The sequence below is a fragment of the Coregonus clupeaformis genome, chromosome 34 (assembly GCF_020615455.1).
Source record: "Coregonus clupeaformis isolate EN_2021a chromosome 34, ASM2061545v1, whole genome shotgun sequence".
In the NCBI taxonomy this organism is placed as follows: Eukaryota; Metazoa; Chordata; class Actinopteri; order Salmoniformes; family Salmonidae; genus Coregonus; species Coregonus clupeaformis.
Window position 1 is genome coordinate 34451422 of NC_059225.1, and position 248696 is coordinate 34700117.

The window sequence follows — 248696 nt, forward strand, 5'->3', positions numbered from 1 at the left end:
GTCTTTTATACAGGTAACGAGCTGAGATTAGGAGCACACTCTTAAAGAGAGTGCTCCTAATCTCAGTTTGTTACCTGTATAAAAGACACCTGTCCACAGAAGCATTCAATCAATCAGATTCCAAACTCTCCACCATGGCCAAGACCAAAGAGCTCTCCAAGGATGTCAGGGACAAGATTGTAGACCTACACAAGGCTGGAATGGGCTACAAGACCATCGCCAAGCAGCTTGGTGAGAAGGTGACAACAGTTGGTGTGATTATTCGCAAATGGAAGAAACACAAAAGAACTGTCAATCTCCCTCGGCCTGGGGCTCCATGCAAGATCTCACCTTGTGGAGTTGCAATGATCATGAGAACGGTGAGGAATCAGCCCAGAACTACACGGGAGGATCTTGTCAATGATCTCAAGGCAGCTGGGACCATAGTCACCAAGAAAACAATTGGTAACACACTACTCCGTGAAGTACTGAAATCCTGCAGCGCCCGCAAGGTCCCCCTGCTCAAAAAAGCACATATACAGGCCCGTCTGAAATATGCCAATGAACATCTGAATGATTCAGAGGAGAACTGGGTGAAAGTGTTGTGGTCAGATGAGACCAAAATCGAGCTCTTTGGCATCAACTCAACTCGCCGTGTTTGGAGGAGGAGGAATGCTGCCTATGACCCCAAGAACACCATCCCCACCGTCAAACATGGAGGTGGAAACATTATGCTTTGGGGGTGTTTTTCTGCTAAGGGGACAGGACAACTTCACCGCATCAAAGGGACGATGGACGGGGCCATGTACCGTCAGCCAGGGTATTGAAAATGGGTCGTGGATGGGTATTCCAGCATGACAATGACCCAAAACACACGGCCAAGGCAACAAAGGAGTGGCTCAAGAAGAAGCACATTAAGGTCCTGCAGTGGCCTAGCCAGTCTCCAGACCTTAATCCCATAGAAAATCTGTGGAGGGAGCTGAAGGTTCGAGTTGCCAAACGTCAGCCTTGAAATCTTAATGACTTGGAGAAGATCTGCAAAGAGGAGTGGGACAAAATCCCTCCTGAGATGTGTGCAAACCTGGTGGCCAACTACAAGAAACGTCTGACCTCTGTGATTACCAACAAGGGTTTTGCCACCAAGTACTAAGTCATGTTTTGCAGAGGGGTCAAATACTTATTTCCCTCATTAAAATGCAAATCAATTTATAACATTTTTGACATGCGTTTTTCTGGATTTTTTTGTTGTTATTCTGTCTCTCACTGCTCAAATAAACCTACCATTAAAATTATAGACTGATCATGTCTTTGTCAGTGGGCAAACATACAAAATCAGCAGGGGATCAAATACTTTTTTCCCTCACTGTACTGAACAAAAATATAAACCAACATGCAACAATTTCAAAGATTCTACTGATGTCACGCCCTGGCTCTGGGGACTCTTAAATGTTGAGCCAGGGTGTGTAGTTTCTATGTTATGTTTTCTATGTTTAGTTTCTAGATCGTTTAGATCTATGTTGGCCAGGGTGGTTCCCAATCAGAGGCAGCTGTAGCTCGTTGTCTCTGATTGGGGACCATACTTAGGTAGCCTGTTGGCACTAGTGGGTTGTGGGATCTTGTTCCGTATAGGTTTGTTGTTTGTACCTTAAGACTTCACATATCATTTGGTTGTTGTTTTGTCGTGTTTGCACAGTTGTAATAAACATGTACGCTTATCACGCTGCGCCTTGGCTCGACCAATCTTTAAACGATCGTGACAGAAGATCCCACCAACTAAGAACCAAGCAGCGTGTCCAGGAGCAGACAGCCTGGACCTGGGAGGAGATCCTGGACGTGAAGGGATCCTGGACTTGGGAGGAGATTCAGGCCAAAATGGATCGCCGTCCTTGGGAGGAGACAGTGGAGGCGCGCTATAGAGAGGCTCAGCGGCAACGCAGAAGGTGCCGGCCGAGGAGGAAGCCCGAGAGACAGCCCCAATAATTTTTTTGGGGGGGGCTAAAAGGGTGGTTGGCGGAGCCTAGTGTTAGAGCAGAGCCAACTCCCCGTACTCATGCAAGGAAGCGTGTGACTGGGCAGGCTCCGTGTTATGCGGAGCTACGTACTGTGCCGCGAGTGTTCCGGCACAGTCCTGTACGTCCTGTGCTAGCACCACGCACGTGTCGTGCGAAGATGGGCATTCAGCCAGGACGGGGTGTGCCGGCTCAACGCTCGTGGTCTCCAGTACGCCTCCTCGGTCCCGTATATCCTGCGCCGGTGCTACGTACTGTATCGCCAGTACGCGTGCACAGCCCCGTACGGCCTGTGCTAATGCCTCTCACACATATTGTGTGGAAGTAGGCATCCAGCCAGGACGGGTTGTGTCAGCTCTCCGCTCCAGACCTCCAGTCCGCCTCTACAGTCCGGTACGGCCCGTTCCTGCTCCCCGCACCAAGCCAGTGGTGCGTGTTCCCAGTCCGGCCCGGCCCGTTCCTGCTCCCCGCACCAAGCCAGTGGTGCATGTTCCCAGTCCGTCCCGGCCCGTTCCTGCTCCCCGCACCAAGCCAGTGGTGTGTGTTCCCAGTCCGGCCCGTTCCTGCTCCCCGCACCAAGCCAGTGGTGCGTGTTCCCAGTCCGGCCCGGTCCGTTCATGCTCCTCGCACCAAGCCAGTGGTGTGCGTCTCCAGCCCGGTCCGGCCTGTTCCTGTCTCTCGCACCAAGCCAGTGGTGCGTGTTGCCAGCCCGGTCCGGCCTGTTCCTGTCCCTCGCACCAAGCCAGTGGTGCGCGTCGCCAGCCCGGTCCGGCCTGTTCCTGTCCCTCGCACCAAGCCAGTGGTGCGCGTCGCCAGCCCGGTCCGGCCTGTTCCTGTCCCTCGCACCAAGCTAGTGGTGCGCGTCGCCAGCCTGGTCCGGCCTGTTCCTGCTCCTCGCATCAAGCCAGTGGTGCGTGTGCCCAGTCCGGCACGGCCCGTGCCTGTTCCACCGGTGCCTGGTCCGGCATCGGTCAGCTGCTCCACTCCGGAGCTAGAGCAGTCCGCTCCACCGGTGCCTGATCCAGCTCCGGTCAGCGGCTCCACGCCGGAGTCAGAGCAGTTCGCTCCACCGTCGTCGGGTCCAGCTCCAGTCCTCTGAGGCGGAATGCCCACCCGGCCCCTACCCTGTTATGTTTAGGTTGCGCGGTCGGAATCCGCACCTTTGGGGGGGGGTACTGTCACGCCCTGGCTCTGGGGACTCTTAAATGTTGAGCCAGGGTGTGTAGTTTCTATGTTATGTTTTCTATGTTTAGTTTCTAGATCGTTTAGATCTATGTTGGCCAGGGTGGTTCCCAATCAGAGGCAGCTGTAGCTCGTTGTCTCTGATTGGGGACCATACTTAGGTAGCATGTTGGCACTAGTGGGTTGTGGGATCTTGTTCCGTATAGGTTTGTTGTGTGTACCTTAAGACTTCACGTATCGTTTGTTTGTTGTTTTGTCGTGTTTGCACAGTTGTAATAAACATGTACGCTTATCACGCTGCGCCTTGGTTCGACCAATTTTTAAACGATCGTGACAACTGAGTTACAGGTCATATGAGGAATTCAGTAAATTGAAATACATTCATTAGGCCCTAATCTATGGATTTCACATGACTGGGAATCCAGATATGCATCTGTTGGTCACAGATACCTTTAAAAAAAATGGGCCTCACAATGGGCCTCAGGATCTCCTCACTGTATTTTTGTGCATTCAAATTGCTATCGATAAAATGCAATTGTGTTCGTTTTGCGTAGCTGATGCCTGCCCATACGTACCATAACCCCAATGCCACCATGGGGCACTCTTTTCACAATGTTGACATCAGCAAACCGCTAACCCACACGACGCCATACACATGGTCTGCGGTTGTGAGGCCGTTTGGATGTACTTCCAAATTCTCAAAAATTATGTTGGAGGCGGCTTATGGTAGAGAAATGAACATTCAATTATCTGGCAACATCCCTGCAGTCAGCATGCCAATTGCATGCTCCCTCAAAACTTGAGACATCTGTGGCAAAGTGTTGTGTGATAAAGCTGCACATTTTCAATCGAACGCTGCTGGCACCCGCCCACCCGACTAGAATCACCACTCTCGACGGGTCTGACCTAGAGTATGTGGACAACTACAAATACCTAGGTGTCTGGTTAGACTGTAAACTCAACTTCCAGACTCACATAAAGAATCTCCAATCCAAAGTTAAATCTAGAATCGGCTTCCTATTTCGCAACAAAGCCTCCTTCACTCATGCTGCCAAACATGCCCTCGTAAAACTGACTATCCTACCGATCCTTGACTTCGGCGATGTCATTTACAAAATAGCCTCCAACACTCTACTCAGCAAATTGGATGTAGTCTATCACAGTGCCATCCGTTTTGTCTCCAAAGCCCCATACACTACCCACCACTGTGACCTGTACGCTCTTGTTGGCTGGTCCTCACTACATGTTCGTCGTCAAACCCACTGGCTCCAGGCCATCTATAAATCACTGCTAGGCAAATCCCCGCCTTATCTTAGCTCATTGGTCACCATAGCAGCACCCACCCGTAGTCTGCGCTCCAGCAGGTATATCTCACTGGTCATTCCCAAAGCCAACACCTCCTTTGGCCGCCATTCCTTCCAGTTCTCTGCTGCCAATGACTGGAACAAATTGCAAAAATCTCTGAAGCTAGAGACTCTTATCTCCCTCAATAACTTTAAGCATCAGTTGTCAGAGCACCTTACCGATCACTGCACCTGTACACAGCCCATCTGAAATTAGCCTACCCAACTACCTCATCCCTATATTGTTATTTATTTTGCTCTTTTGCACTCCAGTATCTCTATTTGCACATAATCTCTTGCACATCTAGCATTCCAGTGTTAATACTATTGTAATTATTCTGCACTATAGCCTATTTATTGCCTTACCTCCATAACTTGCTACATTTGCACACACTGTATATATATTTTCTGTTGTATTTTTGACTTTATGTTTTTTACCCCATATGTAACTCTGTGTTGTTTTTATTGCACTGCTTTGCTTTATCTTGGCCAGGTCGCAGTTGTAAATGAGAACCTGTTCTCAACTGGCTTACCTGGTTAAATAAAGGTTAAATAAAAAAAATAAAAAATAAAAAATAAAAAAAAGAGTGGCCTTTTATTGTCCCCAGCACAAGGTGCACCTGTGTAATGATCATGCTGTTTAATCAGCTTCTTGATATGCCACACCTGTCAGGTGGATGGATTATCTTGGCAAAAGAGAAATGCTCACTAACAGAGATGTAAACAAATTTGTGCACAACATTTTGTGCATATGGAACATTTCTAGGATCTTTTATTTCAGCTCATGAAACATGGGACCAACACTTTACATGTTGCATTTATATTTTTGTTCAGTGTATAACTGACCTTAAATCTGCAAATAAACAGTGAACCCAAAGAAATAGCAGAGGAATGTAAAAGGGGTTAAGAAAGATGCCTTCCAAATTGAAAAGGTGCATCACTTTTCCTCTCTACCAGACCACCAGAGAATGTTATCTACAAATTCATTTTAATTAAATAATTTTAAACATACTGTACATTTTTGTACATCCACTGTCATGGTTTTCTCACAATTTCTGAGAATCAGTATAGTAATCACATTCAGACAGTGGTTTCATCTGTTATTTCTAAAGGGGAATAAAACACAGAATAGGCAAATACATGAAAAGAGACAGAATGGGACTGTATACTTTAATGCAAACAAAGTCAGCTTCATAATTGTTTTGTTTTTGTTGTTGCCCTCTGAAAAAAAAATCTGCAAACTTTGAACTGGTGCAAAATGAATGAAGTCTTGCCCACTACTGTTTACATTCCTGAAAGGGTAAAATGCCTTTAATCAAGAGTGTTGTAGTGCCCTCTATAGACAGCAACCTGACCCTTCCACACAAAGTGGTAACGGCAGGATCCACTCTATGTTGTCACAGGTTAAGGTCTAACACACATACAGGCTAGGATTGATGGTGTCTATTTACAAATTAGTGGGCTATTTAAGATGCAACTGTATTTACTACCTGAAAATGTAATATAGATATTAAATAAAGTAGTTGAACCCTTCATCACCTCCCTATTCTAATACAGTACTATTACAGTACACTCTGGTAGAGACCTCATTTGACTTACATATGGCGCAACAAATCTGGAATGCTTTATTGCTCTGGCTATGTCTAGATCACAAGAACATCCTTCACAAATGTGCACTCCCCGAGCTCCCCAGAGTATAAAGATGACAAAAAATAGCTAAGTAGCATGAAACAATAAAATTACATTGGTCTAGTTTTGACCTCAGCTTGTCAAACCAAATAGCTAGAGATAGCAAACCAACAAAGTTTCTAGAATTGTGTCATGTGACTCAGACTCAGTGCAGTCAATCAAAGTACAGTTGATCTGCAGTTCTCCAAATGTACTTCTCTAAACAATACAACACAATTCAGCAGGGACCTGTCAGCCAGCTCCTCAAACCGAGACTATTGATTGTTGTGGCACCTGGGTCCCATACCATAAAGTGTGATAACTCACCGCGCTTGAATGTAGATGGGAAACATCTTGGCCTCTGTGACTGAGTGGCAGAGTGATGTTGAGAGTGGGACAGGGACACTGAGTGGTCACCTTATGAAGCATCTGATTCAGGGGCCTACCAGTAACCATGCGCTGCCCATTAGGTACATTGAATTATAGATAGACACAAGAGGAAAAGGGAGCATTTGGCTTCTATAGGATCCTGCGGAAACAAAACATACATTGATATCTTCAGGCATCAGAGGAAAGAGGCAAGGAGGGAGGCCAAACTTTTTATTTGGTTCACATGGAGTCAAATGGGAATGAAAGAGCACATATGTTGTCCTATTTATATATCATATTAATTTTTTCATCAGATATTGTCAAACAACAGATACAGATTTTCCAATCTGCAACAAAAAGTTAACAATGTCAGGGGCCTGTAAAAGGGTTACAGATCACAGAATTAGCTGTGGTTGTTAAAATACCTTCAATGTGCTTCTCTGAGCCATTTAGAGAAATAGGGCAGCGCAATATGTGTCCCACACATCAAGAGGTTAACATGTCAAGTAATAGGTCTAATGTACACTATCTTTATGTACGCTACTGTATTGTCATGAACATGTCATCCTTGAACAATTAATTACAAATTCCATGACAAAGTTTTATAAAGACCCTCAATGAAGAAAAAGGAGCCCCTTAAGGTCATGTTTTTTTAATCTTTTGTTTTAAGTTAATGTTTTTTTTTTGTTTTGTTTTTGGTAATGAAAATATATCATATAAAGCAGTAAATATTACTGGCAAATAATAACATCTGTTAAATATGTGTATGTGACCAATAAAATTTGATTTGATTTTGATCTCCCCCTCATCTTCCCACCTCCTCCTCCTGAGTGCGCATCCTATGGTACAGCTGCAGTTCCCCCTCCTGGTCAGCGGGGGGTAGCAATGAGCTGGTAGCGGCGCGGCACATTAGCGAAGCTGCTGAACTCTGGGCTGAGGTCAATGCTGTCAGGTCCTCCAGGGCAGGAGAAGGAGAAACGCTGCAGCAGAGACACCAGGAACAGAAAGATCTCCATACGAGCCAGAGACTCCCCCACACAGGCACGTTTACCTGCAGAGAAGGCCATGAAGGCGGGGTTCTTCTGGAAGTTTCCGTTCTGATCCAGGAAGTGATCAGGGTTGAAGGTTGTGGGCGTGGCCCAGTGGTCCTGGTCTCTTAGAACAGAGTGAATCATGGGAATTATCACAGTGCCCTGAGGGATATTGTACCCTCTGAATGAGATATTCTTGGTGGCGTAGTGCGGGATGTTGAACGGGACGATGTCCAGGAACCGCTGCACCTCGTGGATGACAGCGTCTGTGAAGGGGAGGGACTTCCTGTCCTCCATCTGAGGGACGCGCTGTCGTCCAATGACTGTGTCGATCTCCTGCTGCATGTGCTCCTGAATGTTGGGGTATTTGATGAGCACTATGAGGGCGTATCTGAGAGTGGTGCTGGTGGTCTCTGTTCCTGCCAGGAAGAGGTTCAACACTGTGGACACCAGGTTCTCATAATGGAACTCAGAGGAGGACACATCCTTCTCCTGGTTGAGTTTGGTAAGGAAGCAGTCTATGAAGTCTCTAGGGTTGCCTGGGTCCATGGTTTCCTGGTGCTCATGGATATTTTTCATCACAAAGCCTCTCAGCTCGTCCACCTGGCTGAACACGACTTGCTGCCGACCAGGCAGGCGTTCCATCAGCCAGGGGAAGATGTTGTAGAGCTGTCCCCAGGGGGTGCTTCCAAAGCGCAGTATGGCTGAGAGGATGTTGAGCAAGTGCAGGAAGTTGTCATCCTCGTAGCCGAAGCGCTGGCCGAACACCAGAGAGCAGATGACATTGGACACGGTGCGACTCAGGAAGGGCTGGGGGTCAAAGGGCACAGCTTTAGTGCCATCCAGACTGTCTATGAGATGTTGGCTCTCCTCCTGTATCCACTCCTCCATCCTCTTACGGCCCATCCCAAAGTCTCTCAGTGTGGTCAGGGTGAAACGACGCAGCTGGCGCCAACGCTCCCCGTTACTGATGGCCAGGCCGTATCCCCTGGTAGCTCGGACCATGAAGGGGACAGGAGCTCGTCCTATGAAGTCCTCAGCCTGGTCCACCAGAGCCTCCTTGACCGCTTCGTACCCCACCAGCACCACGGCCCGCTGGCGCCCCAAATACACTGTCATCACTGGCCCATACACACCACTCCACTTGGTGAGGGTCTTGAAGGGGGCCTGTTTGTCCATCTGAGGCAGGTTGCCTAGCAGCGGCAGGGCGCGGGGTCCGGGGGGTAGACGGACATGTCTCTGTCTCCTCAACAACCACAGTAGAACCAACACCAGGCCTCCCAACACCACGCTACTACACACCTCCATTACTCCGGCCGGCAAAACAAACAACAATGTCTCTTGTTCTTGTTCTTCTTTATTCTTTTTTAACCCACCTCTCTTTAGCTACACCTCTCTTTAGTGTTTTCCTTCTCTCAGTGCAGCAGTGGCTGCCTGTGAGTGTGAGTGCCTGTGTGTGTGTTGCAGATGTTTGCAGAGATAAGGGGGTGTGTTGAAACTTGTCTGGGACAGAGCTAAACAACATCACGTGATTGGCTGCTGACACAATCACGTGACTGTACCTTGACCCCCATCCAATTTCAACTTCTCAGGGCAATGTAAACAAGGCAGATGACAGTGCAGATATCCCAAGGAGTGGAAATGACTGATATCTAATACTGTGCTGTGTTTTCTGTTTTTAAAACATGTTTTTTTAAGACAATGTTTTTTTAAGACAATAAGGATAATGACTAGACAACCATAAAAAACTGAGGACGATGTAAAAAAAAAACACATAGACGATACAACACATTTGGAGTCAATGGGGTCAATCAATTATAAGAAAAGCAGACTAGGCATTTGGAACTTTTTGTGTATTAATTTTATTTCATATTATTCAACAACAATTTAGTGGACTCAGACTTTCTTTAATGCTGTTTTCTGTTTTATAGTGGCAATTGTACAGTCGTGGTCAAAAGTTTTGAGAATGACACAAATATTAATTTTCAACAAAGTCTGCTGCCTCAGTTTTTATGATGGCAATTTGCATATACTCCAGAATGTCATGAAGAGTGATCAGATGAATTGCAATTAATTGCAAAGTCCCTCTTTGCCATGAAAATGAACTTAATCCCAAAAAAACATTTGCACTGCATTTCAGCCCTGCCACAAAAGGACCAGCTGCCATCATGTCAGTGATTCTCTCGTTAACACAGGTGAGAGTGTTGACGAGGACAAGGCTGGAGATCCCTCTGTTATGCTGATTGAGTTAGAATAACAGACTGGAAGCTTTAAAAGGAGGGTGGTGCTTGAAATCATTGTTCTTCCTCTGTCAACCATGGTTACCTGCAAGGAAACATGTGCCGTCATCATTGCTTTGCACAAAAAGGGCTTCACAGGCAAGGCTATTGCTGCTAGTGTAACCGGTGTGAAATGGCTAGCTAGTTAGCGGTGCGCACTAGTAGCGTTTTAATCGGTGACGTCACTCGCTCTGAGACCTTGAAGTAGTTGTTTCCCTTGCTCTGCAAGGGTCGCGGCTTTTGTGGAGCGACGGGTAACAGTGCTTCGAGGGTGACTGTTGTCGATGTGTGCAGAGGGTCCCTGGTTCAAGCCCAGGTAGGGGCGAGGAGAGGGACGGAAGCAACACTGTTACACTACTAAGATTGCACCTAAATCAAAGGTGTGAGTGCATCTGCACGCACAGTGAGGCGAAGACTTTTGGAGGATGGCCTGGTGTTAAGAAGGGCAGCGAGGAAGCCACTTCTCTCCAGGAAAAACATCAGGGACAGACTGATATTCTGCAAAAGGTACAGGGATTGGACTGCTGAGGACTGGGGTGAAGTCATTTTCTTTGATGAATCCCCTTTCCAATTGTTTGGGGCATCCGGAAAAAAGCTTGTCCGGAGAAGACAAGGTGAGCGCTACCATCAGTCCTGTGTCATGCCAACAGTAAAGCATCCTGAGACCATTCATGTGTGTGGTTGCTTCTCAGCCAAGGGAGTGGGCTCACTCACAATTTTGCCTAAGAACACAGCCATGAATAAAGAATGGTACCAACACATCCTCCGAGAGCAACTTCTCCCAACCATCCAAGAACAGTTTGGTGACGACCAATGCCTTTTCCAGCATGATGGAGCACCTTGCCATAAGGCAAAAGTGATAACTAAGTGGCTCGGGGAACAAAACATCGACATTTTGGGTCCATGGCCAGGAAACTCCCCAGACCTTAATCCCATTGAGAACTTGTGGTCAATCCTCAAGAGGCGGGTGGACAAACAAAAACCCACAAATTCTGACAAACTCCAAGCATTGATTATGCAATAATGGGCTGCCATCAGTCAGGATGTGGCCCAGATGTTAATTGACAGCATGCCAGGGCGGATTGCAGAGGTCTTGAAAAAGAAGGGTCAACACTGCAAATATTGACTCTTTGAATAAACTTAATGTAATTGTCAACAAAAGCCTTTGACACTTATGGAATGCTTGTAATTATACTTCAGTATACCATAGTAACATCTGACAAAAATATCTAAAAACACTGAGGCAGCAAACTTTGTGAAGACCAATACTTGTGTCATTCTCAAAACTTTTGACCACGACTGTACTTTCTAAGATTAATTTGGTGCCTAACAAATTGTATAAACAGGTTCGGTGTTAGAGATAAAGAACTTTGTTTTTTTTATATGAATATTTTACTGAGCAGCAGTATTGTTTTGTTAATTGAGGGAATATGGACATTGAGGTCGCCCAATATGATAATTTGGGGGATCCACAGATGACGCAATCTCTTTTGTACTCCATACTGCCCTTTCCCACCTGGACAAAATGAACACCTATGAGAGAATGCTGTTCATAGACTACAGTTCAGCATATAACACAATAGTGCCCTCAAAGCTCATCACTAAGCTAAGGTCCAAGGGACTGAACCCCTCCCTCTGCAACTGGATCCTGGACTTCCTGACGGGCCGCCCCCTAGGTGGTGAGGGTAGGCAACATCACATCCGCCACGTTGATCCTCAACACGGAGGCCCCTCAGGGGTGCATAGTTAGTTCCTTCCTGTACTCCCTGTTCACCCACGACTTCAACACCATCATCAAGTTTGCAGATGACGTAACGGTGGTGGGCCTGATCACCAATGACAATGAGACAGCCTATAGGGAGGAGGTCAGACACCTGGCAGTGTGGTGCAAGGACAACAACCTCTCCCTCAATGTGGACAAGACAAAGGAGCTTATCTTGGACAACAGGAAACGGAAGGCCGAACACACCCCCATTCACATCAAGAGCTTCAAGTTCCTAGGTGTCGACATCGCTAAGGACCTATCATGGCCCAAACACACCAACACAGTCGTGAAGAGTGCACGACAACATCTCTCCACCCTCAGGAAGCTGAAAAGATTTGGCATGGGTGCTCAGATCCTCAAAAGGTTATACAGCTGCACCATTGAGAGCATCTTGACTGGCTGCAACACCGCTTCGTATGGCAACTGCTAGGTATCCGACCGCAAGGCGCTGCAGAGAGTACTGCATACGGTCCAGTACATCACTAGGGCCGAACTCCCTGCCATCCAGGACCTCTACACCAGGCGGTGTCAGAGGAAAGTCCTGCAAATATTCTACGACTCCAGCGACCTAAGTCATAGACTGTTCTCTCTACTACTGCACGGCAAATGGTACCGGAGCACTAAGTCTGGGACCAAAAGGCTCCTGAACACATTTACATTTTACATTTACGTCATTTAGCAGACGCTCTTATCCAGAGCGACTTACAAATTGGTGCATTCACCTTATAGCCAGTGGGGGGGTAAGGCGGGGGGGGGGGGGTAGAAGGATTACTTTAACCTATCCCAGGTATTCCTTAAAGAGGTGGGGTTTCAAATGTCTCCGGAAGGTGGTGAGTGACTCCGCTGTCCTGGCGTCGTGAGGGAACTTGTTCCACCATTGGGGTGCAAGAGCAGTGAACAGTTTTGACTGGGCTGAGCGGGAACTGTGCTTCCGCAGAGGTAGGGGAGCCAGCAGGCCAGAGGTGGATGAACGCAATGCCCTCGTTTGGGTGTAGGGACTGATCAGAGCCTGAAGGTACGGAGGTGCCGTTCCCCTCACAGCTCCGTAGGCAAGCACCATGGTCTTGTAGCAGATGCGAGCTTCAACTGGAAGCCAGTGGAGTGTGCGGAGGAGCAGGGTGACATGAGAGAACTTGGGAAGTTTGAACACCAGACGGGCTGCGGCATTCTGGATGAGTTGTAGGGGTTTAATGGCACAGGCAGGGAGCCCAACCAACAGCGAGTTGCAGTAATCCAGACGGGAGATGACAAGTGCCTGGATTAGGACCTCTGCCGCTTCCTGTGTAAGGCAGGGTCGTACTCTCCGAATGTTGTAGAGCATGAACCTACAGGATCGGGTCACCGCCTTGATGTTAGCGGAGAACGACAGGGTGTTGTCCAGGTTCACGCCAAGGCTCTTCGCACTCTGGGAGGAGGACACAACGGAGTTGTCAACCGTGATGGCGAGATCATGGAACGGGCAGTCCTTCCCCGGGAGGAAGAGCAGCTCCGTCTTGCCAAGGTTCAGCTTGAGGTGGTGATCCGTCATCCATACTGATATGTCTGCCAGACATGCAGAGATGCGATTCGCCACCTGGTTATCAGAAGGGGGAAAGGAGAAGATTAGTTGTGAACACCTTCTACTACCAACCATTCGACTGCTAAATAGTTAATACCTTTTTGACTCTATGCACACACACACTGGACTCTACCCACACATAGGGTGCATTCGTAAATTCACTCTGGCTATCTACTCTGATTTCAGAGCACTCTCGTCTGAGTGTGTCAGAGCGCATAATAACTGAAGGATTTATGAACAGGCAACACCCGTTAAAAACACCCAAAAAAACATTATTAAATTGTTGCCAGCAGGACAGTTACAGTCACCAACACTCTAGATAACATGAAAACAGCCTAATCAGCTCTGCTAGGGCGAGTAGAATGGTCAGAGTGAGGTGTTCTTGTGTCTGGAAGTAACTAGCAAGCTAGCCATCTTTAGCCAGTTAGCTTGGGTGCTTGACAGCCGTTATGAGGTCAGAATGCTCGGATCAGTGTGCGCTCCGACAACGAAATGCTCTGAATTTACTAATGGACAATCTGATAATGCTCTGAATTTACGAACGCCCAGAGCGCACTCTGAATGTACTCTGGCACTCCAGTGAATTTACAAATGCACCCATAGTTACACTGACACACCAACACATACATACACACACACACACACACACACACTCACACCTAACACATACACACAGGCACACATTCGCCACACACACTTCCATAGTCATCACATACATTGCTGCTGCTGTCTATTATCTATCCTGTTGCCTAGTCACTTTACCCCTACCTATATATCTCAATTTCCTCATACCCCTGCACATTGACTCGGTACTGGTACCTCATGTACAGTGCATTCGGAAAGTATTCAGACCACTTGACTTTTTCCACATTTTGTTACGTTACAGCCTTATTCTAAAATTGATTAAATTGTTTTTTCCCCTCATCAATCTACACACAATACCCCATAAAGACTACGCAAAAACAGGTTTTTAGAAAATAAAATGAAATATCACATTTACATAAGTATTCAGACCCTTTTCTCAGCACTTTGTTGAAGCACCTTTGGCAGTGACTACAGCCTTGAGTCTTCTTGGGTATGACGCTAGAAGCTTGGCTCAACTGTATTTGGAAAATGTCTCCCATTCTTCTCTGCAGATCCTCTCAAGCTCTGTCAGGTTGGATGGGGAGCGTCTCTGCACAGCTATTTTCAGCTATGATCGGGTTCAAGTCCGGGCTCTGGCTGGGCCACTCAAGGACATTCAAAGACTTAATAATAATAATAACATGCCATTTAGCAGACGCTTTTATCCAAAGCAACTTACAGTTATGCGTGCATACATTTTTGTGTATGGGTGGTCCCGGGGATCGAACCCACTACCTTGGCGTTACAAGCGCCGTGCTCTACCAGCGGAGCTACAGAGGACCACTTGTCCCGAAGCCACTCCTGTGTTGTCTTGGCTGTGTTCTTAGGGTTGTTGTTGTCACGCCCTGGCTCTGGGGACTCTAGTATGTTGAGCCAGGGTGTGAGTTGTCATGTGTGTTGGTTCTAGTTGTTGTATATCTATGTTGGCCAGGGTGGCTCCCAATCAGAGACGGCTGTAGCTCGTTGTCTCTGATTGGGAGTCATACTTAGGTAGCCGTTAGGCATTCATTCATTGTGGTTTCTTGTTCCGTGTTGGTTCGTGTATGTAACCAGGGACGTCACGTTTTCGTTTTGTTCGTGTGTTCATTCAAATTAATAAAATGTTCGCATTCCACGCTGCGCCTTGGTCCTCCTCTGTTCCCGACGAGCGTGACAGAAGAAACCACCAAGACTGGACCAAGCAGTGTGTCCAGGAGCCATCGCCAGGGAGATCTCTAGCAGATCTCCTTCGCCTCCTCGACTGGATCAAGCCGGGTGAGGAAGAGAAGGGCTTGACATGGAAGCAGAAGGGCGAAAGGCTGGCGAGGGACATGGAGACCTGGTCCACGGGTAGGAGAGACGCCCAGAAAATTTTTAGGGGGGGGCTAACGCCGTGGACGACGGGCCAGCAGGAGACCGCGGCAGAGCGGCCCAGCGGGTTGGCAATGGAGGCCGCCAGGTTACGGGGGCCACTGGTCGAAGAGGGGATGGAAGGTGTAGAGGCACGGCGAGAGGTACTGGGGTGTGTTACCAGTCCGGTCCGGCCCATTCCAGATCCCTGCGTAGGACCAGTGGTGTGTGTCCCCAGTACGGTCCGGCCTGTTCCTGTTCCCCGCACCCGGCCAATGGTGCGCGTCGTCAGCCCGGCTCGGCCCGTTCCTGCTCCCCGCACCAAGTCAGTGGTGCGCCCGTCAGCCCGGCTCGGCCCGTTCCTGCTCCCCGCACCAAGTCAGTGGTGCGCCGTCAGCCCGGCTCGGCCCGTTCCTGCTCCCCGCACCAAGTCAGTGGTGCGCTCGTCAGCCCGGCTCGGCCCGTTCCTGCTCCCCGCACCAAGTCAGTGGTGCGCTCGTCAGCCCGGCTCGGCCCGTTCCTGCTCCCCGCCCCAAGTCAGTGGTGCGTTTGCGTCAGCCCGGTTCGGCCCGGCTCCTGGTCCCCGCACCAGGTCAGGGGTGCGTTTGCGTCAGCCCGGCTCGGGCCGTTCCTGCTCCCCACACCAAGCCAGTGGTGTGCGTCGTCAGTCCGGCACAGCCCGTGCCTGTTCCACTGGTGCCTGGTTCAGCACGGGTCAGCTGCTTCACGCCGGAGCTAGAGCAATCCGCTCCACCAGTGTGCAGTCCAGCTCCGGTCAGCAGGGCCAGACCGGACCAGGGGTACTTTGGGGGTTAGAGAGCGAGTGGGGATCATGCCCGAGCCGGATCCGCCGCCAAGGCGGAGTGCCCACCCGGTCCCTCCCCTGTGGTATTTGGTTGGCGCGGTCGGAGTCCGCGCCTTTAGGGGGGGGTACTGTCACGCCCTGGCTCTGGGGACTCTAGTATGTTGAGCCAGGGTGTGAGTTGTCATGTGTGTTGGTTCTAGTTGTTGTATATCTATGTTGGCCAGGGTGGCTCCCAATCAGAGACGGCTGTAGCTCGTTGTCTCTGATTGGGAGTCATACTTAGGTAGCCGTTAGGCATTCATTCATTGTGGTTTCTTGTTCCGTGTTGGTTCGTGTATGTAACCAGGGACGTCACGTTTTCGTTTTGTTGTTTTGTTCGTGTGTTCATTCAAATTAATAAAATGTTCGCATTCCACGCTGCGCCTTGGTCCTCCTCTGTTCCCGACGAGCGTGACAGTTGTCCTGTTGGAAGGTGAACCTTCGCCCCAGTCTGAGGTCCTGAGCGCTCTGGAGCAGGTTTTCATCAAGGATCTCTCTGTACTTTGCTCCGTTCATCTTTCCCTCGACCCTGACTAGTCTCACAGTCCCTGCCGCTGAAAAACATCCCCACAGCATGATGTTGCCACCACCATGCTTCACCGTAGGGATGGTATTGGCCAGGTGATGAGCGGTGCCTGGTTTACTCCAGACGTGACGCTTGGCATTCAGGCCATAGAGTTCAATCTTGGTTTCGTCAGACCAGAGAATCTTTTCTCATGATCTGAGAGTCCTTTAGGTGCCTTTTGTAAAACTCCAAGTGGGCTGTCGTGTGTCTTTTACTGAGGAGTGGCTTCCGTCTGGCCACTCTACCATAAAGGCCTAACTGGTGGAGTGCTGCAGAGATGGTCGTCCTTCTGGAAGGTTCTCCCATCTCCACAGAGGAACTCTGGAGCTCTGTCAGAGTGACCATCGGGTTCTTGGTCACCTCCCTGACCAAGGCCCTTCTCCCCTGATTGCACAGTTTGGCCGGACGGACAGTCTTGGTGGTTCCAAACTTCTTCCATTTAAGAATGATGGAGGCCACTGTGTTCTTGCAGAAATGTTTTGGTACCCTTCCCCAGATCTGTGCCTCGATACAATCCTCTCTCGGAGCTCTACGGACAATTCTTTCGACCTCATGGCTTGGTTTTTGCTCTGACATGCACTGTCAACTGTGGGACCTTATATAGACAGGTGTGTGCCTTTCCAAATCCTGTCCAATCATTTGAATTTACAACAGGTGGACTCCAATGAAGTTGTAGAAACATCTCAAGGATGATCAATGGAAACAGGATGCACCTGAGCTCAATTTCGAGCCTCATAGCAAAGGGTCTGAATACTTATTTAAATAAGGTATTTCTGTTTTTATAAAGACCTGTTTTCGCTTTTTCATTATGGGTATTGTGTGTAGATTGATGAGGAAAACAATTAATTAATCCATTTTAGAATAAGGCTGTAACGTAACAAAATGTAGAAAAAGTGAAAGGGTCTGAATACTTTTCCAAATGTGCTGTATAGTACCTCAAGTATACAGCACCTCAAGTATACAGTATGACAAATGTATGCACTCACTAACTGTAAGTCGCTCTGGATAAGAGCGTCTGCTAAATGACTAAAATGTAAATGTAAAAAGTAATTTCATAGGATCTCTATTGAATGTATAGAAATAGAAATTCCAACCGAACAAGGAACGTTGACTTGAATGGGGATTTCCATTCTAGTTATTATATTTCTATGGTTGAACGTGCTCCATGGTTACCAACGCAATGACGCTTTTCCGTATCCAAGACATCTCCAGCGTTGAAGAGGCGAACTAGCTGATTTAATCTTTTCATATATCACCATAAATAAATATAGCTAGTTAAAAGCGTAGTGTAACTATTAGTTTGTGCATTGTGGTCTAGCTAGTTAACATAACATTTAGCAGTAAAAGAGTCGGGTGTTTGGGGTCAACAATGGTGAGTAACATTAGCAGACTAGCTAGCTACGTTAGCAAGCTAAGCTAATTTATCCCAGCTAACGTTAACTAGCTAACTTATGTAGCTAGCAACATGATATGGCCAGCTTGCTGGTGTGGATTTAGCAAGGGATCAAATTGTATTTGTCACATGCGCCGCATACAACGCGCATGTTAGACTTAACCGTGAAATGATTGCTTACGAGCCCTTCCCAACGATGCAGAGTAAAAAAAAAAAAATATGTGCAGGGGTATGAGGTATTTGAGGTAGATATGTGACGTTACATGAGTCATGTCATGAAGGCAGGGTAAAGTGACTAACTCGTAAACGAGGCATCAGGATACTGTTGATATGTTCGAACAATCACTCTATCGATGCGGTCGACTGCACGGATAGTTAGTTAGCTAACGTTAGTTTAGTCAGTTAGTAGCGAAATGCAACATGAGCTAGCTAGCCAAGTGACTGCTACTAGGCTAGCTACCTAATATAATGTACAATGACGTTTCCATGACAACGCAGTGCTCGACGCTGATTAGCAAGGGTTTCCACGAATTACCACAGCCACAGAAAATTGGCTATATCGTAAAAATGCATGAAAACTAAAATGAGCTATTTGTTCTTAATTTAAGGTTAGGGTTAGGGTTATGTATAAGGTTAACAGTGTGGTTAGGGTTAGGTTTAAAATCACATTTGAATAAGATAAATTGTAGAAATAGTCGGGTTTTTTGACTCTGTGGCTGTGGTAACTAGTGTCGACTGTTAGGTAACCATCCATAGCCTAGCTAGTGATTGCAGCTACAGAACCTTGCAGTACCCCCCCCACCTCCACACACACTGCCTTGTTCAATATTGTGCTTGAAACAGTAACTTAACCTGCTAGCTAAATAACTAACTATAATTAATCAAGAGGGCCACAACCACAGGTCCGTCTTCTAGTTTGCGTTACTTAGCTGGAGATTGACATCCATCCCTGTTCCTCTTTCTCCTTGAAGGCTGAGTTTGGTTTCAATGAACACCATCAGAATGAGGCCATCAACTACATGCGCTTTGCACGCTCCAAGAGGGTCATCAGACTCAAGACCATTGACTCCTGCTTCGAGGACCTTAAAGACAGCAGGTGGTGTATCACACCATTTTCATGTTTATCACAGCAAGCCAACAATGTTTGTCGGAGGAATGCAAGTCAATTTTTTTAGGACAGCTTTTAAGGGTATTTGTGTGTATCTCCAAAGAAGAAGTTCCCCCACAGGGAGAAGGTTATTCTATTTCTATTCTATTCTAGGCTAGTGGAGGAGACATTCACAGTGGACGAGGTGCGGGACATGCTGGACGGGCTGCAGCTGGTGGTGCGAGGGGAGGTGGAGACGGAGCTCATCAACACAGCCCACACCAACGTGCTGCTGCTCCGGCAGCTCTTCTCCCAGGCTGAGAAGTTCTACCTCCGTCTGCAGACTGACATCTCGGAGCTGGAGAACAGGTGGGCTGTGGGGACGAGTAGCTAGGAGGTGGGCTGTGGGGATGGGTGGGATGGCTTGGAGGTGCACTGTGGGGATGGGTGGGATGGCTTGGAGGTGGACTGTGGGGATGGGTGGGATGGCTTGGAGGTGGACTGTGGGGATGGGTGGGATGGCTTGGAGGTGGACTGTGGGGATGGGTGGGATGGCTTGGAGGTGGACTGTGGAGATGGGTGGGATGGCTTGGAGGTGGACTGTGGGATGGCTTGGAGGTGGACTGTGGGGATGGGTGGGATGGCTTAGAGGTGGACTGTGGGGATGGGGGGGGGCTGCAAGGGCAGGCTGAATCCCGTTTTGCGGCTCAGTTGGTAGAGCATGGCTCTTGCAAAGCCAGGGTTGTGGGTTCGATTCCCACGGGGGAGCAGTACGAAAATGTATGCACTCCTTACTGTAAGTTACTCTGGATAAGAGCGTCTGCTTAATGACTAAAATGTAAAGTAGTAGATAGTACTGAGAATTAGGGAGTGTGTGTGAAGGTATATTTCAGTTTAAGGGTCAACGAGAGGGTGACACTCAGGTGGGAAGCAACATTTTAACCTCAACATGCCTCTGTGTGTAGCCTGTCAGCAGAGCCTCTCATATGTACACTGAGAGTGTGAGCAGTAAATGTCCCTCCCATTCAAAGCAGAAGCCACTTCCTTCAGTGTAGCAGAAGCCACTTCCTAGGCTATGTAAATCACTGAGGTTATTGCCAAGCCACACATTCTCATGAGAATGGTACCCTGCTTTTCAATTTCTGTGGTTTCCTACTCTCACTGAAATGCTGGCAGATGCGACCATAGCTTCTGATACATGTGTGGGTGGAGTAGTTGACATGATATGATACCTAAGGAATGTTTGTTTTGGTTGATGCCTGCCTTTCCTGCCATATATTGACAGGACGTTTGCTATTCACCACATGCAGTGGTGAAAGTTCTAAAAACATGTTTGTACAATTTACACTGTAAATGGGAAGAAAATATAAATGGTCTAGGCTAAGTGGAGACGAAACAAAACGTGTAGAAAACTGCCAATGAAAGGTCCCTGTTGCATCCAGGGTTATTAAGCATGGCTGCCAAGAATGTCTTACAGCAGTGCTTAATAACATGCCTGGACAAAGAGGGATGTGGGAATGTTCAGTACCAGTAAAAACAGCTTTATCTCATGGAGAGGGGTTGTCCCATTTTTACTTTGCCCTTAGCGGACATACTTACACTGTGCCAAAAAATTTATTAGCGCATCTTTCCCTTTTACCATGCTGAATTTACCACAGGATCATTCATCATGGTGCCTCAGATCAGAGGTGCTAAATACATAGCAGGAAACAATGCAGCGTGGCCATAGTCAAGTCTGGCCAGCAATGAAACATGGGCAACTAGCTGGTGGCTCAATTAATCTCAATAGCACACTTCCTAAATCTAAACTCGGACTTTGGGCTATTGAAGCAATTACGTAAAGGGTTATTAGCAGGTAACGGTTTCTCCCACTTCACTACCCTTTTCCCCCAACAATACAATGAAATGGGAGGGTGAGGCCAAGGACCGTTCCCTCACACTCACTCCCCCACTCTGTGGATGGATCTGAACTTGTTACTTGGGCACAGGAACATGCCACATTGAAATGTATAGCATGGCTCTGTGATGTGGAGTACATTTCCAGGCCCAGGGACTGTGTTAATGGGTATTTTAGAGAGGGACGGGAAAGCCATTCCTTTTACAGTCCCAACCTTTTTATGTTGAAAAGCTGGCAGTCCATCAGCAAGGTAGAATGGAGACAGTGGTTACATGGCAAATGGACTCAGAGACAATTTTTGTACTTTACCAAAAATACTTTGATTTACCACTACTATGGATATTGTGAGGTTGTTGTGAGATTGGTGCATGAGTGTGTGGGGATGAGACATATACAGTGGGGGGGAAAAGTATTTAGTCAGCCACCAATTGTGCAAGTTCTCCCACTTAAAAAGATGAGAGAGGCCTGTAATTTTCATCATAGGTACACGTCAACTATGACAGACAAATTGAGAGAGAAAAAATCCAGAAAATCACATTGTAGGATTTTTAATGAATTTATTTGCAAATTATGGTGGAAAATAAGTATTTGGTCACCTACAAACAAGCAAGATTTCTGGCTCTCACAGACCTGTAACTTCTTCTTTAAGAGGCTCCTCTGTCCTCCACTTGTTACCTGTATTAATGGCACCTGTTTGAACTTGTTATCAGTATAAAAAGACACCTGTCCACAACCTCAAACAGTCACACTCCAAACTCCACTATGGCCAAGACCAAAGAGCTGTCAAAGGACACCAGAAACAAAATTGTAGACCTGCACCAGGCTGGGAAGACTGAATCTGCAATAGGTAAGCAGCTTGGTTTGAAGAAATCAACTGTGGGAGCAATTATTAGGGAAATGGAAGACATACAAGACCACTGATAATCTCCCTCGATCTGGGGCTCCACGCAAGATCTCACCCGTGGGGTCAAAATGATCACAAGAACGGTGAGCAAAAATCCCAGAACCACACGGGGGGACCTAGTGAATGACCTGCAGAGAGCTGGGACCAAAGTAACAAAGCCTACCATCAGTAACACACTACGCCGCCAGGGACTCAAATCCTGCAGTGCCAGACGTGTCCCCCTGCTTAAGCCAGTACATGTCCAGGCCCGTCTGAAGTTTGCTAGAGTGCATTTGGATGATCCAGAAGAGGATTGGGAGAATGTCATATGGTCAGATGAAACCAAAATATAACTTTTTGGTAAAAACTCAACTCGTCGTGTTTGGAGGACAAAGAATGCTGAGTTGCATCCAAAGAACATCCAAAGAACACCATACCTACTGTGAAGCATGGGGGTGGAAACATCATGCTTTGGGGCTGTTTTTCTGCAAAGGGACCAGGACGACTGATCCGTGTAAAGGAAAGAATGAATGGGGCCATGTATCGTGAGATTTTGAGTGAAAACCTCCTTCCATCAGCAAGGGCATTGAAGATGAAACGTGGCTGGGTCTTTCAGCATGACAATGATCCCAAACACACCGCCCGGGCAACGAAGGAGTGGCTTCGTAAGAAGCATTTCAAGGTCCTGGAGTGGCCTAGCCAGTCTCCAGATCTCAACCCCATAGAAAATATTTGGAGGGAGTTGAAAGTCCGTGTTGCCCAGCGACAGCCCCAAAACATTACTGCTCTAGAGGAGATCTGCATGGAGGAATGGGCCAAAATACCAGCAACAGTGTGTGAAAACCTTGTGAAGACTTACAAAAAACGTTTGACCTGTGTCATTGCCAACAAAGGGTATATAACAAAGTATTGAGAAACTTTTGTTATTGACCAAATACTTATTTTCCACCATAATTTGCAAATAAATTCATTAAAAATCCTACAATGTGATTTTTTTGATTTTTTTTTCTCATTTTGTCTGTCATAGTTGACGTGTACCTATGATGAAAATTACAGGCCTCTCTCATCTTTTTAAGTGGGAGAACTTGCACAATTGGTGCACAATTGCACAATTATTATTATTACTGACTAAATACTTTTTTCCCCCACTGTAGGTTTGATCCAATGTCACACAATTTATTCCAAGGGACTATAATGAATACTGTGTTCCAAATCCATGAGCCCGTATGGATTCTATTTGAGTTATGGCACTGTTAGCTTGCAATTCGTTGTTTTTTTGTAGCAATTTGGGTCTTTGTTTGTATTTGACATCTAACATCTGCTGAGTTGAGAATATTAACCAGCTGTGTTTTAAACTACATTTGACCTTTATTACACTGACACCAGTCATAGAACAAAAACAAAACATAAAAAACCAAGCCCTGTGCTTTTGTAGATGATGTTTTTGTGTTTCTATTACGCCTACAGTCACTCAATAAGATAACCTACCAAGCCCCTGAAGGTGTCCCGAAAAAATGGGGAATACGCCCCTAGTAGCCACAGATCTACGTGCGTTCTGCAGCTTCTTCAAACCACATAGAAGCGTGTAGAGAGGTGCTTTGTTTACCACAAACATTTAGTTCAACTATCTTAAGGAGGACAACAAGTGTGTTTTATTTTTCTTCTTAAAGATACATACAGTAACTGCCAGGTGGCTGCTCCCCTGTACTCCACCTCAAATGTTTTGCACAATGTTATTCTGTAGGTCTCTTTCATAAAGGAACATGCTAAGCTGTTATAGGCCACATTTCTCCTACTTTCAGACGACCAATGAGTCAGTACACTCACTGAAACTCACTGTATGGTATCAAACATTCTGTCATTACTCTGGTTCGTTTATAAGCTATAAATGTGCCTAAAAGTCAAACTTTTTTCGAATGAACCATGTTCTAATTTTTTGTCCATCTCTCTTTTTCTCGTCCCCTTTGCTCTTTTTCATTCTCTACAGAGAGTTGTTAGAGCAAGTGGCTGAGTTTGAGAAGACTGAGTTTAAAATCCCAAATAAGGTGAGTGCCCAACCACTTTTAACCATTTCCCTTTTATAAAAAATAAGCGTGCATCTATTACATGTTTAGGGTTAGGGCTGAAATGTTGAAAATCATGCATTGACGCTATTTATTGATGGGAGAGTATGTGCTCACTTACATGCCTTGCTTCCTTACCCAGACTAACCAGGAAATTAGCAAGCCCAAGTTAGCGCCGCTGAATGAAGGTGGGGTATCTGAACTTCTCAACAAGGTAAGGTACTCAAACCTCATCTGGTAGTACAGATTTATTTTGTAATATAGGAGTAATAACACCAGCATCAGCAGCTATTTCACCAACCATTTCATCAACTGTTACTTCACGTTGGTTTTTCATCAGGAGATATCAAGGCTACAAGAGGAAAATTATAAGCTGAAAGGCAGGCTCCGGACTTTGGAAACCCAGGTACTTCACACAAAAACACATCTGAATCCATAAGGTGTGTTTCTGATTGACATATTCTTACTTAGTTATGACGTTGCTTATCAATGGTGTGGTACTGTAAATTTGGACATAATTTTGTCAAGTTCTGTACCTGATCACATCCATTATCATGATTAGTTTATAATGGCACGACAATATTCACCTGAATGACTCCTGATTTCCTAGTAACCACAGAACAATCATGAGCTGCTTGTCTGCTAGAATGGATGGCCAACCGACTGCCTTGTTTGTTATTTGGGTAGCTATTTCCTCGCAAAGTGCATTTTGAAGTCATCAATGTATATAAGTACAATTCTTTCAGCATAGTCTGGAAACCGTGTGTATGTAAGCTGCGGATTGGCTGTTAACATATTCAGGATTTCCATGTCAATGTTGGCAGTGTCATACTCCTAAAAGAAACAAATGAAAGACATTGTACTGTAGCAAGCTAGCTATCTGGCTAGAATAGCCTGCTATGTTACTAGCTATCTGGCTAGAATAGCCTGCTATGTTACTAGCTAAGTAAGTTATGTTATACTACTCTAGCTATTGCCATTCCAGCTGACAATCAGCTGATTGCACTTGCCAACGTTAGCTAACTAGCTAGCTTGATGTTACTGTAGCTAAAAGCAAGGTTAGTGACACGCTGACACGCCAAATGCATGTTGCAAGGGCAATATGTTAATCTTACATTGTCCTCAACACTGTCGCTGTCAACCAGTCTCAAAAATAGATGAAACAACATTGTTAACTACCCAAAAGAGAGCAGTCACGCCTTCTCTGTTTTCATTTTCATTTGTGAACCGTTTTATCGTGCGTGAATTCGTCATTATCAAGCGTTCTAGGACGCTCGAACCAGAGCACTCGCTTTTCAGAGCAGAGCGTCCAGAGTGAATTTACGAACACACCCTTAAATGCACTCAACTTATTGTAACTTTTGACATCATTGTATTTTGTGCTCATGTTTCCACCTGACCTACACCTGACCTTGCTAATTGAATGATCGATGTTGGTATCACTTAAATGCAGTATCATGCAGTACACTGATTGTGTTTCAGGCCATGGGTGCGTTGGATGAGAAGACCAGGGCGGAGAGGGCTCTCAAAGACCTGCAGAAGGTCCAGGGGGAACAGCAGGTACTGTAGCAACATAAGGGCCATGGGTTCAAGGTCATAGGTTAACAATATAACAGACAAACATGGGTCAAATGACCATAGAATGACAGCTGCACTTGACTTTTCAGTAGTATTCCCTGTTTACTTCCTGGTTTTTGTGCATTGTAGTATTTCTTTCCTTTTAGTGAAGCTGTCCACATGCAGGCCTTGTGTTTTATGATGTGTTGAAGCTTTTGTCCTCTTTTTCTGAACGATTACTATTATTTAATTTGCTTTCATGGAAATCAACTGGTATGTATCAATCCAACACTATACATTGTGTGTTGAATATATGTAAATCTAAGAGTGCATCCCAAATGGCACCCTATTCCCATAGGGCTCTGGTCAAAAGTACTGCACTGTATAGGGAAAAGGGGGCCATTTTGTCCGCACATAAAAGTTCACCCACTGACGTGCTGTCTCTCTTTCCCCAAGACGGCCGCCCGTTCTCAGGATATCACTAGTCTGGAGGACACGGTGGCAGCACTGCAGGAAGACTACCAGAAGTCCCTGAGTGTCAACGCTGCCTCCCAAAGAGACCTGCAGGAGAACCTGATGTCTGCCAAACATGACCTGCTTAGGGTACAGGAACAACTGGCCCTGGCAGAGAAGGTACGTGCCTGGCCTGTATCCTATACTGGTACCTACCTGATGCCTTTCACATAAATCATGCATTCATTTCAACCAATGGACAATTGTGTGAACTTCAATCTCAAAATATCTGAAGTTAGCATTTGAATTGTATATCTGCCATTTCGAGGTTATCATGCAATCCTGTTGTGTGTGTAGGAGCTGGACAAGAAGTTCCAGCAGACTTCTGCCTACCGCAACATGAAGGAGATCCTCACCAAGAAAAATGAGCAGATCAAGGACATCAGGAAACGGCTTTCAAAGTGAGTCGGTTAATTATTATACAAATGATTATGTATGATATATAGACAGATTGATTGATTGAGATTCTTCTCCTGAAAGATGATTGTGTTTGCAGGTCCTGTCTAACAACCTTCTCCGCTAACAGTTCTAATGTATCATTTCTAGATACGAGTCCGATGAATGAACCCTTTGCATCACACAGCAAGACACAAAATGGAGGTTAAAGAGGGTAGAAATGGCCCAAAACCTGGGACTGTCACCCTGGTGAAGGTTTTGGCCCATTTACCATGTATTTCTTCCCCACTGCAGGAGCAGGTGCTTTGAACAAAAAATTGAATTGAGAATATCACCTGTAGTTCAGAACCTTTCAGAAGAATCGTATCATCTCGCTGATCCAGCAGCTTTTGTAGTCATTGGCTTTAGGATATGATTGTGGGGTATTAAGGGTTGGGGGCTAATCGACAGAGCCTCCTATGGTCAGTCTCACTGGGAGAAGAACCTTGAATGTCTCTGTCCCTCTGCTATACCGTTCTGTCCCATATCTAGGAGCTGGAGCTTTGTGTGTTTAGTACTAGGTTTTCCTCATTGCACTATGCAAGTACTTTCACGTCCTTGACTTGCTGTCTAAAAAGGAGGCCTTCTGAATAGGAGAGATATGCCTGAAGCTTTGCAGCTGTCTATATCTGATGGTGATGGGTAAATTTTTCCATGACACCAACTCATAGATTATTTTCTCTTCTCAAGACGGTATATTCTTTTTCACCTATTTCTATGTAGCTAGGGCATCATGCAACATCTTTTTATATGTATTCAGCTGGCGGAATTCAGAGCTCAATGATAGTGAATAGTCATGGCTAATGGTACATATTATGAATCGCAGCATAGCATAACTTTCCAAATATATCTTGAGGAGAAGGTTTTGGAGGGAAACGTTTACATAGTATGATTTGACATGTTTTCTTATTTTTCGTACAATTTTTATCCTGTTTTAGCATATAAAAAATGCTTGGAAAGATCAGAGGTTGGACCTAAGCGAATGTACAAATACTTCCCTACACATATAGAATATTTTTATGGGAACATTGAACTCTTTTGTCCTTAATCCTGATAATAGCCTGGTATCAAGGCATATATTGTATTGTGTCTGGCATGTGTGTAATATGACAAAAGTTCAATGATACAGTCTTTGACGTAATGCTCTTGTAGAGTATGATACACGACCACCTATGTCATATTAGACGTGTATGTGTGATATGTTTGAATTGTTGTGAGGTAATAAAAGCTGTTACCAAAATGGCAGCTTCTTTCACATTTGTTCAATGTGCACCCTGGGACAGAATATAAAGATGTGGGCCTGCAAGCAGCTATCTAAAGCTAATCCTCACACTAAAATGAATGGGCCAGGATATGGGTCGTGGCAGTGCTTCTCTATGGGCCGCACCATGGCAGCAGGGGGCTGGGAGCGTGTGCAGCTCTGGCTGCAGCAGTAGCATCTGCTTCTGCGGGGCCTATGCTGGCCAACGAGCCCAACGGAGCCACCACCACCACGGCTGAGTACGAGACCCAGCTGATGGAGTACCGCGGTGAACAGGAGCGCCTCACCCTGGACACGGTTAAACTGGAGATCGAGCTGGACGGCATCCGGTGAACCACCCATGAGATGAAGGCCAAGTAAGAGTCTCACTGTATGTCATTTCTCTGAGAAAAGTGCATGTTTGCTTCCCAAATGGCACCCTATTCCCTATATAGTACACTACTTTCAATCAGGGCCCATAGGAAAATTGCAATTGGCTCAGAACAGGGCAGCACAGCTGGTCCTTGGATGTACACAGAGAGCTAACATTAATAATATGCATGCCAATCTCTCCTGGCTCAAAGTGGAGGAGAGATTGACTTCATCACTACTTGTATCTGTGAGAGGTATTGACATGTTGAGACCACCGAGCTGTCTGTTTGAACTACGGACACCCATGCATACCCCACAAGACATGCCACCAGAGGTCTCTTCACAGTCCAGAACGGACTATGGGAGGCGCACAGTACTACATAGAGCAATGACTACATGGAACTCTATTCCACATCAAGTAACTCATGCCAGCAGTAAAATTAGATTTAAAAAACAGATACAAATTATGGAAAAGCTGAGACTGAAGCAACACAAACATAGACACATGCATACAAACACACGATAACATACGCACTACACACACATGTACACATGGATTTTGTGTTATAGATATGTGGTAGTAGAGTAGAGACTTTAGGGGACACACTTAATATGTTGTGAAATCTGTTATGAGTGTATTATAATGTTTTTTAAATGTATAACTGCCTTGATTTTGCTGGACCCCAGGAAGAGTAGCTGCTGCCATAATAAATACAAATAGGGGCCTGGTCGAAAGTAGTGAACTATAAAGGGAAAAGGGTGTCATTTGGGATGCATGTGTTTTTTAAAACATGCTAGCTATGCATTGTCTGCTAAACCAATTTTGAAAATATGTTTATGATTACCTGTCATACCTGTCACCTTTTGGTCATGCAGGTATGATTTTGAACAAGGCTGGAAGCATGAAGAGGGTACTGCAGAATCTATGCTTATAAATATCAGATTCAGGGACGGCTTGTCCAATAGGGCGATATGGGCGACGCACTGCCAAACGGGAAAAGGAAGGGATTTTTTTTCTAATCAATTATATCACGGCAACAGCAGTTATCAGTGTTCACGTCTGATCTGCCAGCCACTAAATGTCAAATCAGGCTAAAGTCGTGCTTCAAATGGCCCCGCCCGTTTTTTGGGCGATTTCAGTCAGGTTGAAAATCGCCCAGAAGTCTCTCATAGCCTGTCATGTAAAATCTATTTTTTTCACATTTCAAAGCTTTCAATACATTCTCTATGGGTGTCTGTGTGCATGCACTTACGCGCTTTCGTCATACGTGACGTAACGTTGAACGTAACTAAGACAATGGCAGCTAGCAGCGTCTATGTTGCGACCTGCAGTGTGGCGTTATTTTATGTTTTTAATTTGTAGACTTAGTTTACAAACATTCTGCAAACATTCTGCTTTGGACTGATCTTCGGTTTTGGACTGATCTTGTTGATCGTGTACATACCCGCTACGAACGGACTAAATAATGAAAACGCTGCTGGCAGCGGAATCCCAATACAGCTGGGAGACTTGGCTGGATGACAGAGTCCCGGACAGAGAGGTGGAGCCGGCCACCTTCACCCTGGTCAGAGCGGACCGCGATCCTGGTAAGAGAGCGACTCTGTACCCCGACATTGAACTGCTTTCTGTGTCATTGAACCTTACTATTGTTGATAAAACAAGTTTACTGGAGAACGGAGAAAAAGTAGAGACTTTTGGACAAGGTGGATAATTGTATAATATAAGGCAGTTTATTCAGAGGTAAAGATATCTGGAATCGCGTGCACGGACCCGTTCGTCAAACTCGTAGGGAGTTTATCAGAAGAGCCCCTAAACATTGTGTGCTGACATTTTATACAATAAAATGAAGTAGGTTGAATCTAGTAGTTCTGATCTTCTGATTGGTCCTGATGAGTTGGGCGATGTCACCTCCAGGCTAGTGTCACTGTTGCATTGGCTCTGAGTCGGGTTCTCTGTCTTCAGATGTTCAGCCTAAGAGAAGAGGATTTGTGTGTGTGTGTGTGTGTGTTTGTTATCAGTGTGTGTGTGTGTGTGTGTGTGTGTTTGTTATCAGTGATGATGTGTGTGTGTGTGTGTGTGTGTTTATCAGTGATGATGTGTGTGTGTGTGTGTGTGTGTGTGTGTGGGTGTGTGTGTGTGTGTCCTCAGGGCAAGAACTCGTGAGTTGGAAGAACTGAGAGACCTATGGCGTGGGTGTTATCCTTAGCCACCTGCTGACAAGGCTGACAAGATAGGACTCTTGTTCATTGTATTGAATACAAAGGCCCAACACAAAATGGGTCATGCACAAGATTTTAGTCAGACCAAGCTATAACATTATATATTTACTACGACAGTACATTCAACCAAAAGCTAATATAACAAAGGCATCAGAGATTATTTATAATCTGTCACAGAAACTGGAATCCATCTCCCCAGATCAGTCAATAAATGCTTCTGGTATTGACTTATATGCTGCCCCTGTCTTCATGTTGTTGCTGGACATATCTTTTTTAAAATGTGTGTAGGTCACCTAAATCATCAGAAAAATTGCCCCTCCTGAGAATTTTTTCAGGAGCCGCCACTGATCAGATTTCATTAAAGGCCCAATGCAGCCGTTTTTATCTCGATATCAAATAATTTCTTGGTACCTTCACTATGTTATTTTTCAATTAAAATGGTCAAAAATAAACAAAATTAACTTCTTAGCAAAGAGCAATTTCTCAAGCAAGAATTTTGCTAGGACTGTCTGGGAGTGGTCTGAGTGGGGAGGGGAAAACTGAAAACTTTCTGTTATTGGCAGAGAGGTTTGGAACTCTCTTTCTTATTGGTCTATTAACTAATTTACCTCATGGTGATGTCACCAGGCAGGTCAAAACTCCACCCACCAAAACAGGCTGAAATTTCAGGCGGTCTTTTCAAACAGCTCTTACACTAAAAGGGCAATAAAGTTCATGTTCAATTGGACAACAATACCCAATACAATACACTAACTATCCATCCTGTAGGGTATTGACATGGCCCACGAGATGCCAAACACTCAAGCGTTAAAGGGCGACTGCACTTCCTGATTTGGCCATGTTTTAGATGTGGTACATTAAGAAATGCTAGCGGCCATGATTGAATTCAAATGTGAGTTGGTTTCGGGTGTGGTTTGATGTGGGTGTCTCGTCTCTGTGTTGGCAGGTGGGATGAGTAAGCCAAATTATTTAGCCAATTAGCTTCACGCCTCATGTCCACCAGATGCATCAAACTCTTTGCGTTCCGGCGGAAGTAATTTATTGTCAATGGAGCAACGCTATGTTGGGGATGCCACACTAGGCAGCGATGCGTTCTGTGTACCGCATGCGTTCAATATTTTCAACTCGTTCGTTGCTTTACCTTGCAGTGGTACAAACGGAAGTACCCACACAGACTCCAACTAGCTAGCTTTTAGCTAGTTGAAAAGTAAGTAGGGAAAAGCACATGTAAGTAGGGAAAAGACATCCAGCAAAACACATATGCATCAGGCGTCAGCTGGCTGGTGTGCAACCCTGGCAAAAATGATTTGACTTTGGATAGCTTATCTCGGGGCTAGTTAGGGAACGTCAATAAATTACACTATGTAAACGAGACAATATTTTCATGTTACACACCTTTGTTTTCTCATTAAACGCTTTCAATATACTGTATGTACTGTATATGAATTCCTACAATTTATACAGTAGTTGGTTTGAGGTTTTTAAGTCATTGAAATTTGGAGCTATTGGAACTTTAACATATTGTCCCATGTAGGCCTACATTGTGTAATTTATAAATGGTCCCTAACTAGCCCCATAGGGTTATCCGAAGTCAACCCAAATTTACCACATGCATTAAGATCGGGTCACGTGCAGCTGCACTCCGAATTAATGATTACTTGTGTGCTGTGGGCATCTGGGCAGGGTTGAAACAAACCCAACGTTAATTTACGTTGTGATGCAGTCACGACCACAAGTCTCACAAAACTCAGTTTTGGATGAGACTAACTTTATGATCAAAATTATCCTATTTACACTTTGTAGTCAATTTTGAAAGTAGAATAAATGTTTCGGACTCATATCAATGCCACATAGGGTGTATTCTAAATGAGAAGTTGTTTTTTTAGTGGCAGTTGCTCTTTAAAAATGAGCTCGACTGTCACCAAGACTCAGGAAGAGGTAAAAGCCTACAATACATCAGCGAGCACAGCACTAGTTAGTACATTTTATATACATTCATTGTGAGATGGTGAGCAAGTCAACACTGAAGTTCCCTCTGGGAAAATTAAAGTTATTATATTCTATACTATTCAACTACATACAACAGTATGAGACTTGTACTGTGAACTGTTGTAATGTGAACTGTAATGAGTGGTATTAACTGACTGAGGGGCAGTGGCGTGTATTCATGGATGCCAAGGGAAGCCAGGCTTCCCCAAAAAATGGACCAATAATTTTTGTATCTTTCGTCTCTCTGTGTTTCATAATTTTCCTTCAATTCGCAAGAGGCTGCTGAATGTATCTCACCGGAGAAAGCATCCGAGCGAGCAAAACAGCGCCCCTCTGTCTCTGTATGTGTAGCCCATCTATCTGATGCTGTCTGGTCAAAAAGAGTATGACATTGTTGCCGCACGTAGCATTGAATGCAAGGGAAGCCAGCGAGCATTTGGCCTCCCTTGATAAAAAATTATAGCCAATCAGCATTGAGCTTAACTGAGTGAGCTGTGAATGGTCCTGGTGCACCAAAAAAAAGTGTCAAGGGAAGCCAGTTTGGATTTGGCTTCACACCAATCACATCAAAAGCAAAATGTAATTGAATTGTCGAATTGTTGCATCTCGTTGTGTCATCCTCCGGTGACTAGCTAGCTAGCTAAAATGGCTCCTTTCCTAAATCAGCCATGGATGGAGATAGGGATTTGGACTTGTGGTTTTACTTAATTCTACATACTGGCCAATGTTTATAACGGCGATTCTGATCCAACCATAAATTCATACATTGTGCCCCTGGCCTGAGAGGATGGAAGTTCAGTATGTAGCTAGAAGCGTGTCCTGTTCTGTATGACAGTCGTAGACCGTTTCGTCAACATGAAAGAGATGAGGATGCCATTGGCATTTCTCTACAAGTAGGGCGAGTCAACATGTTTTTTCTACTTGTGCACACACACACACACACACACACACACAGACACACACACACAGAAACCAGAACCATGGACAGCCTCATCATATTTAGCTTACGTTTATTGGACTAAATTGTTTTTGGTATCTTTTAGTTGTCACTGTATTAGACTAAGCATAGGTGATTTGATGATGTTGAAGTTGAAGTGGTGCTGGAAAATGTGGAGGCAGCTCCTGTTTTCTTTGCAACTTGTGGTAACTCTCCATGGTTCTAAATCAATAGTTGTTTAGTAGTCGGAAAATGCCGGAAACATTAACTTGCTTGACCATGCTGTAGGTCATGTAACTGTTTGTTACATGCAGTATGCTTAATGGACTTCACCGGACAGAGGTTGCTCTCTGGTTTTGTGATGAAACAAAGTTGTGGTTTAATTGATTCTGCCACTGTGTCTTCTTATTGTCTCGGCCTTAGGCCTATATATCACGGTGGCAAGGCATATGAACTAACAGGTTATAGGGCAAACTGGGATATTGTCACAACACATAGGTTATAATATGGCTTTTTGTTTCTGGCTTGGCTTCCCCAGTGATTTTACCCATATACTACTACTGCTGGGGGATGGTTTTACAGGAGCTGTTCAGTCAAACTCGGGACCTCGTCCACTGACACGTACATCACTTCTGCCCTCAACGGGATATCCTACTACAAAATCAAGGCAGAGCTCACTCAAACTCGAAATTACATACAATAATACAACAATTATTATATTCATGTTATTATTGTAATACCATTTAGATTTCTAAACAATATGAATTATATTTGGTACTATATAGCGACTTTCAAAGCCACTGGAATTGTTGCTGTGAAAGTGAAATACACGCTCTGTCCACTGGGGGTCAGTAGATATGGCTACACCATATAGTTCTGGGCCAGTAGCCACAAAGTATCTCAGAGTAGGAGTGCTGATATAGGATCTGTCCATATAATCTTATTCATTCTGATCTAAATGCTAAAACTGATCCTAGCTCAGTACTCCTACTCTGAGATGCTTTGTGGACACGGGTGCTGGTCTCTGGGCTACACGTTTAGCACCTTGTGTGGATGAGATAGTTTGACTTGAAAATATCTTCACATGAGGGTGAGACATTTTTGGGGAGCAAAGCATTATTCAGCCTTTGAATGGTTACCAAAGTTTGAAAAGCAGGCCAGGATGAGTAGTTACTGAATGAGGTCGTAAGTGCACTTTATTTCTTATAGAAAATAAATATAAATCAGGGATTCTTGGAAGACGGGACAATATCTCCTTATTTTTCTTAATATTAAGTATACAAAACATTAAGAACACCTGCTCTCTCCATGACATAGACTGATCAGGTGAATACAGATGAAAGCTATGATCCCTTATTGATGTCACTTGTTAAATCCACTTTAATCAGTGTAGATGAAGGGGAGGAGGCAGGTTAAAGAAGGATTTTTAAACCTTGAGACAATTGAGACATGGATTGTGTATGTGTGCCATTCAGATGGTGAATGGGCAAGACAAAAGATTGAAGTGCCTTTGAACAGGGTATGGTAGTAGGTGCCAGGTGCACTGGTTTGTGTCAAAAACAGCAATGCTGCTGGGTTTTTCATGCTCAAAACAGTTTCCCATGTGTATCAGGAATGGTCCACCACCAAAAGGACATCAACACAACTGTGGGAAGCATTGGAGTCGACATAGGCCAGCATCCCTGTGGAACGCTTTCGACACCTTGTAGAGTTTGTTTCAATTTGGCATGTTTTTCTAGATTCAGAACATAAAACAACATTTAGAAAGCAAACATTATCCCTTGGATCTAGCACAGCAAATATGTCAATATGTTGCAGAACAGTGATTCAAATATATTTTCAGAATATGGACAAAAAGATTGCTCTTAAGGAGGTTAGCCATCAGGGACGGAGTTGACAAGCCACTGAAGGAGTTAACAGCAAATACTAAAAACATACTTTTTGCCTCTAAATATATAAGTTCAAAACAAACATTTGTAAAATATAGAAAATGATTCATTTGAAAACCCCAAATAAAAATACAGTGGTCCATGAGTGGTCTTGTTGCACTACATGTAATGAGGACATGAAGAAAGAGTCCTTATGGTATAATCAAACCATGTACGTACACTACCAATCAAAAGTTTGGACACACCTACTCATTCAAGGGTTTTTCCTTATTTGTACTATGTTTTACATTGTAGAATAATAGTGAAGACATCAAAACTATGAAATAACACATATGGAATCATATAGGAACCAAAAAAGTGTTAAACAAATCAAAATATATTGTATATTTGAGATTCTTCAAATAGCCACCCTTTTCTTTGCCTTGATATATTTTGATTACTACATGATTCCATGTGTGTTATTTCATAGTTTTGATGACTTCACTATTATTCTACAATGTAGAAAATAGTAAAAATAAAGAAAAACCCTTGAATGAGTAGGTGTGTCCAAACCTTTGACTGGTACTGTAAGTCAGACAGTGATTCTTTGACCGTTCCGGGATGAAGCTGGCAAGCTGATGAGTATCAAAGTGTGAAATAAATCAGTGCTAACAGTCACACAGGAAGTGGTTGCTATGCTGTCTTGCCGTGCCACACTCCCCTGCTGCTGAGGGCACAAACAGCAACTTTCCAGAAAATACCTGAGCAACTGTCTGCTTATACACATCATCACAATGGTGTACCGATTCACAGACCGGGGACTAAGGGGGTTTGCCAAGGCACCAAGGGACTTTTCTCAATTCTAACAAGTGTTTTTCTTCAGAAATGTGAAGTGAGTTCCTGTTTATGGCGAATGGGGTGCATTGACTGGCACTTTGATTTTGAAAGATACACTTTTGATAACATGGTGATGGTGATTATGTTGTGTTTCCCAGTTAAATATACTGTATGTTTTAACATGAGCTAGTGAGTTAGTTAACAGAATTATGGTTCTGACCCTCCCTATACTGGACTCATGCCAAAACCACAACTTCCTCTCCCTCCTCCCTCCTCTGTGGTCCTCTGTAGCTCAGCTGGTAGAGCACGGCGCTTGTAACGCCAAGGTAGTGGGTTCGATCCCCGGGACCACCCATACACAAAAATGTATGCACGCACGACTGTAAGTCGCTTTGGATAAAAGCGTCTGCTAAATGGCATATTATTATTATATTATATAGAACATGTCCCTGGACAACCTGGTCTCAGAGCATTTCGTATTATTCTGTACGTAGACAATTCATTTAGTATGATATGTTAAGTTTCTTATGGTACAGTATGTATTAATTTGTGGATGTCCATCACCCATTTCGTATGATATGTTACGAATTACAATTTGTATTATATGTTAAAAGTTTTGCAAACGTACAATATGTTACACATTTTCAAAATTTACAATATTTTACTAATTTTCTAACATGATATTTTACGAATTCTAGTTAGGCGCTAACGTTATTTTATTGGCCAAATAATGATAATTGCGCAAAACAAAAACAAACAAACAAATGTAGACAGGGCTACTGGGCTAAAGATGGTCCAGCCCATCTGGCATTTTCCCAAACTGTCCTATGGCCAGTCTGAGGATATGGGTATTTGAATTACTAGGTAAATCACAGACGTCACATAGTCACACCAGCAAAACCACACAACAACGTTTTTTCTCAATATGCATAACTGTGCCGTGTCATTCTTCTTAGGAAGAGTACCTCTCAATTTGCCAATTCAATCTTAGATTAAGAGCTAACGTCATTGATGACTGATAACACTGACACATAATCTTTTATTCTCTGTGCAGTGACAGAGGAGGTGCCGAAAGTGAGACCAAAGAGGAAGTCATCACGGGTGAGTCCCTGTAACCCATATCATTTGAACAGACGGAGCCAATGGGTTGGTAGACCAATGATACAGTGCCATGTGGCTTAGGGTTATACCAAGTCCATTGTCATGAATCACTGTCAAGGTGAATCAGTCTCAAGCACTCCGATTGTCTGTCAGGGTTTACCCTATCAGCAGGGGATTTCACAGAACTCTCTTTCGCTCAGTATCACCATCAACCAAATATTGTTATGTACGTAGGCCTATTACTAATCAGCAATTCTAATGAATAAGGTTTGATGTCATCTCATAAGGGATTGCTGGGACAATGCTTTCTCTCTACAGAGGCCCACTCTGAGACCACTACTAACACGTCTGATGCAAAGTCTGAGTCCTGGAGGTCAGACGTCAGACTTCCGACCTCAGCAGCACAGCATGGTGACCCTATCTAACTTTCAACCAATAAACTCTGCTTCATCGTATAGGATTTAATTGTGGTTATTATTGTGTTGTGGTGAATAGCAATACGTCTGGTAGAATGTCCATAGTGCACACACAATGTAGATATGGTGTTTCCTTCTGTGTGATTTTAATAATTTATGCAAGAACCCGAAGATCGTTTGGAGACTGGCTTTGTAGTGTGTGTGTGTGTGTGTGTGTTTGGATGGGTGCATGTGTGTTTTCAAGCATTACTCGTGTTTAACAGAGAAGTCTGTCCTGTGGCTGCACAGGTGTTACTGTATATAGCACCTACCACGCAGATTAGAGCTACAGTAACACTGCTTTGGCATGTGTCATTTGGAACTGATGTAATCACCAACACCTCTGTCTGTCACTTTATTCAAGAGTTTGTTTTCATAGGCACCCTGAAGCACCCTTAGCCTAGCTTACGGGCCATGGCTGTTTCACTTTGCCTTTTTGTGGTCCAAACTGAGAAACGCAACCTGAAAGAGGAGACTGGTAGCTACTCTCAACCTCCGGCATCTCACCCCTAAGTCCTATGAGAAACTGAGACAGAAACTGCTAAATCAAGTTGGGTAGTGAAACCTTTATGAGGATTCCACACTGGTCTGCACTGTGCTCTGCTCTCAGTTGTACTCAGTGCCTAAAGATGGGTTGAAACAAAGGAGGTTAGAAAGTACTCTTCCTTACACCTACTCACAGGAAACAAACAGCCATGAATGGACTTCCCTCTGTCACACCCTGGTTCGGGGACTCATTATGTTGAACCAGGGTGTGTTCATTCTATGTTTTCGGTTTCTCTGGTGGGTGTTCTAGGTGGTTTATTTTCTATGTTTGCCGGTGTGACTCCCAATCAGAGGCAAACGAGTGTCAGCTGTCGGCTGTTTGTCTCTGATTGGGAGCCATATTTATCTATCTGTTTTCCTTTCGGGTTGTGGGATTTTGTTCGTGTGTGTGCGTGTTGTACACTAGACGTCACGCTTTCGTTGTTTATTGTTTTTGTTGTTGTGAGCATTTAATTAAAATCATCATGTTCACTCCCAACGCTGCGCTTTGGTCCTATTTCATAGACGGACGTGACACCCTCTCCCTTTATGTTTCTATCATAACAGTCTCTTCGGCTTTGGAAACTCAAAACATGCTAACATTTATTTGTTTGTATTATTTATTTATTTGCACCAAAGAAAACAAATGATAGACAACAATACAATAAAAACGGTGTGCAGGTGTGGTTGGAAGCCCAAGGGCATGGTAAACACACATGGTATCAACAATATCAAGTTGCTGCAACCTGGAACTCAGCCCGATAAAAACATAACATCTTTAAATGAATTCAATCAAAACTATCATTACTGCCTCTTCATTTTGATTTATCCATGTTGTGAACAAGTCCAAGAATGCCAGGGACTTTTGATGCAGTCTTTTTTGCGGTGTACTGTACATGTGGTTAACTGTGCCCACATTGCAAAGCAGCATTTTGTCCTTTTGTTTAATTTCCCCTTGCCTTTTACGTCTGCTCATAGTAGCTGCACTTCCTTTTCTATGGTGTCTGCTTCTTTGTCGCAATTGTAAACAAGGGTGGATATGCTCAGATATAGTTAAATCGAGGACAGACTAACTGAATGAGGATCAGAGACACAGCGTAATATGAACATTTATTAAAATCGTTTTGAGAATAGCCTCGTAGCCAGAGGATATGATGGCAGGTAGCCAGCCCTATGGGTGGCAACTGGCATCGTGAGGAATGTGCATTATTGTGCCATGCTCATAGGCTATAAGGTAAATAGGTGAATGCTGGGCAGTCCATTATTTTGGCTACCATGGCTATGCCCCCATAGGATGACAATACCCCCATCCACAGGGCACGAGTGGTCACTGGTTTGATGATCATGAAAACGATATATACCATATGCCATGGCTGTCTCAGTCACCAGATCTCAACCTAATTGAACACTTATGGGAGACTTTGGAGCAGGGCCTGAGACAGCGTTTTTCACCACCATCAACACAACATCATGACAGAATGGTGTCGCATCCCTCCGATAGAGTTAGAGACACTCGTAGAATCTATACCAAGTTGCATTGAAGCTGTTCTGGCTCGTGGTGGCCGAATGCCCTATTAAGACACTATGTTTCCTTAATTTTGGCAGTTATCTGTACATTCCCACTACGACCATAGAAGAGGAAGCAATGTGAATACACACTGAGTGTACAAAACATTAAGAACACCTTCCTAATATTGAGTTGCACCCCCCCCCCCCAACTGCATTGTTGGTTAAGGGCTTGTAAGTAAGCATTTCACTGTAAGGTCTACACCTGTTGTATTCGGCGCATGTGACAAATAAAACTTGATTTGATTAAATTTAAGTGGATTTAACAAGTGACATCAATAAGGGATCATAGGTTTCACCTGGATTCACCTGGCCAGTCTGTCATTGAAAGAGCAGGTGTTCTTAATGTTTTGTACACTCAGTGTATTATACTTACTGGATGAAGTTAAAGAAGCAAGCCATTCAGTCCGCTTTACTGATTAAACTTACGTTATCAACTACATTACTTTCATTTAGGCAACATCCGGGGATTTTACATATTCCAGTACATTGATTGTCTTGTCTTAGAAACCCCTTTTGTCACAATGTATAGATGCATTCACTGAGACAGGGCACTCCAACCCTGTTCCTGGAGAGCTACCGTCCTGTAGGTTTTCGCTCCAACCCTAATGTAGAGCACCTGATTCTAGAAATTAGCTGGTTGATAACCTGAATCAGGTCAGTTATAACTGTGGTTGGAAAGAAAACCTACAGGAGGGTAGCTCTCTAGGAACAGGGTTCAACAGCCCTGTTGTGACAGATAACTCTGTTTGGGCTTAGTGGTCCTAAAGATAACTCTGTCACTACAGCCCACAATGAACTTCCCCTCACCATCTCACAACACTGGTGTTGTCTTACTACCAAGCGTATCCATTTCACACATCACTTCTCATGGGCACTAAGTGCTTCACTTGAGCATACAGTCTTGTGAAAAATGGACCGTGACATGAAAAGTGTTTTTAGAGGGATGAGGGAGAATTGTTCCAGCTGCATAAGACAGGTGGTGTGAGATCCAAGGAAGAGCAGAGATGCCTAATAAAGCCTGCATTCACTGCTATGAGGAAGTTCATATAAGGTGTCTCTTAGAACAAATGCAAGTCATACCTAGCATGCTGACATACAGTACCAGTCAAAGGTTTGGACACACCCACTCATTCAAGGTTAATTTTTTATTTTTACTATTTTCTACATTGTAGAATAATAGTGAAGACATCAAAACTATGAAATAACACATATGGAATCATGTAGTAACCAAAAAAGTGTTAAACAAATCAAACTATATTTTATATTTGAGATTCTTCAAATAGCCACCCTTTGCCTTGATGACAGCTTTGCACACTCTTGGCATTCTCTCAACCAGCTTCACCTGGAATGCTTTTCCAACAGTCTTGAAGGAGTTCCCACATATTCTGAGCACTTGTTTGGCTGCTTTTCCTTCACTCTGCGGTCCAACTCATCCCAAACCATCTCAATTGGGTTGAGGTCGGGGGATTGTGGAGGTCAGATCATCTGATGCAGCACTCCATCACTCTCCTTCTTGGTAAAATAGCCCTTACACAGCCTGGAGGTGTGTTGGGTCATTGTCCTGTTGAAAAACAAATGATAGTCCCACTAAGCCCAAACCAGATGGGATGGCGTATCGCTGCAAAATGCTGTGGTAGCCATGCTGGTTAAGTGTGCCTTGAATTCTAAATAAATCACAGACAGTGTCACCAGCAAAGCACCCCCACACCATAACACCTCCTCCTCCATGCTTTACGGTGGGAAATACACATGCGTAGATCATCCGTTCACCTACACCGCGTCTCACAAAGACGGTTGGAACCAAACATTTCCAATTTGGACTCCAGACCAAAGGACACATTTCCACCGGTCTAATGTCCATTGCTCGTGTTTCTTTGCCCAAGCAGGTCTCTTTTTCTTGATTCACACAGTCCCCTCTGAACAGTTGATGTTGATGTGTCTGTTACTTGAACTTGAAGCAATTTCTGAGGCTGGTAACTTTAACGAACTTATCCTCTGCAGCAGAGGTAACTCTGGGCCTTCCTTTCCTGTGGCGGTCCTCATGAGAGCCAGTTTCATCATATCGCTTGATGGTTTTTGCGACTGCACTTGAAGAAACTTTCAAAGTTCTTGACATTTTCCGTATTGACTGACCTTCATGTCTTAAAGTAATGATGGACTGTCGTTTCTCTTTGATTATTTGAGCTGTTCTTGCCATAATATGGACTTGGTCTTTTACCAAATAAGGCTATCTTCTGTATACCTCCCTACCTTGTCACAACACAACCGATTGGCTCAAATGCATTAAGAAGGAAAGAAATTCCACAAATTTCCACAAAACTTTTAAGAAGGCACACCTGTTAATTGAGATGCATTCCAGGTGACTACCTCATGAAGCTGGTTGAGAGAATGCCAAGATTGTGCAAAGCTGTCATCAAGGCAAAGGGTGGCTATTTGAAGAATCTCAAATATAAAATATATTTCGATTTGTTTAACACTTTTTTGGTTACTACATGATTCCATATGTGTCATTTCATAGTTTTGATGTCTTCACTTCACAATGTAAAAATAAAGAAAAACCCTTGAATGAGTAGGTTTGTCCAACCTTTTGACTGGTAGTGTTTGTTTTTATAGAGTATACCACAGGTTCCCTAAAAAGAGAAACAGTTTCTAAATGTAATGCATACAAAGTTGATTAGGATGTTTACACTGGTATACTGTATGTTAGAAAAAACAGGAACTAATGACATAGGCAAAGCGGTCTATCGATGTGACGTTGTGGTTAAGACGAAGAACCATAAAAGCTGTTGACGGTGAGACAGGTAGCTAGAAGCGTCTACTCTGAGAAAGAGACACAGCATTGAAGTGTCATCACTGAGTGGGTTGGAACACTGTCTTTGTTATCCTCTTGCTAGTGAGTTTTGTTTCAAATGTAGAGATGTTCTTTCATAATACTGGATAGTATTCTTTTGTTAACGCTTTCGTTTGGTTGAAATTGTTTTCAGTGTGGGTCAAAGGTGATACATTATTAAGTGTATATGTAGTAATAACTTTTTTTCACATAATCTATTAGGTTATTTGTGGATTAAAGAACACATTATTTACATTTTACTTCTTCTGACAGGTTAAATGGAGTGGCCATTATTCACTGCACTCCCAACTGATGAAACTGTAAGTATTATTTCAACCTAAATGCTTGTATTTACAATTGTAAAGCCATGCTATAAAATGAATTAGAGATCAACATCAAACATCAGAGAATGAATTCAATCCAAACATGTTGATTGTTGCCTAGAGTATCTACTGTTTGTCTTTTGAACTCCCATACATAGAAAAACTCATGTTTGTATTTTAAACTCATCACTTTTAGTACCCAAGATTCAGATCAGCAAGTGGGAGAACTTTTGTCCCCACTGTATGTGATCTGTCTGTGTGTGTATGTTATTACAGTACACACATACTGTATGTAGATGGTTTTAGTTATTATTTTTCATGATACCATTTTTTTTTTCTCCATGTTCAGTTGATCAGATTTAGTGATAATCTTAAAGAAAAATGTACAGTGGGGGAAAAAAGTATTTAGTCAGCCACCAATTGTGCAAGTTCTCCCACTTAAAAAGATGAGAGGCCTGTAATTTTCATCATAGGTACACGTCAACTATGACAGACAAAATTAGCATTTTTTTTCCAGAAAATCACATTGTAGGATTTTTTATGAATTTATTTGCAAATTATGGTGGAAAATAAGTATTTGGTCACCTACAAACAAGCAAGATTTCTGGCTCTCACAGACCTATAACTTCTTCTTTAAGAGGCTCCTCTGTCCTCCACTCGTTACCTGTATTAGTGGCACCTGTTTGAACTTGTTATCAGTATAAAAGACACCTGTCCACAACCTCAAACAGTCACACTCCAAACTCCACTATGGCCAAGACCAAAGAGCTGTCAAAGGATACCAGAAACAAAATTGTAGACCTGCACCAGGCTGGGAAGACTGAATCTGCAATAGGTAAGCAGCTTGGTTTGAAGAAATCAACTGTGGGAGCAATTATTAGGAAATGGAAGACATACAAGACCACTGATAATCTCCCTCGATCTGGGGCTCCACGCAAGATCTCACCCCGTGGGGTCAAAATGATCACAAGAACGGTGAGCAAAAATCCCAGAACCACACGGGGGGACCTAGTGAATGACCTGCAGAGAGCTGGGACCAAAGTAACAAAGCCTACCATCAGTAACACACTACGCCGCCAGGGACTCAAATCCTGCAGTGCCAGACATGTCCCCCTGCTTAAGCCAGTACATGTCCAGGCCCGTCTGAAGTTTGCTAGAGTGCATTTGGATGATCCAGAAGAGGATTGGGAGAATGTCATATGGTCAGATGAAACCAAAATAGAACTTTTTGGTAAAAACTCAACTCATCGTGTTTGGAGGACAAATAATGCTGAGTTGCATCCAAAGAACACCATACCTACTGTGAAGCATGGGGGTGGAAACATCATGCTATGGGGCTGTTTTTCTGCAAAGGGACCAGGACGACTGATCCGTGTAAAGGAAAGAATGAATGGGGCCATGTATCGTGAGATTTTGAGTGAAAACGTCCTTCCATCAGCAAGGGCATTGAAGATGAAACGTGGCTGGGTGTTTCAGCATGACAATGATCCCAAACACACCGCCCGGGCAACGAAGGAGTGGCTTCGTAAGAAGCATTTCAAGGTCCTGGAGTGGCCTAGCCAGTCTCCAGATCTCAACCCCATAGAAAATCTTTGGAGGGAGTTGAAAGTCCGTGTTGCCCAGCGACAGCCCCAAAACATCACTGCTCTAGAGGAGATCTGCATGGAGGAATGGGCCAAAATACCAGCAACAGTGTGTGAAAACCTTGTGAAGACTTACAGAAAACGTTTGACCTGTGTCATTGCCAACAAAGGGTATATAACAAAGTATTGAGAAACTGTTGTTATTGACCAAATACTTATTTTCCACCATAATTTGCAAATAAAATCATAAAAAATCCTACAATGTGATTTTCTGGAATATTTTTCCTCAATTTGTCTGTCATAGTTGACGTGTACCTATGATGAAAATTACAGGCCTCTCTCATCTTTTTAAGTGGGAGAACTTGCACAATTGGTGGCTGACTAAATAATTTTTTCCCCCACTGTATATATAGCATGGAGTTTGTGAATTTAATGCTTGCTTTCCTTTAAGCTAGGCAAATGTTTCCAATAGACACACACACAAACTTTGCCTCAGTAAAGGCTAAAACATCAGTCTAAAAATGTCCATGGTGTGCATGCTGTCACCTCTTCCCCCCAGTTTAATCGCTGTCCTACATCTGTGTGTGTCGGTGTCGACAATGAGCACTGTGCCGTTGACGTGCATCGTGAACCTGAGCTGTAGCCCCTCTGAAACGTTATCCTGCCATCTCATACAGGAAGTGGTGTAGTGGTGTGGTTTCTCCTGTAGAGACAGTGAGACACAACACCTGCATCTGAGAGCAGCCAGAGTAGCGTCTGGTTTAGATAGATCGTCACTACCACCAGATCCTGGTGTCACACTGCTCCACTGAATCCACTGTGCTATGAAACCCTGTAGTGTATGCAGATAGTTTGGGGGAACAGACAGACAGTCAACCACTGTAGACAGTAATTAAAATAATTGTTAAATTAAAAGTAGGCTAAATTGAAATCTGTTTAAACTGTTATCAAAGACACTTATCAAAGACCCGGTGACAAAATAAATGATTAGGGACACCTGTTACACAAATCCAGAGTAAAGGTCTCCCATTAAAGAATGCTTGTTTGTATTACAGCTTTCTGGCGATTACACAGAGGAATATGAGACCTTCACTGAGACCTCAGGGGGGGTGTGTGACAAGAGCTGGGTGAGGGACTTCCGGGGTCTCTACGAACCCCCGCTGTTCTGGCTCATCTTCGTCCTAGGCGCTGTGGGCAACCTGATGGTGGTCTTCATCTATACCACTGTGCGCCACCGCCTCAAGACCATGACTGACGTCTACCTACTCAACCTGGCCGTGGCTGACCTTTTCTTCCTGGGCACGCTGCCTTTCTGGGCCGCCGACGCCACCAAGGGCTGGATGTTCGGCCTGGGCCTCTGTAAGCTCCTCTCGGCCGTCTACAAGATCAACTTCTTCAGCAGCATGCTGCTGCTCACATGTATCAGCGTGGACCGCTATGTGGCTATCGTCCAGGTTACCAAGGCCCACAACCTGAAGAACAAGAGGCTGTTTGTCAGCAAGCTGGCCTGCCTAGCTGTCTGGATCATCTCAGTCTCCCTGGCCCTACCCGAGTTCATCTTTGCCCAGGTCAAGCCTGACCTTAGGGGGAATTCCTTCTGTGTCCTGGTCTACCCCAACAACCTCTTCAATCGCACCAAGATCCTGGTGCTGGCTCTGCAGATATGTGTGGGTTTTTGCCTGCCGCTGCTGGTCATGGTGCTGTGCTACTCTGTCATCATCCGCACCCTGCTGCATGCCAAGAGCTTTGAGAAGCACAAGGCACTCAGGGTTATCTTCGCCGTGGTGGCTGTGTTTGTCCTCTCCCAGCTGCCGTACAATGGGCTACTGGTGGTCGCCGCCACGCAGGCCGCCAACACCACCATCACGGACTGTGTCGTATCGGGGCATTTCGATGTCGCTGGTCAGATTGCAAAGAGCCTGGCGTACACCCACGCCTGCATTAACCCCTTCCTGTACGTGTTCATTGGCGTTCGCTTCCAGAAGGATCTGCTGAGGCTGCTGAAGCTGTGCACCTGCGGCCTGAGTAATCTGCAGGCCATCCCCAAACGCCCTTCTGTCATGTTTGACACTGAGACCACCCCAGCCCTCGCCTTGTAATCGTGCCCACTGAAACCACACACACATTCAATGTCACCTCAGATCACATAATTCCAATGGTAAACACCTCATCATTCTACACCTTTCTTCCTCCATGATATCATATGCTGCTAGGGGACACTCCCACCTGTTGCATCCTGAGTACATTGATATTTTGCCAGTATAGAAATTCATTGTTGTTTACAATTACCCCATGCTGACAATCAAGAAACATGCAGTACATGCATACCATTCTCTAAGACATTGTATTAAAGTGTAAATTATTGTATATATACTGAACAATAAATATAAACGCAACATTCAACCATATCAACGATTTTACTGAGTTACAGTCAGGAAATCAGTCAACTGAAATAAATTAATTGGGCCCTAATCTATGGATTTCACATGACTGGGAGGGGTGCAGCCATTGGTGGGCCTGGCATAGGCCCACCCACGTGGGAGACAGTGAGGGATCTATTAGCGGAACAATTATTTTATTAACAACAGCTAAACAAATATGTTTGTTTTACAGATTTGTTTTGTTTTTGCAGTTTTACAGCTAATTTCCAGCGATTCTACAAAATGTGTAAAGTGGTGCCGTGACTTATGCCATGTGAATATGATTTCTGAGTGAGACTGACTAACAAAATCAATGGGGGCCCCCTGGAGGTCAGGGCCCCTGGGCACGTGCACTGCGTGCCTGGTCGGTAATTCAGCCATGATTACTACAAGTTTAGATATCTGGCTAGACTAACTAGACTCATTTACCAATTTAAATTGTTTTTATTGACATGGACTAATTGAGTGACTGTCACTAAGTGACATATAACAAAAGGCAAACTGCTGATGCACAACCAAGTTTCGAAATTGCACCTTGTGTATTCTACTATTCTAACTTTTAACAGTAAGTTGAGACCCAGGCTGAGTTCCTACCAAAAAATATATGTTATTATTTATTTATTTTATTTGAAAAAATCGGTGTCCTCCCATGTAGCTGCAGCCCTGATCTTACCATTACTGGTTCAATATGTTCTCTATTTGCAGAGTTAGTGCTGGTCTAGAGTCTAAAATCCTCATTTTTGTGTGTATTTTTATAATTGTTTAACAAATTTGAATAACATTTACAAAACCCAATTACTCTCAGAACAGAATGCCTCATCACAATCTTTCTGAGCACAATGAGGTTAATTGAGTAAGTGTGAGGCACTCTCAATCTAACCTTTATAAGGTAGCAAGATTAGAATAAGCAACAAGAACAAAGTCTTAATGAAGGAATGCAATGCTTTGAGCCACAAGAGCAGCATTCACTTATTGTCATCTACTTTGTGTGAGAAAGTATCATGCTGTGGCATTCACAATACTTTCACGATGACTGCAGCCTAAGACTATTCTTAGTTGGCTGTTCAAACATCATTGACTGTCTGCTGGTCTGGGTATGACTTTGTGAAAGTTGCCCATTCAGACTGGTATGAGGATAGTTTGCACTCAATGCACTCATTCACCTCTGAAAACCGTTGACTCGGCACCATAGGTTCAGACAGGGTGAAAGTAGCATGCCGTCAAATTTGACGATTGAGAAATTGATTGTGATCCCACTGAAAAAAAAAAAAGAAGCCTTGTCTGCTGTTTTGTTGAGTTGCAGTCTGATGACCTAAATTCCGGTTGTAAGCAAGTGAAGCGTAGTATGAAATCTAATTGCAATTTAAGTATCATTTACACAATCCACTAGCTTTGGTTTTAATCACCATTGGTAGCATCAAAACACTTGTCTTTGAAGATGTCACCAGCCTACATTACGTCAATACATACATGTGGTGTGCCTTAATAATTTAAATTCACAAGTAGTCTGCTTCACTAATGTTGTACTACTTTTATTTATCTAACCTTTATTTAACTAGGCAAGTCAGTTAAGAACAAATTCTTATTTACAATGATGGCCTACCAAAAGGCAAAAGGCCTCCTGCGGGGACGGGGGCTGGGATACATTTTTTAAATCTAGGGCAAAACACACATCACAACAAGAGAGACACCACAACACTACATAAAGAGAGACGCCACAACACTACATAAAGAGAGACACCACAACACTACATAAAGAGAGACGCCACAACACTACATAAAGAGAGACACCACAACACTACATAAAGAGAGACGCCACAACACTACATAAAGAGAGACACCACAACACTACATAAAGAGAGACACCACAACACTACATAAAGAGACACCACAACACTACATAAAGAGAGACGCCACAACACTACATAAAGAGAGACGCCACAACACTACATAAAGAGAGACGCCCACAACACTACATAAAGAGAGACACCACAACACTACATAAAGAGAGACACCACAACACTACATAAAGAGAGACGCCACAACACTACATAAAGAGAGACACCACAACACTACATAAAGAGAGACACCACAACACTACATAAAGAGAGACACCACAACACTACATAAAGAGAGACACCACAACACTACATAAAGAGAGACACCACAACACTACATAAAGAGAGACACCACAACATTACATAAAGAGACACCACAACACTACATAAAGAGAGACACCACAACACTACATAAAGAGAGACACCACAACACTACATAAAGAGAGACACCACAACACTACATAAAGAGAGACACCACAACACTACATAAAGAGAGACACCACAACATTACATAAAGAGACACCACAACACTACATAAAGAGACACCACAACACTACATAAAGAGAGACACCACAACACTACATAAAGAGAGACACCACAACACTACATAAAGAGAGACACCACAACACTACATAAAGAGAGACACCACAACACTACATAAAGAGAGACACCACAACACTACATAAAGAGAGACACCACAACACTACATAAAGAGAGACACCACAACACTACATAAAGAGACACACCACAACACTACATAAAGAGACACACCACAACACTACATAAAGAGAGACACCACAACACTACATAAAGAGAGACACCACAACACTACATAAAGAGAGACACCACAACACTACATAAAGAGAGACACCACAACACTACATAAAGAGAGACACCACAACACTACATAAAGAGACACACCACAACACTACATAAAGAGACACACCACAACACTACATAAAGAGACACACCACAACACTACATAAAGAGAGACACCACAACACTACATAAAGAGAGACACCACAACACTACATAAAGAGAGACACCACAACACTACATAAAGAGAGACACCACAACACTACATAGAGACACCACAACACTACATAAAGAGAGACACCACAACACTACATAAAGAGAGACACCACAACACTACATAAAGAGAGACACCACAACACTACATAAAGAGAGACACCACAACACTACATAAAGAGAGACACCACAACACTACATAAAGAGAGACACCACAACACTACATAAAGAGAGACACCACAACACTACATAAAGAGAGACAACACAACACTACATAAAGAGAGACACCACAACACTACATAAAGCGAGACACCACAACACTACATAAAGAGAGACAACACAACACTACATAAAGAGAGACACCACAACACTACATAAAGAGAGACACCACAACACTACATAAAGAGACACACCACAACACTACATAAAGAGACACACCACAACACTACATAAAGAGAGACACCACAACACTACTTAAAGAGAGACACCACAACACTACATAAAGAGAGACACCACAACACTACATAAAGAGAGACACCACAACACTACATAAAGAGAGACACCACAACACTACATAAAGAGAGACACCACAACACTACATAAAAAGAGACACCACAACACTACATAAAGAGAGACACCACAACACTACATAAAGAGAGACACCACAACACTACATAAAGAGAGACACCACAACACTACATAAAGAGAGACACCACAACACTACATAAAGAGAGACACCACAACACTACATAAAGAGAGACACCACAACACTACATAAAGAGAGACACCACAACACTACATAAAGCGAGACACCACAACACTACATAAAGAGAGACAACACAACACTACATAAAGAGAGACACCACAACACTACATAAAGAGAGACACCACAACACTACATAAAGAGAGACACCACAACACTACATAAAGAGAGACACCACAACATTACATAAAGAGACACCACAACACTACATAAAGAGAGACACCACAACACTACATAAAGAGAGACACCACAACACTACATAAAGAGAGACACCACAACACTACATAAAGAGAGACACCACAACACTACATAAAGAGAGACACCACAACATTACATAAAGAGACACCACAACACTACATAAAGAGACACCACAACACTACATAAAGAGAGACACCACAACACTACATAAAGAGAGACACCACAACACTACATAAAGAGAGACACCACAACACTACATAAAGAGAGACACCACAACACTACATAAAGAGAGACACCACAACACTACATAAAGAGACACCACAACACTACATAAAGAGAGACGCCACAACACTACATAAAGAGAGACGCCACAACACTACATAAAGAGAGACGCCACAACACTACATAAAGAGAGACACCACAACACTACATAAAGAGAGACACCACAACACTACATAAAGAGAGAAGCCACAACACTACATAAAGAGAGACACCACAACACTACATAAAGAGAGACACCACAACACTACATAAAGAGAGACACCACAACACTACATAAAGAGAGACACCACAACACTACATAAAGAGAGACACCACAACACTACATAAAGAGAGACACCACAACATTACATAAAGAGACACCACAACACTACATAAAGAGAGACACCACAACACTACATAAAGAGAGACACCACAACACTACATAAAGAGAGACACCACAACACTACATAAAGAGAGACACCACAACACTACATAAAGAGAGACACCACAACATTACATAAAGAGACACCACAACACTACATAAAGAGACACCACAACACTACATAAAGAGAGACACCACAACACTACATAAAGAGAGACACCACAACACTACATAAAGAGAGACACCACAACACTACATAAAGAGAGACACCACAACACTACATAAAGAGAGACACCACAACACTACATAAAGAGAGACACCACAACACTACATAAAGAGAGACACCACAACACTACATAAAGAGACACACCACAACACTACATAAAGAGACACACCACAACACTACATAAAGAGAGACACCACAACACTACATAAAGAGAGACACCACAACACTACATAAAGAGAGACACCACAACACTACATAAAGAGAGACACCACAACACTACATAAAGAGAGACACCACAACACTACATAAAGAGACACACCACAACACTACATAAAGAGACACACCACAACACTACATAAAGAGACACACCACAACACTACATAAAGAGAGACACCACAACACTACATAAAGAGAGACACCACAACACTACATAAAGAGAGACACCACAACACTACATAAAGAGAGACACCACAACACTACATAGAGACACCACAACACTACATAAAGAGAGACACCACAACACTACATAAAGAGAGACACCACAACACTACATAAAGAGAGACACCACAACACTACATAAAGAGAGACACCACAACACTACATAAAGAGAGACACCACAACACTACATAAAGAGAGACACCACAACACTACATAAAGAGAGACACCACAACACTACATAAAGAGAGACAACACAACACTACATAAAGAGAGACACCACAACACTACATAAAGCGAGACACCACAACACTACATAAAGAGAGACAACACAACACTACATAAAGAGAGACACCACAACACTACATAAAGAGAGACACCACAACACTACATAAAGAGACACACCACAACACTACATAAAGAGACACACCACAACACTACATAAAGAGAGACACCACAACACTACTTAAAGAGAGACACCACAACACTACATAAAGAGAGACACCACAACACTACATAAAGAGAGACACCACAACACTACATAAAGAGAGACACCACAACACTACATAAAGAGAGACACCACAACACTACATAAAAAGAGACACCACAACACTACATAAAGAGAGACACCACAACACTACATAAAGAGAGACACCACAACACTACATAAAGAGAGACACCACAACACTACATAAAGAGAGACACCACAACACTACATAAAGAGAGACACCACAACACTACATAAAGAGAGACACCACAACACTACATAAAGAGAGACACCACAACACTACATAAAGCGAGACACCACAACACTACATAAAGAGAGACAACACAACACTACATAAAGAGAGACACCACAACACTACATAAAGAGAGACACCACAACACTACATAAAGAGAGACACCACAACACTACATAAAGAGAGACACCACAACATTACATAAAGAGACACCACAACACTACATAAAGAGAGACACCACAACACTACATAAAGAGAGACACCACAACACTACATAAAGAGAGACACCACAACACTACATAAAGAGAGACACCACAACACTACATAAAGAGAGACACCACAACATTACATAAAGAGACACCACAACACTACATAAAGAGACACCACAACACTACATAAAGAGAGACACCACAACACTACATAAAGAGAGACACCACAACACTACATAAAGAGAGACACCACAACACTACATAAAGAGAGACACCACAACACTACATAAAGAGAGACACCACAACACTACATAAAGAGACACCACAACACTACATAAAGAGAGACACCACAACACTACATAAAGAGAGACACCACAACACTACATAAAGAGAGACACCACAACACTACATAAAGAGAGACACCACAACACTACATAAAGAGACACACCACAACACTACATAAAGAGACACACCACAACACTACATAAAGAGAGACACCACAACACTACATAAAGAGAGACACCACCACAACACTACATAAAGAGAGACACCACAACACTACATAAAGAGAGACACCACAACACTACATAAAGAGAGACACCACAACACTACATAAAGAGACACACCACAACACTACATAAAGAGACACACCACAACACTACATAAAGAGACACACCACAACACTACATAAAGAGAGACACCACAACACTACATAAAGAGAGACACCACAACACTACATAAAGAGAGACACCACAACACTACATAAAGAGAGACACCACAACACTACATAAAGAGAGACACCACAACACTACATAAAGAGAGACACCACAACACTACATAAAGAGAGACACCACAACACTACATGAAGCGAGACACCACAACACTACATAAAGAGAGACAACACAACACTACATAAAGAGAGACACCACAACACTACATAAAGAGAGACACCACAACACTACATAAAGAGAGACACCACAACACTACATAAAGAGACACACCACAACACTACATAAAGAGAGACACCACAACACTACTTAAAGAGAGACACCACAACACTACATAAAGAGAGACACCACAACACTACATAAAGAGAGACACCACAACACTACATAAAGAGAGACACCACAACACTACATAAAGAGAGACACCACAACACTACATAAAGAGAGACACCACAACACTACATAAAAAGAGACACCACAACACTACATAAAGAGAGACACCACAACACTACATAAAGAGAGACACCACAACACTACATAAAGAGAGACACCACAACACTACATAAAGAGAGACACCACAACACTACATAAAGAGAGACACCACAACACTACATAAAGAGAGACACCACAACACTACATAAAGAGAGACACCACAACACTACATAAAGAGAGACACCACAACACTACATAAAGAGAGACAACACAACACTACATAAAGAGAGACACCACAACACTACATAAAGAGACACCACAACACTACATAAAGAGACACACCACAACACTACATAAAGAGACACACCACAACACTACATAAAGAGAGACACCACAACACTACTTAAAGAAGAGACACCACAACACTACATAAAGAGAGACACCACAACACTACATAAAGAGAGACACCACAACACTACATAAAGAGAGACACCACAACACTACATAAAGAGAGACACCACAACACTACATAAAGAGAGACCGAAGACAACAACACATGATGGCAGCAACACATGACAACACAGCATGGTAGCAACACATGACAACAACACAGTAGAAACACAACGTGGCAGCAGCACAACATGGTAGCAGCACAAAACATGGTACAAACATTATTGGGCACAGGGCAAGAAGGTAGAGACAACAATACATCACGCGAAGCAGCCACAAGTGTCAGTAAGAGTGTCCATGATTGAGTCTTTGCATGAAGACTGTCCAGTTTGAGTGTTCTTTGCAGCTCGTTCCAGTCGCTAGCTGCAGCGAACTGAAAAGAGGAGCAACCATGGGATGTGTGTGCTTTGGGGACCTTTAACAGAATGTGACTGGCAGAATGGGTGTTGTATGTGGAGGAGGAGGGCTGCAGTAGGTATCTCAGATAGGGGGGAGTGAGGCCTAAGAGGGTTTTATAAATAAGCATCAACCAGTGGGTCTTGCGACGGGTATACAGAGATGACCAATAGTATAGAGTGCAGTGATGTGTCCTATAAGGAGCATTGGTGGCAAATCTGATGGCCGAATGGTAAAGAACATCTAGCCGCTCGAGAGCACCCTTACCTGCCGATCTATAAATTACGTCTCCGTAATCTAGCATGGGTAGGATGGTCATCTGAATTAGGGCTCTAAACCCTCAGAGGTAGTAATCACACCGTTGGGGAGAAGGGCCTTCTTCTTACCGAACCACATTACCTTTGTTTTGGAGGTGTTCAGAACAAGGTTAAGGGCAAAGAAAGCTTGTTGGACACTAAGAAAGCTTTGTTGTAGAGCGCTTAACACAAAATCTGGGGAGGGGCCAGCTGAGTATAACACTATCATCTGCATATAAATGGATGTGAGAGCTTCCTACTGCCTGAGCTATGTTGTTGATGTAAATTGAGAAGAGCGTGGGGCCTAGGATCGAGCCTTGGGGTACTCCCTTGGTGACAAAAGGCTGTGTTAGCATGGGCAGCACCATTGAGGGCTGGACTTTCAACTTCATTGGCTGATCCCTCCTGGTGACCCTGTTGGAGTCATGTCCAACCGGGTCATCAGGAGGGATCAGCCAATGGTGAAGAAGAAAATGGACTACTTCAAAATGGCACTGTCCATGCTGTCACAGACGCTATATTAGCACAGAAGGATGAGTCCTCTATCTATCTCTATGGTCTGCCACAAGATGGAATAACTAGCGTTAAGTCTGTGGTATGAATATTATTGGTGAATTAGCACCATTTAACGGCAATGAAGAGAACTGCCTGAGACCCCTTTGGTCTCGCTGTCTTGAGAAATGCTTATCGTACATTCAGTGCAAGAAGACAGTCAGCGACTAACAAACTTTGCCAAAAGATAGGTTGATTGATCTAACATGATATTCAGCTCTCCTTACTCTGTCTAATGTTATGGTAATTAACACAGGGGAGAAGAAGAGTGTTTAAAACGGAGCTAGAAGGAATGTGTGGGAGAACACACAACTGGAACAGCACCTGTGTCCCAAGACATCCCATCCATCTTTCCTTTCCCAGGGATTTAAGTGTGTGTGTTGGTGTGTGTGTGTGTCATAGATTGTATAAGAACAACAGTGGGTGTGTGAATGTGTGCACAAGCATGTGTGTGTAGGTGCCTGTGTGTACATGTGCAAATGTTTACGAGAGCGAGAGAGAAAGGCCTCTCTGAGTTATGGGTCTAGTTGAATGGGAGAGTCCAGGTTGGGATGGGGTTGACCCATTGACCTGGCTGCATTCGGGCACCAGAGAGGATTTTGTACTGTGAGACTGAGGGACCATGGATAGCTTATGTATCAACATTGACACAATGGCATGCGACACACTTTACTATTATAAGATCTCAAAATACATTATGACAAATGCACTGTGTTGCAAAAGTTTGGTATTATCTTAAAGGTTCATTTGAAAAAAGTTTCAGTGAGTTCAAGCTATCTATAATGTAATATAACTATTTTATTAAAGGCAAATAAAAGCTCAAAGGATCTCCATAACACTCTCTTTTTTTAGAAAACGTAATAGCACGTGGACCTCCTCTGCAATCGCACCCCAAACAGTGACCCTGTTATCCTACTCCATCTCTCCCTCAGTTAATACTTCACTTCAGACTCCCAGGCCCACAGAATGAGAGATGTTTCCATTTCATGTCTGTCATTTTCAGGCCTGTGTGTTACCTGTATGGTGATAAGCGTGTGACTGACTGGGCATGTCATTTGTCACTGTCCACCTCTGAGGGACAGCCATAGATTGACGACGGTGATGATGGGAGGAGCCCTCTGTGTTCAGGCACAGGCGCCACCACACTCCAAACACCTAACCACAACGCACAGCTGTAGGGCTATGGGGAAAATACACGCACACAAACACACACACTCAGAGCGTGTCATTTTATGGAAATGTGTTTAGTGTACAAATCCGGCGACAATGAGGCAAAGTGCACATAGGCAACACCTCAGCGATGCTAAAGTGATCATTCCTTTTGATTTTGTTCAAAAGTAGTTTTGTGTTAAAATGTTAGTGCTTTTCCATTTGTAACACTGGGCATTCCATTTTTTGCTTAGGGTCCCTTACATCATTCTCGTGTTAGGAAAATATAACAACTCAAAACACAAAATCATCTTTGAAAAGGAACAAAATTCCTTCAACCGCAACAATAGATCAAAGTATCCCCCGACAACCAATTATCAATGCTCCTCCTCCTCCCCCAGCTAGCGAGCTCTTCAGGGAGTTTTACGTGCCCCCGGCAGGTTTGGCATGTCAGAAGGTTCCTCTTTATGGCCTGTCTGTCCCCCCTGCTGCTCTGAGTCTTCTGACCACATGTTGATGGCCTCCAGGGACACTGAAGACTTTATGAGAAAGTGTAGTTGAGTAAAAGAGAAGAAACACCTTCTTTTACTTTACTTAAATTGGACAATCATTTCCCCTGCATTTGTGATTCCACCATTCCCTGGACATCCTCAGAGTAAGTATGTCTTCTCTTTTCTAATCACAGCCCTCCCCTTTGCACCTCATCTTCCAAACCGTGAGACAGTTAACCACGAGACAGACGAACACTGTAACCGAGAGGTTTTCTAAAGGAGAGCGGGGGAATGGCTGTAGTCTCTACAGGCATACCAGAGGAGGAAAAACAAAAGAGCTGTACCTGTAGGATTTCAATGGGAGCTACTAGCTTTGATGTGGGACAGAAAGAGAGAGTAGTTTGATGAAATATTGATGTTTCTCTTTTTTAACTGTGTCCTGTGGGATCTCTGTTTGCTTTCAGGATGTGTGAAGTGTGTGCAGTGGTCTGGGCCACATTTCTGCTACTGTTACTGGAGGAGAATGGACTGGGCTATCAGTTGAAGGAGTCTTATTGGTCCTAACGGTCCTTAATGTGGATGGAAGGCCCCCTTGACGAGGTGGAAAGGTTGGTCGGGATCAAAAGGAGAAAGGTCTTTTCGCTGTTCTTCTCCAATTAATCTTAGCCAGTAGATTTACAGTTTGTGGATCTGACAACAAAATACTTCAAATGCCTGGGATAAATGCTGTATTGTCAATTTCCTGTCAACATTCAGCCAGAAGGGTGTGTATCCTTATATAGTGTGTATGAATACTCAATAGGAAGTGTGTAGAGTAGAGGAAGAATGTTCACTTGAACTTTGATCTTGACAACTTTGTCATCATGTCAGAGTTGAAGTAACTATGCGCTCTCCTCAGCAAAGCAAAATAATAATTGTCTGACCCAATATTCAAATCCTTACTTACTTAACCTAATATCAGGGAGCGTGTAACACGATTTCCAATGGTGGCTCCAAAAGTTTGATTTGAGTTTGTAAGAATGTGACCCACATTCTTCCAGCAACAAAGGGGATGTCCATTCATGGAGAAAAATTCTGAATATCGATAACCGCCTTGAGAGCTTTTGTCTGAAAGCTAAGAGAGAGCAACACACGCTCCAACAGGCCCAAAGAAAGAAGAGATGGTAAAAAAACTAGTGCGATTAAACGCTGGCTCTCACACGTTCACGTTCATACACATACAGAGATACCCAGCACACATAATGACTTCTGCTGAGGAGAGTTGCGATTATTTAAACTTAAAGGAGAGGAGAGAGGGAAGGAGGAAGAGAAAGGGGGAGAAAGGAAGACTTCAGAGGAGCAAGGGGCAGGAGATAGGGCTGGGAAAGGTCTCGCCTTTAAGTGGAATTAACATGCTTTTCCATTGGAGTCCATTAGATAATCATATTCATGCCACACAAGGCTCCAAACCCCCTCACTTTCATTATTCCCTTTTAATCCGCCCTGATAAGGGGGTGCAGGCGTCGTCGTTTCATTATGTCGTCATTTGGAAGCTGCATGAGAACCCTCGGGACGTTATCACAGGGAAATTGCTTAAATAGCCGAAGTGGATATAGTTTTGCGTTTATTATTTCTGACAGATTCAAAATAACCCCACAAATATCCCTCTCTGTGATTATAAAGGGGGGGGGGGGGGCACTGAGCGCCTGTTATCAGTCATGCACGCTAATGGGCCACTCATAGACACCCGATATACCTCCAGCATGCACAGAGAGACAGGAGAGAGAGCAGAGTAAGGGAGCGAGAGAGAGAGAGAGGCTTTATCTCAGTCGTGTCTTCACTGTTTGCTCTTTGATTTGGCAGATGGCTGCGAGGCCTCAGTGTGTGTGTGTGTGTGTGTGGGGGGGGGTCTGTGTGTGAAGGAGCACTTGAACCCTGTGTACACAGCTCTAGGATGGATGGGGCCTAATGCTCTCTTCAGGAGTAGATTAGTGGTCAGTCTAGCAGTCCTTGTGGTGTGTTCATTTGGCCCCAGTAACTCTGGCCCCTCTTTCCCCTGACACATTGGGAAGCAGGGACCACTGGTAGCCCTAGTCTGTTTGCTGCCTTGTCTTGGAGAATAATGGAGTAGCAAACAAGTGGGGAACAAGTAAACAGTGAAGGGTGCTCTATCAATTGAAAGCAGTGAAAAAATAAGGCCAAACGAGTCACAGCATAGGATGTCAGTGGGACTTTTTAGTCAAATCCTGAGTTAATAAAGTTGTAATTAAGAAAGTATTACAATCTGGGAATGTATTGTCTTATTCATGAAATGAAAGCTTTAAAATATACTATATTGGTCCAGAAGGAGTGGAAAACTGTTCCTTGAATTGGGACCCTTGGTGTTAACTTGAGAGGAGACTGCATGCGGTTCTCAACTGCACAACTCACTGAACAAGCCTGCCATTCTCTTGGTCTGCACCCCAAATGAAGCCCTATTCCCTATGTAATCCACTACTTTTGACTAGGGCCCATGGGTCTCTGGTCAAAAGTAGTGCGCTATGTAGGGAATAGGGTGCTATTTGGGATTCAACATTGGTATGTCCAATGCAATGCTAGAGGTCAAATCTGGATGGATATCATATGCTTTTCTGATGACATATCCCTTTCACTGTGACATCTGTCCAATTGGAGAGAAATGGAGAGAAAAATTAAACACTGTATTGCCAAGTAGTCATTTTATGTTACTTGTGTAACTTATTTCAATGAGATCATGAAATTACTTTTGGGAAAAAGACTGATGCAGTGTTAAATGCATATTTGTTGTAATGTATCAATCAGTGTGTAGATGAAGACAAACAAATGAATGTGTCTTTTACAGTTTATAACCGTTCTGTTTTATTCGAACACAATTCGAAAAAAGCCTCAGAAATGAATCACAATATGTGTAATGAGAATATACTGTTTGTTTGTCTGTATGTCGTGTGAAACCATGTAATATTAGTGTGTGTGCCACTCTCTCTCTTTCTCTCTCTTGCTATGTGTGTGTGTGTGCCTGCCTTGGTGTGCACATCTCTGACTGCAGTAGATCTCAGGTCTGGAACAAACAGTAGTTCCTCCTTTATTGGGGTGATATCTGGGGCTTAGACGGGGTCAAGAAGGGAACCCGTACCCCTTTCTTTCTCCTCCAGAATCGCTTTGGCTCCAGAGGTGCTTTTGATGTGTGTTTTGGCTCTCTGAGTTCTACTTTGGAATAGGTTCTTGGGAGACCATTGGTTACTTGCCTCCAGGCAGAATCTCAATCCCTAGGATCCTAGCCCTCTTTGATGAAATACTTTCTGGAGCTGCTAACCCCACTGATGCCCATGTGCACCCCCACCTCCCTCTCTCCATCCCTCCTTCCCTACACCCCACACCCTTCCTACTGCCTCCCCTGCCCTTCCCTGCTCCTCAGATCATTCTCTTTGAGAGACTCATACAACAAGGACTTTATCTTGGTGTAGTCCAGTCCAGCTGAGCACAAGCCTTCACAAACAGACAGGAGGATTACCCGTGTCTTACAGGGGACCTTTGACTAGGCACTCTCTGTTGCTTGGTTTGCTGTTGTCACTGTCACTGATTGGCCACTTCATGCTTCCTGCTTATAATTCTGTAGAATAGAATAAGGGATATTCTATCTGTAAAGATGAAGCGTTACAGAATCCACAATAGAAATGTAAAGGTCATTTGATGGAGCCGACATAAGCAGCGTTTACCATGAATACAGTCTCCGCTAAAGCGGGAACATTGTCTTTAAATTCCAATCATGCTGTAAAGCTGAATTTCCGTGATGCAGATTGAATAGAGATCTAACTTCATTTTCCCCAGAGGAAAGTTTAGTCTGTACAATCTATGTTTACATAGATATACATGTGTACCTCCCTCCATCAAGCTTTCATTAAACTGAATATCTATGCCAAATGTTGATGAAGACAGAATTAATTGTCCATTATTGCTCTATTTGATTCCAAGGAAAATGTTGTGGAGGCACAGGCTATCCATGACAGCATACATACAGTAGAGATCAGAACATATGACACACTGATTGTTGATCAAGAAAGTAATTTATCAATATTACCTAGTCATAATGATCTATGTAGGTAAAGACAGAGGTGTCACTCTCTCTATGCGATACAGTGGATACCAATGCTTCAAAAATCACAACAATGGGAAAAAAATTATTACAGGGCACATTGATTTGACCATGATCCTGCTTGACGCAACTGCATTTAATTTGTATTTGTTCCCTTTCTTCTTAGTGGAGACCACGACGCAGTTCCCCACTACCACAACTTATGGAGTCAAGATTCCCACATTTGGGGAATTCTTCCTTTTCCTATTCCTTTTATAGGGCACTACCTTTGACCAGGACCCATAGGGAATAGGGTGCTATTTCGGACAACGTGACCTCTTGACCACACACACACTGTCAAATCCTGCTTAAATGATTAACTGGGGATTTTGCACATCTTCATTGATTGATACAGACCCCTGTAGACCTCTCATACTACATAATTTCCCTGTATATTGATTGTATATTGATCCTACCTAACCCTACAGGAAAGCTTTCCCCTCCTTAACGTACCATTTGGTCTCATTCAGAAGGCTGGCCCAGGGGACCATGACTTTCCTCCTCATAAATCGTCAGTTTCCCTATCAAAAGAAGCTAGACACGTCACGTAATTCCCCTTCATACGTGAATGGGAGTTTATATGGGGAAAACCCAGAGCAAGTGACCTATGTCAATTGGCTGTTTTTCAGGTTGAATGTGTAATTGCAGACTGGTAAAACTGTTGTATGTAGGCCGCTACGTAACCATGTCAAGAGGTCCCGTTGTCCCAAATAGCACCCTATTCCCTATGGGTCCTGGTCAAAAGTAGTGCCCTATAAAAGAAATAGGGTGCCATTTGGGACGCATCCGTAGACCACTGGACAACTTGACCTAGACCTAGACCTACAGTAGATCATTCTATTTAGGTATCACAACAACAGAGCATGTCACTGTCATTGCTATATGTTGCAGAGACACCACAGAAATGCAGTTGCTATATTTACCTGGCAGGGGAGACATCTTGGTCACGAAAGAGGTTCACCCAGGACGAAGCTCGGCCATTGCACTCCGGCCGTGCTGACCCCATGCGAATTCCCCAAATGTGGGAATCTTGACTCCATAAGTTGTGGTAGTGGGGAACTGTGTCGTGGTCTCCACCTTTGCAATTACACTCTACTTACCTAATGTAAAGAGGGACCCAGTTAAACATAGGCCTACTTTAGGCTTATCTGAATGTCATGCTAAACAAACATAGATTTAAATTAGTTTGAAACATGGGAATGGAATATTAAATAACAATTTCACTTGAGCTGAATAAATGAAATGTAGATCACACCTGAACATAGGCTGAGACACAGTGACCCCCCCACACTCCAGGGTTAGACAGAAAGAAGAAGAAAGGACACTTATTGAAATAACATTCAACCCACAAGTCAATGCAAACAGAAAATGTATGTTTAAATAACATTCATTATTCATAACAGATACTTTATGATTGAATGATATTCATATTCATTGGATTTTTGTATGATTAATGAAATAACTCATACTAAATTAAACCATGCTCACCTTATCCTGCTTATTTATAATGCAGTATAATTTTTTAAATGAAGAATAAATAGGCCTAAACGCAATTGAATAGTTTTGTTATAGCCACTGGATTCTGGGCCACTGGTGTTGAAACTATTATGAATAACAAGACAATACTGGCACTAAAAATCACAAACTTCATCCTAAGGAGTAGAGGCAGCTAAGTGAACTATGTGAGTATTTGCCAATCCTTTGCAATTTTGTGCGACTGGTAATGTACAACAGTTCATTCGTTCCAACGGTGTCTGCACCTTCTCAGTAAATTGCGGCCCGGAGCAGAGAGGCGAAAGGGAGGGAGGGGGTACGGGGGGAGAATAGAAAGGGAGGGAGGTAGAGTGCGAGGGAGCCCGATCCGAAGGGAGAATACGAGGGAGGAGTCAGGCGAGGGAAAGAGCAGCTGGATTTCCACACTTCGCCCTCTTCTCTTCGAAAAGCATACTTAATGTAATAACTACAGTCCACGAGTTTTTGAAAACACATGTTTTCTTATTCATACAGGTTTGCTATATGCTATCGGCAGGTATGTAGGGCGGTTCACGGTTTTAGTTCAGTTTTCGCTCTGTTCAGCAAACTGTGAAAAGGAGAAAGACGCGGAGAAGAAGGAAAGTCTGGCAGAGCGGAGTTTGGAGTTGCAGCGTAAAGTCACATAGGCAACCCAAGAGCGCGAGAAGCACATCTGCAACAAGCGAAAAAAGACTTCACTTACAAGAAGACAAAAAAGTTCAATAACACGTAAGTGCAAAAAAACACGACGAGTCATGATTAACTGTTTCCTTTGAACATTTTGCTATGTACTGGCTTTGAAAGGGTGGAAGAGAAAACACATTTATTTCAAAAAGTGTCAGAGGTATCATGTTTAAAATAAACTGGAATTTCATAGAAGTGCATAAATCGGAGGGGGGTGATATATAAGCAGAAAATAGTATGAAAACCCAACCTATTCACTAATATTATTACTTGCTCAACATAAATGACTTTAGACACAGCATAACATATTTACTAACACTACGTCTTTTGCTGGATGTTTTCTACTTTCTTTAAAGTTACAAGTTTACCCATTGCATAGTTTCCAAACTTTGCTGATGCAGTTTCTTAGAAGGTGATAGAAACACACTCTCACTCTGTTCATTCAACACAATGGTTCTTATTCCCCTAAATCTGATTTAAAGGTGTGTTTAAAGTTATTTAATGGAAGGTTTATACATTTTAAGTTTGTGCATTGGATACACTTGAATGCAAAAGTAATTGCATTGTTGAGAATTGTGATATGGGCTGAAACTTCTTTGGGAACTTCCACTACTAAAACAAAAAACTTCCACTATTGGACTTTTGCCCAAAGACACGCATAAGACATGCATATTGACATGTGATCATATTTCAGCAGGATTTTACCATGTTATCGATTCGGTCTCTTATCCATTAGGCCTAATATGAGTTATGACTGGATTTATATACTATAATTTATGGACTATTGTTCAGAATTCCATGTAGCCTATTCACATAAAAATATAATGCAACCACTGAAGTCCCTATTTCTACAATCAAAATATGAATGTAGCCCCACATTTATTATGCAATGCCATAGGCACAACTTAACGATTATACAGGCCTGCAGACCTATATAATGAGTATTGTAGGCCCGTCGAGTTTGACAAAAGAAAAGCAACTAGGTTTAATCAAATTAAATAGAAAAGTTCTAAATAGAAAATGTAATTTCTGAGTTTAAATAGACTACACTATAGGCTACTTTTGGATAGGCCTTATATTCGCACTGGCACATTTGGATACTTTCCCTTAATATTGTATTGCCCTGATTTTATAATTAGATCTAATTATTAGGCCTATAATTTTTTTGTCTTTAATCCATTTCGTTTTTTTGCGTCTGTATCATGGCAGCACGCCTCCACATGTGGAGATATTTGTTTTACACTTTTCCTTCTGCTACCAACCAGCTGTTCCAGATTTTATCTGCTTGTCAGATTCTGTGTGAGTGACTGTTGGACCGTTTGTGTCTCGGGTTTCACGCCGCCATACAAACAACAAGGGTTCGAGGCGTTCAGCGGTGCGGTGACGGCTCAGACAAACCTTCTTTGACACTTGGCAAATGATTAACGGAGATCTACAGTAACTGCCTTGTGATCTAGCATTAACAGTTTAAGAGTTTGTGCAGATGAAAGTTTTTTTACCTCGTGTTAAGAACATGGTCATCTGGACTGGCCAGTTTTAGGCCCATATGAGATCTCTCTTGTGCTGCCTTAAGAAGGAAAGAAAAATAACAAGAACATAGGCCTATAACCCACTAAATTTAGTGATCTTTTTGACGCATAATTTTGGTTTTTACGCATCATTTTGTTTGCGTGAGCCCAAACCTTTATGCACTTATTTTTTGAAATCATATGCTCAGTATTTAATCATTTAATTGATCTAGGGAACCCCCCAACTATGTTTTATGAAATAATATTTGGTTTGAGTATGAACATCAAGGAAGCCATAAACCTCTGTTTTAGCCTAATTCTCAATATCTCAATAGATTATTGTTCCTAATCAAAACTAGTGTTTGGTACAGTAATATGGTGTATTGTTATCCTTATCTAGCCATGAAACGAAATGTCATTTTTTATTAATGCATTTTTGCCTTTCAGATATGTATTTTAATCAAGAGAAACAAAGTTTTTGGCTCGCAAAAATCCAAGCGTTATACCTCAATTATATAAAGCCTACCTGCATTCTAAAACTATCATCTGTTATTTTATTTAGAGAGGATGCAATGGACTTAAAAAACAAACTAGAATTTATATATTTCTGGTATTTTGTGATTAAGTTTTATTTATCAAAATTGTAGTGATTGATGGTCGACAGAAAGCTCTATGACAGAGTGCATTTTTCATGAAGAATGTGTGATTGCTTACCCCCAGATTTAATGATCACCAAAGCAACATTAAACTTAATTATATTAATTTGAGCTCTATTTAGCCTTAATGAATGGCTGATATTTTCCACGAGAAAACAATGCTCTGAAATAATCACAGATTGGCTCTGAGTACCTGCCTATATGTGTATGGAGCTGGAGATATTTTATGATTTAATCATATTAAATATGAATGATATCTGATGAACACACTCAGTAATATAAATATGTATGGCCTTACTGTTTTACATCTCCAGAACAGAACGGAGCTCAGCTAGGGGCTGCAGCTTCGCTTGAACAGGTGCAATTTTACAAAACAACGACTGCATGTCATAAATGATTCAGTAACAGTGATAAATACACATAATGTTTAAAAAAGGCACAATGAAGAAGCTTTTTTTTTTTTTTTTCCACCGGCTGAGATGAATCAATGCCCGTCTGGTGAAGGGAACAATCTGTAACGCACAGTCCCACGGATAGGGAAGGAAAGTCACGGATAACCCCTATCCTTCCCTCCTTATTCCTCCTCAGCCCGTCTGATAGCAGAGCAGCCCTTTATCTCCATATTAGCAAACCTTTACATTCAATTATGCATAGCTGCGAAACACCAGGCAGTGCACTCCTGACCTTTCCAACCTGCCCAAAATAAGGCCTGTCACACAAGGAGATGTTAATGCATAAAGATGAAATATTATTACCCTTAAGTCAAGGGCCTCTCAAATCCACTATTCTAGTCAGGCACTTAAAGGAGGCCTCTGTCCTTAGGCCTTTTTACATCCTAGAGGAAGAATACCTGTTATCAGGTGTGTATGCATGAGGCCCTAATGACGTCTGTTGTTGTGGTAATGGAACTCAATAAAGGCACACTCAGAGGTACCAAGTGTATTGTTCTATGAGGTTAATGTAGGGGAAGTTGATTTTAATTAAGGTAACATGTACCAAGGCTTTTGGCAGAAATAAATAAACACACTATCACAATGGCTACCCAATCAAAGTTTGGAATCTTTCCCCTAAGTGATTTGTTTCGCCATCGCTGCCCTGTGAATATATCCGCTACATGAATAGATTGCCCCCAATAGGAATCCCTCACTTTGATGATTCTGAACTTTGATATATTGACATCAAATGGAAAAGTTACAGTGGGGAAAAGAAAGAGAAAGAGAGAGAGAGAAAGAGAGAGAAAGAGAGAGAAGAGAGAGAGAAGGCAGCAAGACAAGAGACGGAGGTGTGTATGTGACATGTGAGTGGCTCCTTCACCTCCTTGTAAAAAGTTGGGGCCGGGGCAGTGTGCCGCAGAGTGTAGCCTACATCAAAGTGTCTGGATGCATTTGCGTGTGAGCGGCGAGAAGAAGGGGGCAGGCGGGAGGGCGCAGCATGAGGGGCTTCTCCTTGGCCCTCCTAATCCCCAGGCCCAGCCATCCCTTCAGGGCATGCCTCAGATCTGGCTCTCCTAGCTCTCTGCATGGACGTACCCGTCCTCTGCCGGCCGATTTAATATGCTATGTGTTCCTGCACCCCTCCACCTCCACCAGCAGCGTCGTAGAGCAGGACCCCATTCACCCCCACTCCCTGCTTCAAGGAGCCCCACTTAAGGCACCTTTCACTGGGCACGTCTTTCCACAGTGAGGGGGTGGGTGATCTGATAATAATAATTTGGTGGGTGCTTATATTTGACCTAATTCACACATGTACAAGTGTGTATTAACACGCATCTGTGAATTGGAAATGTGTATTTTGCATATCCCATCTCTCCCTGAGACACCCTCGGAGAGTGGGGTCACGGCCAGTGTCTGACATGATCAATGGGGACCCTGGAGCAATTAGGGTTAAGTGCCTTGCTCAAGGGCACATTTTCATCTTGTTGGCTCGGGGATTCCAACTTGCGGCCTTTCGGGTACTGGCCCAGCGCTCTAACCACTAGGCTACCTGCCGCTCACAGCGGGGTGCGAGAGAGATGCATAGTGTAGTGACATGCATATACACACACATCCATTTAGATATATCCACACCATACGCAGAGCCTCTGCATAAAATATCCCCATCATAGACATATTTTAAACACAGACACACAAACACACACACAGACACACACACAGACACACACACACACACAGACACACACACAGGAGCGTGCAAGCAGAGTAGCCAGTATTTATTCTTCAGCAAATAAGAAATGGGAAAAGAAGCCAGAGGCTGAGAGTCAGAGTGATGCTTTGTTTCCCAGGGCTTTGGCCTCACTCAGACTGGACCTACCAATTAGCCTGGTCAACCACCCAGAGAGAGAGAATTTAGTCTGAAAAAAAAATGAAGATGAATACAGGAGTGAATGCGAGCTAGTAGTCCTGGATGAAAGGACTGTGAACCACAGAGCGTGTCAGTGAGCGCCTGCGTTTTCTTTTCTCACACACTCGAGTACAAACAGAAGCAGGTCGCGCCTGGGTGACGACGTCACTTGATGGCGTTCGTCTCCTCCTCTGTTTCCCATGAGCCGCCGTAAAAGCGTCTTTGCGGCTGTGGTGTGAGTATGGCAGCAAGAGGTGAAGTGAGCTGCAGGCCCATTTGCTTGTGGTGTGGCGGGGCTGTGTAAAGTTGAGATTCTGAGAGCTCGGACAGTGGGGATGCAGTTCCCGAATTCCCGGGGTCGGGTCTGTTATTGTTATGTGGCATTGTGTCATGGGCTTGATGGGAGCTAGTTGTGGCATCTCTAAGGGGGCCTGCTCTCCCTCCTCGTCCAGGGAGCCAGTGGCCAGTGGACAGATGATGGCTCACTGTGAACAATGATCTGTCACCTCCTCCTCCTCCTCTTCCTGGTCTCTTTGTGTATGTGTGCCTCTAATCCCCCTTTTCATTCTCCTTCACTTCCATCCTATGTTGCAGGGATTGCGATCCCCATTCCCCCTCTTCTCAAAAGGGGGACACTACTATCGGAGGCAAATTTCTTGCCTGACCTGAAAGAAGGCCTCTTTTGTCAGGACGTCATTTGAAGACTAATCAGAGAGAGAGATAGAGAGAAGGAGAGAGAGGGGCTGTGTTTTAACAATACTCCGCAGGTAGTGAGAAGGAACAGGGGTTGGAAGGGCGGAGTGGGTTGACGGAAGGTATTCCTCTCCTTTGCTTATTTTTTAGACAAAGCCCAGTTCCTTGCAGGGTGGAAGGGGGCGGGGAGGAGGAGGGAGTGGGAGGTGGAGGTGGGGGGGATCCAGGAGTTTTTAGTTCCTTGAAAAGAGAGGGGGGGTCATTTGTAATGATGGTCTGTCATCGGGACTCCCCTACCTGCCAGAGGAAACCTCAGGGCGGGCCCCTACCCTGCACCGTAGAGACTGTTGCCCTATGTACATAGTCATTGAACACCGGTCACTTTAATAATGTTTACATACTGTTTTACCGACTTTATATGTATATAATGTATTCTAGTCAAGGCTCATCCTATATAACTACAGCTGTACACACCTTTCTATTCATATACTGTCCATACTGTTTATACACACCATCTTATACATTTATATTCCAGACTCTTACATTGCTCGTTCGGATATTTATTGATTTCTTTCTTACATTTTTGTGGGATTTGTGCGACAGGCTTGGCCTGAGGAATAAAAGTGGGCCTCAAAAATGTATAGAGCAACAAAAATATAAACGTGTATATGAGCCCCTAAACCGTCTTTGGCTATTCCAGGCCTGACTGGTGTTTTTATTAAGAGAGGTCGACATGCTTTGGAAATATATCTTATTCATGAAGAAAAAAAAGCCAGGGCTGGACTTCCCAAAGAATGAATTATGTTCCCCTTTCCCATAAACCTTGCTGCTCCTCAGGTCCCAGCCGGGCCTCAGAGGACGTTGAGAGTGTCACGCGACATTGTAAAGCCTCCCTTAGTGAGCAGGGAAGTGCGACGGGTTCCATTTGTCAAAGGTGCACGGCTGTTTTTTTTCCCTCCCCAACACTTTCCCGGCTCCGTCCCAAACTCATTGTCTGAGCTAAGGCAGGACATTAGTCACTGCGGTGCTAGTGGAGCCTGCGGGGTTGTGGGACCAACCAACGCTTGAGTGAGGGAGAGTGTGTGAAAAAGAGAGAAAGCAAAGGGAGAAAAGAAAAGTGTGGGTCTATGTGTTTGAGAAAGAGAGAGTGTGGAAGAAGGAGAGAGAGAGAGTGTGGAGTCTACAGCTCTACCTCTAGGCTCAGTATGTAAGCCCCTGTCTACCCCCCAAAGCTGCTTTCACAAAGAGATTTACAAGACAGGTCTCCGGTGTGCTGCTTTGCCGCCCTGCATCATGAGGGTTTGTGTTTGTGTGTGTGTGTGTGAGAGAGAGCGAGAGAGTGTGTATTTCTCCAAAACTGGGTTAAAAATTCAACGCTAGAATAAGTTTTTTCCTGTCTTTTTATATTATCTTAGGTTTTCTAAAATGAGTGGTTCCTAACTGGTCAGTCCTAACCAGAACCAAGGGATGGCATGATATTACTTATTCTACCTGATGAAGGAGGCATGCGAGGTGGTAGGCGGTATCTTTGGTGTGTGTGTGTGTGTGTGTGTGTGTCTCGAGGGGAGTCAGCAGTCACACCACACATACAAGGGATCCTGTTAGCTTTTGGAATTATTTATAAAGCTTGGCTGTTGTGTGGCTCTGTAGTTCCCTGTCTCATTCCATTACTGCCTATGACTCTACCTGTGCAACCTTCAACCCCAAACAGTCCCTCTGCTACTGTACTGAGTCTCAGAGTAGGAATGCTGACCTAGGATCAGTTTAGCCATTTAGATCATAATGAATAAGATCAGGGGTAACTGATCCTAGATCAACACTCTTTCTACTCTTACACACTTTATATGGGCTTGTGTTTTTCATATTCAGATTTTTTTTAATGGGCTCACAAGTAGGAGAACAAACAACTGTTGGTCCAATAGTTCCTCTATGGGTTTTATTATTTAGTGGAATTCTAGTTGTAGTGACAAGCACAATTTCGAAACTTCAGAGAAATTCACAAAGTTATACTGACCATCACATTACACTGTAATCCAGTAGAGGTTAGTGTGTATTTATACTGAGTCCGGGTGGAAGGTTTAGTGCGTTTGAGATGGTATATGTTAATGTTGCCTTTATTGAAACAAGCTGGGATGTGAATATGGTTCAGCTCAGTAGATATGAGCAGAGCACTGATCTAGTTTCCCATTTCTCCCTCTAACACAGCCTAATAAGCCATTTACACATACATTGTGGAAAACATTTACATACATCGAAAATGTAACTGATAGAGTTGGTTCATGTCCTAGAGGTAAGAGTTATTGTGCTTGTGAGTGATTAGCTTGAGTGTGTATGTGAACGCGGGAGAGCCCTCTCCCGTGACTGCCAACCAGTCCTGTGTGATAGGTGCCAGATTGTATAGCTGCGAGCCAGAACGTCTCTTCCTGTCAGAAAAGAGAGAGAACGAGAGAAAAACGAGAGAAAAAGAGAGGGGGATGATTACAGAATACCGTTCCTCTGATCTGATTCATCACTGACTGTCTCTCCTGCAAAGGGTGAACTTATTATCCCTGTCTCAACCTCCAGCACGGTGCCAGCTGCTCACCATGTTTCCCAATTAACCCCAGGCACCCATCTAACTCGCCAATTAAGGCCTCCTCCTCAGCGCTTTTATTTGTGTGTTAGCATGTTAACTGGAGCCCTGGGTCGTGTTCATTGTGCACCAAATAGAATAAAACAGGGAGGGACTACCTGTACCTGTCCAATAGGCAGACAAGAAACGCACGTTTTTGTATCCTGTTAAGTGAGCGTTAAGCAAGTAGTAAGTAAGCATGGAGAGTGTTTGTTTAAGAGGCGTCCTAAGCGATGGCTTTATGGACCCCAGAATTTATTTGAGGCGGCGACACAAACAACTGAAAGGCGTAAACACAGCCAGATGTTGGTTAGCTTCCTGACTGACGACTGCTCCAGGGCCCGAGGGGGCTGCCATTGTAATAACAAGGCTTCTTCCCCATGTTTATTTGTGGCCTTTTCTTTTGGGAGCCATTTTGGAGCAGTCTGTATGTCCCCTTTGAGTTTTGGGGGAAGTTTTTGTTACACACTTGGAAATGCTGTGAGTTTTATGATAAGTAATGTGGATGTTATTGCATATCTCATAGGAGTACGGGTTTGAAGAGGATGCATATTTTTTTCACCGGACTTGCAGTAAAAGACTGTGGCATTTCAACTTCAAAGTCACTCTTCACTCCAAAGATATTCACTTGTGTGGGTTTTAAAACATAAAGTACAACCTCAGTAGACCTATATGCCGAGCTCTGGGACATGTGACTGTGTGTGTGTGTGAGTATAGGTGCACCTTACTGACGCCGTGGGAGGGATGCGGGCACGTTGGGGTGTGCCAATCCCTATGTGTGTGTGTGTGTGTGTATGTACAGTATGAGCTAGCAGGCCCTGATGGGGGGGCTTTAATGAAAGTGAGAGTGAAGTGTTGTCTCCCTACCAACCTAGCTGTGCTGTTGGGAGACATGTCAGCCATGGGGGAGCTGGCTGAGCGGAGCTGCTTGGGAGTCTGACTGGGACTCCCTCTGTCTCTCTACTTTCTTTGATCTAACACTTCCTCAACCCTACTCCTTATACAGTACAGTACAGTAGAGTCTTCATTGAAGTGTCTTCACCTCTAGCTGAAGTCAGTGGTCGATGGCGCCGATGGTCTTGGCTGTGTATCTACAGTATCTACTGAATGGAACTTGGTCGAGCGCAAACAGAAACATTAAAATGACAGAATAAAGAAACCGTTCGCTTTTAACTTGCTCAGCATTGTGGGTAATAGGAACAAGCGATTCGGAACAAGCAAACAAGGGCGAGTAATTACGAATTAAATGTCATGTGGTAATGGCGTTTGTTTTATACGTGTGATTCATAGCGTTGCATGGTTTAAGAGCAGTTACTTAGCTGCCTCATTAAGTGAACTCTTTCAGTTCCGTCCGCACCAAATGAACTAGGCCCACTTTCCCAACATCCCTCCCCCTATCAGTAGCGGTGCTTGGGTAAAATCACCGGGGAAGCCAATCCAGAAAAAAATTATCCATATTACAACCCATGTATTGTGATAATTGCATTGTTTGCTCTATAACCTGCTAGTTCATATGTCTTGCCACCGTGATATATAGGCCTAAGGCCGAGACAGTAAGAAGAAATTCAACCACACCTTTGTTTCATCACAAAACCAGAGAGCAACCTCTGTCCTGTGAAGTCCATAAAGCATACTGCATGTAACAAACAGTTACATGACCTACAGCATGGTCAAGCAAGGTAATGTTTCCAACAGTTTTGGACTAAGCAACTATTGATTTAGAACCACGGAGAGTTACCGCAAGTCGCAAAAAATATTTAGTCTAGTCAACGTAAGCTAAATATGATGTGCCTGTCCATGGTACTGATTTCTGTGTGTGTGTGCGTGCAAGTAGAAAAACATGTTGGCTCGCCCTACTTGTAGAGAAACGCAAATGTCATCCTCCTCTTTCATGTTGCCTAAACGGTCTATGACTCTGTCATACACGCTTTTAGTTTTTGTTGTGCTAGGCTATCTGGCTAAAATACTTGCTCACTAGCCTAACTTCCTTTCATGGGCAACGATACCCCAGGCCCGATAGTTAATATTAGCATACCACATCTAGCTACATATTGAACTTCCATCCTCTCAGGCCAGGGGCACAACGTATTAATTTATGGTTGGATCAGAATCACCGTTATAATCATTGGCCAGTACGGAGAATTAAGTAAAACCACAAGTCCAAATCCCTATCTCCATCCATGGCTAATTTAGGAAAGGGGTGATTTTAAGCTGATTGGCTATTATTAGATTTTTTATCAAGGGAGGCCAAATGCTCGCTGGCTTCCCTTGCATTCAATGCTACGTGCTGCAACAATGTCATACTCTTTTTGACCAGACAGCATCAGATAGATGGGCTACACATACAGAGACAGAGGGGCGCTGTTTTGCTCGCTCGGATGCTTTCTCCGGTGAGATACATTCAGCAGCCTCTTGCGAATTTAAGGAAATGTATGACAATTTTTTTTGGGGAAGCCTGGCTTCCCTTGGCATCCATGAATACACACCACTGCCCCCTATATTTCCCCTGTCAATCACTGCCATGTTAAATTACTATGATAGTTCTGATAACATGCTGATAGCATGAGCAATCACCAGGCATTCTTGGCTGAGGCTGTTTGAAGGTATTTCTTAGGAATATGGGCCCTGGTCAAAAGTAGTTGTGATGCGTGATTTGAAGGAGTCAGGCGCAGGAGGGTAAATCACAGAATACAGAGTTTATTCCGGGATACAGCGTTACGAAGAATAGCGTCAACCAGTCCAGTGCGCAAAACAGGCGCACTGGAACAAAACAGGCACACGGGGAAAATATACCCCGGCAATAGAAAATACTCTGAGCTCAACCGAGCTACTTCTCCTCACAATAAACAATCACCCACAAGGACAAGGGGGGCAGAGGGAACACTTATACACATACTAATGAGGGGATATGAACCAGGTGTGTGTAATAAACAAGACTAAACAAATGGAATGATGAGATGAGGAGCGGCAGTGGCTAGAAGGCCGGTGACGACGAACGCCGAAGCGAGCCCGAACCAGGAGAGGAGGCAGCTTCGGAGGAAGTCGTGACAGTAGTGCACTAAAAAGGGAATAGAGTGCCATTTGGGACCCAGCCCCAGTCTCAGTGGGTCCAACTGATAAAAGGAGAACAGATGATAAAACATCATCATCAGAATTGGGTGTTGTCTGTAGTGTGGAATGTATGACTCAGTAACCCTTTGGATGTGAGCCCACCTCTCAGACAGGAAATGAGGTATTAAAGTCATGTCTTTCCTCCTTTTTCTCTTCCTCCATCTGTTCATCCTCTCCATCTTCCTCTATCCCTCCCTCACATTCCATTGTGCAAGGTTCTTATTCCAGGACAACTGCATTTTGCAATGTGATGGCATTCCTTTATTTTAGCCCTCCCTACCTCCCTCCCCCCTCCCTTTCATCCTCTCTTTATCGCCAGAGAGCCAAACACCAGTGTGACTTCATCTCGCTCAATCATCCTCCCTCTAATACGCTTTAAATGGCGAGGCCGTGAGGGCCCGGACGGAGAATTAATAAGAGCCAATAAAGTGCGCTGCCGGGGCATGGCGGCGAGTCTTTAAGTAAACATTATGACTTCTTGAGGGGGGCATCGGGGGTTAGCGACTTGATGAATCGTTGCGGAGCTCAGCGAGGGCTAATTTCTCACTTAGCCGTCCTGATGGGGCCTACCTAATAGGGCCCTTTACTGCCTGCTTTGGCTTGCGGATTGTCTGCTTCATGGGTTGATTATTGTGCTGTATTATTATCACGCTGCCCCCTGGATGTTGTTCCACCACGGGCCCTGCAGAGGCCCTGCTTTGTCATTAATCACATAATTCACTACCCTCCTCTCCTCCACTCACTCTGGTCTGTTGTACCGTTTATACTACTGACACAGAGGAAGGAAAGAGCGGAGTCAGCGAGAGAGATGGGTGAGAGCAAGAGAGAGGGAAACGAGAGAAAGAAAGGTAGAAAGGACAGAGAGAGAGGGAGGGAGGGAGGGAGGGAAAGGAAAATTCAAGCGATAGAGAAAAGAGAAAGAGAGCGATGGACAGATGGAGGGAAAATAGACTGAGACAGAGGGAGAGTAGGAGAGCCCAGAGGGAACATGGGGATTAGAGTGTAGAAATTAGAGAGGGGCCACAGTAACTTGCGGCTCAGCCTCGTAACAACAGACAGACACTGTCTGGGGGACATTGGACCAACACCTCCATCACTCCACTTGAACTGACTCAGGCTGCGTCCCAAATGGCACCCTATTCCATTTGTAGTGCACTACATTTGACCAGGACCCATGGCACCATATTCCCTTTGTAGTGCACTACTACTTTTGACCAGAGCCCTATTGGCCCTGGTCAAAAGTAGTAGTGCACTACAAATGGAATAGGGTGCCATTTGGGATGTACCCAGTGTGTCCAGCTGTATGATTTGACCATACAGTATGTCCACTATGTAAGTAAAGTACATTATCTTGGGAAGGATGCCATTGCCTGCTCAATGCAAGTCTACAAGTCTAATGATATGATAGGAGGTTGTATGGAGACGTTGCATTAGAGAATAATACAGTATAAAGATATGAATGGGAGTTGTACTGTATGTGGACATACTTTATTAGACATCTCAAGATCTTTATGAATGTGAGTAGTTGTATGTGGAGACATGGAGAAAAGGCCTCCTGTAAAGGGGGAGGGAATTATCTGGTCCCCAGGGACATGCAAGGAGACCCTCTCTCAAAGCCTTACCTGGTCCCTCTACAGCCCCCCTACCATCCCTCTGCTTGATCCTACTCACTACGGAGTGTGTGTGTGTGTGTATGTATTAGTGTTTGTGAGTTTTTCATCAGCAAAGGAATTCCTCTGCTTCCCCTCATGCAATCCCTGGGGTCCCCTCTCCTCTTGATGCTGAGCACACACACTTGTAGATGGAAAGGCACACATTCCATGTGGTGTATATACACTCGCGCACGGAAAGGCTCACACTCTCAAATACAGTACAGAGCATCTCTCAATCTCTCTTTGACACAGGATGAAAAACCTATAGTGAAAAACACACTCATACATATATACAAAGCAAAGCACAGGAGGGATGTGTGCAGTAGGTACTGTGGTTTTAGTTTTTGTGGTGTCTTCCAAAGCGTTGTGTGAATTGTGACTTTATAGGCTGGGGCTGCCTTTGCTAAAGATGAGAGGCCCATTGACAATACGACCCTCACTCTTTCCTCCGCTTTGAGTTCCATGCGGTCACTTAACCTAATTTTACAGAGACTCAAAGAAAGAGAGACAGAGATTTATAATAATTGTATAATAAGCATTATTGTGGCATTCAAATCAAGATGGACAAACATTTCAAGGGCCCACATACTTGTTGAGGAATTAGGGACAAATGATGGCTCAAGTTTTGGAAAATGTTAATGTATTGTATTTTTTTTGGCTGCTGTAGTGTTTATCTGGAGATCAGTTTGCAATTGTTGGGTTCTGCTTGGAACGAAATAGCTGAACGAGCATCTTTTCAAGGAGTGCAGAAAGTGTATAGAACAAACAAAGACTCTGTGGCATCGTGGGGGGAGATGAATCGAGTCAAGAGTAAAAGCGAGAGCGAGAGCAACCAAGTACCATGTAACATAACCACTCCACCATGGGAAAAGGACTGACTTGGGGACTTTTGGGTCGCTCTTAGCTCTAGCGTGGTACACAAGTTCTACTAAAACCAATACAGAGCAAAATAAATAAATAAATAAGCAGAGGGCTGGGGGAGTGGGGAACGCTGGAGGAATGCCGGAGGTTTCCATTGTGGCCCGCCGCTTTATTTGCCCCTTATCTACTGGGTAGCAAGCGCAAAAGAGGCGTTGTGTAAGCATTAAGATTACATTGTGTGGTTTTGTTACCCAGGAATGTAAGATGTACTCTACTCGTTGCTGTGTGAAACGACACACGGTCCCTCGCCAGTCCTCCAAAGCATCTTAAGTGGAGAGGTCTGGGAGACGGAGGCGCGCGACGAGGATAATCGCATTAGCTCCGCCAAAAGCCACCAATGGGCCGTGTTGTTGCACTGTTTGTCCTTGAAAACAAAATGTAAACCAACCCTCTCACTCGTTCGCTTTGCAGTCGCACCTCCCCACTCCCAAATAACTGCACAATGTTGATACTTAGGACAAAAAGCCCCAGTTTTGTTTAAATGATTCCTCTTGAGTGTATCTGTGCGAGATAGGTAGATGTTGACATACTTCTTTGAAGGTTAACAGACATAAAACGTAGCTATTTCTCTACACTGAAGGCCTTTTTCATTAGACACTTATCATCTAGAACTCATTGCCCCAAAAACAGTTCAGATGTACAGTTGTGGTGTCGCCCACTCTGGTAGAACAATATCTAAACATGTAAACAACATAAAGTTTGAATAGCCCGACCATGTCACTGAACACAAAAGGGTGAGAAAGGCCATTGAGCTTGTGATTGTGAACGTCTCTCTAGTCTCTTCAATAAAGGGATTGAACCAGGGACCAACCTCCGACCATTTGGTCACACTTGAGGTTCGCATACCGCTCCATCTTGCAGCAGATTCTCTTGGTCTGCATCCCAAATGGCACCATATGGATCCTCATCAAAAGTAGTGTACTAAATATGGAATAGGGTGCCATTTGGGATGCATGTTTGGTTTACGTGTGCTCCTTTTATAGGGCCCTTTCCTTTAACCACCAACCTCCGTCTCAAAAGCAAACAACACAAATCAAATCAAGTTGTATTTGTCACATGCTTTGTAAACAACAGGTGTAGACTAACAATGAAATGCTTACTTACGGGCCCTTCCCAACTATGCAAAGAGAAACATTTCAAAATAATATAAAAATAATAACACAAGGAATAAATACGCAATGAGTAATGATAACTTGCCTTCATAAAGTATTCATACCCTTTGACTTATTTCACATTTTGTTGTGTTACAGCCTGAATTCCAAATGGAGTAAATCGATTTTTCTTCTCACCCATCTACACACAATACCCCATAATGACAAAGTGAAAATATGTTTGTAGAAATTTTTGCAAATGTATTGAAAAGGAAATACAGAAATATCTAATTTACATAATTATTCACACGTCTGAGTCAATACATGTTAGAACCACCGTTGGCAGCAATTACAGCTGTGAGTCTTTCTGGGTAAGTCTCTAAGAGCTTTGCACACCTGGATTGTACAATATTTGCACATTATTCTTAAAATAACAATTCAAGCTCTGTCAAGTTGTTTGTTGATCATTGCTAGACAGCCATTTTTAAGTCTTGACATAGATTTTCAAGCCGATTTAAGTCAAAACCTTAACTAGGCCACTCAGCAACATTCACTGTCTAGATCCTGGTTCGAATCCAGGCTCTGTCGCAGCCGGCCGCGATTGGGAGACTCATGGGCGGCGCACAATTGGCCCAGCGTCGTCCAGGGTAGGGGAGGGAATGGCCGGCAGGGATGTAGCTCAGTTGATAGAGCATGGCGTTTGCAACGCCAGGGTTGTGGGTTCGATTCCCACGGGGGGCCAGTATAATTTTTTTTTTTTATTCACTAACTGTAAGTCGCTCTGGATAAGAGCGTCTGCTAAAAAAAAAAAAAAAACTGTCGTCTTGGTAAGCAACTCCAGTGTATATTTTGCCTTGTGTTTTAGGTTATTGTCCTACTGAAAGGTGAATTTGTCTCCCAGTGTCTGTTGGAAAGCAGACTGAACCAGGTTTTCCTTTAGGATTTTGCCTGTGCTTAGCTCTATTCCGTTTATTTTTTATCCTTGGCGATGACAAGTGTAACCGGTGTGAAAATGCTAGCTAGCTAGCTTTGCGTGCTAGTGGCATTTCAATCGGTGACTTCACTCGCTCTGAATCCTGAAGTAGATGTTTCCTTGCTCTGCAAGGCTTTTGTGGAGCGATAGGTAACGATGCTTCGAGGGTGACTGTTGTCGATGTGTGCAGAGGGTCCCTGGTTCAAGCCCAGGTTGAGGTGACGAGAGGGTTGGGTTGGAAGCAATACTGTTACACAAGCATACCCATAACATGATGCAGCCCCCACCATGCTTTAAAATGTGAAGAGTGATACTCAGTGTTGTGTTGGAGTTGCCCCAAACGTAACACTTTGTATTCAGGACATAAAGTTCATTTCTTTACCACATTTTGTGCAGTTTAACACTATTATTGCTCACAGATGGAGTCCATGCAAGTTATTAAGTGACCTGTTAAGCAACTTTTTACTCCTGAACTTATTTAAGCTTGCCATAACAAAGGGCTTGAATACTTTTAGACTTTAGACATTCAGCTTTTCAATTTTAATGAATTTGTAAAAATGTCTAAAAACATAATTCACTTTGACATTATGGGGTATTGTGTGTAGGCCAGTGACACAAAATCTAAATGTAATCAATTTTAAATTCAGGCTGTAACACAACAAAATGTGGAACACGTCAAGGGGTGTGAATACTTTCTGAAGGTTCTGTACACAGGGTACCAGTACCGAATCGATGTGCAGGGGTATGAGGTAATTGAGGTAGTATGTACATGTAGGTAGGGGTAAAAGTGACTAGGCAATCAGGATAGATAATAAACAGAGTAGCAGCAGCATATGTGATGAGTCAAAAAAAGTTAGTGGAAGAAGGGTCAATGCAGATAGTCCGAGTAGCTATTTGGTTAACTGTTTAGCAGTCTTATGGCTAAGGGTAGAAGCTGTTCAGGGTCCTGTTGGTTCTAGACTTGGTGCATCGGTACCGCTTGCCGTGCGGTAGCAGAGAGAACAGTCTATGACAGGGGTGGGAAAACCTTTTGGCTCAAGGGCCAAGCAAAACATGTGAAGCATTTATTCATTTTCACATTGACAAGCAACTACTAGTGTACTGTAGGTGTACATATGCTTGCAGAACAATTCTATCCTTGTTTTTTGTGAACACATTTTTCAAAGTGTTCACAAAGTTGATATAATTTATAACATCACAGACACAGTCAAACACACAGACACAGATCCTGCATCTCTACCCTTGTTAAGTACAATCAAACTTATGCAAACTTAAAAAAATATATAAATTATATGACTGGAGACATGGAAAATGTAACAGCAGATGTGTAAAAAAAACGATTAAAAAATTTGAGTGAAACATATGTAAAGAGCATCAGTTTCATTTGGAATGGTCTGATTCTGAAAGCATATTAAGGAACAATTCTCATCTCCATTGTGAGCCATATTTACAGTTATCCAATCACCTCAGCCCAAATCTGACTAATTAGCAATTACCTGTATCCAAGTGCATTGCTGGATAATTCTCACTGCATAACCATCACCATGAAAAAGCATAATCCTTGCCTACCCCAGTCACGGTTATTTGAGTATTAATGTGAACAATGGGTCTGGTCACCTCTCTTGGCAAGGGCATCAAAGTCTGGTGTCATCTTTGATATAGAGATTCTCAGAACAGCTGACAAGTGGTAATTTGTTAAATTTGACCTGTGACGGGATTTGTTGTAATTCATGACTGAGAATGTTTGTTCACACACATACAGTTGAAGTCGGAAGTTTATATACACTTAGGTTGGAGTCATTAAAACTCGTTTTTCAACCACTCCACAAATTTCTTGTTAACAAACTATAGTTTTGCCAAGTCAGTTAGGACATCTACTTTGTGCATGACACAAGTCATTTTTCCAACAATTGTTTACAGACAGATGATTTCACTTATAATTCACTGTATCACAATTCCAGTGGGTCAGAAGTTTACATACGCTAAGTTGACTGTGCCTTTAAACAGCTTGAAAAATTCCAGAAAATGATGTCATGGCTTTAGAAGCTTCTGATAGGCTAATTGACATCATTTGAGTCAATTGGAGGTGTACCTGTGGATGTATTTCAAGGCCTACCTTCAAACTCAATGCCTCTTTGCCTGACATCATGTGAAAATCAAAGTAACTCAATCCCAGAACAACAGCAAAGGACCTCGTGAAGATGCTGGTGGGAACAGGTACAAAAGTGTCTATATCCACAGTAAAATTAGTCCTATATCGACACAACCTGAAAGGCTGCTCAGCAAGGAAGAAGCCACTGCTCCAAAACCACCATAAAAAAGCCAGACTACGGTTTGCAACTGCACATGGGGACAAAGATCGTACTTTTTGGAGAAATGTCCTCTGGTCTGATGAAACAAAAATAGAACTGTTTGGCCATAATGACCATTGTTATGTTTGGAGGAAAAGGGGGGTGGCTTGCAAGCCGAAGAACACCATCCCAACCGTGAAGCACAGGGGTGGCAGCATCATGCTGTGGGGGTGCTTTGCTGCAGGAGGGACTGGTGCACTTCACAAAATAGATGGCATCATGAGGAAGGACAATTATGTGGATATATTGAAGCAACATCTCAAGACATCCGTCAGGAAGTTAAAGCTTGGTTGCAAATGGGTCTTCCAAATGGACAATGACCCCAAGCATACTTCCAAAGTTGTGACAAAATGGCTTAAGGACAACAAAGTCAAGGTATTGGAGTGGCCATCATAAAGCCCTAACCTCAATCCTATAGAAAATGTGTGGGCAGAACCGAAAAAGCGTGTGCGAGCAAGGAGGCCTACAAGCCTGACTCAGTTACACCAGCTCTGTCAGGAGGAATGGGCCAAAATTCACCCAACTTATTGTGGGAAGCTTGTGGAAGGCTACCCAAAATGTTTGACCCAAGTTACCAAATACTAATTGAGTGTATGTTAACTTCTGACCCACTGGGAATGTGATGAAATAAATAAAAGCTGAAATAAATAATTCTCTCTACCATTATTCTGACATTTCACATTCTTAAAATAAAGTGGTGATCCTAACTGACCTAAGACAGGGAAGTTTTACTAGGATTAAATGTCAGGAATTGTGAAAAACTGAGTTTAAATGTATTTGGCTAAGGTGTATGTAAACTTCCGACTTCAACTGTATGTGGACCCGAATAAAACAAGCATCCTTTGGGCGTGCTTTTTAATGTTTGGAAACTTTGTTTCATTCAGTGAGCCATAGAACTGGTCTATTGTTGCTGTTTTGTACTTCTCCTTCAAAGCATTGTCACATTGTATGTCGATGAGCTCCAATTGTGTGTCTGGTGGTGCTTTCTCACTGTCGAAAGACAGGGGGCATGATACAAGCTCCAGCTCAGTCTCAATCTTGGTGAAGCCTGAGAAGCGGTGGGAAAACTCAGCATGCAGGTCGATCAAAGTGCTACTGTATGTCTCAGTGTGGCACTGTGATGTGGGCTCGTTCAGTGCGGCCAGTGTCGGAAAATGAGCGAGAGATGGGCTGCTCATTTGTCTGGAGAACAACATAAGTTTGGCCTTGAATGCTTTCACGTTGGAATACAGTTCATGCACAAAAACACAATTTCCCTGCAGTTTCACATTTAGATCGTTCAGATGCCCCAATATGTCCACACCAAAAGCAAAGTCGCCCAGCCAGTCTGTGTCTTTCAACTCGGAGAAGTCGTCAGCTTTACCAACCATATCAAGGAACATACCTATCTCCCCTTTTAGTTCCCACACACGGCAAAATACTTTTCCCAGGCTTAGCTAGCGCACATTTGAATGGTACAACAAGTCCTGGTGCTCTGCTTCTGTGTCATTGAGCAGCTGAATGAACTGACGATGGTTAAGCCCCCTTGCCCGTATAAAGTTGACAAGTTTTGCTCATTTTTCACGTCAAAAGTTGTCAAGCAATGAAGTGGCTATATGACAGCGCATTCTGAATCTGACTGTAGGCCCAAATACAGAGCGTGCTGCCAAGTTACACCGCCATCTATTGGAGGTTGTTTGTATATCATGGAATTAGTAATTTTAGGCCCAAAATCGTAAGTCAAATATAATAGTATTTAATACATTTAAAAAAATGTCTCGCGGGCCGGATTGAAGTGCCCGGTGTGCCGGATACGGCCCATGGGCCCTACTCAACCCCCCCCCCGGTCTATGACTTGGGTGGCTGGAGTCTTTAACAATTTTTAGGGCCTTCCTCTGACAACGCCTGGTATAGAGGTTCTGGATGGCAGGGAGCTCAGCCCCAGTGATGTACTGGGCCGTACGCACTACCCTCTGTAGCGCCTTCCAGTCGGATGCCAAGCAGTTGCCATACCAAGCGGTGATGCAGCCAGTCAAGATGCTCTCAATGGTGCAGCTGTAGAACTTTTTGAGGATCTGAGGGCCCATGCCAAATCTTTTCAGCCTCCTGAGGAGGAAGAGACGTTGTCGTGCCTACTTCACAACTGTGTTGGTTTATGTGGACCATGGGGGCCAATGCAGAGCATTCTGTTTTATTGCTAGATTCAGCTAAACTTGCAGAAAGGTTATGTTGTACTCCTCCTCCTCCTCCTCCTCCTCCTCCTCCTCCTCCTCCTCCTCCTCCTTCCCCCTCGGCAAACCTTCTCACCCTGCAGTATTTTAGTTATTCCAGCTGTGCTTGAGCTCTTAATGTTGTTGGCATAAAAAGGTGCAAGCACACATATGCGTGCAAGCACACACACATGCACAGGCGTGCACACACACACAGGTAAAAACACACACACACACACACACACACATGCACACATGCACACATCTCCTCACTCTTTCCAGATCAAACCTTTTCCTCCATTGATGGAATGATATGGCGCGCTACCTTTTCTCCTCTCTCATATACCTTTTCTCCTTTCTCATATTCCTTTTCTCCTTTCTCATATTCCTTTTCTCCTCTCTCATATTCCTTTTCTCCTCTCTCATATTCCTTTTCTCCTCTCTCATATTCCTTTTCTCCTCTCTCATATTCCTTTTCTCCTCTCTCATATTCCTTTTCTCCTCTCTCATATTCCTTTTCTCCTCTCTCATATTCCTTTTCTCCTCTCTCATATTCCTTTTCTCCTCTCTCATATTCCTTTTCTCCTCTCTCATATTCCTTTTATCCTCTCTGGCCACCTCTCTTTTCTAATTATTTCTCATTTTTTCCACCTTATCTTTCCCCGTCCTCTCTCCATTCATCCCTCCTACCCTCTCTCTATTCATCCCACTTTTCCTCGCAACCTCTCTCATTCCTCAATCTCCTCTCCCCCTCTATCTCTCCCTCCCCCCTCGTGCTGTAGTGTGTTTCTGCACTGTTGATAAGCGTCAGATAAAGGTTCTCGGTGGTCGCTAATGTAATGATGATGAATGCTACAGCGCTGCCAGTACTCCCCTCCCCCCCCACCCCCTAATGAAATGAACACAAATACAGTATCCCTTCAGCAAGGAGGGGGGTCACCAAATCTAAGAAGACACTTAGAGTTTATAGATAAATCTCCCCAGTGTGTGTGTGTTTGTTCGTGCGTGCGTGCGTGCGTTCTAGATTAAATGGTGCAATTGGAAGTACACCTTCAGTATTTGTATCCGTAATATTATTTTTGTTTATATAAGTTTCCATATTGTGTTACTGTGTCACGACAACAATAGATTGACTATTTCGATACCTTCAATAATTATTTGTCAAAGGCAATGTTTTTTAGCTTGTTGTTTAACACGGTGTAAAAAAAAAACACTGCTTTAAAAAAATATATATATAATTTGAGTCAATTGGAGGTGTACCTGTGGATGTATTTCAAGGCCTACCTTCAAACTCAGTGCCTCTTTGCTTGACATCATGGGAAAATCAAAAGAAATCAGCCAAGACCTCAGAAAAAAAATGGTAGACCTCCACAAGTCTGGTTCATCCTTGGGAGCAATTTCCAAACGCCTGAAGGTACCATGTTCATCTGTACAAACAATAGTACGCAAGTATAAACACCATGGGACCATGCAGCCGTCATACCGCTCAGGAAGGAGACGCATTCGGTCTCCTAAAGATAAATGTACTTTGGTACGAAAAATGCAAATCAATCCCAGAACAACAGCAAAGGACCTTGTGAAGATGCTGGAGGAAACAGGTACAAAAGTATCTATATCCACAGTAAAACGAGTCCTATATCGACATAACCTGAAAGGCCGCTAAGCAAGGAAGAAGCCACTGCTCCAAAACTGCCATAAAAAAGCTAGACTACGGTTTGCAACTGCACATGGGGACAAAGATCGTACTTTTTGGAGAAATGTCCTCTGGTCTGATTAAACAAAAATAGAACTGTTTGGCCATAATGACCATCATTATGTTTAGAGGAAAAATGGTGTAGCTTGCAAGTCGAAGAACACCATCCCAACTGTGAAGCACGGGGGTGGCAGCATCATGCTGTGGGGGTGCTTTGCTGCAGGAGGGACTGGTGCACTTCACAAAATAGATGGCATCATGAGGAAGGACAATTATGTGGATATATTGAAGCAACATCTCAAGACATCAGTCAGGAAGTTAAAGCTTGGTCGCAAATGGGTCTTCCAAATGGACAATGACCCCAAGCATACTTCCAAAGTTGTGGCAAAATGGCTTAAGGACAACAAAGTCAAGGTATTGGAGTGGCCATCACAAAGCCAAACCTCAAACCTGTAGAAAATTTGTGGGCAGAACTGAAAAAGCGTGTGCGAGCAAGGAGGCCTACAAACCTGACTCAATTACACCAGCTCTGTCAGGAAGAATGGGCCAAAATTTACCCAACATATTGTGGGAAGCTTGTGGAAGTTAAACAATTTAAAGGCAATGCTACCAAATACTAATTGAGTGTATGTAAACTTCTGACCCACTGGGAATGTGATGAAATAAATAAAACCTGAAATAAATTATTCTCTCTACTATTATTCTGATATTTCACATTCTTAAAATAAAGAGGTGATCCTAACTGACCTAAGACAGGGAATTCATACTAGGATTAAATGTCAGGAATTGTGAAAAACTGAGTTTAAATGTATTTGGCTAAGGTGTATGTAAACTTGCGACTTCAACTGTATAATTGGTAGCTATATTTCAAAGACTAGCTAGTTACTATTTGAACAGTTTTTGTCAAACTACTTTGTTTTTATTGATGCTTTTATGACTGAAAGTTGGCAAGAAAAATGCCCCTCCTAATTTTACTGCGAAATGTTGTTTTCATATAATTTGGCTGATTAGGGGGCTTGTGCACATTTACATTAGTGTTTCATTAGCTAGTTAGCTAAGTTACCGACTGACTAAGCTAATTTGTATTCATGTTTTTGTTGTTATTGCGTTTCAGGGGGAGTGGCATTGCTGACAGGCCAGCATGCTGACAGGGCAGGGCACATATTGGGCACATATAGCCTCCTGTAGCTCAGTTGGTAGAGAATGGCGCTTGCAACGGCAGGGTTGTGGGTTCGATTCCCACGGGGGGCCAGTATGAAAAATGTATGCACTCACTAACTGTAAGTCGCTCTGGATAAGAGCGTCTGCTAAATGACTAAAATGTAAATGTAATATTCACAAAGAATCTCGGAGTAGTACTGATTTTAGGATACAATTTGCCTTCACACTGAGTACAATTACATTGACAAGGGGGAGGTTATCCTAGATTACTATCCCTACTCTGAGATTCTTTGTGAATATGGGACCTGGAAGAAAGCTGTTGGCCAATACCTTGCACAGCAGTCGTTTCATCACAGGACCCTAGGCAACCCTGTTCCTGGAGTGCCGCAGGTACTGCAGGATTTTGTTTCAACTAGGCACCACACCAGGGGTGCGTTCAGTTCTCTTGAAAGTTTGCTACGTTGCAGAACGGTTTGTACTGAACACCACGTTTTCCCAAAACATTGTTGTACGTTGTTGAACTGACTTTGAGATACGTTTGCTCCGTTCGGTGGGTGTGCCAGGTTGTGGCTTGAAGCAATGAGTAAAGTATTTAAAGAGCAGCGGTGCATTTTGAACCCACAACCCAACACTTCCCTGTTTTTCAACTAGTCTTTCAGTACAGCACCGTTTCCATTCCATTGACCGTACTATTACGTTTTTATGAACTAAACGCAACCCTGACCAACTGAGCTAATTGATCAGTTCAGTGATTGCCTAAATTCAACACACCTGGTCTTAAATCAAAAACATGAAGTGCCTGCACCACTCCAGGACCAGGGTTGCCTACCCCTGCCCTATAGGTATTAGTCAATGGTTATGAACTGAATATTGTATGTGAATTTCCGAATATCAATGACACTAACAAAAGGGTTGAATTGTTCAGCAGCATGTGCAGTAAATGCTAACATGGCTTTGGTGATGAAAGGTACATAATGCATATTTTATGGCATCACGTCTCATCTCACTAACAATTGCTAAGGCGAACAGCAAATTCCACGATTGTGGCTAATCCGTATTGTGGCTGGCTTCACATAGGTGACTTATTCTATCTAGCTCCTCCTTATTTGACTGTAGTTAGCTAGCTGCTAGCTTATTAATTAAGTGTTCACTCTTTTGCTTAATACGTGATCTAGTTAGCGTGAGATAGGCAACATGCGTTGCTTCTGACATGCCCCGATCCTGCTTGCTTTATATCTGACAGATATTTGGCTACCGTAGCTAGATGATAATGGTTTATGATAATTGCAGTTTAGTTAATTATCTAGGTAGCTAGCTAAGTGTAAAACTGAGAGTCTGGCTGTAAAACGCAGCTAGCTAGCCAACTCGACTTTATCAGTTGTAGCCAAGCTAGCTATCTTGATACTCAGTAACATTAGCTTACCATGCATTTCTGGACAACTGGACATTCCTCTCGCCCATCCCGGTCGACGACTCCTTGCCTACTCCCGTCTCTTGGTCTTCTTCTAGGTTCAAAACTATATGGCTGTAGTCCGGTGCCTTAGTGTCAAAGGCAACCCACTAGTAACACAGCCACCTGGTGCAGTCAATGGCTCAGTGTTCCAAAACTGTTCACCAGTTTCTACGTCAAGCAATGATAATGTTTAATTTGTTATTTTTATGTTTTTATGGTGCACAGCAGCATATAATAGATTTTATTGTCAATTTCCCCCCAAAAAGTGACATATTAATACATACAGTAGCTATATTTTTTCATTTAACTAGGCAAGTCAGTTAAGAACAAATTCTTATTTACAATGATGGCCTACACCGGCCAAACCCGGACGACGCTAGGCCAATTGTGCGCTGCCCTATGAGACTCCCAATCACTGCCGGTTGTGATACAGCCTGGAATCGAACCAGGGGGTCTGTAGTGACGCCTCAAGCATTGAGATGCAGTGCCTTAGACCGCTGCGCCACTCGGGAGCCCATATGTGCTACACATTATTGTTTGGGTGGTGCTAATGTGAAACATGGCCTTTAAACTTTGAACACGTACTGTCATACTGAACGCAGCCCAGGCAAATGCAATCGATCAATGCACCGTGGCATTAATCAACCAATGGTGTATAAGATACCACACACATACGTTTGCTTGACACCCCCTCATTATCATATTGGAGGAAGAAATACAGAAATAAATAAATAAATAATATAAATTAATAACATGAAAGAAAGTGGGATGAATTATTTAAATAATTATTTATCTATTTATGTGTGCATGTATTTATTCATTTAATTCTAATTATGGCAGCTTTGGTCCTCCATACAGTGCAGGCAAGCAAAAAAATACACTGTTGAGATTTAAAGCTATGGCGACCATTTCAGAATGTAACAGACTGTTACTACAATTTCAGGTAAAAACTCAATAAAACATGTCTAAAACTAAGGAAAATGTCTGTACATTTCAGCTGTTTCAAAAACATTGCTATGCTATTTTTTTTTTAAATACTGTAAGAGTGTTGGCTCAATGGAACAATTGTGTTTACACTGCCCTGCTTAGAGGGGGGCAACTGTCGGGCGAGTGTCGTGCGTTACCTCTGGAGGTAGTGGTCCAAAGGTGATAAGTTCCCAAGTTTACATTCCAGTACATGTGTAGCCGAGGGTATTTTTTGCAAAAAGTTTAGTAAGTGTGAAGACCCTCAAAGGCAAAAGTTTATTTTGGTGTTTGACTTTGATGTGCACCATTTGCAAATTACTTTAGTCTCAGAGCCTTTGTCATCAAAGCATATAATTTATGTTAAATTGATTTGCTTAATGTGCTTATAAAATAAGAATGTTTATTTTTCTTACCAACAGTCTGAATAGTGGTATTTTAAACCGGTTTAATCGCCTCCCTTTCTGTGGGAAAGGATTATGGTGACACACAAATAAAGATTCACCCTTTCATTCTCCCTACACTAATTGAGTATGGGACAGTCATTTTAAGGAATAAACATTAATATGAAATTTAGATTTATTTTGGGTAATGACTGCAACCGATGCGTGGTTCATAATGCCTTCTTTTGTAAGGTGCTTACTGAGCATGCAAAGACCAACTCTTCTGTTATACAGCGAAAATGAACATTATACAGCCTCCGTAAAATGTTGGTTATTTTTGTGGTATCTCATGCAAACGTGGCGGAATATTTGATTTTCTAATGACATGTAAGTAGATTAGTGTGTATTCTCTAACAGCTAAGGTTTAGGGTAGATGCCCTACAGTACATGACAACATACAGGATCATGACTTTCAAAAGTACTGTATAATATTTACACTGAGTACACAACACATTAAGGACACCTGCTCTTTCCATGACATAGACTGACTAGGTGAAACCAGGTGAAAGCTATGATCCCTTATTGATGTCACTTGTTAAATCCACTTCAATCAGTGTAGATGAAGGGGCGGAGACAGGTTCAAGAAGGATTTTTAAGCTTTGAGACAATTGAGACATGGATTGTGTATGTGAGCCATTCAGAGGGTGAATGGGCAAGACAAAATATTTAAGTGCCTTTGAACGGGGTATGGTAGTAGGTGCCAGGCGCACCGGTTTGTGTCAAGAACTGCAACGCTTAAGAAGGTGTTCTTAAAGTTTTGTACACTCAGTGTACGTGCCTGAGAGAAATCTTCGGATAGAAAAATTGCATTAGCATTTCCTGGCCTAGATTGGAATCTCCAGAAATGGCACGTCCTGTACGTACTTACAATATGACATACTTATGACTTACTATATAATGATAATGGTTATAACTAGGGCCCAGAGTTTATCCTGGTCAGGTGGGACACATAGTCAGGAAAAACTCTGGGCCCTACTGATAATCCATGTACTGTAAGTGTCCAGAAAACTCAGGAGTTCAGAATCAGATATCAGTTGCATTGCTTGAGTGTGAAGACACTGATAAAAGGAACCAAGAAGTGGAAAGAGAGAGGTTAAAAGATAAACAGAATGAGAGAAAGAGACAGAGAGACAGACAGAGAGGAACACTTGCAGGATTGGGTGTAGCGGTGGCATCCAGATCAGCGGGATTATGAGGGAAAAAGTCATGCTTTTAATTGCTGGTCTCAAACCATGGACCGCTCCGAATGCTTCGTAACACAAAGGGGTGTGAATATTTGCTCTAGCAATGGAATGTGTATGCCCCTGCTATATATTTCCCTTCTGAATCTGAATATCCCTCCTTCCTTCCAACCTTAACTTTCTATATTTTTCTGAGAGACTGACTCACCTGGGGGGAGGTAGAGAGGTTTAGAGGCTCAAACAAGGAAGTTAGCCCACCCACGCACGCATGCTTACGCACGCACACACACACCGGCAAAAGCATTGGCAGGTCGAGGGGTGTAGGTTTGTCCCTTTTCGTTTATTCTCTTTTCCCTTCGTCTTTTGCAAGAAGTTCAATCGTCAGAACGGTGCAATTTAAAAGAGGGCAGAAAAAACCTGACTCTTTTGTCTGATCTCCTCTATGCCAGAGACAGAATGTCAGTCGAGGAGTGCCTCACGTTTGAGTTTCTATGGTTGCAGGCCATTGAAAGTGGGTGAGTGGCTTGCTGTCTCTCTCACGCTCACGCACACACGCACGCACACACACACACACACACACACACACACACTCACTCTTGTTGTTCTCCAAAAAATGGAAAAAAGCCCTGAAACGAACCCCAAAACTAAAACACTCATCTTATCAAACGCATACCAGTGATTTGAGATGAGATCTGTTGTAGAAAGATAGAAATGAGGTCTGGAGTGACATGGGACACATGTATTCATGTGGGAGTGATTAGAGGAAGAGCTCTTGTTTAATTCTGTTTTGATTGGTCAGGGAGTAATTGTGCTGTGTTTTTTTTTGGGGGGGGGGGCAATCCACGATTGTTTACAGATGTTGTTGTCGGCTTAGAATGGAGGGTTGGAAAAAACAAAACAAAGCGCACCTTGTTTGTCTGAAGTTGCCTCCCCTCCCTCTACACCACCCATCCCCTTCTCCTGTACATTCAACATCAGTCCTGTGTATTTCAGCCCTATTCACCAACCCCCCTCTTTCTAACCTGCTAGTGTTTATGGGATGGAAGACAACTAAACAGAATCGTTAGGCAATTAGGACTCTTTATTTGAATGAAAAATGTTGTACAGACTAAATATTTCCAGCAATTATCCTTGAATTATGGCGTGTCTCGGGGTCTAAGTGAAGGGCTTGCAGTGGATTTAAATGATCCCATGTTTTATATTGTGGTTTAGCATGTTTGGTTGCTGTCTCCATGGCTAGGGTTCAGGGATGACATGACCCAAATAGAGGTTCTGAACTGAGCTGAGACGGTTTGCTACTATAGACTGTTGGCTGAACCTCTTAAAGGGGCAATCTGAGATTCTAGTCCCAAAATCGATGTACCAAACCCAGATTTGCCCTTTAAAATGGAGAGACCGCATTAACCGAAACAATGTTTGTTCTTTGAGAGAAGGAAAAATCGCCCGGCACCATGATATTCCCAAAAGCACCCCAGACAAGCCTTAATTTTGGGGGTTGTGAATGTTTCTCTCTCTGTAGAATCCCCTGAATGTTTCTTCTTTCTCTCTGGAAGAGGAGGAATTATCCGTACGTACCTATCCACAACCTTCACTTCTGTGTACTCTAAGATATAACCTGAACTTATTGAACAGCAACTTCTTTAACTAATATACTTTTAAATAAAATGTATAGAACTTAATTCCCCCACATTACTGGAAGTTTACTATGTCATAGTTCAAAATTGGGTGAGATGAGAAGTTAGCTAACTGTCCCATTTGTAAGATTGCAAAATTATCAAGATTCCCAGGTTTTTACAGAAATCCCGGTTGGAAGATTCATGCTATAAGGCCCGTTGGGTGCATTGAGAGGGCAGTGGTAAGATCAAACATAACAATTATGAGTGAAAATAAACAGAGTGGAGCTGGTGGATTGACCCATGGCCCTCTTTGTGGCCAGGGATAAAAGGGGATTGGCTGGGAGGACTTCCTTAAGGTATAGAGGTCAGAGGTCAGCAAACATGAAGCGCCAGTTCCATGGGATTGTTTTCTTGAAGGCTTTTAGATTTCATGCTTTTAATTTAATACAGTTAGTTTCTCAAGAGGTGAAGACATCCCACTGGGCACAGATGTCAGTTCAACGTCTAGTTTTTATTGACATTTGGTTGTGTCACCATGTTATTGGATTTTGGTTAAAAGTTGGGTGAGAAAAATACTGAATAATAATATTGAATGCCTTTAAGTTGTTGACTTTTTGCAAATCCAGTTAGTTTTCCACATTGATTCAATGTCATCACATTGATTTTTTGTGTTGCGATGACATGGAAACAACGTTGATTCAACCGGTTTTTGCCCAGTGGGATACTGTTGCATCTCTATTGTTGAGAGAGTGTGACATCAACTTTTGGAGCAATTCAACAACGATGTCTTTACACTTAATTACGCTTTGTCTTGTTAAAGAATTGGTCAGTTTAACAATTGCTTGAAGCTTTAAACAAAACAAAAGTGTTCGAGTTTTACTATGATAGACACTCCATGGACCATCATCACTGGGAGACCAATGTATCTGGAGAGATTGTTAGGAAAGTCTGTAGCATGACAGTTTGCTCTAATAAAGCTCTGCAATGGGACATTCTACTATAGGTCTGCTCTTGTTGACATTTTCTTGTACACCTTTCCTCTACCCCCCCAGGTGTCCTGTCTCCATGAGGTGCTGAGGAATGAGCAGTCGCCATGGAAACCCAGTCCCAGGCCGGTTCTGCAGCTGAGAAGAAGAAGAGGGTGGAGACCATCGTGGCGACCAAGGGCTCGTCCACGCGTGCAGACATCAGCGAGAAGGCTGTGGCCTCCAGCACTACGTCCAATGGTAAGGATCGTTTCCACCTTTTACCTGCTCCTCCTGTCTCTTTCTTGTCTTTTCTCACCCCGAACAGGGAGTTACAATGAGTTGAATGGTTTGGTCATAATGTTGAGATATTGGTGTTTCTTCATTTAGGATGCTGTTTGTAGTGGAATGCAAGATGTGAATGGATCATATACTTACAAATGATTTCTGAATGTGCATACCAATCAAACTCAATCATGTGTAATGTCGAAAACAAGGGCAGGCCCTTTTGGAGAAGGTTGAGTTCATATACAGCAATCTTATATGCAACATCTTGAATACATGACAAAAGATTTTCATCGTTCAGTCTTTTGGCCCTCACAACACAGCTGCAGAATGAAGAATATTAGATAACAAAATAACTTTTTCTCCAGGAGTGACTAGGACTGCCAGATAAAAGTCATAACAAACCTAGAGGACAAATGACCATGACTTAAGTTGCAGCTGTGGTCATTAGCTGGAGCTGTAAGAGTTATGGATTGAGGTGGATAGAGGGGTGTGGGGGGGGGGTGAGGGTGTAGTAGACTTAGGGGTGTCAGCGGAGAGAGAGAGAGAGAGGGAAGCACTCTGTGGCCCTGGGTTTCCATCTTATTTGTAGGATGTCAAATGTTATCGTTCCAGGTCCGCGGCAGGAGACTCTCTCCAGGAGAGGGTTAATGACTGAGAGGGTCTCTCTCTGTCTCTCACACTCACTGTCTCACTCTCTCATTCGCTCTCTCACTCTCTCACTTTTAATCTTTCTCTTTCTCTCTCCTCTCTTTCTCTCTCTCGCTCTCTCTCTCCATATGGGAGTTATAGCAGGAAGTTGAGTGGGGTGGGGGTGGGGGTGGTGTGTAGGGGGGAATGCATCCCGATGCATCTTGGGAACACTCTCCCTCTCTTACTCATTCCCAGATGGCTGACACTATTTTATTAATTTAAGGGGGAAGAGAAAAATACGTTTTACGGTGTGGAAAAAGCATGGATGTAATTTGGCTCTGGTGATTGTGGATTTTTCTTTGTAATGCTCCGGTAATTACTCCTACTTGTCTTGGAAACTTACTCCCGCAATGATCTGAACCTACACAAGGGGCCATACCTGGGGTTAAAGAGTAGGTAAACAAGGCAAAAAATACTATTCTTATCCAAGATCACAGGAGAGCGAGAGAGAGAGAGAGAGGGAGAGATAGGAAGAATGAGGGATGATACTTATCCACAGAGAAAGAGATAGCTTACACATGTTTTGGTGCAGGTTCTAATGACAGCACATTCCCCATGTGGCCCCAGAACTCATAACATCTTATCAGGTGTAACCTTACCTCCCTGTCAACTTTAACGCCTGTAGCCCCCCCTGTCCCCGCTCCTTCCCATACAAACAAAAGGTAATTGTGAGCAGCTGTGGAACCCCAGTGGCTGGCTCTTCTCAGGAAGGCCCAGGCGAATATTTCCCCTGTCATGCGGCAGAGTAGTGGCCCCTGAACCCACACAGGGGAAACCCTGTAGGACACCCCTCCACCACAGCATGCTACGATTAGAACTGAAAAAGTAAAAGCTAGCGAAAAGTGAAAAATAAGTAGGAGGGGCAGTTATTGGTAGACTTATGGACTGTTTTAGCTTTAGTCTCTCTGAAGTGTTTTCTGTTGCAATACAATTACAACACGATTGAGTGTTTTGGTTTTGTTTGTGATTAAAGCATGTGGAAATAATTTTTGGGAAAACCACGTTTTTTTGGGACTTAATTGATTCAAATGTTGGCAAGTCCTGGAGGTTATAATTTGATTAGATGACTCCAATTTTCATTTGAAATGGAGGCAATGTTTTTTGTGACGAAATTGACTTCATGACATTACTAACCACTCTCCCAAATCTAATTCCAGAACACAAAGAACAAAGAGGAAAAATATAACTTTTTTATTTCTAAAGATTAGAATGTTTTGGTTCTTTATATTATGTATAGATAACACAAGTAAATTAGTTGTGGTTTGTAATCATGGTTAAAAATACAGTACTTATATTCAGTAAAAACCCTAGGGCTTGGTCTAGTTTACACATGCAGTATGTAACAGTGTGTGTACATACAGCTCTGGAAAAAATGAAGAAACTACTGCAAATGTTTCTTAAATCAGCATCTCTACATGTATGACAGCCATTCAATTCCAGTGTCTGTTGAATTCCAACACAGGCACACCTCATTCTACTGAATTAGGTACTGATTAGGTGATCACATGAACCAAATCTTATTTAACGAGGAAAAGTATAAAAACCACTGCTGTGGTCATCACTATCCTCTTGCAATAGGACCAGCTGGATGGCAAAAACAGTGCTAATAGTACCTCAAATGTAATATTAATCAAAAAATAACTATTGACCATGCCAAAAGAGTTGAAAAGGAAAGTTTTGAGTGAGGAAAAGAAGGGTTCAATTCTGGCTTTACTGGCAGAGGGATACAGTGAGCGTCAGGTTACTTCCATCCTTCAAATTTCAATGACGGCGGTTCATAAGAACTAGTTCAAGCAGCAGACATTGGGAACAACAAAGCTACAGACTGGCAGAGGGCGAAAACGACTCTCTACTGACCGGGATGACCGCCAACTCATTCGAATGTCACTCAACAACCGTAGGATGACATCAAGTGACCTACAAAAAGAATGGCAAACGGCAGCTGGGGTGAAGTGCACGGCGAGGACGGTTCGAAGCAGGCTTCTAGGGGCAGGGCTGAAGTCGTGCAAAGCTAGAAAAAAGCCCTTCATCAATGAGAAGCAAAGAAGAGCCAGGCTGAGGTTTGCAAAATACCATAAGGATTGGACCGTAGAGGACTGGAGTAAGGTCATCTTCTCTGATGAGTCCAATTTTCAGCTTTGCCCAACACCTGGTCGTCTAATGGTTAGACGGAGACCTGGAGAGGCCTACAAGCCACAGTGTCTCGCACCCACTGTGAAATTTGGTGGAGGATCGGTGATGATCTGGGGGTGCTTCAGCAAGGCTGGAATCGGGCAGATTTGTCTTTGTGAAGGACGCATGAATCAAGCCACGTACAAGGTTGGCCTGGAAGAAAACTTGCTTCCTTTTGCTCTGACATTGTTCCCCAACTTTGAGGATTGGTTTTTCCAGCAGGACAATGCGCCATGCCACACAGCCATGTCGATCAAGGTGTGGATGGAGGACCACCAGATCAAGACCCTGTCATGGCCAGCCCAGAACCCCATTGAAAACTTCTGGAATGTGATCAAGAGGAAGATGGATGGTCACAAGCCATCAAACAAAGCCGAGCTGCTTGAATTTTTGCGCCAGGAGTGGCATAAAGTCACCCAACATCAATGTGAAAGACTGGTGGAGAGCATGCCAAGACGCATGAAAGCTGTGATTGAAAATCAGGGTTATTCCACCAAATATTGATTTCTGAACTCTTCCTAAGTTAAAACATTAGTATTGTGTTGTTTTAAAATGAACATGAACTTATTTTCTTTGCATTATTCGAGGTCTAACAACACTGCATCTTTTTTTGTTATTTTGACCAGTTTTCATTTTCTGCAAACAAATGCTCTAAATGACAATATTTTTATTTGGAATTTGGGAGAAATGTTGTCAGTAGTTTATAGAATAAAACAAAAATGTTATTTTTACCCAAACACATACCTATAAATAGTAAAACCAGAGAAACTGATCATTTTGCAGTGGTCTCTTAATTTTTTCCAGAGCTGTATGTCCTGAGGAGTTCCCTAACTCAATACAAATCAGAACAGTGGACAACTTTTGTTTCTTCCTTTCTGTCCTTTATCTGGTTTCTTTTGTTTCTTCCTTTCTGTCCTTTATCTGGTTTCTTTGTTTCTTTGCTCCTTTGTTATTATCTCTCTCTATTTTCTCTCACTTTTTTATATCCTACTACCCTCTCTTTTCTGCCGACATGCACTCCTCTCTTCCACTCTCTCTTCCTCTCTTCTTCTTCTATGTAAGTTTTGTCAGAGTTGAGAGAGCTTGCTTGGCTTTGTAATGTGGAGTCTTGGAGGGGGAGCTTGCTAGCTAGCATTCCCACATGGTTGGCTAAATGGTGGCTTCATCCTGTGCGCCATTCATCTCCTCGCCAGCTCCCCTGGCCTGAAAGCTCAAAAGGGCCGACTGAGCCACAAGAATGCTGTGATTGGTGTTCTTTAGGAGGGGCAGGGGGAGGCAGGGGGGAGGCAAGGGAGAGACCTCCCCCCACCCTCATCATTCTCCAGGCAGGTGGACCACAAAGTCTCCTGATTCTTTTGTTGCTTCCCTGCTCTTTGGCTGAATAAATCCTGTCGTCATGGGATAATTTGCTAATAAAAAAAATAAAAAAAATAAGGGAGGGAGGGAAGAAGGGAGGGAAAGGCCCCGGCTTATTGGTTGAGGAGAGAGAGGGTGAAAAAAAAAGGAGAGGAAAGAGAGGGACAAGGGGAGTGAGAGAGAGGGAGGGCTAGAAGAGAGGGAAAGAGTGAGTGAGGGAGAGGGAAGTGAGAGATGTGAGATACATTTTTTGATTATTTCTTTTGCGAGATGGGAGGGTTTGAGTTAGCGAGCTAGTTTAGGAAATTGTAGTGGAATGCATGCCCTAAAGTAGCAGGGTGTCTGTAGACCAGAGGAGGCTGGTGGGAGGAGCTATAGGAGTATGGGATCATTGTAAAGGCTGGAATGTAAATCAATGGCATGGTACCAAACACATCAAACACATTAAAACAACGTGTTTGACTCTGTTCTATTTGATTCCATTCCTGCCATTACAATGAGCCCGTCCTCCTATAGCTCCTCCCACCAGCCTCCTCTGCTGTGAACCTAATAGTTTATGAAGGAAGGACTTGAGACCTTTTAAAGGGATACTTCAGGATTTTGGCAATGAAGCCCTTTATCTACTTCCCCAGAGTCAGAGGAACTCATGGATACCATTTTTATGTCTCTGCATCCAGTATGAAGGAAGTTAGATGTAATTTCGTGAGCCATCGCTAACTAGTGTTAGCGCAATGACTGGAAGTCTATAATATCTACTAGCATGCTAGCAGTTACCATAGACTTCCAGTCATTGCGCTAACGCTAGTTAGCAATTGGGTTAACACTATTTAGCAACTTCCTTCAAACTGCACACAGAGACATAAATATAGTATCCATCAGTTTATCTGACTCTGGGGAAGTAGATAAAGGGCTTCATTGCCAAAATCCTGAAGTATCCCTTTAACGGTCACGCTTGGAAGGGCAGGAGCTGGAGTCTCAGAGGCCCAAAAGTTAAGCCTTGAAGAGCAAGGAATTTTCTGCTTATGTGTAGTAGGTTACCAGCGAAATCCCTAACCCAAACGGAGAGCCTGGCAAAAGTGTTTAGGAGAGAAAAGGAGCTGTTGACTGCTTTGAAAACATAAAAAACCTCAGAGAGAGAGGAGAAGGAGAGATACATAGAGAGAAGGGGAAAGATAGAGGAGAAAAAGTGAGGGGCCACCTTCTTTTTAGGCAGCCATTTAAATGATCAATTGTAAATAGAAGGGGGATGTCATCTAACAGAAATAAAGTTCCCGCTTAACAGCGGGGATGGAAAGTAATTTACAGATACGCTGTCCCCGGCCATTTTTGTGCCGCCTAGATAAGGTTTCATTTCAGAAACGGATAGGAGACATTTTCACTTACGGGGCCCCCATTCTGCGACACCTGTGATAACAGCTTGTGGACCCTAATTGAAAATGGGTTTCAAAATGGATTTTCACATTTCTTCCCCTCCCTCCCTCACCCCGTTCCTTACTCATTGCCCCCCTCTCCCCCTACCTCCTCACCCCCATCATCACAAACCCCCCACCTCTGCTCCCATCCCTTTTCCGTGGCGTTCCATGTGTCTGGAAATATTGGAGGAATGGAGGGCCAGGGAAGAGGGGAGAAGGAGGGAGAGGAGGGGGGACGGTTTTCCAGGCGTTGGGGAAAATGGAGCGAGGGGAGCGGATTATCCCTCAGCACCCTGTCAGCGGTATGACAGCCTTGCGATTGGTCTTATTAATGAAATCATTGATCACTTGATGGGACTCATAATCAATTTTCTCCACTGTGTCCTCCTGCCCCCTCTTCACACACGCACACACACGTTTGTTTTACTATCCTTGTGGGGACCAAATAATTGATTCCCTAACCCCAACCGTTACCCTAAGTGCCACCATCAATGGAAACAGGATGCACTTTAGCTCAATTTTGAGGCTCACAGCAGTTATTAAGTTATTTATGTTTTAAATGTTTTCTAAATTTGCAAAAATTTCTAAAAACCTGTTTTCACTTTGTCTTTATGGGGTATGTGTAGATTGATGATACTTTTTTAAATATTTTTTTAAATAATTTTTAGAATAAGGCTGTAACGTAACAAAATGTGGAAAAAGGGAAGGTGTCTGAATACTTACCGAATTCACTGTATAGCCTTGTTATTGTTATTTTATTGTGTTACTTTTTTTAAAATGTTAGTTTATTTAGTAAATATTTTCTCAACTCTTATTCTTCTTAAAACTGCATTGTTGGTTAAGGGCTTGTAAGTAAGCATTTCACGGTAAGGTCTACACCTGTTGTATTCGGCACATGTGACAAATACAATTTGATTTGATTTGAAAGGACAAGACTGCTGAGGGATGGAGCTCTGGATGGCATCAGAGAGAGAAGGGAGGAGATCTGTTGGTGATATGAAATATATTCCTGTGTAATCATAATTTATTTCATAATTTTGTGCCTGCTTGTACATATCTTTCTGGCTGGTAGCTCTAGTATGGTCTTGTGAGAAGTTTATAGATCTGCTAGATATTGTTGATTGATGTCTATGGTTGGGGCTATGATTGAATATGCTTGTAGACTTGCACAATGTTTGTAGACTTGTAGTCTGCTTGTGGTAATAGTAGTTTTGACTGTGACTGTACTAGTGTGGGCTGTATAGGTGTAGTGTGGTTCCTGTGGTAGAAAGCAGGAAGGTGGGTTCTCTCTCTCTCTCTCTCTCTCTCTCTCTCTCTCTCTCTCTCTCTCTCTCTCTCTCTCTCCCCTCTCTCTCTCTCTCTCTCTCTCTCTCTCTCTCTCTCTCTCTCTCTCTCTCTCTCTCTCTCTCTCTCTCTCTCTCTCTCTCTCTCTCTCTCTCTCTCTCAAATTTCAATTCAATTTTTATTGGCATGGGAAACGTATGTTAACATTGCCAAAGCAAGTGAAGTAGATAGTAAACAAAAGTGAAATAAACAATAAATATTAACAGTAAATATTACACTCAGAATTTCCAAAATAATAAAGACATTTCAAATGTCATGTTATGTATATATACAGTGTTGTAACGATGTGCAAATAGTACAAATGGGAAAATAAATAAACATAATAATGGGTTGTATTTACAATGGTGTTTGTTCTTCACTGGTTGCCCTTTTCTTGTGGCAACAGGTCACAAATCTTGGTGCTGTGATGGCACACTGTGGTTTTTCACCCAGTAGATAAGGGAGTTTATCAAAATTGGGTTCTCTCTCTCTCTCTCTCTCTCTCTCTCTCTCTCTCTCTCTCTCTCTCTCTCTCTCTCGGACAGCCGGGGTTAATGAGAGAGGGGTCTGATGGGGGGATAAGGGACCTCAGGGGGAGCGCTGGCTGAAAGGAACACACAAAAGGAGTGACCACCTTCAATTAGATACAGAGATATGAACAGAAAATCAATGTGGCCCTGTACACATGCACACACACACACACAATCATGCAGTAAGCTGCGGCCTCCACCAGTGAGCCAGCCGTCTCATGGTCCTCTGCACTGAAGGCAATTTCCTGCAGCAGTGGGGCGACAGGCTTTGGCAGGGACTCCTCACAGCGGCCTGAGGCACAGGATTAGGGTGGCCCGCTGACTACTCAGGGCGGAGGCTCCCTCAGCTAGCCCAACCCAACAACCTCAAACCAGCCTGGCCTCCTTCTGGCTGCCTGGAGGAACCACACTGATCCATCCAGCATCCATCCACCTCTGGACTGGAAATAAAACTCCAGTGCTTTCACCTACTGGGCTGTAGGGGCCTCCAGCAGTACTCAACTGTAGCATGCAGAAACTCTCTCTCTCTGGCCCTTAAGGGGTATTAAAACCTACCCTAACCAGAAACCGTGGATAGATGACAGCATTTGCGAAAAACTGAAAGCACGAACCACCACATTTAACCATGGCAAGGTGATGGGGAATATGGCAGAATACAAACAGAGTGGTCGTTCCCTCCGCAAGGCAATCAAACAGGCAAAACGTCAATATCGAGACAAAGTGGAGTCGCAATTCAACGGCTCAGACACGAGACGTATGTGGCAGGGTTTACAGACAATCACGGACTACAATAGGAAAACCAGCCATGTCAAGGACACCGACGTCTTGCTGCCAGACAAGCTAAACAAGTTCTTTGCCCACTTTGAGGATAACACAGTGGCACCGACGCGGCCAGCTATCAAGGACTGTGGGCTCTCCTTCTTCGTGGCCGACGTGAGTAAGACATTTAAACGTGTTAACCCTCGCAAGGCTGCCGGCCCAGACGGCATTCCTAGCCGCGTCCTCAGAGCATGCGCAGACCAGCTGGCTGGTGTGTTTACGAACATATTCAATCTCTCCCTATCCCAGTCTGCTGTCCCCACATGCTTCAAGACGGCCACCATTGTTCCTGTACCCAAGAATGCAAAGGTAACTGATCTAAATGACTACCGCCCCGTAGCACTCACTTCTGTCATCATGAAGTGCTTTGAGAGACTAGTCAAGGATCATATCACCTCCAACTTACCCGTCACCCTAGACCCACTGCAATTTGCTTACCGCCCCAATAGGTCCACAGATGATGCAATCGCCATCACACTGCACACTGCCTTATCCCATCTGGACAAGAGGAATACCTATGTAAGAATGCTGTTCATTGACTATAGCACAGCATTCAACACCATAGTACCCTCCAAGCTCATCATCAAGCTTGAGGCCCTGGGTCTCAGCCCCGCCCTGTGCAATTGGGTCCTGGACTTTCTAACGGGCCGCCCCCAGGTGGTGAAGGTAGGAAACAACATCTCCACTTCGCTGATCCTCAACACTGGGGCCCCACAAGGGTGTGTGCTCAGCCCCCTCCTGTACTCCCTGTTCACTCATGACTGCATAGCCATGCACGCCTCCAACTCAATCATCAAGTTTGCAGACGACACAACAGTAGTAGGCTTGATTACCAACAACGATGAGACAGCCTACAGGGAGGAAGTGAGGGCTCTCGGAGTGTGGTGCCAGGAATATAACCTCTCACTCAACGTAAAAAAAACAAAGGAGATGATCGTGGACTTCAGGAAACAGAAGAGGGAGTACCCCCCTATCCACATCGATGGGACAGCAGTGGAGAAGGTGGAAAGTTTGAAGTTCCTCTGCGTACATATCACTGACAAACTGAAATGGTCCACCCACACAGACAGTGTGGAGAAGAAGGCGCAACAGCGTCTCTTCAACCTTAGGAGGCTGAAGAAATTTGGCCTGTCACCTAAAACCCTCACAAACTTTTACAGATGCACAATTGAGAGCATCCTGTCGGGCTGTATCACCGCCTGGTACGGCAACTGCACCGCCCACAACCGCAGGGCTCTCCAGATGGTGTTGCGATCTGCACAATGCATCACCGGGGGCAAACTACCTGCCCTCCAGGACACCTACAGCACCTGATGTCACAGGAAGGCCAAAAAGATAATCAAGGACAACTACCACCCAAGCCACTGCATGTTCACCCCGCTATCATCCAGAAGGCGAGGTCAGTACAGTTGCATCAAAGCTGGGACCGGGAGACTGAAAAACAGCTTCTATCTCAAGGCCATCAGACTGTTAAACAGCCATCACTAGCACAGAGGCGCTGCTGCCTACATACAGACTTGAAAATCACTGTCCACTTTAATAAATGGAACACTAGTCACTTTAATAATGCCACTTGAATAATGTTCACATGTCTTGCATTACCCATCTCATATGTATATACTGTATACTATACTATCTATTGCATCTTAGCCTATGTCACTCTGATAATGACATTGCTCATCCATATATTTATATGTTCTTATTCCATTCCTTTACTTAGATTTGTGTGTATTAGGTATTTGTTGTGGAACTGTTAGATATTACTTGCTAGATATTGCTGCACTGTCGGAACTAGAAGCAAAATAATTTCGCTACACTCGCAATAACATCTGCTAACCATGTGTATGTGACCAATACATTTGATTTGATTTGATTTGAAGGCATATTAAAGTGCCATGCTTATTCAACGTTAATGAGGTAAATATGCTGTAATGGGAGCAAGCATGCACACATGAATGCACACGCAGGAATGCATGCACACATGCACATCAGTGACGGTCAGCGACGTTTAAGATGAGGAAGGACGATTATTTTTTATGAGCATTGCTTTATTTCTATTACAGCATATTGGATGAGTGTTATTCATATTCCATTCACCCAGCTCAATGTAACATTGATAGGTTTAGGCTACAACATACTCAAATTTTCCCTATACAGAGGCTTACGAAAGTATTCACCCCCCCTTGGCATTTTTCCTATTTTGTTGCCTTACAACCTGGAATTAAAATTGATTTTTTTGGGGTTTGTATAATTTGATTTACACAACATGCCTCCCACTTTGAAGATGCAAAATATGTTTTATTGGTTTCCCTCAAGAATTTCCCTGTATTTAGCGCCATCCATAATTCCTTCAATTCTGGCCAGTTTCCCAGTCCCTGCCGATGAAAAACATCCCCACAGCATGATGCTGCCACCACCATGCTTCACTGTGGGGATGGTGTTCTCGGGGGGATGAGAGGTGTTGGGTTTGCGCCAGACATAGCGTTTTCCTTGATGGCCAAAAAACTCAATTTTAGTCTCAACTGACCAGAGTACCTTCTTCCATATGTTTGGGGAGTCTCCCACATGCCTTTTGGCGAACACCAAATGTGTTTGCTTATTGTTTTCTTTAAGCAATGGCTTTTTTCTGGCCACTCTTCCGTAAAGCCCAGCTCTGTGGAGTGTATGGCTTAAAATGGTCCTATGGACAGATACTCCAATCTCCGCTGTGGAGCTTTTCAGCTCCTTCAGGGTTATCTTTGGTCTCTTAGTTGCCTCTCTGATTAATGCCCTCCTTGCCTGGTTCGTGAGTTTTGGTGGGCGGCCCGCTCTTGGCAGGTTTGTTGTGGTGCCATATTCTTTCAATTTTTTAATAATGGTGCTCCGTGGGATGTTCAAAATTTCGGATATTTTTTTATAACCCAACCTTGATCTGTACTTTCAGAACAGTGGCACTTAGATTGCACACAGGTGGACTTTATTTAACTAATTATGTGACTTCTGAAGGTAATTGGTTGCACCAGATATTATTTAGGGGCTTCATAGCAAAGGGGGTGAATACATATGCACGCACAACTTTTCCGTTATTTCTTTTTTAGAATTTTTTTAAACAAGTTATTTTTTTATTTCACTTCACCAATTTGGACTATTTTGTGTATGTCCAATACATGAGATCCAATTAAAAATCAATTTAAATTACAGGTTGTAATGCAACAAAATAGGAAAAACGGCAAGGGGGATGAATACTTTTACAAGGCACTGTACCCATCATGAGGTTGCTACAACCTAGCCTATGAATGAAAGTTTACAATGTAGGTGCACAGACCAAGAGAAATTTGAGTAATCAAGGTGACAGATATTGACACATTCAATACCGGCTTGCACAATCTTGCCTGCATCTAGCTGATATAGGGTCTAGTCATTAGTTCAACAGTTGCAAACGAGAGTTTCTATTGGACAAATTCAGGTTTGTTTATCCGCGTTTCGTTCCGTTTGCTTCCATTTAAGAAAAGTTTAACTAGCTAGCTGCATTTGCTTGCTAAGTAAGTGAAAGTGAAAAAAATACTAAATATAGTATTGTCGCTCTTGCTTCTTCTTCATTTTTGAAGAAATTAATTTAATCTTTCTCTCTCTTTGAGTCAACTACCCACCACATTTAATGCACAGCAGTGCTAGATAGCTGTTGCTTATGCTATCAGTAATGGATTCATTCTCTGATCCTTTGATTGGGTGGACAACATGTCAGTTCCTGCTGCAAGAGCTCTGATAGGTTGGAGGACGTCCTCCGGAAGTTGTCATAATTACTGTCATAATTACTGTGTAAGTCTATGGAAGGGGGTGAGAACCACAAGCCTCCTAGGTTGTCAATTGTCGTCAATGTACCCAGAGGAGGACGGAAACTAGCTGTCCTCCAGCTACACCATGGTGCTACCCTACAGAGTGCTGTTGAGGCTACTGTAGACCTTCATTGCAAAACAGTGTGTTTTAATCAATTATTTGGTGACGTGAGTGCATTCGGAAAGTATTCAGACCCCTTGAATTTTTCCACATTTTGTTAAGTTACAGCCTTATTCTAAAATTGATTAAATAAAAACATTTCCTCATCAATCTACACACAATACCCCATAATGACAAAGCGAAAACAGGTTTTAGAAATTCTTGCAAATCTATTAAAAATAAGAAACAGAAATACCTTATTTGCATAAGTATTCAGACCCTTTGCTATGAGACTCGAAATTGAGCTCAGGTGCATCCTGTTTCCATTGATCATCCTTGAGATGTTTCTACAACTTGATTGGAGTCCATCTGTGGTAAATTCATTTGATTGAACATGATTTGGAAAGACACACACAGCGGTCTATTTAAGGTCCCACAGTTGACAGTGCTTACTCAATGTGCTCCCGAGTGGCGCAGCGGTCTAAGGCACTGCATCTCAGTGCTTGAGGCGTCACTACAGACCCCCTGGTTCGATTCCAGGCTGTATCACAACCGGACGTGATTGGGAGTCCCATAGGGCGGCGCACAATTGGCCCAGCGTCGTCCGGGTTTGGCTGGTGTAGGGCCGTCATTGTAAATAAGAACTTGTTCTTAACTGACTTGCCTAGTTAAATAAAGGTAAAATACAAATACAAATAAAATTGAAGGTCCCCTAGAACACAGGGGCCTTCATCATTCTTAAATGGAAGAAGTTTGGAACCACCAAGAATCTTCCTAGTGCTGAGCAATCGGGGGAGAAGGGCCTTGGTCAGGGAGGTGACCAAGAACCCGATGGTCACTCTGACAGAGCTCTAGAGCTCCTATGTGATGATGGGAGAACCTTCCAGAAGTACCACCATCTCTGCAGCACTCCACCAATAAGGCCTTTATGGTAGAGCGGCCAGACGGAAGCCACTCCTCAGTGAAAGGCACATGACAGCCCGTTTGGAGTTTGCCAAAAGGCACCTAAAGGACTCAGACCATGAGAAACAAGATTGTCTGGTCTGATGAAACCAAGATTGAACTCTTTGGCCTGAATGCAAAGCGTCACATCTGGAGAAAATCTGGCACCATCCCTACGGTGAAGCATGGTGGTGGCAGCATCATGCTGTGGGGATGTTTTTCAGCGGCAGGGACTGGGAGTCTGAATACTTATGTAAATGTGATATTTCATATTAGCAAACATTATTTAAAAACCTGTTTTTGCTTTGTCATCCATTTTGGAATAAGGCTCTAAAGTAATAAAATGTGGAAAGAGTCAAGGGGTCTGAATACTTTCCGAATGCACTGTATTCACTGAGGAGGATGGCCCTCCCCTTCCTCTTCTGAGGAGCCTCCACTGATGTACATGCACACACTCACACACACACACACACACACACACACACACACACACACACACACACACAGCCCCACAGCCCCACAGCCCCACAGCATCTCTCTCTCGCGCGCGCTTTGTCTCTTTCTATGGGTCTCACCTGAAGCTGTGAGCCTAATGATGTTGAGAGTTTGGGCCTCGCAGCGACAGCTCCAATCCAGGGGAGACGTGTCTCGTATCAGACTGTGTGCCAGACAGACTCCGATAGAGAGACAGAGACAGAGGGAGAAAGGGGGGCGTACTTCCCTATCACTGGACCCAAGCAGAAAACTACTGCAGCAACTCTCACGAGATCGTATTGTTTTTTTTATCAATGACCTTTACAGATAATTACACATGCAAGTAATTACACACACACACACTCCCCCCCCTACAAAATCTCCTCTCTACACACACACTCCCTGGGAGCTGAAGGATGATGGGCCTCCTCTGCTTATTAACTGTTTGGCGACCTCATAACTTCATCTGTGGTGCTTTCAGAACGGAGGAGAGGATAGGCGGACCACATCACGTTTCCCCAGCCCCGGCAGCACCGCTTACTCAATAGGTTCTTTGTTCTGGTCTGGCATGGGGCTACAGCATAGGGCTGTCTCAACCATACCGTCCCAGGGAGAGAGGGAGGGAGGGAGGACAGGGAGGGAGGGGAAGGAAGGAGGGGAAGAGGTAGAGATGGGGGTGAAAGAGGGGTGAGATAATATCTATGGGTTTATAGTACAGTACGTATAGTACAGTATGTTTAGTTAGCTAAAGTTTCATAACCATTTGTGACCGACCGCCTCGATTCAGTCTTATGTAGCAACATTTTTAATTGTGTTTTTTACATTGGATAAAAGTACAGAGTCAGAGCTAGAACACTGCAGTTGAGGAACAATGGGAAAGTAATTCTGCTTTGAAAGTTGATAAACTTGTAACCCCACTTTTGAGAAAATGGCCCTTGAATGTTTTGGTACACCTACTGGAGAGCTCTTCTTTGTCTACACCCATTCAGCATCGTTCACTCCCTCTTCCACCCATCGCTTTAAGGATTCACATGTGAGGCCATGTGGTAAACACACACTATATCGAATAAAATCTAAGTTTATTTGTCACATGCACAGGATACATAAGGTGTAAACGGTACAGTGAAATGGTTACTTGCATAGTAGCAATATCAAAAACAAAGTGTCCAGATACAAATATTGTATAAATAGTTTATAATTGTTAGATGACGGAGTGAAGGAAATGCTATAACCACCCCCCAACCACATCTAGCTAAGTGGATGGTTCACTATTGTCTAGAAATGTACACATGTTCATGAAATACAATAGATGGCCGTAATCACCCCCAGACACACCTGGCTAACTTGATGGGTCATGTAATAATCCAGCCAAAGTGGAGTCTTTTGTTTAGACATGCTAGCTAGCTAAACAATGTACCGACATAATCCCAACTCATACCAGCTACTACCAATACAAACATTGTCATAGCTGTAGTATGAATCTGCAGGTAACTAAAGCTAACAATCTAGGTTCAATGTTAGCTAGCTAAAATTAGGCTATAACTAGCAATGCAAATTATTTTCTGATTAGAACAATATTACTACACAGATCATACACGTAACGTTAGCTAGCGAGCCAGCAAGCTAACGTTCGCTAGCTAACTAACAGTACGCTTTAACTTGCAATGAAAACAACTTTCTGACTAAATTAGAAACTTATATGTGAAAATGTAGCTAGACTCTTACCCGTATACATGGATTAACCAGTTCACACTGACCGTGGTGTGTGCAGAAAGTAGCCCATCACTTTTTCCAACTGATCTGTTGATAGCGCCTACTAAATTCAGGGCATCAATGTTGTTGAGAAAAGTAGAACAACTTTTGTAGTTCTCGATGGCTAACGTTATATCTTTCAAAAGTGGCGCGGTAGAAAGGACTATCAACACATACTGATCAGCTCATGTTATAGACAGAAGCATGCTACATGGCAAACCAATCCAAACTCATCTCCCGGCATGTCCAGCCCATCCATTATCTCAGCTAATCATGGCTAGTGGGAAGGTTCCTGTCTTTTTCCGGATGGAATACAAGTTTGTTATTAAGGCACATGAAAGTTCACATGTTCCAGAAGGTATTCGTGCCAACAAAACGCAATTTTAAGAAATTATGTTTACGTTCAAATGTCTCTTCTGTGAAGTATTGACGTGTGACATACGCCTAGTTTCCTGAAACGAGTCACATTTAGCCTTTAGATTAACTCCTATCATGATTGTGTTGGTACATGATGTTCAGTACAGTCCACATGTCAAAATAGTCCTTATCCACCATTTTCAAGTCATGATCATGTAAACCATAACAGAGCTGTAAGACAAAGCTGTTGTCCTTAGGGAAACAATCTGAGAAGTGCAATGTGTCGGTCAGTCATCCCATCTGTCTGTGTGTGTGTGGAATGTTGGGATTAATGGGAATTTAATGGGCTGATTAAAGGGTAGGGGAGTTTGGCGGCAGAAACATCTCTAGAGCGACGGAGAGGACGAGGAGGAGAGGAGGATTCACAGGCCGGGGTGACAGGATAGGTCACAGAGGAGTAAATCTCATTACTGAGAGGGGACAGCAACAGGAGGCAATACTCCCAAAGAGAGAGGGAGAGAGGGAGAGAGAAAAAGGGCAGAGGGACAGGGCCCCGTGTAGCTCAGTTGGAAGAGCATGGCGCTTGCAACGCCAGGGTTGTGGGTTTGATTCCCACGGGGGGCCAGTATAAAAAATTAAATAAAAATATAAAAAAATGTATGCACTCACTAACTGTAAGTCACTCTGGATAAGAGTGTCTGCTAAATGACTAAAATGTAAATGTAAAATGGACAGGGTTGAGAATGATTATGACAGAGAGAGATAGAGAGAGAGAGAGAGAGCCCTTAAATTGAAATTGAAATTGAATTGAGAGAGAGAGAGAGAGAGAGAGAAAGGAAGGAGTATTAGGGAGAAGGGGGAGAGAGTGATAGAAAATGAAATGTTATGAAAGCGACAGAGAAGTAGAATACCAGTGTGAGAAAGGAGGGATAGTCATTGAGGTTGATGTAGGAGAGGAATAAGGATGGAGTGAGAGCACATCTAGTTTCCACATAGAAATATTCCCTGGAAGTAAACAATATGAGCGCTTCCTTTCCCACAATGCACCATTGTGGTCCCTGCTCAGCTCCGACTTGAACTTAACCTCCTATCTTCTCACTGCACTCCTCCAACTCTTTCCCTCCACTTTTTAAATCTCTCCCTTTATTTTCTGTCCCTAGCATGGTGACCTGGCTTTGGCTAAGTTGGCTATCTAATCATAGGGAGCCTTGTTCTCTACCCACCTCCCACCTCTCCTCAGACCCAGACTGTGGTTAAGTCTGTATGGCCAACAGATCCTTTAATCTCTAATGCTTTCTCTGTCTGCCTGAGACAGTGTAATGACGGGGTCTGCACCTCACATAGGTGTTTTAGGGGACTGAATTACACTCTGTTTACAGTGGTCATTCCCCCCCAGATCACAGGAGGGGAAAATGAACTGGGGTTTGTGGTTGAAGTTATCCAAATATCTGCTGAGTGTACAAACCATTAGAAACAACCTTCCTAATATTGAGTTGCTCCCCCTTTTGCCCTCAGAACAGCCTCAGTTCGTCAGGGCATGGACTCTACAAGGTGTCGAAAGCATTCCACAGTGATGCTGGCCCATGTTGACTCCAATGCTTCCCAGTTGTATCAAGTTGGCTGGATGTCCTTTGGCCGGTGGACCATTCTTTATTTATTTTTGCTTTGGATTTTTATAGATTTTTCCACTAATGTACAGAAATTCACCATAGAAAAATAAATACAAAAGGCCTGGGGTTCAGGGATACATTACGTACAATACTCACATCACAACGTACATGCAATTATGTCATAAGCACATTTAGTAGTTAATGTCCCATTACTGAGCCTCAAACCGTATCCATTTCTCCCATCTGTCCTCCAACTCGTTTTTCCTCATACTTAACAAATAAGTAATCTTTTCCATATTATAGATTTCTTGTATAATGTCTAACCAATCATCTAGTTTCAGAGGATCTACAGTGCCTTGCAAAAGTATTCATCCCCTTTCGCATTTTTCCTATTTTGTTGCATTACAACCTGTAATTTAAATGGATTTTTATTTGGATTTCTTGTAATGGACATACACAAAATAGTCAAAATTGGTGAAGTGAAATGAAAAAAATTACTTATTTCAAAAACTTCTAAAAAATAAATAACGGAAAAGTGGTGTGTGTATATCTATTCACCCCCTTTGCTATGAAGCCCCTAAATAAGATCTGGTGCAACCAATTACCTTCAGAAGTCACATAATTAGTTAAATAAAGTCCACCTGTGTGCAATCTAAATGCTACATGATCTCAGTATATATACACCTGATCTGAAAGGCCCCAGAGTCTGCAACACCACTAAGCAAGGGGCACCACCAAGCAAGCGGCACCATGAAGACCAGAGTACAGATCAGGGTTGGGTTATAAAAAATATCAGAAACTTTGAACATCCCACGGAGCACCATTAAATCCATTATTAAAAAATTGAAAGAAAATGGCACCACAACAAACCTGCCAAGAGAGGGCCGCCCACCAAAACTTACGGACCAGGCAAGGAGGGCATTAATCAGAGAGGCAACAAAGAGACCAAAGATAACCCTTAAGGAGCTGCAAAGCTCCACAGCGGAGATTGGAGTATCTGTCCAATAGACCACTTTAAGCCGTACACTCCACAGATCTGGGCTTTACGGAAGAATGGCCAGAAAAAAGCCATTGCTTAAAGAAAACAATAAGCAAACACGTTTGGTGTTCGCCAAAAGGCATGTGGGAGACTCCCCAAACATATGGAAGAAGGTACTCTGGTCAGATGAGACTAAAATTGAGCTTTTTGGCCATCAAGGAAAACGCTATGTCTGGCGCAAACCCAACACCTCTCATCACCCCGAGAACACCACCAGCATCATGCTGTGGGGATGTTTTTCATCGGCAGGGACTGGGAAACTGGTCAGAATTGAAGGAATGATGGATGGTGCTAAATACAGGGAAATTCTTGAGGGAAACCTGTTTCAGTCTTCCAGAGATTTGAGACTGGCACGGAGGTTCACCTTCCAGCAGGACAATGATCCTAAGCATACTGCTAAAGCAACACTTGAGTGGTTTAAGGGGAAACATTTAAATGTCTTTGAATGGCCTAGTCAAAGCCCAGACCTCAATCCAATTGATAATCTGTGGTATGACTTAAAGATTGCTATACACCAGTGGAATCCATCCAACTTGAAGGAGCTGGAGCAGTTTTGCCTTGAAGAATGGGGGAAAAAACCCAGTGGCTAGATGTGCCAAGCTTATAGAGACATACCCCAAGAGACTTGCAGCTGTAATTGCTGCAAAAGGTGGGTCTACAAAGTATTGACTTTGGGGGGGTCTTATTTCTTGTTTGTTTCACAATAAAACATATTTTGCATCTTCAAAGTGGTAGGCATGTTGTGTAAATCAAATGATACAAACCCCCAAAAAATCCATTTTAATTCCAGGTTGTAAGGCAATAAAAAAAATAGGAAAAATGCCAAGGGGTGTGAATACTTTCGCAAGCCACTGTAATGTATACCATTTCCTTGTTATAGCGTTCTTACAAGATGCAAGAAGGATCCTAATCATATACCAATCACATGCCCTTATTTCATCCTGTAGATTTCCTAGGTAGACAACAGAGAAAGGGACACCATAGCCCAGGATGGCTTTAATAGTAGAACACACGTTATCCCAACACACATTCCCAGAAGATATGATAGTGGTTAGCTTCCATGTGTCCACACATTCTCCAACACATTTGTTGCGTACAAAGTTGTTTACTCATAATTGTAGGTGTAATAAAGAATCGAGTCAGGTTCTTCCAACAGAATTCTTTCCATATTCTTGAATTAGTGGTGGCCTGTTGTGTTTTACACATGTTCTTTCACTCTTCTTCAGAGATTACAGTTTGTATTTCCTTTTCCCAAGGTTGAGTTTTCTTTACTTTCCATCAAGCTGTGGTACAATACTGAGATTACCCTAAATGTACTTCCCTTATATATATGCTTTACTAATAGCTCTCTAAACTCCCATTTGAGTCCATGGGGTAGTTTCGATGCTTTACCTCCTTAATATAGTAATCCTGGTTTTCCAAATTGTATGTTGCCTTTAGATCCTGAAAACTCATAATTTCCCCATTCGCAACGATAGTACACAATGCCGTTATACCCTGATTAACCTACTATTTAAACCTTTGATCATATGTGCTAGGTTTAAATTTGACATCATATGCACAACATCTCATCACCCTACTCCCTCTCTCCAATTTGTGTTTCCGGACCATATCAAACCAAATATCTAACATGAATGTTGTTATTGGGTCCAATATGTCCTCCATGGTCTGAAATAGTTCCCTATCTCCCGTTATGCTCCTCTCTATATCCAGTAACTTTTATCACCAGTAAACTATGGAACTGAGTTGTGCTGCATAGAAATATTCTCTCAGGTTGGGTAATACCCTCCCTCCTTTATCCTTGGGAAGTTTCAATGTGCGATATCTAATCCTAGGTTTCTTACCATCCCAAATAAATCTCAATATCAGTTTGTCCCATACTCTAAATTGACTTGGTATTATAATTGGAAGAGACTTGTCCCAAACAACAGTCTGGATACAATATTCATCTTCACTATTTCTATTCTGGAGATGAAATCCATTTGGGGTATGGACCATCTCTCAACATCTCTCTTGATATCTAAATGTACAGTGCCTTCGGGAAGTAATGATAATAATAATAATATGCCATTTAGCAGACACTTTTATGCAAAGCGACTTACGTATGGGTGGTCCCGGGGATCGAACCCACTACCCTGGCGTTACAAGCGCCATGCTCTACCAATTGAGCTACAGAGGATCACAGTATTCAAACCCCTAGACCTTTTACACATTTTGTTACGTTACAGCCTTATTCTAAAATGGATTAAAAAAAAAATATATACTCTGCAATCTACACACAATACCCCATAATGACAATGCCAAAAGAGGTTTTTAGAAATTTTTGCAAATGTATAAACAAAAAAAACAAAAAATGATACCTTATTTACGTAAGTATTCAGACCCTTTGCTATGAGACTCGAAATTGAGCTCAACTGCATCCTGTTTCCATTGATCATCCTTGAGATGTTTCTACAACTTGATTGGAGTCCACCTGTGGTAAATTCAATTGATTGGACATGATTTGGAAAGGTACACACGTGTCTATATAAGGTCACACATTTGACAGTGCATGTCAGAGCAAAAACCAATCCATGAGGTCAAAGGAATTGTCCGTAGAGCTCCGAGACAGGATTGTGTCGAGGCACAGATCTGGGGAAGGCTACCAAAAAATGTCTGCAGCATTGAAGGTCCCCAAGAACACAGGGGCCTCCATCATACTTAAATGGAAGATGTTTGGAACTACCAAGACTCTTTCTAGAGCTGGCCGCCCGGCCAAACTGAGCATTCGGGGGAGAAGGGCCTTGGTCAGGGAGGTGACCAAGAACCCGATGGTCACTCTGACAGAGCTCTAGAGTTCCTCTGTGGAGATGGGAGAGCCTTCCAGAAGGACAACCATCTCTGCAGCACTCCACCAATCAGGCCTTTATGGTAGAGTGGCCAGACAGAACCCACTCCTCAGTAAAAGGCACATGACAGCCTGCTTGGAGTTTGCCAAAAGACACCTAAAGACTCTCAGACCATGAGAAACAAGATTCTCTGGTCTGATGAAACTGAACTCTTTGGCCTGAATGCCAAGCGTCATGTCTGGAGGAAACCTGGCACCATCCCTACGGTGAAGCATGGTGGTGGCAGCATCATGCTGTGGGGATGTTTTTCAGTGGCAGGGACTGGGAGACTAGTGAGGATTGATGCAAAGATGAACGGAGCAAAGTACAGAGAGATCCTTGATGAAAACCTTCTCCAGAGCGCTCAGGACCTCAGACTGGGTCGAATGTTCACTTTCCAACAGGACAACGACCCTAAGCACACAGCCAAGACAACGCAGGAGTGGCTTTGGGACAAGTCTCTGAATGTCCTTGAGTGGCCCAGCCAGAGCCCGGACTTGAACCCAATCGAACATCTCTGGAGAGACCTGAAAATAGCTGTGCAGCAACGCTCCCCATCCAACCTGACAGAGCTTGAGAGGATCTGCAGAGAAGAATGGGAGAAACTCTGCAAATAAAGCTGTGCCAAGCTCGTAGGGTAATACCCAAGAAGACTCGAGGCTGTAATCACTGCCAAAGGTGCTAATCAAATCAAATAAACTTGTATTTGTCACATGTGCCGAATACAACAGGTGTAGACCTTGCAGTGAAATGCTTACTTACAAGCCCTTAACCAACAGTTTTAAGAAAGAATACCAAAACAATGCACAAAAAAATACAATATAATATAATATGAAATAAAAGTAACAAATAGCAAAGTATAACAAATTACTGAGTAAAGGGTCTGAATACTTAAGTAAATGTGATATTTCTTCTTTTTTTATTATTATAAATTAGCACACACAAAAAAAACTGTTTTTGCTTTGTCATTATGGGGTATTGTGTGTCGATTGATGAGAAAAAAAAAATACATTTTAGAATAAGGCTGTAACCTAACAAAGTGGAAAAAGTCAAGCGGTCTGAATACTTTCCGAAGGGTGGGCAACAAGCAACAACCCTGTCGTGTGCCCCTTTTGAGGTTAATCTTGTTTGTCAAATTCCCATTCACCTTTATTCTAGCTGTCGGATTCTGATAAATGGCTCTCATACATTTGATTGACTCCTTAAATGTAAACCTTTCCAGAACTTGATATAGAAATGTCAAATTCACACAATCAAATACCTTCTCTGCATCTAAGCTAACCAAAGCTGCACTTGTCCCCCCTTTTTGAATAGCATTGATAATATGTAAAGTTCTTCTGATATTGTCTTGTGTTTGACGACCCTTAATGAATCCGGTTTGGTCTTCATCAATCAAATCTGGCATGAACTTCTCAAATCTCTTAGATATAATTGAGGTATACACTTTATAATCTACATTTAAAATTGGCACAGGGCGGTAGCGATTACATAATTATTTATCTTTGCCTTCTTTGGGTATTATTGAAATAATAGCTTCCTTCCACAATGGGGGAGTAAGGCCCTCCTTCAAGGTCCAATTGAAAGATGATATACAGTACCTGTCAAAAGTTTGGACACATTTGTACTATTTTCTACATTGTAGAATAATAGTGAAGACATCAAAACTATGAAATAACACATATGGAATCATGTAGTAACCAAAAAAGTGGTTTTATATTTGAGATTCTTCAAAGTAGCCACCCTTTGCCTTGATGACAGCTTTCCAAATTCTTGGCATTCTCTCAACCAGCTTCATGAGGTAGTCACCTGAAATGTATTTCAATTAACAGGTGATGAGTCCAAATTTGAGATTTTTGGTTCCAACCGCCACGTCTTTGTGAGACGCAGAGTAGGTGAATGGATGATCTCCGCATGTGTGGTTCCCACCGTGAAGCATGGAGGAGGAGGTGTGATCGTGTGGGGATGCTTTACTGATGACACTGTTGGTGATTTATATAGAATTCAAGGCACACTTAACCAGCATGGCTACCACAGCATACTTCAGTGATACGCCATCCCATCTGGTTTGCGCTTAGTGGGACTATCATTTGTTTTTCAACAGGACAATGACCCATCACACCTCCAGGCTGTGTAAGGGCTATTTGTCTAAGAAGGAGAGTGATGGAGTGCTGCATCAGATGACCTGGCCTCCACAATCACCCGACCTCACCCCAAATGAGATGGTTTGTGATGAGTTGGACCACAGAGTGAAGGAAAAGCAGCCAACAAGTGCTCAGCATATGTGGGAACTCCTTCAAGACAGTTGGAAAAGCATTCCAGGTGAAGCTGGTTGAGAGAATGCCAAGAGTGTGCAAAGCTGTCATCAAGGCAAAGGGTGGCTATTTGAAGAATCTCAAATATAAAATATAAAACACTTTTTTGGTTACTACATGATTCCATGTGTGTCATTTCATAGTTTTGATATCTTCACTATTATTCTACAATGTAGAAAATAGTAAAAATAAAGGAAGACCCTTGAATGAGTAGGTGTGTCCAAACTTTTGACTGGTACTGTAAGCAAAGGGGTCAATTCCTCTTTAAAGGTTTTGTACCACTCTGATGGGAAGCCGTTGCTCCCTGGAGAAGTCTAGTAACTGCACTCACTACCTCTTCCTCTGTAATGGGTGCTGTGAGGGCATAATTCTGTGTTTTCCTAATAGATCGCAAATCCAGAGAATTGAGAAACTCCTTCATTATATCCTCATATGGTGTGGGTGGTGAGTATACAGGTTTTTGTAATAGTCCTCAAATATCTTCTCTATGTCTATGGGTCCATGTTTAATTTGTCTAGTTTGTGGATCTCTTATCTTATATATTGTATTTGCTATCTGTTGTTTGCGTATGCGTCTAGCTAGCAGTCTAGTGGCTGTAGGGCCCGCCTCAAAAATCATAATTATTTCTCTGTCTCGTTAGAATATCATCAATTTGTCTCCTTGTTTCTTTAATTTGTTGTATTATTAATGGATCAAGTGATCTTCTATTTTTTTTTTCATATCTTTCAACTTCTTAATCTAGCTTTCTTCTTGAATATTATAAGTGCGATTAGTTTCCAACGAATGACCACCTTCACTGCATCCCATAGAATATTAGCATTCACCTCACCATTGTCATTTTCCTCTATACATCTCCTTATTTCCATTTTTATTTGATCTACCATTTTCTTGTTGTTCAAAATGCCCACACTCAATCTACACACAGTATTTATTTTCCTACAGTTGGTCTGATACATCAGATACCCCAATCCCACATTCCTTCATTCTATACCTATCTCCTCTGTTTATAAGAAAATAATCTATCCTAGAATAGATTGAGTGAGGGACAGAGTAATGGGTGTAATCTCTTTCCAATGGGTGGAGGTCCCTCCAGATATCAATCAGTCATAGTACTGAACAGCGCCGGAGAAGATGGCTGCCGTTTTACAGCCCTCTAACCAATTGTACTATTATGTGTGTTTTTCCGCGTTATTTGTAATTTATTTTGTACATAATGTTTCTGCCATCGTCTCTTATAACCAAAAAGAGCTTCTGGATATCAGGACAGCGATTACTCACCTCGTATTGGACGAAGATTTTTTCTTCAACGAGGCGGCCGCGAAGGATATCCTACAGACACCCGACAAGGCCCAAATCCCTGTCATTCGCATGAGGAAGAGACGGAGATATCGTGGACGTAGGTCGGGGTGCCTTGTAAGGATCCGACGGCGAGTGAGTAAACTGCCGCTCCCATCAAACCTATTAGCCAATCTTCAATCATTGGAGAACAAATTGGATGACCTAAGATTACGGTTATCCTACCAACGGGACATTAAAAACTGTAATATATTATGTTTCACCGAGTCGTGGCTGAACGACGACATGGATAACATACAGCTAGCGGGCTATATGCTACATCGGCAGGATAGAACGGCTGACTCCGGTAAGACAAGGGGTGGCGGTCTGTGTATATTTGTAAACAACAGCTGGTGCACAAAATCAAATACTAAGGAAGTCTCAAGGTTTTGCTCGTCTGAGGTAGAGTATCTTATGATAAGCTGTAGACCACACTATTTACCAAGAGAGTTTTCATTTATATTTTTCATAGCTGTCTATTTACCACCACAAACCAATGCTGGCATTAAGATTGCACTGAATGAGCTGTGTAAGGCCATAAATCAACAGGAAAACGCTCATCCAGATGCAGCGCTCCTAGTGGCCGGGGACTTTAATGCAGGGAAACTTAAATCCGTTCTACCTAATTTCTACCAGCATGTTAAATGTGCAACCAGAGGAAAAAAAACTCTAGACCACCTTTACTCCACACACAGAGACGCATACAAAGCTCTCCCTCGCCCTCCACTTGGCAAATCTGACCATAACTCTATCCTCCTGATTCCTGCTTATAAGCAAAAACTAAAGCAGGAAGCACCAGTGACTCGGTTAATAAAAAAGTGGTCAGATGACACAGATGCTAAGCTACAGGACTGTTTTGCTAGCACAGACTGGAACATGTTCCGGGATTCTTCAGATAGCATTGAGGAGTACACCACATCAGTCACTGGCTTCATCAATAAGTGCATCGATGATGTCGTCCCCACAGTGACCGTACGTACATACCCCAACCAGAAGCCATGGATTACAGGAAACATCTGCACTGAGCTAAAGGGTAGAGCTGCCGCTTTCAAGGAGCGGGACTCTAACCCGGACGCTTATAAGAAATCCCGCTATGCCCTCCGACGAACCATCAAACAGGCAAAGAGTCAATACAGGACTAAGATTGAATCGTACTACACTGGCTCTGACGCTCGTCGGATGTGGCAGGGCTTGAAAACTATTACAGACTACAAAGGGAAGCACAGCCGCGAGCTGCCCAGTGACACAAGACTTCCAGACAGGCTAAACCACTTCTATGCTCGCTTCGAGGCAAGCAACACTGAAGCATGCATGAGAGCACCAGCTGTTCCGGATGACTATGTGATCACGCTCTCCGTAGCCGATGTGAGTAAGACTTTTAAGCAGGTCAACATTCACAAGGCCGCAGGGCCAGACGGATTACCAGGACGTGTACTCCGAGCATGTGCTGACCAGCTGGCAAGTGTCTTCACTGACATTTTCAACATGTCCCTGACTGAGTCTGTAATACCAACATGTTTCAAGCAGACCACCATAGTCCCCGTGCCCAAGGACTCTAAGATAACCTGCCTAAATGACTACCGACCCGTAGCACTGACGTCTGTAGCCATGAAGTGCTTTGAAAGGCTGGTCATGGCTCACATCAACAGCATTATCCCAGAAACCCTAGACCCACTCCAATTTGCATACCGCCCCAACAGATCCACAGATGATGCAATCTCTATTGCACTCCACACTGCCCTTTCCCACCTGGACAAGAGGAACACCTACGTGAGAATGCTATTCATTGACTACAGCTCAGCATTCAACACCATAGTGCCCTCAAAGCTCATCACTAAGCTAAGGATCCTCGGACTAAACACCTCCCTCTGCAACTGGATCCTGGACTTCCTGACAGGCCGCCCCCACACTGATCCTCAACACGGGGGCCCCTCAGGGGTGCGTGCTCAGTCCCCTCCTGTACTCCCTGTTCACCCATGACTGCATGGCCAGGCACGACTCCAACACCATCATTAAGTTTGCCGACGACACAACAGTGGTAGGCCTGATCACCGACAACGATGAGACAGCCTATAGGGAGGAGGTCAGAGACCTGGCCGTGTGGTGCCAGGACAACAACCTCTCCCTCAACGTGACCAAGACAAAGGAGATGATTGTGGACTACAGGAAAAAAAAGAGGACTGAGCACGCCCCCATTCTCATCGATGGGGCTGTAGTGGAACAGGTTGAGAGCTTCAAGTTCCTTGGTGTCCACGAACTATCATCGTCCAAACACACCAAGACAGTCGTGAAGAGGGCACGACAAAGCCTATTCCCCCTCAGGAGACTGAAAAGATTTGGCATGGGTCCTCAGATCCTCCAAAAATTATACAGCTGCACCATCGAGAGCATCCTGACTGGTTGCATCACCGCCTGGTATGGCAACTGCTTGGCCTCTGACCGCAAGGCACTACAGAGGGTAGTGCGTACGGCCCAGTACATCACTGGGGCCAAGCTTCCTGCCATCCAGGACCTCTATACCAGGCGGTGTCAGAGGAAAGCCCTCAAAATTGTCAAAGACTCCAGCCACCCTAGTCATAGACTGTTCTCTCTGCTACCGCACGGCAAGCGGTACCGGAGTGCCAAGTCTAGGTCCAAAAGACTTCTCAACAGCTTCTACCCCCAAGCCATAAGACTCCTGAACAGCTAATCATGGCTACCCAGACTATTTGCACTGCCCCCCCACCCCATCCATTTACGCTGCTGCTACTCTGTTAATTATTTATGCATAGTCACTTTAACTCTGCCCACATGTACATATTACTTCAACTACCTCAACTAGCCGGTGCCCCCGCACATTGACTCTGCACCGGTACCCCCCTGTATATATAGCCTCCCTACTGTTATTTTATTTTACTTCTGCTCTTTTTTTCTCAACACTTTTTTTGTTGTTGTTTTATTTTTACTTTTTTGTTAAAAATAAATGCACTGTTGGTTAAGGGCTGTAAGTAAGCATTTCACTGTAATGTCTGCACCTGTTGTATTCGGCGCATGTGGCCAATAACATTTGATTTGATTTGATTTGATCAATGAGGTGTTAATCAACTTTGTAAGGTGCATTTTATTTCTCTTAGTACTGGTCATGTCCAGATTATGATTTAACTCCACGTTCAAATTGCCCACACAAATTAAAATCCCCTGTGATTCTGATGCAATGGTTTCAAATAAATGTGTAAAAAATAACTTGTCACTCTCTGGACAACATTAACGAACGTTACCGTTTTATTTTACCCTTTACCACCGTAAATCATTAATTTCCTTAATACTTTCAAAATGAACTGAGTTTTGAATAAGGATCGCCACCCTCTTCTTGTGTTTCTGTTTAAAAGAGCTGTAGAATGTGTTTTTAAAACCAACTTTTCAGGTTTTAATGTTCCAATTGTGATAAATGTTTCTTGGAGGAATATGGCCTGTGCTTTCTCCTTTTTATTTTTGCAAGAACCTTACTTCTCTTAATAGGATTGTTCAAACCATTCACATTTAGGGACACCAACTTAATATCATTAGTCATATGTTGCATTATTTTTGTACATCAAGATGGGATTGGAACCCAGGTAATAAAAAGCATTTAAACCCTGAACATCCGGATACAAAATCTCAATAAAATAACAAAAAGTAGACCTCCAAAAAATGGGTTGCCCAATGCAGCCCTCCCCAAACACCCCCTGTATTGTTCTAGGAGAAAAATCCACGCAATCTGGAGGCCCCTCTCTAGCAGTGTGGAGATAGTCGAAAATTCTCCCTCTACACTCTCTAACTATGACCAGTTTCCGACTCACACCGCCGGTTACTATTCAAAAGAGTCAGTGTTTCATTTGAAAGATTCACTTCGCTTGTGAGTTTCCAAATAAAACGTTGTTGCAGTTAAAGTAAACAGTCGGCCTTACAGTCAGCCATTTGAGCATTCAGTTTCTGGAAATAATGTTATGTCAGTATGTTAACCGATTGGCCTTAATCCTCGAGTGATCCTATCCAAGGCTGGGTTATAGCCAATAAACAATTACAGTTTTAGCCCCAAAACTAATTTGCCGGGCTGAGGTTACAGGCTGTTTGGCTAGCTATAAATTGCTTGGTCAACCCGGCCCAGCAATATGCTAGCCAACCAGCCAGTCATAGTTGCTATTCATCTACCCTATCTAGCTAAACTGCCATCTATAGATGTTATCCACCTACCTCATATTTCAGCCCTAGGAAATTCCCCATACCCTTTATTACAAATCACCTATGTATTGTGATGTCACGAGAGGCTGTGTCCTGGAGGGACGTTACATCCCCCTGAGGTGGCTGCAAACCCAGACAGCTATGGCTCCATCTGCTGGTATGGTCGGGAACTCCAACCCTCTGTGGCCAATCTTCCCACGCAGCTGAAACCAATCAGGGGCTGATGGGCTGGAGTTGTTTTTGAAGGGAAGAGACACGGTCTGGAGTGTGGGCTCTGGGAAGAAGAGAATTGTGTTATAATTTCGTTAGTTGCCGAAGACCTTTAATAAAATCCTTGTTTTGGTTGAACCTGGACTCCTTGCACTACTTGGGCAATCCCGCTGGAAGCGGTAGCCTCTCGTGGCATCACAGATGGTGGAGAATACGGGCACGCTCAAGCGTTAATAGTGCATGTCAGAGGAGGATACCGAAGGTTTGATCACCCAGTTTTCCAAGTTGGCCGTAGGCTCCCCGCCGACTGATATGGAGGACATATTGAAAGCCCTTGTTGCTGGCCAGCAAGCCCAGATGCAAGCAAACGTGGCTCTCTTGGAGGAGCAAAGAAAGCCAACCTTCTGAAGGCAGAGGAATTGCAGTTGCAGAGACAGAGGGTGGTCCAAAATACCCGCCCAATAAAGGCAAGTGACTTTATATCTAAGATGGGAGCTACCGATGACATTGAGGCATACCTGCATGCATTTGAGGCCACGGCCACTAGGGAAGCCTGGCCCAAGCAACAGTGGGTTGGTCTGTTAGCCCCCTTTCTAACCGGGGAAGCGCTGAATGCTGTCCGGGACCTGGGCCCTGACCAGGTTACTGACTATGATGCCCTGAAGTCTGAGATCCTCAGCAGATATGGACTCACAAAATTTGGTATGGCCCAGCGCTTTCACAGTTGGACCTTCCAACCAGACCAACCTCCTCGGGCGCAGATGCATGAACTTGTCCGAATCGCAAGGAAATGGCTGGATCCGCAGAGGAATACAGCAGCGGCGGTGGTGGAGGCCGTTGTGGTGGATCGTTACCTACGCGCCCTGCCTTATGAGGCAAAACGGTTCATCAGTCAACAGGCCTTGACCACGGCTGATCTGACCGTGGAAGCTGTGGAAAAGTACCAGGCCACAGCGGAGATGCTGAATGCTTCCCGAAAAGACCCCAGGAGTGCGGCCCCACCACAAATGGGAAGGACCCGTCCAAAGGACCCCAAGGTCTCGAACCCAGCCACGTCAGGACTTATCCCGGCTCCAGGGGGAGCCAGAAACCAGGCGGGTCCAAGAAGAGTACACCAGGAGGGGGAAACTTCGACAGTGTTACCGGTGTGGGGAGATGGGACATATCTCCTGGCAGTGTGGGAAACCAGCCGATGAACCTATGCCCACTGCGGAGTCCTCCAGCTCAGCACCCACACACCGTGTTGCCTCGCTCTTGGGAGTCGTAGATGGCGGCCCAGATCGACCCCCCCACCTGCCCGGTAACTGTGAATCACCATGATGTGGAGGCCTTACTGGATTCTGGTAGCCGGGCCACCCTGGTGCGTAAGGATTTGGTGGGCCCAACGTGTCTGACCCCCGGGAAAGTCCTCCCAGTTTCCTGTGTCCATGGGGACACCAGAGAATACCCCATTACTGAACTTACAATGACCAGCACACGGGGAACCATACACACGACGGCGGGGGTGGTTGATTCCCTCCCCGTCCCTGTCCTAATTGGGACGAGACTGCCCAGCCTTTTACCCACTCTGGAGAGAGTCTCAGGAGAGGATAACCCGAGTACCTCGGAAACGGAGAGGCAAGACTCATCCTGGGAAGGCTCCGGTGCAATCCTCCGAGTTACTCACTCCCGCCCGGGCTCTGATAGGGATGGCAGGTGCCCAGACCGACACCGAGACTGGTCCGGATACGGGAGAAGAGAACGCAGCCCAGGAAAGTGCTCCGTTCTCCAGTGAAGAAGACGTCCCAGGCACCCAAGAGCTTCCCCCTCTCACAGGCCAGTATGGTACGGCTCAATTACAAGATCCTACTCTTGCAAATGCCTTAAGAAATGTGCAGGTATTAGAAGGTGTAGTGTTAGGTGATAAGACAACCCCTACTTACCCCCATTTCGCAGTAAACCGGGGGTTAGTATATCAGATAGTCAAGAAAAATGAGGAAGTGCATGAACAGCTCCTCGTGCCACAGCCCTATCGGGCCACAGTACTCAACCTAGCCCACACACACCCGCTAGGGGCCCACTTGGGGGTAGAGAAGACTAAGGAAAGAATCATGCAACGTTTCTTTTGGCCAGGAGTACACAAAGAGATAGAGAACTACTGCCGTAGTTGCCCTGAGTGTCAGCAGGTTGCGCCAAAGCCCACATATAGAAACCCGCTCATTCCCTTGCCCATTATCGAAACTCCTTTTGAGAGAATTGGATTAGACATAGTCGGGCCCTTACCGAAAAGTGCCAGGGGACATCAATACATTCTGGTCATTCTGGACTATGCGTCCCGGTACCCGGAGGCCATTCCGCTGAGGAAGGCTACATCCAGACAAATCGCCAAGGAGCTGTTCCGTCTCTCAACTAGTCTGGGAATCCCAAAAGAGATATTGACGGACCAAGGGACTCCATTCATGTCCAGGGTGATGAAAGAACTCTGTGCTTTACTGAAAATCAAACAGCTGAGAACCTCGGTCTACCACCCCCAGACAGATGGCCTAGTCGAACGTTTTAACAAAACACTAAAATCCATGCTGCGGAAAGCGGTAGGGGAAGATGGGCGCAACTGGGATCAGCTGTTACCATACATATTATTTGCGGTGAGAGAGGTACCTCAGTCTTCTACTGGTTTTTCACCCTTTGAGCTCTTGCTTTCCTACAGACCCAGAGGACTGCTCGACATCGCCAAGGAGGCCTGGGAGGAGCAGCCATGCCAACAGCGGACACTGATCGACCATGTAGGGGCTATGAGGGAGAGAATGAAGGCCATCTATCCCATGATGCGGGAACACATGGAGGCCAGTCAGCGGCAACAGCAAGCCTCCTACAACAGATCTGCTCAGCCCAGGGAGTTTAAGCCGGGGACAGAGTGCTGGTCCTGGTGCCAACCGTTGAGTGCAAATTCCTGGCAACCTGGCAAGGACCATATGAGGTCATTGAACGCATGGGAGAAGTAAACTACAAGGTGAGGCAACCAGATAAAAGGAAAACTGAGCAGATTTATCATGTTAACCTTTTAAAGAAGTGGCACGCCAGAGAGGCGCTGTTTAGCTCTCTACCCCCACAGAGACCCAGGAACCGGCGCGAGAAGAGGTTCAGCTGGGTCCAAATCTGTCCCCACATCAACGACAGATGGCCCTGGAACTCGTGGAGCAGAACCAGGATGTCTTCTCCTCCCTTCCCGGTCACACAGAGGTGGTCCAACATGAGATCCGCACCATGCCTGGCCGAACGGTAAACCAGCGCCCGTACCGCGTGCCAGAGGCTCGTAAAGTGGTTATACAGAAGGAGGTAAGGAAGATGCGGGAGTTGGGAGTAATCGAAGAGTCCCACAGTGCCTGGGCAAGTCCCATAGTACTAGTTCCCAAGCCAGACGGTTCAGTACGATTTTGTAATGACTATCGAAAGTTGAATGAAGTGTCTGAATTTGATGCATACCCAATGCCGCGTGTCGATGATTTAATAGACTCCTTGGGGCATGCTCGTTTCATAACCACTCTTGATCTCACAAAAGGCTACTGGCAGGTGCCCTTGACCCCGGCATCTAAGGAGAAGACAGCCTTTGCCACCCCGGAGGGGCTCTACCAGTATACCCGACTTCCGTTTGGTCTCCACGGGGCACCTGCCACGTTCCAACGCCTGATGGATCGAGTCCTTGCGCCCCACAAGAGTGCACGCAGCGGCTTATTTGGATGATGTGGTTATACAAAGTCAGGATTGGGCCAGCCACCTACCCCGGGTACAAGCGGTGCTGGATTCGCTCAGGGAAGCAGGGCTCACGGCAAACCCGAAGAAGTGCAAGGTGGCCTTCAGTGAGACAAACTACCTGGGGTACACCATTGGGCGGGGGTTGGTCAAACCACAGGAAGCCAAACTGCGGGCCATACAGGACTGGCCGCAGCCCATCAACAAGAAGCAAGTAAGGTCATTTTTGGGCCTCGCTGGCTACTATAGACGCTTTATTGCAGATTTTGCTACCATAGCGGCACCATTGACGGAGCTGACGACCAAACGCCACTCACGAATGGTGAAGTGGAACCCGGCGGCGGAGGCGGCTTTCCGCAACCTGAAGCGAGCACTCTGCTCCGGTCCGATCCTGGTGGCACCAGACTTCAAGAAGGAATTCATTGTCCAAGCGGATGCTTCGGAGGTGGGTCTGGGTGCTGTCCTCACCCAGGCACATGACGGGGAAGAACATCCCATTCTCTACCTAAGCAGGAAGTTACTTCCAAGAGAGAAGAACTATTCAACGGTGGAGAAGGAATGTCTGGCTGTAGTCTGGGCCCTGGAGTCCCCTTCGGTTCTATCTCCTGGGCCGACGTTTCATGGTGGTATCTGATCACGCCCCTCTGCAGTGGATGGCCAAGAACAAGGAATCAAACAGTAGAGTAACCAGATGGTTTTTGAGCTTGCAACCGTTTAACTTTTCGGTTGTCCACAGGGCTGGCAAGCACCACGGAAATGCGGACGCCCTCTCCCGGCGTGATGCCTTCTTCACTGCCTTTACCCCGACGAGGACGTCGGTCCCGAGGAGGGGGATGTGTGATGTCACGAGAGGCTGTGTCCTGGAGGGACGTTACATCCCCCTGAGGTGGCTGCAAACCCAGACAGCTATGGCTCCATCTGCTGGTATGGTCGGGAACTCCAACCCTCTGTGGCCAATCTTCCCACGCAGCTGAAACCAATCAGGGGCTGATGGGCTGGAGTTGTTTTTGAAGGGAAGAGACACGGTCTGGAGTGTGGGCTCTGGGAAGAAGAGAATTGTGTTATAATTTCGTTAGTTGCCGAAGACCTTTAATAAAATCCTTGTTTTGGTTGAACCTGGACTCCTTGCACTACTTGGGCAATCCCGCTGGAAGCGGTAGCCTCTCGTGGCATCACAGTATCTTTAGAGTTAGGTCTCCGCTTGAATTCCTGCAATCTGTCCCTTGCTCGCTGTACCGTCTCCTCTCCTCCGGCTCCAGCTCCAGCTGTATTCCGCTCCCCTCCCACACACCTCCACGTCATCACTCGTTGTAGTTGTCCCTCACTGGTGATGCTGTTGGGCCCGTCCTCTCCTACGGCCTGTACCTCGATACTGAATCCCCTTTTCCTCATGTCCTGTGCTTCCTTGGCCACACTGCTGTAGGCCCCCAGACTCCCAGTGGATTCTCATCTTATCCATGGGGGATTGAAAGCGTATTCCTTTGTATTGTATTGAAGGAAGTTGACAACAACGGATCTAGGGGGTAGATCAGCGCTTGTTTTTTGAGCAAGTGCTATGTGTGCTCTCTGGATCTGAAGATCTGTGTATGTCGGCAGAGAAAGTTCGTTTTTGAGTAGACCTTCGATGAATTGGGGCATATCTCTTCCCTCTGCCTCCTCAGTAATACCGTAAATACGGATATTGTTGCGCCTGGACCTTCCCTCAAGGTCCGTCAGCTTCTCCTTTATTTGTCGTTGTTGTTTCCATAACAGGAGTAGCGCTTCGCCAATTTCAATGTTTTGTTCTTCCAGCTGTCCGATCTGTGTCTCTGCCGCTTTCGAAGCTGTACTTGGGGCGTGAAGTTCCCCTTTAGTTTCCTGGAGCCTCGCTGTAACTTTGTGTTTTAACTCCTCCTTTATTTCCTTCTTCGTCCTTGAATGAAGTCAGGTTCCCTCTCATTTCAGTTCTAAGTTATCTCACGTTTGTCGTTGTCATCTTGCCTTGCTTCTTGAGGACTGTGCATATCTTCATCCATTTCAGCTTTATCTGACTCTTTAACTCATGTTTTAAACTTATTCTGACTTCTCGTACAACCTACCCCACTCATTTATATTGAAGCTTTTATATATTCAAATTATGAAAATATGAATTTGAGGGTGAATTATTTACAACCGCCCAGGAGCTTGTTTTCTACATGGCCATTCCGTCGCTCGCCAACCAGGAAGTCGTGGTGGACTATTCTTGATACAAACGGGAAACTGTTGAGCGTGAAAAACCCAGCAGTGTTGCAGTTCTTGACACACTCAAACGGGTGCCACTGGCATTTACTACTATACCCCGTTCAAAGGCACTTAAATATTTTGTCTTGCCCATTCACCCTCTGAATGGCTCACATACACAATCCATGTCTCAATTGTCTCAAGGCTTAAACATCTTCTTTAACCTGTCTCCTCCCCTTTATCTACACTGATTTAAGTGGATTTAACAGGTGACATCAATAAGGGATCGTAGCTTTCACCTGGCTTCACCTGGTCAGTCTATGTCATGGAGAGAGCACTGTTTTGTACACTCAGTGTATAATGGGGGTTGTGTAGGGTAAAGGAAGTTTAGTACCTTTGTAATAAGGTATTCTTTGTGGATTTTGCCTGTGATTTGATGGAGGGACTTCGACTGAAAGAAGCAAGTCTCGAGGTGGGAGGAAAAGTGAGAAAAACGCCATGGTAAATCAACTGATGGCTTTCAAATGATTGTCATGTCAAGATAGAGAATGTTGATTCGATTTACCTTGAAGCGTTTTTTTTTTTTCCTTCTGACTTTACTTTACTTCTGGTTGTTGTTATCGCTTTGGGCAAGTGGTGCAGGAATCTGTTTGGTCCTGTTATTTGGATGACGTTTGGCTTGTAGTTTGGATTTCTGATTGTCATGCTCTCCCTGTAAAAAGAGGCCGTATGTCTGAATGTGGCGGCTGAGAAACGGTAAGCATTAACAGCTGCTGCATCAAAGGCACCCGGGCGTTTCGTGCGTTTAACCAAAATCCGTCACACTCGCACACAGCCCCTGATTCAACCTGTAATGTAGACATTGAACAGAAAGCGTCACAACACAACCAATGAGAAATTACGGCCTTGAATTAACCCATAACACCTCACCTCCGTATGACAGGTCAGAGGTCAGCGACGCTTGCCCCTGATTGGTTCCTGGAATGGATACTGGGGGTGAGGTCATGTGCCTCTAGAATTTATTTTCATTTGGCAAAATTGTGCCTGAAAGCGCCAAAAACGGCTACTGGAAACTAGCAAAGCTGCCATGTCTCAGTTGAATGAAAAGGTTGAATCGACTTTTTGTTGAGCTGTTAAGGATGTAGTTACAGCCAGAATAGATCAACACCTAAGGGAGTAACGGCCAGGGCAGTGAACTGATCCATACATTGAGTGTAACATCAGAAGAACCATAATAACCATGGCCACTGAGCTGGGGAGAGGGAGAGAGGGACAGGGAGAGGAACCGAGCGATGGATGTTCCACTCCGAGTCTGAGACATTTACCAGTCATTGATAAACTGCTTAGCAGCAGGCAAATGAATGAATCCACCATCCACCCGGCCTGACAGAGAGAGGGAGAGAGAGAGAGGGGTTTGTTTTTTTTGGGATGAAAGGGGAAGGAGGAGGGCAGCAGAGGACCGAGGGGGGTGGGGTGGGGGGGGTAATCCGGTTCCAGCTAAATGGCTGATCCCTCTCATTCCTCAGATATCAAATGTCAAAAGTTAAATTAGCCTGCTAGCCTCAGATACGAGTTAACATACATTTAAATGGGGCGAGGAGAAGAAGGTGCCGGGACAGTGGGTGGGCAGGTGCCTTTTGAAGTGTCTAATTATCCCTCTGACTAGTAAGCACTGGCTAACTTTCTTAATATTCACACACACAAATGTGCATGCACGCACACACATGTGCACACACACCATCTATCCATCGCAATGTGTTAGCAAAGTAGCACTGAGAGGCAGCCTTGAGACTCTTCATAGAGTTTGTAGAAACAATAATAATTCTGTATTGTTAGGTAAGAATTCACTGCCACAGTGGCATTTGGACATAATTCACTAACAATTTTTTATTTAGCTCTAACTGTTGGTTGGCACTTCCCTACCTCTTGCTTTGGATGGGTGTCCATGTTCTCTTGGCGAGTGCCTCCTAATCTGAGTGTCACAGGCCCTGTACGGATCACAGTGGCGTCAGGAGTGGGATTCCAATGCGCCGGCCCAGTGGAAAGCTGGCCTAGTCCGGCCTGGCGGGCAGAGAGCCATGCCTGGATCTACCCTCCACCCTAACAGACCGAACTAGCATTGCATTGCAATGGGCCACCGCTGCTACACTGAACAAAAATATAAACCAACATGCAACAATTTCAAAGATTTTACTGAGTTACAGTTCATATAAGGAAATCAGTCAATTGAAATAAATTCATTAGGCCCTAATCTATGGATTTCACATGACTGGGAATACAGATACAGTGACGGAAAAAAGTATTTGATCCCCTGCTGATTTTGTACGTTTGCGCACTGACAAAGAAATGATCAGTCTATAATTTTAATGGTAGGTTTATTTGAACAGTGAGAGACATAATAACAACAAAAAAATCCAGAAAAACGCATTGATTGATTGCTTCTGTGGACAGGTGTCTTTTATACAGGTAACAAACTGAGATTAGGAGCACTCCCTTTAAGAGTGTGCTTCTAATCTCAGCTTGTTACCTGTATAAAAGACACCTGGGAGCCAGAAATCTTTCTGATTGAGAGGGGGTCAAATACTTATTTCCCTCATTAAAATGCAAATCAATTTATAACATTTTTGACATGCGTTTTTCTGGATCTTTTTGTTGTTATTATGTCTCTCACTGTTCAAATAAACCTACCATTAAAATTATAGACTGATCATTTCTTTGTCAGTGGGCAAATGTACAAAATCAGCAGGGGATCAAATACTTTTTTCCCTCACTGTATGCATCTTTTGGTCACAGATACCTTTAAAAAAGAAAATAGGGGGGTGGATCAGAAAACCAGTCAGTATCTGGTGTGACCACCATTTGCCTCATGCAGCGTGACACATCTCCTTCGCATAGAGTTGATCAGGCTGTTGATTGTGGCCTGTGGAATGTTGTCCCACTCCTCTTCAATGGCTGTGCGAAGTTGCTGGAGACTGGCGGGAACTGGAACACGCTGTCGTACACATCGATCCAGAGCATTCCAAACATGTTCAATGGGTGAAATGTCTGGTGAGTATGCAGGCCATGGAAGAACTGGGACATTTTCAGCTTCCAGGAATTGTGTACAGATCCTTGCGACATGGAGCCGTGCATTATCATGCTGAAACATGAGGTGATGGCGGCGGATGAATGACATGACAATGGGCCTCAGGATCTCGTCACGGTATCTCCGTGCATTCAAATTGCCATCGATAAAATGCAATTGTGTTTGTTGTCCGTAGCTTATGCCTGCCCATACCATAACCCCACCGCCACCATGGGGCACTCTGTTCACAACATTGACATCAGCAAACCGTTCGCCCACACAATGCCATACGATTGAAACCGGGATTCATCTGTGAAGAGCACACTTCTCCAGGTGCCAGTGGCCATTGAAGGTGAGCATTTGCCCACTGAAGTCAGTTACGATGCCAAACTGCAGTCAGGTCAAGACCCTGGTGAGGATGACGAGCACGCAGATGAGCTTCCCTGAGATGGTTTCTGACAGTTTGTGCAGAACTTCTGTTGTGCAAACCCACAGTTTGGCTGGTCTCAGACGATCCCGCAGGTAAAGAAGTTGGATGTGGAGGTCCTGGGCTGGCGTGGTTACACGTGGTCTGCGGTTGTGAAGTCGGTTGGACGTACTGCCAAATTCTCTAAAACGACGTTGGAAGCAGCTTATGGTAGAAAAATGAATACTAAATTCTCTGGCAACAGTTCTGGTGGACATTCCTGCAGCCAGCATGCCAATTGCACGCTCCCTCAAAACTTGAGACATCTGTGGCATTGTGTTGTGTGACACAACTGCACATTTTAGAGTGGCCTTTTATTGTCCCCAGCACAAGGTGCACCTGTGTAATGAGCATGCTGTTTAATCAGCCTCTTGATATGCCACACCTGTATGGATTATCTTGGCAAAGGAGAAATTCTCACTAACAGGGATGTAAACAAATTTGTGCACAAAATTTGAGAGAAATAAGCTTTTTGTGCGTATTGAACATTTCTGGGATCTTTTATTTCAGCTCATGAAACATGGGACCAAAACTTTACATGTTGCGTTTATATATTTGTTTCAGTTTAAATTAATATCAGGGAAATTGTCTTTGTTATTGCCTTTGTGGTTTCGAGCACTGATCAAATGCATCTCCTGGGTTTTGATTCTTAAAATAATATGAGCCAAGGTGCCTTTTGACTGAAATTCTTCAACATTCTAAAATGCATGGATACCTATGGCCCAAACCCATCACTGTGCATTTTAGCCAGTGCTTGTAGCTGTTTGACTAGAACATCACTGCTCCTTCACAATGTTCTCCTGATCAAGTGGGCTGAGGGACTGTAGATAGTGCTCCGTGCCCCTACGGTGGGCCTATGTCAGGACCCTGGTGTGTGAAAGGTAGTCAGTGGGGATTGGAGTGGGGTTAGGCATTGCCCTGCTGTGAGGCTGATTTGAGCACGGAGAACACAGAGACAAGGGAAGGGGGAAGAAGCCTAGCTTTCTTTTGATTCCTCCCCACTCTTCCCTCTGCCTTCTAGGCCAGGGTTTCCCAAACTCGGTCCTGGGTCCCCTCCCCCCCTTTTGGTTTTTGCCCTACTACTACACAGCTGATTCAAATAACCAACTCATCATCAAGCTTTGATTATTTGAATCAGCAGAGCCAAATTGAGACGTGGGAGCTGTCGAAAATGACCCTAGATGAATATCGAGGAGAGCAGCTGTCGGGGCTGTGGGGGAAATCAGAGGGTGACAACGGGTTGCCAGTGTGGAGCAGGTATCCACCCGACCTGCCCACTGCTTCTCACTGCAATTACTCCAAGCATCACTCACAGCGGCCATATTTAAATAATGCGGCACTATGGGATACTCTGCAGAGAGAAGAAATAAGACAAGGGCTAAAAGTTACAGAGTGAACTCTTTCGTATTGCGCAATAGCAAACTTTTGTGTGGTTTCGACATTGATTTTATAGATTGGTAATGGACTACTTTTCCCTGTTGGTATCCTGAAAATATATATTATCCAAGTTATATTTATACATCTATGGTTTGTGACTGATAAATGGGAAGATGGCCAATAGTCTATTGTCTCTGATGCTACAGATCATGTCTTGGGAGGTTAAGAGAACAGGTTGTTATCTGATGTTGTGCTAGTGTCACGTCTCCATGTGAAAGACACTTGAAGAAGCTCCGTTAAGACTCAGTCACCTTCAACATAATACACAGCTGAACTCTGTTGTGGGAGATGCCACTGAAGCTCCCTCAGCAGGGGTTAAAAGGAAACATTCTTGCAAAACCTGCATCCTATAGGACAGCTAGCCAAGAAGTTGATCAGAAAAACAGAGACAATTGCACTTATCCTTGCTTGATCTCTTCTCTTGTTGTGTTTGCGATTCCTCCTCTCGTGGAGTTTGAAGGTTCTCTCTCTCTCTTTCTCCTTTCAGCCTGTGCTGCTAATCGTAAAGGATTCCCTCTGTCTATAGATGTGCCAGGGACAGCGAGCTCTCCCTAAGCCGCTTGGAGAGGTAGCTGCTACGCTCTTGTTAAACCCTAGCCAGCTGCTGGAATTTCGCCTCCTTCTCTCATTGCTAATTGGGTAGTCTTGAGTCTTTTTCCCGGGAGTTGATTTGCAAGAGAAAATAAAAAAACGAGAGCGAGAGAAAGATTATTGCACAGGAGGAGAGGAGCTTTGAAGAAGCGTTTTGTGTTGTCCACCTGCATCCTCCACTCCTCCTCTCCTCTTTTCCCCCCTTCCTCCATCGGGTTCTCCAGCCAAACCCCATCATTACCACGCCACAGACAACACGACTCGCAGAAATGTGCAGGTGGAGGAGAATGGTTGTGTTGTTGCTGGTGCTTGTTCAGAGGCACAATGAATGACACCTCCTCAATGATAAATGTTTCGCCCAACAAAGCTGGTTCGGGTGTAGAATGCGCAACAATGAGCAAATGCCCCTTCGTGATCGACTAAACACATGTAGTAGCGTAAGGCGGCAGCGACTCCTAAATCGTCTTGGCTGTAGGGTACCAAGTCAAATGTCTGAGAGGCTGGAGCAGATTGGCACTCTGACCCTTGTTATACACAACGGCTGCTGCCTTTGAGAAACACCAACTCTCTCCGAAGCAGCCAGGCTTTTTCTCTTCTCTCCGTCTCATTACTTTGAGTCAGCCAGGCACCGTTAACTTTCAGCCCCCTTGTCCCAGGGCCCAACTCTCTCTCTCTCTCTCTCTCTCTCTCTCTCTCTCTCTCTCTCTCTCTCTCTCTCTCTCTCTCTCTCTCTCTCTCTCTCTCTCTGTCTCTCTTTCCCCTCATCTAAGGATTTGGCTCCACTCCACTCCATACCTCATTATCACTTTTATATTTTTAATTTGGTCATTTGTTGCATGAGTTCACCGCTCCTTTATTCCCTGGGCATTAGGATTTAATGAGCGGCTGGCTGGGCAAGAGAGAGAGAGAGAGAAAGTGAGATAGAAAGTGAGATAGAATGTGAAAAATAGAGAGAGGAAGAGGAAAAAGTGAGCGAGAAGGTGGGGTAGAGACAGATGGATAGAGAGAGAAAAGGTTCAGGAGGAGCGAGAGAATGCCAGGGAGAGAGGACGGAGAGACTAGTCGCCATTATAGTGGCAGAGAAAGCTCCTGAAATAGTAGCACTCTGATCAGGACAGCAGTGAGCACAATTACCTTCTTTTCAAATCCAACAGTGACACTGCGGGAGGAAGGAGGACTTTGAAACTTGAAAGGCAAGAGCACACTTTCAACCTCAAACGCGAGCAGGAAAGGGCTCTGAAATTTGTTCAGTGCTCCCCATCCACCATTAGCTTGTTTCTTCCTCTCGCCTCCAGGCATTTTAAGCGCTTTTTGAAAAGATGTTAAGAAATTCAATCACCATAGACAGTTCTTTTTTCGTTTTCTTTGTGTGTGAGGCATGCTTCACCTTGGTCCACTGAGGACCGGCCTGCTACTTTGTGTTGTTGGTGAATAGACCTGTGAATCGGTGGGGGAGAGGAGGACGGGATGGGGGAAACCATGGGAAAAAGGGGGGGGGAAATGAAAGAGGAATGAAAAATGAGGGAGGGAAGAAAGAGAAAAAGCCAAGAGGGTCTGTTTGAGGCTGATGATGGTCAGGGTTGGAGAGGTGCTCCTGAAGTTTAGGCTTTTCAAAGTGTTTGCAGACACCTGTGTCCTCCACATCAGAGCAAGAGCACTCAGCGCCACCGCAATGGATGAGAACACTGACTAGAAAGCCTCCAGCGATCCAACACAATATACTATCAAACACCATTGGACCAAAAATGATATACAGTCAGTTCTAAAAGTATTGCCACCCTTGACAAAAAACTGTATAAAATAAATAATACAAATACTGAGCTATATTGTATGCAAAAAAAATATTTTTGCTTTACATGAACTTTACAGAGTACCATGACATTTTAGCCCAAAATCTGGTTGCCTCTGCCAAGAGGCTGAATCTTGGCCGCAAGTGGATCTTCCAGCAAGACAATAACCTCAAGCACACATCAAAATCCACAAAGAAATTGTTAATTGACCACAAAATCAACATTTTGCAATGGCCGTCTCAGTCTCTGGGTTTGAAGCCTTTGAAAACGTGATTTGAATTGAAGAGGTCAGTCCATAGGCCCAGACAAATGTTATCAAGGATCTGAAAAGATTCTGTATGGAGGAATGGTCTAAGATCCCTCTCAATGTGTTCTCTGATCTCATAAAACATTTAAGAAAAAGGCTCAGTGCCGTTATCCTCGCAAAGTGAGGTATTAAAAACAGGGGTGCCAATCATTTTGACCCATATCTTTTTGAGAATAAGAACATATGACTCTTTCTCTGAGCAATTGTATTAGTATAAAATAATATAATTTGTATTATTTATTTTATACAGTCTATTGCTCATCTTTATCAAGGGTGGCAATAATTTTGGACCTGACTGTAAGAATCATTATCAGTAAACTGCACCTATGAAGCTCGGGAGGGTTCAAATAAAGTCAAATAAAATATAACCAAGTTTTCCAGCCGTTTAGGTTGGATGACATTAGAATGGGATATAAATGGGGATAGGAGTGAGCCTTGGGTGATTCCTCCTCTTTCAGCATCACCATTCAAGTGTTAGTTGTTGACCTTCTGCTGCCCAGTGTTTGTTAAACCATTGAATGTAGTATATGCTGAAATAATTAACCCATTCAAGGTGGAATTCACTGAAATAAAGAACCCATTTAAGGTGGTATGCACAGAAATAATGAACCCATTTAAGGTGGTATACACTATATAATATACGGCAGAATGATGAACCCCCCTGACTCAGTTCACCATGGCGAAGTAGAGGGAGGAGGGGAATGGAGTGACACTGGTTTGATTGAACTATTGTTTTTTTGTAATTGCGCCGGAGGGGATGGCTTTTATGGGCTCTTAACTAACTGTGCTATTTTGTTAGTTTTTTCGCATTGTTTGTAACTTATTTTGTACATAATGTTGCTGCTACTGTCTCTTATGACCAAAAAGAGCTTCTGGACATCAGAACAGCGATTACTCACCTTGAACTGGACAAATAATTTTTCTTTAATGAGTAGGACGAGAGGGATTTGCTCCAGACACCTGCCAGGGCCCTCATCCCCGTCATTCGCAGGAGAAAGAGACGGAGATATCGGGGAAGGAGATCGGGGTTAATCGAGGGGCTAATCTGCCTTGGCCATCGGTACTATTGGCCAACGTACAATCGCTGGATAATAAAGTGGACGAACTAAAAGCACGTATATCATCCTACCAACGGGACAAACTGTAATATCTTATGTTTCACCGAGTCGTGGCTGATTGACGACATGAATAACACTGTATCGGCAGGATAGAACAGCAGCCTCTGGTAAGACAAGACCCACTCCAATTTGCATACCGCCCCAACAGATCCACAAATGATGCAATCTCTATTGCACTCAACACTGCCCTTTCCCACCGGGACAAAAGGAACACCTACGTGAGAATGCTGTTCATTGACTACAGCTCAGCGTTCAACACCATAGTGCCCTCAAAGCTCATCACTAAGCTAAGGACCCTAGGACTAAACACCTCCCTCTGCAACTGGATCCTGGACTTCCTGACGGGCCGCCCCCAGGTGGTAAGGGTAGGTAACAACACATCCACCACGCCGATCCTCAACACGGGGGCCCCTCAGGGGTGCGTGCTCAGTCCCCTCCTGTACTCCCTGTTCACTCATGACTGCATGGCCAGGCATGACTCCAACACCATCGTTAAGTTTGCTGATGACACAACAGTGGTAGGCCTGATCACCGACAACGACGAGACAGCCTATAGGGAGGAGGTCAGAGACCTGGCCGTGTGGTGCCAGGACAACAACCTCTCCCTCAACGTGATCAAGACAAAGGAGATGATTTTGGACTACAGGAAAAAGAAGAGGACAGAGGATGACAAAACCTATTCCCCCTTAGGAGACTGAAAAGATGTGGCATGGTTCCTCAGATCCTCAAAAGGTTCTACAGCTGCACCATCGAGAGCATCCTGACTGGTTGCATCACTGCCTGGTATGGCAACTGCTCGGCCTCAGAGGGTAGTGCATACAGCCCAGTACATTACCAGGCGGTGTCAGTTATGTCAAAGACTCCAGCCTCCCTAGTCATAGACTGTTCTCTCTGCTACCGCACGGCAAGTGGTTACCGGAGCGCCAAGTCTTCTAAACAGCTTCTACCCCCAAGCCATAAGACTCCTGAACATCTAATTAACCCCCCTTACGCTGCTGCTACTCTCTGTTTATTATCTATTTGCATAGTCACTTTAATAACTCTACCTACATGTACATATTACCTCAATTACCTCGACTAACCGGTGCCCCCTCACATTGACTCTGTGCCGGTACCCCCTGTATATAGCCTCGCTACTGTTATTTTACTATTGTTATTTTACTGCTGCTCTTTAATTATTTGTAACTTTTTTTTTCTTTCTTTATTTCTCGGGTATTCTTTCTTAAAACTGCATTGTTGTTTAAGGGCTTGTAAGCATTTCACTGTAAGGTCTACACCTGTTGTATTCAGCACATGTGACAAAGTAAATTTGATTGTATTGGATTAGCTGCTTGACCTCTCAGAGACATGAGTGAATAGGGCTGGAGTTCACTGAGAGAGAACTAGAGAGAGAGGGGGAGGGAGGGAGAGAATGAGAGACACACAACTGGGGAGAGGGGGAAGAAGCCAAAGAGAAAGATAGGAACACAGTGTAATAATATATTTGGGAATAATGACCACAGTATTTTGTCTCCAGAAAGAGTTCATAGAAACTGTTTAGCTGGGCTTGTGGGAGTTTGGCTTCACTTCCAAAAAACCAAAGATTATTGCTACAAGTACATTGTGTATGTCAAGTCTATGGAACTCATACATAAATAAACTAGACCAAGAACAAGAAACATATCCAGGTCTATGATAGTTACATGGTCTTATTCCCGGCCTCTGCAGTGTGTTTACTGGATGAGTATTCAGTACATAAAGGCCTACACTCCTCTCAGCAGCACAACCCTATCCTTTGCTCTATTGGCTCCCAGCACAGTTTACAGTCGCGACTTCCTTCCTCAAATCCAATGCGTGCGAGAACATGAACCCCGACTCTGAAATCCCTTTATGTTAATATTGCGCTTTGCAAGAGCAGACCCTATTAATCCAGCTTTAAGAGCATAAATGCCATTATTCCCTTAATAAGATCACAGGCTGTGCAGTATAGGATTAAATACTTATATCATAACTGACACTGTCATTTCCTGCGGATGACAGCGTGAGCCTCTGCTCTCTCGCTGGCTTGCCAGTTCCGCGTTAAGACTAGTGGAATTTGCTGCTCCGTTCGGGGCATGGCTGGGCCCGAACGCAGGTAATGGATGTGGGAGAGTGAGAGTAATAAAAGTCAGACCAGTGGATCTCTCTCTTTCTCATTCTCTCTTCTCTCTCGTTCTCTCTCCTTTCGTGCCACTCTCAAGCTACTGTAGCGGCCAACTCGGGGTGCTCAGTGTAGCGCTCTTTAATCTAGCCCTTTCCTCTTAATTGGAGAGCTGCAGTTTTCTGCTGCCTGCAGTTCATCGGGGGGCCTTACAGCGCTAGGCTGGTAAGTGCTACAGAACCTTTGGCACCGGCACCGCGGCACTCTGCCAGGGCTCTCAGTGAGACATTAAAAGAGAGAGACGGGGAGAGAGAGAGAGACAGAGACAGGCAGTGGGTAGTGGGCACTGGACCGTGCTGATCATGAACAACCACAGTGAAATTAGAACCAACCAGGAACCAGGACTGGACCAGGGGAGATTTCCCAGCAGTGTCTAATTAAGTGAATCTGTTGCTCAGTCAGGATAAGGCCAAACTCGGTGGACTCTCTGGATCTGGTAGAGGAATAGGATGGATTTGAGGCATTGAGAAGGATTGATAGAATCGTATGTAACTGAATCAAACTGGCTCTGAATTGCACAAGGCTAGAGCCGCCAGTTTAAAACTTTCAATCGTACAAAGCATTACCTAAAAATATTCAACTCTAATAATTTATCATAATCATACTATACGTACAGATGATAGGAATTATCTCAGACCAGAATTTTCAAGTGTGTAGGTTTTACTCTCAAATGAAGACAGTGTCCAGAGTATCCTCACTTTAGGGACTACTCATAATAAGTCTGTACAGGTCAGGGGCCAGGCGACCCCATGAAGGCCAGGGTCAGTGTTTAGGTCAAAGGTCAAGTCTTTCCAAAGCAGATCAGCCCTTGAACTCTCTTCACTTTTATCCCACTAACTCAGCCCAGCACACCAGGGATAGCTTCTCAGGGGAACTCTCCTTTCCATCTCTCCTCTTAATTTCTCTCCTTCACCCCGAGAGAGAAAGAGAGTGAGAGATTACTCTGGAAGAGAGGGGGTTGAGGAGGTGGGAGAAGGGGGGGGAGTTGATACTACCCATGAGGCCGGTTAATGGGCAGTTTGGAATGCAGGCGAGAAGACCCCGGTTGCTTTCTCCATGGGAATCCATTTATTTTATAAAAAGAACATACAGAGCTGCCTTTAAGATCCGACTTGTGGGAATCGCTCCTCCTCTGACTGTGGCCACGATGCAGGGGGTTGGGTTCGTTTAGTTGGTGAGAGCACAAGAGATGAGTCCTATTGGATTCAGCTGGCTCCTATGGAGGCTAAACCCCGCGTGGATTTGCACAATGCGTACTTGTTTGGTTGCAGGTGTACAAAACAAATCTACTGCCCCTCCCCCTCACAGGAGTATGCTACGTGATCTTACTTGTTTCCCATGTATATGGGTGTCTTGTCTTGTGTGTGTGTGTGTGCGTGTGTGCAGACTCTGAGAGGTAAAGAAATTCCCATTGACGGCAGCAGCCGTAAATCACTGTTATGATTCTACTGATAGTGAAACCACTACCTTTCACAACCAAATGGCTTTCAGGTTGTGAATAATTAAGCAGACTTTCGACTCAGTATCTTACAGTATCTTTCAATGTACCAAGATCTATGCAGTATCGTCAGTAAGTATGGCCTCATATTTTTACCCAGATATATATATATAATCTCACCCGCTCTCTCCCCCCTGTCCCCTTAAAGAAGATGAGAGATTGGGCACGCAGTACCACCACCACCACCACCGCGAGAGGCGCAATGCCATCAGCACCCAGGCCTCCACACCTGGCACCCCTGGCAGCAAGCTGGGTGAGGAGCCGTCCACGTCCACAGAAGAGCACCCCCCACTGGTAAAGAAAGAGCTGCACAGCTCGCTGCCCCACCTGGCGGACCACGGCCTGCCCTACTGTGGAACGCTGTTTGCCATGGACCCCCGCAACGGATACCTGGACTCCCACTACGGTGAGTACAGACAACAGACCTCAGTTTAAAGAGGAGGGGTTGGATAGGTTGTTCTAATATGATTGTTAGAGAGTTTATGAAGCCAAAAGTAGAGTGGGTTCATGGCTAGTTTGTGTCGGTAGGGCTTTTGGTCATCAGACAACTTGAATTGCCTCAGTGATTTAGTAAATTGATGGATAATTACATAAAACTTAACATACAATATTTTTGGGGGGTAAGATAGGATATTTGTCCTTGTTTGTGTGTATTTGTGAACAATATACTATAATTTGAGTGAGGCGGCAGGCTTAAGGACTTGCCTGTAGGCCTGGGTTTTACACCCAGTAGATAAGGGAGTTTATCAAAATTGGGTTTGATTTCGAATTCTTTGTGGATCTCTGTAATCTGAGGGAAATCTGTGTCTCTAATATGGTCATACATTTGGCAGGAGGTTAGGAAGTGCAGCTCAGTTTCCACCTCATTTTGTGGGCAGTGTGCACATAGCCTGTCTTCTCTTGAGAGCCAGGTCTGCCTACGGCTGCCTTTCTCAATAGCAAGGCTATACTCATTGAGTCTTTACATAGTCAAAGCTTTCCTTAAGTTTGGGTCAGTCACAGTGGTCAGGTATTCTGCCACTGTGTACTCTCTGTTTAGAGCCAAATAGCATTCTAGTTTGCTCAGTTTTTTTGTTAATTCTTTCTGATGTGTCAAGTAATTCTCTTTTTGTTTTCTCATGATTTGGTTGGGTCTAATTGTGCTGTTGTTGTTGTTGTCCTGGGGCTCTGTGGGGTCTGTTTGTGTTTGTGAACAGAGCCCCAGGACCAGCTTACTTAGGGGACTCTTCTCCAAGTTCATCTCTTTGTAGGTGATGGCTTTGTTATGGAAGGTTTGGGAATCGCTTCCATTTAAGTGGTTATAGAATTTAACGGCTCTTTTCTGGATTTTGATAATTAGCGGGTATCGGCCTAATTCTGCATGCATTATTGTCTCTCTCTCCCTAATTCTCTCCCCCTCTCTCTCTCTCTCTCTGGGAAGTTTGTCTTGGGAGCTTTCAGCGTAGCTTCTTAATTCCCTCATTAGGGGCCTGTCCGAGCACAGTCCTCCACTTTCACTCATCAACACATACATCAAAGCCCCAACACTACGCTGTACTGCAGAGTCAAACCACTATCACTACCCATCGTCTCCCTTCTCTCTCACTGGGACTGAGAGACTGTGGGTAAGAGGAAGGGGTAGGAATAGAGGAGTGAGGTATAAAGAGAGAGAGAGAGAAGTGAGGGACATGAGGTTTGAGGGAGAGAGAGAGTATGATAGAAAAATAAAATATGAGAGAGCGAGTGAGAGGAGTGAGGGAGATGTGGTTAGAGAGAGAGTGAGAGAGAGAGAGAACAAAGGAATAAGAGAAAGATGCAGTTACAGAATTAGAGACAGCTGAGTGAAGCGGGGTGGGGGGACTGTAGGAGGTCAATTTCGTGACCTCCTCCGGACAAAGATTTGATGTGATGGCTTGTTTAGTTTCGCGAAATTGCCTGCGAATTGAGCCTGACAGAGTGGTTTTAATCCGCAGGCCGTAATGAAAAGGTCTCTCTCTCCCTGGTTTCGGCTTTGGTCCTTTACTGTAACTATATTTATTTAGTTAATTAGCCGGCATCTCCTTTGTGCACTGGTGCGTCCATCCACCACAGAGCTACAGTACTAATGTGAAAGGTTACTTAAAGTAATGCCCAGGGTCTGTTCTTTGGTGTAGCCGACAGGATCCTCGCAAGCAGAACATTACTGTCGATTACAGCCCGGTCTTAGCTCAGCATGACTGCCACTGTTGATTTTGTGTGTCTGTGTGTGTGAGAGTGTGTGTGTGAGCACTGGTGGTAGAGGGTTCCAGACCACTGAAGCCAAGGGGAACTAGGGGCCGTGGTTGGGGTGGTGGTTGGGGGTCACAGTAAGGGGTGGCAGTGCCTCGGGATAATGCTTAAAAGTCACAGAGAGTTCAGAAGCAGCAGGAAAAGTCAAAGGGCTCCATTCTTTCTGCAGAACAGGCAGAGTGGATGGAGAAAGTCATACTGCTATTGGGGCGCACCCCATGATTATATATATATGATTAAGTTCTATTGGAGTTCAATAGCTAAGTACACTTGGAGCACATTATGAAATGCGAGGGCAGTTGTTTTTCCTCTGAGGGTGGAGTGTGCCGTAAATGGATGTCGTTGGGACGTGCCCTGACCCTGACTCAGTTCAGAAAGAGTTACGACCAGAGGTGAGAGAAAAGAGCAGGCCGGTGGTTGTGTAAAATGGCTTCCTCTGGTACCAGGTGTGGGGAACACGAGGTGTCCCTGAAGGCGCCTGCCGGTCGGCCGGTCCCATTCTGTCTGATTGGCCCAGGCTCCAGGCCCCTAGGCCCCTCGGCACCTAAACCGCCAACGGACCCTTTGAACACGGAGCCCTATGGCTCCACCACTCCACCACCACTCCACCACCACTACCCCCAGAGCCTGGGAAGTGTGAAGAACATTGATCCCTGTGCTTGATTGAACAACCACTTCCCCACCCTTCCTTCCAAGGTCAACTCCGCCAACACTCCCCTCTCCCTGGGGTCTCTGACTGACTGTCACCTCCCTAAATGTATCCCAGGTGTGTGTTGTGCATGTGAGGGTGATGGAGAGGGAGTCCTGAGTCTTTGTGCTGTGCTTGCAGAGTGCGGGGCGCTGCACAACCTGGCTACGGCCGACAGCCAGGTAAATGTGATTACTCTTCCCACTGGTGTGTTGTCAGTGCTTAATGCAGCTAAACACGTCGGCACCTGCAGCCTCAAGTGCACCTGGACTGCTGGGTTGTCATGGTTGTCGCTGTGGTGGCAATACGCAGTGTAGTGGGTGTCGAAAAGGGGGGAGAAGGGGAAGGGAGGAGGGGAAGTGCAGTTTGTGTTCTTTTTCGAGATCTCTGCTTCTCTTCGCAAATCTCTCCTTTTCAAGCAGCCCCTTCTGTGCACTCTCCCACTCCCCTAAGGACTCTGATTTTTGTGTTTACTCTCGCCTTTACACCCACTTGCCCACATAAAGGCATTAAGGAAAAATAGCCCCTATTACGTGCATTAGTTAAATCGCGGTGATGCATAGCGTCTAAGACTATTTTCTTGGGCAAACACTGGATAAGTGTCCATATCCCGCTTACCACAACACTAATACGTGGGGCTTTCGCCTGGATAAGGAGGAGGAAGGATTGGGGAGGAGGATTAATAAGAAAGAGAGAGAGACTTGGGTTTTTTAAGATTTGTGTATTGTGAGGATGTGTGTTTTGTGAGAACATGTGTATTGTGAGGACGTTAGCGCTGCGGCGGCACTATCTGTTTACATTGTGGGCTTATTAGCAGGTCAGTGGTCCTCAGCAACAGTGGAACACTTGCTGGAGTTCCCCGCTACTCTCTCCTCCAGGATCCCTCTTCTTCCTTCAAGTGTTTGTCTTTTTCTTAAACACTTGTTCGCCCTTCCTCCCAGGCCAGTCAAAACATGTCCCGTTACGGGATTCAATGGTCGGCTTTCTAATGTTTCTTTCCAATCCTAACAGTATTGAAACATCAGAAGATGTTTTGTCAAAGGAAAGTGACTGGGGAGGGTGGGAAAAGCACTAAGCTGTTGAAACAATCTTTAAGTATGTTGGTTGGTTCCTTAACGACCAAGGCTGTTTGGTGGTTGTGTGTGTCTGTGATGACACAGTAGTAGGTCATTATGTGGACCGAGACAGACTCTTATAGCTGAAGTATATATCAGCCTTATACAGTCTGATGGAATCAAGATCAGGATCCTCAGACCAAAGCCTTGGTCATGTCTCACCTCTGAGACCTCTTGGACCAGGGCTGCTAAGCCATAGCAAGGTGGAAGAACAGTACAAATCGATGGCTGGTCTAGTGGAGGGTTTGGATACCATCAGGCTATATCCCTGAAACCCTGCTCTTTGTGTCCAAAGCTCTGGCAGAAGTGACCATTACCTGGGATTGTGAAGAAAGGGAAAGGAGAGCTCAGCCAGACCCGGGGCTTATGGAGTCGGAGGTGGGGGTGGGATGGTGATCTCAAGCTCCAGACGGGTTAAGTTAACCTCCAAAGCTGCTTTGTAGAGGAGATCTCAGGTCTACTGGTCCGTAGCACAGCGAGGACTGGGTCCACGTCAATCTGTCTGCCTCAATATCAAACTACAGCAGCTACTCAGTGAACTGAATGAGCTGGCTGTCACAAAACTCCAATGTGTTTTGCACCACAATGGAGCAGGCTCTGTACAGTTAATGACTGCATTACTGCGCTCCCTGATTCAGAGTCACAAATATAGGCCATACAGGAACTATAGGAAAGCTTTCCTGCCACAGAAAAAAGTCACGAAAATAACCCATACTGGAAAAGTCATTTATAACACATTTTTTCTCTGAAAACCCGCTCAAAGAGGCCAACTTTCTGGGTTCCACATTGGTTTCCTTGTCACGAGTTTTGGCAAAACAGGTTCAAGCACTCCTCCCCACAGAAATTAAAATACAGAGGAGCGGGGGTGGAGGTGGGGAGGCGTTGGGAGACACGTGCCCATTTCAAGGACGATTGAGGGCTTGTCTTTGAGATTGTTTCAATATTGGCTTTTAGAGCGGGGGGTGGCCCAGAGAAACCCCCTAGTGAGTCTCGGGGGAGAGGAACCCGGGGGGAACCCGGGGGCACCCTACAGGCGATAGAAAGGAATCTCTTCCATCCACCTCCTTTCATCAAGAAAGAGAAACATGGCCGGGCAGCTCTTGAATTAGCCCCGCAGTCCAGCGCACCAGGGATAATCGCTGTGATCCCCTTTTATACAGCTTATTACAGGAATCTCACAGTATAATGCCGATTTTAGGCCGTTTGATGATTGAAGGGATTGTGCAAAGTTTTAAGTGGTTAAAGAAAGACACTTTCGCTCTAAGTGAAGGTCAGGCTTTCTTGTAGTTACTCTTAGTACCACAGAGACCGAGAATGTGTGCAAAATGCATTTTTAACAATAATGTTGTTACAATAACAATATTCATTTGGAGTGACTCAAAAATAATGAAAAATATCTTAACAAATGAGTACTCAGCATTTCTTCATATCATTCTTGCAACATCTGTCTGCGTTTTGGACCCCCTTGTCAACAGAGGCATCACACGCCTAAGACAATAGGCATGCTTTGAAGTGGCGAAGGCTTAAAAATAAGACTTACAGCATGTTTCTCTGACCGTCCACAAGGATACGCCACCACCACTAACACCAACACTAACACCACCAGCCACAACAATAACGCCATTCAACACAATGTTCATAAAGATTTGAGTGCAGGCAGGAACAATATGAGGCTCATGGGTCTTTTCTTCCTCCTCCTGGTGGTTTTCAAACCATGACATCTTGAGCCTTCATTTTCTCCCCCTCCTGAAGTATTCAGTGGGAATAAGAAGCAGGATAATCACCTGGTGTGGAGTGGGACAGTCACACTCATTTCATGCCCGCCTATATGTTTGTTCACTGTATTCACTGCAAATCTCACCGCCCGGCCTTGTAGCGCAGCGATTTATGCCCCTCTTCTCATAGCGTTAGCACTCTTATCCCTTCAACAAACCCCCAACGCCTCCCTCCCCCCTCTCCTCTCTTCTTGTCTCCTGAGGATGGACTGTACCTATTATTCTACAGGAGGAGGGGGCTGAGGCATGCTGGGTAATTAACATGTTTCCTCTCAGCTCCATTACAGGCTGGAGCAAATAAGTAGACTAGAGTACATCTTCTTGTCTATACCACAGTGGAGAGACTTACAAAAGAGAGAGAGGGAGAGAGAAAGAGGCAGAGAGTGAAAGAGAGACAGAAAGTGAGAAAAATGAGGAGGACATGAGAAAGGGAGGAAGAAAGAGAGATGGAAAAAAATAGGAGAGAAGAACTGCCAGTGAGAGAGAGAGTGAGACTGGAGAAGGAGAGGGAAACAAATCGCTGCGCTACAAGACCGGGCGGTGAGTAAAGAGAGACGAGTAGGAGGGGGGGATGTTACGAAGGAGAAAATGAAGAGAGACATAAAAGAATGGGAGCTCGAGGAGGTCAGGCCCATCATAGGCTTAGTGTTTCCTTTAAAGATGGCTGGAACAGGTGGCAGCTCTAGACAATCTCGATCCACAGAGCAGCATCCTCTCAGGAGGAGATAAGGGATTCCTCCGTCCAGCCCTCCCCCTCTCCTCCTCCTCTCTTCTCCTCCATCTCCTCCTCTCCTCAGCTCGGCTCCCCCCGCCGGGGCTGCTTTGATGTGGCTCGGTGTGAGCAGGTTGAGCGGGGCTCACGGCTGGGGCCTGTTGGACCGCTGGGCTGCTGCAGGGGCCTCTGGCAGCCAGACTCTCTGCCTCTCTGGCCCGGCTCAATCAGTGTTGCTCTACGGTGCCCGCAACTTTCAGGTCTCATTAAAGCACACCGGCAGGGTTAATCCTCTTTAAGTTTTTACACGCCGCCCCGTTTGTCTCTCAGACACAGGCAGAGGGACCAGGGAGACCCCAGGGCACCGCCTACGTGACAAAATAACAAAATATCACTGTGACACCAAGTTCTGCTCTTTTCTCCTCTCTTTTACACTCCCTCGCTCCCCTGTGTACAGTACTGGATGTTCTACTCTCCTTTTCTTTTCTCTCTTTGGGTGCTATCGCTCCTTCTCATTGTGCGTTCTCCCTTCTCTCTCTCTCCCTCCATTCCCTTGATAGTACCTAGCTCTGGTTGTAAATCTTTCAGGATTATTTTGGGGGGAATTTGTTGACAAGGGTGGAGTAAATGGATTACAGGTTGTCCTTGTTTTTGGGAGGAGGGAGAGGGGAGAGATCAGGCCCCGCTTTGAGGAAGGGACAAAGAGAGAAGGGGGAGAGAAAGGGAGATAGAGAGAGAAAGAAAGAGGGTGAAGTGAGGAAGAGACAGAAATATAGGCCCATGTGGAGAGAGACAGTGAAAGACTTAGAAGAGTGTGTGAGAGAGAGAGAGAGTCAGAGAGAGAGAGAGAGAGAGTCAGAGAGAGAGAGAGAGTCAGAAAGAGAGAGCGAGTCAGAGAGCTACAGGGAGTGTTGCAGTGCGGAGGAGAAGAGCCAGGGCTGTAATTGGCACAGAGGTGACGACCCCTGTCTGCTCCTGAGATCCGGCAATCATTTGTCTGCTTGTTGTGACACTGCGTCCCAAATGGCACTATTCACTAAAATGCAATACTTTTGGCCAGAGCCCATATGTAGGGAATAGGGTGCCATTTGCTTTACACTGTCTGGTGTGACCCACCGTTTCCTCCATTAGACACCCATAATGGACAATAGATCATCTCTCAGACTGTGTCTGTAAACATGCAGGTGCACTACATATGCAAATTCCTAACAACTTTCTTTTTTATGTGAATAAAGTATTGAATTCTTGAATCTTGAATATCACGTTTAATAAATAAATACATCTATCAGACCGAAGAATAAATCAACACTACCGTTCAAAAGTTTGTTGTCACTTAGAAATGTCCTTGTTTCCCATGAAAACATACATGAAATTAGTTTGAATAGGAAATATAGCAAAATGAATAGGAAATGTAGTCATTGACAAGGTTAGAAATAATGATTTTTAATTGAAATAATAATTGTGTCCTTCAAACTTTGCTTTCGTCAAAGAATCCTCCATTTTCAGCAATTACAGCCTTGCAGACCTTTGTCATTCTAGTTGTCAATTTGTTGAGGTAATGTGAAGAGATTTCACCCCATGCTTCCTGATGCACCTCCCACAAGTTGGATTGGCTTGATGGGCACTTCTTATGTACCATACGGTCAAGCTGCTCCCACAACAGCTCAATAGGGTTGAGATCCGGTGACTGTGCTGGCCACTCCATTATAGACAGAATACCAGCTGACTGCTTCTTCCCTAAATAGTTATTGCATAGTTTGGAGCTATGCTTTGGGTCATTGTCCTGTTGTAGGAGGAAATTGGCTCCAATCAAGTGCCGTCCACAGGTTATGGCATGGCGTTGCAAAATGGAGTGATAGCCTTCATTTTTCAAGATCCCTTTTACCCTATACAAATCTCCCACTTTACCACCACCAAAGCACCCCCAGACATCACATTGCCTCCACCATGCTTGACAGATGGCATCAAGCACTCCTCCAGCATCTTTTCATTTGGTCTGCGTCTCACAAATGTTCTTCTTTGTGATCCGAACACCTCAAACTTCGATTCGTCTGTCCATAACACTTTTTTTTCCAATCTTCCTCTGTCCAGTGTCCGTGTTCTTTTGCCCATCTTAATCTTTTATTTTTATTGGCCAGTCTGAGATATTACTTTTTCTTTGCAACTCTGCCTAGAAGGTCAGCATCCCGGAGTCGCCTCTTCACTGTTGACGTTGAGACTGGTGTTTTGCGGGTACTATTTAATGAAGCTGCCAGTTGAGGACCTGTGAGGCATCTGTTTCTCAAACTAGACACTCTAATGTATTTGTCCTCTTGCTCAGTTGTGCACCGGGGCCTCCCACTCCTCTTTCTATTCTGGTTAGAGCCAGTTTGCGCTGTTCTGTGAAGGGAGTAGTACACAGCGTTGTACGAGATCTTCAGTTTCTTGGCAATTTCTTGCATGGAATAGCCTTGATTTCTCAGAACAAGAATAGACTGACGAGTTTCAGAAGAAAGTTATTTGTTTCTGGCCATTTTGAGCCTGTAATCGAACCCACAATTGCTGATGCTCCAGATACTCAACTAGTCAACAGTATGAAAATGTATGCACTCACTAACTGTAAGTCGCTCTGGATAAGAGCGTCTGCTAAATGACTAAAATGTAAATGTAGTCTCAAGAAGGCCAGTTTTATTGCTTCTTGAATCAGCACAACAGTTTTCAGCTGTGCTAACATAATTGCAAAAGGGTTTTCTAATGATCAATTAGCCTTTTAAAATGATAAACTTGGATTAGCAAACACAACGTGCCATTGGAACTGATGGTTGCTGATAATGGGCCTCTGTACGCCTATGTAGATATTCCATTAAAAATCAGCCGTTTCCAGCTACAATAGCCATTTACAACATTAACAATGTCTACACTGTATTTCTGATCAATTTGATGTTTTTTTTTATGGACACAAAAAATAATTTTCTTTCGAAAACAAGGACATTTCTAAGTGACCCCAAACTTTTGAACGGTAGTGTAAATGTAAAATTTACATAACTAATGAGGGAAATAGATAGTAGTAAATAAACAATTTCTGCTAAGTTCCTAGTTTTTTCCTAAACTGTCCCCATAACACATGTGGACATCAACTTGAATGCCCTGGGCCACAGTCATGCTGACCAATGCCTTGTTGAATCCCAACCCTGCTCACTAGCTAGCTTCTCTCTCTCGGTGGGTTAGAATTGAGCTGTGTCCGAGTGCCTCTTTCCCCTGCCGTGCCAGGCCTGTCTATTATTACCCTTACAGCCAGAACAGCTGTATTAGCCTCACAGTCATTGACTCTCACACAGCAGGGTTACTCTTCTACACTCTGTCATGCTGGGTCAGCCCCAATATGACCTGCCGTGGGGCCCAGGGTGGAGCTGCACCGTGGGGATATCGGGGCTATGGGGCAATGGAGGGCCAGTCCAGAGTAGACCTGCATCGTGAGGCTGTGAGAGAATGAGAGGATAGCACACTCTCCCATTGGCTCAGACTCACACCAGCCTAGACAGTTGGGATGTGAGCATTTCCATTCTCTGCAAGTTAATTGACAATAAAATACATCTTATCATATACTGTATAGTACTATATATACACCATGCATTAGACATGCTTAAGATAGATGTTTCTTGGATGGTCAGGCACAACATTTTCCTATTTATTTATTCATTGGAGTTAGACTTAAACATGGGCCTTAAAAACAACATAGATCTGAAAATAGTAATGTCTCGGTCGGACCAATGCAGTGGCTTGCGAAAGTATTCAGCCCCCTTGGCATTTTTCCTATTTTGTTGCCTTACAACCTGGAATTAAAATAGATTTTGAACGTGCATAACTATTCATCCCCTAAAGTCAATACTTTGTAGACCCACCTTTTGCAGCAATTACAGCTGCAAGTATCTTGGGGTATGTCTCTATAAGCTTGGCACATCTAGCCACTAGGATTCTTGCCCATTCTTCAAGGTAAAACTGCTCCAGCTCCTTCAAGTTGGATGGGTTCCGCTGGTGTACAGCAATCTTTAAGTCATACCACAGATTCTGAATTGGATTGAGGTCTGGGCTTTGACTAAGCCATTCCAAGACATTTAAATGTTTCCCCTTAAACCACTCGAGTGTTGCTTTAGCAGTATGCTTAGGGTCATTGTCCTGCTGGAAGGTGAACCTCCATCCAAGTCTCAAATCTCTGGAAGACTGAAACAGGATTCCCTCAAGAATTTCCCTGTATTTAGCACCATCCATCATTCCTTCAATTCTGACCAGTTTCCCAGTACAGTGGGGGGAAAAAAGTATTTAGTCAGCCACCAATTGTGCATGTTCTCCCACTTAAAAAGATGAGAGAGGCCTGTAATTTTCATCATAGGTACACGTCAACTATGACAGACAAATTGAGATTTTTTTTTCCAGAAAATCACATTGTAGGATTTTCAATGAATTTTTTTGCAAATTATGGTGGAAAATAAGTATTTGGTCACCTACAAACAAGCAAGATTTCTGTCTCTCACAGACCTGTAACTTCTTCTTTAAGAGGCTCCTCTGTCCTCCACTCGTTACCTATATTAATGGCACCTGTTTGAACTTGTTATCAGTATAAAAGACACCTGTCCACAACCTCAAACAGTCACACTCCAAACTCCACTATGGCTAAGACCAAAGAGCTGTCAAAGGACACCAGAAACAAAATTGAAGACCTGCACCAGGCTGGGAAGACTGAATCTGCAATAGGTAAGCAGCTTGGTTTGAAGAAATCAACTGTGGGAGCAATTATTAGGAAATGGAAGACATACAAGACCACTGATAATCTCCCTCGATCTGGGGCTCCATACAAGATCTCACCCCGTGGGGTCAAAATGATCACAAGAACGGTGAGCAAAAATCCCAGAACCACATGGGGGGACCTAGTGAATGACCTGCAGAGAGCTTGGACCAAAGTAACAAAGCCTACCATCAGTAACACACTACGCCGCCAGGGACTCAAATCCTGCAGTGCCAGACGTGTCCCCCTGCTTAAGCCAGTACATGTCCAGGCCCGTCTGAAGTTTGCTAGAGTGCATTTGGATGATCCAGAAGAGGATTGGGAGAATGTCATATGGTCAGATGAAACCAAAATAGAACTTTTTGGTAAAAACTCAACTCGTCGTGTTTGGAGGACAAAGAATGCTGAGTTGCATCCAAAGAACACCATACCTACTGTGAAGCATGGGGGTGGAAACATCATGCTTTGGGACTGTTTTTCTGCAAAGGGACCAGGACGACTGATCCGTGTAAAGGAAAGAATGAATGGGGCCATGTATCATGATATTTTGAGTGAAAACCTCCTTCCATCAGCAAGGGCATTGAAGATGAAACGTGGCTGGGTCTTTCAGCATGACAATGATCCCAAACACACCACCCGGGCAACGAAGGAGTGGCTTCATAAGAAGCATTTCAAGGTCCTGGAGTGGCCTAGCCAGTCTCCAGATCTCAACCCCATAGAAAATCTTTGGAGGGAGTTGAAAGTCCGTGTTGCCCAGCGACAGCCCCAAAACATCACTGCTCTAGAGGAGATCTGCATGGAGGAATGGGCCAAAATACCAGCAACAGTGTGTGAAAACCTTGTGAAGACTTACAGAAAACGTTTGACCTGTGTCATTGCCAACAAAGGGTATATAACAAAGTATTGAGAAACTTTTGTTATTGACCAAATACTTATTTTCCACCATAATTTGCAAATAAATTCATTAAAAATCCTACAATGTGATTTTCTGGATTTTTTTCTTCTCATTTTGTCTGCCATAGTTGACGTGTACCTATGATGAAAATTACAGGCCTCTCTCATCTTTTTAAGTGGGAGAACTTGCACAAATGGTGGCTGGCTAAATACTTTTTCCCCCACCGTAGGTAGCTAGCTAGCTAAACAATGAACCATAATCCAAACTCATAACGTTACTACCCTGCATGAACCTGCAGGTAGCGAACCAACCAGGTTCAATGTTAGCTAGCTAATATTAGGCTATAACTAGCAATGCAAATGGCTCTGAGATACGAATAATATTACTACACAGGTCATACACGTAATGTTAGCTAGCGATCCAGCCAGCTAATGTTAGCTAGCTGCTTAACAGTACGCTTTAACTTGAAATGAAAACGACTTTCTGCTAAGGGGACAGGACAACTTCACCGCATCAAAGGGACGATGGACTGGGCCATGTACCGTCAAATCTTGGGTGAGAACCTCCTTCCCTCAGCCAGGACATTGAACATGGGTCGTGGATGGGTATTCCAGCATGACAATGACCCAAAACACACGGCCAAGGCAACAAAGGAGTGGCTCAAGAAGAAGCACATTAAGATCCTGGAGTGGCCTAGCCAGTCTCCAGACCTTAATCCCATAGAAAATATGTGGAGGGAGCTGAAGGTTCGAGTTGCCTTGGGTCAAACGTTTCGGGTAGCCTTCCACAAGCTTCCCACAATAAGTTGGGTGAATTTTGGCCCATTCCTCCTGACAGAGCTGGTGTAACTGAATCAGGTTTGTAGGCCTCCTTGCTCGCACGCGCTTTTTCAGTTCTGCCCACAAATGTTCTATAGGATTGAGGTCAGGGCTTTGTGATGGCCACTCCAATACCTTGACTTTGTTGTCCTTAAGCCATTTTGCCACAACTTTGGAAGTATGCTTGGGGTCATTGTCCATTTGGAAGACCCATTTCCGACCAAGGTTTTAACTTCCTGACTGATGTCTTGAGATGTTGCTTCAAAATATCCACATAATTTTCCTTCCTCATGATGCCATCTATTTTGTGAAGTGCACCAGTCCCCCCTGCAGCAAAGCACCCCCACAGTATGATGCTCCCATCCCCGTGCTTCACGGTTGGGATGGTGTTCTTTGGCTTGCAAGGCCCCCCTTTTTCCTCCAAACAGTAGGAGTAGCAGTGTTTTCTGTGGTAATCCATGTTTCCGTCAGCGCCAAGAAGTCGAGGGACTGGAGGGTAGCATAGGCTGAGATGAACTCTGCCTTGTTGGCCGCAGAACTGCAGTTCCAGAGGCTGCCGGAGACCTGGAACTCCACGTGGGTCGTGCGTGCAGGGACCACCAGGTTAGAGTGGCAGCAGCCACGCGGTGTGAGGCGTTTGTATAGCCTGTGCGGAGAGGAGAGATTAGGGATAGAGAGACACATAGTTGACAGGCTACAGAAAATGACTACAATAATGCAAAGGAGATCGGAATGAAATGAACTAAACATCTGGGAAAGCGAGAGAGCGGGGCCTCCCTCACTTACGTTTCACTGAAACACCCAAATATAACTCTCCCAACTTCCACCTCAGAAACTATAATTGTTGTAAACTACAGCGGTTCAATGTTTTCTAGGAATAGACTAACTTAGTTTATTCAGCTAGCTAACTTGGTACAGTATTCTATACCAGAGGAAGGCCCTAAAAATTGCCAAAGAATCCAGCCCCCCCCTTGTCATAGACTGTTCTCTCTGCTACCGCACGGCAAGCGGTACCGGAGCGCCAAGTCTAGGTCCAAAAGGCTTCTTAACAGCTTCTACCCCCAAGCCATAAGACTTCTGATCAGCTAATCAAATGGCTACCCGGACTATTTGCATTGACCCCCACCTTTTTTTACACTGCTGCTACTCGCTGTTTATTATCTATACATAGTCACTTTACACCTACCTACATGTACATATTACCTTGACTAACCTGTACCCCCGCACATTGACCCGGTGCCGGTACCCCCTGTATATAGCCTCGTTATTGTTATTTTATTGTTGCTGTTTTATTTTTGACTTGTTTATTTTGTAAATATTTTTCTTAACTGTTATTTTTCTTAAAACTGCATTGTTGGTTAAGGGCTTGTAAGTAAGCATTTAACGGTAAGGTCTACCTACACCTGTTGTATTCGGCACATGTGACGAATAAAATGTGATTTGATTTTGGTTTGATTTGAGAGAGTGGAGACTGGAGAGTTTTAGTGTGGTGTTCTTGCCGCTAAATCGCTGTGTAAATCTCTACCCAGCTGGGAAAGGGGGAGCAGGAGGATTGGGAAGAAGACGGGGGAGGAGGAAGAGGAGGGCCAACCGATGCACAGCGCTTTGTTCCGCTCCCCAGCTTAGGCAATCCGGAGGAATTCACCAAATGCAGCAGATAGATTGGCGCTCCGCAGAGGCCCCCACGAAATAACCTTCACTTCTTCTCTGATGCTCTGTACTGGGATGGATGGAGGGAGGAGGGAGGGAAGGAGAGAGGGAGGGTGGGTGGGTATGTCAGGAAAGCTGGTTTAAGGGTACAATTCAGGGATAGTGGTGTGTGCGTGCATAGCTCCACTCTGAGACAAGACGAGGGCCCTAGCTGGGTACGCAATTTGTTAAGATTGACTCCGCTGGGTAAATGTCTTGCAGATGCGGGACTTCCATTGAGCTGTTTGGGGTGGGGTAAGAGGGGTACGGAAGGGGAAATAAGGGAGGGTAAGTTACTTTGACCAAACATATTTGTCTGCCTAATCTCAACCCTGAACTCTAGAGTATGTGGCCTTATTGGTTTAAACGGTCAGCAATGCCTAGGCACAGACCAAAAGACCTTGCGTAGAGTGACTTCTGCGGTGTAGATTAGAACCTTCTGTACTTCCCAGAGAGAGAGAGAGAGAGAGAGAGAGAGAGAGAGAGAGAGAGAGAGAGAGAGAGAGAGAGAGAGAGAGAGAGAGAGAGAGAGAGAGAGAGAGAGAGAGAGAGAGAGAGAGAGAGAGAGAGAGAGAGAGAGAGAGAGAGAGAGAGAGAGAGAGAGAGAGAGAGAGAGAGAGAGAGAGAGAACTGTATTGATTTACTGGTAAAGGACTGGTAAAGGAGAAAGTGCGATCTGCCAATGTTTCTCTCGATGATGAATGGCAGAGAGAATTTAGACACTCTTCTTTTATTTAACCTCTACCCTCTCTTCTCTCTCACAGTTAGTCTTTGCTGAGTAAAGGATCTGTTTTCTCCTCAGTCACACACACACACACACACTAGATGTTTTCCTGGGTCTAGGCCACTCACACCTCGTACATTACTACAGAGAGCCTCAGTACAGCTGGAGGATTAGGCTAATTTATTCAGCGGTAATTAGCCTATTAGACGTACAACAATCTGGGACCGTAATTAAGCAAACCGCTCCAAAAGTTAACAGCAACTCCCACTGAGCTTAGCTAAACAGTCCCGGAATGTGATATTTACATGTTCAGCTTGAGGTCTCAGTGTGAGCAAACACAAGCAAGCAACCAGAGCAGGGGTGTGAGGGATTGAACCACCAAAATAACCTCCAACATCACACACTCTCATGGGGTTCCTTTCATGTGAACAGTTGTAGCCAAACACAGACACAGGTGATTTGTGCTCATGCGGAGGTGTTTGTGGTGGACAGGTCACTCAGTTTGTGGAGTAGATAGACAAGATTGTGGGGATTGCAGGGGGGTTTTGTTAGGTCTTGTTTAGCGGTACATACACACACGTGTGCGTGCATGCACACGCTCACTCTTTCACGCACATATGCTGCTACTCACAGTAATTTACACATGCACGCACACACCTCCCCCCAGACACACTCAACGAGCATCTCTCACACACTCAACGAAGCTAGCGCTCCTCTACTCGCTCTTCAGCCATCGTCTGGCTATGGGCAGCGGTGCAGGCGAGCGTGCCTGAGCGCTGAGATCATGAGTGAGGAGAGAAGTCGCGTAATGAAACTTGGCAGTCCTGCAGGCCCAGCACCGCCATCATATGTTCCACATTACCCATTCACAAACCTCTGGAGCAGAGCAGGCCCCGGCAACAGCCCTTTTCTCACTCCGCTTTAGTCGGTTATGACAATCTGTCAGTGCGTCTTTGTGCTATTGCACCAGAACATCGAGGAGCAGAGGAGAAGCTCAGTGGGTTCTGGATGACTGTTCTTCCTCAGTGTCAGGCTGCAGATGACACAGCGGATGTGTTCCAAATGGCACTCTATTCCCTATTTAGTGCACTGCTCAGAAGTAGTGCACTATACATAATAGGGCACCTTTTGGGGGGCACCATTTGGGACGAAGACAGTGCCAGAGGAGAGTCAGGGAGCACTCAGTACGGGACAGGAGGAATCTCAGTTATGACAAGTCATCAACTCATCTGATTAGGTAACAGAGATATTGTTTATGTCAAATTACGGTTCAGATTCGATTAGAGTATGGTTGACTATTCAGATTATTTTCAAATGCGGCAACACACAAACTATGGACATATTACACTTTGTTGTAGACCTTACATTTCTCACATAACGGAAGAAAATGATCTAATAAGAACCCACTAGAATGATATGCTTCAGGCTTAATTCTCCCCCCCACCCCCCTCCTTAAAATCCTTTAAGTGTCCAATAAAATAAAAAGTAATTATCATCCTTTTCATAATGAAGGGGAAGCAGCAGGCTTTTGGTGCTCAGTAACGGTGTGTTTTGTGTTGAATTACAACTAATGAGTCTGGTCAAAGTGGCCCACTAATTGCCCTTTTGTAATCATGTCTTAATGAGTTCCGTCTCTAAAAATATGAAACGAAAAATGTATACCGCTCTTATGCAAAGTTATGCAGGGTCATTAAAATATTTCAAAAATAATTTGTAACTTATTTGGTACTGGATAGTGATGAATTGTTAATGAGTTCCTGTTTTGGAAATGTTCTCAAATTGACACAAGTTGCCTGACTGTGCCCCATTATTCCTGAGGGTTTTGGTCTGTTGGTACAGTACAGTATGGATACGTCCCAAATGCCACCCTATTCCCACTGAGTGTACAAAACATGCTCTTTCCATGACAGACTGATCCAGGTGAATCCAGGTGAAAGCTATGATCCCTTATTGATGTCACCTGTTAAATCCACTTCAATCAGTGTAGATGAAGGGGAGGAGACAGGTTAAAGAAAGATCTTTAAGCCTTGAGACAATTGAGACATGGATTGTGTATGTGAGCCATTCAGAGGGTGAATGGGCAAGACAAAATATTGAAGTGCCTTTGAACGGGGTATGGTAGTAGGTGCCAGGCGCACCGGTTTGAGTGTGTCAAGAACTGCAACGCTGCTGGGTTTTTCACGCACAACAGTTTCCTGTGTGTATCAAGAATGGTCCACACCCCAAAGGACATCCAGCCAACTTGACACAACTGTGGGAATCATTGGAGTCAACATGGGCCAGCATCCCTGTGGAACGCTTTCGACACCTTGTAAAGTCCATGCCCCAATGAATTGAGGCTGTTCTGAGGGCAAAAGGGGGTTCAACTCAATATTTGGAAGGTGTTCCTAATGTTTTGTACATGTGCGTTACTTTTGACCAGAACTCTATGGAATGCTAGTCCATACATAGTGGTGTTGTGGCAGCAGCGGTGGTGGACGTTAAAAGCTGTGACACGCACATTAACTCTATATAACCTCCAGCTGTGTCTGTTTTCTAAAGAGGCCCCGGAATACATGCAGGGGCAATTTACTCCCAGTCAACCAAGTAGTCCCCACAGGAGACAGTGGAGATGGAGCACTCTCTCTCTTTTTCTCTCCCTCGTCGTCTCCCTCTCTCTCTCTTCACCACACTCTCTCTCTCTCTCCCCCACACTCTCTCTCTCTCTCTCTCTCTCTCTCTCTCTTTCCCTTGTTCTCTGAACTGTATACATTCCCTCAAGTGGCGCACAGGGCTGTTTGCCTTCGTAATGGAGGTAGTGTGGCAGAGCCTATTTAGATAGGTGGTAGAGCCTATTTAGATAGGGGCCCTGCTAAAGTAAACTTCAGACAGGGATTCAAATAAACCAGCTCCCTTAACTCAGACTGCTACAGGCTGAGGCGAGGGAGGAGTGTTGGCTGAGGCCAGCAGGGAGGGAAGGAGGATAGGAGACTGATAGAGGAAAGAAGGAAGAAGGAGGGGGAAGGCATAGGGGTGTGTTGAGTGAGCAGCTCCAGAGGGATAAACAGAGGGGGGATCTGGGTAGTCCAGAGTGGAGAGGCGGGTGTGGTAAAGGAGGTGGAGGAGGCTGGGGAGGAGGAGAAGTAGTAGCATTCAGACTGGAGGGGGAGAGGTTCTACAATTTGAAATCTCTATAGTCCCTCCATAGACCTCTGCCCTGCCTCACGGGTTGAAGTTTCAGCCCAGGGTTTTACATGAGTAGTCAAGGACACGGCTTAGAGACCCTAGCAAACCAATACTGCTCTTAGTGCATTGGAGCCAATAACTTTAAGACTGTGTTAGATAAACATAACTGATAGCAGATTCCAGATTCCTCCTCTCCTTCAGAGAAGACCTGGAAATAGAGAAGGAGAGCTCGGCCAACCATGATTCATCAGAAGGAAGCGATCAAAGACAGATACTCAGAGGTCAAATACAGTGCCAGAAGGCTGCTGCGGTAGGCATTTAGCACGTCTCTTTGCTGTCCTATATTTCCTACAAAAACAAGTTCAGTTCAAATACAAGTTCACATTTGTGTAAGACAATGGAAAGGAATGTAATAGTACAGATTTGTTCCACAGTGTCACGCCCTGGCTCGGGGGACTCTTAAATGTTGAGCCAGGGTGTGGAGTTTGTTAAATTTTCTATGTTTTCGTTCTAGATCGTTTAGATCTATGTTGGCCAGGGTGGTTCCCAATCAGAGGCAGCTGTAGCTCGTTGTCTCTGATTGGGGACCATACTTAGGTAGCCTGTTTTCACTCGTTTATTGTGGGATCTTGTTCCTGTCACGATCGTCGGAGGAAGTGGACCAATGCGCAGCGTGATAAGTGAACATACTTTATTTTTGAATGATCACACGAAACAAAACAACAAACGATACGAAACGTGAAGTCCTTGGTTACAATACACTAACCAAACACGGAACAAGATCCCACAACACACTGTGGAAAACAGGCTGCCTAAGTATGGTTCCCAATCAGAGACAACAAGCAACAGCTGATACACGTTGCCTCTGATTGAGAACCACACCGGCCAACATAGAAACAAATGAACTAGATAATAACCCTAGCACACAAAACACATAGAAACAACACACCCTGGCTCAACATAACAGAGTCCCAGAGCCAGGGCGTGACAGTACCCCCCCCCCAAAGGCGCGGACTGCGACCGCGCCAAACATAAACCGAACAGGGGAGGGCCGGGTGGGCATTCCTCCCCGGAGGCGGTTCCGGCTCCGGGCTTGATCCCCACCCTCCAACAAACCCCCCAAAGCGCCCCTGGTCCGGTCTGGCCCTGCTGGCCGGAGCTGGACTGAACACTGGTGGAGCGGATTGCTCTAGCTCCGGAGTGGAGCAGCTGACCGGTGCCGGACCAGGCACCGGTGGAACAGGCACGGGCTGTGCCGGACTGACGACTCGCACCACAGGCTTGGTGCGGGGAGCAGGGACGGGCCGGACCGGGCTGACGACGCGCACCATTGGCTTGGTGCGGGGAGCAGGGGACGGGCGAACCGGGCTGACGAAGTGCACCACTGGTTTGGTTCGGGGAGCAGGAACAGGCCGGACCGGGCTGACGACGCGCACCATTGGCTTGGTGCGGGGAGCAGGGACGGGCCGAACCGGGCTGACGAAGCGCACCACTGGCTTGGTGCGGGGAGCAGGGACGGGCCGAACCGGGCTGACGAAGCACACCACTGGTTTGGTGCGGGGAGCAGGGACAGGCCGAACCGGGCTGACGAAGCGCACCACTGGCTTGGTGCGGGGAGCAGGAACGGGCCGGACCGGGCTGACGACGCGCACCATTGGCTTGGTGCGGGGAGCAGGAACAGGCCGGACCGGGCTGACGACGCGCACCATTGGCTTGGTGCAGGGGAGCAGGGGACGGGCGAACCGGGCTGACGGGGCGCACCACTGGCTTGGTGCGGGGAGCAGGGACGGGCCGACCGGGCTGACGAAGCGCACCACTGGTTTGGTGCGAGGGGCAGGAACAGGCCGGACCGGGCTGACGAAGCGCACCACTGGTTTGGTGCGAGGGGCAGGAACAGGCCGGACCGGGCTGGCGACGCGCACCACAGGCTTGGTGCGAGGGGCAGGAACATGCCGGACCGGGCTGGCGACGCGCACCACAGGCTCGGTGCGAGGGACAGGAACAAGCCGGACCGTACTGGGGACACACACCACTGGCCCTACGCGGGAATCAGGAACGGGCCGGAACGGACTGGCAACACACCCCAGTACCTCTTGCCGTGCCTCTACATCCTCCTTCCCCCTGGTGACCAGTGACTCCCGTAACCTGGTGGCCTCCTGCTGCCCCGTCGTCCACGGCGTGAGCCCCCCCCTAAAAAAATTCTGGCCGTCTCTCCTCCCCGTGGGCCAGGCCTCCATGGCTCTCGCCAGACTCTTGCTCCTCTGCTCCCAAGTCCAGCCTCTCTCCTCCTCCCGCGGCTTGACCCAGTCGAGGTTGATGTTCGTTAGAATCCTCTCTGGCGTTGGCTCCTGGACACGCTGCTTGGTCCAGTTAAGGTGGGATCTTCTGTCACGATCGTCATACACAGAGGACCAAGGCGCAGCGTGGAATGCGAACATACTTTTAATTTGAATGATCACACGAACAAAACAACAAACGATACGAAACGTGAAGTCCCTGGTCACAATACAAACCATACGGAACAAGATCCCACAACACACTGTGGAAAACAGGCTGCCTAAGTATGGTTCCCAATCAGAGACAACAAGCAACAGCTGATACACGTTGCCTCTGATTGAGAACCACACCGGCCAACATAGAAACAAATGAACTAGATAATAACCCTAGCACACAAAACACATAGAAACAACACACCCTGGCTCAACATAACAGAGTCCCAGAGCCAGGGCGTGACAGTTCCGTTAAGGTTTGTGTTATTAACCTAGGACTTCACGTATCGTTTGTTTATTGTTTTGTTTCGTGTGCAGTACGGTTAATAAAATGTACGCTTATCACGCTGCGCCTTGGTCCGAGTCTTCATGTAACGATCGTGACACACAGTACGTTTTTGAGCCTCATGATCAAAGTATCATTTTCCATGTTAAGGCCATGATTTGCACTGTATACTCTATTTTGATTAAACAATTCATGCCATTATTTAGAAAAGCTTACACAACTGGTATGCAATTATAGAAAACATTCACCAGGGTGCATCTGATTTTATCCATCTGCTTACATGATGTGTGATACAACACATCACCTTTCCCTTTTAAGACCTGCAAGAGCTTCAGTTCCCCTAAACAAGGCTTGTCTGTGTTGTGTCCTGTTGGTGGAGCTTGGGTAGGGGAGGTAGTGATCAGCCAACCTGTTAATAATGAGTGTTGAGGTAGTGTTTGTTGAGGTAGTGTTTGTTGAGGTAGTGAGTGTTGAGGTAGTGAGTGATGAGGTAGTTGAAGTAGTGAGTGTTGAGGTACTGAGGGTTGAGCTAGTAAGTGATGAGGTAGTTGAAGTAGTGGGTGTTGAGGTAGTGAGTGTTGAGGTAGTGAGTGTGTTGAGCTAGTAAGTGATGAGGTAGTTGAAGTAGTGGGTATTGAGGTAGTGAGTGTTAAGGTAGTGAGTGTTGAGCTAGTAAGTGATGAGGTAGTGTTTGTTGAGGTAGTGATTGTTGAGGTAGTGTTTGTAGAGGTAGTGAGTGTTGAGGTAGTGTTTGTTGAGGTAGTGAGTGTTGAGGTAGTGTTTGTTGAGGTAGTGATTGTTGAGGTAGTGTTTGTTGAGGTAGTGTTTGTTGAGGTAGTGTTTGTTGAGGTAGTGAGTGTTGAGGTAGTGAGTGATGAGGTAGTTGAAGTAGTGAGTGTTGAGCTAGTAAGTGATGAGGTAGTTGAAGTAGTGGGTGTTGAGGTAGTGAGTGTTGAGGTAGTGAGTGTTGAGCTAGTAAGTAATGAGGTAGTTGAAATAGTGGGTGTTGAGGTAGTGAGTGTTGAGGTAGTGAGTGTTGAGCTAGTAAGTGATGAGGTAGTTGAAGTAGTGGGTGTTGAGGTAGTGAGTGTTGAGGTAGTGAGTGTTGAGCTAGTAAGTGATGAGGTAGTTGAAGTAGTGGGTGTTGAGGTAGTGAGTGTTGAGGTAGTAAGTGTTGAGGTAGTGAGTGTTGAGCTAGTAAGTAATGAGGTAGTTGAAGTAGTGAGTGTTGAGGTAGTGAGTGTTGAGGTAGTGAGTGTTGAGCTAGTAAGTGATGAGGTAGTTGAAGTAGTGGGTGTTGAGGTAGTGAGTGTTGAGGTAGTGAGTGTTGAGGTAGTGAGTGTTGAGCTAGTAAGTGATGAGGTAGTTGAGGTAGTGAGTGTTGAGGTAGTGAGTGTTGAGCTAGTAAGTGATGAGGTAGTTGAAGTAGTGGGTGTTGAGGTAGTGAGTGTTGAGGTAGTGAGTGTTGAGGTAGTGAGTGTTGAGGTAGTGAGTGTTGAGGTAGTAAGTGATGAGGTAGTTGAAGTAGTGGGTGTTGAGGTAGAGAGTGTTGAGCTAGTAAGTGATGAGGTAGTTGAAGTAGTGGGTGTTGAGGTAGTGAGTGTTGAGCTAGTAAGTGATGAGGTAGTTGAAGTAGTGGGTGTTGAGGTAGTGAGTGTTGAGTTAGTAAGTGATGAGGTAGTTGAAGTAGTGGGTGTTGAGGTAGAGCAGCAGGCCTGACTGAGCCAAGGGGGATAAACCTTTCGGTTTTGCTGCTCAGCCAGGGGGAGTGGTGCCCTATGTTTGGCATTGACCAGGGGGCACAACTAGATCCAGCTGTTGGGCACCACTCCCCCTGGCTGCCTGGTAGACTGCCCATCCCACTGCTGGTACACGGGCGCCAGATGTTTACACGCTAAAAACATTTACATTACATTTATATTTTAGTCATTTAGCAGACGCCCTTATCCAGAGCGACTTACAGTTAGAACACTTCCTATCATGAAGCGTCCTCCCCCCCCTCCCTGTTTGACTGTGTTCTGCCAGTTCAGGCGCATGCTCACAGATAGAGACTTGCTGTCTACAGGTCTGCAGACAGGCTTTTTTAATGTGATGTGACTCAACTTTGTGAATGTGTGTATGTGTGTTTTAACCCCTTCCATTTTCACAAGGGTTTGGGTTCAAGTAGCCCCTCGGCTAGTGTGGGCAAGATGCACTAACATAGACATATCTCATGCTTGAACTTGTCCTACAATGGATATATGAAGTATTCAAAACCCAGCATTCCAGCACTTGCTCGAAGGATTGTATACCATAGGGTAGAGGGTGTAGTTGTGAGGATACTTGAACTTGTGTAGTTGTATGTTTCCAGCCCTGGTGACAATTCAGCAGCTTCTCTCTCAGGGAGCTGATATTATGCAAATGTTTTAATGTTTTATCTGGGGAATTAGACACTTGTCTCTGACAGTTGTGACGAGTCATTTCGCTGCCTGAAACGACTTCCAAACGCATCCTCCATTTTTCTCCCTATTCCCTCTGTTTCAATGGCTGTTCCCTAGTGTTAGCCTTTGTGTAAAAAGTGTATTTATGCCTGATGAGCCTTACAGCAAGAAAAACAGCAATTTTTCTCACTCCTCTTGCAGTTAGTTTGTGTCTCGGTTTATTTTGAGCTGTTTTAAGTGCATTTCTTAGTGAACATTCCAAGGCAGTGAGGCTTTTTAGTTCAGTTATTTTTAATGAGGTCTCCTTTGGCCAGGGCCTCCTGAAAGATGGCCATCAACCACTGCTTTTCATTACTCTGTTCTAAGACTGGCTGAAGAGGAACATTACTTAGGAATGCCCTCAAAAACACATTGAGTCAATACATGCAACCATGATTCAATGGCATGTAAAGAGATATGTGCTTTGTGACAACTTCTGGTGTAAAATACATTTTGTTGGCTTTAAGGCTGACTGTCTGTAGCAGTGTCATCTCTAACATTTTTCTCTCAATTCATTTTCAATTTCAATTTAAGGGCTTTATTGGCATGGGAAACATATGTTAACATTGTCAAAGCAAGTGAAGTAGATAATAAACAAAAGTTTAATATACAATAAATATTAACAGTAAACATTACACTCAGAAGTTCCAAAAGAATAAAGACATTTCAAATGTCATATTATGTCTATATACAGTGTTGTGACAAAGTGCAAATAGTTAAAGTACAAATGGGAAAATAAATAAACATAAATATGGGTTGTATTTACAATGGTGTTTGTTCTTCACTGGTTGCCCTTTTCTTGTGGCAACAGGTTACAAATATTGCTGCTGTGATGGCAGACTGTGGTTTTTCACCCAGTAGATAAGGGAGTTTTATCAAAATTGGGTTTGTTTTCAAATTCTTTGTGGATCTCTGTAATCTGAGGGAAATCTGTGTCTCTAATATGGTCATACATTTGGCAGGAGGTTAGGAAGTGCAGCTCAGTTTCCACCTCATTTTGTGGGCAGTGTGCACATAGCCTGTCTTCTCTTGAGAGCCAGGTCTGCCTACGGCGGCCTTTCTCAATAGCAAGGCTATGCTCACTGAGTCTGTACATAGTCAAAGCTTTCCTTAAGTTTGGGTCAGTCACAGTGGTCAGGTATTCTGCCACTGTGTACTCTCTGTTTAGAGCCAAATAGCATTCTAGTTTACTCTGTTTTTTTGTTAATTCTTTCCAATGTGTCAAGTAATTCTCTTTTTGTTTTCTCATGATTTGGTTGGGTCTAATTGTGCTCTCTCTCTCTCTCTCTCTCTCTCTCTCTCTCTCTCTCTCTCTCTCTCTCTCTCTCCTCTCTTTCCTCCTTCTCCCCATACAGCCCCGCCACAGTTCTTCCCTGCCTTCCATCCACCGGTGCCCATCGACGACAGACATGCCCAGGGACGCTACATCTACGAGCCGTCCCCTGTTCCCCCGCTACACGTGTGAGTGTCACAGACTGTACACACACACACACACACACACACACACACACACACACACAACCCCCCCCTTCCCCGTCCCCACACACATACACTTCTTCTTTACATAAAATAATGCAAAGGAATTTGTAAAATTCTACCAGTCAGGCCTAATGAGAAGTGATTTGGATATCAGTATCATATCATTGGTATCCGCAAGAACCCCCAGTAGTGTTATTGGCAGTATGAATAAGGTGCTCCTGTTTCCAACACCCCGGGGGTGTTGCATCCTCCTCCGAGGTGCTCTGTGTTCCCCTGCTCTCCAGATCAAAGGCCACGGCCCTGTCTGGGAGTAACATGATCCATATGTCAGAGACACGCAAATGAACACGTGTCATAATCATGGAAACGAGAGCCTCAGAGCGTGTGATTCTCATAAGCACATGATCAAGTCTTGTCAAGACAAGACGATGCAACCCCCAACCTGACATACCTTCACTGACACACACATCTTAACTGACAGACGCACTGTACCATGTATGCACCCCCCACACACACACACACACACAAAACACAGACACATTAGTTTCCCTCTCATTCTAACTCTTTAACTCTCTCCCTTCTTCTTTCTCTCTCTTTCAATCCTCCGCTTTCTCTCTCTGTTCTGCCTGAACAGTGAGTACTAGTAGTGGATGCTCTGTTGCCCTTGCAGCACTACTTTCTAACCCAGAGACAGGAAGGAAGCGATCAGTGCGCGACTGGGACGAATTGGATGGGGCAGCTACTTGGGCCACATTATGTTTGATATTCTTCTTCATTATAAACTCCCCCCATATCTCTCCCTTGCTGATGTGCCACTAATGCATGTTTTATGTCTCCCCCCCACCCCCACCCTCACACTCCCAACCCCCCAAGTCTCAGAGGAGAGAGGGAGAGGTGAGGAAATAAAAAAGGGTTAGTGATTGATGCCCCGTGTCAACGCAAACAAAATGGCAAATATAATTGAGCATTTAGCTTCTGCAGAGAACATGCGCCGTCAATACGGCTCAAACAAACAGCCGTGTTTGTTATCAGCCAGAGGCGCTTTGGAGAGATCTGGAGCACAGGTTAGGTGGAAGGGGGAGACATGGAACCCACTGAATTCAATTAAGGGGGAAGAGAAGTTGCGCAGCGCAGAAGGAACGTGTTCAGTCACTCGATCTCTGTCCGGATAGGAGTTATCTGGCTGGCGCGCTTCATTTGCTCAACCTGTCAGTGGAGGCATGGTCGTGAGTCGTGGCGACCGGTGCTGTACTTAGGGGCTGTTTATCCACTTATATTGCTGCTTAATATGACACGCCGCGCTGAAAGGCCCCATTTTTCATTATTACAAGGCAGTTTAGTGGATGATCTTATTCAAATTGACTTGGGTACTAGTACACACATTATCGAGTTACACGTGTTTCTTTCAGATCCAAACCTATAACCCCTCTGCTTTCAAAATCATTACTTTTGCTGCTTTTTAGAGTAGGAAATAGTGTTACATTCTGTTACTGAAGTTATGTTTAGGGTCTGTACAGTCCAATCGACAGATTGCAGAGTTATGTAGGCTACTGTAGTCCCTTGGTTCAGATTTGGACTGTAACATAAACTCAGTATTGCTTTGGAACAATACATCTGGCAATTTGGTCTCATTGCACAGTGTTTCGGAATTCCATACGAAGGAGCATTTTGATCCAGTCACCCCCAAAAATGCCATCAGTGGCCCTGTACACAGAGAGAACATGCATGGCCCTGCAGGAAACAGTGGGACTGGTGGGGTTCAGACAGAAATATAGAATTGTTTTAAGACAAGCTCTCCTTAGTGAGCAGAATTAATCGTTATTAGCCCTCTTAAAGATATGGCTAAGTACACAGAAGAGTATTATTGGCATTACTTCCCCATGCAGAGTTTTCATTACAGCGGGTAATTACAGTGGGTCTGGCCCTGCGGCGGTACAATCAATCCAGCCTCGTAATGCTAGCTGCCACGCTAACGCTAACATCGCTAATGCTAGGACTGTGTCCGGTAGAAAAACACGCAGCTGCCGCCTAATTTTCTCATGATACATTCTGCCGTCCAACCGACATCACAAATGAACAGAATCCTGTCCTATTATTGTGACAGGGTTAATTGAAACATGTTTATTTATGTCCCGGCGCCGCAGACGAGGGAGGAAGGATGGAGCATTTGCGAAGGCCCTACGCTAAAGGCACCCGGTGATATGAGACCGACGGAATTAAATTAAAAGCCCATAAAATGAAATATGCTCTGTATTAGCTGCTTGACACTTAATTTGCCTTCAAATGAGCGGAAATCACAAATTAACTGTCCTTAGTTTTTTCCCCGCTTTCGCTCTTGCTCTCTCTCTCTCTCTCTCTCTCTCTCTCTCTCTCTCTCTCTCTCTCTCTCTCTCTCTTTCACTCTCCTGCTGCACGCCACCCCTATTAGGCAGGGGAGAGCGCAATTACAGGCAGGAGCTAGGATAATCGTTTAGTTTATGAATTCTTGCGTGGGAAGGCACCTGTGTGCCATTCAATATTAAAGATAGGATCAGGGGTGTGGGTGCATTGATGATGTACTGTTCAAGAAAGTGAACCACATAATAGAGGATTGTAGTCCTACACGTAAAAAATGGGAAACTGTGGAGTCTTTTATCAATGCCCTCAGCATATAGAGCTCTGACCAACCACTTCTTAATGACTATAGAATAGGACCTCAGTGTAGCTGATCTAGAATCAGCAGGCCGCTCCCCCACTACCTTAGTGTCTGACCAAGAAACAGCTGACCTCCACCCCTCTTCCTCCTCTAGAGAGGATGCTTCCTCACTCCCTGCTTAAATAAACATGGACCAGTGAAGAGTAGACTCTCCATGGAAGCTCTCATCCTCACCGTCGCTCTTATTGTGTTGGCCCAGCTTCATCGGAAACTGGGGTGCTTTGTGGGGGATGCTGGGGCCTTTTATAGGGGGCATTATTGGCCCAACCGAGGACCATCGCCGAAACAAAAGGCCCTCTCTTGTGGCGCAGTGCCTGGTCTCGGTCACCCGGAGACGGGCCGGGAACAAACAGAGTCAATTATCTGCTTGGGAGTTTACTCAGGAGTTAGAGGCCCTTGTGCTTGAATGTGGCCACGAAAACAGCAAGACGCTCTTAGGGGACAAGGAATTGACTCGCAACTGTTCGCGTAGCCACGGCCGTTGCAATACAGGCATTTGCTTAAGAATCAGCTCGCATGATCTACTCCTGAGTACACAATGGAATGTTTAAACGTAGGTACTGCATCTACACAGATTCGTATGCACTCAGATAACGTGTGTCATTTGTCATGTTAGCGTTAGTTCTGCCACTTGTTTGTAAAATCTCCGGAGGATTCTCTATGACATTGTTTGTGTCACAGTAATGATGTCAGAAAGTCACAATATAAAGATGATAATGGAAAACCTTTTGGGAAAGGGAAAACATACTGATTTGGCACAATATTCTGTGTAAGTGGTGAATATACACGTGGACCTTGTATTCTGACTCTGGAAGGGGGTGGAGGTGTGTGTGTGTGTGTGTGTGTGCCTGTAACGGTATGCTGCGTCGTGTCTGTGGGGTTATTGCATTCAGAAGTGTGTTTGTACAGCTGTGGTCTCCAAACGGTATTCTGTGAGGCTACCAGGGGAAAATCGGCAGGTCCCATTCATTTTAGTACAACATCAGCACTCTGTAGTCGGCTGCAGTGAAACCATAGTTAACTACCCAAAAAAGGGTGTAATTGATTTTCATGCAATTATGAGAAAGATCATTCCATCTTAGTAACAACATTCTGAAACCTTGTTGAACATATGAAATGTAATGATAAAACGGCACACAAATTCGGAACTCCAACCATCGGACCATGAGCTGTCTTTTCCCCATTATCTATCAAATGTTACATTAATTGTAATTTTTCCACCTCCATACCTGCATTTTTGTGCTCTCCCTCTCGCTCTCTCTCGCTCTGTCCTTTGCTTTTGGCTGAGAGTAGTGTGTTCTTAGGTGTACGCCATTTTGTTTGGTTATTTACATAAACTGTTGTCAGAAAGCCCAATGTGGACATTGAGGATTGGCGCGCTGCTTACCATAAAGACCACAGTCTTATCTCCACACCTCCCTCCAGATTTCTCATCTACTCCAGATGGTGAGACGCCGGGCATTGCACACACACACACACACACACACACACACACACACACACACACACACACACACACACACACACACACACACACACACACACACACACACACACGCATGCACACACACACACACACTTTCTAACGGCTTTTATAAAAGCTAGAGGAAAATACTGTAAATGTATGGAGACATGTTTAGGCTTTCCTTTTCATGTGATGAGGGTTTTATTTATTTTGGGCTGATGTTTCACCCTTTCTTACTGTATGTGAAGCAGTTTTATCATTTTGTATTCATTCATTCAACGTTTGCAAACATTAGCAGTTTTCATTTTCTGTTTTAAATACATTTCTGATTTGTAAATCTCATAGATTTACTGAGTATACTTTTATTAATGTGTTCATAAATCTCTGTAAACCATTTGTAAATCCCCTATAAATGAACCTGTTTAGTATAAGCCTATATTTATTCCTTTTCAATAAATACATAATATTTATTAAACCTAGATAAAATGTAATAAATATAAAGTGGGACTATAAATTCTATTAGCTTCCAATGATCATTTCCTTATCGTCTCTAGATGATCTCTACGTGGCTTCTGTCAGTAGAGGAGAGAAAGCCACTTCTCATCTCCCTCCCTTTTTTCCCCTCATCTCCCCGTTCCCTGCGAATTCATAGGTCACCCTCCTGGTGGAGTCACCAGGTTCCCCCCATCCTCTCCTCCTCCTCCCTTCTTTTTTAATACTTTCTCTGTGGCGTCAGGCTGTAGTCGTTGGACAGGCGGTCACGCGGTAACTGGCTTCATGATTAATGTTGTTTATTCTTGACAGAAGGCCCCTTTATTTATCTGCGTTGCCGTTCACCGATACCATCAGTCACCTGAATGAAAAAATATTCAGTCATACCAATTTTGCAGTATAATTGAGTAAAGTCACTTCCTTTTCATTTTTCCCCCTCCTCTCACTTTACTCTCCCTCCCTCTTCTCTCCTCTCGCACTCTATCTGGCAGTCTTATCATGGCCACAGTAATTTTCGCACTGCGTTAGTTGAAATGGAGTGGCTGGCTTTAGCCGTATTTGACATAAAGCCCCTTCAATTTTCACTGGAGAAAAAAAAGGGAAGAAAAAGAAAGTTGCGTGTCACTCTGTGAAATGGGCGGGAGAGGCGGGGGGAAGTATCTCTCCCTCTCTCTTTTTTTTCTCAAGCAATTTCAGGATTTTGAGAGAAAATTAGATAAATGCCTATAAGCAGAAATGTGGGCAAATTGTTGTAATACACCAGTTTTGAAAACCTAAATGGATGGTGTCCTCTTTTTTTCCCAGTGACTGTGCAATGAAGCGTGATATTTTGAAGCCACCTGTGCATTTTGTGGTTGATGGATACTGCAGGTTTAGAAAAAAGTAAGTATTTGGCAGATTAGACATGTGACAAGCCCTGCTCTGGTTTACGTTTGAGTCACTACCCAAGGAAACCTGTTTAGACATGTTGCTCAATTCTACTTAAGAGCTGCTGTTACTACCATATAAATACATTTGAGTGATTGTATTTCTATGGTTACTACACATACACTGTTGTGGACAATTCTGCATTCGTTTTTTTTAGGGCATATGGAATACATATTTGTATTTCTGCTGCTTATTACATGTATGGTGCTGCTGATATCAGAAATTGTATTTAAGAATCAAGGGTATTTATAATGGGTATGTATTCATACTAAACTCACAGCTACATAACCACTTTAATTGTAATAGTGGGTTGTACTGTGTACTACATTCTTGTTTATTTTATATCATATATGTTTGTTTCAACCCAACTCAACAGCTATTGAAATGCCCCTTTCATTCATTTGTAAATATACCAAAATAATTGAGATGTGGCACTGGCGATTAAAATTTGTATTGAGTAATAACAATATGAGTAAAATGAATAACCCAGTCAGTCGTTTCTCCGTACATTTCCATTGATCTTTGTAGGTTTAATTCATTTAAGACTATACAGCAAATTATTTATTTGACTACAATAATAATATCTATCTATCTACTAGTGGCCTTTTGATTTTCCACATGTAACACATTAGTACACTTGATTTTCTGTACAGAAATCTATTGCCCTCCTGTTTATATTTGAGATCTCAATTTGTAGCTTGCCCATGTTGCACAATGGAAGAGAGAGTCTGGAGGAGAGGAGATAACAGACAGGTGCTAACAGCTAGCCGTGTGTGTCAGTCAGCCTGTCAGTGTGTGTACGTGTGCGTGTGTGTGTATGCGCGTGCGTGCGCGCCTGTGTGTGTGTGTGTGTGTGTGTTCAATCTGCCTAAGGTTAACAAAGTGTTTGTGCTCAACTGTCAATTCCATAATAGGAAGATTCGACAGCCATGTCATTACATCACTCGCCATTTCAAATATTAAGTAGGGTTTGTTGAGTAATGCTTTTCATATTTAGATTTTTCTTCCAAATAAAGATTCAGAAAATAAAATGAAGATACAATTGTAACTGTATAACCTAAGTGTATGAACAGTTTATATGCTATAAAATAAATAAATGTCAACGATGAAAGTGATTAATTATTGTGATTTCAATTGACATTTAAAATACTCCTATGTATTTTATACAACTGCTCTAAACCTTTTACAGGCCCTCTGTTAGTTAAAACAACATTTTAAATTGCATTTACCAACATTATTGACATTACAAATGTTGGCTAATTGACTTTAATTTTAAATATTGATTATGGTAATTGTGCTGATAAGGAAACCTCAGTATATCCCAGAATTCCAGGGCCCGTATTCATTAAACCTCTCAGAGTAGGTGTGCTGATCTAGGATCAGTTCTGTCTTTGAGATCATAATGAATGTGGTTATATGGACAGGGAGGACCTGATCCTAAACTGCACTTCTACTTTGAGACGCTTTATGAATACATTCCCAGAGGCCTGTCTGTTGACTGAGGGGGGTACTGGGCTTGTGGGAGGAGCCAGCTGTCACATCAGTGCCTTCTCTTAATAGGCTTTGTAAAGGCCCCTCCTACCTTTCTACTGGCCTGGAGGTGCAGAAGGAGGGCACATGTGTGTGTGTGTGTATGTGTTTGTTTGTTTCATCTTAGAGTATTATTTTCATTAAAATAAATATATATACTAACATGCATTTGTAAAAAGAAAACTGGAAAATAAATATTGCTACACAGAGTTCTACATTTGAGAAAACACAACAAATATAATGATCATGTCTGTTGGCATACTAACCTACTATTACTTAATAATAGTTGTTAGAATAAAGGGCCAATCTGGGATTCTAATAAAAATATATGGCTATAGTACCATATTTAATTAATTTAAAAGCAAAAAAATGTTTTACCTATTGCCCATTTAAAGTCAGACAAAAGAATGTGATTGAAGAGACAGTACAGTATGTAGTCAGTGTTGGGACTCAGACCCTTGCTTTGTGGAGGCAGGCAGAACCGGCGGGCCGTCAGAAGAAAGTGAGGAAATTTGGACTTTCCATTATTCCGGCTTGGGCTCGGGGCCCTCGGAATTCACTCTGGGGGCCAGTTACAGCAAGTAACGAGATCTAGGAAACAGGGTCGTAAATTCTGCTTTTCACCAGAAAGCATTTATTTTCCCCTCCTCTGTCCACTCCATCTCTCCCCTCGTCAAGCGTCAAGTAAATGGGGGGAAACATGAATGTAACAATGTATAATATTACCACATGTTGCCGATTTAAAAAAAACAACATTTGTTTAATGTTTGTTAAACCGTTCTGAAGGCCATTGACAGCTTTATCGGTGAAGGAAATGAGTTCATTACCTCCTCTCCTCCGCTGACTCTACCTCTCCTTCTCTCCTTTTCACTCCTCTTTGTTTTCTCAGTCTCTCTTATGAGCTATCGTGACATTTTGTCATTTTTCTTCTTCCTTCACTAAGGATATTAATCACGCTCACATACGGCTACTCTATTCTTTCTGCGCCGTGTTATCTCTTATCCAATCAAATCTGGAGGCCATTATTCATGTGTGAGAAGAATGTTTTCATCTCTCACACTGTCGTTTGGATCTTAACTGTTTGGAATGAGCAACAGAAAGAGCCCATCGCTGCTGTCTTCGTCTCCCATGATAACTCACTCTCTCAGAGAGGGGTCAGCGTGTGAAGTATCTCTCTGCACGCATCATCCAGCGGGAGAGCACAAATATGCACAGTCATGCACACAGCTGCGGGGTGTCGGAACTGTTAAAAGGAATGCAACTAGCATTTGGTGCTGCTCTGTCTGTGTGTCTTTGTCAGTAGGTTGCCTTTTGTGTGTCCAAAAGAGATCACTTTTTAATAAATGAGAGATGAAAGTTGAATTAAATTGGACTGGAAGACTGGAGAATTCAGATAAACTTGGATATACATTGAGTATACAAAACATTAAGAACACCTGCTCTTTCCATGACATAGACTGACCAGGTAAATCCAGGTGAAAGCTATGATCCCTTATTGATGTCACAGAGTAGATGAAGGGGAGGAGAGAGGTTAAAGGATGATTTTTAAGCCTTGAGACAATTGAGACATGGATTGTGTATGTGTGCCATTCAGAGGGTGAATGGGCAAGACAAAATATTTAAGTGCCTTTGAACTCACCAAACTACTCTGAAGACAATATATCATGTATAGAGAACCTTTTGGTGTTTGTGATGTGCTATACAGTGAGGGAAAAAAGTATTTGATCCCCTGCTGATTTTGTGCGTTTGCCCACTGACAAAGACATGATCAGTCTATAATTTTAATGGTAGGTTTATTTGAACAGTGAGAGACAGAATAACAAAAAAAAAATCCAATGTCAAAAATGTAATAAATTGATTTGCATTTTAATGAGGGAAATAAGTATTTGACCCCTCTGCAAAACATGACTTAGTACTTGGTGGCAAAACCCTTGTTGGCAATCACAGAGGTCAGACGTTTCTTGTAGTTGGCCACCAGGTTTGCACACATCTCAGGAGGGATTTTGTCCCACTCCTCTTTGCAGATCTTCTCCAAGTCATTAAGGTTTTGAGGCTGACGTTTGGCAACTCAAACCTTCAGCTCCCTCCACAGATGTTCTATGGGATTAAGGTCTGGAGACTGGCTAGGCCACTCCAGGACCTTAATGTGCTTCTTCTTGAGCCACTTCTTTGTTGCCTTGGCCGTGTGTTTTGGGTCATTGTCATGCTGGAATACCCATCCACAACCCATTTTCAATGCCCTGGCTGAGGGAAGGAGGTTCTCACCCAAGATTTGACGGTACATGGCCCCGTCCATCGTCCCTTTGATGCGGTGAAGTTGTCCTGTCCCCTTAGTAGAAAAACACCCCCAAAGCATAATGTTTCCACCTCCATGTTTGACGGTGGGGATGGGGTTCTTGGGGTCATAGGCAGCATTCCTCCTCCTCCAAACATGGCGAGTTGAGTTGATGCCAAAGAGCTCCATTTTGGTCTCATCAACACTTTCACCCAGTTCTCCTCTGAATCATTCAGATGTTCATTGGCAAACTTCAGACGGGCCTGTATATGTGCTTTCTTGAGCAGGGGGACCTTGCCGGCACTGCAGGATTTCAGTCCTTCACGGCATAGTGTGTTACCAATTGTTTTCTTGGTGACTATGGCCCCAGCTGCCTTGAGATCATTGACAAGATCCTCCCGTGTAGTTCTGCGCTGATTCCTCACTGTTCTCATGATCATTGCAACTCCACGAGGTGAGATATTGCATGGAGCCCCAGGCCGAGGGAGATTGACAGTTCTTTTGTGTTTCTTTCATTTGCGAATAATCTCACCAACTGTTGTCACCTTCTCACCAAGCTGCTTGGCGATGGTCTTGTAGCCCATTCCAGCCTTGTGTAGGTCTACAATCTTGTCCCTGACATCCTTGGAGAGCTCTTTGGTCTTGGCCATGGTGGAGAGTTTGGAATCTGATTGATTGATTGCTTCTGTGGACAGGTGTCTTTTATACAGGTAACGAGCTGAGATTAGGAGCACTCCCTTTAAGAGTGTGCTCCTAATCTCAGCTCGTTACCTGTATAAAAGACACCTGGGAGCCAGAAATCTTTCTGATTGAGAGGGGGTCAAATACTTATTTCCCTCATTAAAATGCAAATCATTTCTAACATTTTTGACATGCGTTTTTCTGGATTTTGTTGTTGTTATTCTGTCTCTCACTGTTCAAATAAACCTACCATTAAAATTATAGACTGATCATTTCTTTGTCAGTGGGCAAACGTACAAAATCAGCAGGGGATCAAATACTTTTTTCCCTCACTGTATGTTCTATGTTTGCTCCTTACAGTAGCATACTGTAGTGGGTGAGATTGTGTATGTGTGTGAAACGTCTTTCTTCCTGATGAGGCTCAAGAATCCTCCACAGCCCCTGTACTTAACCAACATAGACCCTGATAAGGTCAAGGGTCTGGGCTTGGGCCAGAGCTGCAGGGCTGGGGAGGTGGTGCTGGGGCTGGGTAACACTATGCAGCTCAGCCCATTCATGATTAAATATCAGGCAACTCCACTTGACATTTTATTAGTACAACTCCAGCAAGATGGATGAAATGGCAATAATAAAGTAGGCTGTGTGTGTTGACTTTCCCACCTGCCTCCTCTGACCAGTCTTTGCTTTCTTTTCCTTCTCTCTCCTCTAACAGAAGTATATATTAGAACACATTTGATGGATTTTTTTGAAGGGGAAGTGTTTCAGTGCTTGAAGAGGAAATAAATCTAATTTTTTAAAGGTCCAATGCAGCTGTTAAAAAAAATATCTCAATATGAAATCATTTCTGGGTAACAATTAAGTACCTTACTGTGATTGTTTTCAATTAAAATAGTCAAAAAGAAACAAAAATAGCTTCTTAGCATAGAGCAATTTGTCAAGCAAGAAATTTGCTAGGACTGTCTGGGAGTGGTCTGAGTTGGGAGGGGAAAACTGAAAACTAGCTGCAGAAAGGTTTGGAACTCTCATTCTTATTAGTCTATTAACTAATTTACCACCATGTAGGCCAAAACTCCACCCACCAAAACATGCTGAAATTTCAGGTGGTCTTTTCAAACAGCTCTTACACTAAAACTACATTTTCACAATTTCACAGTATTATTCCAACCTCATAGTGTGGAAATATACAGTGCCTTCAGAAAGTATTCATACCCCTTGACTTATTCCACATTTTGTTGTGTTACAGCCTGAATTCAAAATAGATTAAATATATTTTTTCTCACCCATCTACACACAATAATACCCCATAATGTGAAATAAGTGAAAACATGTTTTTAGAAAATGTTGCAAATTTATTGAAAATGAAATACAGAAATATCTCATTTACATAAGTATTCACACCCCTGAGTCAATACATGTTAGAATCATCTTTGGAAGCGATTACACCTGTGAGTCTTTCTGGTTAAGTCTCTAAGCGCTTTACACACCTGTATTGAAAACCTCCCTGGTCTTTGTGGTTGAATCTGTGTTTGAAATTCACTGCTCGACTGAGGGACCTTACAGATAATTGTATGTGTGGGGTACAGAGATGAGGTAGTTATTCAAAAATCATGTTAAACACTATTATTGCACACAGAGTCAGTCCATGCAACGTATTATGTGACTTGTTAAGCACATTTTTACTCCTGAACTTATTTAGGCTTGCCATACAAAGGGGATGAATACTTAATGACTCAAGACATTTCAGCTTGTTTTATTAATAAATAAATAAAAATTCCACTTTGACCTTATGGGGTATTGTGTGTAGGCCAGTGACCATAAAAAAAAAAACATTTAATACATTTTAAATTCAGGCTGTAACACAACACAATGTGGGAAAAGTCAAGGGGTGTGACTACTTTCTGAAGGCACTGTATATAAAACACAGGAAAATCACATTTTTAATTAAAAATCCTCTTTCTTTTTCCTCTTCTCTCCGTCTCCCTGTCCTCTCTTTTTCTCGCTTTCTGTCTGAAGGATTAGCCCTCTCCAGCAGCGTGACTCTCCTTCCTGGTCACTGTGTGTTTTGTTTGTGATTCACTTGAGTCCGTCTGTGCAGTGGCTCATTTCTGAGGCCCACTGTGACAGAGTGAATTGAGGTGGTTCACGGGGCTCTCTCTCTGACCAGTACACTGATACACTGCTGCCCTATCAGCTTGGGCTACGTTCACCTCTGGATCCTCTCACCTCTCTCACTTAGGATGGGATACACACACACACACACACATGCACACACACACTCCCCGACTGGCCCCAACCCCAACACCACAACTCATTACAGGCTAGTAGGGTTAGTGAGGCTATGGGGCGTAGAGGATACCTGACCCTATTTGGCTGCAGGCGTCAGTCTCTGTTTGTGTGTGTGTGTGTGTGTGTGTGTGTGTCTCTGTGTGTGTGTGTGTGTGTGTGTGTGTGTGTGTGTGTGTGTGTGTGTGTGTGTGTGTGTGTGTGTGTGTGTGTGTGTGTGTGTGTGTGTGTGTGTGTGTGTGTGTGTGTGTGTGTGTGTGTGTGTGTGTGTGTGTGTGTGTGTGTGTGTGTGTGTGTGTGTGCTGCGTACGTGCGTGTGTAACACACTGGGGATATGGAGACATTCTCTGAGAGGATGTGCTGGCGGTAGATGTACTTCCTCTTTCTGAAGCTGTTCTCTTTCAACACCCAGGAGTCCCTTATTCTCCTCTCTGTAGCCTGGGGCCAGAGGAACTCAAACAAACCCTGTGAAAAAGGTGAAGTCCACCTGTATTTACTGTTGATTCTCCCTTTGAACGAGAGCAACCTAGTGTGACTTTTTGGAAAAGTGAAATGAAGGAGAGTGGTTACAGTGGAGCACATTTAGCGAACCGCAATGAACCGTAAAGTATGAAAAAGGAGCATAAAAAGGACAAGTGAGAAAAAATAACATTGGTCTCATGTTTGTTGCCTGAACTTCCAAGCCCCCTTGAAGTTACAGGGAAAAAGGCAGGCTCATTTTGTATGATTTCACTTTCATGTTGTGTACACTTTGTTGATTCACTTCGGTAGACATCCTTATCTCGATGGCTGAAATTAAGTTTAATTACGGTGTGGAAATGATTTTCCAAACAGCCTGTGAAAAGCCTACAGAGCAGCAAGCTGAAACATAAATGTTTCTTTAAAAAGGCACAAACACTCATTCATGGTAATAGTGTTTTGCCATCATTTGGAACAGTAATATATAGGGGCTTTTATAGGCAACTGAAAAGTGTGTGCTGCTACCAGTTGACATGGTAATTTCCAAGGTCACACAGTACAGTAAGTATGTAGACACTGATCTAAGGTCAGTTTTGCATCTCCTCCCTAATGATTACGTGTTCTTAATGTTTTGTACACTCAGTGTACAGTTGATGTCGGATGTTTACATACACTTAGGTTGGAGTCATTAAAACTTGTTTTTCAACCACTCCACAAAATTCTTGTTAACAAACTATAGTTTTGGCAAGTCGGTTAGGACATCTACTTTGTGCATAACACAAGTAATTTTTCCAACAATTGTTTACAGACAGATTATTTCACTTTTAATTCACTGTATCACAATTCCAGTGGGTCAGATGTTTACATACACTAAGTTGACTGTGCCTTTAAACAGCTTGGAAAATTCCAGAAAATGATGTCATGGCTTTAGAAGCTTCTTATAGGCTAATTGATATAATTTGAGTCAATTGGAGGTGTACCTGTGGATGTATTTCAAGGCCTACCTTCAAACTCAGTGCCTCTTTACTTGACATCATGGGAAAATCAAAAGAAATCAGCCAAGACCTCAGAAATTTATTTTTAGACATCCACAAGTCTGGTTCATCCTTGGGAGCAATTTCCAAAACGCCTGAAGGTACCACGTTCATCTGTACAAACAATAGTACGCAAGTATAAACACCATGAGACCACGCAGCCGTCATACCGCTCAGGAAGGAGACACGTTCTGTCTCCTAGAGATGAACGTACTTTGGTGCGAAAAGTGCAAATCAATCCCAGAACAACAGCAAAGGACCTTGTGAAGATGCTGGAGGAAACAGGTACAAAAGTATCTATATCCACAGTAAACAAGTCCTATATTGATATAACCTGAAAGGCTGCACAGCAAGGAAGAAGCCACTGCTCCAAAACCGCCATAAAAAAGCTAGACTACGGTTTGCAACTGCACATGGGGACAAAGATCGTACTTTTTGGAGAAATGTTCTCTGGTCTGATAAAACAAAAATAGAACTGTTTGGCCATAATGACCATTGTTATGTTTGGAGGAAAAAGGGAGGCCTTGCAAGCCGAAGAACACCATCCCAACCGTGAAGCACAGGGGTGGCAGCATCATGCTGTGGGGGTGCTTTGCTGCAGGAGGGACTGGTGCACTTCACAAAATAAATGGCATCATGAGGAAGGAAAATTATGTGGATATATTGAAGCAACATCTCAAGACATCAGTCAGGTAGTTAAAGCTTGGTCGCAAATGGGTCTTCCAAATGGACAATGACCCCAAGCAACAAAGTCAAGGTATTGGAGTGGCCATCACAAAGCCCTGACCTCAATCCTATAGAACATTTGTGACCAGAACTGAAAAAGCGTGTGCGAGCAACGAGGCCTACAAACCTGACTCAGTTACACCAGCTCTGTCAGGAGGAATGGGCCAAAATTCACCCAACTTATTGTGGGAAGCTTGTAGAAGGCTACCCAAAACATTTGACCCAAGTTAAATAATTTAAAGGCAATGCTTCCAAATACTAATTGAGTGTATGTACACTTCTGATCCACTGGGAATGTGATGAAAGAAATAAAAGCTGAAATAAATCATTCTCTCTACTATTATTCTGACATTTCACATTCTTAAAATAAAGTGGTGATCCTAACTGACCTAAGACAGGGAATTTATACTAGGATTAAATGTCAGGAATTGTGAAAAACTGAGTCTAAATGTATTTGGCTAAGGTGTATGTAAACGTCTGACTTCAACTGTATATCCAGGGAGATGTGAAACACTGAGTATGACCCATGATTTGTTCATCTCACTGACATGGCTCTCACATGTTTTTGACTTGACACTGGTTCACACTGTCGGAGTGCCGAGTTCACAGGAGTGTGTTTATGTGTGTGCGTGTGTGCGTGTGTGTGTGCGTATGTGTATCTGACACCTGGGCCTGGCTGTTATGACTTGAGCCAGTCACACTCATTGCCTCCTGTTGAACAACACCTGTTATCTTTGTCATAGCATGGAGTATCGTACGTGCCTGCTGGCATGTGCATCCTCCTGGCAAGACAACTATGTGTGTGTGTGTGTCTGCTTGTGAGAGAGAGAGCGAGAGAGAGCGCTCCCTCTCATCTCCACACAGCTTCCTGTGTCCAGCGGTAGACAACAGTGGCGTGTGAAATATATAGAACATCCTTGCACTCTTCCTCTGACCCCCACCCCACCCAACCCTTTGATGTCAGGGGTCACATAACTCCCAGGCCCCCCTTCTCAGCGCCAGGGGGGCATAGTTACACCCCGGCACGCCTGGCAACCCCATAGGTGCAACTCCTGCCTCTCTTCTGCCCTCCTCCACCCTAAACCCAAGCACACACAGGCAGGGTTATTATTCAGGCAGGGTGGAGAGGAGACAGTCCAACTCACCAGGAATGAGGAAGTTCAATAGGGGTGCCAGAGAAATTCTAAAGCAGGGGTAGGCAACTAGATTCAGCCGTGGCCCAATTTTTGTCGGAGCTGATGGTCGGTGGGCCGGAACATAATTATAATAATTTGTACACTGCAAATTGACCACAACTAAGCCCATAAAGAGATGATATTGGAAAATATCAATAATTTCATACCTTGATTACATTGAGACACAATCACATTTTTCTCTTTTTTTATTCCTGGAAATACTTGGGAACAGATTTAAATTTTTTGCTGAATTCCTGGTGATCTTTTTTGACTAAAAATGAAAATCCCCCCCAAAAAGCCTGTTCTAAAGAGTGATGGTCTCTTCACTACGGTGGCAGGAGACAAACACAACATGAAGGTTAATGGTAGGATGAGGGTTTAGGGTTTATAGATGCCTCTTAGAGTTACAAGTACACTAGAATTATATTGCTTTGTCTTTGAAATCATTGGACTGTCTAAACCACACATTATCCCTTCCTTACATAAGCCAATAAACCAATACCTCTACAGCAAGAGGTTTTACTTTTACTCTTACTGTAAATGTTACTCTTACTGTAAATGTTACTCTTGCTGTAAATGTGCGCAATTCCTCATACCTACTGCTGCTACTCATCAAACTTTATTTAAACCATGCAGCCACACAGAACAATGTTATTGCTGGCTTGACTTCTGATGATGATTTCTTGCTGTCAGTAGCTCCCAAAGGACCTTGAATAAGTTGCCATATAGTATAGCACACTGTTTCCCTTTGCTTTCCCCTCACATGTCCCTCTCCCTCCTTGTCTCTCTCCCTCCTTGTCTCTCTCCCTCCTTGTCTCTCTCCCTCCTTGTCCCTCTCCCTCCTTATCTCTCTCCCTCCTTGTCTCTCTCTCTCCCTCCTTGTCTCTCTCCCTCTCCCTCCTTGTCTCTCTCCCTCTCCCTCCTTGTCTCTCTCCCTCTCCCTCCTTGTCTCTCTTCCTTCTTGTCTCTCTCCCTTCTTGTCTCTCCTTCTCACTCTCCTCTCTCTCTGCTCAGTGTCTGGGCTGGCTCAGGCTCTGTGTAGCCATGACCTCTTTGATCACAGTGAAAGGGTTGGAGCTTTAAAGCTTCTGCTATTTCCGCTGTCAGGAGCCCCTCTCTTCCCCTCTGGTTTAGACTTTCAGAGTGGTGGCAGGGAGGGATGGCGGGGAGGGAGTGATGGAGGAATCAGGGGAGGGGAAACGCTGTCAACCCAGGCCAGGAGAGGCCTCTGACACCTGACTGATCTCTGCTCCTCTCCTCTCTCACCCGGTCTGGGAACACAAAAAGCCAACCCACCTCTCTCTCTCTCTTCACATTTCTTCTGGTGGATGGATGGATGGAGGGTGTAGGGAGTGTTGGGAGCTATAGTGACCTGGTTCTGTACTTTGTCTTTGTAATGTTAGTTAGCTAGCCTCTGGACTCTCTGTATACATTCCAAATGGCACCTTATTCCCTAGATAGGCCACTACTTTTGACCAGAGCCCTATAGGGAATATAGTGTTGTCACGATACCAGAATTTTGACTTTGATACCGATACCAGGTTTATTATCACGATACTTATCATGATTACCATTATACTCAATACCATAATGATACCAAAACGATACCACGGCAAAAAAATAAGGCATATTAACTAAAGTCACAGAATGGAGCTTGATCCAGACAGATAAACTCAGCTACTGCTCTGTTCAATCGTTGGGCATCTTTTGAGTTCAATATCATTACATTTGAATGTTCTTACGTCAACATTTTTCAGAGACAGCCATGTATGTGTGAATTAATTAATTTTACAATCAATTTGACTTTGTTTTTTACCAATATAACTACATAACGTAATGGTAATTATGATAAACTGGCTAAATCAAGATGTAGTCTAGATCCATTCACAATACAGTTGAACGCATATTCAATAGGAGTGTGTGCAAGCATTGAGTTATTTAGTTTGTTTTGGCTGATTTCTTGGGACAGATCACAATCTGTTTCCCTTCCATTTGGGATAGATGTTATTGTACTGATAAACAACATTTGCATAGAAGTATCTTATTTTATAAAAGGGCGCGCTGTCTCTTTAACCAGTAATGACGTAATTCATGAGGCAAGAGGGGGGAAGCCCATCGGAGCCCTTTTCACACTCTGCCGAAATCCCAAATCACCTCCACCCTCCATTTGCGCGTTCGAACGCCTCCGCCATTTGCACAAGTGTCCCAAAGCTGAGGGAGTGAAAATTATCGAGCGTTAGGGGCTAATTAGACCCCCAGATAGCCACTTCGACCGACTCAGCAAGGCTGCAGGCTTCAGAGCGAAGTGCTATCCCAACACGCACTGCGATATGTTTGGACATGCGCAATTTCATACAAAATAATGGAGAGACGTGCCTAATTATATGTCACGTGCATTTGTTTATGTCTGATTTCGAGACTTGACACATGTAACAGATGAAATACCTCCCAAATTAAATGTTTAACTGTTACTGAGGTTTATATCTTGTAAAACGACAGGGGGAATTTGTTCATTTGAATTTCATACTTGTTTTATTATTTAAAAGTCAGGAGTATGTTCCGACGTTGATGGGTTTATTTAGGGTGACCATGTTTTAGTTTTCGAAAAAGAGGACAGTGGCAGTGGGAGGCAGACGGACACCCGCAGTGGGGTGGTAAATACAAATGCGTTCACAACCATGCAACTGTGTTATTGAACTTTAATACATAAAGTAATACATCCTTTCCATTCAACTGTTGGCCCTCAACAATAAAATAATAACTAAATAAAAATAAAAAGTTTAGCTTTTAACACCTTTTACATGACACTATTTCTTTTCATGGCCATAGGTTAAAATAAAATTAAAAAAACAGTTGTCATAAAAAAATCCACTATTTCAGTCAAAAATAATGTCAGTCCTCCTGATGCTCTCTGGTATACTTTCCCGAAGATCGAATCTTTCCCAACAGTCCTTGATTACCAATCAAGTAGGCATGAAAGTCTTTGCAAGACATGTTTTTAAAGTTGTATTGTGTACACAGAAGCCCCTTCAGTGACTCAACAGACAAGTGATTCCTTTCCTTTGTCACTGGCTTTGCATCAGTGAAAAAACTCTCTCTACATTTGCATTGTGAGAAGGAATAGCAAAGAAAAACTGTGCAATCTTCAGTAGCTCTGAATTAAAATCTAATGAATTTATTTCAATTTACTGATTTCCTTATATGAACTGTAACTGTAACGCACAACTGGCCCAGCGTCGTCCGGGTTTGGCCGGTGTAGGCCGTCATTGTAAATAATAATTTGTTCTTAACTGACTAGTTAAATAAAGGTAAAAAAATAAAAAATAAAAAAAAACTGTAACTCATGAAATTGTTGCATGTTGCGTTTATATTTCTGTTCAGTGAAATAAGCAGTAGCCGCAGTGTATGTGATGAGTCAAAAGTGTTCGTTCAAAGGGGGGTCAATGCAGATAGTCCGGGTAGCTATTTGATTAACTAGCAGTCGTATTGCTTGGGGGTAGAAGCTGTTCAGGGTCCTGTTGGTTCCAGACGTGGTGCATCGGTATCGCTTGCCATGTGGTAGCAGAGAGAACAGTCTATGATTTGAGTGACTGGAGTCTTTGACCATTTTTAGGGCCTTTCTTTGACACCGCCTGGTATAGACATCCTTGATGGCAGGGAGCTCAGCCCCAATGATGTACTGGGCCGTACATACTACCCTCTGTAGCGCCTTCCAGTCGGATGCCAAGCAGTTGCCATACCAGGCAGTGATGCAGCCAGTCAAGATGCTCTCAATGGTGCAACTGTATAACTTTTTGAGGATCTGAGGGCCCATGTCAAATCTTTCCAGCCTCCTGAGGGGGAAGAGGCGTTGTCGTGCCTTCTTCATGACTGTGTTGGTGTGTGTGGACCATGTGAATTCCTTAGTGAGGATCTTGAAGCTCTCGACCCGCTCCACTACAGCCCTGTCGATATGGATGGGGGCGTGTTCGGCCCTTCGTTTCCTGTAGTCCACAATAAGCTCCTTTCTCTTGCTGACATTGAGGGAAAGGTTGTTATCCTGGCACTACACTGCCAGGTCACTGACCTCGTCCCTATAGGCTGTTTCATCGTCATCGGTGATCAGGCCTACCACCGTCGTGTCTTCAGCAAACTTAATAATGGCGTTGGAGTCGTGCGCGGCCACGCAGTCGTGGGTGAACAGGGAATACAGGAGGGGACTAAGCACGCACTCCTGATGGGCCTCCGTGTTGAGGGTCAGCGTGGTGGATGTGTTTTTGCCTACTCTCACCACCTCGGGCGGCCCGTCAAGAAGTCCAGGATTCAGTTGCAGAGGGAGATATTTTAGATTCTTCAAAGTAGCCACCCTTTGCCTTGATGACAGGTTTGCACACGCTTGGCATTCTCTCAACCAGCTTCACCTGGAATGCTTTTCCAACAGTCTTGAAGGAGTTCCCACATATGCTGAGCACTTGTTGGCTGCTTTTACTTCACTCTGCAGTCCAACTCATCCCAAACCATCTCAATTGGGATGAGTGGGGGATTGTGGAGGCCAGGTCATCTCCATCACTCTCCTTCTTGGTCAAATAGCCCTAACACAGCCTGGAGGTGTGTTTTGCGTTATTGTCCTGTTGAAAAACAAATGATAGTCCCACTAAGCATAAACCAGATGGGATGGCGTATCGCTGCAGAATACTGTGGTAGCCATGCTGGTTAAGTGTGCCTTGAATTCTAAATAAATCACTGACAGTGTCACCAGCAAAGCACCCCCACACCGTCACACCACCTCCTCCATGCTTCACGGTGGGAACCACACATGCGGCGATCATCCGTTCACCTACTCTGTGTCTCACAAAGACACGGCTGTTGGAACCAAAAATCTCAAATTTGGACTCATCAGACCAAAGGACACATTTCCACCGGTCAAATGTCCATTGCTCGTGTTTCTTGGCTCAGGCAAGTCTCTTCTTCTAATTGGTGTCCTTTAGTAGTGGTTTCTTTGCAGCAATTCAATCATGAAGGCCTGATTCACGCAGTCTCCTCTGAACAGTTGATGTTGATATGTGTCTGTTACTTGAACTCTGTGAAGTATTTATTTGGGCTGCAATTTCTGAGGCTGGTAACTCTAATGAACCTTTATTCTGCAGCAGAGGTAACTCTGGGTCTTCCTTTCCTGTGGCGGTCCTCATGAAAGCCAGTTTCATCATAGTGCTTGATGGTTTTTGCGACTGCACTTGAAGAAACTTTCAAAGTTCTTGAAATGTTCCGTATTGACTGACCTTCATGTCTTAAAGTAATGATGGACTGTCGTTTCTCTTTGCCAATTTGAGCTGTTCTTGCCATAATATGGACTTGGTCTTTTGCCAAATAGGGCTATCTTCTGTATACCACCCCTACCTTGTCACGACACAACTGATTGGCTCAAACACATTAAGAAGGAAATTAACTTTTAACAAGGCACACCTGTTAATTGAAATGCATTCCATGAAGCTGGTTGAGAGAATGCCAAGAGTGTGCAAAGCTGTCATCAAGGCAAAGGGTGGCTATTTGAAGAATCTCAAATATAAAATATATTTTGATTTGTTTAACACTTTTTTGGTTACTACATGATTCCATATGTGTTCTTTCATAGTTTTGATGTCTTCACTATTATTCTACAATGTAGAAAATAGTAAAAATAAAGAAAAACCCTTGAATGAGTAGGTGTGTCCAAACTTTTGACTGGTACTGTAGGTGTTCCTCTTATCCAGGTGGGAGAAAGCAGTGTGGAGTGCAATAGAGATTGCGTCATCTGTGGATCTGTTGGGACGTGGCCTGCTTGAAACATGTAGGGATTACAGACAGGGTCAGGGAGAGGTTGAAAATGTACAGTGAAGACACTTGTCAGCTGATTAGCGCATGCTCTGAGTATGCATTCTGGTAATCCATCTGGCTCCTCGATATTAGTCCTGTAATGCCACTTTGCCTGTTTGATGGCTCGTCAGAGGACGTAGCGGGATTTCTTATAAGCGTCCGGATTAGTGTCCCGCTCCTTGAAAGTGACAGCTCAAGCATTTAGCTAAGTGTGGATGTTGCCTGTAATCCATGGCTTCTGGTTGGGATATGTACATACGGTCACTGTGGGGCCGATGTCGTCGATGCACTTATTAATGAAGCCAGTGACTGGTGGTAAACTCCTCAATGTTATCGGATGAATCCCGGAACATATTCCAGTCTGTGCTAGCGAAACAGTCCTGGAGCTTAGCATCTGCTTCATCGGACCACTTCCGTGTTTAGCGCATCACTGATACTTCCTGTTTGAGTTTTTGCTTATAAGCAGAACGTCCAGGAGGATAGAGTTATGGTCAGATTTGCCAAAGGGAGGGCGAGGGAGAACCTTGTATTTATTTCTGTGTGTGGAGTAAAGGTGATCAAGAGTTTTTTGTAGCCTCTAGTTGCACAGGTGACATGCTGGTAAAAATGAGGTAAAACGGATTTCAGTTTCACAAGAACTGCCACCTCTGGATGTGCATGTTCTTGTTTGCTTATGGCCCTATACATCTTGTTGAGTGTGGTCTTGGTGCCAGCGTCGGTTTGTGCTGGTAAATAGACAGCTACCAAAAATATAGGTGAAAACGCTCTTGGTAAATGTTATGGTCTGCATCTTATCATGAGGGATTCTAACTCAGGTGAGCAAAACATGAGACTTCCTTAACATTAGAGATCCCTCCCCTTAGTCTTACCCGAGGCTAGACGATGCATGGAAAAGCCAGCGAGATATATACGTATTATCCATGTCCTTGTTCAGCCAAGACTCTGAGAAACATAAAATATTACCGTTTTTCAGGTCCCGTTGACAGGATAGTCTCGAACGGAGTTCATCCAGTTTTTTCTCCAGTGGCTGCACATTCGCCAACAGAACAGAGGGCAATGGCGGTCTATTTGTTCGCCGACATAATCTCGTTAGGAGGCCACCGCTTCCTCTTTCGATTCCGAGGGATTAGGGCCTGGTTCGGAGTAAGCAGAACGTCCAGAACCGCTGACTTGTTGAAGTAGAAATCTTCATCCAAATCGAGGTTAGTAATCGCTGTCCAGAAGCTGTTTTCGGTCATAGGAAATAATGAGGAGAGGAGACATTATGTACAGAAAAAAAGTTAAGATCACACAAAATAGCTCAGGATAGCTCAGGAGCCACTGTATCGCAGTGCTAGCTGTGCCACTAGAGATCCTGGTTCGAGTCCAGGCTCTGTCGCAGCCGGCCGCGACTGGGAGACCCATGGTGCGGTGCACATATGGCCCAGCGTCGTCCAGGGTAGGGGAGGGTTTGGCCGGCAGGGATGTTCTTGTCCCATCGCGCACTAGCGAGTCCTGTGGCGGGCCAGGCGCAGGTGTACGGTGTTTCCTCCGACACATTGGTGCGGCTGGCTTCCGGGTTAAGCGGGCACTGTGTCAAGAAGCAGTGCGGCTCGGTTGGGTTGTGTTTCGGAGGACGCACGACTCTCGACCTACGCCTCTCCCGTGTCCGTACGGGAGTTGCAGCGATGGGACAAGACTGTAACTACCAATTGGATACCATGAAATTGGGGAGAAAAAGGGGGTAAAATACCCCAAAGAAAGGATAGCTCAGGAGCCCGTAAAATGGCTGCTATTCACTGTAGCACCATCTTTTCATGTAAGCTAGCAAGGAAAGTTAGCCTTCAAAGCTGGAAGCTACCGGTATCTTCTTGCATTGTAAAGTGTTCTAGCCTGTATGGACATTGTTTTGCGAACAGTAATGAACAGGTTCAACATTTCCACATGCTGTGTCGCATTATTCTGTGCAGCATAAATGAGAAGCTAACATGATTCATCCCAGACACCCAGTGGAGCATGCTGATACAGACTTGATCCGTGAGACACATTTGACAGAAGTACCGGAAGTAACAAAAATTGTAGTACCAAACTGTTTTTCATGTTCTAGTATTGAAAAAGTGCAAATGTTTTGGTATACTGTGCAACACTAAGGGAATAGGGTGCCATTTGGGACGGTCATTCAATTTACAGCACCCACCTTCTTAGCGATGTGTTGACTGAGTGGTAAGGGTGTTGCACTGTGGCACTAGACTAAAGTATCTAGTTTCTATTTTTAGCTTTTCTACCACTTTTGCCTCATTAAGTTGCCTAAAAAGTTGGCTTTTTGGTGTCTTATTTATATTTATATAGGAAAAGTATATACTCTTACCAGAAAGAGTACAACAGTCCAGAATCCACAGACCGCCCCATGTCAACATGCGATGTTTGTGTCCCAAATGGCACCCTATTGCCTATTTAGTGCACTACTTTTGACCAGGGCCCATAGTAGTGCACTAAATAGGGAATAGGGTGCCATTTGGGATGTCTATGAGAGCGACGCTGACTGGTTGGAGAGGAGAGGCCATGTGAGAGGAAATGGTTTCCATATGGCGGCAGCCCCCTCTTTCCCTCTTTCTTCGGGCTCGGCATGCAGGATGTAGTCTAAGAGGAGCTAATAGGAATCAAACAGTGGAGAAGTGGAAGAAGGGAAGTGGAAGAGAGGGAAGTGGACGAGAGGGCATATTTGTCTTTTTTGTCTCGCTGCATACCTTGACCCTGCTAAGCCAGGGCAGCCCAAGCTCCCCGGGGTGCAGCTTTGATGTAAATCTTAAATCAGGTGGAACTAAGACGCTAGGTACCTCTTTCACTGGGTACCTCTGGGTGCACCACACACACATGCATGCAAACACACATATGCGAGCATAGACACGGACACACACACACACAGAAACACACCGTCAGATTCCTCCCTGTCAGAATGCGCTCCGTCATAATGATTAATGCATACAAGCAGATACAGAGATGATCAAGGTACAGGTACGCCTCTCCCTGCCATCTATCTCAGTCCTGTCCTTCTCACACCTAGCTATAGACACCCTGAGTCCACTCCTCTTCTCCTCTTTTTTTCCTCCTCATCTCACTCCCCCTCTCCCTCTCCCTCAAACTCCACCCTGGCTTCCACTCCCTCCCTCCCTCCCCATTCATTGTCCACCTACACACTTACTTGCATAACCCCGGTTCTCTGATGTTATGAGTGAACTATCGCATAATGGGTATCAGGGTTGGGAAGTAACTGATTACATGTAATCAATTACATGTAATCTGATTTTAAAAAACTGCCCATGTAATCAGTTACATTACCAGCAAGAACATTGTAATCAGATTACAAATACTTTTCAAAAACTAGATGATTACTTCTTGGATTACTTTTAAATTCAGAAAGAATGTTAACTTGTCTGTTAAGCTGGATAAGCTCAGCCAAAGCGCCCTTTCTCCCACCACTGTTAGGCTCATGGTACGACCACAGCCTTGAATGGCACTACGGGAGGAACAGAGCTTTAGGTCTGTAATCATACAGATCTCCTCCCAAGCATCTGGGTCTAGGGTGTCTGAGTCCAGTTGCTTCCCCACATCCTCCAGTAACTCAGCCTGATATTGCTTGGGCAGAGGCAAAGGTGTCTTCTGAAAAACTGAGGCAGTAAAGTGCTCTGTCTTCTTAGGGTGTGAGGCACTGGTGTCGTTAGTGACACGGCGCGAGGGGATGAGGTGGTCAGCCAGTGATGGCTCTACCGTGGGAGGGTTGCCTAACCCAGATTCCTCCACATTGTGCATGTCCAGGCTTGGGGTACCTCTAGCAAATATCTTGCTAGTGAGGGGTTTATCCCACTAGCTCTTAGCTTCCCTGAGGCAAGCTGGGACTGTGGGAGCAGTTATTTATCGAGGCTGTATGAGACAGGAGTCTCTTCCTGTCATATAGGTCCCTTAACAGGCCCTGAGCCCCTACAGGAGATGGCCACTTGATGCAGAGTCTGGCCACAATCTGCTTGCAGACATGAAGGAGCCTAAACTCCAATGGAGGGGCAGCTTCATTGCTCTTGGGTTCGTCAGACCTGCGGGGCCTGAGAGGGCGGGAGAATGGGATCGTCAGCCAGTCAGACAGTGAAGGGAAAGAGTTGAGGCTATCCATGGCCTCGCCTCAACTGGGCTCGGTTGGGGGGAGCTGAGCCTCAGCTGTCGCTGTTGGCTCGAATGCGAGAGGGACAATCGAGATAGAAGCTTGTTTAAGCCTCCTCTTCAGACCTGCGCTCGTCAGCAGTCTGCAGTGCGCACAGACCTCAGGGTCGTCGAGTGCCTCTTGGGCATGTTCCTTACCCAAGTAATTGATGTATAGAGGATGGGAATCTTTCTCCGCAATCATGGAAGCGCAAGAACGTGGGGATTCGAGTGCTAGGCTCGGATGGGATAGCAGTGGCCATTGTGAGGAACAAAGCTTGCTAGGGGGCTAAAGCAATGTGTAAACGGCGTAATAATCTAGCTAGTTAGAAGCCTTGCAGCTAACAGCTAGCAATAATGGGCACAGTAGTACACTATAGCCGCAAGGCTAGTGGGGTGTTAACTAGCTATCATCTACCTCGTGAAGGTGTGCCATGGCTAGCTAAGTGCTGACTGAAGGAAACCACGTGGGGGCAGAGTTAGCCTTCAGAGTTAGCCTAGTGTGCTGCCATGACCGAAGGAGCATAGGTTATACTAGACAAGAGAAGGGAGCCAGCAATGCTACTGTGTAGGGTATGCTAGTGAGGTTAGCTTGCCTCTCAGCGAGCTAGCCAAGTTATCCTAAGCATTGCAGCGTGGGCTAACCAAGTCTCAATAGCTAGCCGTGAAGCTAGCTACCAATGGAGACTGATAAGTAGAAAAGGAATTTCTACACAAAACAAAACCTTCCGGTTAGTACTCAACCTCACGACTAGGGCTGGGATGATACCAGTATTGCGAAACTCATTAGTATCGTGATAAGGAAACAAAACACAAAGTGGATTTAACTTCTTTACGAAAACCTCCCTAATGTAATCCAGAGTCACATGTATTTATTTTCCAAGCTATAGCACACAATATTTTATATACAGCAGGTTTGTAATGGATCAAAGATTTTGGTCTGCTTCGTGTATTCATTTCTGGCATGTAAAAAATATTGCGATATTGGTATGGTCACAGCCCTACTCTCAACAGGGTCTAAATACCTACGCTCGCCAGCGATATCCTTCACGGTTCACTTGTGAGCAGTTAAGCAGGAAAACAGGGATCCAGTCGATCGGAGGAGAGCTAGAAAGTAAAAGCTAGTTTGTGTATATATTATGACAACATTTTGTGACGTTTTGGTTTGTTTTGGTCTTTGGCAAGGTTTTTTTTGGTTGTTTGTGCACAGAACATTTTTTCTCGAGGCAAGCCGAAGTCGGTAGCCGAAGTCCGTAGCCAAACTGTAGCATGCTGATGCCTTAATGCTCTTCGTGTGGAAGAGAAGCGAGAATAACCAGAGAGCGGGAGAGTGGCTCCTTTTGTGGAGGTGAGGGGCTCACCTCATTCACCACTCTACCTGTCTGTCTCCAATAGACGCTTTTGACAGGTTCTACCGAGAGTAGGTGATCCTAGCAAATCCCCATTGTGAGATATTGGAATTAATAATTGAAAGCGAACCCCCCCTTTCAACTACTGTATCACCCCTGACTGCCTCTCCTCTCCTCACCTCTCTTCTTCATACCATATCATCTCCTTCCCCACCACTGTCCTTTATTATAACTCTACCCTCTCTTTGGCTCGGACTTCCCTAAAACCTCCCTTCCCCAGTCCCACATGTTACCTCTCCATCTCCTCCCAAAATACGTCCCCCTTCTCCTTCCCCCTCTCCACCTTGACCACTCTCTCTCCCTCTGCTCCCCCAACATTCCCTCTCTCTCCCCAATCCCCCCCCACATCTCTTCTCTCCCTTTCTATGTCCCTCCTGACCACATGTCCTGCATTACCCCACGTCCCCATTCTCCCCCCAGCATGTCTCGTCTCTCCCTCCCCCCCAGGCCCTTTTCTGCTGTCTACCACCAGTACTCTGCTCTTATGCTCTAAATTAATTGGAAAAACAATGGGAAGAGAGACATTTAGCCGATGTAAGGGTATAGACAGGCTTAATTATTGTCATGGTGATGGAAGGGAGAGAGGGGAATGGAGGGGGGTGGGCTGGCTGGGCATGTGGAGGGCTCTGCTCGGAGCCTCGCAGCACTCTGTTAGTCCACTCCGCTAGACAGGCAGACTATCTCACTTTCAGACACTCTCTCTCTCTCTTTCAGACACTCTCTCTGTCTCTCTCTTTCACACTTTCTCTCTCGCGCTCTCTCTCTCTCGCTCTCTCTGTCTCTTTCTCTGTACTGATTATACAGGTCCAGCAGTCACTTAGATGCCCAGTTTATAGTTGTAATAAGTGTTGTATTACAGAACATTAGTCACCATTTTTTCTCTTACAGCAGAGGATGATGGTTAATATAGGACAGGGACGGGTGTGGAATATTGAAGTTAAAATGATGATGATATCTATATTCTACCATTATGCTTATCTTTGAATACTGAGTCGGTCAGCGTGACTATAGTAGGGATTGATTGAAGCTCAATGTTAAATCTCCCTACCATCAGATCAAAGCCAATATGACACCAATGTCGATGAAACACAGCACACTCCCCGCTTCTCGTCATGAGCCGTCCGGCCGTTACCGAGAACCTCATACCGGATTTTTAACAGGGTCGTTAGCATTAGGATTAATTTGTTGCCCCGACCTAGCTCAATATCTAGGTGTCGGATAGGAACGACAATACAGCATCCATAAAGGGATCATTAGACTTTCCACCTTTCGAACTGAATACTTTTGTAGGGGCAACAGTTTTGATTACATTTAAATGTATCGCTCTCACGTGCTAATGTCTGTCCATTAAGAACCAACAATGTGCTATCTTTTCATAGCATTTCTGACAATGCTAACATCTTTTTTTGCTGAAGCTCAGTTCTAACACCAGCCTTTAGGTTCGTGGAGTGGCAGGCAAGTGGCAGTAGGTGTGGTGTGTACTACTGCATGCATCTTGCCAGAATGGAGGAGAGACCAGCTCTCAGACTCTCAAGGAAGAGGTCGTTGCCCTTATCTGTGATATGCACACTATCCGTACGGTACTGCCCAGGGACACACTGCTTGATGGCATGGTGGCGGATTGTGGGCATGCGCCTGTCACAGAGAAATGCAAACTCCAGCTGGTTAACAGGGCGCCGGTCCATCTCTATGTGCTTGTTGATGTCCTCCTCCCACTGGAACATCCAACTCCTCCACTGCACGATGTCACAGTAGAACACCGAACACCATTGTCCTGGGGAACAACGGAGATGCACCAGAGCTGTCCCCTTTGTGTGTCCCAAGTCATTACCACTGAAGTTTGGACCAAATCAAGGTCAGTCTGGACCAGACCAAATCTGAACCAATTATAGACATCTATGTTTGGGCCAAATCAAGGCCAGTCTGGATCCGAGCAAATCTGAACCAAACATAAACGTCTATGATTGGTTCAGATTTTGACAAATAATCAACGTCCATCGACGAGATTGCCTAAAAACATGGCAGTTCAATACAGCTACGACTTTTTCGTATCAGGTTAGGAGAACTTACGCAGTAGGTTAGGAGAATTAACGTAGCAGGTTAGGAGAATTAGGTTAGGAAAAGGGTTAGGGTTAGGGTTAGCGAAAATGCTCTCCTATCCTGCTACGAAAAGTATCGAAGTGGCGTGTTTTTAGAGAGTCCCGTCTGTGGATATTGAAATCAAGGCCAGTTCGGACCACACCAAAAAAAGATGTCCGGTCTGGACAGGACCAAAATAATATGTTAAATTTTTTTTAGCGTAGGTCCCCTTAGTGGGAAGTAGCCATCAACAAGTAAAAAACTGGAGGGGGGTCTGGTGGGACTCACTCAGCCAACTTATTCAGTACTTTGAGAGTCACCTACAGGAACTGGTATGTGCTTAACGTAAAGCAGCATAAATGCAAATAGCTATGTCTACGAAGTAATAGCCAGGGCCCGGTTTCCCGCTAGCGATGGAACTTAAGCTTACGAGTGTTTTAGAGATGCATTGTTTCTATAACGGCAGAAGAACTCACCTGCGTTTCCCAAAACACCACGTAGGGAAAACTTTCAATAAGTGCGTCGTTAGAGCATGCGTCTATACTGATAGGACCGAAAGAAAGGCAGTGCTGCTCTCGGATCAGCTTTCTCCATTCAAACCTTACCTTAACATTAAATACTGACGATGGATCAGCGCCTAGAGAGAAATTATCACCTATTGCTGCAAATATTGAGGCGGTTTATTCTAGGCTATATACTAAATCTAATATTTTAATAAAAAGCTGGAGCTGGAGCACACCCAGAGACAATTATTTTGTGTAGAGGTGCTGACTAACGACTAATAAACTGTAAGCTACAAAAATAAATAAAGAGAGTTGCACACTCTATACAGTGCATTCGGAAAGTATTCAGACCCCTTGACTTTTTCTATATTTTGTTACGTTACAGCCTTATTCGAAAATGGATGAAATTGTTTTTTTCCCTCATCAATCTACACACAATACCCCATAATGACAAAGCAAAAACAGGTTTTTATAATTTTTTGCAAATGTATAATAATAAAAAAAAAAAAAAAGACATTTACATAAATATTCAGACTCTTTACTCAGTACTTTGTTGAAGCGCCTTTGGCAGCGATTACTGCCTTGAGTCTCCTGGGTATGAGGCTACAAGCTTGGCACGCCTGTATTTGGGGAGTTTCTCCCATTATTTTCTGCAGATCCTCTTAAGCTCTGTCAAGTAGAATGGGGAGCGTCGCTGCACAGCTATTTTCATGTCTCTCCAGAGATGTTTGAACGGGTCGGGCTCTGGCTGAGCCACTCAAGGACATTCAGAGACTTACATTTACATTTACATTTACGTCATTTAGCAGACGCTCTTATCCAGAGTGACTTACAAATTGGTGCATTCACCTTATAGCCAGTGGGATAACCACTTTACAATATGTTATTTTTTTTTGGGGGGGGGGGGGGTTGGGGTAAGAGGATTACTTTATCCTATCCCAGGTATTCCTTAAAGAGGTGGGGTTTCAAGTGTCTCCGGAAGGTGGTGAGTGACTCCGCTGTCCTGGCGTTGTGAGGGAGCCTGTTCCACCATTGGGGTGCCAGAGCAGTGAACAGTTTTGACTGGGCTGAGCGGGAACTGTGCTTCTGCAGAGGTAGGGGGGCCAGCAGGCCAGAGGTGGATGAACGCAATGCCCTCGTTTGGGTGTAGGGACTGATCAGAGCCTGAAGGTACGGAGGTGCCGTTCCCCTCACAGCTCCGTAGGCAAGCACCATGGTCTTGTAGCAGATGCGAGCTTCAACTGGAAGCCAGTGGAGTGTGCGGAGGAGCGGGGTGATGTGAGAGAACTTGGGAAGGTTGAACACCAGACGGGCTGCAGCATTCTGGATGAGTTGTAGGGGTTTAATGGCACAGGCAGTGAGCCCAGCCAACAGCAAGTTGCAGTAATCCAGACGGGAGATGACAAGTGCCTGGATTAGGACCTGTGCCGCTTCCTGTGTAAGGCAGGGTCGTACTCTCCGAATGTTGTAGAGCATGAACCTACAGGATCGGGTCACCGCCTTGATGTTAGCGGAGAACGACAGGGTGTTGTCCAGGGTCACGCCAAGGCTCTTTGCACTCTGGGAGGAGGACACAACGGAGTTGTCAACCGTGATGGCGAGATCATGGAACGGGCAGTCCTTCCCCGGGAGGAAGAGCAGCTCCGTCTTGCCGAGGTTCAGCTTGAGGTGGTGATCCGTCATCCACACTGATATGTCTACCAGACATGCAGAGATGCGATTCGCCACCAGGTTATCAGAAGGGGGAAAGGAGAAGATTAGTTGTGTGTCGTCTGCGTAGCAATGATAGGAGAGGCCATGTGAGGATATGACAGAGCCAAGTGACTTGGTGTATAGCGAGAATAGGAGAGGGCCTAGAACTGAGCCCTGGGGGACACCAGTGGTGAGAGCACGTGGTGCGGAGACAGATTCTCGCCACGCCGCTTGGTAGGAGCGACCTGTCAGGTAGGACGCAATCCAGGAGTGAGCCGCACCGGAGATGCCCAACTCGGAGAGGGTGGAGAGGAGGATCTGATGGTTCACAGTATCAAAGGCAGCAGACAGGTCTAGAAGGACAAGAGCAGAGGAGAGAGGGTTAGCTTTAGCAGTGCGGAGAGCCTCCGTGACACAGAGAAGAGCAGTCTCAGTTGAATGACCAGTCTTGAAACTTGTCCCAAAGCCACTCCTGCGTTGTCTTGGCTGTGTGCTTAGGGTTGTTGTCCTGTTAGAAGTTGAACCTTCGCCCCAGTCTGAGGTCCTGAGCGCTCTGGAGCAGGTTTTCATCAAGGATCTCTCTGTACTTTGCTCCATTCATCTTTCCATCGATCCGGACTAGTCTCCCAGTACCTGCCGCTGAAAAACATCCCCACAGCATGATGCTGCCACCCCCATGCTTCACCGTAGGGATGGTGCCAGGTTTCCTCCAGCCGTGACGCTTGGCATTCAGGCCAAAGAGTTCAATCGTTGTTTCATCAGACCAGAGAATATTGTTTCTCATGGTCTGAGAGTCCTTTAGGTGCCTTTTGGAAAACTCCAAGCGGGCTGTAATGTGCCTTTTACTGAGGAGTGGCTTCCGTCTGGCCACTCTACCATAAATGCCTGATTGGTGGAGTGCTGCAGAGATGGTTGTCCTTCTGGAAGTTTCTCCCATCCCCACAGAGGAATTCTGGAGCCCTGTCAGAGTGAGCATCGGGTTCTTGGTCACCTCCCTGACCAAGGCCCGATTGCTCAGTTTGGCCAGGCGGCCAGCTCTAGGAAGAGTCTTGGTGGTTCCAAACTTCTTGCATTTAAGAATGATGTAGGCCACTGTGTTCTTGGGGACCTTCAATGCTGCAGACATTTTTTGGTACCCTTCCCCAGATCTGTGCCTTGACACAATCCTGTCTTGGAGCTCTACGGACAATTCCTTCGCTTGGTTTTTGCTCTGACATGCACTGTCAACTGTGGGACCTAATATATACAGGTGTGTGCCTTTCCAAATCATGTCCAATCAATTGAATTTACCACAGGTGTACTCCAATCAAGTAGTAGAAACATCAAGGATGATCAATGGAAACAGGATGCAGCTGAGCTCAATTTCGAGTCTCATAGCAAAGGGTCTGAATACTTATGTAAATAATGTATTTCTGTTTGTTAGTTTTAATCAAATTTGCTAAAATTTTTCACTTTGTCATTATGGGGTATTGTGTGTAGATTGATGAGGGAAAACACAAAACACATAACATCATTTAAGGCGCAAATTAAATGTTTTAAAGACACCTTTTGCATGTGGAAATATATCATTTAATTTTGTATAATAACCTTCTGGTGTAAAAACCATGAAAAAAACAAACAAAAAAAAACTATGTTTTAAGAGAGAAGTAGGGATTGGTCTGAAGACACTCCTGAGATGTGTGCAAACCTGGTGGCCAACTACAAGAAACGTCAGACCTCTGTGATTGCCAACAAGGGTTTTGCCACCAAGTACTAAGTCATGTTTTGCAGAAGGGGTCAAATACTTATTTCCCACATTAAAATGCAAATCAATTTATAAAATTTTTGACATGCGTTTTTCTGGATTTTTTCTGGCTACTCCAGGATCTTAATGTGCTTCTTCTTGAGCCACTCCTTTGTTGCCTTGGCCGTGTGTTTTGGGTCATTGTCATGCTGGAATACCCATCCACGACCCATTTTCAATGCCCTGGCTGAGGGAAGGAGGTTCTCACCCAAGATTTGACGATACATGACGGGGGTCCATCGTCCCTTTGATGCGGTGAAGTTGTCCTGTCCCCTTAGCAAAAAACACCCCCAAAGCATAATGTTTCCACCTCCATGTTTGACGGTGGGGATGGTGTTCTTGGGGTCATATGCAGCATTCCTCCTCCTCCAAACACGGCGAGTTGAGTTGATGCCAAAGAGCTCCATTTTGGTCTCATCTGACCACAGCACTTTCACCCAGTTCTCCTCTGAATCATTCAGATGTTCATTGGCAAACTTCAGACGGGCCTGTATATGTGCTTTCTTGAGCAGGGGGACCTTGCGGGTGCTGCATGATTTTAGTCCTTCACGGCGTAGTGTGTTACCTATTGTTTTCTTGGTGACTATGGTCCCAGCTGCCTTGAGATCATTGACAAGATCCTCCGTGTAGTTCTGGGCTGATTCCTCACCGTTCTCATGATCATTGCAACTCCACGAGGTGAGATCTTGCATGGAGCCCCAGGCCGAGGGAGATTGACAGTTATTTTGTGTTTCTTCCATTTGCGAATAATCACACCAACTGTTGTCACCTTCTCACCAAGCTGCTTGGCGATGGTCTTGTAGCCCATTCCAGCCTTGTGTAGGTCTACAATCTTGTCCCTGACATCCTTGGAGAGCTCTTTGATCTTGGCCATGGTGGAGAGTTTGGAATCTGATTGATTGATTGCTTCTGTGGACAGGTGTCTTTTATACAGGTAACAAGCTGAGATTAGGAGCACTCCCCTTTAAGAGTCTGCTCCTAATCTCAGCTCGTTACCTGTATAAAAGACACCTGGGAGCCAGACATTTTTCTGATTGAGAGGGGGTCAAATACTTATTTCCCTCATTAAAATGCAAATCAATTTATAACATTTTTGACATGCGTTTTTCCGGATTTTTTTGTTGTTATTCTGTCTCTCACTGTTCAAATAAACCTACCATTAAAATTATAGACTGATAATTTCTTTGTCAGTGGGCAAACGTACAAAATCAGCAGGGGATCAAATACTTTTTTCCCTCACTGTATATCTTCTCAAATAAACTACCGGTAGTTTGAAAACTTGGCATCATATCTGTCATGCTGCTTTGTTGACACCTCCAACCATCTCGCGCCCTGGGTATTCAGCCAATCAGCGGCCGACACTGCTACTACAGTAGCTATATTGGTCTATTGTACTTCAAGCAATGTGTATGCAGTTTGCTTAGGATTTCAAACCTTCTCAAACAGCCTAATTCATACTCTTCAGAGGAATAGTAGACTTTACAGTGTCCTGCTATTAAATAATGTATAGTATATACACTGAGTGTACAACAAATGAAAAACACCTTCCTAATATTGAGTTTGCCCTCAGAACAGCCTCAATTAGTCGGGGCATGGACTCTACAAGGTGTCAAAAGCGTTCCACAGGGATCCTGGCTCATATTGACTCCAATGCTTCCCACAGTTATGTCAAGTTGGCTGGATGTCCTTTGGGTGGTTGACCATTCTTGATACACATGTCATAATGTTTTGTATACTCAGTGTATATCACTAGGCTGTATGTGATTTTAGATATAGGCCTATTGTACATTTATGTTATTGTTTCTGAGCTTATGTCAATATTTCACAGGTAAGCTAATGGTTACAGAAATAAGGAATGCCGACAGACTCTAGACCTCAATATCAAATCATTCAAATTGTATTTGTCACATGCGCTAAATACAACTGGTGTAGACTTTACCGTGAAATGCTTGCTTACAATAAACACTGAGTATACCAAACATTAGGAACACCTTCCTAATATTGAGTTGTAACCCCCCTTCTGCCTTCAGAACAGCCTCAATTTGTCGGGGCATGGACTCTACAAGGTGTCGAAAGCGTTCCACAGGGATGCTGACCCATGTTGACTCCAATGCTTCCCACAGTTGTGTCAAGTTGTCTGGATGTCCTTTGGGTGGTTGACCATTCTTGATACACATGGGTAACTGTTAAGCGTGAAAAACCCAGCAGCGTTGCAGTTCTGGACACAAACTGGTGCGCCTGGCACCTACTACCATACCCGGTTCAAAGGCACTTAAATATTTTGTCTTGCCCATTCACCCTCTGAATAGCACACATAGACAATCCATGTCTCAATTGTCTCAAGGCTTAAAAAATATTCTTTAACCTGTCTCCTCCCCTTCATCTACACTGATTTGAAGTGGATTTAACAAGTGACATCAATAAGGGATCATAGCTTTCACCTGGATTCACCTGGTCAGTCTATGTCATGGAAAGAGCAGGTGTTCTTAATGTTTTGTATACTCAGTGTAAATGAGTGACTGTGTCCAACACATCACCACCTGTTGTTATGTTGGGCCCTATACTGACCAACATTATGTTTAAGGAACTACAGGCAGGCACCACATTGCTACAAGACAATACAGCTTGTTCAATCAAGCATGATGGTATTGTAAGTATAAAAGCAAAGCTTGCTTTCATATAATTAAAAAAGCTTGAGAAGAAAGTGGAATGGGATTAGTGTGGTTTGTGTAGAATCCAATACTTTAACTTGTATGACTTACAAATCACGTTATTGTTGGAGCACCTCCTCTAATGAACTGCTGCATGGAATGAATTAGGCTGTTTGAGAAGATTTGAATCCTAAGCAACCTTCATACACATTGTTTGAAATACAGTACCAACATAGCTACTGTAGTAGGTAAAAGCTGTGTGCTGGAAAAACTTGGCAGAGCATGGGTGGAGTAGGCATGGTGGTGCTCATGTGAACTTCCTTTGTTTTTCAGCTTCAGACCAATCCCTACTTCTTTTTTTTTTTTTTTCTTCTCACTTAAAACATAGTGTTTTGTTTTTAATCTGATAGTGGTTCTCCTCAGGTGTGTTTGTATACCAAGTCTGTCCCCAAACAATTTGATTTGCTGGTTTTAAGCATTACACTTTCAAATAGCTCTTTGTTGACTGTTGCTGGGTGTTATCGTCCACCATCAGCACCGGCCTGTACCCTACCTGCCCTAAGTTCTCTCCTGGCCCCTTACACTAAGTCTGAATTTGTCCTGCTAGGTGACCTAAACTGGGACATGCTTAAACCACCTGACCAAGTCCTAAGCAATGGGACTCCCTAAATCTTTCTCAGATTATTACCAATCCCACAAGGTATGACTCAAACACCCAGAAAAGGCTACTCTCCTTGATGTTATCCTCACAAATATTCCTGATAAGTGTCATTCTGATGTTTTCTGTAATGACCTTAGTGATCACTGTTTTACAGCCTGTGTTCGTAATGGCTGCTCAGTGAAACGACCTGTCCTGATTTGTCATAGACGCTTGCTAAAGAACTTTAATGAGCAAGCCTTCCTTCATGACCTGGCCACTGTAAATTCGTATAGAATCAGCTTGATCCACTCTGTCGAAGACGCTTGGACCTTCTTTTTTGACATTTTCAGTGGTATTGTTAACAAACGCCCCCATAACAAAAATGAGATCAAACCAGGTTCAGCCCCTGGTTTGATCATGATCTGGTAGAGTTACTCCACCTCAAGAATTCCATTTGGCGAAAGGCTCGGCACACGCATACTCAGGCTGACAGGAGCACATGGCTGAGCTCTTTAATCACCACTTCATTAAGTCAGGATTCCTATTTGACTCAGCCATGCCTCCTTGCCCGTGCAACATCTCCCAGCCCTTCTAATGTGACTAGCCCCGATGCTCCTCCCCCTTTTCCCCCTGCCCCGCTACAAAGTTTCTCCCTGCAGGCGGTCACTGAGTCCGAGGTGCTAAAGTAGCTCCTTAAATGTGACACAAAAAACCATCTGGGTCAAATTATTTAGACCCTTTCTTCTTTAAGGTTGCAGCCCCTATCATTGCCAAGCCTATCTCTGACCTTTTTAACATGTCTCTCCTCTCTGGGGAGGTTCCCATTGCTTGGAAGGCAGCCACGGTGCATCCTTTATTTAAAGGGGGAGATCAAGCTGATCCTAACTGCCAATTTCTATTTTGCCCTGTTTATCAAAAGTGTTGGAAAAACTTGTCAATAATCAACTGACTGGCTTTCTTGATGTCTATAGTATTCTCTCTGGTACACAATCCGGTTTCCGCTCAGGTTATGGATGTGTCACTGCAACCTTAAAGGTCCTAAATGATGTCACCATTGCCCTTGATTCTAAGCAATGTTGTGCTGCTATTTTTATTGACTTGGCCAAAGCTTTTGATACGGTAGACCATTCCATTCTTGTGGGCCGGCTAAGGAGTATTGGTGTCTCTGAGGGGTCTTTGGCCTGGTTTGCGAACTACCTCTCTCAAAGAGTGAAGTGGATAAAGTCAGAACATCTGCTGTCTCAGCCACTGCCTGTCACCAAGAGAGTACCCCAAGGCTCGATCCTAGGCCCCACGCCTTCTCAATTTACATCAACAACATAGCTCAGGCAGTAGGAAGCTCTCGCATCCATTTATATGCAGATGATACAGTCTAATACTCAGCTGGCCCCTCCGCGGATTTTGTGTTAAACGCTCTACTACAAAGCTTTCTTAGTGTCCAACAAGCTTTCTCTTCCCTTAACCTTGTTCTGAACACTTCCAAAACAAAGGTAATCTGGTTTGGTAAGAAAAATGCCCCTCTCCCCACCAGTGTGATTACTACATCTGAGTACTACATTTAGAGCTTGAGGTAGTCACCTCATACAAGTACTTGGGAGTATGGCTAGACGGTCCACTGTCCTTCTCTCAGCACATATCAAAGCTGCAGGCTAAGGTTAAATCTAGACTTGGTTTCCTCTATCGTAATCGCTCCTCTTTCACCCCAGCTGCCAAACTAACCCTGATTCAAATGACCATCCTACCCATGCTAGATTACGGAGACTAATTTATAGATTGGCAGGTAAGGGTGCTCTCGACGGCTAGATGTTCTTTACCATTCGGCCATCAGATTTGCCACCAATGCTCCTTATAGGACACATCCCTGTACTCTATACTCCTCTGTAAACTGGTCATCTCTGTATACCCGTCGCAAGACCCACTGGTTGATGCTTATTTATAAACCTCTTAGGCCTCACTCCCCCCTATCGGAGATACCTACTGCAGCCCTCATCCTCCACATACAACACCCGTTCTGCCAGTCACATTCTGTTAAATGTCCCCAAAGCACAAACATCCCTGGGTCGCTCCTCTTTTCAGTTCGCTGCAGCTAGCGACTGGAACAAGCTGCAAAAAACACTCAAACTGGACAGTTTTATCTCCATCTCTTCATTCAAAGACTCAATCATGGACACTCTTACTGACAGTTGTGGCTGCTTCGCGTGATGTATTGTTGTCTCTACCTTCTTGCCCTGTGCCCAATAATGTGTGTACCATGTTTTGTGCTGCTTCCATGTTGTGCTGCTGCCATGTTGTGTTGCTACCATGTTGCTGCCATGCTATGTTGTTGTCTTAGGTCTCTCTTTATGTAGTGTTGTGGTGTGTCTCTTGTCGTGATGTATGTTTTGTCCTATACATTTATTTTATTTTTTATTTTTAATCCCAGCCCCCGTTCCCACAGGAGGCCTTTTGCCTTTTGGTAGGCCGTCATTGACAGTGACATCAAAGTGAATTTCACTCTGCAGCTGTGTTGATCTGTGTAAATGAGGCATACTATGGTGGCCTGTGGGTGCCTTATCTTCTACCCTTGTACATACACACACTCATGCACCGAAGGGGAACAGGGACAAGGGTGCCCTGTTTACTCAGAGGAGGTGTCTCATGACTCAGAGGATAGGAGACGTGCAGAACCACTCCTAGAGGATGGAGGTAGTATCATAGTCAACATGAAAACACTAGTATCAGAGCTCATCAGTTTCGTTGAATCACTCTCTAATCATTGGTTCTCAAGGCTACTCTGGTTGCATCCCAAATGGCACCCTATTCCCTATATAATGCACTTCTTTTGACCAGGGGCCATAGGGTGCCACATTTTGGGACTCAGCCTCTGTAGAGAGAAACTCTCAAAAGTGTCCAGCTAGTCCAGAAACATCTTAGGTTGCACTCCCAAACCCCCCCCCAATCCTCTTTCCCAACCTCCAACTTTTACTTCAATCAGCTTCCTTTGCATTGTTTCTTTAATAGAGATGACTCCTCTTGAGAGGACAAGAGCACTCCACACATACATGCTACAGCATCAAAGAGACTATGTTGTCATGCACTCAAACAGAAGGAAAAAGAGTGCTTTGAAATTCACCCCATAGTAGTCCTTGTGGGTTAATTGGTGCAAGCTTGTTGAAAAGTAAGAGGTAGAGTGTGTGTGTGTGTGCTCCAGTATTTCCGCTCCTCAGGGTTCATTATTGGCCTGAGCTCTTTCATTAGGGGGCTGTGATGGGGAGGGACGTGAGGGGACGAGAGGGGATGGTGGGGGCCGGTAGAGGACTTGGGGACAGGGTCCAAGAGTGTAATTGGGCTGTTCCGGTCCCCTGGCCTTGTTCAAGGTCACTCCGAGCCAAACCTTTGGCCAGGCCCCTCCTTCACTTTACATGGATTATCTCTCTCTCTCTCTCTCTCTCTCTCTCTCTCTCTCTCTCTCTCTCTCTCTCTCTCTCTTTCTCTCTTTTCTTCATCTTCTTTTCCCTCTGTTTTCAACCCCTCTCGCCAATTCTAAAAAGGGAAACGGTATTAGTTGATTCTTCTGAACTTACTCCTCAAGAAATTCACTTCAGTGTCCTGAGCCAGATTTATAGGTTCTAATGTACACATTTGCTGTGCCGAGAACAGGGATTTTGGTTACAGTATGCATGTTGGTATGATTCACAATTGTTGTTGTGGGATAGACAGATCTTGCTAATGGGTGCTACTCATTGGTAATGACTGAGCTAACTGACCTCACCAGGAAAGCTCTTTGGACACTAAATCAGCCCTAAAATCAACCTAAATACAATAATGATAACACATTATTATCATTCAATCCAGTGGGTTTATTTCTAATTGTTAAATGTGTTTTTACAGGAAGGCATAGTTATGAGAAGTGCTAGCCTGGCATGGTGGCTAGTCTAGTGGTTAAGGTGGTCTGACATCTCGGTCTGATTAAGACATTGGTGAAAGCAGCCTTTGATCTGAGGAAATGTCTGTGGAAGGAGCAGGAAGAATGCATCTCTCTCTCTTCCTCTCCCTTTGCTCTCTCTTTCGCTCTCTACTCTCTCTCTCTCTGCTGTTCCCTGTAGAGTGCAGATGGAGATAGTGTCACCATTCATTTGCTGGCCCTGCCAGTCCACTCAATATCGTTTTCAAGTCTCGTAAGACATATTTTGATATGTTGGCTGGTCAAACACAACCATATTCTTTACTTATGAAGAGCTGTTACAATACCATGAGTTTGAAGGTAACACTTTTAAAATATCATTGTTCTGTCATGATACGAATCTGATCTTAGATCAACTGTACTTACAGTATGTACTTATTTCTTCTATTTTTTCTCCCCATTTGTCTGTGTAGGCCTCCTTCGCTGGCCGGCAGTCCGGCGTTCTCCGACATCTCCCTCATCCGGATCTCGCCCCACCGGAACCCCTCCGTGGGGGCCGAGTCGCCCTTTAACCCACCGCACCCCTACATCAACCCCTACATGGACTACATCAGGTCACTTCACTCCAGTCCCTCACTCTCTATGATTTCTGCAGCCAGGGGCCTCAGCCCTGCAGACGGTAAGTCCCCACAAACCCTATTCCCTATATAGTGCACTAAAGTAGTGCTCTATATAGGAGCCCTGGTCAAAAGTAGTGCACTAAATAGGGAATAGGTTATTACTTGGGACGCAGAAACACACAACCCTCTCATGAGTCCCCATACAATCAAGTATTATTTTAAGGCACACAAAGTCCTGCAATATGAAGTTGAATAAGATTAATGTACTACATACTCTTCTGTAATCTATCTTTCACTTGACCGTAAATCCCAGAGCTAGCTAGCTGTAGTAAATACAATGCAGTTGTGCTGTACCACACAGACGTGGGCCCCCAGAGTCTCTAAGGGCCCTCAGTCCCCGTTTTGAAGAATAATAGTGTACTTTCTTGTTGATCAATATGTTCAGCTAGTACAGTAAGAGTGTTCAGTTATGATCTCTTTAGATTTGATCCCTATTATGAGGTGCTTCATGACAGAGGTGACCTCATTCATTTATTTTAACTGTGTGTGTCTGTGCGTGCTTGTGTGCATGTGTCTGTTTGGCACGTGCACATGTGACTTTCTTTTAGTGTGTGTGCATTGTGCAGTGTGTGTGTGTGTGACTCTGTCTGTGTATGTGTGACTGCACATGTGTATGTCTGCACCTCTGCGTGCGTGAGTGTGTGTGCGTAGGGAGGCTCGTTTGAGGGAGGTTATTCTTTGATCTGTGGATCATGTCAGTGGACCTCTGGAGGATGCATCATGGAGTCACGTACAGTACAGACAGACAGACAGATGGACGTAGAGGGAGGCTCGGGTTCAAGGCCAGGGTCGGTGGCGGAGGAGTGGAGGGTGGAGGACCAGGGAGGGGAGGGTTAAAGCGGGGGCATATGGGCTGCATCCCAAATGGCGCCCTATTCCCTATGTAGTGCTCTACTCTGGTCAAAAGTAGTGCACTATAAAGGGAAAAAGGGTGCCATTTGGGACGCGTCCACAGTGTCCTGCAGGTTCCTGTGATGGAGACAGACTGGGTAATCAATTACAATGGGTCTGGAGATACAGTCAAGTGTGTGTGCTGCTTTTAAAGAGCCTCAGCACTGCTGCTCTGCTCCGGCCTCCTGGCCTGGACCTTTAATTGAAGCCTAGAGCTCAATTACTGAATAAGGCCAGCCTTCCCCACCGCTCCCAGGGGCAGTTTGTAATCACAGCTAGATTGAGCTTTGGCTGGCTGGTTTCCATTCTGCTCGAGTTGAGGTGATTGTATTTGAGGTAGTTTAACAGAATTATACGACCGCATTGTTATGACATTGTTATTATACTAAACTAAACACAAATATTTTTGTGGTGTTCAGCTCAGGTGGTTTGGTAACTGTCAAGGGAACAGTCACCTATAACTACATTGTTGCTGTAGCTCTGATAGTGTGTGTCCCAAATGGCACCCTATTCCCTATATAGTGAGTATACAGTAAGACTCGGGTCAAAAGTAATGCACTACATATGGAAAAGGCTGCTATTTGAGACACAGACAGGGTCTCCAACTAAGGCCCTCAGTTCACCTCTGAACTAGAGGTCCTATTAGAGCCGTACTGGTCTCCTACCTTGTCCTCAAGTGCCTTTGTGAAGAGGTGGATAGAAGGGGGCACTTCCTCTATGCAGGAACTCAGAGCCTCTTCTCCTCGTCTCCCGCTCCTCCCAACATGCATTGCTCTCTGTGCCTTAGGTCTAATTCAAGTGTCCACTTCCTATCTTTTTAGTCCTCGGTTCTCTTTTACAAAGGAAATTCTCTACTAGCGTTGCTTTACATCAAAATGCTTTCTGTGCTACATCAACCTATTATAGTATGTGCTAAAGTGTGAAATGAGGCAAGTAATTACTCTTTTAATCAATCAAATAGTTAATTAACCTATCAGCCTTTATGTTGTTAGTATATCATTGTGCTTATAGGTTTTTTCCTTTTTCAGTCTGCACAGATTTTTGAATAATGATGTTTTAATTAGTAGAATTGGATGGAGACTTGAAGTGGGTGAGATTTAGTACCACCTCCTATCTCTCATTCTTTTTCATCTACAGTATACCTCCCTTGTGTTCTCACTCTCTCTGGCTCTACCTCTCTCTTTCTCTGCCTCCCCCCATCACTCTCTCTTACCCTTTCATTCCTCTTCTTCTCTGGTGTGGTTCAGTCGTATACTGCTTGCCTCTCTTATCCCATTGTTGTTCTGAAGGAGGGCCCTGTGGCCCCACCAACCACCAACTCCTGAGGCACATTGAGCTGCTTCTCCTCCACGTGAAGTGCCACACTGAATGTCCCCCCCCCACCCCCCTTGCCCCCAGGATGGCGCTACCCATGCCAGGATTTCTGATTTAAAAATTCCGCAAAGCCCTTTCTTCACACGAATAGAGAATGAGGCACATTACGGTTGAATGCAGAAGCAAAGCTAAAGCGGAACAACGAAGACAATTAAGAAACTCCCCCCTCCACTTAAGACATAATACCCAAATCGAATTAATTTGGGAATTTCTTCTTCCATTCACTGAACCAATCAGCGATGCATATTGCCAGGCATACAGGCCGGCCTTCTGAGGAGATCTTTTCATCCCGCGTTTATTTATTTATTTCTTCTCTCCTTTCTTTAAAATGGGAAGAAAAACAGCGGAATTAGCCGTAACACTTTGTGGGGCTGAACTGATTTCATATTTGCATCCCAAACCACAGTGTCAGTCTTTAATTCTCTCTCTTCTCTCCCCCTCTTTCTTTATTTTTCTTGGTTGGGATATTTGCATATGGAAGCACGATGCCAGATGTTTATTTTTAGGATACGGTTCAAGAACTTATAGCGCTCTATAACTAAGGGAAGAGATTGGAAGGAGAGGCATATTCAGAGGGGGAGAGAGGGAGAGAGCGAGGGAGATGGAGAGGGGCTAGATTCAGAACATGTTGCTGTTTCTTTATGCATGCAGATCTGGACAGATTTGGGCCTTTTGTTTCTCATGGAGTTTTAAGAAGCAGAGTGAAAGAGCAGGTTGGAGTATCTGCCTCCTGCAGCCCTGCTACGCTCCATAACACACAGCAGACACACACACATGCACGCATGCACACACACCCTAACCCCCCCCCTCAACACACACACACACTTACCAATTGGCAAAACAACATAGGATGAGATATGATATGCATACCTGCAAGAATGAACAGTACATTTAAAACCAAGACATACAGTAGTGTAAACTCTGAGTAAGCAGCTTGAAATCACATTTGGGACCTAGTACACTACACTACCACTACTATACCTCATTATCTCACCTAACATGTATGTCTCCCCTACTCCCCCCCTCTCTCTCTCTCTGTCTCGCGCTCTCTCTCTCTCTCTCTCTCTCTCTCTCTCTGTATCTCTCTGTCTCTCTCTCTCTCTCTCTCTCTCTCTCTCTCTCTCTCTCTCTCTCTCTCTCTCTCTCTCTGTCTCTCTCTGTATCTCTCTGTCTCTCTCTCTCTCTGTCTCTCTCTGTCTCTGTCTCTCTCTGTCTTTCTCTCTCTCTCTCTCTCTGTATCTCTTTCTCTCTCTCTCTCTCTCTCTCTCTCTCTCTCTCTCTCTCTCTCTCTCTCTCTCTCTCTCTCTCTCTCTCTCTCTCTCTCTCTCTCTCTCTCTCTCTCTCTCTCTCTCTCTCTCTCTCTCTCTCTCTCTCTCTCTCTGTCTCTCTATCTCTCTCTGTCTTGCGCTCCCTCTCTCTCTCTCTCTGTCGCACACTCTCTCTGTATCTCTCTGTATCTCTCTGTATCTCTCTCTCTCTCTCTCTCTCTCTCTCTCTCTCTCTCTCTCTCTCTCTCTCTGTCTCCTTCTCTCTCTCTCTCCCTCTGTCTTGCGCTCTCTCTCTCTCTCTGTCTCTCTCTGCCTCTCTCTCTCTCTCTCTCTCTCTCTCTCTCTCTCTCTCTCTCTCTCTCTCTCTCTCTCTCTCTCTCTCTCTCTCTCTCTCTCTCTCTCTCTCTCTCTCTCTCTCTCTCTCTCTCTCTCTGTCTCTCTCTCTCTCTCTCTCTCTCGCTCTCTCTCTCTTTCTCTCTGTCTCTCCTTCTTTCTCTTCCTATCCTATCTGTCTTCCCCTCACCTCCTCCCCCCTCCTCCCTCCTCCCTCCTCCCCCCTTCCTTAGCCCCTCACACAGGCCTGACCACAGCAGAGTACTACCACCAGATGGCTCTTCTGGCAGGCCACCGTAGCCCCTACACGGACCTCCTACCCTCTGTGGCCTCCACAGCCGGAGCCACCAGCAGCGCCCTGCACATGGAGTATCTACAGGCCATGGAGAGTAAGTCTGACTGTACTGGGGTTAAGACATTGATGCAAACTCAGTGTTTCCCCTAGGATTTTTTCAGCAGTGGTGGCAAGGGTAACGGGTAACGGGTAAGGGTTAGCGCAATGACATGCATGCTGTGTGTGAGTGTGTGTATGTATGTGTGTGTGTGTGTGTTTTACCAACTGAGTATTCCAGATATATTACAATATTACTTCCCTGCACTATACAGCAATCTATTTTACATGGAGCAAAACAACAATCCTACCAAATGAGGAGGGAGTAGCTAGCTAGCGATTCTAAACTGACATGATTTAAATGAGCCATTGTCTTAATGTGCCGGGCTCAGGCCTGCCTGTGCAGAGGGCTTATGCAAATGAGTTATTTTAAAGTGTAAATAGGAAATTAAACGCAGACTGAATCTTAGGGAAGGTCGGACAGCCTCACCCCTCTCCCTTTGATGAGAAGGTATTTAGTCAGGCAGCCGCCGCTTTCATGGAAATCCGGGGTGAAGTCCTCCCTCATCCTTCCCCCAATTCCTCCGAACAAACTAATTAAAACTAGCCAAACTTGCACGGCTATTTGAAAATTAATTGCCATTAAGTGGGAATTGGAATGTCCCACCATTCATCATCACAGGAAGAAATTATTTCTTCTGTATCAACGCTTAAGATTAATAGAGTGAAACAAAACAATTAGGGCCACAGTTTCAAATGGGAGATGATGCAGTGGCTATGCTATCTCTTCACTACTTCACAATCGGCTGTGATCATTGCTGGTAATAACTCGTTGCGTTTCAACAATGTGTGTTCCACACGCAGGCCAGGAAAATGAACACTTTAAAGCTCTTCCTCTGTGATATATAGATTTTAGAGGAAAAATTGTAGCTAGCATAGTTTCAGTCAGTCTACTTCACATCAATGTAATTAGCTTAGGAAAGAGCCTATTTAATGGCCTATTGTCTCATGTTTTTATTCTAATTAGCTATTTTGGGTAGCGCTATGCTAACATCTGTAGTTGGGCTATATAATTAGCTGAGCGGGAACTGCGCAGAGGTAGGGGGGCCAGCAGGCCAGAGGTGGATGAATGCAATGCCCTCGTTTGGGTGTAGGGACTGATCAGAGCCTGAAGGTGCGGAGGTGCCGTTCCCCTCACAGCTCCGTAGGCAAGCACCATGGTCTTGTAGCAGATGCAAGCTTCAACTGGAAGCCAGTGGAGTGTGCGGAGGAGCAGGGTGACGTGAGAGAACTTGGGAAGTTTGAACACCAGACGGGCTGCGGCTTTCTGGATGAGTTGTAGGGATTTAATGGCACAGGCAGGGAGCCCAGCCAACAGCGAGTTGCAGTAATCCAGACAGGAGAAGACAAGTGCCTGGATTAGGACCTGTGCTGCTTCCTGTGTAAGGCAGGGTCGTACTCAACAGTATTTTATTTCATTCAGTCCTGTTGAGGTAGTGGACTAGTGGTTGGACAGAATAGCTGTGTCACCTATTTAGTTTTCATATTGCTGCTAGTTTATGGTTATGATGATCATGTAAGATACGAGAGGAGAAGAGAGGAGGAAGAAAGGAAAGGGAGAAGTGGAGTGGAGTGGAGTGGAGTTGTGCTGTGAGAGGGCCAGTCTTCTCAGGTGGCCCTAACTCAGCTGTGTGGGTTAGGAGTTTTTGTGCTTTTGGGCTCCAGGCTCCTGGATTATTTTCTTCTGCCACCCATCAGTCCAGCCTGTCTGGGCCCTCCCTGTCCTGTCCGTGTTAATTAATGACGCTGTGCCTAAACAGTCCTGTCCATAAATCACAGGGAAATTAGAGGGACACTCTTGCTACCCTGTTACTGGCCACAACGCTCCCCTCTCCCTCTCTTCTACCTCTCCATTTCCTCTCCTCCTGGTTGGCCGATTTATCGTTTGGCTCCCAGGGGGCCCATCTGTGATGGGACAGCTACCCTCCTCTACCCCATCCCCCGTTCATTCCCCTCTTCTAACTCTCCACAAGTGGAGGCAGTCCCTCACCCGTGGACCTGGGACGTGGTTTTTAAGAGGTTTGTCACAGAGAGGTATGGGGGCATGGTTTGGGAGGGTGTGTCTTAGGTTGACCGGGGGGGAAGTTTGATTGAGGAGTGTGGTTATCGCAGGTGTTTGAGATGCAGTGTTTGTGTGAGTACAACTGGATTATAGAACTGCGTCAGATTTCAAGGAACAAATTCCTCATGTGGCAAACACATTTCCAGAGATGGATTGTGTGTGAGAGATTGCATGTACAGTGCATTCGGAAAGTATTCAGACCCTTATTCAGCCTTATTCTAAAATGGATTGAATATATATATTTTTTTCATCAACCAACACAGAATACCCCATAATCACAAAGCGAAAACAGGTTTTTAGAAATGTTTGCAAAGTTATTAGAAATATAAAACAGAAATACCTTATTTACATAAGTATTCAGACCCTTTGCTATGAGACTCGAAATTGAGCTCAGCTGCATCCTGTTTCCATTGATCATTCTTCAGATGTTTCTACAACTTGATTGGTGTCCACCTGCAGTAAATTCAATTGATTGGACATGATTTGGAAAGGCACACACCTGTCTATATAAAGGTCCCACAGTTGACAGTGCATGTCAGAGCAAAAACCAAGCCATGAGGTTGAAGGAATTGTCCGTAGAGCTCCAAGACAGGATTGTGTCGAGGCACAGATGTGGGGAAGGGTACAAAAAAAATTCTGCAGCATTGAAGGTCCCCAAGAGCACAGTGGCCTCCATCATTCTTAAATGGAAGAAGTTTGGAACCACCAAGACACTTCGTAGTGCTGGCCGCCCGGCCAAACTGAGCAATCGGGGGAGAAGGGCCTTGGTTAGGGAGTTGACCAAGAACCCAATGGTCACTCTGACAGAGCTCCAGAGTTCCTCTGTGGAGATGAGAGAACCTTCCAGAAGGACAACCATCTCTGCAGCACTCCACCAATCAGGCCTTTATTGTAGAGTGACCAGACGGAAGCCACTCCTCAGTAAAAGGCATGACAGCCCGCTTGGAGTTTGCCAAAAGGCACCTAAAGGACTCTCAGACCATGAGAAACAATATTCTCTGGTCTGATGAAACCAAGATTCAACTCTTTGGCCTGAATGCCAAGCGTCATGTCTGGAGGAAACCTGGCACCATCCCTACGGTGAAGCATGGTGGTGGCAGCATCATGCTGTGGGGATGTTTTTCAGCGGCAGGGACTGGGAGACTAGACAGGATCGAGGGAAAGATGAACGGAGCAAAGTACTTAGAGATCCTTGATGAAAACCTGCTCCAGAGCGCTCAGGACCTCAGACTGGGGCAAAGGTTCACCTTCCAACAGGACAACAACCCTAAGCACACAGCCAAGACAACGCAGGAGTGACTTAGGGACAAGTCTCAATGTCCTTGAGTGGCCCAGCCAGAGCCCGGACTTGAACCCGATTGAACATCTCTGGAGAGACCTGAAAATAGCTGTGCAGCAACGCTCCCCATCCAACCTGACAGAGCTTGAGAGGATCTGCAGAGAAGAATGGGAGAAACTCCCCAAATACAGGTGTGCCAAGCGTGTAGCGTCATACCCAAGAAGACTCGAGGCTGTAAAAGGTGCTTCAACAAAGTACTGAGTAAAGGGTCTGAATACTTATGTAAATGTGATATTTCCGTGGGCTATTTGTCACTAAGAGCATATTTTTAATAAATTTGCAAATCATTTCTAAAAACCTGTTTTTTCTTTGTCATTTTGGGTTATTGCGTGTAGATTGATGAGGGGAAAAAACGATTTAATCCATTTTAGAATAAGGCTGTAACGTAACAAAATGTGGAAAAAGTAATGGGTCTGAATACTGAGTGCATGTATGTGCGTGGGGGGATTTGTGTGGTTGTATGTGTGAGTGTGTGTTTGTATGTGTGAGTGTGTGGTTGTATGTGTGAGTGTGTGTTTGCCCCCCAACTCCCCTCTCTGAGACGTTAAAGAAAGAGAGGCAGGTTTTCTGAAGAGGCCAGAGCAGAGACAATGTAGAGGGATGTTCCTCCTCTCTCCTCTCTCCCTAGAGCTCCATGCTTCAAACACAGGCCTACGTATGCCAGGAACTCCACTACACACACCACACACACATGCGCGCGCACACACACACATACAACTGATTTCCATGTGAATGGAAGCCTCTGTAATCGCTGGATGTGTCAGGCGGGAGTGAGCATTTTGAATTTAAGGGAGGGTGGAAAGGATGGAGGGAGGGAGGGAGGGTTTTGTTAGCCCACGAAAAAAAGAAAAACAGCTGAAATGTTTTTCCCGACCGATTCTCTGAGTCACAAAGTCATTGTGCCAGTTCTCTCACAAAGCGCAACATCCCCCTTTTCTATCCATTTTCTCCTCCCTTCTTTACTTTTCCCCTCTGTCTTATTTGTGACATCTCCGAGTGAAAAGACAACAAAAGTAATTTCTTAATCTGTACATGCGGCTCATTGTGTGTGGAGAGAGAGAGAGAGAGAGAGAGAGAGAGAGAAAAGAGCTTGTGTTGTTGGCTGCTTGGTATTTTTTCAAAGCCACTCATAGTAATTCCATTCAACGTTGACTGCGTTTGAATAAGGAGGCACATCAGATTTGATTAGATACTTGATTGCCATAACCCAGTCAGTAAAGTGCTCTGACATACAAGGCACCCCTATGTTGTCTTGTATGAAGTTCATCCATTGACAGTTGCTCTTTTTCATTCAAATGTGCCTTTTGTTAGAAGACATTTTGTTTGTTAATTGGATTGAATAAGGTTTTTCTGCGGCAGTGAAGCTCACTCTATGGCCCCTATATGTTTGTCTATGGTTAAATCAGAAGTAGGCTACAATACTATAAAAGCACTAAAATCTATGAAAAATAAGTCAAGCCACAAATGAACATACAAAAACTGTATGTTTCTGATTAAAGACAATAGATAAATCACTATCTCTTTCACCTACTAGGTTTCTATCCAAAGAGGTTCTGTGGACTACAACTTATAATGTCTCAACTGTCTGCTCTACCTCCTTCCTCTCTTCCAGGCTCCAGGTTCCCCAGCCCCAGGTTGACGGCGAGGCCCAGTAGGAAGCGGGCCCTGCCCATCTCTCCCCTGTCGGAGCACAGCTTTGACCTGCAGACCATGATCCGCACCTCGCCCAACTCCCTTGTCACCATCCTCAACAACTCCCGCTCCAGCTCCTCCGCCAGCGGCTCCTACGGACACCTCTCGGCCGGGGCCATCAGGTATGGGATTATGGTTGCAAAATTCCAGTACCTTTCCCAAAATTCAAATTTATTTCAAGACATTCTGGTTGGAGGATTCCAGGATTTCCTGCTTAAATCTTCCTGATTGCAGGAATAATTTCCAATGGGGATTTCTGGAAAAAGTAATGTTACGGGATGATAAAAAAGATGTTGAAAAGCCCTGTGGGGATGGAGTGGGATGGAGGGACTGGGGCAGAGGCCATGTTTGTGTGGGACGTTGATCTACTGAAGGTGGGGGGATGTATTAGGATGTGGTGGACCAGTGAGGTTATTATGTGCGTACGTGTTTCTCCTCTGCGTCCAACCTCCTGGTGGGCCTTGTCCCCCCCATTTACCCAGCGTCCCCGGCGGCATGTGTCAGTCATCCACACACCCTCCCAAACACCACCCCCCTAATACACACCGAAACGACAGAGAAAGAGAAAGAGAGAGAGGGAGATCCATAGTCCTACTCGTAGCCATTGATCAGCGATCTGGAAGGAGAACCTGATCAATCACATGCCGCTGTGGCCCCAGTGACAGGTCCAATGATAGGGCCCCCAGACTGATGAGTGATATGACAAGCAGATGGGCCCCCAAATGCGTCTTGGCCCATTGATTTCCACTCGGGGCCGGTAATAAGATCAGCAGACGTATGGGGCCGGGCTGAGAGGCTGAGAGCAGGCGTCAAGGAGGCAGGATGAATTGAGGCCCGCCACGCGTGACTGCTATTGAACCATAGACCTGTGTTTACCTGGCGCTACCTATGTTTATAGAGAGAGCTTATGCGAAGGTGGGCAATGGGAGGTTTGGATGTTGATTTAATCTATGATGTAAGTAAAATAGTCAATTAATGGTACGCAAACTATCTGCACTGACCCTATCTTGCACTGACCCTACGCACACTCACTAGACTATATATACACACCATATACACACTCACTCACACACACTACATTGACACTCCCACACAAAACCCACACACATAACGCACACACACTCAGACCAACACAGCACAAACACACATCCACACATACACATTACTCACACACGCACACTCTTACACACACTTTTACACTCATCATTTGCTGCTGCTACTCTGTTCTTTATTTTAGTCTTATTGTCTATGCTGATGCTTAGTCACTTTACCCTGCCTTTCTTGTACATATCTACCTCAAATACCTTGTACCTCTGCACATTGATCTGGTACTGGTACTCCCTGTATATAGCTCTATTTTATGTTATTCCTCTTGTGTTACTATTTTTATTTTTAAACTCTGCATTGTTGGGTAGGGCTCGTAAGAAAGCATTTCACGGTAAAGTCTACACCAGTTGTATTCGGCGCATGTGACAAATACAATTTGATTTGATTTAAACATTCTCACCTCAATGTAGATCTATGAGGAAGGAAGGGTCTAGGTCTTTCACAGTAGGGGAGAGCTAGCAAGCAGACAATGCAATGTGAAGTGACTGTTGTAGTTATATACTAAGTTATAGGCATGATTATACTGTTGCTATTGTATATAATTTTGCTTTATTTCTGACAGAACCCAGTCATTCTGTCATTGTCTCCCGAGTGGCGCGGTGGTCTAAGGCACTGCATCGCAGTGCTAGCTGTGCCACTAGAGATCCTGGTTCGAATCCAGGCTCTGTCGTAGCCGGCCGCGACCGGGAGACCCATGGGGCGGTGCACAATTGTCCCAGCGTCGTCCAGGGTAGGGGAGGGAATGGCCGGCAGGGGATGTAGCTCAGTTGGTAGAGCATGGCGTTTGCAACGCCAGGGTTGTGGGTTCGATAAAATAATGTATGTGCTAACTGTAAGTCGCTCTGGATAAGAGCGTCTGCTAAATGACTAAAATGTAAATGTCAGTGTCATATAGTTTTTACAGTGGAGGGATAAGTTAATATAACCAGGATTGCAAAATGATAAGGTTCCCCAAAATTTTCTCGGATTTACTTCCCTTCAGATTCCAAGAATCCACCAACAGGGATTTCTGGAAAACCTGGGAATTTTGGGAAAGTTACCAGAATTTTGCAACGAAGTAATAACCGTACATTTTTTAAAACTTTTATTTTACCAGGCAGGTCAATTAAGAACAAATTATTATTTACAATGACGGCCTGGCAAGGGACCACAACAGTAATTCACAGTGCTAACAAGCTGAACATTCATTGGCAGGGATTCACCTTGGGCCCCGTGGTTTCAGTGTTACCAGAGCATCACATCTCCTGTCAGATGAGGAGCTAGCCAGAACAATCCATTTATTCACCCTCTCCCTCTCTTTCTCCCTCATTTTGCATCATTGCTATTGCAAATGCCGCTCAAATACATCAGAATGTAGTTTGTTAATGGTACATTAATTGATAACTTGCTAAATATTGATCATGGAAAAAGGTTGTTTTTTTTGGGGGGGGGGGGTCTGCACAAAGCCTTGCATGTGGGATGTTCCACCCTTTCTCGTCTACCAAACCCTGATTGTGATATTGTTTCCCTCCAGTCCGGCATTGAGTTTCGCTTACCCTCCGAACCCTGTGGCACTTCAGATGCACCAGCAGCTGCTTGGTCGGCAAACAGGGATGGTGGGTTCTGCGTTCGGCCACAGTCCGCCCCTCATCCACCCTTCCCCGGCCTTCGCAACCCAGCGGCCCGTCCCTGGCATCCCTCCCCCTGGCCTCACACCCAGAGAGCGCTCCGTCATCTCTAATGAAACCTCACAGGTGAGAGACTCCTCCCTCCTCCGCGGCAGACGCCTCTGCAATTCATCATCCCAGGTAATAGATAGATAACACTGCCATGTGCTAGCTGCGTCTGCGGTAGCCTAAACAGGCACAAGGCTCAGACAGGTAGAAACAGGCTCCCCTCCGTGCTCTGGCCTCATGGGAGTTGCGGTCCCCTGGATGTGTTGTTTTGGACTGGGAATATTCGTTTTTGAACGCTCTGTTTCACATGAAAACTAACACGGGACTTGTTAGCATAGGATCCCACCACTGACACCATTAATCACACAGGAGGAAACAGGGATTAAAACGGAATATTGACATGGATGGATCCCGCAGTGTCTCTCCATGAGGTAGTTGGTGGATGAGATCTCTCATTCAAGGTAGAGAACTGACTATGTAAACGTATCTTCTCAAACTATTACACAATTCTGTCCAGCTCATAGGAAACAAACAGAACCATATACTACCTTACCGATTTCATATTTCTAGTCCAAATAGGACAAATACAGTCTCACTGTGTCTATAAGCAGGATCTCAGTGGCTCGAGTGTCAAGATGCCCCACGGTTAACGAGAAATTACATTCCAGATTCCCTGAGTAAACATTCTGAGAAGGCCAGTAGCACAGATCCGAGCCAAGGAATCTCTCCTGTTTTTCCAGGCCAGTTCAGTTTTCCTTGTTAATTTATTTTCCTGGCTCGCCTGCCTTGTAACAGGGAACTCCCCTTTGGCTCTCAGGCCAGGACCAATCAGGCCAGAGTCGGGTCTACCAAATGTAAGGTCAGATAGGGAACTGCTGTATAGAATCATCTTATTCAATGGCCTCGAATTAATAGATAACAGGCTGTACTATGCTCCCTTGTAGTTGGATAAACTAGATGCCTTGAACAGTATCATACAGGATGTCGTCATACAACTGCATGTAAATGTTATTTTCTGCTCAACTTTTATGGTCATTCTATTATATAGTATGTTGAATTAATTTTGAATGAAGTGATGTTATTGTGGTTGTTCCCACAGACCAAACCCACCAGTGAGTCAGCGGTGAGCAGCACAGGGGACCCCATGCACCACAAACGCTCCAAGATCAAACCGGACGAGGAGCTACCCAGCCCAGGGGCCCTAAGTTGCCAGGTAAATGTAACTTCTCCACCATTTATCATATAGTCCGATGAACAGGTATGTTTATGGTATTCTATGTTCAAAGATGAGATCAGCAGATGAGATGGTTTACTGCGTCGGCAGCAACAGAATAGGATGTGGTGCTTGTACTGTTCAATTCTGTTCACAAATAGAAAACACATACACACGTGTGCACACACACACACAACCACACACACTCACTCAGTCACTCTATCAGATGTAGAGCTTTGGGGCCAATTATGTGATGTATTGTATAACTGTTTATTTATTTGCCTGTTTCATTTGGCTGCCTGTTCAAGCTGCCACCTCTGAAGCGATAAGCCCCATTGATCTTGGAGGCACCAGAAGGAAATTGTTTTCCTTTTAATCAGATGCTTAAGTGAATGGAAAGAATTAGAGAAGTTAGACTGCAGGTTTTCTAAAGGGCTCTCTGTGTGCTTGTGTCTGGAATGATGCCTCTAAAAGTGGCTCTGTGCGCATACAATGGAGGCAAGCCTGTAGAGAGATCCACATTCTGTGAATGAAAGTCCTCTTCTCTCTGTTCCCCTCCTTCACACACTCTCCTAACGCCATGGCAGGCAGGTACTAGCAGTTTTTACAAACCACAACTTAGCCTAGAGAGAAACCCCTGTACTCTCCAGGCTGCCCAGCCATGTAATGCTAACGGTAACAGTGAAATACGTCTACACTAATGGATTCCTGAAATACTAATACAGGCCCCAGACCTGTCATAGATCAACTGCCAACCCAGAGCAGAGCTTTCAGTGCTACATTTCCGCTCCCAGACTCACCTTCTACTCCCTGCGTGCCGAACAGGGCCACATTGGCCAGATTCACTCGATTACACCGGTGGGAAAGTGTAACTAAATCAGCCTGGTGGATTAGGGGAGGATATATTAGGGGGAGGATAGATTAGGGGGAGAGAACGTTTTGGTTGTGATATGACTGTGGACTTGAATCAAGTGTGTTTTGAACATAATGTGTAAACAGTCTTTTACCTAACCATAGTATACAAATATAAAAATCAGACCCATAAGTTCTGAACTGACTGTATATACAATATTTAATATTCTGCAGATCTCTGCACTCTTACTCATCTCTCATGTCTCAACGGTTAACCTCTTGGATAACCAGGTCAATTTAGTAAAAGACCACTTTGTCTCACCTGACAAAATAGAGGTGAAAGGTTAAATACTGGATACAAACCGGTAGTCCTTTAACTGGTTGCCTGTCAGTGCAGTGTTGGGCCATTGCTTTAACACTGTCAGTGTTGGGTCCTTGCTGTAACACTGTCAGTGTTGGGTCCTTGCTGTACAACTGTCAGTGTTGGGTCATTGCGGTAACACTGTCAGTGTGGGGCCATTGCTGTAACTGTGTGGTGTTTCTATACTGTAGGACCATCCGGATGGGATGACACTGGTGAAGGAGGAAGGTGACAAGGACGAGAGCAAGCAGGAGCCAGAGGTTGTGTACGAGACCAACTGCCACTGGGAGAGCTGCCACCGGGAGTTTGACACGCAGGAACAGCTAGTTCATGTGAGTACCTACCAGGACACACTGGGGAAGTAGCCTCGATTTGCAGGAGGCAGAACCAATATGACTATGGTGTCTGGCTTCGCTAGACTCCCTCTAACTCTATCAAGTTCAAAAGCTTTATGGTCCATTTAGAATGCAGATACTGTGCAGATAACAGCACAATAAATAGGAAACAAGTTTTAGGAGTCTATTTTAGGAGCCCTCAACAAGTCAACTGGTCCTATAGTTCTCCTGGACATTGGCTCCAGCCCTAACACCCTCTCTCTGGTCCAGCAGTCTCTTCTGTATGTGCAGTGTTCAGCGTTCAGTGCATAGTGTGCTGCAGCCTACAGGCGTTGAGTAATGCCCCTGCCGGATTCCAGATTGGTTTCGGGGACGATGGTTAATGGGCTCAAAGGCTGCCGAGTACGTCTCTGTTGGGCTATGGCGCTAACTGATTTGGCCGGTACTGGCTCGACTCCAAGCCCTGCACAATCAGGCCGTAAGCCTTACACTCTTCTGTACCGTACTGGCTGTAATATACTCCCCCCTTCTGTCATACAGCTCCTCACACCGCCCAGGAGATGGATGACGTTCATCCTGTAGAGCCTGAGGGCCTATTCTTAACCAAAATATTAATGATATTACAGTAATACTGTATCTATTACAGTAATACTGTATCACAAGCACTACGACGCCACTTACACTGATGCTATTACTGCTGCTGCTACCGCTGGTGCTGGACTGGTCTCCCCTGTGAGCTGCTCTGTTCTGCTTACCACTAGGCCCACTGAGAGGTGAGATTTGACTTTACATTCGTGTTTAATACATGAGAGCTGGAGCTGAGCTCACACAGCTCACCATTTCATGTGTGAGCTGTGCCAAGATTTTCCTCTTGTAGGACAATAAACGTGATTCTGATTCTGATTCTGATCAGCACACATCAGAAGGATCCCCAGCTCTCTACGGCTGTCTATCCCGTCGTCTGACATTGCAATCCGCAGCCGCGGCAGTATCCCCTATCTATAATTGATATCCTCAGCTCAGAATGGGCTGCCTCCCGCGTTTGAAGGGCTCTACTCAAAGGTTGAGGATCTTGACAACTTCTTGCCCCTGTTTCCGGGGACAGGGGGAGTTTGGCTGAGAGATGGTGGGGGGGGGGGACATTCTCATTGTCTTTTCCCCTTACAAGCTCACGCATTTGCTCTCTGTCATCTTTTTTTCATATGATATTTTATTACTTAATTTATATGCCCATGCAGATAGGGGGAGGGACATGTTAATAAAACTATTCGCCTCTAATTCAGCAAGCAGAGAGAAAACCCTCTTATCTCCCCACCCCTTCCTCACCCCCACCTCCCATCAGTAATGGGATAAGTACAGTATTTGGACCACATTGTCTCTCCTCCAAATCCGGGGATATCACTTCCCCCCTTTTTTCAACTTGTCTTCTAGAATGGCTATTGAGAAAAAAATCGAATAATATAATTTGCTTCCAGTCTGGCTTTGATTGGTAGTGTGAGATGAAGTTACCCTTTATGTACTGCAACGTCATTTTCAGTTCTAATACATTTATGGATTGTTGAATTGTTTTCTATCGATTGTTCATTGTCGATAGTCTTTGATATTAGTGAGGTAAAAACTTTAAATTAAACTGCTATTTGAAACAAGTGAGGTAAATTATACTCTATTTGAAGTGTTAAAAAAGTGATGGTTACGAAGAAGAAGACGAAGAAATCCCTTTTTAGTTTTTTGCTTGGCCTAATTCTAGAAATAAAAGGTTCCGTGCACCACCCTCATTGCTTTCTACCTTGTTCAAAAGCGTCTCCAGCCTCGCTCCTGATGCATATTTTTACACTCTACAAACGCCCTCGCACCATGACGCGCTGCGCCGTTCCTTTATCATCCGCGTTTAAGCGCTCTCGGTGCCGCCGATAAGATAAACATCGCATCTATGCAATTTAGCTCACTTATCTGGCCTTCCCACTCAGCAAAAGCGAGGCGGGTGTCAATTTTAGGTTGCTGTATTTATTTCATTCATTTCTCCTTCTCTCTCCATCACTTATTTGAACTCTGCCTCTCTACATCAACCTCCAGTACCTTTTTTGGCATCACTATCTTATTTTCTATTTCATTTTCTCTCCTTGCCAAGGGAGCACTTTTAAAGATAAGGCGTTGGTGCTGGATTATTTAATGTCTCTGTCTGAGATGTTTGTGGGGGTTTGAACTGGGGGGGTGGGGGGGGCTTTGGAGAGATGTTACGGAGACTAAGATGGGGGGATACAGAAAGGGTCTCAAATGCGGTGACCCTGAGACGGGGTGTGTGTTTGTGCGTGTGTATGAGATTGTGCGTGTACGTGCACACAATCCGCATATGCATGTTGAGACAGTAGCGGTCAATTTACATTCCCTTCCACCTTGATACTGTGCTATTCTGGGTCATTTCCTTAGGTGGAGCTATAATGTCCTTGTTCTAAGGAGATGGAGATGGCGTGATGTTAGCGTTAGCTCCCCCAGTATTCAAGCATGCTGTACGGCGGTGTTTGCGGCCTGGGTGCCTCCTTGGTGTTGAGGGGAGATAAAGTTGGGCTCAGTCAGAACGCGGCCCCCTCTCCCGCCTGCTGGCACAGCCCTTTAATTGGTAAAATGCAGATTATTTTTTGATCAGGAGAAGGATTAGGCACCTTATCTGTCTGGAGTATCTTACTCCAAGATGAAAAGGCTGTGCTGAATTACACATTCAAATTCTAACCCCCCTCGCTCCTTCACTCCCTCACTCTCCCCCTCCCTCCTTCCCTCCACCTCCCTCCCTCCTTCCCTCCATCTCCCTCCCTCCTTCCCTCCATCTCCATCCCTCCCTCCCTCCCTCCATCTCCCTCCCTCCTTCCCTCCATCTCCCTCCCTCCCTCCTTCCCTCCACCTCCCTCTCTCCCTCCCTCCTTCCCTCCATCTCCCTCCTTCCCTTCCCTATTTGTCCCTCTTTTTTTTCTTTACACAAAGCGCTTCAGCAATTGACATCACAAAAGAGCATATGATTTATTAGGCTCTGTTTGATAAAGCTAAACGGTGTTGCGGGTCCCACAGCTTAGTGAAATTGCCCTTGTAAACAGGCCTTCTTTTCATGCATTCTAATGTATGAGGTGTATATACCAGAAAGAGCTTGATAAGGAGACACTGTTGATGGATTTTGAAGTCGGGGGAAAATTGAGGAAAGTAGCTAAGTGTTGAAGGGATTCTGTGTATCTGGTGTCAGTGTGTTTATGTGCATGTGTAGCTAAAAGATGTGTGTGTAAATCCATAAAATTACATTTAGTCTGAAAGTAGAAATCTAAAAACCATTTCCTTTAGTATATGTAGTAGCTACATGTCCTATACAAATAGTTCACGTCAAATTGTGTGTGTTTGTATATCAGTGTGTTACACACTGTATTATTGGTATGTCAGTCTATACCTGTAAGCATATGTGTACTGTAGGGTGTGTGTGTGTGTTTGCATGCCTGTGAATGTGTATGCACTCTGTGCTCATCCCAGCCAGCGCATGTCTCCCTCCGCCTGTCTCCCTCCTAAATCCATCTCGGTGGCGTTTTTACAGTGTGTTGGCCGATAAACTGGCAGGGTGAAAATGAAAAACTAGCTAGCATGCCGCCACCACCGCTATCAGCACCTGTTTGTCCATTACGCCAGGGCCAACACTGCCTAACCATACGCTCAGCATGGAGATTATTGATTCATTACAAATTGCCATTAGATCATGACCATTAGTGTCGTCTCCTCTCTGTCAGAACGGGGCCCCATGCATCACGACCGTCAGCGGCCCCTGGTCATTTGTACGGGCTGGCGGGAGGGACGAGGGGGGACAGGGGAGTGTGTGCCAACAGCACAGCAACACCGGGGCGCTCCTATCACTCTCAGCCAGGGGATATCGAACGGCGCATGGTGCAGACTGATCGCTTGCCACAGGAATTCCCTCACAGAGACGGAGGGGGAAAAAAGGAGGAGAGGTTTTCCGTGTTGTGATGGGGAAGGGATGATCAGTCTGAGGGAAACGAACATCCACGGCCCTCGATCTTACCTCCCCAATTGTTTCCTCTCTGAAAGAAACCATTTTTTGTCACTCCAAAATTAAAACGTGTCAGGTTGAATTGAATGGAGGGCCTTTGTTGATACATAAAGTCAATTGGAGACAGAACTTAACGATTGCATTGGCTAACATATTGATGTAGTTGTGAGAGCAGGGCAGGGCAGGAAAGTGCACTTGGCTGGCGAAGAGATGCCGGTTTTAGTGCACTTCTTTTGTCATAGGGGCGGTGTAGGACACTCATGGCTCCCACTGCATATGAGGTTAGTTAAGTGCAATTGTTCTGAGACTTGAGGGCCCATGGGGGCCTTTCTCTTGAAGTAAGGTCAGACTTCATAGGGTGCTGTCTATTTGGGGGTACATCCCCTCCTCTGATGGCAACAAAGGGCTGTGACGGTGCCCTTGTCAGGGCCCCACTGGCCTGTGTGTTGGGTTACTAACTGGCCAGGGGGAGGGGCTCCTGGCTGGGGATAATGCTGCCTTTGTCTGGGGACCGTCATGTCTGGAGGTGCACGGCCAGTGACACACTAGCAGTTCAAACAGTCATGCAGGCACACACACACACACAGGCAGGCAGACAGGCACACACACACAGACACACACTTTTCTTGGGGCGGCAGGTAGCCTCGAGGTTAGAGCGTTCGGCCAGTAACCGAAAGGTTGCTGGTTTAAATACCGGAGCTGTTAAGGTGAAAAATCTGTCACTGTGCCCTAATTGCTCCAGGGGCGCTGTGCAATGGTGACCCTGGCTGTGACCCCACTCCCTGTAGGTGTCTCAGGGGGAGTTGGGATATGCAAGAAACACATTTCCACTACACACTTGTGTGTAACAGGACAAATATAAATTATTATTATTATTCTATTTCCCTCTCAATTCCTCTTCTCTCCTGCTCTTCCCCTCCACTGTTTGGTTTGTTAAAGTCTGCTACAAGGAAATATAGAGATACTCTAACAACAGTTTGTTTCTCCCAGACATTTAAGACCTCTCAAAGTCAAGTCTCTATCTTTCTTTCCCGTTCCCCTCTCTCTCTCTCTCTCTCTCTCTCTCTCTCTCTCTCTCTCTCTCTCTCTCTCTCTCTCTCTCTCTCTCTCTCTCTCTCTCTCTCTCTCTCTCTCTCTCCGTTTTCCCCCTAAGGCAAATGTCTCTCTCCCCCCTCTCTGTTCAGGAATGTAATAAGACAGGTTCCTTTTGTTCAGGATATTGTGTCTGTCTCCTTGGGTTTAAATTGCTCTCGGAAAGGCCCTTCAGAGGCCACCACACTACACTGTTGTCTTTGTGAGAGGGCCAGATGTTGACTTCTTCCCCGAGGATTCCATCTCTGTCTGCCTTTTTTTCCCTTCTCTTTTTCTTTACGGCTCTCTCATCCTGCCTCAAACAACCACTGCCACCACTTACCCCTTTTACTGGTCAGTGTGTAAGACAGAGAGAGTTGGAGAGAGAGAGGGAGTGAGAGTGACAGAGAGAAAGCAGGGGAGAATCGGTGCTCACTAGATACTGTATAATGCTTCGCTGGAGTTGTAAAGCCATGGAATTTGAAACGCTTTCCTCCCTCACCTCCCTCACCTCCCTCTCCCCCGTCCCTCCCCTCCTCCTGCCCCCTTAAGCCTCAGATTGGAAGTTGTCACGGCAGCACAACTGTCAGCAGGAGCCCCATGTGATGTGAAGTGACAGGGTTTTATTTGAAAAGCCTGTTCATATCGGACACTGAGACTCACAAGTCTCCCCTTTATTCCTCAGAAAATACGAATGAAAGAAAAGGAAATGGAGAGAAAGAATATGAAAGAATGGTAACGGTAGAGAGAGCAGGAAAATTAGTGGTAAAACAATGATGGATGAATCAATTGAATCCTAATCCAGATTAACCTTTGACCTCTGCTTGTTTTTTCTTTCAGCACATCAACAATGACCACATCCACGGGGAGAAGAAGGAGTTTGTGTGTCGCTGGGACGAGTGTTCGCGGGAGCAGAAACCCTTCAAGGCCCAGTACATGCTGGTGGTCCACATGCGCAGGCACACCGGGGAGAAACCACACAGATGCACCGTAAGACCACTCCCACAACACTAGAGCCCTGCATGGGCATGACTTTTAAGCCCGAGCCCTACCCATGCCCGCGACGTTCAAGCCGTACCCTCCCCAGGCCCGATTGCTTCTGCCAAATCAGAAATCACTTCCACCGTTAGTAAATCCATTAGCTGCTCCTATCTGTCACTCGCTCCCTGGACGCTGCTCGCTCTGCATGCGCTCTGCTCATGTCGCTTTGAGTCTGTGAGTATCCATAGCAATGGCTCCAATTGGGCTGCTCTGCTCAATGAAGAGACATGAAAGAGCAGTTACTTTTCACTCTAGACTAATTTCTCCTGTCTTATATTTGACGAGGTTAAAGCCATGTAATGATCTTAGTCAGATATGACTGTGCTGCGCAGCAGAGCACGGGCAAATGGCTCAGCTTCAAAATGTTAGTGATCAATTTAGTGATACCCGAGCCCTGCCTGTACCCTAGTTATTGATGAAAAAACAGGCCCTACCCGTCCTCTAACCCGATGTATAATGTTGGGCCCCGTCGGATGTAAACGTTTACTTTACATCCGTGGGCTTAGATATAGGAATACATAAAGAGATAGTCGTTGTTAGATGGTTGTGTGATGATGGTGCATCCTTACATTTAATCAACAATCTGTCACATTACTGCATAGGTCAGTTATATTTCTGGGGTAATTGTTGTCTCCCAGGATGACGCAGAGCTGTGTTTGATTCTTTTTCTTCTTCTTCTGTGCAGTTTGAGGGCTGTCCCAAGGCCTACTCTCGCCTGGAGAACCTGAAGACCCACCTGCGCTCCCACACTGGAGAAAAGCCGTACGTCTGTGAACACGAGGGCTGCAACAAGGCCTTCTCCAATGCCTCAGACAGAGCCAAGCACCAGAACCGCACACATTCCAACGAGGTACAAACACACATGTTCACTCACGTGCGCACACGCACACAGTACATGTATGCACTCACGCAAGCGCAGGGAAATACGCGCGTGCGCACAAACACAAACAAACACACACACTCACACACAGACACAGCTCAGCAACAGGTCATTTCCCTACACCACTGAATGTCTGTGAGCATGCTGTCCATTGCTGGAGGCCTTTAGCAGCAGGTAGCCTAGCGGTTAAGAACTTTGGGCCAGTAACTGAAAGGTCGCTGGTTAGAATCCCTGAGCTGACTAGGTGATAAATCAGTCAATGTGCCCTTGAGCAAGGCACTTAACCCTAATTGCTCCTGTAAGTAGCTATGGATAAGAGCGTCTGCTAAATGACTAAAATGTAAAAATGTAGAAACAGAAGCGTCCCCATCTACTCCTTCCAGAACATAGAATTAAATAGAACAGTATACTAATATAATGTTCTATACTAATAAAATAATACAATATAATGTATATGTATGTTCCAGAAACCCTACGTGTGTAAGATCCCTGGCTGCACCAAGCGCTACACAGACCCCAGCTCCCTACGCAAGCACGTCAAGACCGTGCACGGGCCCGAGGCGCACGTTACCAAGAAGCAGCGCGGCGACACCTACCCACGACCCCCGCCCCGGGAGGGGGGCAATGGACAGGGCCTGACGCCAGGGCAGCTGGGGGGGTACGCAGACCAAAGGGAGTACAACCACTCTACCTCGAAACAGGACGAATGTCTGCAGGTCAAATCCATCAAGACAGAGAAACCCATGGTGAGCCCCTCTCTGAGGTCACATACTGCATAATGGGATAACCATAGAAATAGAATTACTCCCGCTGGTCCACCCATCACGGAACATTGAATTGAATGGGGATGCCCATTCTAGTAATTATATTTCTATGGGGTTAACAGCCCAGCTCTATCTGAAATGTCATCCTAATACAGTAGCTTCTAACAATGCTCCATCCAAATCCACTTTAACTCTAACTGTGTAATATACCGTGATGCTCACTTAAACCTAACCTGATTACTGGGACGTCAGCCAGGGATGTGTACAGTGCGTGTGTTTTCTGTGTGATCTAACCTCTTACGAATAACCCTAAAACGAATGAATTTTTTCTTCTGTCCAATTCTCCATGCATTACTCTTCCCTCTCTCTCTCTATGGACAGTGGGTAATCAGGTGAGATAGGTGTCCCTTCATGTTGCCATGTCACCTTGTAATACCCATTCAGCCTGTTGGCCATTTTCCTCTTCTCCTCTATCCACGTGGCATCAGCATTTAGTCATCTTTACAAAGCTGTCCTTATTTTGGAGAGTAACGTTTGCTCAAAGGAAGTTATATGCCTTGGGGCAAAACAAACTGTATTTCCAACCGTTTCCAATAATGTTTATGTGTAGAATGCCCAACACTGCCTAGGCCTCTATGGTGTAGCCCAATGCATTGGGTGGAACCAGGATGAGATGAGACTAGGCCCATTCAAACTACAAATTCTTGTTTTGCAGTTTTGTACGATGCAAAAAAAGTAAAAAAAATGTCTCTTCACTCCATTTGGGTAAATCAGAGTAAGGCCTTAGTCAGTCTGGAACGGTCCATTAGATGGCACACGGGGAAGCATTACTAATTCATTTCACATGGTTTACAGAAGAGAAGACATTGGACAAACCCACAGCTCTGAGAAAGTAAAGATTGTCTGTGTTTACACATATCGTAATGACAGTTGAATGCAAACCTTCTATGGTTCTGTGGCCTGTAGATTTGAAGGTGGTATTTGACCAGACTGAATGCATTAATATGATCAATTATTGTGTTATTGTTTACTCCTGTGGAAAGCATGTCCCAGGCAGCTGCATCACATGGTGTCATTGTGTGTTTTGATCATATGGCTCAGACCTTTAAGAAAATAAAATGGTCCTTAAAGTGATACTTCGGGATTTTGGCAATGAGGCCCTTTATGTACTTTCCCAGAGTCAGATGAACTCGTGGATACCATTTATATGTCTCTGCGTGGAGGAAGTTGCAAACTAGCTCTAGCGCAATTGCTAACTAGCGTTAGCGAAACTACCTCTAACTTCCTTCATACTGGACGCAGAGACATAAAAATGTGAAGTATCCCTTTAATGTGTCCCATGTACTTGGTAATAATCGAGCCTCCTGTTCTTCTTCTCCTCCCGTCTTTTCTTTTCTCCTCCCTCTTCCACCTGTTTTCACCTCTTACTTGACACTCGCGTCCCTATTCCCCCCCCCCTCCGGCAGACGTCTCAGCCAAGCCCTGGCGGTCAGTCTACATGCAGCAGTGACCAGTCCCCCGTCAGCCCCTATCCCAGCCGTGGAGTCCAGCTTGCTGTGAGGGGAGGGGTGGGACTAGGACTGGGCGAGGGACTGGGAGAGGATGAGGAGCTGGAGGACGAGGAGGAGGGGTTGGAAGAGTTAGAAATGGGCTGTGACGCCCCCATCATGGACTCCACGGTGTCGACAGCCACGGCGGCTACGTTGGCGCTGCAGCCGAGGAGGAATGTGGGCCGACCCATGAGATGGATGGAGCATATGAAGATGGAGCGGCTGAAGCAGGTGAACGGAGGAGGAGCCCCCATGCCCAGGCTGGGCCCCCTGTCACCCACACCGCCACCCAAGGGACCTGCCACGCTGCCCGCCATCCTGGGGAAGGGTAAGGACCCACCATGCTCATATCCACCACCCTGTCTGGGTCCTCTGAGGCTATACACAAAGAATAATAGTGTTTCATTACAGGGACTTAGTTAGGGTGTGAAGTGTGTTTTACATGCTGTACTCCATGGGCATTCAATATCAGTATTAAACGTCCCTGGATGCTGTAAAGGCGAATAGATATGTAAAATAATATTGACGCTAGTATTTGGTTGTAAAAATAACTCCAAATGTCTCAGCAGATCTCGGTTTGATTACTTAGAATTTCGCCTGGCAGATCGGACTTGAATACACAGGCGTAAAAAATTCTTTAAATTCTCTGTTCCGCTGGAAATCAGTATCAAACCCATATCGTATCACGCCATATATCATATCAGTGATTAAAGCATGTAATATAATTTCATGGCCAAACTGTGCCAGTTGTGTTTGTGAGAAGGTTGCATCTGTCTGAGGGATCTCTCTTCACTTATATTGTGCTCATCTTTCTCTCTATCCCCGCTCTCTCTCTCTTTCTTCCCCTGCTTTTTCTTTGTTTCTCCCCCCTCACACACCTCCTTCTTCCTCTCTTTTCCTGTCTCCCCCTGTCTCCCCTCTCTCTCTCCCCCCCTATCTTTCTCCTCCCCTCTCTCTCCCTCCCTCTCTCTCGCCCTCCTCAGGTCCATACCTGGGCAGGTTATCCCAGCCCCAGCCTCCCCCTCGTCCCGAGCTGGGCAGCACAGAGCTGACGGTGCTCAGCTTGCTCCGCAGCATCGAGAGCGGTGACCGGCGGGACAGCAGTGGCAGCGCCACCAGCTCGGCCTACCTGAGCAGCAGCCGGCGCTCCTCGGGCATCTCGCCGTGCTTCTCGTCGCGGCGCTCCAGCCAGGCGTCCCAGAGTGAGGCAGCCAACACCCCTAGTCACCACTACCGCCACCACAACCTCAGTTCCACCGACTCCTACGACCCCATCTCTACCGACGCCTCGCGCCGCTCCAGCGAGGCCAGTCAGTGCGGGGGAGGTGGTGGTGGAGGAGGGGTGTTTGTGGGTGGAGGATGGGCGGGTGTCGGGGGAGGGACCAAGGGGATGCTCAACCTCACGCCTGCGCAGCACTACTACCTGAAGGCCAAGTATGCTGCCGCCACGGGCGGCCCGCCCCCAACACCGCTGCCCAACATGGAGTGCATGAGTCTGAAGAACCGCATGGCCATGATGGGCGAAGTCCAGGACGGCGGTGGAGGCAACTACGCTCTGCCCCCACTGATCAGGCCGCGCCGCTGCAGCGACGGCAGCACCACCAACGGGTACGGGGGCCACGGTGGCTACCAAGACTACTGGCGGAGGGGCTTCTACCCCGGCGAAGGCCCAGGGAACGGCCCGGACCGGAGGGCCAGCGACCCCGTGCGGACCCACCCTCAGCAAGCACACTCTGAGTTCTTTGGGCTGCCCCAGGTCCAGTGCTTCAGCAGCCTCAACAACATTCACCCTCTGCCCCCTCTCTCAGGCCTCCAGCACCCTACGGCGAAGGGCCGCAGCCTCATTCTGCAGAACTACACACGCTCCGAGGTGAACTTACAGAGAGGGGGCTTGCTCTCCTCACCTTGCCCACCCAGCATCATGGAGAATGCGGCCCTGGAGGCCCTGGCCATGGAGGAAGAGGGAGCCCTGCTGCTGGGGGATGAGGACATGCTGCCTGACGACATGGTGCAGTACCTCCGCTCACAGGACCAGACAGGCTCCTACAACAACCACCTGGAGAACCAGGTAGCTGGGGACAACGGCCATCTCCCTGGGGGAGAGTTACAGGACCAGGGCTCAGGGCTTAACCAGTGCTTCCATAGCCTCCAGCAGCACCAACAGCAGCAGGGACTGGAGAGAGAGAGCCCTAGTAAAGACGGCATGCCCATCCAGTGGAATGAGGTGAGCTCAGGGAGCGCTGGGAGGTCTCCACAGAGGCAGCCCCAGGCCCAGTCCCAGCAGAGGTGTAGCCGATGGGCCGCCACAGAGCAGCACCATGGTCTGGCTGCCGGTTCGCCGTTCGGGAACATGGTGGTGCAGCCGCAACAACCATTCGCCAGAGACTTCCAGAACCAACGCTGTGCCCAGCCAGCCCAGTCCCAACCTCAGCCTCCATGCATAGTCAATGGCGGGGTGAAGTTAGAGGTGACCACCCACTCCTGCATGGAGATGAGAGGGAACGATCACAACCCCACACAAACCTTCGGCCGCCCTGACTTCTCCCAGATCTCTCTGGGGCCTCTTCCACAGGGCTACGGCCAGCAGAAGTACCACAACCAGACCCAGAACCACAGAACCTCCAGGCAGATCGGAGAAAACCTGCTCCTCAGCCGGGCCTCCATGGACAGCCTCTCCAGCCTCTCCCCAGCACTCCACCACCACCCCCAGGCCACCGCATCCCGCCTGCAGCAGGCCAACAGCAGGCACCCGGCCAGACCACAGCAGTACCTGAATCTCCAACCGAGCACCACCAACGGTAGCCATGTCAACCTTACCCAGCAGAACATCACCCAGCAGCAGCAGAGTCTGAGCAACCAAGCCAGCCACTACTCCCTGGCCCGTCAGGTGTCCGGGCTGAAGCTGGAGGCTCCCGACCAGGGCTACCTGGATCAGGGCTTCAGCGACCAGGCTGTGTGCTTTGATCCGGTGGAGACCAAGGCCTCGTCCTTCCCTCCCCTGGAGGAGCAGTGTCTGCTGGAAACCATGACCGAGCAGGTGGGGATAGGCGGGGATTCCTCTGTCCCGGCTTCCCTACTATCTCCGGGTGCCGACCAGGTGACCAGTACGGTGGACAGCGGCGTGGGCGGCTCGGCCAACATACTAGACGACGTGGTGGCGCTGGACTTCGGCGCCATGCTGGATGATGTGGGGCTGGGCTATGACCAGGGTAGTCTGGTATCGGGGGTGATCAGCCCCTCCATCTTCCAGGGCCTGTCCCGGACCTCGTCCCGCCTCACCACCCCCCGGACCTCCGCCACCTTCCACAGCACCGCGGGCATGGTGCCCTCCAACCTCAGCAACATGGCCATCGGGGACATGAGTTCTCTCCTCACCACCCTCGCTGAGGAGAGCAAGTTCCTGGCCATCATGCAGTAACTAACTCCCTCCTTCCTTCCCTCCCGTGTCTAAAAGGAAATACAGGAAAAACCTGATGCATGTAAAGAACTGAAAGAGGAAGACGGCAACACTTATTATCACAGTTTATTATACTTACGTAAAGTGTTTCCCGAAACAGATTTGTTGCCAAACAGATTTATTTTGTAAAAGTGTCATCCCCTCTCTTCCGAGGCAGGGGATGTGTCAAAAAGTATATATAGATATATTCCATTTCTGTACTGAAGGCTATTTTTGGAAGCCCTTCCTTTTGTGTTACTATATGATGGTGAGCGAGTGAGGCCTCTGATGGCCTCTCTGGTCTCATCCCTTTGAAACATTATTCTGTGGATCGTTGCTGTTTTTTTTTGCTGTACACTGTTGGTATAAATGCATGTTGTAATCAAGGTCAAACATAAACACTGTCTTCATAAGTACGTAGACTAGCCCATGTGCTAAGTATCTAATCGTATTGGATGTACCATTTACCATTATGGTGCAAAAGTCGCCTCATATAAATTCTTATGTCATCAGGTCATAAGAGGGTCAAAGGTCAAATATTAAATGAAAAGGCCCCTGGTGTTATCTTTCTATAATTACTTGTTAAAAAAAACATTAAACCTTTGCTATTGTCATTTTGTTAGTATGTTACTTTTGCGAATATGTAATTGTTAGTGTTTCAGTGCTTCTACCAAGTCTTACCAAGCGGGTGTGTTTGACAGAGTATTCCAATAATATTGTATTGTGTCCATGTTTAAAGGACCACACTTCAAAGTCTTAGAATTCACAAGCGCCAAAACGTAGCCCTTTAGTTCATACTCCAATGGCTTGATTTACAATGTCTGTAATGGTACTCACGGGTGTATATATAACAATGTGGATTTCCATATTTTCTTCGTGAAAATCAGATTCTTGCTGTCAGATTGCGAGGCTGTTTTGAGGTGCTCTCTGTAGAAAACAATCATTTACGAACAGTATGGGACATATTCATTTTTTTATACAACAGATCATCCTTTAATTCTAAGCGTAGCACATGATTCACTGATTTAAAAAAAGGGTACCATTTGTTTTCTGTTTTTTAATCCACCATTGTATTTGATCATTTTAGAAATGTGATCCTTGTTTTGTCTAATAGATCATCCATATTCTATTCTCCAAAACAGTACAATACAGTATGTCCTACCACTATGGATTGCAGTGACTCTTTCAACAGTTTTAGTATCACCTTGCATTCCCACATGACAGTGTACAGTATTTTAAATAGTTTCCTTAATCTTCAGTGGCAAAGCAATGAGGTACAGAATTGTTTTGATGTTTTTTGGTACTTTTTGTAGCTGTGCATCAATGTTTTGTTTTGTTTTGAAAGAGGTAAGAACTCATTCCCTCGTGAAAGGACCAGAGGGAATGGCCATGAGGTATGTGCCTTAATAAAACCTGCCTGTCGGAAAATAAAAAGATCACTGCCAATCTTCCAATGTTAATTATGAAAAAATAAACATGTTAAGTGTCTTGTGAGACCTGTAATATTCACATAAACGTTTATATTTAAAAAATGATTATCGAAAAGATTGAAATGTGTGAAATGCATTAACTTTAATTATAGTTAATCAGATTTTTTTTGCCTTTTTTTATACCTGTAAATACATTACTCTTTCTGTAGGTTTTGCTCGGATATGACGATGAGGCACGAGGGGTCAATAAAGAAATGACTCTTAAAGCAGGGATTCCCAGACCCTGGTTCTAGTCCAGGCAGATTTTGCTCTGAGTGGTGCGTGGGGTGCCCAGCACTGCCCGTCTGCCAGAAGAGCCACTTTGCTTTTTTATAACTGACCACAAATGTTTGTATGGTTTTAATAAAAAAAGTAAATTATATTTCAAGTCTTCTGTCTTGCATGTGTGCTGGTTTGGATACGATGAAACACAGACTCAGATGGATGTGAACCGATCCTCCATAGGTTACATAGGTTTGTTGGATTTAAGGTCATCAACCCACCACGACAAACAAGAACCGATCTTCCATAGGTTACATAGGTTTGTTGGATTTAAGGTCATCAACCCACCACGACAAACAAGTAAATGAGATAGAATGATCCATTGACTGCGAACGTCACTGCCATTTCTGCATAAGACAAACTACATTAGTAAGTATTACTGCATTGCTAAGAATTACTAATAAAGTCACTGTCCTTGTAACGGGATTAAATCACTAGACAATTTCTGTCTAAACTTCAGGTTATCAGATTGAGAGCTTCTGTACTCTCAAATCAAATCTTGTGCCAACATACTGGGTCAATATCTAGTGCCAAAAAGGATAAATTACACACACATCAAAAGGAAATGCAACTTCTGGTCGACCTCACGGATTGTCTGTATCAAACTCCATGTACCCTCAATTCTTACACATTGAATTATGGAGAATCGAATAGTCTGTGCTTTTGTTGCCCCCTTCTGATCATCAGTAAGAATTGCATTTGAATTCCACACCGACAGTCATCCACATCAGACCAGAGCCTATTCACAAACATAAAAATATATTTATTACCTTCGGGTTTGTCTAAAAATATTGTAATATCTTCTCCTGAATTGGCTTTTAAATGTATATAAGCAATGTATAAATACTGTGGGTAACACTTCATTTTAAGGGGTCCTTATTACAGTGTAATTACCGATGATGTATATAAATCCTGGATTGTGAATGCTATGTATTGGCTGACTTTGGGAAACCCTGCTCTATAGGAATGAATGGAATTCAATAGTATTTCAATTAAATGTTTCAAGGACAAAATTAGATGTATTTAAGTATCTTTTTTTTGTAGTGGGTAATCGAAAAAAATAATACTTTAAGGAAAATGTTTTCAGATATTATTTTATTTTGTATTTTTATGTTTAGCTCACATAATATAATTTAAAGGTACTATATTCATCACATAATATAATTTAAAAGTATTCATTAAGGTGTCTGTAATCAGTGGCGGCTGGTGAAAAATATTCTCGGTGGGGCTGTGCCATACTTTTTTTTTCCTGTAACCATCGCGATATATTTTAACACAAACTGCAGGACAGCAGTGCTCAGTGAAACATTCAGTAATTATTTAATGCCAATATTAAAAAGTTGAGGCATTCTTACACAAAAACATATTACACAAACCCAAGCCTTTCATTTGCATTTAAAGTGAACTTTTCACCATTGGTAGTAAACAGGCAACGCAACAGGCATGCTGTCAGAACAGAGTGGAAAGTGGACAATAACATGAAATTATTATAAAGTTTATAGGAAATCTTACACTGTATAAAAGGATGTATAATATAGAAATGGATATCAAGTGGATGAACTCAAACCTTTGACTGGAAGAATAGCATACAGTATTTTATGATCATACTAAATGTGACTAATTGTTAATGTGCTCCAGAACTGCAACAATTAATTGATACAAAACAACATATATACAGTAATATTAGCAAAGACACTATTAAGACTTTCTAGAGTACCATATATAACTGGATTTTTTATGCTAAGGTCAACTATATACAAAGAAACATGCGGCCAGAGCTGCTCTGTGTGTGTGTGTCTGTCATCTTATTTGTACAGGAATTTTGCCCGTCTGTCCTTCTGAGTGGCAAACCTCTCAATGACCCTTTGATTAAAGTCAGGAATGTCCCTGACAAGTTTCTTCTCCATGGAGAGCATGGCCAGAGCGTTCAGGCGATCCTGTGTCATGCTGTTTCTCAGGAAGGTCTTGATCCTTTTCAGTGTAGAGAAGCACCTTTCTGACTCAGCAGTTGTCATGGGTGTGGTGATGAGGATCTTGAGGAGGCTGGCAGTCTCTGTGAAAGTGCTCTGAAGGTTGTTCTCCATGAAGAACTGGTACAGGGGCACTGCACCACTACAAGCCTTGAACTCACTGTTCTCATAGATGAGGGACAGTTCGGTTTTGAGCTTGGCCTTGTTCAACATGGGGTACGCCTCCACGGTTGTTTCAAGCGCTGTATCGGGGAACTTCACACTGTGTTGTGGGAACAACTCTCCGTGCAATAGTGTTGCGCTGATGAGGTGCTGGGTGAAGGAGAACCTCTCTTTGGCATGACTCAGGATGGTATCACATACCTGTAAAAGATACATCATCAGCTTTAATTTGCAATTAAGCTATTTTGATGCAAGTGATCCTGACTGACACATGCCTATGTCCAACTCAAGTATATGATTACCAAGGTGCTGATTGTTCAGGGTTTTGGCTACATACTACCAGGCCTGAAAAAAGTTATAGGGGGAAACACTGACAATTACATCACAACTTACCTCTATAGCCAACCTCTGTTGTTCTCCTGGTCCCAGCATCCTCCGTCGCTTGATGGGCTGTTGCTGCTCGTCAGATGCGCTGTCCCCACACAAAGAGGGAATTGAGGCCCTGGGTCCAAAGTTTAATTTGATAACTTGCAATCAGACTTCTTAACTCACTGTAATTCCCCCTCAACACACAACCAGTGACTTTTATATATATATATATATATATATATATATATATATATAGACAGACAGACAGATAGTGTGTATATACACACAAACTATGTCTAGTAACTGCTTTTAACCTGTGATGTACATAATTAACTGATGTTATTACGTTTTAAAGCCTTTTTCTATTACATTTGTGAGAGGGATGCAACATCATTTTGTTCTGCTGTGCACTTAGCAATAAAGTTAATCTTCAATAACAACTAGGCCTCTTCTAGAAATTGACCTGGTGGACACCTGAATAATTATTACAAACTGTGTAGTACTTTCCTGCATTATTATCAACGTCTGATTGTGTCTTCTCTTTCCTTTTAAAATACTAAAACAAATATAATTGTGACGGCTCTATGATAATCACTCACTTTGATGACCAGACACATTTAGGCTTTTAAACTGTTGTAAGTGAACTATTCATCTTTCTAACAACATCTTTATCAGCCAATAGTAAATATAGTTATTTACCTGATTGTTAGCATGCTGTCTGTGAACCTCTGGACAAGTGCTTTAATGAAGACAGGGTCGATGTTCCTCTTCTGCAGCTGGCTGAAAAGCATGTCCACATTTGGCATGATCTTGTGGAACAGTGCCAGGAAAAAACAGAAAGCCTCGTCTTCGAGCATCCTCACAAAGCCCCCGCCTCTCTGACAGTCGGGGCATCAAAGTTCCCAGAGTCTCTGATGGTCTGGAAACACGTTAGGAGGTCATCCCTGTACTCGTACACAGTGTTTACAGCGCGACTGTGGAAGTTCCACCGTGTTGTAGAGGCTCTGGGGAGTCTATGCGCAACCACTTCGTCAAGCACGGTGGTTCGCTTGGGAGACCTGGAGAAGAAAGCAGAAAATCCTGCAAGGTCGGAAAAGAAAGTGCCGATCCTGGGGATGCGTGAAGTAGCCTGCTGCATGATGAGGTTCAGCTGATGTGCATAGCAGTGGACGTAGTGCGCATTTTCGTACACATCCACTATTTTACGCTGCACTCCGCCGGTGGCTCCCCTCATCACACTTGCTCCGTCGTAAGCCTGGGCAATAAGTTTGGCCTTTTGTCCATGTGAGAGTATGGTGCTGAGCCTCTCCAGCAGCGCTGTAGCGATGGTGTCGGCGGTTGCGTTCTCGATCAAAATGAACTCGAAAAAACGCTCTTGGACGTTACTTTTAGCATCGATGTAGCGTATCACAAGCACCAACTGGCAGTGGGTGGAAACGTCAGTCGTCTCGTCAGCTTGAATGGCGATAAAATCAGCACTCTTTACTTCCTCCAGGATGTAATCCTTAAGCACTGACAGCATACAGTCCAACAGCTCGTTCTGTATCGTCTTTGACGTGCCCTTAAAAACGGTAGCTGTCTTCAGGTGCTCCTCCAGCACACTGTCGAGGGAGGCAACAAAATCCACTAAGCCCCGGAAAATGCCGGGGTTGTCCGAGGAGTCAGTCTCCTCGTGCCCACGCAAGGCCAACTCAAAAGCCCCACAGAACTTCACACAATCGATAATTTTGGATAGAATGTACCTGTTTTTATCCACCTCCTCATTGTGTTTCCTCACCGCAATCCTGTGGCCGTCATCCAGCTGCGTAGCAATGTTCACCCTTCCTAATACAGCTAGCTTTACAGAGTTGTCCATGTGTGCCCTGGTGTTCTCATGTTTCTTTACCTTCTCTGACAGGTGCTTCATATCCCTCACTCCGGTACCTGTCCATGCTGAATCTGACCCCGTCGTTTTAAAAAAGCAAGCACGGAAAGCAAAATAAAGCATTAGCATCAGTGCACCCAGCTAGCCAAGCCTTCCTGGTGTACCAGCTACGGGAGAAGCCGCGCATATACTGCTTCCCTTTCTCGCTAGCCTGCTGTCTGATTGAGAGGTCAGGTTGATCTGGGCCCAGCTCTTTCACCCGAACTTTCTCTGACAAAGTTCTCCTCTCAAACGGATCTTGGAGGAGAGATTTCACCGAGTTAGGGTTGGGTCTTGGAGGAGTAACGTTTGCGCTCGCCATTGTCGTCTAGTAAAAATGGCGCCACTGGAGCCCGGTCCTTATTTTATCAGGGGCGAGCTTGGGGCGATAAAATAATCGCCCTCCTTGGATTCGAATTAAAATCGCTGATTAGCTACATTTTATGTCATACATTCATATCTTAAATTAGCGATTGGCTTAACTGCTACGTAGACCCGCCTCCTCGGGGCACTTTCTGTATCGCCCAGAGCTGACGAGGCGTTTGACAGGCAGAGGAAAGGTTGCGAATATGATTTTCTATCATATCTTACACATATTACTGTGTGCATTCCATATTTCAAACACACAAATATTGACATACTGATGTTTTTATTATTATTATTATTATTTTTATTTATTTTTTATTTTTTTAAATAATTTTATTTAAGGGGGCGGCGCCCTAGCGCCCTCTATCGGCCAGCCGCCACTGTCTGTAATAGAATAAATGAGGCAAAAACGAATGTAGACATTAATAAATGAATTGCTACAGCTTCCAAAATATGTTTTACAATGGTGGGGGAGTCCCAAGATGGAGGCACGGGGGCTTCAACACAGCGCCCCCTATCAGTCATTTAGTGTATATATAAATCATTGGTAATTACATATGTAATTACACTGTAACAAGTATTGTAATTATTGTACTAATTAATAGTTACACTGTAATAACAATATGTAACTGGTGGTAATTGCAGTCTGTAAATAGAGGTGTAACAACGAATATGGGCCCCGTGTAGCTCAGTTGGTAGAGCATGGCGCTTGCATGGCGCTTGCAACGCCAGGGTTGTGGGTTCGATTCCCACGGGGGGCCAGTATAAAAATAGATAAAAAATAAATGTATGCACTCACTAACTGTAATGTAAATGTAAATGTTGTTACCATGCTTGTTACAAATGTTAAAGTTTATAGCATCCCAACGCACCATATTTCAGCCGGCACAAACCACCCGATAAGTGTTAGCCAATTGAAAACCGACCACCTCACTGACACAACTCTGTAATAAAGATCTGGAGTCTGATGCCTAGGCCCAATGACAAATACAGGTTCACAAACGGTTCACATAAATACATACTTTAAATTGTTAAATCATTTATTGGTGCATTTGACAGTTGGTCAATTACTTTAACCATCCATTTTTAGACATTAATAAACAGTTATGGTTAAAATAGTGAGCTAGTCATTTGTGCTTGCCAAATTGTAAGCCTATTAAGCTTGGTTGAATAATGGGTTGTACATGCACTTCAAATGGTCACAAGACAAACTCTTAATCCATCATGTAACCTTGCAAGGGTTTCACTGTTGAGGAACATTCTCACTTTTCGATGGGATGGATTGGTGCATGGGCGGCGCACAATTGGTCCAGCGTCGTCCAAGATAGGGGAGGGTTTGGCCGGCAGGAATGTGGGTTCGTTTCCCACGGGGGGCCAGTATAAAAAAAAGACTAAAATGTAAAAAAAAAAAAGTGCAATTATTTATTTATCCCAAGAATTAAGGCATCATGTCAACATCTGTCCATCTGTGCATCCCATCTACACACAATACCACAATATAAAATATAATATAAAATTGATAAAAATAATAACAAATATTTACAAAAAAACTATTTTAAAAAAGTAAAAATTAAAAACATAAAAATAAAAATGTGTAAAGTGGTTGTCCCACTGGCTATCATAAGGTGAATGCACCAATTTGTAATTCGCTCTGGATAAGAGCGTCTGCTAAATGACGTAAATGTAAATGTAAATATAATGACAAGTGAAAACATGTTTTTAGAAAATGTTGCAAATATATTGAAATTAAATACAGAAATATTTAATTTACATACAGTACCAGTCAAAAGTTTGGACACACCTACTCATTCAAGTGTTTTTCTTTTTTTAAAACTATTTTCTACATTGTAGAATAATAGTGAAGACATCAAAACTATGAAATAACACATATGTAATCATGTAGTAACCAAAAAAGTGTTAAACAGATCAAAATATATTTGAGATTTGAGATTCTTCAAAGTAGCCACCCTTTGCCTTGATGATAGCTTTGCACCCTCTTGGCATTCTCTCAACCAGCTTCATGAGGTAGTCACCTGGAATGCATTTTAATTAACAGGTTTGCCTTATTAAAAGTTAATTTGTGAAATGTATTTCCTTCTTAATGCGTTTCAGCCAATCAGATGTGTTGTGCCTGCCTGTCACGGTTTCGGCCGAGGCTGCTCCTTCTCCTTGTTCGGGCAGGCTTCGGCGGTCGTCGTCTCCGGAGTACTAGCTGCCACCGTTCTATGTTTCTATGTTTGACTGGTTTTGTCTGTTTTGTTACACCTGTTCCTTGTTAGTGTTCATTATGCGTCCTATTTAGTTCTCTTGAGTTTGGTCAGGTGTTGTGTGTAATTGTTCGTTGTCAGGTTGTGTGCTAGTTCGTTGTCTGTTCTCTCTGTATATTTTGTGTTAGAGAGAGTCCCGCACTTTGTGCGCCTTTATTTTTGTACTTTACCGTTGTGCGTAAAGTTCGCCTGTTGCCTGTTGCCGTGTTTGGCTTGTTCTTTGGACTTCACTAAAGACGTCTGTTCGAAACCTCTGTGTGTCCTGCGCGTGATTCTACACTACCTCTACACTCAACCCTGACACTGCCGTTCTGTACCGTTTGGACTGACCTCTGCCTGCCCTTGACCTGTCGTTTGCCTGCCCCCTGTTTTTGTAATAAACTTTTGTTACTTAAACACTGTCTGCATCTGGGTCTTCTCCTGAAACGTGATATAGGGTTGGTATACAGAAGATAGCCCTATTTGGTAAAAGACCAAGTCCATATTATGGCAAGAACAGCTCAAATAAGCAAAGAGAAACGACACTCCATCATTACTTTAAGACATGAAGGTCAGTCAATCCAGAATTTTTTTACTGAAAGTTTCTGCAAGTGCAGTCGCAAAAACCATCAAGCGCTATAATGAAACTGGCTCTCATGAGGACCGCCACAGGAAAGGAAGACACAGAGTTACCTCTGCTGCAGAGGATAAATTAATTAGAGTTAACAGCCTCAGATTGCAGCCCAAATACAGTTGAAGTCGGAAGTTTACATACACTTAGGTTGGAGTCATTAAAACTCGTTTTTCAACCACTCCACAAATTTCTTGTGGAGTGGCAAGTCGGTTAGGACCTCTACTTTGTGCATGACACAAGTAATTTTTCCAACAATTGTTTACAGACATATTATTTCACTTACAATTCACTGTATCACAATTCCAGTGGGTCAGAAGTTTACATACACTAAGTTGACTTTGCCTTTAAACAGCATGGCAAATTCCAGAAAATGTAGAAGCTTCTGATAGGCTAATTGACATAATTTGAGTCAGTTGGAGGTGTGGATGTATCTCAAGGCCTACCTTCAAAATCAATTCCTCTTTGCTTGATATCATGGGAAAATCGAAAGAAATCAGCCAAGACCTCAGAAAAACAATTGTAGACCTTCACAAGTCTGGTTCATCCTTGAGAGCAATTTCCAAATGCCTGAAGGTACCACGTTCATCTGTACAAACAATAGTACGCAAGTATAAACACCATGGAACCATGCAGCCATCATGCTGTTCAGGAAGGAGACACGTTCTGTCTCCTAGAGATGAACGTACGTTGGTGCAAAAAGTGCAAATCAATCCCAAAACAAGAGCAAAGGACCTTGTGAAGATGCTGGAGGAAATAGGTACAAAAGTATCTACAGTGGGGAAAAAAACTATTTAGTCAGCCACCAATTGTGCAAGTTCTCCCACTTAAAAAGATGAGAGAGGCCTGTAATTTTCATCATAGGTACACGTCAACTATGACAGACAAATTGAGAATTTTTTTCTACAGAAAATCACATTGTAGGATTTTTTATGAATTTATTTGCAATTTATGGTGGAAAATAAGTATTTGGTCACCTACAAACAAGCAAGATTGGGAGAACTTGCACAATTGGTGGCTGACTAAATACTTTTTTTCCCCACTGTATATCCACAGCAAAACTAGTCCTATATCGACATAACCTGAAAGGCCGCTCAGCAAGGAAGAAGCCACTGCTCCAAAACTGCCAAAAAACAGCCAGACTACGGTTTGCAACTGCACATGGGGACAAAGATCGTACTTTTTGGAGAAATGTCCTATGGTCTGATGAAACAAAAATAGAACTGTTTGGCCATAATGACCATCGTTATGTTTGGAGGAAAAAGGGGAAGGCTTGCAAGCCAAAGAACACCATCCAAACCATGAAGCATGGGGGTGGCAGCATCATGCTGGGGGGTTGCTTTGCTGCAGGAGGGACTGGTGCACTTCACAAAATAGATGGCATCATGAGGAAGGACAATTATGTGGATACATTGAAGCAACATCTCAAGACATCAGTCAGGAAGTTAAAGCCTGGTCGCAAATGGGTCTTCCAAATGGACAATGACCCCAAGCATACTTCCAAAGTTGTGGCAAAATGGCTTAAGGACAACAAAGTCAAGGTATTGGAGTGGCCATCACAAATACCTCAATCCTATAGAAAATCTGTGGGCAAAACTGAAAAAGTGTGTGAGAGCAAGGAGGCCTAAAAACCTGCCTCAGTTACACCAGCTCTGTCAGGAGGAATGGGCCAAAATTCACCCAACTTATTGTGGGAAGCTTGTGGAATGCTACCCGAAACCTTTGACCCAAGTTAAACAATTTAAAGGCAATACTACCAAATACTAATTGAGTGTATGTAAACTTCTGACCCACTGGGAATGTGATGAAAGAAATAAAAGCTGAAATAAATCATTCTCTCTACTATTATTCTGACATTTCACATTCTTAAAATAAAGTGGTGATCCTAACTGACCTAAGAAAGGGAATTTATACTAGGATTAAATGTCAGGAATTGTGAAAAACTGAGTTTAAATGTATTTGGCTAAGTTGTATGTAAACTTCCGACTTCAACTGTAAATGCTTCACAGATTTCAAGTAACAGACACATATCAACATCAACTGTTCAGAGGAGACTGCGTGAATCAGGCCGTCGTGGTCGAATTGCAGCAAAGAAACCACTACTAATGGACACCAATAATAAGAAGAGACTTGCTTGGGCCAAGAAACACGAGGAATGGACATTAGACCGGTGGAAATCTGTCCTTTGGTCTGATGAGTCCAAATTTGAGATTTTTGGTTCCAACCGCTGTGTCTTTGTGAGACACAGAGTAGGTGAACGGATGATCTCTGCATATGTGGTTCCCACTGTGAAGCATGGAGGAGGAGGTGTGATGGTGTGGGGGTGCTTTGCTGGTGACACTGTCAGTGATTTATTTAGAATTCAAGGCACACTTAACCAGCATGGCTACCACAGCATTCTGCAGCGATACACCATCCTATCTGGTGTGCGCTTAGTGGGACTATGATTTGTTTTTCAACAGGACAATGACCCAACACACCTCCAGGCTGTGTAAGGGCTATTTGACTAAGAAGGAGAGGGATGGAGTGCTGCATCAGATGACCTGGCCTCCACAATCACCCGACCTCAACCCAATTGAGATGGTTTGGGATAAGTTGGACCACAGAGTGAAGGAAAAGCAGTCAACAAGTGCTCAGCATATGTGGGAACTCCTTCAAGACTGTTGGAAATGCATCACAGGTGAAGCTGGTTGAGAGATTGCCAAGAGTGTGCCAGGCTGTCATCAAGGCAAAGGGTGGCTACTTTGAAGAATTTAAAATCACATTGTAGGATTTTTTATGAATTTATTTGCAAATTATGGTGGAAAATAAGTATTTGGTCAATAACAAAAGTTTCTCAATACTTTGTTATATACCCTTTGTTGGCAATGACACAGGTCAAACGTTTTCTGTAAGTCTTCACAAGGTTTTCACACACTGTTGCTGGTATTTTGGCCCATTCCTCCATGCAGATCTCCTCTAGAGCAGTGATGTTTTGGGGCTGTCGCTGGGCAACACGGACTTTCAACTCCCTCCAAAGATTTTCTATGGGGTTGAGATCTGGAGATTGGCTAGGCCACTCCAGGACCTTGAAATGCTTCTTACGAAGCCACTCCTTCGTTGCCCGGGCGGTGTGTTTGGGATCATTGTCATGCTGAAAGTCCCAGCCACGTTTCATCTTCAATGCCCTTGCTGATGGAAGGAGGTTTTCACTCCAAATCTCACGATACATGGCCCCATTCATTCTTTCCTTTACACGGATCAGTCGTCCTGGTCCCTTTGCAGAAAAACAGTCCCAAAGCATGATGTTTCCACCCCCATGCTTCACAGTAGGTATGGTGCAACTCAGCATTCTTTGTCCTCCAAACACGACGAGTTGAGTTTTTACCTAAAAGTTCTATTTTGGTTTCATCTGACCATATGACATTCTCCCAATCCTCTTCTGGATCATCCAAATGCACTCTAGCAAACTTCAGATGGGCCTGGACATGTACTGGCTTAAGCAGGGGGACACGTCTTGCACTGCAGGATTTGAGTCCCTGGCGGCGTAGTGTGTTACTGATGGTAGGCTTTGTTACTTTGGTCCCAGCTCTCTGCAGGTCATTCACTAGGTCCCCCCGTGTGGTTCTGGGATTTTTGCTCACCATTCTTGTGATCATTTTGACCCACGGGGTGAGAACTTGCGTGGAGCCCCAGATCGAGGGAGATTATCAGTGGTCTTGTATGTCTTCCATTTCCTAATAATTGCTCCCACAGTTGATTTCTTCAAACCAAGCTGCTTACCTATTGCAGATTCAGTCTTCCCAGCCTGGTGCAGGTCTACAATTTTGTTTCTGGTGTCCTTTGACAGCTCTTTGGTCTTGGCCATAGTGGAGTTTGTAGTGTGACTGTTTGAGGTTGTGGACAGGTGTCTTTTATACTGATAACAAGTTCAAACAGGTGCCATTAATACAGGTAACGAGTGGAGGACAGAGGAGCCTCTTAAAGAAGAAGTTACAGGTCTGTGAGAGCCAGAAATCTTGCTTGTTTGTAGGTGACCAAATACTTATTTTCCACCATCATTTGCAAATAAATTCATTAAAAATCCTACAATGTGATTTTCTGGATTTTTTTTTCTCAATTTGTCTGTCATAGTTGACGTGTACCTATGATGAAAATTACAGGCCTCTCTCATCTTTTTAAGTGGGAGAACTTGCACAATTGGTGGCTG

The 248696-nt window shown here is 44.6% G+C and overlaps 4 protein-coding genes and 1 non-coding gene across 6 annotated transcripts; 4 read left to right on the forward strand and 1 right to left on the reverse strand.

Annotated features, from left to right (window-relative positions):
* Positions 1-6767: 6767 nt before the first annotated feature.
* Positions 6768-9042, reverse strand: LOC121550054 (cytochrome P450 2F3). Its single transcript, XM_041862160.1, has one exon. It carries the CDS (start codon positions 8887-8889, stop codon positions 7420-7422), a length of 1470 nt encoding a protein of 489 aa, XP_041718094.1. The 5' UTR covers positions 8890-9042; the 3' UTR covers positions 6768-7419.
* Positions 9043-17729: 8687 nt separating this feature from the next.
* On the forward strand, positions 17730-27575 carry lztfl1 (leucine zipper transcription factor-like 1). Of its 2 annotated transcripts, none has more exons than XM_041862162.2 (10): positions 17730-17917; positions 18910-19034; positions 19200-19394; positions 23793-23850; positions 24011-24082; positions 24209-24274; positions 25351-25428; positions 25882-26058; positions 26236-26339; positions 26485-27575. In XM_041862162.2, exons 1-10 carry the CDS (start codon positions 17915-17917, stop codon positions 26501-26503), a joined length of 897 nt encoding a protein of 298 aa, XP_041718096.1. In that variant the 5' UTR covers positions 17730-17914; the 3' UTR covers positions 26504-27575. The 2 variants fall into 2 exon arrangements, with proteins under 2 accessions (XP_041718096.1, XP_041718097.1); XM_041862163.2 differs by having other exon boundaries at positions 25900-26058.
* Positions 27576-36626: 9051 nt separating this feature from the next.
* LOC121549561 (C-C chemokine receptor type 9-like) lies at positions 36627-46505 on the forward strand. Its single transcript, XM_041861354.1, has 3 exons — positions 36627-36684; positions 36891-36937; positions 45278-46505. Exons 1-3 carry the CDS (start codon positions 36627-36629, stop codon positions 46319-46321), a joined length of 1149 nt encoding a protein of 382 aa, XP_041717288.1. The 3' UTR covers positions 46322-46505.
* A 15753-nt stretch (positions 46506-62258) lies between these two features.
* Positions 62259-62420, forward strand: LOC121550144. The gene has a single exon (XR_005996924.1). It is a non-coding gene; the product is annotated as a U1 spliceosomal RNA (small nuclear RNA).
* An 807-nt stretch (positions 62421-63227) lies between these two features.
* Positions 63228-236960, forward strand: LOC121550056 (transcriptional activator GLI3). The gene is made up of 15 exons (XM_041862164.2): positions 63228-63584; positions 93198-93371; positions 141240-141497; positions 166271-166376; positions 207252-207457; positions 211558-211713; positions 216729-216930; positions 219429-219648; positions 220670-220783; positions 222188-222328; positions 228279-228428; positions 229165-229329; positions 229827-230105; positions 231590-232001; positions 232657-236960. Exons 2-15 carry the CDS (start codon positions 93239-93241, stop codon positions 235089-235091), a joined length of 4977 nt encoding a protein of 1658 aa, XP_041718098.2. The 5' UTR covers positions 63228-63584; positions 93198-93238; the 3' UTR covers positions 235092-236960.
* The last annotated feature ends 11736 nt before the right edge of the window (positions 236961-248696 follow it).

Coding starts and splice junctions, on each gene's coding strand:
- LOC121550054 (XM_041862160.1), bottom strand. CDS start 8,889: ATGGAGGTGTGTAGTAGCGTGGTGTTGGGAGGCCTGGTGTTGGTTCTA.
- lztfl1 (XM_041862162.2), top strand. Junction 19,395..23,792: donor ATCTCGGAGCTGGAGAACAG/GTGGGCTGTGGG, acceptor CATTCTCTACAG/AGAGTTGTTAGAGCAAGTGG. Junction 24,083..24,208: donor TATCTGAACTTCTCAACAAG/GTAAGGTACTCA, acceptor GTTTTTCATCAG/GAGATATCAAGGCTACAAGA.
- LOC121549561 (XM_041861354.1), top strand. CDS start 36,627: ATGGTCCAGCCCATCTGGCATTTTCCCAAACTGTCCTATGGCCAGTCT. Junction 36,685..36,890: donor TGGCCAGTCTGAGGATATGG/GTATTTGAATTA, acceptor TTCTCTGTGCAG/TGACAGAGGAGGTGCCGAAA. Junction 36,938..45,277: donor CAAAGAGGAAGTCATCACGG/GTGAGTCCCTGT, acceptor TTTGTATTACAG/CTTTCTGGCGATTACACAGA.
- LOC121550056 (XM_041862164.2), top strand. CDS start 93,239: ATGGAAACCCAGTCCCAGGCCGGTTCTGCAGCTGAGAAGAAGAAGAGG. Junction 166,377..207,251: donor CCTGTTCCCCCGCTACACGT/GTGAGTGTCACA, acceptor TTGTCTGTGTAG/GCCTCCTTCGCTGGCCGGCA. Junction 230,106..231,589: donor TCAAGACAGAGAAACCCATG/GTGAGCCCCTCT, acceptor CCCCTCCGGCAG/ACGTCTCAGCCAAGCCCTGG.